Source organism: Canis lupus, chromosome 29 (genome assembly GCF_003254725.2).
Source record: "Canis lupus dingo isolate Sandy chromosome 29, ASM325472v2, whole genome shotgun sequence".
Taxonomy (NCBI): Eukaryota; Metazoa; Chordata; class Mammalia; order Carnivora; family Canidae; genus Canis; species Canis lupus.
This window is the reverse complement of record NC_064271.1, coordinates 29,404,653-29,693,010: the sequence shown is the minus strand read 5'-3', so window position 1 is coordinate 29,693,010 and position 288,358 is coordinate 29,404,653. Positions and strand designations below refer to the sequence as shown.

The window sequence follows — 288,358 nt, the reverse complement described above, 5'->3', positions numbered from 1 at the left end:
GCTTTAATATATATTCATAACTTCCTGATATCTGGAAGTCACTGCAAACTCATCCATAAAGGACAAGGACAAGGACGCAGACTTCACAGTGAGCCATTCATGGTAAAGTCCTGCTGACTAAAAGGAATAGGGCTTTTCTTTTCTCCTAACTTATTACCAGCCAAGGCAACAATGGCTCAGCCTTGAAATCAAGCTTGGAAATTAAATGCCTTAGTGCCAATAATTGGGATGCGTTTGGAAATTTGGAATGTGAATTACCAGAGTTGAACTGTTCTTAATAGCATTTAAGCATTTTTTTAACTCCCCTGATATCACTACAAAATTACTTACCTAAAACTATAATTTAAAAATCACTCCCTTCCTAGGCAGATTCCAAATAAAATTTGGTAACAGGTTTATTGAACATTTTGAACTCAGTAGGGCACAAACACAAAAATCAATTAGTGCATTCTAAGTGTCTATAATGTGCTAAACTCCATAGGAGGCAGGGCAGGTTCTATGAAAATGAGTTAGGCATGACCCTAGGCCCAGAGACTTTAAACTTGGTAGAGAAAATAAAACCATGAGTTGCTGGAATTGTAATATAAAGTAGAACATGATATGTGACAAGACTTAAAATCTTACATCCAAGCTACCATATGACTTTAAACACCATTAACTTCTTTTTGAGTTCAGAAGAGAGGAGTTGTTAGAGGTTGAATTTATTATACTCTTTCAAATATTGATTTGTGGTCATTTTATCAAATAAAAAGAAAGCACATAGATTTACTAAAAGGAGACTGTTTCTGAATAGCAGCATTACAAACTGGCATCTTAAAGGATGTGCAAGTAATTTAACAATTCATTTGCTGAAACCTTTTGGCTAACTAACCTGGATAAATTTTATTTTTTGATCATCAAAGGAATTTAAGCCTAATAGTGGGATAACCAATTAATAATGGATGGCAGTCAATATTTCTAATGCAGTGGCTGTCAATATTTTAATATAGTTTTTTTTAATTTTGTAAAATTTATTATATTTAGACTACTTACAAAAAGGATTGTTAACATAATTCTGTATATTTCTCGTGTAACATATCATGGAAGCCTTTCTTCTTCCTCCAAATTGACTATTTTCTGAATAACTTAATTTTCAACTATTGATATTATTTTGTGATTACTTATGTACTTTGAGAATCATGAGCAGATGAGTCTCTTATCTTTCCAGACTATATGTGTTACCTTTTAGCAATTAAATTATGTAACTCTGTGATCAAATTATAGTTTTAATTATTCATTTTTCACTCTACCTCAGTTTACCTGTTTAAAATAAAAAGAATTACATAATATCATCTTTATATGATGATCAGAAAAATATGTAAACTACTGCAAAGAATTAAAGGGCAAACTATATTTCTGGAAACAAAATCTTCTCTTTGGAAGATTCTCAGGAGATTTAGAATAAATTGTCACTTTAACAAGAAAAAAAGCAATAAAAACAAGAGCAACTAACAAAGCAATTTGGATCAAGCTTTAAAAACCAAAATCTAACAAAAAAATATCAAAATAAAGCTCTATATAGTTAACTTTTTCCAGAGATGTGATTATAATACAATGGATATTGTTTTCATAAATGTTACATATGAAATTTAAAATATCGTATGTAAAACTATTTTAATAGATTTTACATGCCTTCCAATTTTTGAAAAAGATTTTATTTATTTATTCATGAGCGACAGAGAGAGAGAGAGAGAGAGGCAGAGAGAGAGAGAGGCAGACGGAGAAGCAGGCTCCATGCAGGGAGCCTGACATGGGACTTGATCCAGAGTCTCCAGGATCACACCCCGGGCTGCAGGTGGCGCTAAACTGCTGTGCCACTAGGGCTGCCCTGCCTTCCAATTTTTATATTATTTTATTTATTAATATATACAGGCATCATTTTGACTTATTTTTTGCACAGAAACAACATTCTGTAATTTACTCCTGATTTCTATGATTTTAATTACAATATTTAAAATAGAATATTTATTTAAAATATTTAAAAATATTATTTATTTCTATAAGTCTTACTTTCCACTTATTTTTTATTTTTTTAAAGTAATCTCTATGCCCAACATGGGGCTTAAACTCAACTCCAAGATCAAGAGTCCCATGCTCTACCAACTTAGCCAGGTAGATGCCCCTATATAAGTCTTAAAGTGTTTGTGTATACATATGTGTGTAATGTTATAGAATATGTCAGCTGAACATCAGTGATTATTAGTGTCATTATGATTACCATCAATTTCATTACACTGCTTTGTCCTAAATACAGGGAGATGCATTATTTGGAGGCTTGAAGCCTAAAGGCAGATTTTGCTAGCGAAAGATGAGTTCTGAATATTATCACAGCTGTTATTTGCATTCATTTTCTGTAGGTTCCTAAATGTTGCTACTGGGGAGCAATAAAAGGGAAGTGTTTAATATTGCTTAGTTTTTGCATTGTTCCTAGGAAGACATGGGCTTAAAATCTGCATCTCCATCTCTGAATGTGGAAGCTTGGGAAGTTGTTACAAACTAGATCTAAACACTATACTGGACGAATTTTTGCAAGAATATAAAGATAATCCATTAATTCATCTGACACACAGAAATGTTTAAAAAACAGAACTCTTTTAGTTATTTTATTTAAGTTTTAATTTAAATTCCAGTTAGTTACCATATCGTGCAATATTACTTTCAGGGGTACAATATAGTGATTCAATATTTTCATACAACACTCTGTACCCATCACAGTTGCACTCCTTAATCCCTCTTTTATCCATCTCCCCTGCCCACCTTCTTTCTGGTAACCATTAGCTTCTTCTCTATAGCTTTATAGTTAATAGTTGATTTCTTATTTTTCCTTTATTATTATTATTTTTTTAAGAGAACGTGGCACAGAAGGAGAGAGAGAATCTTAAACAGACTCCATTCCCAGCCTGGAGCCTGATGTGGAGTTTGATCTGATGACCCTGAGATCATCACTTGAGCTAAAATCAAGAGTTGGACTCTTAACTGACTGAGCCATTCAAGTGCCCCTGAAATTACTCATTTTTTTAAGTCAATTTCCTTATTGATCTTCAGAAGAGTCCAATCACCTTTAAGTATAGGTGCTATATTAATTCTCCTTTCGTAAGTAATAGAAAAGATATAGGTTGTTATCAGCAACAATATCACCTATAGAAGGTGATTCTATCACCTATAGAAACTTCATAGGTCTAAATTTTCTTGCAGTTTTATCTGAATTAGCCGGAAAAGTGAAAAATAAAAGAAAGATAATAATTCTGTACATGTTGCTATTCTTTTATCTTGATTCTGAGACAGCTGTTATATGTAATCACTGACCAATCAGCGCCTTACTATGGGTCTTCAAATCTAAAAGAAATGTCATATTCAGTGAACTATCTGAAATTAAAGTCATTGATGTATAGCATTAATTATGCTGCTAACAAATAATTTAGTTAATTTAATACCAACATTTATTATAATCTTGTATCTTTGGTTTACTCTGGAAATGCTAAGTGTTATTACTGATCATAAATTACTATCTAAAAGAATTTCTAAACTGATTTTATAAGAAGTGTTGATTGTTATATTTCTCATAAGAAACCATTTTTTCCATTCTTGTGTTTTAAGAATATAGCACTTTAAAACAGATGTAATAAATCTGAAAACAAAACTGATTCTTTTCACATTATGACTTGCATGTTCAAGCCTTAAGGAAAAGTTCTCAGTTAATAAAATATCTTCCCTTTAAGCACCAAAGATGCTTTACAAGTACTCTCATTAAATATTATATTACCCTTGTGTGGAAGATGATGGGTATTATGATGACATTTCTTTTAAGATAAAAAATAAAATCCAGTCAAAGGGATTCTAAATGATGCATTCTTCTCAGACTACAGGTCAGGGTTAGAATTAAGATAAACTTCATTTACTTCCAGTTTGTTTTGTTTTGTTTCAGTCCATTTAACTCTTGACACCTTGTAATTTGGTTATTGACCCATAATTTTCTGGTATAATTGTTTTTAGTAATTTTTATCCCCCCAAATGATCATGAAAAAATAAAATAAAGCTAAATAAAAATAAACCCTTTATTTTGATGTACTATGGATGAACTTCATACTGTTTGTGAATACAGATTTAAATGATGGGTTATATACGTAACAAAACTTTTATTGTAGTTTAATTTTTTTTCAAGAAAATATGTTCCAAGTTACCATGCTAACATCACAATGAAGTAGTAATTGTAATCTACAGCATTGGTCATGAGAACTATTGTTTAGTTTACTCAGCAGCTATGAATAGGGAGGAGGATTTTTAATTTGAACATTACATGAAACAAAGAAGGAATCAGTTAATAATGGCTTTGGTTTCAGGCTTTCTTGGGACACATTTATATGATATTTCATACTTTAAAGGGCTTAAACAAAGGTACAAATAATACTACTATTTTCTAAGAGTAGTGGGTACTTACAGAGCATTCAGTCCCACAATTTTTTAGATTGAAATAATGGCAAGTATAGTGTAAGTACACTTTTTGAGTCATTTATCAGTCCAAGGCTGCACAATACTATAAAGTCCTTGACATGAAATACTATCAAGGAACTTGTACAGATATACCTATATGACAGGTAAACAAAATTCATCAGGTTTTATATATATTTCTTGATCTGGCTTCTGAAGGTTCAGATTAATGTGCTGTTTATATTGATGTTTCTGAACTAAGGAATAAAAACAAACTTTGCTGCTCTTAGAATATAAAACTAAAAAAAAACACACACACACAAAAACCCTTTAACCTTTACTTTCTAAATAATTTATCAAAAATGTTGATGTTAATACTGAGCTTTTCATGTGATCTCAGAACACTTAAATTCTATTATATTGGGTTTATTAATGTGGTCCTGCCTCTCTGCACTGTGATTTCAGTAAAATGGGAGACCACCAAAGTACTCAGTGACATAGATTTTAATGTTATTTTATCAAATGCCATTAGCAAGTCCCTGGATGATTTTTAACAATTTTATTTAGTTATTCATGAGAGACACAGAAATAGAGGGAAAGGCAGAGACACAGGCAGAGGAAGAAGTAGGCTCCATGAAGGGAACCTGATGCGAGACTGGATCCCAGGACTCCAGGATCTATGCCTTGGGTGGAAGGCAGGCGCTAAACCCCTGAGCCACCCAGGGATCCCGATTGGTTTGATAATCAAAATTACACCTAATAGTTTAACATCCTAGTTGCTAGCAAGAGTATACGTTTGCTAGTAAAGTTCTAATAATAAACATTCAGAACTTTTTAAAAAAACATTTTATTTATTTATTCATGAGAGACACAGAGAGAGAGGCAGAGACACAGGCAGAGGGAGAAGCAGGCTCCATGCAAGGAGCCTGATGCAGGACTCCACCCCAGAACCCTCGGGAGCATACCGAGCCGAAGGCAGATGCGCAACCACTGAGCCACCCAACTGCCCCCATTCAGAACTTTTCTAGAATGCTTATTTTAGAAAGTATTTTTCCTTTTTCTCAAATTCACCATTACTATTTGTCTCTCTCAGATTTGTCCCAGAGAATAGGGTCAAAGAATTCAAAATCTTTTCTCTTACACTTCAGGTCTGCAGTATTTTAGTAAAGCAAATATAAGGTATCAGCAATCGAGATTGTATATATATATTCTCACCAATTTAATTTCCATTAGAAAGTAAAAGTTGATCAGTATGATCTTTTTAAAAATATATATAATATATAGATACATATATATGCATATATATATAAATATGGATATAAAAACATAACACTCTAGCAACCTAGTTAAGTTTCAAGAATTTGCATTTTCTTGACTGATACTGAATTTGAGCACCATCTATACTGCCCATTTATTTAATGGGTTATGGTCTTTTTCTCATGAACATGTAACGTTCTTCATATATTACAATTATCTTTGCCTCTTGCCTTATGATTACTTCCAATGTCATCTCTAACGTGCCCTATGTTTATATCTTTTGCCAGACAAAATTCATACATTTCCAATGTTAATGCCCAGTGTTAGAGACCACTAATTGTGCTGCCTTGCTGTGAATTACAGTTCCCAAAACAGCTTCCCAAAAGAGTTGTTGGTAAAGCAGTATTTCTCAAAATAGTCCATTAACTCATTTCCTTTGCTAAAAACATAATAATATTTTTAATGCAAGTTTGAGCATGATGATCTATTTTAAAATCCTTCAATGGCTTTTCATTGTTATTATGAAGGCTCAAATTCATAACTGTTCACGAATTCTGACTCGATCTGCTCCCCAGATAATGCTCCAGCTTCTCACAGAACTCTTTTCTTTACTCTCTGGTCTATCACCTGCTCTCCTCCCCTCAGAGCCTTTTCTCCCAACTCCCTTACTTAGGCTTCCAACTTAAATACCACTTTCTCAAAGAAAACTTATAGTCCCTCTCAAACTTGGACAAGTACTTCACTCAACTCTCTCAGAACACTCTCCCCCTTAAGACTTTATCTCTCATCCCAAATGGAATTGTCTAATTATTCATGCAATATCTTTTAGTGATTTTGTTTCTTTTATACTATATGTATAAGGAAGGGCAGGAACATCATCTGTATTGTGCATTCCTGAATCTCTTCTGCTAGCATGAAATTTAGCACATGGTCACTATTCAATGGAATAAATAAAGGGATATTCAATGTTATGCAACAGGAAGACCAATCAGATTAAGGAGTGTACTGCAGGAATGTTGAAGAGACTTAATATTCAAACTTGCATTTTGGCTTTCAAAGGAAAGGGCTTGGGCAGCCCCGATGGCCCAGCGGTTTGGCACAGCCTTCAGCCTGGGGTGTGATCCTGGAGAATCGGAATCGAGTCCCATATCGGGCTCCCTGCGTGGAGCCTGCTTCTCCCTCTGCCTGTGTCTCTGCCTTTCTCTCTCTCTCTCTCTGTCATGATTAAATAAGTAAAATCTTACAAAAAAAAAAAAAAAAAAAAAAGGAAAGGGCTATAGTGTAAGCCTACATTTCTTTGACTGCAAGTCCGAAAGCCAAAAATGAAATAAAAACTGCTTTGCCATAACTGACTTGATAGTAAGATCTGGCCTTAACTGAGGTGAATCAATCTATAGGCTTTATTTGTCTCACATAAAGTGTGAATATCCACACACAGAGGAACAAAACTGTCTCATATATAGTATATGAACTGCATTCCCTTTCAAAAATCAAAGAAAAATATCTTAATTTTAACTAACTCACCTCAATGCCCGAGAGTTTTAGTTATGGTGTTTTGAGCCTGTACATAGAATTGTGTAACCTTGTTTACACTGTCATTTTTTTCCCCAACCATTCATCTTAATATTTCCAAGAAGTGCTCCAGGTAATAAATTTTAAAGAACTTAAAAAACTGAAGGATAATGTGTGGGGATGGAAGACAGGTGGGCAGGGTTGAAACAGGACTGGGTTCCTTCAACCGCAACTCCTCAATCAGGGAGGTGGGTAGAATTAACCTTTTCACACTAGGTGGCCTAACATTCTGCCTCTATACTTTGATGGAGATCCTTTTGTTTTTATTCTTTGTGAGTTCTGATAGGCTGTTCATCAATAACACCATTTTCTTGTATTATACTACATTTACTTTACTTGAAATATTTTCAGGAGTATTTCTAAGGGAAAATGTGGAATATGAATCAGTAACAGCTAGGTTTCACCACTTACCTTCAGAAGCTATTTAATACAGTAATCTGATTTTCTAACCTGGTATATAGGCTTTTGAGAGTCATTATTAATCTAACATAAATAATAGATATTCTATTGATAAGGTTATCTTTCCTTTACAAATATCTTCTCTGTCCCAACTTTTTGACAGATGCACTGAATTCTATATTTCTTTATTGTTTTCAGCCAAAAAATATAATAGGTATTATCTCCATGTTTACAGATAAGGAAATTAAAAGTCAGAAAGACTAGCTAACTGATTTTCTGAAGGTTCCAACTTCAGTTGGAACAGAGAATATTGTAACTTCAAGAGCTATCTCACCTAAAAATACAATTTTTTCCAATATTAGAAAATGATAAAAATACTACTTAAATATTAGAAAATACAAGTGAGTCTAGTTCCAAAATCTGTTAACAACAAATGGCAACATTCACTTCTATCAAATAGTTCCATAAAGAAAATATTTTAGCCAGAAAATATGCCGTAATGCACCTATTATCACATCCCATAGTAGACTCAGAGCTCAGTGACAAGATATCTAATTTAAGACACAAGAGTATAAACAGAAATGATCCATAGGTAATGCTATAGATGATGGGCTCTAGAGTCAGTCAGATTACATGGATTTCAGCTCTGCATTTGCTATTCACCACCACTGCAAATTGGTGAAATTAATGTTTTGTTCCCTTACCTGTACACTGGGGGTAGTAACTGTCTCTATGACACAGGCTTGTTCTTAGGATTAAATGAAACAAGGAAAATGCTTAAAACCATGATTAACACCTAGAAGTATTAGCCACATTGTTAGCTTTGGTGAATTTGGGTAGTCATTTAAAATAAGTGCAGTATCCATGAATATCTATTAAAGCAATACCATTTACTTAATCTGAATCCTTCTAATGTAAATGCAAAACTAGTAAGATCATAGAGATTTATTTATGGCAATTATTTGCCATAATTATTGTGTATTGAATATTTTCATTAATAAAACATCCTTATCACATTTTAAATGACCATTAACCAAGGACTAATATGTATACACAAGGAAAAAACATATCCAGATATAAAAAAAATTCACTTGATTTCATAAATGAAAAAAAACCTATACATCTGATTTAGTAACCTTTATATTCATGTCCTGATGAAAAAAGCATTTGTTTATTCTTGCAATTATTTCGAATCATATGGAATACTAGGTCCAAATATCTTCAGTTAAATGGAGTAAAGTAGAAGCAACATGGACATTTAACTGAACATCATACAGTGTTTGGCTATGGTTTGAAATCAGCTTATCAAAAGTTTCTTATGTCTTTGAACATTCTGTCCATAGTGGTATGATTCACACAAACTTTGATGCATACTTATATTTAGATGAAGTTCAGTATTCTGCTATTTAGCAAAGACCTGTAAGTTCTTTGAAATTTGCCTTGTTCAGAAAATGATGCTATTCATCATCAACATCATTATGTTGAAGGATCACTGGGAATAAGTGATGTTACTAAATGCTACTAGATTTAAAAGGTAGTTTTAAAAGGGGCTCTGCCCTTGAAATGACTGTATTTCAGTATCCTTTTCATTAAATTTAAGATTATTGTCCATGGCAAAGGGAAAAAATGTTGGATCATAACACAATATTTAGGTTAATTTATTTTAATCCTTCTCAAAGAAACCTTGACCTTGTTTTCATATCTAATTTCAAAAAAATGTTCAAAAAACATTTTCTTAATATAGGACATAAATCTAGAACAAACTCAGATGATAACCTCAGACAAATCAATTCACCTCCCTGAGCTGCAGTTACCTCAGCTTAAATAAAAATTTATTTAATCAACCATTTGTCTTTCTTCATTTTTTAATTAATTTCTTCCCTCATTTATAAATATCTGAGTAGTTATAAGGTACCATGCACTTCTAGAATTCTGGGATACTTGACAGAAAAAAAGATACCTGATGCTTTCATTCTATTGGGGATAATAATAATATCAAATTGATATTAACTTAATACAGAGCAGATAAGGTATAAGTATGGAGAATAATCTATCTCTGCCCCCAACCCCAATACTTTTCTTTCTTGGTTTTCTGATAGTTTTCTTCATCCAAACTTTTACATTTGTGATTGGATTTAGTTCTTTATGTACTCGAGCCAAGGAACTGTCTTCTAGCTCACGTTTTTAGTCAGCACTTGAATAAATAAAGTAATGAATGATGCAGAGAAGGTATTCAATTCTAAGACTGAAAATCGGATTCTGTCCAAACAAGAACACATGCAAGAATGATATATATTCACCTATCAAACCAGTATACTCTCTGTGTAATTTTTGATAGAGTCTAAAACAAAAAGGGATGAATTCCAAAGTCTGATTTATGCTACACCATTAAAGACTCACTCTTTATTTTGTCAATAGATGGTATTTTATATCAGACACCAAATTTAACAAGAATGTGTTTCTTCTCACGATGGTATAGAATATTTGAGCAGCAGTCTTGTCTGCAATTTGGAATTCAACACTGAGTAGGTGAAATATCCTCTTTCAGATAAACTGATATATTTATCAATATATATTTAATTGTGATTATTTAAAAGATTAAAATGGTGCCAACTTATCAGGATAATTTTATTATGATGCGTGCTTCAGCGCATCCATCGTTACTTTCCCTTTGAAAAAGAAAGCCATATACTATACTAACAGGCAAAATTTAATTAAAAATGGTGAGTTAGAGGGACACCTGGGTGGCTCAGCGGTTGAGCCGGGATGTGATCCCAGGGTCCTGGTATCGAATCCCACATCAGGCTCCCTGCAGGGAACCTACTTTTCCCTCTGCCTATGTCTCTGCCTTTATTTTTTTAAAGGTTTTATTTATTTATTCAATAAAATCTTTAAAAAGATAGTGAATTATAAAATATGCAATAAATTATGAGCTTTATAAGACTAACCCTTGGTTTCACTGGTTATCTTTATACCTGTTCTATTCTCTACCTTATTTTGTGTGTTCTATTCTTGCCTATCTTCATATTTATTTTCTTCTGCTAGCTTTGGGTTTAGTTTGCTTTTCTTTTTCTAGTTTCTTGAGGGGTAGTCAGATTACTGATTTGAGATCTTTTTTTTTTAATATAGGCATTTATGGTTATAAATTTCTCTGAACAGGGATCCCTGGGTGGCACAGCGGTTTGGCGCCTGCCTTTGGCCCAGGGCGCAATCCTGGCGACCCAGGATCGAATCCTACGTCGGGCTCCCGGTGCATGGAGCCTGCTTCTCCCTCTGCCTGTGTCTCTGCCTCTCTCTCTCTCTCTCTCTCTGACTATCATAAATAATAAATTAAAAAAGAAAAAAAAAAGAAAAAAAGAAAAATTTCTCTGAACACACACACACCTGTACTCCATGCTACAAGTGTTGGTATGCTATGTGTTCATTTGCTTTCATTTTCATTTCATTTTCCATTTTTACTTGTGATTTCTTCATTGACCCACCACTGGGTAGGTAAGAATATACTGTTTATTTTCTACATATTTGAGAATTTTCCAGTAATCCTTTCGTTTTCATTTCTATTATCCTGTTGTGGTAAGAGAAGATATTTTGAATGATGTTTACCTTTTTAAATCTATTGAGACTTGTGCTGTGTCATATATGATCCATTCTGGAGAATGTCTTGTGTGCAAGTGAGAACAATGTATACTCAGCTGCTTAGGTGGAGAGTTCTATATATGCCTGTTAGGTATAGCTGCTTTATGGTGCTGTTCAAGTCCTCTATTTTTACTGATCCTCTGTCTATGCATTCTTTCATTACTGAAAGTGGCTTATTGTTCCACTTATTGTGGAACTACTTCTCCCTTTAATTCTGTCAAATGTTTACTTCATGTATTTTGAAATTCTGTTATTTGTGCATATTGTAATTAGTATACTATTTGATAAAGTGATCCTTTTATCTATATGTAACATTATTTTTTTGTCTTTGTAACAGTACAGTCATCCCAAATCTCATTTTGTTACTATTTGCATGAAATATCTTTTTCTATTCTTTCATTTTCAAGCCATTTGTGCCTTTTTTGTAGTGAATTTAATTCACTTCTCACTATATAAATAAAGATCTATTATTTTGTGGTTTTATTGTACTTAACATTCTAAATTCATTACAATCTAGTTCAGTTTGATACCAATTTAACTTCAATAGCATACAAAAATGCTACTTCCATATAGCTCCACCATAACTCGCTTCATACCTTTGTTGTATAAACTTATCTGAATAACATTTTGTGGACAATAGTACATATTAGTAATTATTTTCATTCCTTTGTCTTTTAAATCTTATAATAAATTAAAAGTAGAGTTATAAACCAAAAATACAATATTGGTATTTATGTTTTTCCATTACTTACCTTTATCAGAGATCCTTGAATTACTAACTAGTGTCTAGAGTCCTATCATTTCAACCAAAAGGACTCTATTTAGCATTTTATTTAAGGCAGATCTAGTGATAATTAACTCCTTCAGCTTTTATTTATCTCAAAATATCTTAATCTCTCCCTCAAATTTGAAGGACAGTTTTATAAGTTAGAGAATTCTGGGATAGCAGATTTTTCGTTGTCTTATTTTAGCACTTTCAATATGTCATGCACTATCTTCTGGCTTCCATACTCTGATGAGAAATCAGCTGTTAATCTTTCTGAGGTTCCCCTTATATATGATGAGTCAATTCTCTCTTGCTTTCATGATTGAAGGCAATAGTAGTCCATTTATTTCAGGACTTTCAATATTATTTTTTGTAAAGACTGTATTCCTTACCATGTATGGACAATGAAATCTCTGTTTCTTAGCTTTTGTGCAGCTAGCATTTTGCCAGAGATTTCCTTGAGCATCAGGAACTAAAGATAACAAAACAAACAAACAAATAACACCTCATCCAGCTTTTGCAGACTGGCTGAGTGCCCAGACACTCCTTCAACATTTAGCCAGGCTTACACTGAGCTTAGAAATCAGATAAAGGTGAAATATTAGTGTTCTCAGGTACTTTTTGAGAATGTCTCTTGCTATGAACAAGCGCATGAACTTCCAAACTCTACCATGTAAAACAGTGCTTCGAATGTTCTAATTCCTCAAAGAAATACTTCCCAGCTTTTGCTTCTGGGCCTTAGGCAATCAAAGCATACTACAACCTTTTGTCCCAGGCATCTGTGAGTTGTCATTCCATTTGCAATGTTTCCAAGTGATTCTCACCATTTTTCTGGCCCAACGTCTGAGTTGGATGAAACAGAGACAAATGCCTTGTGTTAGTTTTCTATATAGGTTAGAAGAGATACATGCAATAATTTGTGGAAAGAGTGTGCTCTGCTTCTTCTGGAACCAGGGAAGAGGGTTCTGCACTGGGAAAGCAGGCTTCTTTCTTCAAGACTGGAGGGAGCATGGCAAAGCCAAGTAAAAACACCACAAAGCTTTCCTGCTATTTTGAAGTTGCTTTTTTTCTTTTTTCTTTATAAGATTTTATTTGTTTATTCACAAGAGACACAGAAAGAGAAGCAGACATAGGCAGAGGAAGAAGCAGACTCTCTGCAGGGAGCCCAATGCGGGACTCGATCCCAGGACTCCGAGATCACGACCTGAGACCCTGAAGTTGCTTTTTCTCTTAATTCATTATTCAGTTGGTTGCTCTGCACTTTTGGCCATTTTCCAGAGTTCTGCAAAGGTGCCCCGAATAATTTTTGCTTACTTTTCAGTGTTTCTGTGAGGGAGATGAGAGCTTAGAGCTGCCTACTCCACCATTTGGCTGGCACAATATTTTATTTTTAAGAAGAAAAGCTGAGCAGGAAAAAAACACGGGAGACTCTAGCATTAGAAGGCAGCTCCAGCCAGAAGGCACGGTGACAGTCAGCACATATGACTTGCTCAAATGTGTTCTTAAGACCAAATATGGTACATTGTACTTTAAGACAATATTATGGATTTTAGGGGAGAGTAAATTAACGTTACTTTTGGATTCTGTTTGTCCATTACTCTGAGTAAATTAGCCTGGTATAAATTCTGTCCTAGCGATACAAACTTTATTTTGATTATGTTGATGGGCTAAAGACTATCTGTGAATTATTTAATCCAATAATTCGTTTCCTGCATGTACTTAGTCTGATATATTCTGTTTGCCCCTCAGATTTACCCTACACTTGGGTCTCTGACGATTAACTTGTATAAACTACATCAAAGGAGGTACTCTGGCTCCTGGTTACATTTAGTCAATAGGGAAGTCCTTCTGAAGACCCAAGGGAACAGATAGTAGAAATTTATTCCCTTGCTCCTTTACTTTCAGTTTAGCTCTGTCCCTCAACCAAATGAAATTTTAGTTTCCAAGTTAGCCTTCTCTACTTCCTTTTGAGGTTCCAGAAATGCTCTCTTCCCAAGCTCAACAGAAAGAGCCAGGGCGGAAAACAACCACTCTTAGTAGCCTGAGAGCTCTGGCTTTCTTATGTAGTTTTCTTATAACTTGCCTACTTTATATTAAGTCCCTTTATTAAACCCTCCTTCAATTATCCTAATTTTAACTTGCTGTCCAGCTGAGACCATGACTGATAAACATACTGAATACAAGTCTTTGAAACTTAATATTTCAATTATCCATAAAGATAGCTTCAGGAATAAAAACATCTTTTTTGTCAAAAAAGATAAATACCCAGCTTTCATTTTAGGAGAGCCTTATAAAGTTGTTTAGTAACAAAATGATAAAATGCATTCTAAACCTCACCATGACTACCATGACTATACATCCTCTATCTCCCTAAATGCAAATGCATCTAATTAAACATTTATATTTATAGCTACACTGTAATTATATTATCCATAGCTGTATCTGCTGATTTAACAAGATATACTATACACTGCTAGCATATTAAGAATTATATCAAATTAATAAAATAATTGCATTTTCCTAGTTGAATAGTATATAGAAATACCTGTAGAATATACTTTGTGTAAATGATATTATACTTTTAAACAGTAATAAAAATCTATTAAACAAATATAGATTCAGGCATGTGGAATATTGCTTCTCAATTAAAATAAGAAGAAAGAAACAACTTCATCCTACGCTACGTTTTTTTAAGGTCACATAAGTTTATCTCACTTTAATTAGAATTTGAGATCCAATTTCAGGGTATATTTGGCAAGTTTAAAATCATACTTAAAATAAAATGAATATTTGAAAAATATCTTGAGATAATCATCTTAAAGTGTGTAAAATAAGATACAAGATTGTAACTGACAATTGTAATGTTATTTTATTTAAAGTAACTAGGGATTGGGTGCCTGGGTGACTCACTAGGTTGAACATCTAACTCTTGATTTCATCTCAGGTCATGATCTCAGGGTTATGAGATTAAGCTCTGCATCCAGCTCCCAGTTCATCCAAAAGTCTGCTAGAGATTCTCTCCCTCTCTCCCACTGGCTCTCCTCCTTCTCACATGCATGCACTTTCTCTCTCTCTCAAATAAAGAAATAAATCTTTAAAAGAATAAATTAAATAAAATAAGGATAAGCTGACTGATAAAATAAGGACAAATAAAAGTAATGAGCCAAGGAATAAAAACTAACATAATGTGGGTTTAAACAGTGTCTGAAAATGGGATCCCTGGGTGGCGCAGCGGTTTGGCGCCTGCCTTTGGCCCAGGGCGCGATCCTGGAGACCCAGGATCGAATCCCACATCAGGCTCCCAGTGTATGGAGCCTGCTTCTCCCTCTGCCTGTGTCTCTGCCTCTCTCTCTCTCTCTCTGTGACTATCATAAATAAATAAAAATTAAAAAAAAAAAATAAATAAACAGTGTCTGAAAATAAATTGTAAGCTTAATGATAACTATTAAGACTCGTAATCATATAGAAGAATTAGCTAATAAAACTTGAGAAGGATACATGTCCAAGTGGAGTTCAGAAAACTGATCATTCTAAATTTTTCTGGGGTGTTTCTTGTATTTTATTTCACAGATTACAGATTTCTGAACTGGGTAACATATGCTTAAATTTTACTGACAAAAATAGGCACTGGTTGAAACGTAACAAAATATTAAAGTTTCAACTCACATTCTGAGTTATCATTAATTATTTTTCTCTGGCATCCTTCACAATGGATTCCCGCTTCCATTTTGGCAGTGTCTTTGGTAGGCCTGTAATTACAGCTATTCAGAAGCATGTGTAACTCCCCTGTAAGGTAGAAGTTTCCTTATGGGAAGAACCTAACTCAATTATCTTTGCTTGGCCCAGCACTGAACACATGCTTTGTACAGAGAAAGCAATTGAGAAATTGTTAAATTGAAACATCATGTTGCTAAAAGAGTAAAAAATAATCATAAAATAAAGACATCAAATCTATTATTTTTGGAATATTTCACCATTTATTTAATATCCCTATCACTTGCCAGAAATAGAACTGACCTACTGGTACATGAGAGAGAACAGTGGGTTTAAAATAAAATGACAGATGGTAATTCCTCCTCGACTAGTATATCATTCAAAAAATGTAGATAAATCATAGTATTTGATTTGCTGAGATGAAATTCCTTTACTTCTAAAATTAAGGAATCCAAAATTAGAATGTGACTGAATATTCGCAAGACATTTGCTTTGTGAGCAACATATATATAAGGTAACATATATTAATGAATGTGAATCAATTCATAACATTTTAATTCAAATACATGCACGTTGAGGTCATATATTACAGGTTTGTGGTAATATTATGACCTATGTATTTGCATGCTTAGCATATATTACATGATACTGTTGACATTGCTAAAGTTAAAATCTTGACAAAAATACAAATACATGAATCTGATTAAACTGCATGAGAGCAGTATGTGTATCTAAATGTTGGGTATATAGGGAGACCTGGGTAACTCAGTGGTTGAGCATCTGCCTTTGGTTCAGGGTGTGATCCCAGGGTCCTGGGATCAAGTCCTGAATTGGGCTCCCCACGGGGAGCCTGCTTCTACCTCTGCCTGTGTCTCTGCCTCTCTCTCTCCATGTCTCTCATGAATAAACAAAATCTTTAAAAGAAATAAATGTTGGGTATATATATCAGAATTAAAAATGAATTGTTTTAACTTGCTTTAATGGAATTCATTTTTAATAGATAATCTAGAGGTACTTCCAATACTGATTCCTCTTATCAAGGGTAGTACATAGAGAACTTATACGTACTAAAAACACTGAAAAACCTGTTTTGACTATCCTTCACAAAGACTGAATTTTCAATATGAATTTTAAAAATCAAGGTTTTGTTTTTTAAGAACCTACATTTTGTATATTTAACATCTAGTTTCCCTTTATTCTTCAAACACGAACATACATTGCTTTCAATAACCACTTAGTAATATCCTAAATTAAAAGGGGATACAAGTAACTATTACATATTCCATATACTATTTATAGTATATTCTTCTCCTAGTGTCTGCCTTCTAGGACAGACAGCAATAATGTATGTACCTCAGAATTTACAGCTGGAACCCCAATTGTTCTTACCAGAAGTTAAATTTTCTCTGTCTGAGGAGACTTGTCATCTCTGAGTAAAATAACAACAGAATGATTTTGGGGGGATGGTCAGGCTAAGTTTTTATTTGTTGTTTACCAAGTGTGTTCTATGTTTGATGAAATAGATAATAAATACTGTTCTTACCCTCTCCATATCTGTTTGCCTCATATTAGAAAAAGAGGGATCTCAGAATATTGTGAAAAGGCTTTAAAATTATTTCCTCAATATTCTTGAAGAAAACTAGTCTTTAAATTTTTAAGCCTGCTAATAATATGTTTGTCTTAGTCTATTTGGGCTGCTATAACAGAAATGCCACAGTCTGAGTGGCTTTATAAGTAACATAAGTTAATTTCTCACAGTTCTGGAGGCTGATAATTCCAAGATCGAGGCACCAGCAGATTCAGTATCTGGTGAGAGCCCACTTCTGGTTCATAGGCAGCTGTCTTCTCTCTGTGTCTTCACATAGCACAAAAGGCAAGGGAGCTCTCTGAAATCTCTTTCATAAGGGCACTAATCTCATTTCTGAAGGCTCCATCCTCATGAACTAATCACCTCCCAAAGTTCCAATACCATTAAACTGGGAGTTATCATTGACATAGTAATTTTGAGGGAACACAAGCATTCAGTCTATAGCAATATTTTAAAAGTACAGCATATTTTTTAGGAAAAATCTCTTTAAGTAATATAAATTATTTTTGTGGAAAACAAAGAGCGGCTTCAAAAAGTGATCATTTACCTCTACAGTGAACACTGGACTTCCTGCTGAAGACCTCTTGCCTTTCTCCATTTGTGTGTGTCAGTGAGCAATTTTAAATGAGATAAAATCTAGTTCATATAAAAATACCACACTGAGCTCAAAGACCTATCAAGGCTGGATGAAATTCAAGTGCCAGTATCTAATAAGAGGACGGGATATCAAGCTAGCAGGTGAACTGCAGCCAAAGAGCTAATTGCCTGGGCACTGGAAGAATTGATCCTGTATTACTCCAAAGAGCCTAGAATACAGGAAGGACACAAGGAACAGAACACTAGTTCACTTGTTAGAAAAATAATCCTTTTATGGTTTGGGCAATTTAAACTCCCCTGTAATGGGAATTCTTTTTTTAATATAGGTGTCATAAAATACTTTCAGATGTTCACTGGCATCTACAGAACTCCTTTAAAACTATTTTAGGTTCACTAGATGCGAAGTAGATAAATCAGTACATAGAGTGCATGGGTCAAAACACATTTCTTGAACTATAAAAATGGGATTTTAACCAAAAGTATTAAACATCAAAGACTATTATTCTGCATTCACAGAGTGATTCAACAGATATATAGCTATATTATACAATATCTATGAAGGACTAGTGAGATGATGCTTTATTCTCATATATCTAAAATAGAGTCATGGCTAATTTACACAGCCATAAGCTTTCTTATAAATATGGACAAAAATTACCAGATCATGTAATATTGTTTAATCACTGTGCTGTATTCTATAAAAGCGCAGATGCATAAAATAGATACTGGATTTTGTCTTTGCTGCTAATACATATCATTTACATTAATTCCTCTGAGATATTATAAGTAGTTGTTCTGAAGGCATCTTGAATTTTTAAAAGTATTATGCGTAAAAGAACCAAACAATTAAAACAGCCTGAAACTCACTTCAATAGCAAAAGTTGCAGACTTAATTCTCTCCGATGTCTAAAAGTTGTGAATTTAATTTAGTTAAACCACTGATCCACTTAATTTTTTCCCCAAAAAATGATAGGTAGCTTTAGTTGAACTGGACAAATACCCACTTAATTCATCCAAAACCATAGCCTATAAAAGAATTTATCTATTATTTATACATTTTCAGGAAAAAGAAGTAAATGCATGTCATTCATTGAGATGTAGGAAGATTGCTCCCTGTTACAGGCCTAATAGGGGTTTGGAGGAACTTTGAACCTACAGTGGAGTACAGCACAGGAAAAAAAAAAAGATAATTCAACCCTTTAAGATGTCTTCTACTTAAGTTTGCTATATATCTAAATGTGTCTTTTAAGTGCCTGCTGCCTTCATAAGCATCACCAGAGCCTCTCACACACTCCACAGTCAGAAGGGGACTTCCCTGGACACTCAGGGCTTCGTGGGCTCTTTCACTCATTAAAAGTCCATAGGCTTCTCTAGTGGCAGCAGATTCTTCTCAAATATTTCAGCTTAAAAATGCCCTTAACCTTAAAGCTCTTCAATGATTACTTATAAAAATCTAGAGTACTTAAAGAGAAGCTACTAGTATTTGTCTTTCATTAGGGCTTTACCTCTTTCTAATGTCCATATCTACTGGCCTGGTCTCTAGACTATTTTTCAATCCTTTATTTCCAGTATGCTCTGCTTAAAATTACTGTGGACACTTCAGGAACATTGTTGGGCACTAAATGCTTTCTTATAAGCCACAAGGATCTTTAGAGAAAGGTTCCAAAGAGGTTTGTTGGCAGTTTCATAATAGAGAGTAAGTCATCTGGACTGTTCATCTGTTAAATGAATCCCTCAAGTTATTCACAGACACTAAGAGACAGCATCTCAGCCCACATTTCAGTTCCTCTCACTCTGGCACATGACTTCTCTGTTGTTACTCAGGTGCTAGCTTCATCAGAGACTGCTCAAGATCCCACCCATCACAGACACCCAGCTCCTTCACTCTCCCTGGATGTGGTTATGCCTCACTCTAGGATCAAGACTCCTTTGAAGGAGCCAGGTAGTATCATCTGGAAGAAGAGCGCACCTTATGCCTCATAGAACAACTCTTTTAAAAAAAAGAGTGAGACTGGTATACAAATGATTTCCCATTCTCTCCTTTGCCTAACTATTTCTAGAGATGCAGTAGTTTCCTTTGCTTCTGTGAAGACTTCTTGTGAGATCGACCACTAGCTAACCTGTTCAGAAGCTGTGGCCAGTTCCATAATGCACTCCCTTAAATATATGCTCTTTGTCTTCCCTGTCTTCCCTTTAGAACTCTAAAGTTCTCTTCTCTCCTGCTTCCCTGGTATTGTGCCCCCTACTGAAGTGTTAGCACCTAAGTTTTGGCATGGGCTAAAAAGTGCACCCAAACAGTAAGTTATTTTTTAAATACATCTGCAATTTATTTATAGATTATATAATATATACTACTACACTCAATGAAAAGTATAAAATATACATAAATACTATGTGGATTTCACATTCCAATCTCTTTCGGTCCTTTTACTCAAGCCATTCTCAAGGTTTGGTTTCAATACATCATGTCCTAATATGTATATTATAGCTTATGATATGACTTGTACATTTCAGCTAATGGGAAGGAAATGAGAAGGAAATGATCAACACAACTCTTCTCATAAGCATGAATCAGAAGTCGTATACAAACCTTTCTCTCATGTCCCGTAACCAACACTTAGTCATAATGCTGTATCTAGATGCAAGAGAGATTTTAAAATTCAGTCTTCCGATGCATATACTGGCAGCTAATCTTTGAAAGCACCAAAAATACACAATGAGGAAGACATCCTCTTTAATAAATGGTGTTGGAGAAACTGGATATCTCCACATGAGGAAGAAAGGAAGGAAGGAAGGAAGGAAGGAAGGAAGGAAGGAAGGAAGGAAGGAAGGAAGGAAGGAAGGAAGGAAGGAAGAAATCAAGCCAATATCTTACACCATACACAAAAATCAACTCAAAATGGATGAGACTTAAATGTAAGATTGGAAGCTATAAGACTCCTAGAAGAAATTATACAGAAAAAGCTCTTTGATATTGGTCTTGGCACAATTTTTGGATATGATACCATAACCAAAGCAAAGTAAACAAGTGGGACTACATCATGTTAAAAAGCTTCTGCACAACTACTGATGTAAATGTAAACTGGTACAGTCACTGTGGAAAATGGTATGGAGGTTCTTCAAAAAACTAACATAGAAATAGCATTTAATCCAATAATTCCAATACTGAGTATTGGATAAATAAAAACACTAGTTTGAAAAGATATATGAACCTCCATGTTTATTGCAGTATTATTTACAACAGCCAAAATATAGAAGCAGCCTAAAGGTCCATTGGTAGACAAACAGGTAAGGAAGATGTGTATACACACACACACACACACACACACACACACAGGGGAATATTACATAGCTATAAAAAAATGATGACATCTTGTCATTATGACATGAATGAATCTACAATTATTATGCTAAGTAAAATAAGTCAAATCAAGAGAAATAAATACCACATGATTTCACTCATACGTGGAACCTAAAAGACAAAACAAGTGAATAAACAAACAAAACGCAAAATTAGTCATAAATACAGAGGAAAAACTGATGGTTGTCAGTGGATGGAAGTGGGGAGAGGTGGGCAAAATAGGGGAGTAGGAGATACAAGCTTCCAGTAATAGAATGAATTAAATCACTGAAATAAAAGGTACAGCATAAGGAATATAATCAATGATACTATAATGTACATATGTGCATGTTAGTGGGAATGTAAATAGGCACAACTATTATGGAAAACAGTAGCTAAATTTTTCAAAAAATTAAAAATAGAACTACCATATGATCTAGCAATCCCACTTCTGGATATTTAGTCAAAGGAATTAAAACCAGCAACTCAAAGAGATATCTGTACTCCTTTGTTCATTATAGCATTATTCAAAGAAGGCAAGACATGGAAACAACCTAACGTCTATGAACAGATAAACCAATAAGGAAAATTAAGTATATATACACAGACAATGGAATATTATCCAGCCTTAAATAAAAAAGGAAATCCTGCCATTTGTGACAATATGGATGGTTCTGGAGGACATCCTTCTAACTAAAATAACTCAGGCAAAAAAAGATAAATACTGTATGCTCTCAGATATATATGGAATCTGAAATAGTTATAACCATAGAAGCAGAGAGTATAATGGTAGATAGCAGGATGTGGGAAGTGAGAGAAATGGAGAGGCATTGGTCAAGGGATACAAGTTTCAGTTATGTAAGATGAAGTTTTGGAGACCTACTGCACATAGCATAGTGACTGTAGGTAACAATACTGTACCCTATACTTGAAATTTGGTAAGAGAGTATATCCTAGGTATTCTTACCACATACATACACACACACACACACACACACACACACACACGTATGTGAAGTGGCAGATTTGCTAACTAGCTTGATTGTGGTGATTATTTCAGAATGTATATGAATATCATTCAAATCATCAATTTGTAAACCTTACCTATATACAACAACAACAAAAAAGCAATCTTTAGTTGAGAGAAGACATGCCCAGGTGAAATGTATAAATTCTTTTAATATTAAGTGAAAGAAAGTGAAATTATTATAAAGAAACTAAGTACCTCTACCATAATCTCCACCAACAACCCTTACACATACATATATTTTCCCAAGGGATTCCAACCTAAGTCCTATCAAGTACCTGTGTCCACTTCAGAATCCAGGATTTCTGGTCCTTATGTCTGGTCTTGATGTGGTTTCTTGTGGTCTGATAACCTACAAACAAACAAAAAAGGTAACTACAATGATTATTTCCAATGATTATTATACGTAATGAATAACACACAGTCAATGGTCCCAAACAGTTATAAAATCTTCCTGGCAGTCAAAACTGTGTGCTTTGACAATGGAGAAAGTGCCTTGGTGAACATATCTTCCATAAACTTGTTCTGCTGTTTGCAAGTAATGTCTAAACCATTTGTCTTTGCTCTCTGAACATTAATTTTATAAAACAGATTGGAAAACAAATCCCCCAATAAGAGTACCAGTGAATTGTGGAATGTGTTATAAATTATTCTGAATGAGAAAGGGGAAAAGGATCATTAGGGAAACACTGGTTCTTCCAAATCCTTTGGAAGGCACTATAAAACAGAGAAGAAATTAAAAAAAAGAAAATTCTGAAAGCTAGCTCCTTTCAAAGAAGTTAATCTAAAATTTATTTCTGTATTTCATTTTTAAACTTTCTCTTGCCCCAAATCAGGCAATATCAACATCATTTAAAGATTATACAATAACAAATAATTTCTCTATATATTACAAAAAAGAATTTAGAAACAATATATTATATTATATATATTAGAAAAATATATTTTCCATATATTAGAACTTATTATATATAAATATATGTTATAAAACATATATATTATATATTAGAAAATAGTAGAAAAACGACTTTAGAAAAACTCCATATATTAGAAAAAAGAATTTAGAAACAATTACATAAAGATTCTATACAAATAGCAAAAATATATAAAAACTACACAATGAAGGAGTGCCTGTGTGGCTCAGTTGGTTAAGCATCCAACTCTAGGTTTCAGTGTGGGTTGTAAGTGATCTTGGGATTGTGGGACCAGCCCCAGAACCACTCCACACTCAGCACAGTTTTCTTGAGGTTCTCTCCTCTGTCCCTCCCTCTGCTCATACTCTCGCTCTCTCTCTCTCTCACTGTCGCTCAAATAAATAAATAAATAAATAAATAAATAAATAAATAAATCTTGAAAACTACAAAATCTAACTGAAACACGTACAAAGCCATAAATAAGTTGGAGGATATTTTTGGCATGTAGAAACAGCGATGGAGCAATATACATATCAAATTTTTCCAAATTAAACCATGTTCAAACAATCACAATCATAACAGTATTTCTATGGGCCTGTCCAATGACATTTATAAAAATTCATCTCGAAACAAAAATTCTAGAAGTATCTAGAAGCAAACCTACTTGAAGAAATTTTTGAAAAATATGGAAATAAATACTTTTTGCAGTTAAGGCCAAAAATGTACAAAAGAGGTTGAAGGCTCAAAAGAACAGATCTTAGTTGCAGAACATTAGGCTAACAAGGATGGGTGATTAATCAATTTTTTTTCCTGACACATGGAAAATAATTAGTCATCTGTGATTTAGCAGAAAATGCATAAACACCAGATGCTTCTATCCTGTGGTACACCATACAAATAATGTTCTTTATTAAAATACCTTAAATGGAATTAAAGAATTTAGCAAGGTGATTCTATCTTTAAATTAAAATTTTAAAAATTCCTGCCTGTAACAGTAGCATTTTTGAATTAATATGGATAGATTAATTCACTGTTTTACACCATTCAGTTTTGAAAAGACTATTAATAGTTAATTCTTAGTGATCTATTTTTATTATGTCTTTAATATATCTTATATTTAAGGTGTTTCAATGATATAATATGAAGAGCCTTGAGAATAAAAATATGTAGACTATAGATTTGCCTGAAAGCAAATTCATTGACTTCAAATCAAAAAAGAACTTTGAGTTTACAATGTCATATATTTAAGATCTGTATCTACTAATACAGACAAATCAATTAGATAGTATTAGAGTGATATATTCAAATATGATTCTCAAATGATATACCACCTCTTACGAATGTGGTTTATGTATAATAATATATCACTGCCACCATCATCATTAATGTTTTGAGGCACATCTCTTACCTTTCCTAAAGTCCAAAAGCAGCTCATTGCTCAACAGTAATTATGACAATCTGCCCCATATTACTGATTAACTTACATATTGTATTCTTTTATCTTTTGAATAATATTTGCTAAATGCAAAAATATATGCAACATACAAGTAATTAATTGTTGAACTAAAAAAAAATAAGGAACACTTGGGAGTACATCATTTAAACACAAACCATAAGAGACTCTTAATTATAAGAAACAAACTGAGGGGAAAAAGGATGGGGTAACTGGATGATGGGCATTAAGGAGGGCACAGGATGTAATGAGAATGGGTATTATATAAAACTGATGAATCACTGAACTCTACCTTTGAAACTAGTAATACACTATATGTTAATTAACTGAATTTAAATTTAAAAATATAAAAATAAATAAAGGTAGAACAACAACAAAAAAAGACATCCAAATAAAAAATGGAAATGACACTCTGTGCCCTTCAAAAGTATAAAGCATTTAACAAGTCAAACAGGATTGGATGATATGAAGTCTTTTTATAATGGTATCTGTTAAGACATAATTGTATTACAACTTGCAGTTCACATATTCATTTAAATAAACACCAAAAAATGTTTAAGATAAATGAAAAAAAAAGCCATTATCTAAAACAATAAGCTTCTTAGCTTTAGTTGTTTTTAAGCTTTATAATAATTGTGCATAGATTCTGTGGTGTTTCAAGATTTACATCTTTACTCCATTATGTTTTCATGATTCATATATATTACTGCATATTGTGGCAGTTCACTTATTTTTTCACCCATATTTAATGACTTTATTGATATACAATGGACATATTTAAGTTCTACAATTTGCTAAGCTTTGACATATGTACATATCCCTGGAATTAACACCTCACTGTGATAGAACAGGAATGACTCTCAGAGGTCTGACCCAAGAACCATGGAGAACAATGGCCTATGAAGTTGCTCCTAGGAAGAGTGCTGGAGCTCAGATCAAGCTAACCCAACTCCAGTGTAGTAGAACCTAGCATCCCTCATGCAGCTGGATTTTATAACTACTACAGACTAGAACTATATACTTCCAATTCTTTCCCTTTGTAGATGGCAGAGTCTCTAGAAGATAAATAATAAAACCATTGTCCATTAGTTATGTGGAAAGCAGATAACTTATCTTTTAATTTTATAGGTCTCCTGATCAATAAGAGTAACTTCCAAGAAAACCCATTTGGACTTGATGATAGTCAAGTCTTTAAGCTTGATACTCTAATTGGATGATTTGTCTGTGTACCTTAAAAGACAGTAAAATTTTAAATTTCTTTCATATTGCAGTTAGAAGAAAAATGAGTATTCAGGATCTAAGAAATGACTATGGTATACTGAGTGCTTTAATGGCCCCAGTTGCTATATCCCCACTTCCTTGTCCTTTATCCTCTAATTGTGCAGTTTCCCTTGGTTTTCTGTACTTCTTTGCATTTATACTCAGGTAACATGCTGTAAGGTGCTAGATTCCTAAAGGAAGGGACTCTCTTTAGCAAAGCCAAACTGTCCTGGCAGAGGTACCCTTGCCATGCAGTCCTGAATTCAACACTCTGGCAAACTTTAAGTGATACAATACACTACATACAAAAAGAAAACAAACAAGTTTCAGGAAAAAAAATGCAGAAAAACATTTTCAGGAACTTAGGATAAGTAAAGAATTCCTGAACAGGTAATAATTTATACTAATCATTAAAGAAGTAACTGATAAATTGAACATTAGAATTAAAAACTTTCATTCATCACAGAACACAATAAGATAGTGAAAAAGCAAGCCACAGTCTGGGAGAAGCTATTTACCTGGGAGAAGATATTTTAATCTCTTCATTTATCAATAAAATGCAATAAAAATTAAAAGTACAAAGAAATGTCACCAGAAGGACCAGAAACAACAACAACAACAAAAATTAGTCAATACTAAGTTTTGACAGGGATCTGGAGCAATGCTGATAATGGTTGGTGGGATAATAAACAGAACCAATCATTTTAGAAAACTGTTTTTCATGATTTATCTAAAATAATCATTGCATACTCCATGACACAGAAATCTCCTCTCTTAGTTATATACACATATGAAATTCATACTTCTGTGTGAATTAGATATGTACATAATATTTATAACAATATTACTCAAAAAATCTGAAATATACACAATAAAAATTCCATCAACAAAAAATTGATGTTTTTTATCTTATGCATAAAGTAAAATACAGCAAAGATAATTATTAGGCTACTGATCCATACAACAACATGAATGAATCTCACAGACATTTTTTTGAATGAAAGAATTGATACGATGTGGATTGCATGATTCCATTTATACAAATAGAAAAAGGTTATATATAAAAATATTTATATTTATGTACTCATATAATAGACAGAAATTTAATTCCTAATAATGGAAATCATAAGGGTGGACCATAAGAAGTGGAGGCAGCGCCTGCCTTTGGATCAGGTCAGGATCCCAAGGTCCTGATATTGATCCCCACCTTAGGCTCCCTGCTAAGCAAAGAGCCTGCTTCTCCCTCTGCCTGATGCTCCCCATCCTTGCGCTCTCTCTTTCTCTCTCTCAAAAAATAAATAAATAAATAAATAAATAGTCCTTAACATATATGTAATAGTAAAATAAAATGTTATACATTCTTATTGAATAACATTTATTTTATTTTCTTCCATATTAAAATGTGAAATCTATAAAATTCAATTTGATAGGGAAATTAATGTTTACAAACAACCATTCAAGGAAACATAATCTTGTATTCTTGCGTGCACATATTATCCTTTATCCATAGGAGCAAGAAGTGAGACTCTTGTCTGTTGTTTCACAATGTGTATGAGAATATATTAAGAACCGCTAAAAAAAAAAAAAAAAAAGAACTGCTGAGCCAAAACATTATATATATAGTCTCTTTCTGTTACATTTACTGACCCTAATGCCATCTGTCCTGAACTGAAATGCTCAGAATTGTCCGTAGGTAGTTTATTTATGAATGATGTACCATATAAATTATATCAAATAGATAGCATAAATTTCCCCAAATTAGTCAAGTAAGACCCCCCCCCTCCCAGTTTTGGGTCTTAATATCAGCTCGGCTACCAAAAAAGATTGACTGACCATATATGCTTTGAATCTCAGAGCATGAAACCTGACTCTAGAAAATGAACCATATTAATTCAAAACTTAATGTATTCTTATGACACATTTATTCTAATGATCTTAAATTATCAGTATATATTTAGAATATTAAAAATATATAATCACCTGTGTAAGGTATCATTTAGTTTAAAATATAAAATATTATCAATAGAGTCAAAGTTGTTACAGCTAACCACCTAGTATATCTCCCTTTTTAACTCTTCAGAGATAATCTCTAAAGTTTTGTTGATTAGCATTCCAATGCAACATTTTTACTTTCAATAATTATATATATATATATATATGCACACACATATACATGTGTGTATTATGTGTATATGCACACATATATATTTGTATATGTCTGAACATGTGTAGAAAATTTTTAAAATTTTAAATTTATCATATATTTAATGACATTTACTCAGCTGAAAGCATAAGTTGTTTATCTTTACTTTTGGCTAGTTCTGAAATATAACTGATTAAAGCTATCATTAATCTGAGTATTGCTTTAGTCACATCTCATCCATATGACTCCTTACTTTTGCATTTTTATGATGCTTTATTTTTTTAAGATTTTATTTATTCATTCATGAGAGACACAGAGAAAGAGAGAGAGGCAGAGACACAGGCAGAGGGAGAAGCAGGCTTCATGCAGGGAGACTGACATGGAACTCGATCCCGGGTCTCCAGGATCAGGCCCTGGGCTGAAGGTGGCGCCAAACCACTGAACCACCCGGGGCTGTCCTATGATGCTTTAAATATTCTGAAAGTATGTGTTTATATTTTTTACCTACGACTTTTAAACTATTCATTTGGATTGAAGTGCTTGGTTTCCTATATTTATTATTAATTTCTTATTTCACTGTATTAGCATCCAGCAGTTCAAGGTATTCATTATTTCTATGAGAAATATATAAGGCTCCTTTGGATATAATATACAATAATTTTTTGAAGGTTTTATTTATTTGAGAGAGACAGAGATAAAAAGAGAGTACAGGCAGGAGGAGAGGGAGAAGTAGGCTCCCAAGTGAGCAGGGAGCCAGATGTGGGGCTGGATGCCAGGACCCTGGGATCGTGAACTGAACTGAAGGCAGACATTTAATTGACTGAGCCACTTAGGTGCTCAGAATAATTTTAATAAATGTCTCTATGGACACTTGAAAAAGTGTAATTTTAGTTTTCAACATTTAAAGTTTAAATTAATCTCAATTATATCTAACTGTGCTGTTGCAACTAGGTAACTTGAGAATGAGCGTGATCAACACAAGAAAATGCGAGGAAAGTGTCAAGAGCAACACTGAAATTTTTTCCCCAAACTATTAACATACATCCAATCAGTCAAAGAGTCTTAATTCTTCTTAGGGTTTCTTTTTTTTTAAGATTTTATTTATTCATGAAAGATACAGAGAGAAAGGCAGAGGAGGGAGATGCAGGCTCCCTGTGAGGAGCCTGATGTGGGAATCAATCCTGGGAGTCCAGGATCACGTTCTGAGCTGATGGCAGACATTCAACCACTGAGCCACCCATATGTCCCATCCTCTAAGGGTTTCTAATACTGGATATGACAGTTCTAAGATCCATAATTTACTTCTAACTTTTTCAGGATTTATTTGGGAAGAAGCTAGCAACCAGACTTAGGTCATAATGTTGCCATTTACTGACTTTTTCACTATTAGATTTTCAAATATTGAATCATCCTTGTAATTACTGAATAAAATGAACTTCTTCAAGACTGAGTTTTTAATGTATTGGCAGATACAATTTCATGATAATTTACTTAGAAGTTTTGTATCTAGATTCACAGTAAGACTAGCATGCAGTTTTCCCTACACTTTCACCTCATTCAAATGCTAATGTTATACGATGTTTAAAAAATGTCATACACTTTCTTTTTTCCATTGTGAGAAATAGCTTTAGAAAGTGAACATTTTTTCTCTTTTTAAACTATTTAATTTATTCACATTTTATTGATTTTTTATCAGTAATTTTAGTGACTATTGATATGTTCAGAGTTCTAATCCTGTTTAAATAATTTCAAATAGTAGTTTTTTAGAATATTTCTTATTTCATTAAAGCTTTCAAAAGTATTATCATTAGTTATTCAGAACATTATTCAAAACATTTTCTTATAATAGTTAAACCCTCTTCAACTACAGGTAAATCTTTAAAAATATTTCTAATTCTGTTATTTGTACTCCTTATTTTTTCATCTTGACCACTGAGACTTAAAGTTGTCTATTTACTAGTATCCCCATAGATATTTTTTAAAAATGATCTCTATTTGTGTATGTTCTCTGGTCTGGGTTTTCTATCAAATTCTGGTTTTACTGAATTTCCAAACTTCTCTATCTTTTTGGGCATTTTCTCTTGCTCCTTTCCAAAATTCTTGAGCCATTAGAAACGACAAATACCCACTATTTGCTTCGACGTGAATGGAACTGGAGGGTATTATGCTGAGTGAAATAAGTCAATCAGAGAAGGACAAACATTATATGGTCTCATTCACTTGGGGAATATAAAACATAGTGAAAGGGAATAAAGGAGAAAGGAAAGAAAATGAGTGGGCCAAATGATTTTCTAACTTATTTTTAAACTTTCTTTACATTTCAATAAATGTAATTCTGATATAAATATTCATTTAATTGCCAGTCTAGTTGCATCTTACATGCTATATTTTAAATTTTCATTATAAATGTTTCATAATTTTACTGATTTTAAAAATTTAATACTTTTAAGTATGATTTTATCTGTAAATTTGTGAAATATCCGGGCTACATTTATTCTTTTATTTCTAATGTTTTTTTTTTTTATCATATCCAGAAAGTAGAGTCTGAATGATAATGTTTCTATGGAATAATGAATTTTTTCAATATTCTAAAAATGCTTTAAAAGTAAGACTCTTTACTTGATTGCATTCATGTTTGTGCATAATTCAATTAGTACAGTCTTATTAAGTGTATTGTTCCTAAATTGTGTCTTTAATATTCTGGCATGTTGGAGCTATTGATTTTAGGAACTTTCTTTTTTCCAAAATACCCCACTAAATTTCTTGCTATGATTATTACATTTACTTGTTTTCATACAGGTTGACATTATGTGCTACCTCCCAAGTGAACTAGAATAATATCTAACAAGACTGGAATTAGACTGTGTGGGTTAAGAGCATAGCTCCACCACTTTCTAGTTGTATGATCTTTGGCAGGTTAATTATACTCTATCCCTCAGTTTCCTCATGCATAAAAGGAGTTTAATAAGAACACCTAAAGTTTGTTAAGTGGATTAAATAAATATAATAGCACTAAATACTGCCTGGAATACAATAGGTGCTATATACAAGTGTAATCTATATTGTATTTTTGTACATATATACACAAAAATATATATGTGTGCATGGTATTTTATATGCATATATGAAAACAAGTACATGATTTTTACATGTTTGAAAAACTATTTTTCTTTATTATTTAACACTTTCTTCCTATAAAGTATAGTTGACACATAAAATTATATTTAATGTGTACTACATGATGATTTAATATATGTATGCATTGTGAAAGGATGCACACCACTGAGTTAATTAAAACCTTCATGACCTCATATATTTACCTTTTTTTTTTCTTTTTGGTGAGAAAACAAGTTCTATTCTAATATCAAATTTCAATTACAAAAAACAGTATTATCAATGATAGTCACCATGTTTATACATCGGATCCTCAAATCTTATTCATCTTATAACTAAAAGTCTGTACCCTTTCATGAACTTATCCCTATTTCTCCCATCCCTTAGTCCCTGGCCACCACCATATACTTTCTATGCATATCAGTTCAAATTCTTTTTTTATTTCTCCAAATAAGTGATATCATATAGTAAATTGATTCTGTCTGAATTATTACCCTTAGCATAATGCTCTCAAGATTCATCTATGTTGTCACAAATGGCAGAATTTTCCTCTTTTTTGAGGCTGAGTAATATTTTACTGTGTATGTTTGTGTATAATTAACATAACAAAGAAAGAGAGCAAGTAAATGGTATTAAACATCAATATATACTAGTAACACTTGTGAGTCATACACTCTTCTGTAAATATGTTATACTTCAAATTAAGCTTATTTTGTAAAAGTTAAATACAGATGAACTCTACCATCTGAGTTTATCCTATTAATGAAAACTCAGCTAGAATAGCAAAACCATTTAATGTGTTACTTAAATTCCAGTGAATTAGTTGTGACATCTGCACTGTTATGTTCAAGAAAATCTTAAGGTTAAAATCTAGACTTAAAGAAGAGTGTCCAGATTACTTAGCATTTTACAAGTGGCAAAGAAGATTTGAGAATTGGTATGCTTGTGGTGAACAGTATCTCAGGTTTTAACTAGCTCTTTTTTCTTAATTCCTTACAGGAAGATTATTTTTAATGGACAAATTGTTGGACAATACACACATTGTTTTCTAGGATGTCAGAAAGACCTGTGTTATAATTTTTTATTCCTTGTGTGTCTTCTCTCTTTGATGGGGAAGAAGAGAATGTGTCTTACTCATTGTTGCACTACAATGAGTTGGCAAGGTCTAGGTTTAATATACATTCTTGAATAAAATTTTAATGTCATCACATTTACCTTGGAAAATTCTTTACCAAATTCTAAGTGCTTCTGAAATTATCTGCTGATAATTCAAAAAATCACATTAGTTAAGCCAAGTTAAATGTGGTTGACATAATTCTAGTCTGAGTACAGAAACAGTCTTCCTAACTGTACTGGTTTCTATCACACTTTTTGAATATTTTAGTTTTAATGTGAACTAATATAAAAATTACCCATGCTAATCAAATTTTCTTTACATCATGCATGTGCCACTTTTGTCAAGACAAACAGAAATCTGAGAAAACTCACTAAAGTCTTCTAAAGATCCTGTAGACAAGCCACTAAAGAATTCCTGAATAAGCATCTCATTAATAATCTTACCAATTTATTTATTGGTTAGTTCATTAAGTTTATGCATGAGCAATCCTGCTGTTCTTGCAAACAATTTACAAAAGTCTTCTAATGAAGCACGTCAAATTAGTAAGGCATTCATCAATTAAATAAAGCTCCACCACTACTTTCCACAGATTGATATGAACTCTGAATGCCTTACCTAGTCACAAAATTGGATAAATTCAAGTCCAATTAAATGAAATAAACTTTGTCTCTCCAGTATTATCTTTTATCCAAAACTAGTTGATAAGTTGTGTGCCTGCGCTATGGTACCTAAAATATGCATTACACTTCAATTAATTATATATATATATATAATCAATTTTATATATATATAATCAATTATTGTGATTACATAAAAATGTTATTAACAAGAATTAAATATTAATTGGTGCTTAGGATGCCAAAGGCATTGATTTTGTGTTACATCTAAATTTTACATTTTCATTTTGTAGATGAATCAACTGAAACCCACCTAATGTAGTAGCTTTATCAAGCTTATGCAACTAGACAGTGGCAGAACTGGAAACTGACTGCAGATCCATTCATTCCTGTATTCATTTACAGACAACATGGTCTAGTGGCAATACCACCACTATTAGTAGGATTATTTTTCCCACCACATTAACTAGACAATAAAATGCAACTATTTTAATACACATATGTGTAAATTTTCATTGTCTTAATACTTTTCCTAAACAATGATCACTCTTGAATGGTTAAATGTAACTGAAGAAATAGAAGCTATTTCCACATTAAGTGTGTATGAACAGACTCCCTGATAAAGTTCAGTCCTTGTTCTGCACAGAGCCTGAAACCTCAATCTCTCCTATGGACACAAGACCAGGATGAACACCTTTGTTTAAAAATAACTTCTATTTCCTCCTTTTTTTTTTTTCTTGTACATTTCTCCTTTAAATGACCATAAAATCTGATATAAAAAATTGTTTTGGCAATTTTTTAGCACTCCCTCAGTCTTGAGGAGAATCTGAAAGAGAAGTTTTGTATAAAAACCTTACTGAAGGGATCCCTGGGTGGCGCAGCAGTTTGGCGCCTGCCTTTGGCCCAGGGCACGATCCTGGAGACCCGGGATCGAGTCCCACGTCGGGCTCCCGGTGCATGGAGCCTGCTTCTCCCTCTGCCTATGTCTCTGCCTCTCTCTCTCTCTCTGTGTGTGTGACTATCATAAATAAATAAAAATTAAAAAAAAACCTTACTGAAAAGAATGAAAGGAAATTTTTAATAACATAGAGAATGATGCATGGAACTCTCTTGGCCTATTTAAGTTCTTACCAGTTTTGGAAATGTGCTTCATTGTTTTTACTTGTAGATTTACTAAAAGGTAATTTTTTACTAGTTTCAGAAGACTTACAGACATGCAAATTCTGTACTAAAATATTTTTCCCTGAGGAGAGTGGAAAACAAAGTGATTATAAGTTGTAATGAAACTTAATAGACTTTTATTCTATTTTTGTATTAAATGGCTTATCGAAGGCTTAATTAGGCTTTGCAAATGCATCTGAATCTTCAAATATACCAAGCACATGTGTGATTCCAAGTATTTGACCTTTTTTGCTAAACTTTATTTATAAGTTCTGAATTTCTAGCTCTTCAGATCATTGAAAGGAATGGAGTTGAATGTTTGATAAATACAGATTAAATGTGTTAGGTGACATAGGCTGTCTGACTCCATTCCTAACCAATGAACATGTACATTCCGGCAGAATTAAAATCCATAAATGTTCCACCAACACATAGTAAAACTGTTTGATTTTCTCATTCGATGGAGCAAAGCTGAGCTTGATCAAACAACTACCCAGCAGGCTCTCCTCCTCCCTCCCCCAACCAATCCTCTTTGATTTTTCTAGGTCCATTTCTACAGCTCGGCCACAAATTGGAAGTTGGATTGATTCATTTCACCCTAGGATTGTTCAGATAGGTCACACAGGTGGCTTGGCTTTGATTCTTCCTTTTATTTTTGGCACTGGGATTAGTTCTTTTCTGTTCCTATCACCACTCGTTATCTCCCCCACTGAGTTTCGTTTTCTTCTGAAGCTCAGATACTTAAAGCAGGATAAGATTTTTTTTACTTCACTGTTTTTATCATCTCAACAATATATCTATCTGTAATGGGAACCCACCTGTGATTTACACCACTAGAACTAAAACTTAACTGTCCATGAAATTTATTGTATATTGTTTGATTCATTTACACCATGCTATGCAGACTCTGCGTTAAATTGTAAATTTGCCTTCACATTGTTTTCAGAGTGAATCATTGGTCATAGTTCATATGCAAATATGAAGTTAGCTGGCTCTTCTCTGAGAAATTTTTATTGCTTCATAAAATTTAGAGTTTGAGATGCTCTGAAATTCCTTTCACCCTCCTGAAGGGTCATGTTTAATTCTTCACTTGGGAAATATGTTTAGTTATTCTAGTCAAACTCTAGTAAGATAATTATGTTCAAAATCTCTTTTTTTTTTTAAATGGAAAAGTTTCCTGCCATATATTATGCTAATTATAAGTTGATCAAGCAACATGAAATCTCCAACTAGGCAGAAATTCAGGTGTGGCCTATTTCAGAGTTGAATCCTCTTTTACTGCTGCTTAGATTGATGCCTGGAACAACCAGTGCTTCACCCTGGGACTACTTTAAGAACTTGCTAATTGGCATATATCACCCCAGTCTAGCTTTCTTTCTATCCTGTTGTTCAATAGCCCATTAGCAACTATTGTATTCCATTAATACCTATTTTAGTAAAGAACTAAAAAAAAATAAAAAAAAAAAAGCAAAAAAAAAAGCCTTGTTGTGGAGAGCCTGTAGTTTCTTAGAGCACTATTACATTTACTCTATTTGTTACGTGAAATACATGACTGGCTACATTTTCGAGTAACAAATATATAGCTATTTGAATTTGAGGGTAGATTACTTTAGCGTGATTATGTACCTGTATTTTCCTTTACTTATTATTATCATAGGAAAAAACCTATTCTTGCAAATGTACTTATTAAATGCAAATCAACTTAAATTAAGGAGAATGTGTTTAGGTTCTGTTTGATAGGTGGTTCTGTAATACATAGGTTGTATACTTGAATTTTTTAAAAACATTAAGCTTTGGATAAAGATTATGACAAAGATCAGGCATATACTTAGCTAAAAGGAAAACACTGTCAGAGGACACAGAGTACTTGTTCTAAATTTTAATACTGGAATAGACAGTATTCACTCCATAAATCGGTCTTTAGGCATACCAACTGCATAAACATTTTACGGTTGATATTTGTTAGCCTCACTGTACCTATACTATTTAACTTAACACATGAGTCATAAAAACTCATCATTTCCCTAGTTTATAGTATGTCCTTGATAAGTGTGATTCCTTCTGATTCATTACAATTTTTCAGTGTGGATTTTATTTGAACAATTTTAAATATCATGTCAAATATTTGAGTTCCAAGAGTTTGAAGATGGGTGACTGTATGCTGTGAATGTGAGTACACAAAAACTCCCATTATTAATACTGCCTACATTTCTGTCCACCTTTTCAGCTTTAATTCTCAGCACTTCTAAACAGCTCTTGAGAACTACAGAGGTTCAGAAGAGTGCATAATGATCATGATCATGCTGGTGTTAAAGTATGTTCTATTATAGTCTTTAATAGAGGTTCTGTACTGTATTTCAGGTTCAAAAATATTACCAGAATCCTCTGATTTTGTTCATTCTCACATTCTTAGAGCCCAAGGCAGTTTCTTAAAATATAAGTAATCAAGTCTTTAGCTATCAACTGTTTCACATTCTTTTGTACCATACTTAATTTGCCCCTGGTTTTGAGTGCTGGTCACTGACATGAAGTTAAGAAAAAAAAATACACTAAGTTGTTTTTAGAAACCTTCACAGTTAAATCTACTTTTCAATAGGCATTTTAGAATATGATGTGTTACTCAATATTGTCAAGTTGATGCCTAACACTGGAGACTATTGTAAAAGGATTCTGATTTTGAAGAAGGAAAACCTTTTTCTTATAAATACTGAGTAGTATATACTAGCTTAATTTTACTTAAAAACCATTAATGAGATTTCAAAACAAGTAAAGTAATAGCATAATAGGTTAGCAGAGAGTTGGAATGGAGGGAGTTAAGAGTTAAGTTTATGGTGAACCTTTGCAAAACAAAGTAAGGGTGCCCAGTTTACAAGTCATTGTTCTTACCAATAATGAGAGGATCTCAATCCACTTTAATCATTCTTTCTGATGAAAATAATTTTAACTTGCTTGACTTCCACAACTCAGAATGATCACAAAAATGAATGTAGAACTGAGAATCATATTTCTGGATTAGGTTGGCACTTGAAATAATACATCCACATTACCTTATAAAGGATGTTATCTTAATATTCTTCGTTTATAGACACAGAAACTAAGACACAGAGATATAAAGTAACATGGCTAAATCTGATGTCTCTCTTTCTTCTGATGCATTACTGACAATAGACTGAAGAAATGGGGAAAAACCAACCCTCACAAAACAGTAAGACTTATTTACATCAGCATTAAGCAATACAAAAACATAATAAATAATGTTAAAATAACAAAGGGATTCGATTTAATAACCACAAACTTTATTTAAAAACCTAGGAATTGGGATCCCTAGGTGGCGCAGCGGTTTGGCGCCTGCCTTCGGCCTAGGGCGCGATCCTGGAGACCCGGGATCGAATCCCACGTCGGGCTCCCAGTGCATGGAGCCTGCTTCTCCCTCTGCCTGTGTCTCTGCCTCTCTCTCTCTCTCTCTCTGTGACTATCATAAATAAATAAAAATTAAAAAAAAAAAACCTAGGAATTACTTTAACCAAGAATATACAAGATCTCCATGTATTAACTTTTTTAACTTTAATAAAAAACATACAAAACATTGTGAACAAATTGACTGACATTTCACGATTTGGAATGGAACACTATTACCTGAAATCTCTATGTTAGTAGACAAAATTTTCATTTTATAGTTAAAAGAAAGGGAGGAAGGAATATAAATATTTTGTAAAGATTTATTTGAGAAAGAGACAGAGAATATGAGGGGAGGAGCAAAAATCTCAAATCAAGTCCCTGCTGAGTGCAGTCCCACATGGGGCTCAATCCAGGGAATCATGTTATCATGACCTGAGCCAAAATCAAGAGTTGGATACTAAAATGACTAATCCGCCCAGGCGCCCCAAGAATGTAATTTTTGAGTACTTTAAGACTTAAATTTTCTATACTAGATTCTGTTAGAAATTATTAAAATCAATATTTTGTGTAGGCAATAGAAATGGCATTTGACTACTCTACACTTCAAATGTTCTAAAGTCCATTAAAGAATTTTAAAATGAAGTAACAAAACCTGATCTCACCCATCCCTAATTATCTACATGATATTGTTCCATGTCTTCATTTCCACTATGCATCCTTTACTAAATAGTATAGCCACACTTTAGATGTCTTCATCATTCTAAATTTCCATATCAAGACTAAAATTCAATATTCTCTTCTTTGACTATTCTTTTGTGTTCTCTCTTTAAGTTCAGCATTCTCTAAAATCCACCTTCACAGTCAACATTCTTTCTTATTTGCACATTCATCTCTCTGCTTGCTATACTCATAGTTCTAACCAGTCTGGATGTTCATCTGCCATTTTAGCAACATACGTTTAGTATGTAAGACCACTTACCTTCCTATCATTTTTATTTTTTTTAAGATTTTATTTATTATTTGAGAAAGTGAGTGAGCAAGAGAGCATGAGCAGGAGGAGGAGCAGAGGGAGAAGGAGAAGCAGACTCCCCACTGAGCAGGTTGCCTGATGCAGGGCTCCATTTGGGGGACTTCAGGATCATGACCTGAGCCAAAGGCAGTGCTTCACCAACTGAGCCATCTACGTGCCCCTCTATCATTTTTATACTGATCATTTTGCCCCAATCTCTGCTTTTCTATTCTAGTGCATAACAATGTTAGAGAAAGGTGTATGAGGCCATGGTCATTAGTTTTCTCAAAGGACAACCACTGATGATAGAATCAGTCTCATGGAAGGAGGCAAGTCCCAAGGTTAACTGGTAGAACTAAGAGTTGAATTAGTTAATTTGGGAATAACAAAATAGATTAAGTCAGGATATAACAATTAGAAGAAATGAACAGAGAGGGAAAGAGAGAAAACAAACAAGCAAAGATACAGAGAAAACAGGCAGAACCTTATTTTCTCAATCTCAGAATTTAAAATCCCAAGATCCTAACACTACTAGATAAAATATGTGGGCCTATATCAAGGGTGGTCTGCTCATATTCCACTCCTGGCCTGTATGATCCTTACCTGAAGCTTCAATGAAATATAAGTTCAGCAGAAAGTACTAGGTACAACTCAGTGCAGAACTGTATCTGTTTTAAATAGTCTGGGAAGAAAGTTTGGGAAGTAGTTTGGGAAGAATATATGCTGCAAAAAATAAATGAGGTACATGAAGACTAAGAATATGATTAATGTATAAATGAGCTAACTTCAACCTGTCCTCTATAAAGAATATCCTGATACTGCTATTTAATTGCTTATTGGATTATCTTTACTTAGAGCCAGTGTTATTAAAGTATTTATTATGGAGTGATATAACCATTTTATTTAACTTGTCTCTACCAGCATTAATGTTTAGGAGGAAACTCAAAATTGGCAAAAGGCAAATAGATGCTCACTCCTTTAGTACTCCAAGCAAGTATTTGGAGTATAGGTAAATGCTAACTGGATTAATCTCCCTATCCTTAGCAACACCATGGAAGATTGATTTTATTCAGAAGAATGTTCTCCACATTTCTGTGACTAGTTGGTACTCCTCTCTCATTCTTGACCACTCTGTTGAGAAACAGTTTTCATTTATTTTTCACTCATTCAATTATTTATTCAAAAGACTTTATAGACCATCTACCAAGTTTCAAGCAATGTGCCAGATTCTAAAAACGACAATAATGGCAGAGTCCCTGTCCACAAGTAAGACACATTCAAAGAGCAGATAGAAAAATCATTAAGATACAATACTGTCTGTATAGTAACAAGAGTAATTTTAAAAACATATATATAAATCCAGTCATGTTACTCATTGTCAGAAGCTGTTAATTGCTTTTCATCCTATTTGGATGAAAACTTGAAACTTTAATCCTTGTCTCTTGGCTTACAGAGCACTGTATACCAGACTCCTTATCTCTTTAAGATAATATCCTTCACTCTTCCCCTCAATACCAAGTTCCAGACCTGCAGCCCCTCTTAGAACTCCACAAAGTTGCTATATATGTTCCTACATAGGGGAAAGGGGGGCTTTGCATTTCTCTGTCTACAGATCTTTGCGAAGCTAGCTTCTTAACATCATGAAGTATCTGCTAATGTCACTTTTTAAAAAAGATTTCTTCTTGACCAAAAAATCTAAATTAGTCACTTTCTCCCAATAACATTCTATCGCATCATACTTGTATACTTTCTTCAGCATGTATGATACTATTTAAAGTAATTTATTCATTTATGTGTTCATTTTTCATCCTGCCCACCAGACAGAGAAAACATCAAAGTTTGGAACTGTTTCTGCCCATTTCCATCCACACATTTTACTTTTGCTAATGAGGCCTAAATCTCAATCATGGAGGATGTTCTTTTTCCAAATGTGTTCCTTCCTTAAGTACTCTGCCTTAGCCACAGAGGGAGCAGCTGCTCCTTCAATATGTTATTCTTGGATTCTTTAGAGATCTATGGCAGCCCAAAAAATATCCCCTCACTCTAATCCCTAGAACCAGAGATATATTACTTTATATGGAATAAGGAAACTTAGAGATGTAATTAAGGTTATCAATTTTGAGATAGAAAGATCATCCTATATTATCTGAGTCTGTCAAATATAATTACATAAGCCCTTAAAAATAAAGAAACTTTCCCAGCTGTAGTCAAAGAGAGATATGATGATGGAAGAAGGATCAGAAAAATGCAACATAAGAAGGATTTAACCGTGGCTGGCTTTGAAGATGAGGAAACGGGTCATGAAGCAGAGTTTAAGTGGCTTTTAGAAACTGGAGAAGGCAAGGAAATGGATTCTCCACTAGGGAACACAGCCCTCCTGACATCTTAATTTTAGATCAGTAAAATACAGGCCAGACTTAAGACAAACAGAACTATATAATGTTGTAAATTTTTATTTTTTTAAGTCACTAAGTTTGTGGTAGTTTGTTACAGTGATAATAGAGAACTCAATACAATTTACAGTTTAGTTGTAATTCCCCTTTTGCAGTTAAATTCTTCATAACCTTCACATTACATTTTTTTTCCTATTCAACTTAGTAGTGCAATTTCTGTCTCTTGGCTAGACAGAATTGGTACTGGGAGTATTTCCAGGAGACAGACCCTCAAAGATGGGACTTTAGTATTGGTTTGGTTGTAGCCTTGGTTTCCAGCTCAAGTCCCAGATCCTTTCCAAGAGTAAATAGGAGTTGTGTAATCCATGGCATGCAGTGGAATCAAAAATAATGAAACTGCCCCCATCACTGATTGTGATAAGGTGCCAACTAAAACCAGTGTCTTGGGACTCAAGTGGCTGCTGCACTTGATTGTTATGGCACTGGTAGTGACTACAAATACTATATATAGCATCTTCACCGGAGCATTTACTGAAAGAAAATGCCAAACTCATATCCGTTAGTTCTTAGCTAAAATCATAGTCTGAAAACTGAAGAGCTGGGTTTTCTATTTACTGATTCTCAGGAATTTCCCTGATAGCTCACTGATTTCTCAGATAGATATCATACTAGTATCTCATAGATATTGGTACACTCAGTAGAGATTCCAGATTAAAGGTATTACTTCATGGAGATGGAGGTGGCACTATCAGCTTACTCAGTTGACTGAGTGAATTTGAATTCATTTGTGGCCTACTACACACAGATGAGGTCATATTCCCAACTCTCAGGCATGATGTGGGGAAGGAATTAAAAAGTCTTATGGATATAAGAATTAAATTTTATAAGAATTAAAGTCTTAAAGCCACAGGAATGTTGGCATGGATTTATCACATGTGACCTGCAAACTCAACCCAAATACATCCTCCAAAGATGCACAGGAGATACTCCTTTCACCAAAGCATGGAGAAATACATAAGTGAATTGAGCATTTCTGTTTTTGATAGTTAATCTCTTTTATAAGCCTTTTAGAGTTATTGGAATACCAACATTGAGAAAATCTTTCTGATTTCAATGTATGTTATACACTCTGGATACCATAAGCCAAGTGGCAACATTTAACCATCAAAGACAAGAGGAGCACATTATCCATTAAGGGTATCAGTGAAATACCAGTGATCAGAACAAAATGAAAGCAGCCTCCCAAAGTGCAGCCAGTATTGAAGGGGCTCATGATAATCAAGTAGACAATATGATTGCTCTGTGGATGTTGGTCAACTTCTTTTACCAGAAACCCCAATACTTTCTGAATGAGCCCCAAATAAAAGTGGCCATGGAGGCATAAATGAAGACTTCAGATGGGCTCAATATCATGGACATATGTGTTCTTAGCAACTCTAATCTGGCAACTGCTCCTACTGAGTACCTAATCTGCAAAAAGCAGAGAACAACACTAAACCCTGATATGGCACCAATTCCCAAGGCACTAGCCAGCCACCTGGTGACAGATTGATTACACTGAATCTAATTCATAATAAAAGGGTCAAAAGCCCATTTCACTTGGAATAGACACATACTCTGGATACGGAATTGCTTGCCATGCCCGTAATTCATCTGCCAGCACAAATATCCACAAACTCATAGATGAATTCCTTATCCATCATCATGGCATTCTGCATAGCATTTATTTCTGGTAAAGGAATCATTTCATAGCAAATGTCATGCAGTAAAGGCTCAAGGCTATGGAAATAACTGATCTTACCATATACTCTATCACCTAGAAGCAGCTGGTCTAATTAGAAGGTGTAATGACTTACCAAAAACTCATTTTTGGTGCCAGTTGGGAAGCAACTGGCTTGTCTTACAGATGGTGAATATCCTTTGAACTAGAGATCATAGTATGGTGTTGTCTTCCCTAGATACAGAATATATGGGTCCTGGAATCAAAGGGTAATCACTGCACTGGTTCCTCTTCCTTTACAACATACTAAGGCACTCCCATAACTTCTGCTGTCTTTCCTGAAAACTTTGAGCTCTCTGGTTTGGAGGTTTTAGTCCCCAATGGAGGAATGCTTTCACCATGAAACACAACAATGGTTCCCTTAAATTGTAAGGTGTACTTGCCACTTGACCATTTGGGGCTCTTGATGCCACTGAATCAGCAGGCAAAAAAAGGAGTTATCTTACTGGCTGGAGTGTTCAGCCCAATTACCAAGGAGAAATTGGGTAAATGCTATACAATTGAGGGAAAAGAGCACTATGTCTAGAATCCAGGAAATTCTCTCATGACTTTTAGTACTTAAAAGGAAAACTTAATTTACAAAACTATAGCAAGCCAAAAAAGGACTGTTGGGAATGGGAATGAGTATTTGAGCAACTTCAACAGATAAAATCCCAACCAACTGAGGCTCCTGTCGAGAGCAAGGTAATATATAACGGTAGTAGAAAAAGGTAGTCATAGGCCAATTACAAACTTGTAACCAGTAATGGGATCAAAATATATAGTAGCTTTGTTTGTTTTCTTTTTGTCTATGCATATGTTTATATATGCTAGTTATTTTCTTCTTCTATATCCTTGTACTCAATAATTTACATACAAATTGTCACAGGTGAACTTTATAATTTTGATTTTAGGTAACATAAAATTCAATGGGACTGTGATAGAATTTGAGGAGTAATTTAGTATAGCTAGCAATGGATACAATGGCTCTTGGTAATCAGTTTCTTCACCTTTCAGATAAGAGGTGACAACTTTGCTTAAACTAATTGTAGCTCTACCTCATCAAATGGGAACAAAGAGCTGTTTTGTTACTATATCTGAAGGAGTGGATAGTGCCACTTAACAACTCTTTGCCTCCCAGCTACAAATTCTTCTTTGCCTTTTTTATGATACTGAATCTGAATCTTGCAAGCATTTCTACTTTGCCAGTTGGCACAATGTTAAACTGTAAGTAAAGAGCACAAGAGATACACCTGGATGGCTCAGTGGGTTAAGGACTCTTGATTCCAGCTTAGTCATGATCTCAGCCCCATATTGGGCTCCACACCCACTATGGAGCTTAAGATTCTCTCTCTCCCTTGGCCTCTCCCTCTTTCTGTCTGTCTATTAAAGAGAACAACAACAACAACAACACTGCAAGAGGAATGGTTCTAGCCTTGGTATGCTTTTGTTCCTGTTCGGCAGTGCACAGCCACCATTGGGATGCAGGACATCCAGGGGCATTCACTCTCCAGTGAGTTCCATAAGTAGTCTGGACAAGGTGGGGGGACTCCCAGGGAATTTCAATTGCACCCCAGCAAGTGGCTCGTCAACAAGATTTACCAGATACCCAGTGAAAAGCTTCCCAAGCAAGTGTTGATGGCACTCCAATGGAAAGCATCTCAGGATGTCACGCTGGTAGCCTAATGGATGGCTTCTAAGCACATCATTCCCCATCAGGTAGTTCCCTGTTTGCCAGCCCCTGACAGTGGCTTCTCAGCCAAATTCTCTACCATCCAACAGAACTATATCCAGATTCTTTCCAGGAAGGTCAGAATCTCAGTCTTTGGAGTGGGAAATCTTTTCCCACTGTATTTCTTCCTTTGGTCATGCTCTCAGCACTAAAAGTAGTAGCTGGTCTCTGTAACTACTATTCTTGTATTCTACAGGGTTCTCTTTACCCCTTAATAATAGTTGCCTATAATTAGTTAATAATTTTTTTAATTAAATGTTCTATGTTCATTTCTGTTTTCTGACTGGATCCTGACATATACCCATTTATATAAGCTCTGCAAAAATAAGGACTTAGTTTATTTCCGGCTGTACCCCAAAAGTCTAGAACATTATCTGATTAAGTCAGCATATCAATAAATGTTTGTTGAAGTAATCAAACTGCTGGCTCATTAGACATTGTAAATTGAAGATAAGTAAGTCAAAGATGGCAGCTATGTTATTGATATAAGAATCTGAGTGGATGGTGAGGTCACTGAGAGAACTCATAAGAGTCAGATTGGGTTCAGATGAACTTAAGTTACAGATTTAAAATATTAATCAGCAAATGGATATGGGATATTGACTAAATAACCAGAGTGTGTAAAATGCCCTGGGAAATACCACATAAGATATTAACAGAAGTAAAAACTTCTAAGAAGCAGCAGTTAGAATCAAAAATGTAAGAAAATGGTGATGTGGAAATAAAAAATTTCCCATGTTCTCAATGCTCAACTCCTACTCAAATTCCACCTCCCACTCAAATACCAAATCATCACAGATAAATGTGTTTCTAGTGTCACTGAAGTAAGTATCATTTACAATCTCTTGGCTCTGCACATAATTTTCTCACAATACAAAAATAGACAATCACAGCATATTTTTCATGTAATTTTTAAAAATTTTTAAAAGATTTTATTTATTTATTCATGAGAGACACGCAGAAAGAGAGACATAGGTAGGGGGAGAAGCAGGTCCCCTGTGGAGGTGGGACTCGATCCCAGGATCCAGGGATCAAGACCAGAGCCGAAGGCAGACATTTCAACTACCAAGCCACCCAGGTGCCCCTATTTTTCATGCAATTAAAAAAAATAAATAACTACAAGGATATGCATAGGCAAGTCACAAGGTCAAGCCACAGAAAGGCTAATAAAAATTTGCTATCAAATCACTACAAATAAAATCACTAATATAATCTATTCACTACAAATTACACTTAAAAATTCAAATTGAGTAAAAAAATAAAACAGATGTAAATTTTGACTACCAGATTTACAGAGATTTTTGAAAAGTGGTAATTCCTTTATGAGTAGTGATGATGTCACACTCTCACAACTCACGGAAGTATAAATGGGACTAACAGTTACCAATATGGATCAAAAATATTTAGAAATGTGCATTGCTTTATATTCAAAAATATTTCTGGAAAATTTTCTTATGAAAATAAATAAATATTAAGATTAAAATATATTTAGGGGCACCCTGGGTGGCTCAGTGGTTGAGCGTTGCCTTTGGCTCAGGTAGTGATCCTGGGATCATGGGATCAGGTCCCACATTGGGATCCTCAATGGGAGCCTGCTTCTCACACTGCCTGTGTCTCTGCCTCTCTCTCCGTGTGTCTCTTATGAATAAATACATAAAATCTTTTTAAAAATTTAAATATATTTAGATAATTGAAATATCCAGTAATAGGAAAGTAAAAATAAACTATGATGTACAGAAGATATGATGTAATGATTAAAATGTTATAGAAACACATTTATTAACATATATTTATACTCTGCTCAGTTTGCCATAACAAACACCACATTCTAGGTAACTTAAACAGCAGAAATTTATTTTCTCATAGTTCTGGAGGCTGGAGGTCCAGTCCAAGATCAAGGAGCCAAAAGGATGATTTCTGGTGAGAACTCTTTCCTAGGTTGGCAGAAGGCACCTTCTCACTGTATCTCACCTAAACTTTTCTCTGTGCTCAGAGAGACTACTCTGGTGACTTCTCTTCTTACAAGGATACTAAACCTATCTGATTAGAGTTACAGCCTTATGACCTCTTTTAACCTTAATACCTTCTTTAGAGACCCTATTTCCAAATATAGTAACACTGGGGGCTGGGACTTCAATATGAATGCGGGGAGGGCACAATCCAGTCCGTAACAATGTACAAAGATGATCAATGATATATCAGTAAATATAAAGGGAGGTTATAAATTATGAAAAAAGTGCAATCTCATTTTTTAACAATAAAAGCAAGAAACATATACCTCAATGTTAATAATGAAGCCCAAGAGTATTAAATTATGGATTTTAATATTCCTATTTTGTTTTTAATATTTTCTATTTTTTAATATAAGGAACTTCTGCATATTGTGTAGTAAGAAAAAATTGTATTTAGAATTAAATAAATGTACACAGCTTAAATAAGCATGCATCAGTATGCCATGTCATCATACTTCACTAATTCTTCTCCTTGTTTAGGTCAGTTGGGCAATATGCAAATGGATAAAAGAGCATACATTGTATTATATATGTAAAATCAATTTGCATGAAATAAATCTCAGTGGGAAGCTGCTCTGGAAAATGGTGGATTAAAGATGAGTGCAAGGCAACACGTTACTAAGAATTTTGAACAGATAAGAAGGTCAGTATTATTTGTTCACCTGAAATTTGTCTAGCCTGGTGTGGATTGGCCACACACAGCTGTGTGAAGATAGAAGAAAGATGTTTAGGTTCTTTATCTGACAATCTGCAGCTAGTCATCACATAGCTGGATTTTATGAAAAAGGTCATTGTAACTGTTTAATTATTCGCTTTTAATGGCATTCTTCCTGTTTAGCTTCATTGTCCTAGGATCTTCCCCCCGCCAAAAGGCATAACTTTGGGAAAATGGCATTTTCCTACATTTGTATTTAGGTCTATTTATTATCCCAGGGAAAAATTCTAGAGAGAAATCCACTAGTATTGGTAAAATAGTATTGAACTATTGTCTCAACTAACTCAAATCATTTCCAGTATAGAGAACAAATTCCACTTTTATCTTGCTAACTTTTTGTGCAGAAGTTTGCAAAGAAACACCCATAGCTCAAGGTAAACCTAGAAACCCTAATGTACAAATAATGAGGCAGATTTTTATTTTTATTTTTTTAAGATTTCATTTATTTGAGAGAGAGCAAGAATGCAGGAAAGTGAGCAGAGTGGAGGAGCAGAGGTGGAGGGAGAAGTAGGCTACCGGCTGAGGAGGGAGCCCGATGAGGGCTCCACACGGGGCTCCATCCCAGGACCCAGGATCATGACCTGAGCCAAAGGCAGATGCTTAACTAACAGAGCCACCCAGGTACCCTGAGGCAGACTTTTATAAACTTTTATTTTTCAGAGGATATATATGTAAAAAAAAAGTTATTTTTTCTTGGCAGTTTCCACTTATGACAATAAAATTTCTTGTTGCCATAATCTTCCAGTACATTTCTCTGCACACAGTGGGTGCTCAGCAAATGTTGCTGACTAAATTGCATTAAGGATTGAAGTGAAGTGTTGTGATTATTTTCAGTTGGTTGCCATAGGAACAGCAGAAAAACCTATTGTTGAACTCAACCTTTTTTAAGTACCTTCCCTAGGCAGATGAGAAAACCTGAAGTGTAGGAGGGAGAAGCTGGCTGAACCCACACTGGGAAGTCCTTTACTGACCCTGACCACAATGCATTATAATTAATTGTTTTGTGTTTTTCTGCTTTGGTTCTCTAATTAGACTATACATTTCTGCAGGAGAAATAACATTTTTTATTGTCTACTCTGAGCCAGTGATTTGCATACATTTTCCCCCAAATCCTGCAAATAGGTAACATTAATATCCACTTTTAAGAAAAGGAAGTTTTTAAAAACTAGTGCAAAGTGTCACACCTGGCAATAGGCTCTGGTGTGTTGATTCCAGCAATTCTAAGAACTTGAAACTGCCATTTTGTACATTTGTTACGCTTACTCTTTATTGCTCAATACAATCAGCATTCAAAGATCAACAGCAAAGCACTCAACTCTTGAACTGGTATAATGTCAAATTTGCAAGCAATATTTGGGAGTGTCTACTTAAAACAAACTTTCTCATTTTATATTTACATGTCTACATTTTAAACAGGCCAATAAATGGAACTTTTCCATACCTTCTCAATATCTCAATATTATTTTCAGCGATTATGTAACTGAAATTTCTAGAGATTCTTTGGTCAGATCATAAACAGATTTAAGCACATGGGCTTTTAAGGTCTAATTACAGAACAGTGATTCCCAAACCAGGATACTAAAGAATTTTATACATATACTAAAGAATTTTTGGAAATTACACATATATATATTTTTTAATATTTTATTTATTTATTCATGAGAGACACACAGAGAGAGAGAGAGAGGCAGAGACACAGGCAGAGGGAGAAGCACGCTCCCAGCAAGGAGCCTGATGCGGGACTTGATTCTGGACCCCAGGATCACACCCTGAGCAGAAGGCAGACTTCAACCGCTGAGCCACCCAGGTATCCCAGAAATTACAGATATTAAGTACCACGTTAGATCTATTTTATCCTAATCTCTTGCAATAGAATCACAATTAAAACCAGATAAATAGAAAAACTAATGTAGTGTTGTATGCCAACCATACTCAAGTAAAAGAACTTCTTTTAATAAAATTAAAAAACGGATTAATACACTTGACTCATCTGTTTCTAATAGATGTGTGTAAATTTTTGCTTATAATTCTTTAACTTCTTGCTTTATACATGGTTGTGGATTTGTCCTTTTCTGTTTATAACTCTACCGGTTTTTATTTTATACATTCCCAAACTATATTGCTAGATATATCTAGCAATTGATTGCTATGTATTGTTGGTATGTCATCTTTCCTATCATTTTGTAGTATCTTTTTTCTGCTGTAATTAATGAACTTAAAAATAAAGTGTAAAAAAAAGGACTTAAAAATAGAAATTTGAAACTATAGCTTTGCGCAGTATCAGTATTGTAGCCAATGAGGTTTATCCGAGGCGCAATTATTGCTAATAGAAATTTGAAACTATAAACAAAAACAACATATCTCCCTATTTTGATTGTGATATCCAGTCAGAAGAAAAAAATTACTGCTCTGAGATACTGATTAGATATGAGAAAATATAAGAGATTTTAAATGTTAGGTGGAAATATCTCTTTAATTATTTTGACCTAATGGAAATATTTTTAAATTAAAAATAATTTACCATCAAAGAATGAAGAGAAATCATAATCTAAAAGAGGGGAGGATTAAATGAGTAGGAAAGTAAAAACAAAAGATATATACTGAATTTCAGGATTTTTCAGCACTGACTGAGTTTTGTACAAATAATTTAAGTAGGAGAGAATTTCTTTAATATTTAAAGGGAACATCTTATTTTAGAAATGCATTTTATTTTTTATTTAAAAAGTCTACTAAGGACCCTGAAGAAAATATGACAAACTTTATAATTCAGAAGTACAGACAGGATACTGGAAAGATTAGAAACTGGAATTTGCAGACACAGTATAGAACTTATTTTGTTGACTTAAATATTACAAAGTACAAGGATAAAAAACAAGATAAAACAGTTAGTTTATGTTCAGAATAAGTATGATTCAGCAATTGACTGGTAATCCAAAGTAAACAGAGAAAGAAAGATATTCAAGACTTTTTTTTCTTTTTTAAAACTGGCAAGACAATAACATAATTATGAGGAAAAAAAAGTATTCATTACTTGGTTTATCAGTCTGGCATATTCTTTAGAAACAAATGGCATGCTCAAATTTCATAAGTTGAGGAGAATTTAATTGAGACTATCCACCACTCATAAAAATGTACCAAAGAGTGGATAAAACTTCAGTTAGAGTTTGATATATCTGGGATAGAAACAATGGGCCTCTGCTAAGACTAAAGCCTGAAATGAAGAAAGGAGAAGGCACTTTTCAGAACTAAAAGACTGAAAGAGCCAGGTGAACTGCGTCTCTGGAGGGGAGCAGGACTCAGCTGGCCAATGGGGACCCAGAAGGTAAGAAGGAATTCCTGACTTCTATCTTCTCTCTCATGAGATCCCTGGCAATTCTCCCCAAAGGCAGAACTCAACCAGATGAGGCACAGAGAAGAGAAAAGGTAGAGAAAAGTGGTGAGTGGAGTAAAACATCCGGGAAGAGGCCACATAAAATGAACAGACTGATTTTATTTTATTTTTTATTTTTTTGAACAGACTGATTTTAAAGCCCGGTAAGATTTAAAATCTTTTTTTTTTTAAGATTTTATTTATTTATTCATGAGAGACACACAGAGATTGAGAGAGAGGCAGAGACACAGGCAGAGGGAGAAGCAGGCTCCATGCAGGGAGCCCTATGTGGGACTCAATCCCGGGACTCCAGGATCACGCCCTGGGCCAAAGGCAGGCGCCAAACCGCTGAGCCACCTAAGGATCCCCAAGATTCAAAATCTTGAAGGACAGATGTTGAACTATAACGCAAGTCTGATTCTCAGAACTGAAGTCAGAGTAGGAAGCGATTTAGTGGCCATCTAAGTAAGGATTTATGATAATGCAGTGTAATAAAAGAAGGGTTTCAAAAACAGAATCTTGGCTTACACTTCCAAATAAATTAGTGAAAAAGAGGATCAAATGAAGATGGACTATAAATATCAAAGGCCTAAAAAGAAGACACAAAGGCAGGTCTTTAGTGTGGTACTTGCTTTCAATCTTTTTTATGAGTGAAAACTTGTAAACAAATTATAACAAATCATGATGGCAAGTAACTTTTATGAGAATGGTAAAAATAAAATGCTACAGACTTTTAGAGATTATAATTTGCCAGAAGTTGATCAGGAAAATCCTCAGGTATGAATTAAGAAAGAGATGACTATTAATTGCAGTAGCTACTATTGTGTTATCTTGTCAGCTGAGCTACCACAACGTCAGTGCAAGTGGCCCAAACTTCAGCTGGCAGCACTGAGGGCTTCCTCTGGCCGCCCAGCTCTGCTCTGTACACGACAGGCTAGAACTGCTATAGAATTAATGCCCCCTGAAATATAACTTCAACCAGCATCGAGTGAGAACGGACAGGTAACTAATGCACCTTTTATCCTTCCCATATAGAGTAATATTTCCTACAATGGTTCCCCAAGTTCTCCAGTGGGGTCAAGTTTCAGAAGTTCACATCTGTAACTTACTTGATAGCGTACATCTTTCACTGGCTTCTGTCCCTTCCTGTGTCACTTTCTCCTGTTGTTTCCTGAGATCACCACACAGGTAAGCCATGTGAACTTGAATCCTCGACTCTTTCCAAGACAACCCAAATTAAGACTTATCTAATATTTGTAGTTTATACAGTGTAGAATCACTGAAGAATCTTTCTCATGGTTGGTATATTTTAGTGTTTTCACCCAACACGTCTAATCATAGAAGGTAGCTTAGGGTGATGATGTATTTTTTTTTAATTGGTCTTGGGTTCATCTCACCTTTGCCACTTCTGTGTGTGTCTGCAGTGACCTAACCTTTCTAAACCTCAGTCAGGTTCCTAAATTACTAAATAAGAAAGTGTCATTCCCCTCACAGAGATTATAAGGATTAAATGAGATTACAAATATAACACACTTAACACAGTATTTGGGAAATGGAAAGTATTATAAGTCAATATTGGTTAATATTTTTAATATTTTAATAATCAATTGTGAGTAGTACTAATATTTTAGGAGAGTAAATTTATACCCTTAAGGTGTGTGAGAGCACAAATTAAAGGATATGGCACAAAAATTATTGTTCTAGCTTTAATATTCACTTTTTTAATATCTTATTTAAGACAAGCAATGTGCCCACTCAAGTCTCACCCAGTCTCTGAGTAACTAAAAATCAAACCATGAAATGTTAGCTTCTGCCATCATTCCTGCTGGGAGTGGTGCCCCTTACTGCCCTAACCCTCTTACCAATTTTGGTTGCCAAGCCTCCAAGTAGATCCTGTTTATCACTTTCTACTAAGAGTTGGATCCTCTCATTCCAGAAATATCCAGCTGCTGACTAAAATAACTTTCTTCCACCTACACAAAACTTCCAAGAACCAATTCTAAATTCACCCGATTCAAGTGTCTCTGCCTTACAAACTGTTCATCCCTTCTTCAATCTAGATCAAACCAAAAAAATGCAGATGTGTGTTTGGACACAATGATTGGGAAAGATACACCCAGGGCTACTGCCATTAAATTGTCATCTTTGTAGGAGTTAGAAAAAGACAACTACTGTGAGAAACCCCTGTAAGGAAAAGGGCATCTCTTTTTGTCTGAGCTGATGAGACCTGTGCCTGTGTGTGCAGAATGCCAAGCAGAGCAGATAGGCTTTAACCTTCACCTTCAATTCCCAGATCAGTTGTGTACGAGCACAGTGTGTGTAACTGTGGTAGCTGCCCAGGCTGATCATTCTACTTGGCCAGCACCGCCATAGCATCGGTCTTCTTGCTCCTTCTGGAGCATATTTCCATCTCCATCACCAGCACACCTTGTGGCCAGAACTCTTGGGTTTTGATGAGTAAAGATTTCGAATGAATTTACCGTAAGAATTCTTCAAGTACAACTTATGTCTGTGTTTGTCCTAACTAGACACATATCATGAGATATTAAACTTTCCTTTTCTTTCTGCAATTGGTGTGTGCCTTTAGGGGTCAATTTGATGTGATTAATTTCCAAGGTAAAACAATGAAATAGTGGCAGGGACAAAATACGAGCATCTTTCATTTACTGCATGAATAAAGGTGACCCTTTCAAGTCATAATCGCAAATAGTCTGGATAAGCCATCCCGAAATGGAAAGGTTATCTCAGTTTAATTGTAACTATGTTCACTTGAAGTAATAAAAAATAGTCACCTAATGAATATCTTATATGAAGACTCAAGTCAATTAAAATTTTTGATGGTACATAAAAACTTTCACTGCCTATTCAGTATTTTGATCTTTATCAATTTCTGAATGGAGTTTTAATATCTTCATATATTCTGAGAAAGCTATCTGACTTTTTAAACTTCTGAACTTTAAAAATTACATGCCACATTTAGCTGTAAGCACTCTCTTGACTGTAGTTGGTGTTTGGGGTGAAAATGAAAATTATTTTGATCATTTTCTTCCCTTAGTGAAATTTTAGTAACTTCTATCATGGATACCTGAGGATGAATCATTAATTTCGTTAATTACTATTAGACTAGGGTAAAATATAACATGAGTTCTTTAGGTTTTATGCTTTACTTCCACAAAGTATTCAAATTGAGACAGACCTTTAGAAAGTCTTACATGGTCTGTACTTAAAAGCAAGTAGTTGTACAAAATAAATGCCATTGTGAGTTATAATTATTGTATAATTAAAGGTAACCTATCATTTAGAAGAAACAAAATGTTATTATATCACAGAGAAGTGTTCTTTAGCCACTCAGTTGCAATCAATATAACTAATACATCTGGCAATAAGACTGTTGTTAATACTGAGGTCTTTTCCTAATTTCACATTTAAATGGTTCTTGCCCTTAGTATTCCTGGTCATTCTTGTCTGTTCCAAATTTTAATTAAAATACACACATACGGGATCCCTGGGTGGCGCAGCGGTTTAGCGCCTGCCTTTGGCCCAGGGCGCGATCCTGGAGACCCAGGATCGAATCCCACATCAGGCTCCCGGTGCATGGAGCCTGCTTCTCCCTCTGCCTGTGTCTCTGCCTCTCTCTCTCTCTGTGTGACTATCATAAATAAATGAAAAAAAAAATTTTAAAAAAAAAAATTAAAAAAAAATAAAAAAAAAATACACACATACACACACACACACACACATATCTTAGTACTTAGCCTTAGAATTTACACATGTATTCTTTCCAATAAAGAGAATTCATTACATTAAAAAAAGTCAAATTCAAAATGAACATATCTTTTGGTTATCTACTGCTATATAACAAACTACTCCAATATTAGTGACAACAAATAACAATTTTAATATCTCACAATTCGGGGGGCCAAGAACTTAAGCAAGTGAGACCTATGGGTGATTCTTCTATTCCATGTAGTATTGACTCTGGTCACACAGTGATATTCGACTGGAAGTTCCGCTTGTCTTGATTGCCCAAGACAGTTTCATTCATATCTCTGGTGCACTGGCATGGATAGCTACAAGCCTGGGCATGGCTGGAGCCCTCTTCCCATCAAATCTCGGGGCTTTTCCATTTGTTTACTCCACAGGAAAGTCTAACTTCTTATATGATAGCCCAAGACTCCAAAAGGCAAAGGGAGCTTCTAATCTTCTTAAAAGCAAGGCCTGGACCTTTCATAGCTACACTTCCACCATACTGCATGGCTCAATGCAGTCATATGGAAGCCCACATTCAAGGGGAGAGAGAGAGAAAAAAAAAAAAAAGACAAATAGAATCCACCTCTAGATAGGAGAAATGTCAAATAGCTTGTGGCTATCTTTAATATTCTGATGACATCTGCACGTTTTACACTGTAGAGTTACACTTCCTCCAACTTTCTATTTCTTTTGAGCTGTGCATCTAAGCACATCTGAGTCACAAGAATGGTTCCTGATAGATTTCATGGCTGTTGGGTCACTTAAAAAGAACATACAATATGATAAACTTTTACCTTCACCTATAGAAAATTATTTGCCTAAAAGCAAATTCAATGAACCATTCTCTGCTTCATGATTTCTGAGAACCATTGTTGATGTGTTCATTGGCAAGGTGACTGTCTTTGTCCTGCCTTTGAGCACAGCAAGAAAGATCACAATCTCTACTGCCTAATCATTAGAATTAGTCAGGCTCTTCACATGATTGGATATACCTGGGTCCCAATGTCCCTCTACCTGTTATTTAAATCTATATATTCACCTACTTAGCTCACAAACCAATAGTTTTAAGATTGATTTGATCTGTAAACCTTATCAAGCTAGTATAGTTACTACCAACTGGAATTAGTAGAGACTGAATGGCTTTTATTTTTCCTACCTATATTTACACGACCATGAATCATTTGTCCAACGTATGGTAGCAAAACTCTTTTCGGGATCCCTGGGTGGCGCAGCGGTTTAGCGCCTGCCTTTGGCCTGGGGCGCGATCCTGGAGACCCGGGATCGAATCCCACGTCGGGCTCCCGGTGCATGGAGCCTGCTTCTCCCTCTGCCTATGTCTCTGCCTCTCTCTCTCTCTCTCTGTGTGTGACTATCATAAATAAATAAAAAACAAAAAAACTTTAAAAAAAAAAACTCTTTTCAAAAATTTTGCTCAAATTTTCAAAGATTTTGCCCAACTGCTGCTTACTCCCTACAATAAAAACAAGTAAAGAGTATTTAATAAAAGAACATACCAATATTATTAGGAAAATCTTAGCTTTTGTTAAAAAAATTTTAATTCAGTTTTTAGTTATGTTGATGATCTGTGCCAATTAATGGAGGATAAACAACCTCAATAGAATAAACAGATATAAACAGATTCTCATTCTATTAATAGCATATTCAACACCTTGAATCTGGGGATATTTACTTTACCATTTATTCTATTTTTTTTCTTGCCTATTTGTCTTCCTTAAAGAATTAAAGGAGATCATATATAAAAAGATATCAAAGTTATAGGTTGATCACCTTTGTAACATTTGGATAATGTGTACTGAAAGAAAATAGGTGGGGTCATCCAGATAATAAAGCTTTATATTATACTATAATACTTTAATGTGAGTGACAATTTCTGAATATAGTTTCTTCTTCATTTTTACAATGATGCATTTTTAAGCACCCTTTCTACACCCATGACCTCTTGCCCTTCATTGAGAAGATGTATTTTCCAGAATGAATGCCAATGCTCCTTTACTCATTGTAATTCAAATGAGTATCTGATAAATGGCGAATGTGAGTGGACATTAAGTTTAAATTAATTGAATGGGGCAATCAGATATGGCTAAATAGTTGGATGATACTTGCAGGGAAAATAAGCTGTAAGTTTCTGGGCAATAGTTTTTAGTCCTTAATTTCAAATATATGTGATATGATATCCAAAGTAGAATTACACACTATTAAGACAGTCACAGTAATAATTTCATCTGGACATTAGAATTGCAAGATATGTCTCCTAAAGAAGATTATTCATTTTGGAGCAATATCATTATTTTATCAATTTTAAAACCAGATAACACATTAGCACAAATTTAATTAATTTAATAATTTTTTATTGATTTATGTTTTTCTTGTTTGTAAAATGTGTATTATTCACTAAATAAAATATAAAGTTTTAGTTGTTTACATTTAGATGTTCTCTTGGAATTTCCAATATTTATGTAAACATGTAAATGAAAAATCATAATTTTAATTTTATAAGATGTTTTCTATAAGTATTAATGGAACATCTGGCTAATATCATTTACAGTCCTTAAAAATGCCAGTCACTGATTCAGTAGAAATAATATTGTTTACAAAATAAAACATGTAACTTCAATAAAAGTCATTGAGTCTTCACCTTACAACATGCACAGACATGATTTTGATTTTCTGAACTTTTGATAAGACCTAAAAAGAAATTATTTGCATAAAGAAGTCTGCTAAGAGAAATATAAAATTAATACATTAATTAATAAAAGATAAAAGGCAATCATAAAGCTGCCTATGTACCTAGGTTTTTATTTTGGCTTTGCCCCTACCCTTCTGGATAATCTGGAACAAAACTCATAATCTCAGTTACCTCATGTTTAAGATTAAGGGCAAAGAATCTAAAGCCTCCTCCAGTGCCAGTTTTCTGATTCTAGAAGTTTGTCCTAATTTCGTTAATCTAATTTTACTCTCTGGCTTGGAGGTGATTACAGTGAAAATACAGATGAACAAATTGTAAAATAAAAGACGTTCCTTAATAATCCCCCATTAGTCTGCCTCTAACATTCTGGGATGCATGGAAAGAGATTTTTTAAAGCCCATGTACCATATATCTAAATTCTGAAGTTTTAAATCAAACTGTTAAATTGAATATATTCTTTATTCCCATATTATTAAAATAACTTCAAGTTGACCTCAAGGTTCAAATTCCATGCCTAATGGTAGAGGCACTACCTCCATCTTCTTCATACTATAGATCCATTCCATCCCATTAAGGATCCTGTGGGCATGTGTGCAAGGGCTCCTGTATGCTTCCAAGCTCTGTTCATAGCTTCCACAAAGAACTGGCCATGAATGCCTACAAGGCATCTTTCAGAAGGACAAACATATTTAAATACAGCTTTTCAAGGGCTACTACTGATACAAGGACTCTTAGAGACACAAATTTAAACCTATTTAATATTGAAATATACTTTCCTAAAAACATGGAGGCTTCTTTTCATGAGGGAAAAGATGTCAATCTATTGACATAGATTGGTTATATTTAATATTCTTAAGAATACTAGTGATAATGACAATGATTAAAAGACTCAAAATTTGTTATAATATCCCCATTCGTCTCTTGTTCTAGGATCAAAAACTTCACAAAACAAGCATTTTCAAAATTTGGAGAATTTCAGACCCTCTTTGTATCACAGAAGCTATTACAAATCCCATTTGACACCAATCTCTTCATTCTTCCATCTTTCATATGCTTTTTGAAATGCAAATATGATTATACATTTCCCTGCTTGAGTCCAAATAATTGTTCCTAATTGCCTATGAAGTACAGCTCAGTGTCTTAGAACTGCATACAATCACTAAGATTTCACCCTTACCCTTTTATCTCCTAACAGCTCTCCCCACTTATGATCTCATGAAGGGTTCATGTTAACTTATTCAAAATTTAGCTAAGATATCTCTGTGGTATTTTTTATTTTTTTATTTTTGCCTTTGCAGTTGTAGTTAAGGACTTTCTCCTTTGTATTCTCACAGCACTTTATAAATTTTTGTTTTATTCTCTACTTACTCTAAATATTGATTTACTTTGAATAAAAGAGTCTTTACATGTATAGAGTCTAGTATTGGTGCTAAAATAAGTTTTCAGTGAATTTTTGTTGAATCAAGTAGTGATACTATTTGACTCCTGAAGGAACAGTAGGAATCAAGAAAGAGCAAAGCAATTAGACATTTCTTAGTTGACTATCCTCAAAATGTTTAGTATGATGTGAAGGCACCATACTTCCTGAAATAAATATGGGTATAGGCATGTAAAATGAACACAAGATAAGATATTTGAAATCAGGAAGATTTCTAAAATTGCAGGTATGTAATCATGATATACTAATTATTAAACCTTGGAGATGTGGGTCCAGTTCTCTGTTTATAGTGTAATTATAAGCAAATCTATCATATTGTCAGATTATTGCTAAAAGAATAAATTTATAGTTACATTTCAATCAAAATGGCAAAACAGATAAAACACAGAACCTCAACAACAAGTAAAGATGCCATGTAAAATTCAATAAAATATAAAATATTTAAATATAGAGCTAAGACTGTAAAAAGTAAAGGAAATCTGTAACGGCCAAAAGCCAGAGTAGTAAAGAAAAAGAGAAGCTAGAGTTGAGACACTGGGTAGTTGGCTTGGATAGGTAGGTGTTTCTACACAGACCCTCCTATGAAGTTGATGTCCTTAAGGTTCTACAGATTCAGTGAATTTCCTTTCTACCATCCAAAAAAAAAAAAAAAAGGATATTTTCCCAGGGTATTAAATTTGTATTTAACTTCATCTGCATAATCTTCAAAGCCCAAAACAAGAATATTGAATTATAAGAGGGATCCTTAGTGCTAGGAAACATGATGAAGAAGAAAAAGCAAAGACCCTCTGGAAGAACGTTGCTGTAACACAGGCTTCACATGATTTCTACAGACAGAGCCCTGACACACAGGAGGTAGCAATTCAAAACAGCAAAGACCAAAAAAATAGCTAAAAGATCTTAAAAAGAAATATTTTCAGATACGAATTTATCTCTATTAACCCTCAAGAAGGAATTTCTAAGGAAAGTGCTTTAAGAAAAAGGAAATCATTCCAAAATAAAGTTGCATAGCGCTAAAATACTATAAACAGGAGCACAAACTGTAGTAACACTGATTGTAGAAAATGGTAATAGGGTGCCTAATTTAGAGAAACAAAATGAGGAATCTTTAAAATACCCTGAAGATAGCAGAGAATAATCAAAGTTAAGGAGTTGTGAGAATCAGGTATTGCTCTGAAGTAAACAGATACAGATATAGATGTGAATAATACACATTGTGGTGTTTTGCAAGGAGAGGAATATAGAAAATACACACATTTTAAGATTAATGACTAAAGAGAGAAAGAACAAAAAAAAAAGTCTAATCCAGCAAAAGAAAAAAAAATTTAAACTCTCAGTAAGCCAAGAAATATGCAATAGTAAGGAAAAAATATAAAAATATTTTTTAAAATAAAAATGGTCAGGGATGCCTGGGTAGCTCAGCGGTTGGGCGCCTGCCTTCAGTTCAGGTTGTGATCCCAGGATCCAGGATCGAGTCCTGCATCGGGCTCCCTGCATGGAGCCTGCTTCTCCCTCTGCCTGTGTCTCTGTCTCTCTCTCTCAGTCTGTGTCTCTCGTGAAAAAATAGATAAAATCTTAAAAAAAAAAAAAGATGTCAATACATAATAATTAAAGATGTGTTTCACTGTAAATTTTTTTTTTAATTTTTACATACCTGATAGCAAAGCATATAAAGAAAAAAAAGTGACAAATTCAAAAAGAAATCCAAAAATCTGTAATCTTACTGGAAGATACCACCACAGCTTCCATAATGTTTGATCATTCAAAAACCAAAGATGCAAGGATACAGACTAAAGAAAATATATAATTTTTTGATTTATACATGATTTTGCTTTAAAATCATATAATATACAATGATACAATAAATATCTTAAGGGCATATTTATAAAAACTGAGTACATAGTTGACTATGACTCATATGACTCAATAAATATCACAGAATCAGTATCATAACAGACCTAAATACTCTGATCTTAAGTTAAAGAAATTAATAATGTTGCAAGAACATAATTATTAAAATACTAATATTTAAAATGTTAAGACACATACCTCAAATTCCACCTTCCAACACTTATCTATTTGACCTTAAGTAAAGTTCTTTTTTTTATGTCTTTTTTTTTTAATTTTATTTATTTATGATAGTCACCCAGAGAGAGAGAGAGGCAGAGACACAGGCAGAGGGAGAAGCAGGCTCCATGCACCAGGAGCCTGACGTGGGATTTGATCCCGGGTCTCCAGGATTGTGCCCTGGGCCAAAGGCAGGTGCTAAACCGCTGCGCCACCCAGGGATTCCCTTAAGTAAAGTTCTTTAAACAAATAGTGCTTCAGATTCTCCATCTATAAATGGAGATAATGATACTATTCATTTCATCTATTTTTTAAAAGAAGGATTATTACATAAAACTTCTTAGAATACAGAACATGGTAAATCTTTTCTCAACACAATTTTTATCATTATAATAATTATATTTATATAATCATATACCTATGTTACCTTACTATCAAATTATAGTTTTTGTTTTAAATTTGCCTTCAAATTTTACAAAGGAAGTTAATCCTTTCAAACATGATGAACTTATAAGAAAAAATGATAAAATTAAATCCTAACCTAGCAATTTTTCCCCCAGGAATAACATGTGTTTGTGAATGTGAGTACATTTTGCTATACAGTTGTATATACATGTTTTCTCTGGAAAGTACCACATTTTAATGTGGTAGAAGAAAACTCACCTTTAAATAATGGTTGTCCTCTGAATCAGAGAATCCAAAAGCCCTTTAAGAGTTTTGTATGGTATTTATCTTTGTAAATCTGTTAAGGCTTAATGTATGATCTAACATATATTCTATCCTAGAAACGTTCCATGTGCACTTCAGAAGAAAGTGTATTTTGTGCTGGGTACAGTATTGCGCACAAATCTGTTATATCTAGGTGGTTTCAGTACTGTATTTCCTTACTTCTATGTGGTTCTTTATCCATTATTGAGACTAGGGTACTAAAGTCTCCAACTAGTATTGTAGAACTGCCTATTTCTCCCTTCAACTCTATGAGCTTGGGGTTCATATATTTTGATGGTATGTTATTAGATGCTATATCATACAGACCCAAATACTTAAATGCTTATAATTATTATATATTTCTGCTGTATTGACATTTTTATTAATATTTAATGTACTTCTTTGTCTCTTGTACCAGTTTTTGATTTAAAATCTATTTTGTCTTCTCGAGTCCTCGTATATTCCGGACTGAAGATTTTGGTCAGAGATAGATAATGTAAATATTTTCTTACCATCTGAGACTTAGTTTTCTACTTTCTTAATGATTTAAGAATCATAAGGTTCTTAATGATACCTATTGAAAAAGAAATATTTTTCATTTTACTGAAGTCCAACTTATAATTTTTGTTTGGTGCTTTTTATTACTCTGCCTATGAAATCTATAACTACTACACCGTTGTAAAGATTTTGCGCAGTGTTTCCTTATTTCATCCTTCCTAGAAGTCACCTTCTAAAATATCTAGTTGAACAAAAATTCCCTGTCCCTAAAGTTTCTTGTTAATCATAGTGACTCATAAGAAAAAAAATAACAATGATAATGATTAGGAGGAGGAGGAGGAAGAAGATGAGGCGGAGAAGCTGGAGGAGGAGAAGGAAGTGAAGATTTTCATACTTAAAAAGTGTAATTAAGTCAATTCTCTAGCAACTTGCTTTTGCTGGCCTTAGTTAGTATTATCATTAAGATTAAATACTTCCAAGATTTTATTTTTTAAAGACTTTTTATTCATTTAAGAGAGAGAGAGAGAGGAGTACATAGGGAGGGAGAAGCAGAGGGAGGGGAGAGAAGCAGACTACCCTTGAACAGGGAGCCTTGACCTGGCTGGATCCCAGGACCTGGGGACCATGACTTGTGCCAAAGGAAGACACTTAACTACCGGAGCACCCAGGCACCCTCATTTTTTTAAAGATTTGTTTGTTTGTTTGTTTGTTTGTTTGTTTGAAAGAGACAGAGAGACTATGAGAGAAAGGGGCAGAGGGAGAGAGAAGAGAATCTGAAGCCGACTTGGCTGAGCACAGAACCCCAGGTGGGGCTCCACACAGAGCTCGAAAGGGGGCTGGACAGGGGACTTAATCTCATGACCCTGAGATCATGACCCTGAGATCATGACTTGAGCCAAAACCAAGAGTTGAGCACTTAACCAACTGTGCCACCCAGGCACCCCAAGTCTTCCTAAGATTTTAAAAAATCTAACCAATCTTTTTATCTTGGAAAACTAAAATGTAATTATCTAGATGCTTAGAATCACCTCGCCAGTCTTTCCATTCCTTCCACAAATAATAGCTTCCTGAAAATACTAAAGCTAAAAAACAAGCTCCTTCATTACTGCATTATAGAACTAAGAAACGTGTTATTACATTAATCAACTCATAAAAGATTCAATAGTAGGTAAGGATTTAAAAAACCAGATTACATTTTCTTATGTTTTCGTTTCTAAATTATCAAACTAAAAGGATCATAAATAAGAAGTCTCTTCAACTATCATCTCTCAAAATCTTTTTGTACTTCATTTTTAAGAGTATAAATTTAAAGACACAGGGATGCCTGGGTGGCTCAGAAGCTGAGCATTGTCTGCCTTTGGCTCAGGGCATGATCCCAGTCCGGGGACTGAGTCCTGCATCGGGCTCCCTGTGAGGAGCCTGCTTCTCCCTCTGCCTATGTCTCTGCCTATCTCTCTATGTCTCTCATGAATAAATAAATAAATCTTTTAAAAAAATTTAAAGACACAGTTTTTAGTCAAACACACAGGCAAGACTAAATGATGCTGCGTTATTTTCTGTGGCATGGTTCACAGAAATTACATTCCCTAGCAATTTAGAGTCAGATTATAAATTTCCTAATGAAATTGAAAAAAAATAGGTTTACAATATATAAGTTAGGTGGAAAAAATGTTTAGACAACTTTCGAAATCTATTAGGAAGGTGAATTAATGTAGGGCAAAGAAAAGAGCGCTACTACAGTGAAGAACTACAAAGGGGAATATTCCTACAATGATTTGGGACATTAGAACATTGTCTTCCAGAACATATAATTGTCTAATCCTACTTTTTTATATATAAAATGTGATAAGAAAGCAACATTTTCATCTCCTCAGCTATGTCTGTGTGAGAGCAGTTGATAGCATCTATAACTGAGAGACAGTGGTTAAGACATCCATCCTTATTGAAAAAAAAAAACATTTCTTTAAAGAAACAGATGCTGCTGAGTAATTTTTTCCCAAACCATTTAATATATATCGTATCATATGCTTTGTTTCTTTGAAATAAGAGTTCTTAACAATGCCAGGATATCAAAATCACTCAAAGAGTTTTAAAACAATATGACATTTGGGACCCTAACCCCAGAGATCATGCTTCCTTATGGGTTAATCCCAAGTACTAGTCTATATAAGCCTTCTCTAGCTAATTCTAGCAAGCAGCCAGGATTGAGATCTATCACTCCATCGTTTATTCTCTCCTGAGTTTTCTTTCTAACATTCTAAATTTATGGAGAAAAAAAAAGGTTTATTCCAATTCACCCACACTGACTGTAAAGTGTATTTAACCCTACCCAAACTTCAGTTTATCCAATTTATACATTTATTCTGTTATTAAATACTGAGTGCTTCCTAATATCAGACTGACATGATGGGAGAAACCTCTCAGATTCATAATTCAAAGGTGTAAATCTAAAAATTTTACTCTATACAATTAAAATTTATGCTTTACTTAAAAGTAAGTGTGAGTCCATGGGACATCTGGGTGGCACAGATCTTTAAGCCTCCAACTCTTGATTTAAGCTCAGGTCATGATCTCAGAGTCATGAGATCAATTTGAAGGTTTCCCCACCAATCAGAAATAAGGCAAAGATGCCCCTTCCACCACTATATTTCAATCATTCTAGATGTCTCAGCTAATGCAACATAACAAAAAAGTAAAAGGTCCACAGATTAGTTTAGAAAGAAATAAAACAACCTTTGTTTGTAGATGACATGATTATCTATGTAGAAAAGCCAAATGAATCAACAAAAAAAAACTCTTAATAAGTGATGATAGGGACGCCTGGGTGGCTTAGCAGTTAAGCTTCTGCCTTCGGCTCAGCACGTGATCCTGGAGTCCTGGGATCAAGTCTCACATCAAGCTCCCTGCATGGAGCCTGCTTCTCCCTCTGCCTATGTCTCTGGAAGGATACAAAGTTAATATACAAAATCATTCACTTTCCTATATACTATCAATAAACAAATGGAATTTAAAAAAAAACACAACCCTTTGCATTAGCACTTCTAAAACATAAAACCCTTAGGTATAAATCTAACAAAATGTGTATAAGATCTATATGAGGAAAATTATAAAACGCTGATGAGGGATCCCTGGGTGGCGCAGCGGTTTAGCACCTGCCTTTGGCCCAGGGCGCGATCCTGGAGACCCGGGATCGAATCCCACATTGGGCTCCCGGTGCATGGAGCCTGCTTCTCCCTCTGCCTGTGTCTCTGCCTCTCTCTCTCTGTGTGTGTGTGTGTGTGTGTGTGTGTGACTATCATAAATAAATAAAAATTTTAAAAAAATAAAATAAAACAAAACTCTGATGAGTGAAATAAACGAACTAAATAAATGTAGAACAAAATAAATGTTCATAGATAGAAGTAGATAGAAGTGTCAGTATTGTCAACATGTCAGAATCCCAATAAAAATTTCAACAAGTGGAGCACCTACGTGATTCAGTCAGTTAAAAGTATCTGCCTTTGGCTCAGGTCATGATCTCAGGTTCCTGGCACTGAGCCCTATGTCAGGCTCCCTGATCAGTGGGGAGTCTGCTTTGCTTCTCCCTCTCCCTCTGTCCCTTCCCACTGCTCATGCTCGCTGTCTCTCTCTCTCTCAATTTCATAAATAAATAAATAAAAATCTTAAAAAAAAAACTCAACAAGTTATTTTGTGGATATTGACAAAGTGATTCTGAGGTTTATATGGAGAGACAAAAGATCCAAAATACCTAACACAATTTTGAAGGAGAAGAACAAAGTTGGAAGACTGACACTACCCTACTTCGATACTTAGTATAATAAAGCTACAGCAATCAACACTGTGTGTTGCTGATGAAAGAATAGACAAGAAGGTCAATGGGATCAAAGAGAACAGACAGCCTCCAAAACAGGTCCAAACAAATATAGTCAACTGACCTTAGAGAGATGAAGGAAAGGCAATACAATGGAACAAAGACATTCTTTAAAACAAGTGTTGCTGGAACAACTGGACAACCTAGATAACCTTGGGTATGACAATGACTTTTCACATACAGCACACAATGAACCACAGAAGTAACTAATGGGCTGGACTTCATTAAAATTATAAGCTTTTGCTCTGTGCAACACAATGTCAAGAGAATGAGAAGACAAGCAAATTGACTGGGAAAGTATATCTGAAAAAAGACACACCTGATAACAAAAAGTGTTACTCAAGAAATACACAGAACTCTTAAAATGCAACAAAAATAAAACAAGCAATCTGGTCAAAGAATGGATCAAAGACCTTAACAAACACCTTACCAAAAAGATATGTAGGTGGCTAACAAGCATATGAAAAGATGTTCTACATCATTTATCATCAGGAAAATGCAAATTAAAGCAAAAATGAGGTAATGTTACACACTTATTAGAATGGCTAAAATCCAGAACACTGACAATACCAAATGTGGACAAGAATGTGGAGTAACAGGTGCTCTCATTCATTGCTGGTAGTAATGAAAACCAGTACAGCCATTTTGGAAGACAACATGGTAACTTCTTACAAAAATAAATACAATCTACGCAATCCAGAAATTATGCTTCTTGGTATCTACCAAGAGGTGTTGAAAAGTTATTTCCACAAATACATCTTTACATGGATGTTTATAAACAGATTTACTCATAATTGCCAAAATTTGGAAGCAACTGAGATGTCCTTCAGTGGGGGAATGGATGATTAAACCATGGTACATCCAGACAATGGAATATTATTCAGTGTTAAAATGTAAAGAGCTATCAAACCATGAAAAAAACATAGAAGAAACTTAAATGAATATTACTAAGTAAAAAAGTCAATCTGCAAAGGCTACAAACTACACAAATCTAACTATTTGACTTTTAGAAAAGAAAACTATAGAGACGTAAAAATATTAGTGATTGCCAGGGATTCTGTGTGTTGGGGAAGAAAAGAAATGAGAGGAACACAAAGGATTTGCAGGGCAGTAAAAATATTTCATATGGTATTATAATGGTAGATACATACCATTCTAAGTTTGTCCAAATTCACAGAACCTATAATACCAAGAATGAACTGTAACATAAACTATAAACCTTGGGTAATTATGATGTGTCAATGTAGGCTCATCATTGTAACAAATACATCACTCTGGTAGGGGATGTTAATAGTAAGGGGGGCTATACAGATGTGGATACAAGGGGTATATGGGAAATCTTACATTTTCTTCTCATTTCTCCTATGAACCAGAAGTCTACTGATTTAATATTAATCTTATCTAAAAAATACTTTCACACAAAATCAGTGTCTATTCTTCTGTCTTAAATATGACATTTACAGTAATATTTTGTGAATATATTTAAATGTTTCTTTTGTTACTCTATCTTTGATTTTGACCCTCCTACTGTTTTCAAGGTTTAAATTTGGAATATCTTGAGCAAAAATTAACTCTTAAGCCATTAACACAACACACCCAAAAAGCCAAATTCTCTTTGTCTTGACAGATATAAATAGATAAATAGATAAATAAATAGATCTCCCTCCTTTTCTTCTTAATTTGTCATTTGTTTCTTAAGAGTATTAAAGACAAAATAATTTAGCTCCTGGAACCTCAGATAATAATTAAGAAAATGAAGAAACTTCATGAGCAAAGAAAATTCCAATAATACTCTAGTGAAGATTTGAAAAACAAATTATAGTAATTCAAGCCTCTTATAAACATCTATTAAAAACTTATTTTAAGATGATATTGAAGATCACCTGGGTGGTTTAGTCGGTTAAGCATCTGCCTCTGGCTCAGGTCATAATAAACCCAGGGTCCTCCTGCTCAGTGGAGCACCTGTTTCTCCCTCTCCCTCTACCTCGCTCCCTGCTTGCTCGCTCTCTCTCTCTCTCTCTGTGTCAAATAAATAAATAAAATCTTTTTAAAAAGATGATACTGATAATAAAATCAAAATATAATCTGCCATGATACTATATTTCAATTTATCCATATTCCTTGGAAAGTTGTTCTTTGTTCATCTTGTTTCAGCTTATACGTTTTTAACTTTCACTACCTGCCCCTAAATGGGCATATTAGCACCTACATAAGTAACATAGAGAGAGAAAAATGAATAACCAACAATACAAGGCACTACATGATATGTGAAATTTATGGCTTTGGAAAAAGGCTTTTAAAGCAAGAAGATAGATCTTTAGAACTGAATTGAAAGAGAAGATGTCTCAGAGAAGGTGGAATTAAGTGGAGGCAAGATTCTCCACTTGGAGATCCAAGATGGATGTTGTGAAGGATATCCCTTCAAGGATGACAGCCTGGGCAAAGGCAAAGGAGAAGAATGTACAAAGTATGCTAGGGTACAATGAGCAAAGCAGCTGCTCAGAGCACAGTGTTTATGTAATGGGAAGAAGGTGCTACCTATGCAATAGTTCCCCCATTATCTATGATTTTGTTTTCCATGTTTTCAGTTACCCATGGTCAACTGAGAACTGGAAGCAGATGATCTTCCTCTGGTATACCATCAGAAAGTCAATAGTAACTTAATATTACCTCACAATGCCTACATCATTCTCACTTCATCTCATCGCATAGGCATTTTTACCATCTCACAGCATTACAAGAAGAAAAAGGGTACAGTGTAAAACACTGAAAGGAAGAAAAAAAATTATTCACATAAATGTTATTATAGTATATTGCTATAATTGTTGTATTTTATTATTATTGCTATTAATCTCTCTTTTACTGTGCCTGACTTATAAATTAAACTTCATCATAGGTATGTATAGAGAAAAACATAATACATATGTACATTATATTCCAGATTTGGTACTATACATATTTATAGGCATTCACCAGGGGTCTTGGAGTGTATCCCTGTAGGTAACTGGGGGGCTACTGTATAGAAGTTTCAGGTGTTAGTTAAAAAGCATAAAATATAAGAGAAAGGATTTGTCATCTAATCTTGAGGAAATAGGATACCAAGGAGATATGTTAGCAGTTATTTGAGCAGATAATTAAACATTGAAGATACCTGATGGAAAAGGCAGGTTAGAAATATTAAGGTGGCATTAATATGAATGATAGTTTATAAACTAAAAAGTTTCATTACTTATCAATTTGAATACCAGGCAAAATGCTAGACAATAGAAGGACGAAAGGACATAACTCTGTCCTCAAGCTGCATTTAGGGAATGTATTAGGTTTACAAAGAAAGAGAGCCAGTAAGATAGAAAGGTGATAAATATAGGAGAGATAGATATACAAAGGGAGAGAGAGAAAGGAAGATAGATAGATGATAGGTAGATAGATAGATAGATAGATAGATAGATAGATAGATAATAGATTTTTTTAATTGGCTCATATGACTGTGGAGATTTGACAAATACAAAATATGAAGCATAGACCAGTAGGATGGGGATCCATGGAAGAGTTGCAGTTTGAGCCCAAAGGTGGTGGGCTAGAAAAATTCTTTCTTCCAGGGAGATTAGTCGTTTTCTACTAGGGCCTTCATCTAACTGAGGTCCATCCCATCTACATGATGCAGGATAATTTGCTTTACTCAGTCTACTAATTTAAATATTAATCTTATCTAAAAAAAATATCTACACACAAACTACTATAATAACATTTGACCAAATATCTGCGTACTGTATCCTATTCAAGGCGACATATAAAATTAACAACAGGAATCAAAAGAGAAAAACCAAAAGAACAAAAAAAGTGCTTTGAGAGACGTGTATAAAATATGAGACTCAGGTTGTAGTGACTAAATCTATGGATGAGTACAGCATATTAGGGGGAAAAAATAAAAAAATCAGGGGTTTAAGTGAAGTCTTAAAAGTTAATTATTCATTCCTCAGATCAGCTTGTAAACCAGTCTGGAAAATACTTCATACCTGGTTCACTACATTAGCACCACGACATCCCTATACAATACTCCTCCATCATGCACTCACTCATTAACCTCAGGGCAGACATCCCACCAGGCTCAGTCCTGGTAGTATTCAAAGTACAGGGAGAAGAAAGACCAAAATCCTAGTCATTAAAATACATACACTCTATTTGGGAAACCAAATGTAACTCCCAAATAAGGAGAACACATTTGGGAATAAATTGATAAATGGAAACTATTGATAAATGGAAACTAATCAATACACATTTAGTTTGATATACTAAGAGTTTTTACCTTATCAAATACATTTTTGAACTATTAAATATTTTTTTAGGTTTTATTTATTTATTCACAAGAGACACAGAGAGGGAGAGAGAGAGAGGCAGAGACACAGGCAGAGGGAGAAGCAGGTTCCATCCCGGGAGCCTGATGTGGGACTCGATCCTGGGACTCTAGGATCACACCCTGGGCCAAAGGCAGGCGCTAAACTGCTGAGCCACCTGGGCTGCCCTTATAAAAACATTTACAGGGCAGTAACTTGAACAGGAAGGCATCTGCAAGCTACTAGGACAAGAGTTCAGTGAACACAATGAAAGAGTACAGAATTCCCGATAGGAAAACCATTAGTTGTCTGTTGCAACAGCGAAGATGAAGAAGAAATGGCAAAGTGTTATGAGAATATAGGAACATTTATCAAAGGAAAGCTGAAGATGATAGGGTGATAGCCCAGTTGTAGTGTCTGGCCTTGAGATTAATGGATGGGTCAGGATCAAGCCAGAGTCATATGGGAGAACTGAGAAAATGTAGGAGATCAATTATGATCAATTGTGATAAACCAGCCATGAATCATGTTTAAAAATAGTTTATGGGCTTTTCTGGGGAATTTTTAGAAGGCTTATCTCAATCCCACCTATCACATTCATGCATAAAGATAAAAGCATATGTGATGCTCAATTAAAAGCATCAATAGAGGGAAAGTAGCATATTTGTGTAGCTAATGATAATACTATAAATAACATAAATAAAACAAAACAGAGTAGTGGCACCAACAACATCCGTCCCTAGACCTCTGACCCTGGAGATTTTTCAACCTGTAGATTGTCTTCCTCTATATGAATGTAGCTCATAGAAAGGATATTAATAATTCTACCTGAACCAGAGGTTGGCCTCTGCAGTGATCCCGTATTCAACTGCTTAGTTTGTGCCTATAGGAGAGAAGTTAGAAGTGTCAAGTTTGGAGTCAGATAACCATTTGAATAAACCCAATAAACAGTAGTCCCAAACCTTGGATGAGAGTCAATCTGCTTTAATCCCATCTCCCACTTTTAGTTCCCTTCTATTTAGAATTGGGTGATTTGTCATTGACTTATTTCTTCTCAAGATAAACTATAAAAACTGAAAGCTCATTACCATTAATTCCTACCTCTTTATTTGATTTTCAAAAATCCATTAAATAATAGCTAAACTTTTATTATTTCCATATGCCAGATATTCTTGTATTACACAAATACATAGGTAGAATTATCTCTATATTACAGATGAATACATGGAGGCTCTTAAAAGTTAAGTTGCCTCAAATCACAGAGCTAAGAAATGGTGTGACTGGAGAAACTCATGCACTCTGTTCCTAGAGTTTTATCTCTTGTGTGCAAAACTGTGCCAAACCTTCCGTGTGGCCAAACCAGGCATGCCAATTAAAATATATCTGACCTGTGAAACATCTGACTAAAAGAAGCAGTCCCTGCTATTAAAAAATTAATATATAATGCATTCCCGTTCTTTTTAAATAGGACCACAAAATAATTATCCTTTAGAAGAAAATTCTCAATACGCAAATTGGCACTTTTTTTAAGCTTCCACCCTAATCAAGATCAGATAATTAGAAAAAGAATTTTCAACGATAATCTCTGTAAGGTGAGAATAACAGCTGAAACTGACAAGAGAATCTGAGAGCTTGTAAAACAGGTATAAAAAATTTAGTGATAAATAATGTTGATTGGCAAAAGGAAAGAAGATACCAAATCAAAGGAAGTTTTAAACCTTCTTTAAAAGGATGTATGTGCATGTGTAAGAGAAAACAGTTTACAACCTAACCAAGGAGACCAAGCACATGTAAAAATCAGGGGTAGAATGTCACTTATCACCACATTTTCAAATATGGCAGTACTGTGATCATCCTTATTGTTGCTTTGGAGCACATAATTTTTCATTTCCCCAAGCAATTTCAGTGTGCACATTTGAGTTGGCATTGAGTGGAATAAAATATATGATCCATTTCTACTCACTTCCCACACTACTTCGAGTTTGGCCAAAGCATCCATATATAATTTTACTAATATTTTATCATAAATCATTCCCTCTGGTCCGTTTTCCTTTTTTCTACCTCTCTACATTTATTGGGCCTCAGAGAATAATGCGACACTGGCAGTCAGAGGTTTCCACTCATACTTGCATAATAAAAATATTCTATCTTTATATTCATACCTTATTCATTCATGCATTTCTGACTTAACAACAAATCAGTCTTTAGCTGACAGAGCATGTTACAGTCTACGAGAGAAGCCCAGTGCTAGTCAATGATTTTACGCTAGAATTGAAAAACACTTCCACACCTTTATCTTTCCACACCTTTCTTACCAATCCTAGTTTTCCACAGCGCATATTTGAGGCGAGGGAGCATTTCTTCACAAAGAATGGGCATTAACTGGAATTTATATGAAAGGAAAAAAAGCTGTATTTCCATCAAAATAATGAAACACAGGATGGAAAGTTCACGTGTTATACATAGTATACGGCAACTCTAAAGATTCATTTACCCTAAAGGGAAGACAATGGATCCAAATAAAGAGTCTCAATAATAAATACTCAGAAATGGAAATGCTTGATCATATAGGAGTTATATTTTTAATTTAATTTAATTTAATTTTTTAAGGAACCACCATACCATTTTCCATAATGAATGTACCGATTTCCATCCCTACCTTATGTTAGAAATATGTTATCATTTCTTAGGATTATGAGGAATGGCCATTTGTGCTTCTAAGAAATTTGCCCCTTTCTTACAGGCTATCCAATTGGTTGGGATACAACTGTCCAAAATACTTTTTTTTTTAAGATTGTATTTATTTATTTATGAGAGACACAGAGAAACAGAGAGAGAGGCAGAGACACAGGCAGAGGGAGAAGCAGGCTCCACGTGGGGAGCCTGACGCGGAACTCGATCCCAGGTCTCCAGGATCACACCCTGAGCTGAAGGAGGTGCTAAATTGCTAAGCCACTGGGGCTGCCCTGTCCAAAATACTCTTATAGTCCTTTTTATTTCCACAGAATTGGTAGTAATGTCCTGCTTTTATTTCTGATTTAGTAATGAGTATTCTTTTTCTCAGACAATTTTATTAAAGTTTTCTCACTTTTTTTTGATCTTTTCAAAGAAGCAACTTTTGGTTTTGTTGATTTTCTCTATTTTTCTATTCTTTAGATCATTTCTTTCTACTTTAATCTTTATTATTTTCTTCCTTCTGCTGGCTTTGGGGGTTTATTTTGTTCTTTTTTTAGTTCTTTAAGATATGCTATATGAGACCTTACATCTTTTTTTTTTTTAAAGATTTTATTTATTTAATTCATGAGAGACACACAGAAAGAGGCAGAGACACAGGCAGAGGGAGAAGCAGGCTCCCCATGGAGGAAGCACAATGTGGGACTTGAATCCGGGACCCAGGGATCACATCCTGAGCTGAAGGCAGATGCTCAACCACTGAGCCACCCAGGGGTCCCTCTTAAATCTTTTTTGGCATAAGCTTTATAGCTATAAATTTCCATTTTCTCACTGCCTTCTTTGCATCCCATACATTTTGATGTTATGCTTTCATTTTCATTCATCTCTAAGCATTTTCTAATTTCTCTTGTGAATTCTTCTTTGATTCACTGATTGCTTAAGAATGTGTTCTTTAATCTCCACAAATTTACTAATTTTACAATTTTCCTTCTATTATTGATTTCTAACTTTATCTGTGGTCACAGAAGATAACTTCGTATATATCTATCCTTTTACATGTACTGAGACTTAATTTGTGACCTAACAGATGGTCTATCCTGAAGAATGTCCCATATGCTCTTAAGAGCATACTATTGTTGGGTTCAGTTTACTATATTTGTTGGTCAGTTCTAGCCGGTTTATTGTGCTGCTCAAGTCCTCTATTTCTTTATTTATATGTCTGGTTCTATCCATTATTAAAAATGGGATACTGGGTTCTCTATTATTATAGAAATGTCTATCCCTCCTCCTTTTGATCCTTCAATTTTTGCTTTATATATTTTAATGGTCTATTAAGTGTATAAATGTTTATAATTGTATCATCTTACTGTATCAAATCTTTATTAAAATATAATGTACTTCTTTGAACTTTTCTTATTTACAGTATATTTTGTCTAATGTTAGGGTAGCTACCCTGCTCCCATTTGGTTACCATTTGCCTGGAATATTTTTTCCATCCTTTACTTTCAACCTACTTGTATTTTTGCACCTGAAGTGAGTCTCTTGTAGGTAGCATATATGTCTGTCATTTTTCTTATCCATACCAATATCTGTCTTGATTAGACAGTTTAATTATTTACATCTAAAGTGATTACTGATATGGAGGGATTTGATTCTGTCATTTGCCATTTGTTTTCTATGTCTTATAGCTTTTTGTACCTCATTTCCTGCATTAATGTCTCTTTTGTGTAGTTGATTTTTTATAGTGAATTTTTAATTCCTTTCTCATTTCATTTTGTGTATGTTCTTTTTTTTTTCATTTTGTGTATGTTCTATAACTATTTTCTTTGTGGTTACCATCGGGATTACATTTAATATTCTAAAGTTACAAAACTCTAAAATCAGTTTCACTTCCATAACACACATAACTATGATCATTTAAAACTGTCCCAACTCCTTTTGGTTATTGATGTCACAAAACTATATCTTTGTACCTTGCGTGTCCAAAACATAAAGTAATAATTGTTTTAAATGCATTTCCAAAACAAAATTGTTACAAAACAATTTTCAAACATTTTATAATGCTTGAAATTTCTGAAACTGTGTGAACAAGTGGATGTACCCTGCCTTTTTAGGGGACATTAAACTGCTAATGGGGGACACCTGGGTGGCTCAGCGGTTGAGCGTCTGTCTTTGGCTCAGGGCATGATCCTGGGGTCCAGGATCAAGTCCCACATTGGGCTCCTTGTGGAGAGCCTGCTTCTCCCTCTGCCTATGTCTCTGCCTCTCTCTCTTTGTGTGTCTCTCATGAATAAAATTTTTTTTTAATTTTAAAAAGGGGATCCCTAGGTGGCTCAGTGGTTTAGCGCCTGCCTTCTGCCAAGGGCATAATCCTGGAGTCCCAGGATCGAGTCTCACATCAGGCTCCCTGCATGGAGCCTGCTTCTCTCTCTGCCTGTCTTTGCCTCTCTCTCTCTCTCTCTCTCTCTCTCTGTCTCATGAATAAATAAATAAAATCTTTTAAAAATAAAAAATAATAAAAAATAAACTGCTAATGGCACTTATTTGCCAGGGGTATAAATGTAGGGTTCAACAATTATGAAAAATCAATTACCAGCCTTTACTAATAGTCTAGTCTGAGTTTGTTAGGGTTTCATTTTATACTTGATATTTACTTACCATCATTTTTTAATTGATATCTGCTGAGAACACTAAATTTTCAGCTTGATTACTATATATATTTGCTACCTACAAAGTTGAGAATGTTTTCTAATATGTTGCACTTTTGAGTGAATGAGGAGGCCAAGACTTTTTTTAACAATCTTCATTTTGTACCTATACAGCTCTCCTTCCATATGCCTGGCCATGCTTTCCTCCCTTCTCCATTTCAACTTTTCTTACATTAAAAGTCTGTGCTGTTTTTTAATTAACCAAAGTAATTCTGTGGTAGCAAAGTTACTATCAGTTTGTTTTAATATCAAGAATAGTGAATAATAAGAGAAACAGTGTGTAAAAAGCTATGTAAACTCTAAAATACATATTTTATAGTTATTAAGGACCACAACGTGCCACCGTATTAGGATAAAAATATAAATAAATATTTAGATAAATTCTCTCCATTTTTAATAATAAAGGCTAATTTTGTTTTGAGCCTTTATTTATATGCCAAGCAATATAAGACTTTACCTATAATACCAAACACTTTATGGAGGACTAAAACCTGAATAAATAACTAAATTTTGTAAATGAGGAAAGGGGCTCAGAGCAATAACCACTTTGAAAGGGATGGCTTGATGTAAATGTAAATTCTAGAATTAGTATGTTAAATTTACACAAGTTATGAATGATCTAAAGAAGCTGCTTCTAGATGATATCAGGATGCTCTCAGTTATTTAAGACAGATTAATTCAGAATATTTTGAAAGAGAACAAAAAGTTCCAGGTTAACCATTTTCTTTTTCTCTCTTACTGTAGAAATCTTGGCGTGAAAGCAGTTGTTAATGTGTTGGAGAATTCTCACAATATTCTTAGCTCTGTAATATTCATTTGCTCCATAAACAATTGAATATCCATAGTCCCTGAACATTGTTTTAGGAGCTGAGGGTCTTATATTTATTGTAAATCTCTGTTCTTGAGAATATGTGTTTTATACCCAGAGGCAGAAGTAAAAAGGTATAAACAAATAAGATAAGCTCAAAGATTTGTAATGAAGATGCCAAATTTGTAATCCATTTATGCAGCTAAAAGCTTTGTTATAGAAAAGAAAAAAGAAAAAAAAAAGAAAAGAAAAAAGATGAAAATTTATTGAAATTGCAATATATTCACAAATGTTTAGGAGTTTGGCAAGGCTTATTTCTTACTTTATCAATTCATATTATGGCAGGTTGATATAAAAAGCAAATATGCTTTGTAACACTTTATTCCTTAAGTCTCAATTTCTCTCCCTCTGTTCCATGTATATATTAAGAAGATGGCATGTAAAATGCCACTTCAAGGAAAAGTGGGAAACCAGGTAGGAGGACATGAGAAAAACATAGCCTTGATTGTGAGAAGACAGTGATGAAAGAAGTGTCTTGACTTCCCTGACTAGACCAAGATTCCTACTGGAAGAGATTTGTTGGATAGCTTGAAGGAAGAAATCAAAGCAAAAGGGGTTTTGCTACATTTCCCATTTGAGACCCAGAGAAGAGACAGTTTTGCAACGGGAAGGCCCACTTCTCAAAAATCTAAAGGGGATAATTATATGTTGGCAACTGAGTTATCCAGAGTTTCCATACCAGAGACATAAACACACAGAAGCAAAGGCTGAAAGCAGACTACAAAAGCTAAATATTAATGAGAGCCAGATTTTGGTAAAATATGCAGCACCAGGGAAAGAGTGGTGAAACTGAGTCAGTGGAGACAACACTTAGGTCTGACTGGGAAGAGAGACAAGAGAAAGAAAGGGACAGTTTGCAGACTTCAGCAAGTGGGAATCAGGCCAAGCTGACAGGTAAAACTGGTACCCTAAAGGCCACAGACAGAACAACCAGAAGAATTCCCAAAGACATTCAATCAGATCTGAGATATCTCATACGGTGCTGCAAGAATCCTACAACTCCTCATGCATGGAGAAACTAATGGAGAAGAAAAGACTAGAGAACTATAAATAGAAAAGAAGTCACTTCGGTAAGAAAAGTTTTAGATAACAAATAGCAAGTTTGTTCTCCCTGATGGTCTTTGAGATACAAATTAGGAGGAAACTCACTCAATTATAAGAAATAAAGTTTGAGCCACTTTGCATATCTAGCACTTTTTCTAAGGAATACTTGATCTGGTAATACTCAGCCAGTTTTTCATGTTTCTGTGAAAATTTCTATCTTCTATGCAATGGGAAACTGAAAATTATTTATATTCTGAATACAAAACAGTGTCTATATTGTGGTACTAGCTTATAAGCTATAAATGGTATTAAAATAGTGATTTTTAAAAACATTATTATTGTATTAAAGGGTTGCTTTATAATATCATTGCTATTGGAAACATAAATTTTGGAAAACAATGTTACAGACAAATTTCTCTTTATGAAAATTTAATATACTTGGAATTAATATCTAAATTAATATCTAAATAGTATCAATTAATTTCCTTTAAACTATTCTTATGGTTTAAGAATTCTGACAACAAAACATCCTTCACTTAACTCTTAAGAAGATTCTGAACTCACCTCATCCCATGGACACACTGAGTCTACAGCTACCTTCCTCTCAAAAAGACCTAAAGGGTGGCCAAGCAACAACTATACACTGGAAAAAAAAACGAGAAGAAAACACACTGAACCAGTTAGAGGAGTCTGGGACACAATCTCACCATAAACCCCACCCTTCACGCACCCAGCATCCACAGATCAGGAAAAAACTCAAAACCTGGAGTGTCTTTTTGAGGAATGAAGCATTTGAACCTTCCATCAAGCACCCCAACTTTTAAGACCTATATCTGAGAGATCAGGCCCCAAAACATCTAACTTTAAAAATCAAGGGGGCTCACAGTCATGATGGAATACTTCAGAATAAAGACTGAAGGTCACCATCTTCACACTCTTGTTTTGCTTTGCTATAGAGCCAGTGGACATCATCTCTTTAATTTTTTCTTCTTTTTTCATTTTCTCTTTTTCCTTTTTTCCTTTTTCTAGAGAGTACTATCTTTATACTCACTCACACTATGTCTTGATACAAACAGTATGGACCATCTTCATGCTCTCCCTCTACCATGCTCAAAATCTCCAGCATCTCCTGAAAGGGAGTTTTTACAGGCATCTGATGCCCTGATTTTTGTGGTTGCTGCCCAAAGGCATCCCTTGATCATTTGGCTCTGAAGACCAGGGGAATCTGTGTTCCTGGGTCCCACAGGACTATAACAATCAAAGAGTCAGTTCTTGGCAGGCTACCATCCCCAGGGTGCTGCACAGATAGCAAACTAAAACATATCACCTGTCTTTCTATGAAAGAGGCCTATTTGCTTGTCCAGGAGCTTTGGCCTGAGGGGCAGTCTTCTGATTTGATATGTATCTAGTGGTCTACGTAAGTGCTGTCAGGGAACACAGGCTGGTAAACACCATCTTTGTGCTCTCTCTTTGCCTCACTATAGCTCACCAGTCTATTCCAGAAATTAGCTTATATACTCTTGTCTGGCACTCTGATTTTTATGGCTGCCACCAGGGAACATGCTTTCATGTCCTGGTTCTGGCTGCCAGCAGGGCTTACAAACTCAAGAGTCCAACAGGCAGAGCTTTCTTTCTTTTTTTTTTTTATGATTTTATTTATTCATGAGAGACACAGAGAGAGAGAGAGAGAGGCAGAGACATAGGCAGCAGGAGAAGCAGGCTCCGCATAGGGAGCTCAATGTGGGACTCAATCCCAGGACCTCTGGATCATGCCTTGAGCCAAAGGCAGATGCTCAACTGCTGAGCCACCTAGGCATCCCAAAGACAGAGCTCTCAAAAAGCTACCACCTATAGGGCACAGCAAGAGGCAACAACAAAGCCAGGAACTACAGTCTTTCTTTGAAGAAGGCCTATTAGCTGGTCACAACTACAGCCTGAAGGGCAGGATTCTAATTAAACAGACATCTAAGAGTTGACTGTAATACTTTTTGGAGACTTCAGAGGGTGGGCACTATCTTCATGTTCTTCCTCTGCTGTACTGTAGAGTGTCACTATCTCCTGAATTGTAGCCCTTACATGCATCTGGTGTCTCAGTTTTTGTGCCTGCCACCCAGGGGACATCCTTTAATCACCTGGCTCTCTTGGCTGGGGGTCTTGTGTTCCCAGGTCCCATAACACTGCAATAATTATACAGATAGTTCTTGACGGGCTACTAGCCTCAGGGCACTACTCAGACAGCAGTGAAACACCATTCCATTCTATTTATGAAAGATGCCGACTTTCTTGTCCTGGAGCTTCAGCCTAAGGGACAGACTTCAGGTTTGGTGTACATTTAGGGGCCTAAGGGATTGCTATCAGGAAACAAGGCTAATATATGCCATCCTACTGTTCTTCCTCTGCTTCACTATAGCTCACCAATATCTCCTAGGAAAGAGCTTATACACTCATCTGGAGCCCTGATTTCTATATCTGCAACTCAAGAGACATCTCCAGATCACCTGGGTTGGTGGCCAGTGGAGCTTCTGCTTGCAGTCCCATAGGACTATATATATTTGCATTATTTAAAAGTTAAGGCCTGACAGTCTGGCTTTCAATCAGTATATGAATTTAGGTGTTCACTGAGATCCGTCCTTTTGAGACAATGACAGATCTTAGTACACCCTCAACTACTGGGAGATATTAAAAAAATAATAGGCCTCTTGGATAAGCACTAGGTTTGAGAGACAACCAAGAGGTAGGAAAAGGCTGAACAACAAGGTTCACATCTTATACAGGGTCGCCCTTTCAAGAAACAATACAGAGAGTCAAGCAAAGTGAAGAAACAAAGAATGTGTTCCAAATGAAAGAACAAGATACAACTGCCAGAAAAAAAATCTTAATGAAACAGATAAATAATTTATCTGATAAACAGTACAGGGCAGCCCCAGTGGCGCAGCGGTTTAGCTCCGCCTGCAGCCCGGGGTGTGATCCTGGAGACCTGGGATCGAGTCCCACATCAGGTTCCCTGCGTGGAGCCTGCTTCTCCCTCTGCCTGTGTCTCTGCCTCTCTCTCTCTGTGTGTCTCTATGAATAAATGTATAAAAATATAAAAAAAATTAAAAAACAGTACAAAGTAATGATCATAAAGATGCTTATCAAACTTGGGAAAAAAGACAAACACGGTGAGCATTTCAACAAAAGACAGAAAATATAAAAATGTACCATACAGAAATCACAGAGCTGAAGAATACAGTAACTGAACTGAAAAATACACAAAATGGATTCAACAGCAGACTAGATGAAGCAGAAGAAAATATCAGTGAATTCAAATACAAGGCTGTGGAACTCACTCATTCAGAGCAGCAAAATGAAAAAAGAATGAAAAGAAACTGAAGATAGCTTATGGACTAAATAGGACAACATCAAAGAGACTAAAATTAGCATTACAGGGGTCCCAGAAGAATAGAGACAAAAAAGGAGCAGAAAAATTATTTGAAGAAATAATAGCAGAAAACATCCATAGCCTAGGGAAGGAAACAAATATCCAGTTCCAGGAAGCTCAGAGAATTCCAGACAAGATGAACCCAAAGAGATCTCATATTAAGATTTCTTGTAATTAAAATGTCAAAAGTTAAAGTCAAGGAGAGAATCCTAAAAGCAACAAGAATAAAACAACTTATTTTACAAGGGAATCCACATAAAATCATGTGCAAATTTTTCAACAGAAATTTCATAGGCCAGAAAAGAGTGGCACAACATATTCAAAGTGCTGAAAGAAAAAAATCCCCCAACCAAGAATGTATTCTATCTGGCAAAGTTATCACTCAGAATTGAAGGAAACATAGAGTTTTTCAAATGAGCCAAAGCTAAAGTAGTACATCATCACTAAACTTGCCTTACAAAAAATGTTAAAGGGACATCTTTAAGCTTAAAAGAAATCTTGAACACTAAATAGTAACAATGAAACATATAAAAGAATAAATCTCACTGGAAAGATGGATATTTGTTGAGGGTAGTAGATTAATCACTTACAAATCTAGTATGAAGGTCAAAAGAAAAAAGTAGTAAAAATAACTATAATAATTAAGGGTACAAAAAACAAAAAGATATAAAATGTGATGTCAAAAACAAAACATGGTGGTGAGAGTAAAAGTATAGAGCTTTGGAATAAAGATCAAACTTCAGTTCTTACCAACTTGAAGTAGACTTTTATAAATAGAAGGCAGACTATATATGAAACTAAAAAGATTCTGCACAGCTAAAGAAATAATCAACAAAATATAAAGGCGACTATGAAGTGGGAGAAAAATTTGCAAACCACATAATATGAAAAGGGATTAATATCTAAAGTCCATAAAGAAATCTCAAAACTCAATAGCAAAAAACAGGGGCAGGGGACATGAAGACATGAAGAGACATTTTTCCAAAGACATATAAATGGCTGATGGATACATGAAAAGATGCTCAACATCACTATTCATCAGGGAAATGCAAATCAAAGCCACATGGTATATCATGTCATACACCTGTTAGAATGGTTATTACTGAAAACAAAACACACAGAGAGAGAAATGAGATGTTGGTAAGGATCTGAAGACCAGGGAATCTTGTGCAGCACTGGTGGGAATATAAATTGGTGCAGCAACTGTGGAAAACAGGATCAAGGTTCCTCAAAAAAATAAAAAATAGGACTACCACATAATGCAGCAATCCTACTTCTGGATATATATCTAAAGGAAATGAAGTCAAGATTTTAAAAATATCTGTACAACCATGTTCATTGCAGCATTATTTACAGCACCCAAGATTTGCTTAATAACCTTGCCTATGATTAAATGGATGGAAAAAAGTGGCAATGTATGTATATACGCATACACACGCATATAATGATATATTACTATTTATGAGAAGAAGGAAATCCCACCACTTTTGACTATATAGATGGACCTCGAGGGCCTCACAGTAGGTGAAATAAGACAAAATAAAACAAATACTGTAGGATCTCACTTACACATGTGACATTTTAGCTTTTACTTTCTACCAATCTTAGAGAGGTTATCTCCTAATCCTAATATTTATTGAAGTTATGACAATTTATACAAAGTCTGTAAAATTACCTCACTTATTTTTTGTCATTGTTAGTCCTGTTTACTCATCTAGATATCTTACACTTCAGGTTAGCCTTGGAATAATCCATAAACATTTTAAGAAAATGTTAACTTGATTTTTTTTTTTAGGTTCACATTGATAAGGATTCAGATATATGTGTTTCTAGGAGACACTGAAGTGAATCAAAGAGAAAGATCTGTATTAGAGCAAACCATAAAGAGTGGACAACCTCAGGAAGAACCTACATTACCACACTAGAAGATTTGAAACAAATTTGAATTGACTTCTTGTACATACATTGTAGTGTATCTTCAAGTATGAACAAGGATTGAAATGGATAGTTTAAAGCACCATTTAATCCCTGAGATTCTTTTTTTAAATTTTTTTAAGATTTTATTTTTAAGTAATCTCAACACCCAATGTGGGGTTGCAACTCACTACCCCAAGATCAAGAATCACAAACACCACCAAGTCAGCCAAGTACCCCTAAACCTTGAGAACTTTTTTCTTCCAAATTTTTATATAAATTCCAGTTAGTTAACACACAGTGTAGTAGTAGTATTCAAGCATAGTATTTAATCATTCATTGCTTACATATAAGACCCAGTGCTCATCAAAAGTGCCCCCCTTAATCCCTATCACTTATTTAACCCATCACCCCACATGCCTCCCCTCCAGCAAACCTCAGTTTTTTCTCTATAGTTAAGAGTCTGTTTTATGGTTTGCCTCACTCTTTTATTTTCCCCCTATGTTCATCTGTTTTGTTTCTTAGAGTCCACATGAGTGAAATCATATGGTATTTGTCTCTCTGATGGACTTATTTCACTTAGCATATTACTCTCTAGCTCCATCCATGTTGCAAATGGCTAGATACCATTCTTTTTTCATGGATGAGTATATTCCATTGCATATGAACATGACCTCTTTTTTTTTTCCCTAAAGATTTTATTTATTTATTCATGAGAGACACACAGAAATAGGCAGAGACACAGGCAGAGGAAGAAGCAGGTTCCATGCAGGGAGCCTGACATGGGACTCTATCCTGGGTCTCCAGGATCACACCCTGGGTTGAAGGCAGCGCTACACCGTTGAACCACCCAGGCCGCCCATGACCTCTTCTTCATCCATTCATCAGTGGATTGATATCTGGGTTCCTTCCGTAATTTGGTAACTGTTGATAATGCTGCTATAAATATCAGGGTGTGTATATCCCTTTAAGTTAGTATTTTTTTTTAATTCTTTGGGTAAATACCTAGAAGTATTTCTACCCTGGATTATAGGGTAGTTCTATTTTTAACTTTTTAAGGAACCCCTATACTGTTTTTGCAGACTGGCTGCACCAGTTCAGATACCCACCAGCAGGGAAAGAGGGTTCTCCTTTCTCTGTATCCTTTCCAACATCTGCTGTTTCTTGTGTTGTTCATTTTAGCCATTCTGAAAGGTGTGATGTGGTATCTCATGATGATTTCAATTTGTATTTCCCTGATGATGAGTTATGCTGACCATCTTTTAATGTGTCTATTAGCCATTTGTTTGTCTTTTTTGGAAAAATGTCTACTCATGTGATGTCTGGGTGGCTCCATGGTTGAGTGTCTACCTTAGGCCCAGGGCATGATCCCAGGGTCCTGGGATCAAGTCTCACAGCAGGCTCCCGATTGGGAGCCTGCTTCTCCCTCTGCCTATGTCCCTGCCTCTGTATCTCTGTGTCTCTCATGAATAAATAAAATAAAAATACTTTTAAAGTTTTTTTTTTAAATAAAAATGTTTACTCATATCTTCTGCCCATTTCTTAACTGGATTATTTGTTTTTTGGGTGTTTAGTTTAATAAGTTCTTTATATATTTCGGATATGTCATTTGCAAAAATTTTGTCCCATTCCAAACGTTGCGTTTTAATTTTGTTCATTGTTTTCTTCAATATGTAGAAGCTTTTTATCCTGATGAAATCCCAATAATTTATTTTTGCTTTTGTTTTTCTTGCCTTGGAAGACATATCTAGTAAGAAGCTGATATGGCTGATATCAAAGAAATAACTGCCAGGGTTCTCCTGCAAGATTTTGATGATTTCTGGTCTTAATTTAGTTCTTTCATCCATTTTATATTTATTTTTGCATATGGTATAAGAACTTGGTCCAGTTTCATTCTTTTTCTCTTTGTTGTCCAGTATACCCAATACCATTTGTTGAAGAGACGGTCCAAACTTTTTAACACACAATTCTTTATAATAACAAAATAATCTAAATTCCACCTCCTATCCCTTGGATCATTGCTCTCTTTCATTTCACTCACATATAAGCATACATCAGCCTAAGGTATATATAAAAACATATATAATTGGATAAACTGTTGCTATTATTTTGAACAAATTGTTGTCTAATTAACCAAAAAAAGAAAAAAGAAAAATTGAAGTGTACAGTTCAGGGCTTTATTCTATATTTAAAGAGTTGTGCAACCAACACCACAATCTAACTTCAGAACATTTTTATAAGCCCAAAAGAAACCCTCATCCAGTTTAATTCACACCTCATTCCTTGCATACTCCACCCTGAGCCTAGAAATCTGTGGACAATTTCTGTAAGACCTCTAAAAAATATTGAAGTGGTGAGAGTAGATATCCTTTTCTTACACTTTACCTTACTGGGAAAGATTTCAGTCTTTCACCATTATCTCTAGGTTTTGTTCTTATAGATACACATTATCAGAACAGGACATCTAGTTCAAGTTAACTGAATGGGTGTATGTGTGCATATGTAGACATCTACTGAAAATATCATGAAACTTTTGTCCTCTATTCAATAAAAAATATGTGATAGTGTTATATGTGTCAACTTGGATAAGCTAATCAAACAATAATGTAGGTGTTGCTGTGGAAGTTATTTTGTAGATGTGATCAGCATCTATAATCAGTTGACTTTAAGTAAAGGAGATTAGCCTGGATAATTAGGGTGGGTCTGATCCCATCTGTTGAAAGGCTTTAAGAACAGAACTGAAGTTTACTTGAGGAAGAAGAAATTCCACCTGTGGACTACAAACTACTGGCAAATTTCAGAGTTGCCTAGTTAACTCCTACAATCACATAAGCCAACTCATTACAATACATATTAATAAACCAGCTCTGGTATAAGAGGCCTCAATGTTGATCTTGCATCTAGTTTAGTCAATAGAGTCTTTCTAAGTAATCTGGAATATTATCACTGCAGGTGAGGGGATTCCACATTTTTTAATACCTGACATGGATCTCATCTATTTATTTCACTGAATGCCTTTATAAGGAGAGTGGCAGGTATATTTGGCGTATGGAGATCTGATAATCCTCCATATCTGTTTGTTGGCATTCTGTCTGGCTACAAATTACATTTTTCTTTTTGCTACAAAAATTAGAGGCACCTGGGTGGCTCAGTCAGTTAAGCATCTGCCTTCAGCCCAGGTCATGATCCCATGATGGAGCCCCACATCAGGCTACCCATTCAGCAAGGAGCCAGCCTGCTTCTCCCTCTCCTGCTCTGCCTGCTTGTGCACTCACTCAATCTCTGTCAAATCAGTAAAGAAATCTGAAAGAAAAAAGAAAAGAAAGGAAAGGAAAGGAAAGGAAAGGAAAGGAAAGGAAAGGAAAGGAAAGGAAAGGAAAGGAAAAAGAAAAAAGAAAGAAAAGAAAAGAAAAGAAAAGAAAGAAAAGAAAAGAAAAGAAAAGAAAAGAAAAGAAAAGAAAAGAAAAGAAAAGAAAAGGAAGGAAAAGAAAAGAAAAGAAAAATGAAAACAACCTAGAGAGGGATGGTTTTGTTTTCTTCATCTCAACTAATTAACAATGAATTCAAGTATTCACATAAAAACACACACACAAAAAAATTATTCTACAAAACTTCACTAAATTAAATTTGAAGGTCTAAATTGCTTTAATTTCTTTGTCTAATTTCCTCTTTCTTTGATATCCTTTCATGTCACATTCAGAAAAATTCAAAATAGAGTTACTGAGTTCCTGTTTGGTATGGAGCTACTACACATGAAGAACACCTATTGATATTTATTATGCAAACCATGAAGGGGAAACAGGATTTCAGACTTGCAGTGACATCTTGGGTCTTCCTTAGGCTGTACCTGTGGAATCCACAGCAATTTGAGGACCTACATTCACAGTAAAATTCCTTGTGACTTCCAAAAATATGGAATATAATAATCATCAATTCTATCACTTACTTGCTATAAGATTTGGGGAAAACAGCTTCTGAAACTAGGAAATGTTTTATAGGATTATTCTGAAGGGAAATTGAGATAAGCCTAGGTACTTTTTAACTTTTGCTTTACCTTTATCTTTACTGACTTCATGTTTATGCCTTGTCAATTTAAAATCAATTTAAATAATTTTACTTTCAAGTTAATAAATTCCAAAGCCTTCTTGCATAGGTGTGATATCCATCCATCTCTGTCCCCCTATACAACACACCAGCAGTCTATTATCTGCCAAGTAGTTTAGAATCTGAATTTATGCATAATATGAATTAAGCCTTTAAGGGATTCCATGGTTTAACAACACTCAGCTTTAGTGAACACACACACTTCAATACCTTCTTTTCTTTTTTTTTTTCTTTTAACAGATAACGGGGCTTGCAGAATGCTAGTATGCTATATAGCAAAGGCCTATTTGTTCTGTCCCTTGGTTCACTAAATTGCATCTAGATTAGAAACTATAATACTCCATTATTCTTAAGTCTCCAAAGAGAAGTTCCATAAACTGATCTGCTTTATTGATGACTTTGCCAAAGTAGGGTCATAGGGTATACCACAAATGGATTAAATATTATCTATTCTTATGACATTTACAACTTCAAATCCTACTCACAATTTTAATTATTTGATTTGATCTTTATAGTCATTAATACTGACTACACTTATGGTTCTCTTGGGTGATGGATCAGATAGATGACTTCCAGAGTAGGGCTCCTTACATACGCTCTAAGTCTTGGCAAGACTCAGTTCCGTAGAGCCCACAGAAGGACACCTCCATTTAATAGGACACTGATTCAGGAAGGTGAGGGTGAATGACTGCATGGTAGTTAGGCTGAGAGCTAATGAACAGATGTGTTATAGTCTTGGCTTCCCAGGCTTTCTAAAAGTCTTTTCAAATTACCTCCCACATAAATTGGTGTTAATGATTGTGCAGGACTCCCTTTAGGAAGCACTATGATTAGACTAAAAGGGAATTTTCAATAGTTTTGGGGAAACATTTTTCATCTATATTAAGAATAATTCTTTTCACACCTATGCTCTAGCTCTGCCTCTCAGCAAAAGAAAATGAGCTGCTCTGCATTTGTTTCTCAATGCAAAGAAAGACATTTAATTTCTCAGGCAATGCATGGTAACTTAGAACAATGTGTCGAATCTAAAACGGAAAATGCATACAACTATAAGATGAGTGGACTGTCTCATCCACAGACAATAACCCATCCCTAATGACTCATTTTCCTCTATATAAATTGAGGAATGTGACAAGGGTACAGAATGTTTTTCTCTCACGAGGAAAAAATTTACCTGCCTTTGAGATATGCTAATCATATTAGGCTGATGCATCCATTCGTAGCACATCATTCTTTTTCTCTATATTAGGAATCTGCTTTCTTATTGCTACTGTGCAACTAAGAGAAAGAAATGAAGAAGAATTTTTTAATAAAAACATTTTATCTTTACTTCGCTGGAAGGAGGCTGGGTTTGAGCTTTCTAACTACAAATTCAAAACCAAATGACAAGAATTTAAAAACGAAGAATTAGCTGTGTATATTAACTTTCTATTGTTAATGCTTTTACTAGGCTGTTGGAAGATTATTGCTAGATATAATTAGGAATGAAGAGCTTGGGTTTTTTCAGGCCATAAATTTATTTAATTATCTTATTTTGTATGTGAGTTGAGCTTTAATCTTTTATCTGTTTTCTTAAAACACTTGCCCTGAGAATCAAGGATTAAATACAAGATATTCTTCTCTGTTTCTCTTCATTCCCATCTGCACAAAGAGTATTCTTTGATGTGTACTCTAAAGCTGATTCCTTTGATTATTTTTTAAACTCCCAGTCTACACTCTAATCAGGTTTTAAAACTGTACTCCTGCATTAACATTATGTATGCGTGCACCAGTGCTGAGCTAATGGGCTAGGATGAGTCAGATCTCCATATATTTTTATGTTTTTTTCCCCTTAGTTTGTCTTCATTTCAGATTGAAAACTCCCTTTACTTAGCCAATTTTTTAAATGAACTTCATAAATCTCCTCACGTAAAGCACAAGCAGCAGAATTTATTTAAAGTGGAAAACTTTTTCTCCCAATGCACTTTTGTAGATTTTGCTGTAAAGGGAAATCAGTTTTAAACAGGCAGGACTGCTTTGCACTGAAAGAAAATTAAATTCTTGCATCCCTGTGCATACTGCACGCATGATATGCTTTCCATATGATTTCTACCTACGTGATCATCACTCAGCACTGAAAAAGCTCAGGGGCAAAAGAAGGTCAGAAAGGTATGAGGAAAGCAACAAAAATCAAGATGAAGTGAAAATGATTTAATTTCCATACATATTTCATCTCAAGTGCAGGCTCAAAAGAGAAAGTGCTCACTCATCTTCTTCTTCACCAAAGCCTTCCCCTGCAGCCACACTTCAGTTACATGAGGGTAAAACAGGATTCTGCATTGAGTTCAGTTAACTTTCTCAGATGTGTTACCACAAGGTGTTCTAGTTGCCAGTGTCTCACTTGTCAATGGGACATACTAAACAATAACAGTAATGGATAAGTGAAGAGCATTTCACAGTTATCAGGAACATTACCACATTTGGGTCATTTAATCCGTACAAAAATACTATCAAAGAATATTAGTTTTATTGTAACTGATGAGAAGACAGTGGCTGAGAGGTTAACTGATGTGAACAAAATCTAGTAATGTTCAAAAAGTAGTGGCTAACTTTTCAGACTCCAAACCCATGGAGAACCCGTGGTTTTCAGACTCCAAACCCATGTTATTCCCAATACATGAAACTGATTTGAAAGATGCCCTTGAATATCCTAATGGATAAATATCCTTCTAAAACTAAAAGATAGAAATGTCTTTTCTGAAGCCCTACACATTCATTGCAGGAACTGTTTGTTAATGAGCCAACTCTTCACAGTTCTTTTCTACTTACGTCTTTGTGGCAAGAATATTGTGCATCTATGATTGAGCCAGGCCTCTTTTTCTTTTTATTTCAACCTTTCTATTTAAATTAAAAAGTAATACATACATAATCATGACCCAAAAAATCCAGATTAAAAAAAAAGAATGATTTATAATATTCATAATCCTAAACCGGTGCTTTTTGTTAACTTAAAGAAAATATTTAGACCTAAAAAAAGTAGCAAAAATTGTCCAGACAAGTTTCCATATAACCTCACCTACTTTTCTCTAATGTTATCATCTTATATAATCACAGTATAATTATCAAAATCAGAAAAGTAACACTAGCCCAATATTATTAACTAAGCCACACATTTTATTTCTCTGATTTTTCCACTAATGATTTCTTTTTGTTCCAGATTCTGAACAGGAACCCTACATTGCATTCTTTTCATGTCTCCCTAACTCTCCTCTATTTGTGTCAGTTCATCAATCTTTCCTTGTCTTTCATGAACTAGACTCCTTGAAGAGTACTGGTCAAATGCCTCAGTTTTGGTGTGTCAGATATTTTCTTGAGATTAGGATGAAGTAATGAATTTTTGGCAGAAATATTACAGAAGTATTGTGCATCCTTCTCTTGCATCACATTATGGTGTATATAACATCATATATCTTACTAATGATGGGAAGTTAATCTTGATCCACTGGTTAAAGTAGTGTCTGGTAGGTTTCAACAGAGTAAAGTTATCAAAATGATCAAATTGTTTCAGCTTTGTTCACTGGAAGCCTTTTGTTTCAGCTAGATCTTTTGACAATTTTGATAATTTTCCTCATTTGAGTTTCCTATGCAGTCAATCAGCAGCAGCAAGATGAAATAAAAAGTCTGATGATTTCATATAAACAGAATTCATCTTAGATTACCTCTCATGTTCAGAAGAAATCCATGAAGGGACATAATTTAGACAGCCATTTTATATATATATATATATATATATATATATATATATATATATATATATGTGTGTGTGTGTGTGTGTGTGTGTGTGAGATTTATTATTTGAGAGAAAGAAAGAGCAGACATGGAAAGGGAGGGGCAGAGGGAGAGGGAGAGTCCTAAGCAGCCTCTGCACTGATGCCAGAGCCAACACAGGGCTCAATCTCATGACCTGAGATCATGACCTGAGCCAAAATCAAAAGCTGGATGGTTAACCAACTGCCACCCAGGCACCACAGCCATTATAATTTTTCCAGTTGGAAAAGTAGAGGTAAGCCAGAACTCAAAACAGAAAATAGTTTACGGGGCAGCCCGGGTGGCTCAGCGGTTTAGCGCCGCCTTCAGCCCAGGGCGTGATCCTAGAGTCCCGGGGTCGAGTCCCACCTCGGGCTCCCTGCGTGGAGCCTGCTTTTCACTCCCTCCGCCTGTGTCTCTGTCTCTGTCTCTGCCTCTGTCTCTGTCTCTGTCTCTCTCTCTCTGTTGCTCGTGAATAAATAAAATCTTTAAAAAGAAAAAATAGATTAAGGAATGGATAAGAGGCAGGGAATAAGTCACATGCCAGCTCCTACCTGGTTTGGTATACAAAGGCTATAGTTAGTGAAATTTTAGGCATGTCTAAAGCTTCCCTACCTGATTGGGATAACCAATTATTTCCCCAATAGTGATTAATGATTAGATTTCTGTAATTTGAGATTTGGCTTGAAAAGTAGTATTCTTAGAAAAATAATACACTGAGCATCCATTCCTGATCAAAACTCTTCAGAGTGTAGGGATAGAGGGAACATTCCTCGACATCTTAAAAGCCATCTATGAAAAGCCCACAGCAAATATCATTCTCAATGGGGAAGCACTGGGAGCCTTTCCCCTAAGATCAGGAACAAGACAGGGATGTCCACTCTCACCCCTGCTATTTAACATAGTACTGGAAGTCCTAGCCTCAGCAATCAGACAACAAAAAGACATTAAAGGCATTCAAATTGGCAAAGAAGAAATCAAACTCTCCCTCTTCGCCGATGACATGATACTCTACATAGAAAACCCAAAAGTCTCCACCCCAAGATTGCTAGAACTCATACAGCAATTTGGCATTGTGGCAGGATACAAAATCAATGCCCAGAAGTCAGTGGCATTTCCATACACTAACAATGAGACTGAAGAAAGAGAAATTAAGGAGTCAATCCCATTTACAATTGCACCCAAAAGCATAAGATACCTAGGAATAAACCTAACCAAAGAGGTAAAGGATCTATACCCTCAAAACTATAGAACACTTCTGAAAGAAATTGAGGAAGACACAAAGAGATGGAAAAATATTCCATGCTCATGGATTGGAAGAATTAATATTGTGAAAATGTCAATGTTACCCAGGGAAATTTACACGTTTAATGCAATCCCTATCAAAATACCATGGACTTTCTTCAGAGAGTTAGAACAAATTATTTTAAGATTAGTGTGGAATCAGAAAAGACCCCGAATAGCCAGGGGAATTTTAAAAAAGAAAACCATAGCTGGGAGCATCACAATGCCAGATTTCAGGTTGTACTACAAAGCTGTGGTCATCAAGACAGTGTGGTACTGGCACAAAAGCAGACACATAGATCAATGGAACAGAATAGAGAACCCAGAAGTGGACCCTCAACTTTATGGTCAACTAATATTCAACAAAGGAGGAAAGACTATCCACTGGAAGAAAGACAGTCTCTTCAATAAATGGTGCTGGGAAAATTGGGCATCCACATGCAGAAGAATGAAACTAGACCACTCTCTTGCACCATACACAAAGATAAACTCAAAATGGATGAAAGATCTAAATGTGAGACAAGATTCCATCAAAATCCTAGAGGAGAACACAGGCAACACCCTTTTTGAATTCAGCCACAGTAACTTCTTGCAAGATACATCCACGAAGGCAAAAAAAACAAAAGCAAGAATGAACTATTGGGACTTCATCAAGATAAGAAGCTTTTGCACAGCAAAGGATACAGGCAACAAAACTCAAAGACAACCTATAGAATGGGAGAAGATATTTGCAAATGATGTATCAGATAAAGGGCTAGATTCCAAGATCTATAAAGAACTTATTAAACTCAACAGCAAAGAAACAAACAATCCAATCATGAAATGGGCAAAAGACATGAAGAGAAATCTCACAGAGGAAGACATAGACATGGCCAACACGCACATGAGGAAATGCTCTGCATCACTTGCCATCAGGGAAATACCACAATGAGATACCACCTCACACCAGTGAGAATGGGGAAAATTAACAAGGCAGGAAACCACAAATGTTGGAGAGGATGTGGAGAAAAGGGAACCCTCTTACACTGTCGGTGGGAATGTGAACTGGTGCAGCCACTCTGGAAAACTGTGTGGAGGTTCCTCAAAGAGTTAAAAATAGACCTGCCCTATGACCCAGCAATTGCACTGCTGGGGATTTACCCCAAAGATACAGATGCAATGAAACGCTGGGACACCTGCACCCCGATGTTTCTAGCAGCAATATCACAATAGCCAAACTGTGGAAGGAGCCTCGGTGTCCATCGAAAGATGAATGGATAAAGAAGATGTGGTCTATGTATACAATGGAATATTCCTCAGCCATTAGAAACGACAAATAGCCACCATTTGCTTCGACGTGGATGGAACTGGAGAGTATTATGCTGAGGGAAATAAGTCAATCGGAGAAGGACAAACATTATATGGTCTCATTCATTTGGGGAATATAAAAAATAGTGAAAGGGAATAAAGGGGAAAGGAAAAAAAATAAGTGGGAAATATCAGAAAGGGAGACAGAACATAAAGACTCCTAACTCTGGAAAACGAACTAGGGGTGGTGGAAAGGGAGGAGGGCAGGGGGTGGGGGTGACTGGGAGGCGGGCACTGAGGTGGGCACTTGACGGGATGAGCACTGGGTGTTATTCTGCACGTTGGCAAATTGAACACCAATAAAAAATAAATTTATTTTTAAAAAAGAAAAAGAATACACTGGAATTAGTCATTCTAAGTAACTTATGAATGACATCTTAGTCCTTCTGAAAAACCACGTGTTTCATGGGACAATGTAGTAAGAAGGGTACACTGGACATATAGTTAGGAAGAGGTGCCACAGAGTGGGAAAAGAGGGGACCTACAGAAGTGATATAACAGACATACTGATCAGAAATTGTCTACATTACAATTTGACTGATCTAGACTTATCAGGATCTCATATTCCTCCAGACGAGTCTTGCACAATTTGACTATGTTGAAAAAAACATATTCCTTAAATTTTTTAAGAATATAAACTGTATCTTTTTTAACTTTGATTTCCTAGGTCAGTTCTTCACATGTCGTACATTCTCTGTATATTTTTGTGTAATAAATAAACGCATAAAGTAATGAATAATAATTTAAAATAGTGTGGGACATATGTAGCAATTCTACTATAGTAAACATTCTCCACAATAACTCAAGTATCTTAAGATAAAAAATTCATAGTTTAAAAGGCCAATTATCCGCATAGGAAAATACCACACATGCAAAACTTTGTGTTTTATTTTTCATTTTTTCTTATATTGTGATGGTAAGATAATTTAAATTTAACCAAAAAATACACACACTGACATACAATAGAAAAAAATCATCTCCATGACATTAAGAAAGAATACAGAAGAGTAAAAAGAATAAGAATAAAAATCAACAGGGGGTTTTACAATCATTTTTACTCTAAGAAAACAAAGGCAATGCAAGATGATGATTAACAAAAACTGATACCATAAGTACCACATGAAAATAGGCCAATTTGATTGTCAAAGCAGTATGTTACCTATGGTCATTTTTGTTTGACAGTGTTTTTAAAAAGTCTAATCTAAAAGTCTAATCTAAAAACTGAATCCATCAGTTAAAACTCTGGATTCAACAGTTCATTAATCTTTTAGGATTTCCTTTTCATAGTATCTTTCCCCCTCAATCTTTTCCTTCCTCTCCTTCTTTTTGCCAGGCTATTTTTCTTGTCAACAGATTCTACAGAAGGTGTTTAGGAGAAACCATCCATAAATACATTTGCTTTGCTCAGTCCTCCACATATTTTTAGGAATTTGAATGGGGAAAATCATTACCTTTCAGAAAAAAATCAGAGCTGGACAATACTTTATCACTGTCCGAATTGTTTTCAGGTGGTTATTGGACCTGTTCTGCTCCCAAAACAACAATCTCCTTTCAACAGTCAGTTCCAAAAGCAAAGCATCAATAACTAATGTTTAATCTGTTTTCTAGTGTCTAGATCAGGAACAAGTATATACATCTCAGATTAGCACTGAAGAGTTCATGTGCTAACACCTATCATTTAAAAAATCAGTTTCCTTTCTTCACTATCTCCTTTTTTTCTTTATTTCTATCTTGTGTGTAAGTTCTGTTGTTTTTGTTTGCATGATAGCAGCTAGCATATGTATTCCAACCCATTTTTCTATAGCATATTGCACGGTAATTTATAAATCTTTCCCCATGTGTTAATATTTCAATCTCTTGGTAACCTAAGCAACTTTATTAACTTTAAGATTCCCACCTCCATTTCCTAGAACATCATAATTTGCCAGTTTGTTATCCACTAAATTTCCTAAGATATGAAAATTCTCCTACAGCAATTACTTGCTGTATAAAAGAAAATACAGATTTAAGTACACAATAGAAACAGAATGCAGAAAAATAGGGACACAATTTATGAGATATTAAAATGAAGCTTTTATATTCCACATTTTATCTGGAGTCTAACATCTATAAAAGTTCTACAGTAGTCTCTGTGAGGAGGGCTTAAGCATAACTGCTCTGACTTGATATTCATTAAACAGCAAAGATTTAAGAACATTGAAAATACCTCAAAATCATAAAAGCATTGCTAAAGATCCCCCAATGTACACTGCTCAGGGCATTATAAATACAAAGCAATTGAGTAGATGTAAATCATGACCTTCTAGGGGCACCTAGGTGGCTTAGTCAGTTAAGCATCTGCCTTCAGCTCAGGTCATCAACCCAGGGTTCTGGGATGGAGTCCTGCAATGGAATCCCTAGTCAGCAGGGAGCCTTCTCCTCCCTGTCCCCTGCCTACGCTCTCTTTTACTCTCTCTCTCAAATAAACAAGTAAATAATTTAAAAAAAAAAAAAACATGTCTCTCTAAAATACTTAAATGTTTATAATAAATTTAAATATGGAATTATTTCTTTTGGGAAATAGTCCTGAAATAATTAGAGACAACCAGCATATATCAAACAATATTTGAAATATTAATTACAGCCAAAACTGGATGCAAATTAATTGTCCATTTTCAGGGAATCTTCAACTATAATTTATTCATTCAATGCAATATTATACCACCATTTTATATATTTATCTAATGTTTATTTACAAAAATAATGTATACAATGCTAATTGTATCATTCTAAAGTTTCTACAATATTGAAATTATATGTTGAATATGGTTACAATTATGTTTTATTAAAACCACACAGTTAAAAAAAAGAAATTGCTCTAAAGTCCTTAAGTTATAAGTGATTTTCTTTTTTTTTTTCCACAAGTAATTTTTAAATAACTTCTTGTTATGACTTTTCCTCAATCCCTCTTTCTTGGCCTTTTCAGAGAATTAGTTAAGTACTTCTCTCTTGGTTTCTAAATACATAGCTGTCCTGGTTTTCTTCTGGTTTACTCTTATTCTCTATTCCACTTCCTAATTTAGATTGTAATCTAAAAATGGAGCTTCCATATCTAAAGATTTCAACTAAATCCCTAAAATAGATATTTCAACTCTATTTTGAGCTTACTCTCTATTTTCTTTTTTCTCCAGCCTTGTTGAGATATACAATTGGCCCCTGAACAACACAGAGGGTAGGGGCACTCGAATCCCAACTCTGTGCAGTCAAAAATCCACATATAAATTTGACTCCCCAAAAACTTTAGTAATTGCCTACTATTGACCAGAAGCATAAATAGTTGATTAACATATATTTGTAAGTTATATGTATTACACATACTGTATTCTTAGAATAAAGTACATCAAGAAAAGAAAATGTTAAGAAAATCATAAGAAAATACACTTACAGTACTGTACTATGTATTTTTTTAAAAACAAACTGTGGTGTAAGTGACCCTGTGCAGTTCAAACCCATGTTGTTATGAGGGTCAACTCTAATTGACATTTAAGTTTTAACATGCAGAGTGTATTGACTTAATAAGTTTATATATTGCAAAATGATTACCATCATATTATTAGCTAACATCATGTAACATCACATCATATAATTTCCATTTCTTTTTTTTGTGATGAGAACATCTAAGGTCTATTCCCCTTAGCAACTTTCAGGTATTTGATTAACTATTATTATTATGCTATACATTAAGTCCCCAGAACATATTTTCCTTAAAACTAGAAATTTTTACTCTTTGACTAACAACTCTCCTTCTCCCCAATCCTTCCAGACTCTCACAACCATCAGTCTTACCATTATTTCTCTAAGTTTCATTTTTTTAGATTTCACAGAAAAGAGCATACAGTATTTGTCTTTCTCAACTTAGTTATTTCACTTGTATTATGTCCTCAAAGTACTCCGTACTGTCACAAATGGCAAAATGTCCTTCTCTTTTATGGCTGAATAGTATCTCATTATATAGAGAAAAATACCATGTCTCCTTTATCTATTCACCTATATAGATGGACACTTAGATAGTTTCCATATCTTGGCTACTGTAAATAATGCTATAATGAGAATGGGGTGCAGATATTTTTTGAGATTCTGTTTTCATTCTTTTTTAAAATATCCAGAAATGTGGTTGCTGGATCAAATGTTAATTTTATTTTAAAGTTTTTGAGGAACTACGATACTGTTTTCCACAATGGCTGAACCAATTTATATGCCTCACAACAGTGCAAGAGTGTTTTTACTCTACATCCTCTCCAACAGTTTTATATTTTTTAAATATTTTATTTATTTATTCATGAGAGACACACAGAGAGAGGCAGAGACACAGGAAGAGGGAGGAGAAGCAGGCTCCAGCAGCGAGCCTGATGTGGGACTCCATCCCTGAAATCCGGGGTTATGCCCTGAGCCAAAGGCAGAGACACTCAACTGCTGAGCCACCCAGGGGTCTCTCCAACACTTGTATTTTGTCTCTTTGATGATAGCCATTCTAATAAGTATGTGGCCTTGACTTGCATTTCCCTGGAGACCAGCGAAACTGAGCACCTTTCCATGTACCTTTTGGCCTTTTGTATGTGTTCTTTAGAAAAATGCCTACACAGGTCCTCTGACCATTTTTTAATTGAGTTTGGTTTCTGTTACTGAGTTATTAAAATATCCATATTACCTAAAGCAATCTGCAGATTCAGTGTAATCCCTATCAAAATCTCAAAGACATTTTTCACAAATATAGAACAAACAATCCTAATATTTGTATGGAACCACAAAAGACCCTGAATAGCCAAAGCAATCTTAAGAAAAAGGAACAAAGCTGGAGGCATCACACTTTCCGATTTCAAACTATATTATAAAGCTATAGTAATCAAAACATGGTACTGGCACAAAAACAGATACACAGACAAAAGGAACAAAATAGAGACTCCAGAAATAAACACATGCATTTATATTTTTATCAATTAATAACAAAGCAGTCAAGAATATACAATAGGGAAAAGATAGTCTCTTTAGTCAATGCACCTAAAACTAGTTATATACGTTAATTACATCTCAAAAATACAAAAAAAAAAAAAAAGACCATCAGTAAAAGTAATCCCAGTCCCATATTCTGAAACATCCTAAACTGTGCTTTACCATGGACTTGAAATTTAACCTTCCTCAAAACATCTATAGGCTTTCATTCTGGAAGTTTTTAAGAATCATTCAATCTCAAAACCCACCTCCAAATTTGAAAACTCTAATTGTGTCTGATTAGCAGCTAGGTTTATAAATCACTTCTCTTGCATCTCTTGCTTCAATTTCCTTTTTGTCAAATCCATCTTTAACAGAAACTTGAACCTACTTTTTGCTCCATCTTCATAAAAGTGTGATTTTTGTATGGATAGTTCAAATACAATGACACTGAATGGGCCCAAGTAATAGGAAGATAGATGTATCTTTGATAATAATAATCAGGCCTATTTTTTGTCTAATCTTTCAAAATTTATCCTTTTTTGGTTTGATTCCCTATTATTGTAAATCTCATGTAACAATATAGTTTATGGAAGCATCCTACTCAGGAAGAGCATTTTACTTGAGAAGGCTTTCAGAACTGATTTAGCATAGGCCTAACTAACATGTAAAATTAATACCTGATGTGGTATACTCTGATGTGATACACTGCAGATCACCAGGACAAATATGGCCCAACCAAGACTCTAAAGCCAAATCCAAGCTAGTTTTATAATCTTCTTTTGGCCTCTCTTATAAGCATTTATTTTTCTCAAGGGATATCTATAATTGTGGTAGTTAGTAGGTCAGGATTTAGAGAATGTGAACCATAGCTGTGTTAAATCTCACTAATGAAATAACTACCAAGGGTATCCCAGTCCCAGTGAGACTAGGCTTTTCAGATGACCTTGACCTGGCCAAGACTGTTTCAGAAATTGCCTCCTGTTATATAGTATCATGGGCAACAGGATTGGTAGTCTCATAATTTTCAAATAATGTCTGTCAACACCTGGAACACTGTATGTGTTTATGACTCTCATTCCTTAAGAAATATAACAGAGTCTGAAAAGAATAATAGATGATTAACTAAATAATAAAAGAAATATCGCTGTTTTATAAAGTGAAATTTAAAAGATTAGAATCTTTTCATTCTGTAAAACAAAAGCTACCAAAAAAAAAAAAACCAACTGTGAAGAAAAACCTGAACTGTGTAAAAGTGACTTTATTTACCAAATCACAAAATAATGTAATGTTGATTTTACTTCCAAAATACCTGTTGAATCCACAGATTTCTTCATCTCCATGGAAGCCACTCTAATTTAACATACCATCATCTTATCTGGATTAAGCTTCTAACTAGTCCTCACTCTCTATTCCTTCTTTATCCTAGTCCACATTCCATATTCATTTAGTGTTTTGAAACTGAACTTTGGTTCAGGTCAAGATGACAGACTAAGCATGTATGAATACACTGTAACTCTCCTGAGACACCAATTAAAATTATTATAAATAAATGTGCAAAGAACAATGTAACTCTACAACAAAGAAAACAGAATGAAAGTCATCAACGAGGGAGGGATTTCCACTAATTTTAGTGAAGCAGAGTTAAGTAGACATCACCTAGAATTCTGGTAGGCAGTCAACCCACCTAGCAGATGCCCAAGGAAACTACAAATTCAAAGACTGAAAGTCTAACAGAAGTTAAGAGTGAGAAATGGAAATGAAAAAGTGTATTATTTTTGAAGGCTTACACAGAAAAGAGGCAATGATCCCACTACTCTCGGGCTCTGGAGAAAAATGAAAGTCACAAGGCAACTAAATCCTTGCTAAAACAATTGATGGTTATCTTCTTAAAAAAACAAAATTGTTCTAAAGTATAAGGAAAGAGCTAAGGTAATTTTAGTACCCCAGAGTAAAGTATTCTGAATTCTTACACTTCATAGCCTTACTAAAATAGCATGTTTGTTCCAGAGTGAGATATTCTGTTGAAAATTCTATCTACAAATACACAAAATGTAATTATCCTTCATATCACCTTAAATTAAATATGAATGCATGAGTAGGAATTACTAGATACTTAAGGAAAGATTGCATCATCAAAAATATGATCAAAACAAGCAAAAAAAACATTGAAGGAGGTACACAATTTCAACAAATAAATAAAATTTTGAGGAAAATTAATTATCTAAATGGAAAAAGCTAATTACATAAGTGTTAGAAGATAAGGCTAAAGACATCTCCTTAATATAAGCATGTATATATTTTATCATATCATTTATCACATTACATACACATTATTTATCATATTATATAACATATATGTATATATACATACTATATATACATATATGTTAATATATACACTTATATATAGTGTGTATATACATATAGAAGTGTATATATATACTATATATATAAGTGTATATAGTGCGTATATACATATATAGTGTGTGTGTATATATATATATACCAAGCAAGGGAATTATTTTTATTTGAAAGATATTATCTGGCTAATAGGAATTCAAGAAAAAAGTAAGAGTGAGAGAATAATAGATGATAATTTACGAAAGCTGAAGGGGGGCATTCATCGTCAAAATAAAGATTTTATAAATTATTAAGCAGGATGAATAAAAATAAGTGACTCACACTCTGAAACTCCATATTACCAATGATAAAAAGAAGACTCCTAAAAGATTCTAAAGAAAAAGTTTGAAAAAAAAAAGAAAAAAGAAAAAGTTTGCTCACAAATTAATCTTTTTAAGACTGCAAACAGACCTCTCATCATCAAAGGTAGCTGTTAGAAAAAAAACAAATGCCTTAAAAACCAGAGAGAAAAGTAACAGAAAACCTTTAGCGATCAAATTAGCAATTAAAAGTGAGAAGAGAATAAAGATTTTTCAAACTGCAAAGACCCTAAGAATTTACCTCATACACACATCTCCTTTTATTATTAAAGATGCACTTCAGTAAAAAAATGCACTTTAGTAAGGGTAATTAAAAAAAAAAAAAAAAAAAGGACCACTGAGGATCTGATGTACAAAACCTAAAAGGAAAGTTCCAGATGGCCATTCATCTGCAGGCATATATCACAATTTTTTCAGTACTAGGCAAGAGAACAGAAGACACCAGGAGAAATCTTTAAGGAGAAGTTTTATCTACATCTACATGATTTACATAATATTATATGACTTGAGAAACTGAAAGAATATATCATAATAAAGGCAGAATCACAGAAAATACTTTGAGTGTTTACTATGTATCAAGCATTGTTCTTAGCATTTCATGTGTATTAACCCATTAAATCATCACAATAATTCTATAAAGGATATCATGTTAATATCATTACTTAACAGATTACAAAAGTAAATTCATACAGTAGACTTTGGCTTCAATTGAGGCAGTCAGACTCCAGGAAAGCCAAAGGAAAATTCAAAAGAAGAAATAAAAACAAAATAAGTACAAATTATAAAAGGCATAAACAAGGTATGCTACTTGACTCTGCATCAAACAATATTTACATAGTGATAGTTTCTAAATATCATTAACCTTTAACTTTATAATTGCTTGGAAGGACATATCCCCATCCCTAATGTTGCCCATAAAGGAACAGGAATTCTCATTTGACATCTTAGGTGTGAAAAATAACAGAGAAACACACCAAGATTCTCTTCTTTTCTCATCATTCTGTAATTTATCTAATGATGTTCATGGGAGAGTAAGTTGCTTATGTTTATCCCAGCATTTTCCTCTTTCTATCCTTCCTCCTCCCTCTTCCTTTCAGAAAAGGTACATCTTGGTTGGCTCTCTCTTCCATGTGGTTTTGCTTATATAAGCAGTCTCTGTCCCTTCAGGGAAGGTCTGTAGTTGTTCTGTTCAGTCTGTTCTGAGTTAGTTTTGGCCTCCTACTTTTAGGTTATTATTAGCAGTAAAGCAAAGAAGACATTTAAGTCTCCTCCTCCTCTACCCATCTCCTCCTCTCCTTCTCTCCCTCCCTCTCCATTAATTCCAAACTTAGAAGAGTAATATGAGAGTTCTAGTTACTGATTATTTAATACCTCAAGAATCACTACATTGTATGTCATAACACACAAGTACAAAGATGAAATTCAAATATAAAAAGCACAACATAAAGTATACTATGGTCACAAACTAGTTCTACCAGACATTTAGAGAGCTAAAACCTATTTTCCTCAAACTTAAAAACAAAAACAAAAAACAGAAGGAGGAAAGCTTCCAAATATATTATATGAGACCAGCATTAACCAGACTCCAAAACCAGACAAAGACACCACAAAAAAAGAAAACTATAGGACAACATTCCTGATGAACACAGATGCAAAAACCCTCAACAAGATATTAGCAAACTGCATACAACAATGCATTAAAAAGATCATTCACCACTATCAGGTTGGATTCATTCCCAGGATTCAAAGATGGTTCAATATTCACAAATCAATGTCATACACCACAACAACAAAACAAAGGATAAAAATCATATACCCATTTCAGTAGGTGCTGAAAAAGTATTTGGCAAAGTATAACATCCATTTATGTTAAAGACTCAACAAAATGGGCTTAACAGGAACATACCTCAACATAATAAAGGCTAAATATAAAAACCCCACAACTAACATCATCCTCAATGGCAAAATACTGAAACCTTGCTGACTAAGAAATGAGACAAGGATGTCCACTCTCACCATTTTTATTCACAAGTCCTACTCACAGCAGCGGGACAAAAGGCATCCATATTGGTAAAGAAGAAACTAAACTGTTACTATTTGCAGACATGAAATTATGTATAGAAAATCCTAAAGACTTCACAAAAAATCTACTAGAAGTAATAAACAAATTCAGTAAAGTGGCAGGATATGAAGTTAACACCCAGAAGTTTGTAGCATACCTGTAGAGAAAGTCACAGAAAGAGAAATTTAAAAAAAAAAATCATTTACAATTACACCATAAAGAATAAAATACCTAAGAATAAACTTAACTAAAGAGGTGAAAAACCTGTACTCTGAAGACTACAAAAAAAAAAAAAAGATGAAAGAGATTGAAATGGACATAAATGAAGAGATATTCCATGCTCGGGGATCAAAATTAGTATTGTCAAAATGTCCATATTACCCAAAACAATCTACAGATTCAATGCAAGCTCTATCAAAATACCAACACTAGAACAGGTAAATACTAAAATTTGTATGGAACCACAGAATACCCCAAATAGTTAAAGTAATTCTGAGAAAGAACAAAGAAAGCTCAAGTCATCACAATTACATTTTTCAAAATATACTATAAAGCTGGAGATATCTGGGTGGGCTCAACCAGTTAAGCATCTGACTCTTGATAACAGCTCAGGTCTTGATCTCAGGGTTGCTAGGCATGGAGTCTACTTTAAAAAATACAATAAAGCTGTAGTAATAAAAACAGTATAGTACTGGCATAGAAATGGACACAGAGATCAATAGAACAGAACAGAGATGAGAAATAAACCCACAATTATATGGTCAATTAATCTATAAGCAGGCAAGAATATAAAGAGAAAAGGTAGCCTTTTCAATACATGGTTCTGGGAAAACTGGACAGTTACACGTAAAAGAATGAAACTAGGCTACTTTCTAATACCTTGCATGAAGATAAACTTAAAACCTATTAAAGACCAAATTGTAAAACCTGAAACCATAAAAATCCTAGAAGAGAGCACAGCACAGTCAGTAATTTCTCAGACACTGGCCACAATAACATTTTTGTAGATATGTCCCCTAAGGCAAGGGAAACAAAAACAAAAATAAACTATTGAGACTATATCAAAATATTTTCCACAACAACAACAAAAAGTACAACCTACTGAATGGAAGAAAATATTTGCAAGTGATATATCCAACAAGGGGTTAATATCCAAAATATATAAAGAACTTATGCAACTCCACCAAAAGTATGAACAATCTGATTTAAAAATGGGCAGAGGACCTGAATAGACATTTTTCTAGTGGAGACATATAGATACATGAAAAAATAGACACATGAAAAGACGCTCAACATCACTAATCAGGGAAATGGATGTCAACAGCCCAATATCACCTCACACCTGCTAGAATGGCTAAAATCAAGCAGACAAGAAACAAGTGTTGACAAGGATGTGAAGGAAAAGGAATCCTCACGCACTGTTGGTGGGAATGTAAACTGATACAGCCACTGTGAAAAACAGTATAGAGTTTTCTCAAAAAATTAATAATAAAAACACCATGTGATTTAGTAATTCCACTACTGGGTATTTACCCAGGTAAAGCACTAACTCAAAAAGATATATGCACCCCTGGGGTGCCTCAGTGGCTCAGTCAGTTAGGGATCTGACTCTTGATTTCAGCTCAGGTCTTGATCTCAGGGTCACGATTTTAAGCTCCAAGTTTGTCTCCATGTTGGGGCTGGAACCTACTTAAAAAAAAAAAAAGTTTACTGTAGCATCATTTACAGTAGCCAAGACTGGAAGCAACCTAAGTGTCCATAAGTTAAATGGATAAGGAAAATGTGGTATGTGTGTATGCACACACACAACACAAATATTATACAACTATTAAAAAAGATGAGATTGTGCCATTTAAGACAACATGGATGGAACTGGAGGGTATTATACTGTGTGAAATGAGTCAGACTGAGAAAGGAAAATACCATAAGATTTCCCTCAGAATTGAAATCTAAAAAAACAAATAAACAAACAAAAAGCAGAATCAGAACTATAACCATACGGACACTGATAGTTTAAGGGAGGGATGAGGAAGGGGAATTTGGGTGAAGGAGTGAGGGGGATACAGGTCTCCAGGTATGGAATGAGTAAGTTACGGGAATAAAAAGAAGAGAATAAGGAATACAGTCAATGATACTGTAACAGCGATGTAATGGGACAGATAGATGGTAGCTATACTTCTGAACATAGCATGATGTACAAACTTATCAAATCACTATATTGTACACCTGAAATTAATAACATGTGTGCCAAATATACTCAAAAAGAAAAAAATTGTAGCTATGTCATGAAAAGAAATTAAATCTAAACATGTTCCTATTCTTTAAAAAAAGGAAAAAAGTACAATATAAAAGTACAAATGTGAGATATGAAGAAGTAGAAGAAAAGTGCAAGATAGAATAGAGTTGCTAACGTTATGTCAGAAAGTGGGACTGTCTGTAGTTAATGTCACACAAATGGATAGCTATATTTTAACCAATATTCCTGTGGGTTTTTTTATCTTTTTATAGCCCCACTCTTAGAGGTACTTTGTACATCTAAATGCTGAGCCTTCCAAAGTTCCTGAATCAGTCTCATTCTATGCTATCCCTGGGGCTGACATAATTGCAATTTGCTCAGGTCTGCCAAGTTAGTTACCACTCAATCTTCTACTTTCCAGCTTTCCAAATATTGTTGCTCACCTCTTCCCTCAGGTTCTCTTTGCCTTCACAGACTTAGGACTTTATGAAAATTCATGTTACTGTCATTTTCATGGTATCTCAAGGAGAATGGAAGTAAACAGGGGTATTTGGTCTGCCATGTTTAAATTGAAGTCCTCCTATTAGTTTTGAGATTGCCTGTATTTTGTATTTGGAGCTTAGAAGCTGTCTGCCACAAAATGTGATTACATCCTTTCCTTAATTCCCTTCCTATCTAACGTTGATTATCTGATTCATCATTTCAGATACTGTCTTCTCAAAATGCAAACTCACTTGCTCTTTCACTGTTAGCATCTACCCAGCTAAATGCCAATATTTTCTTTCTGCCTATGTCCAAGTGATAGAAGTAATACAAACAAATGAATATATAACACAACTAGCTCAATGGTGTTACAATTCTATCATCAGAAACATCAGTACATAACTAACCAGCAAGTATAACTGGTCTTTTTTTATAATTTTTCTCTTTCCACTTCCAAAAATAATATTTCAAATTTCTGCCAGTTTCAAATTATGCTCACTCTCTACACTTTCTTAGCAGACTTAGCTAACACTTACTTTCACACAGAAAATAAGCAGGAAAAAGATACTAACTTCCTAAAACTAAACAGTGACAGCTACCTTTCTTAGATTTATCTCCTAATACTAGCCCCTACTTTGTTGCCAATGTAATAGATACTTTTCAGTCCTAATTTTATTTCACCTTTCAGTAGCACTTGACAAAGATCCTTCTTTATTTCTTGAAAAAGACTCTAAGCTCTAGCTATCATTGAGATTCCATTTTAGTTCTCCTCTCTTCAACATCTTGAAATTCTAATTTGCCAGTCCCCCTTTCTCTTATTGACCAATGAATGTTGAAATACCTCTAGGTTTATTCCCTAGGACATCTACATTGCTAATCATCCACTCATTCCCACCATGACCCCATTCATTTCCTAGACTTAACAGGAACTCAATCTTCATAAAAGTGCTCAAAAATTCTAAACCAATACGTGGAGCTGGGCTGTTTCCCTACTAGCATATTACCTCCAGACTACCACTGTCTCTCACCCAGACTCTTTGTTATATTGGTTACTCTGAACTGCTACTGTCTTCCTCTACACTGTATTTTCTACAAAGCTTCTAAAGGCACAGTGCAATCCAAATCTGTCACTCCTGCTCTTAAAAATCCCACGGGCTTCTCTCTGTGTCTAAAGTCCAAAGTCCTAAAATGGTTTACAAAGTCCTTCTTGATCCAGCTTCTGATGTTATGTCCAATCTTATGTTTTGCCACCATTGCCTGGCAGTCATCCTAGATTCCTTTCAGTTTACCAAACTAACTCCCAAGCTCTCGAATATTGTGTGGTAGATTCCATGAGGTGTGCCCAGAACTCACTCTAGAAATAAAAGTTTTATTAGCTCAGCTCCTGGGATTGCCACCAGTAGATGTATCTCAACTATCAGCCTTCTTTAGGGATTGCATCAAATGAAAAGAACTACCTCACCCAAAGCCATGCCCCCTTTGGGGTAAGGTGGGGAGAGTAGCCTATATCCAATTACTCATTTATAAGGAGGTATAAAATTTGACTTTCCAGGGCCAAGTCAAGACAATTGTGAAGAATCTTTACCCTTCAGAGCCCCCCAATAGGATTGAATGAGGCTTTGTTGAGATTGCATCATAGTTCTCCTGACTTCTCCTTCTGCTCATTCCTGTTTTTGTCTCTTCCCTTTCTTTTTTTTTTAATTTATTTTTTATTGGTGTTCAATTTACTAACATACAGAATAACCCCCAGTGCCCGTCACCCATTCACTCCCACCCCCCGCCCTTCTCCCCTTCCACCACCCCTAGTTCGTTTCCCAGAGTTAGCAGTCTTTACGTTCTGTCTCCCTTTCTGATATTTCCCACACATTTCTTCTCCCTTCCCTTATATTCCCTTTCACTATTATTTATAATCCCCACATGAATGAGAACATGCAATGTTTGTCCTTCACCGACTGACTTACTTCAATCAGCATAATACCCTCCAGTTCCATTCACGTTGAAGCAAATGGTGGGTATTTGTCATTTCTAATAGCTGAGTAATATTCCATTGTATACATAAACCACATCTTCTTTATCCATTCATCTTTCGTTGGACACCGAGGCTCCTTCCACAGTTTGGCTATCGTGGCCATTGCTGCTATAAACATCGGGGTGCAGGTGTCCCGGTGTTTCATTGCATTTGTATCTTAGGGGTAAATCCCCAACAGTGCAATTGCCGGGTCGTAGGGCAGGTCTATTTTTAACTGTTTGAGGAACCTCCACACAGTTTTCCAGAGTGGCTGCACCAGTTCACATTCCCACCAACAGTGTAAGAGGGTTCCCCTTTCTCCGCATCCTCTCCAACATTTGTTGTTTCCTGCCTTGTTAATGTTCCCCATTCTCACTGGTGTGAGGTGGTATCTCATTGTGGTTTTGATTTGTATTTCCCTGATGGCAAGTGATGCAGAGCATTTTCTCATGTGCATGTTGGCCATGTCTATGTCTTCCTCTGTGAGATTTCTCTTCATGTCTTTTGCCCATTTCATGATTGGATTGTTTGTTTCTTTGGTGTTGAGTTTAATAAGTTCTTTATAGATCTTGGAAACTAGCCCTTTATCTGATATGTCATTTGCAAATATCTTCTCCCATTCTGTAGGTTGTCTTTGAGTTTTGTTGACTGTATCCTTTGCTGTGCAAAAGCTTCTTATCTTGATGAAGTCCCAATAGCTCATTTTTGCTTTTGTTTCTTTTGCCTTCGTGGATGTATCTTGCAAGAAGTTACTATGGCCGAGTTCAAAAAGGGTGTTGCCTGTGTTCTTCTCTAGGATTTTGATGGAATCTTGTCTCACATTTAGATCTTTCATCCATTTTGAGTTTATCTTTGTGTATGGTGAAAGAGAGTGGTCTAGTTTCATTCTTCTGCATGTGGATGTCCAATTTTCCCAGCACCATTTATTGAAGAGACTGTCTTTCTTCCAATGGACAGTCTTTCCACCTTTATCGAATATTAGTTGCCCATAAAGTTCAGGATCCACTTCTGGATTCTCTATTCTGTTCCACTGATCTATGTGTCTGTTTTTGTGCCAGGACCACACTGGCTTGATGACCACAGCTTTGTAGTACAACCTGAAATCTGGCATTGTGATGCCCCCAGATATGGTTTTCTTTTTTAAAATTCCCCTGGCTATTCAGGGTCTTTTCTGATTCCACACAAATCTTAAAATAATTTGTTCTAACTCTCTGAAGAAAGTCCATGGTATTTTGATAGGGATTGCATTAAACGTGTATATTGTCCTGGGTAACATTGACATTTTCACAATATTAATTCTGCCAATCCATGAGCATGGAATATTTTTCCATCTCTTTGTGTCTTCCTCAATTTCTTTCAGAAGTGTTCTATAGTTTTGAGGGTACAGATCCTTTACATCTTTATTCCTAGGTATCTTATGCTTTTGGGTGCAATTGTAAATGGGATTGACTCCTTCATTTCTCTTTCTTCAGTCTGATTGTTAGTGTATAGAAATGCCACTGATTTCTGGGCATTGATTTTGTATCCTGCCACGCTACCGAATTGCTGTATGAGTTCTACCAATCTTGGGGTGGAGACTTTTTGGTTTTCTATGTAGAGTATCATGTCATCGGCAAAGAGGGAGAGTTTGACTTCTTCTTTGCCAATTTGAATGCCTTTAATGTTTTTTTGTTGTCTGATTGCTGAGGCTAGGACTTCCAGTACTATGTTGAATAGCAGTGGTGAGAGTGGACATCCCTGTCTTGTTCCTGATCTTAGGGGAAAGGCTCCCAGTGCTTCCCCATTGAGAATGATATTTGCTGTGGGCTTTTCATAGATGGCTTTTAAGATGTCGAGGAATGTTCCCTCTATCCCTACACTCTGAAGAGTTTTGATCAGAAATGGATGCTGTATTTTGTCAAATGCTTTCTCTGCATCTAATGAGAGGCTCATATGGTTCTTGGTTTTTCTCTTGCTGATATGATGAATCACATTGACTGTTTTACGGGTGTTGAACCAGCCTTGTGTCCCAGGGATAAATCCTACTTGGTCATGGTGAATAATTTTCTTAATGTACTGTTGGATCCCATTCGCCAGTATCTTGTTGAGAATTTTTGCATCCATGTTCATCAGGGATATTGGTCTGTAATTCTCCTTTTTGGTGGGGTCTTTCTCTGGTTTTGGAATTAAGGTGATGCTGGCCTCACAGAACAAATTTGGAAGTACTCCATCTCTTTCTATCTTTCCAAAAAGCTTTAGGAGAATAGGTATGGTTTCTTCTTTAAAGGTTTGATAAAATTCCCCTGGGAAGCCATCTGGCCCTGGACTCTTGTGTCTTGGGAGGTTTTTGATGACTGCTTCAATTTCCTCCCTGGTTATTGCCTGTTCAGGTTTTCTATTTCTTCCTGTTCCAGTTTTGGTAGTTTGTGGCTTTCCAGGAATGTGTCCATTTCTTCTAGATTGCCTAATTTATTGGCGTATAGCTGTTCATAATATGTTATTTAAAATCGTTTGTATTTCCTTGGTGTTGGTAGTGATCTCTCCTTTCTCATTCATGATTTTATTAATTTGAGTCTCCTCTCTCTTCTTTTTAATAAGGCTGGCTAATGGTTTATCTATCTTATTAATTCTTTCAAAGAACCAACTCCTGGTTCTGTTGATCTGTTCCACAGTTCTTCTGGTCTCGATTTCGTTGAGTTCTGCCCGAATCTTTATTAACTCCCTTCTTCTCTTGGGTGTAGGATCTATTTGCTGTTTTTTCTCTAGCTCCTTTATGTGTAAGGTTAGCTTTTGTATTTGAGTTCCTTCCAGTTTTTGAATGGATGCTTGTATTGCGATGTATTTCCCCCTTAGGACTGCTTTTGCTGCATTCCAAAGATTTTGAACGGTTGTATCTTCATTCTCATTAGTTTCCATGAATCTTTTTAATTCTTCCTTAATTTCCTGGTTGACCCTTTCATCTTTTAGCAGGATGGTCCTTAATCTCCACGTGTTTGAGGTCCTTCCAAACTTCTTGTTGTGATTTAGTTCTAATTTCAAGGCATTATGGTTTGAGAATATGCAGGGGATGATCCCAATCTTTTGGTATCGGTTCAGACTCGATTTGTGACCCAATATGTGGTCTATTCTGGAGAAAGTTCCATGTGCACTTGAGAAGAATGTGTATTCAGTTGAGTTTGGATGTAAAGTTCTGTAGATATCTGTGAAATCCATCTGGCCCAGTGTATCATTTAAAGCTCTCGTTTCTTTGGAGATGTTGTGCCTAGAAGACTTATCGAATATAGAAAGAGCTAGATTGAAGTCACCAAGTATAAGTGTATTATTATCTAAGTATTTCTTCACTTTGGTTATTAATTGATTGATATATTTGGCAGCTCCCACATTCGGGGCATATATATTGAGGATTGTTAAGTCCTCTTGTTGAATAGATCCTTTAAGTATGATATAGTGTCCCTCTTCATCTCTCACTACAGTCTTCGGGGTAAATTTTAGTTTATCTGATATAAGGATGGCTACCCCTGCTTTCTTTTGAGGACCATTCGAATGGTAAATGGTTCTCCAACCTTTTATTTTCAGGCTGTAGGTGTCCTTCTGTCTAAAATGAGTCTCTTGTAGACAGCAAATAGATGGGTCCTGCTTTTTTATCCAGTCTGAAACCCTGCGCCTTTTGATGGGGTCATTAGGCCCGTTCACATTCAGAGTTACTATTGAGAGATATGAGTTTAGTGTCATCATGATATCTATTCAGTCCTTGTTTTTGTGGATTGTTCCACTGAACTTCTTCTTAAAGGGAATTTTAAGAGTCCCCCTTAAAATTTCTTGCAGAGCTGGTTTGGAGGTCACATATTCTTTTAGTTGCTGCCTGTCTTGGAAGCTCTTTATCTCTCCTTCCATTTTGAATGAGAGCCTTGCTGGATAAAGGATTCTTGGTTGCATGTTCTTCTCATTTAGGACCCTGAATATATCCTGCCAGCCCTTTCTGGCCTGCCAGGTCTCTGTGGAGAGGTCTGCTGTTACCCTAATACTCCTCCCCATAAAAGTCAGGGATTTCTTGTCTCTTGCTGCTTTGAGGATCTTCTCTTTATCTTTGGAATTTGCAAGCTTCACTATTAAATGTCGAGGTGTTGAACGGTTTTTATTGATTTTAGGTAGGGATCTATTTCCTGGATCTGAATGCCTGTTTCCCTTCCCAGATTAGGAAAGTTTTCAGCTAGAATTTGTTCAAATACATATTCTGGCCCTCTGTCCCTTTCGGCACCCTCGGGAACACCAATTAAACGTAAGCTTTTCTTCCTCAGGCTGTCGTTTATTTCCCTTAATCTATCTTCATGGTCTTTTAATTGTTTGTCTCTTTTTTCCTCAGTTTCCCTCTTTGCTATCAACTTGTCTTCTATGTCACTCACTCGTTCTTCCACCTCGTTAACCCTCGTCGTTAGGACTTCTAGTTTGGATTGCATCTCATTCAATTGATTTTTAATTTCTGCCTGATTAGCTCTAAATTCTGCAGTCATGAAGTCTCTTGAGTCCTTTATGCTTTTTTCTAGAGCCACCAGTAGCTGTATAATAGTGCTTCTGAATTGGCTTTCTGACATTGAATTGTAATCCAGATTTTGTAACTCTGTGGGAGAGAGGACTGTTTCTGATTCTTTCTTTTGAGGTGAGGTTTTCCTTCTAGTCATTTTTCTCAGTGCAGAGTGGCCAAAAGCAAGTTGTGTTGGGAAAAGGAGAAAAAGAGAGGAGAGAAAGAAGGAAAGAAAAGAGAAAGAAAAAAAAGGAAGAAATAAAATGAAAAAAAAGAAGAAAAAGAGAAAGAAAAAGAAAGAAAGGAGAAAAAAGGGAGGTGGGGGAAGGAAATCAAAAAGCAAAACAAAACAAAACAAACAAACAAGAAAAGAACCACCGGGGAGTATCTTCTGATTCTGTGTACTTTAAGTCCCTTGGCTTCCCCTGGAACTTGTCCGTCTAGCTGGTCTTCTGGGGGAGGGGCCTGTTGTGCTGATTTTCAGGTGTTAGCACTTGGGGGAGCTGCTCTGCCCCCTGCCTGGTGCAGGGCTCAGTGGGGGTTGTTTACCACGTGAGGCCCCAGGAGGAACAGCCCCAGTGGCCGCCGCCAGCTCTGGAGCCCTGGAATCCGCCCCCGCAGTAACTCCAGAGCTCTCTGTCTGCAGGGCCTGGAGGCTCCGGGGCGGGGCCGCTGATCTGCTCAGCTGGGGCAGGAGCGTCCTCGCTGTCCTGGGCCCTCCTGGCCTCTGCCTGTCCCCGGGGAGGCCGGGTCCTGGGCTGTGTCCCGGCGCCCTGTGCTCCGGAGCCTGCGCTGTTGGATTCCCGCTCCCGCCCCGCAGCGCCCTCCGCGGAGCCCCCCCGAGCCCCTCCGAGCTGCTCCCACCCCGCAGCCCCCTCCGCGGAGCCGCCCCCGAGCCCCCCCCTCCGAGCTGCTCCGGGTCCCGCCGTGCGCTGCAGCCCTTAGGGAGCTCGGCGCACTCTCCCGGGGCGCAGGTGTCTGTTAGTGTCCCCGGGAGCCCGAGGGCATCCCCGCCCTCCTGGGTCCTGCTCCACCTCCCCGCGAGCCCCTTTCCGCCCGGGAAGGTCGGTGCAGCTCCTGCTCCTCCGGGACGGGGCTCTCCTGTCCTGGGGACACTCGCCCCGGCCTCAGCCCAGCTCCTCGCGGGGCCCCTCCCCCTTGGAGGCCTTTGTTTATTTCTTTTCCCCCGTCTTCCTACCTTGATAGAAGCGCAAACTCTTCTCACTGTAGCATTCCAGGTGTTCTCCCTTTAATTCTCAGGCCGAATTCATAGATTTTCAGGATAATTTGAAGGTTTTCTAGGTAATTTGGTGTGGACAGGTGATTTGGGGACCCTACTCTTCCGCCATCTAGCCCCTCCTCTATATATTGAATTATCTTAATTCTGCTTTCCAACTGCCTATCTCACTCACTCCATCTCACCACACCTACCATGCTGATCTTCCTCAGTTTTGTTTCATTGGTAGTTCAGATGCCACTGCTTCTGGTCCTTTCCTGTAACAATTCTTCCCGCATCATGCCATTTAGCTTACCTTAACTCAGCTTTCATGTCTTTGCTTAAAAAGTGTCATGCTAGAGCTTCCTCCATTCCAACTGCAAATTCACTTATCCCTAAATATTAATTGTCTGCTTTTATTCTCTATGTATCTAAGAATGAAGAACTTGTATATGCTTTTCTTCTTACTCTATCCTCAAGTCTTAACACAGTGCTTTACACTCTCAAGATACTGAACTGATGTGCTTGAGTTTGTTCCCATACCAGCCTCGTATATATTGCTTTACTGTGATGCATATTTCCTAGAATAAGCTACCCTTTTCAGAATCCTGTCTGAACAGGCCAAGCCTCCTTCCAATCCATTAATATTCAGGGTATACAGTTTCTATACTGATGCATGAAAAATGGTGGTGATTTGTCTTCCTAATTTTTCCCCACTCCGTTTCCCTCCTTTCCTTTATGGTCCTTTTCACTTTCTCTTATATTCCACATATGAGTGAAACCATATAAAACTCCTAACTCTGGGAAACAAAGAAGGGTTACAGAAGGGTGTGTGGGTGAGGGGGTGGGGTGACTGGGTGACAGGCATTAAGGAGGGCACATGATGAGATGAGCACTGGGTGTTATACTATATGTTGGCAAATTAAATTTAAATAAAATATTGAAAAAATGTCAAAAAAATTAATCAAAAAGAAAAAAAAATGCAGGTGAAGGAGAGATGAAGGTTAGGGGGCAGATGCGACTGCTCACTGCCACTTCTTAGAGAAATCACCTGTCCAGGTCTCTCATGTAATTGACACAGGCAGTGAGCCTCTCATTATGGAGAAATGGTAGGGATGGTACAAAAGCATTGCCTGCCATTTTTCAGGTAATCACTACTTTATACAGTAAAGCTAATTATGTCAGTTATTTCTTACCTTAGTTGGACTTAGTTGGATGAAAATAACTGTCACATTTCTAATTTATTATACTTGATATAAGTATAATTTTTCAATTTAATTCTATGTGGAGTTTCTTTCAGGAAACCTCATCAGTTAGTAAGAAATTCAGAGTGGCCGAAACTTTCCTACAATTTCTAGAATTTGGTAGTATAATTTGGGATTTTATAACTAGTATAATAACTTCAATTTGTTTACATTATATATGTTTTTCCTTTGAAAAATACTTTTAGGTCTGTTTTTCAACCACATTAAATCACATTTACAAATTTATGCATTGAGAGTATCGGGATACAGATGCTTGATTCAATATTTTTTAACCTGAAAACTATGTATACCTGTTGCTAAATTATATTCTTGAGATAGACTGTGGATTTTTTTTTATTTACTTACTGCAACTTGCCTGAAAGATAATTATATTTTTCTGCTTTATTAATATCAGGCTTGGCCATGTGGATTATTATGGCCTATGAAATGTTAGGGAAACTTTGAAGGTTCAACATGTGAGTTGTGCTTCAAGCCTGGATCTTAAAGGGTCATTTATATTTATCTTCATATAGAAAGAATGTGGGTATATATATACACATATAAAAAGAATGTGTGTATATATATACATGTATAATCTGTACATATGTATAATATATGCACAGATACATGCGTAAATATGCTTTCAAATGTCATGGAACAAAATGTATTGGAACAAAACCAACATAAATAGAGCCTGTTACTCTTTGGTAAGTGTCTCACTCTCTTGTCAGAGTCACTAAGCTTGTGATCTTTTTAAGTGTAGAACTATCCCACTCACAGATTTAGAGAAGATCTGGAGTAAACAGTCTCTTACAGAATAGAGCAAGACCATCCTATATGGGATACAGTGTTCTTTTGTGGGCAACATTTTCTCAGTTAAGCTGTTCAACTATAGCAACAATGGTATTCAGTGGAGAGCATTCTATAATCCTTTTGCCAGTCCCTTGCCAGTCACCTGATAGGCTGCCGTTGCTTTTCAGATTGTTTTAGAAAATGCAAGGGAAATGACTGCAATCTTTGGAATGACTATTTCTAGGACCATTCTTTCAGTTTCCCCAGAATGTTCAAATTGCATCAAAATAGCATTAACAGGGTCACTTATACTTTTGTTAGCATAACTCTGTGCAGCTATAATTGTATTGTTTTAAGACTTTATTTATTTATTTATTTATTTATTTGAGTGAGACAGAGAGTGAGCAAGCAAGAGAGAGAGCAGGAGCGGGGGGGGGGGGGCAGAGAGAGAGGGAGAAGCAGACTCCCCACTGAACAGGGAGCCCAATGTGGGCCTTGATCCTGGGACTCCGGGGTCACAACTTGAGCCAAAGGAAAACACTGAATCAACTGAGCCACCCAAGCACCCCTGTGCAGCTAAAGTTTTGATAATAATTTTGGGTTAAAGCAAAGATCAATCAATTTCAAATTATCCTCTCTGTGGCAGTATTGGCTATCTCTCAGTAGAATAAACCTAATATTAGATAGATGTGTCCTTAAAACTATTGAGCCATTCTCTAATCAAAAGTTTCTTGGCAGTTATATTTCCTCTCCTTGAAACTCTTTCACCTGAGATAATGTCCTCTGCCCCTGTCCTCTCTTGCTTTCTACCTTTTTTACCAGAGTTAAATCTAGTCTCAAATCTGCATTCCCCCTACTCATTAAAGCTCCTCTAATAAGCACTTTTGCAGGTTTTCTGCATTGAGCTAATACCAAAGACTGCAGGAAAGTTGAATTAAAGTTTTTTCTTTAAATGATCAAATCATGAGGGCCTCATAAAACCCTAGCTATACAGACAGAAGTGACTCTATATAAAAATGTATTCTCTTAATCCAGATAAAGCCCAAGGAGTCCAGTGTTCATTCTTTTTTTCTTTAATTATATATAGATAAGAAAATTTGCCAAGGTTATATAATCTTTAATAGGAATAACAGGTATTGGTGTTCAGTATATATACCATGTAACCATGCACCTAAAAACATTTATCAACCCTTCTCATACTTTTTCAACCTTTACAGATGAGGAAACCTTTGTTCTGTATGGTTTAGGCAAGGTCTCTAAAACACTGGATGGTAGACATGATATTCTAAACTAGGTCTTCCTGGGTCGAATAACACATGGGAAACAGAATGGGTGACATTCTTGGTTCTGTCCACTACCTGTGTGGCCACTGGCAATTCTTCTAACAACTCTGAGCTTCAGTCAAATCATCTAGAAAATGCAGGGATTAAAACAATCTCAAAAAGTCTATGTAAGTTTCAAAAATCTATGATGTTTCAGGGAGACCTGCTGCAAGTATCACCACTGTAAAATGTGCAGAAGTTTATACTCAGTTTATCAATACTTACTAAAATATTTGCATATGCTAATTTAATCATCTCATAATATTAAGGGAAACAAACTAACATGTATCTGACATCATTCTTCCTCAAACTACATTATTATGATACTCAGACTTCATTCTTCTCTAAATTTGCTGCTCTATGATATCATAAAATTCTCTTTCCACTTAGGAATAACTTCCTGAACACTAAATTTTAAAGACTAACTTTCAAAATCCTTTCAAAGCTTTTAACATAAACATATGATTCCAAACTACTGAGTTTATTTTCCAGAGGGATATAAAGGGTTAAAACGATGAAATATTCAGACTCTGGTTCTTCCTATAGAGGCTGAAGAAAATAGAAGTCAAGTACTCCAGGGTTAAAAGCCACATTTAGTAAGGTAGATCACGAGTAAGTTTCGTCAATGCGATGAAATCATGAAAGTGCTATTTTTGTACAAGGGGAGATGATATCCAAACCAAGCATATAGTATACTAAATCTATATAATTATTCATACATATTTTTGATGAATGGAAATAAATATACCTTGTCATTCCATCTGTTTTGTTAAGCCAATGCCTAGCCAATTTCAAATAATTTGCTACTATCCTGCTACTGATTGCCAGTAGATCCAAAAGATTGGTACACAGTATCATACTGCAGGATGTGATAGAATAGGAAGTTCTTCATTATTTCCAAGTAAGTGATTGCAGTGATAGTGTCTTAAAAGTTGTGTAATTGAAATACTAGCTGAATATTGCTTCAAGCAGGCATGCTTTCAAGTGAATGAAATAAAAATCCTTTTAAAACAGAAAAGTGTATTTCCTGCTCTCTTCCCTTCCAGTCATCTCACATGATTATGATTATTATAATTTAGCAATTATAGAACTTTTAAAATGGATTGCGCTTAAGTTAAGAACTATTATTACCACCATATTCTGAATTAAGAATTAAGCACATAGATTTCATCAGTGAGGCCTCTCAGCCACTCTACCTTCTGTTAATCTGAACACTAGAAGATGAAAAGGTCAGGCCCAACAACTATACATACTGAATAGCTGTTTAACACAGCAAGAGACACTATTATAGGCTGGATACCAAGATTGCAGCCGGAAAAAGCTGAGCCACTGGCGGTTGTAGAAGTGAACCTTTCCAGATTTAATTAAAACTATACATGAAGATACTATGGACAATGAATCAGACACCATGACAACTACCACAGGCTTTCTGTACGTGGATGACAAAGGAAGGCTATCATTCAGAAAAAGATATTAAATCCAGAAGATAATGCTGTGGAGCAAGTTTTTACCTAATAAAAATTGAATGCCTTTTTGCTGTTTTCTGAATGCCTTTTGCTAGGATGGAAATAGATGGTAGCTAAGTGCATTTTTATGTTCGAGTTCATATTTTCTAAATATTTTTATAGCATTTAACAGAGGAAGTATATATTCTGAAATATTTGATAAAAATGAAATTTTAATGCATATCTAACAACTTCTTTCTCTAGGCCTTTTCAATGAGAAAGTTACTATTTATAATATTTATGGAAGTACTTTTTAAAAGACTATTTCTAAATAACCACCAAAGGCTCTGTGGTTACAATTAGTTTTCAGTCTGAAAGTGCAGTAAAGTGTAATTCCCCATAATATAAATTTTCAGAATTATTAAGTGATAGTAAGAACTGTTTTAAAATTCATTACCCTGATGAGTTATTCTATTCCTATTATTCCTATAATTTTAATATATTTAAATCATAAGAGGTGGAGGAAAAAAGCAAACAATTAAAATGGAATCTGTATCCTCTTCATTCCACGTCAGTTATTCAACTGAGTTAAAATAGAAAGTAAAAGCAACTCATTTCAGAGAACATTCAAATGATCAACATATCGACTTCAGTATTATTATTGGTTAAAAGAAAAATCACTGGTGTTTTATAGTTGAGCAATATTAGGAACAAACCAAGTATTAGAATTATTCTTAATATGTAAAAAGAAGAGGAAATTGTACAAATGTATGCATATGCTAACAAATTATTTTCTTTTTCTTTAGGATTTTATTTATTTATTTGAGAAGAGAGACTACAAAGGAGGGATGGGGCAGAGAGAGAGGGAAAAGGGCAAGCAGACTCCCTGCTGAGCAGGGAGCTAAGATGCAGGGCTCATCCCATAACCCTGAAATCAGGTCCTGAGATAAAGGCAGACACTTAACCAACTGAGCCACCTAGCACCCCAAATTATTTTCTTTTAAACCAGGCATGATTGGGGCACCTAAGTGGCTCAGCCAGTTAAGCATCTACCTTTGGCTATAAGGTCATGATTCCAAGATCCTGGGATTGAGCAGGGAGCCTGCTTCTCCCTCTCCCACTTCCCCTGTTTGTGCGCACTCTTTCTCTCCCTCGGAAATAAATACAATTTAAAAAAAAAAAAAAAAAACAGGCATAATCTGTGACAAAAAATATAATCAACTACTATTCTACAAGAAGTGAGGACTGAGAATAAAAGTAAGCATAAGAACTCAACAGTATTCATTGATTTAAATACTTTGTCTTTTCTTTCCATTTTACAACAGTAACCACAATGTCATTTCACAAAATACTTTGGAGAAATAGTAACTATCTTATAACAAAAATAATGGCATGCCATTGTACCAATAAAGAATAATATGGGTGTATTATTTGGGCTGACATAAGTACCACAAATTAGATGGCTAAAACAACAGAAATTTAGTATCTCATAGTTCTGGAGGTTAGAAGTTTGAAATCAAAGTTCTGACGGAGTTGGTTCCTTCAGAGACCCATGAGGGAGGGATTTGTTCAGGCCTTTCTCATTGTCCTATAGATGGTCATTTTCATGTTCACACACTGTTCCCTGTGTATGTGTGTCTGTCTCCAAGTTTCCCTTTTCCATAAAGACACTAGTTATATTGGAGTAAGACCCACCCTAATGACCTCACTCTAACTTGAATACCTCTAGAAAGACCCTATCTCCAAACAAGGTCACATTCTGAGGTATTGAGAGTTAGGACTTAAACATATGAATTTTGGAGGGGCACAATTCAATCCATAATAAACAGCTTCAAGATCTTAACTAGAAACCTGGGATTTCTTTAAGTAGATGGTTAGTTATGTGCACATTACTCCCTGGCTTAAAAACATAACCGAACATTAAATAATATTTATATAGATCTACTGATGCTCTTTTATTTTACTCTACAGAACCCCTCTCTTACATCTCATTTAGAATATTATGTAACGAATTCTTTATATTTTATCTGTTTTGTAACTGAGTTTTTTCCCCCAATATACCTCAGAATCAGGCATGTGCTCTCAAACACCAGGAAATGTTCAATGTTCAAAATGTAAAAAAAAAAAAAAATCAATAATGAAAAATAAATGGTTTGATACTCAGGGAACATTAGAAATATTTACAAACTAAAAATCTTTTTTTTATATAATCAGGAAACTTATTCTTTACACACATCCTCCTCGAGAAAACTACAGTAATCAACCATATATTTACTTTAAAAAAGTCAACACATAATAGCACAAAACTTCAATAAAACTGTTAAGTAAAAGAAAGAAAGAAAGAAAGAAAGAAAGAAAGAAAGAAAGAAAGAAAGAAAGAAAGAAAGAAAGAAAGAAAGACTGTCGAATAAAGCTGAATGGTAGGAAGTTATTTACATGCTATGAAAATTCTTCCGAATTCCTGTGAACGAATGATATCAGTTTTTAGAACCTTTCATTTATCTAGCATTTGTGCTTTTATTGATAGAAAAGTCAGTAAACAAGCAACATTTGAAAATATTAAAGTATAGTCATAAGATGTCAGGTCTGTAAGCATACATATGTTCAACTCCTAACTCTATTACCTAATTCTTGGAGGACCTGGGGCAGTCACTTAGTTTCTATAACCTTCAGTTTCATCTTGTGTCAATAAGTAATGACATATTTTGAGTATTTAGAAGACTGCTTGGTCCATAGTAAGAATTCAACATGTCAATGATTTTACTCTTGAAATAAAGCTTGATTTTTTTTACTTTGTTAGTCTATAATTTTATTTCTCCCTTCAATTTTACAGACAGAACACACAACTGTAGTATGGCTATATGAAGTAAAACTCCTATGTGAATACAATGTTTGAGATGGCCTTGAGAACATATTTTCTGACAGTAACAAAAAATAGCAGAAAATGATAAGAATTAGATGCCCATAGGGAGGAGTTTCCTTTCTTAATTTTTTTTAAAAGAGAGCAGTTATAAAAAGGAAAAGAAACCTGTTTATGACAGCTTAAGTGTCAATAATATGTGGTATGAAACAAGGTCAATTTTCCTCCTAAAGAAAAAACACAGGCAATAAATTCTGTGGTTTTCTGAAAAGATAAGAACCTTGCCAGGAAGAGGTTGTGGACCTTGCATGTATCACTTGTTTTATTTTAAGCTCATCTATTGTACCTGATATAAATGTCAAAAACATGGCATGAATGCAAAGACTTTAAAAGCTCTAGTAACATAAGAATAGAGCTGGATGTGATTAGAGAGCTGGATCAAGGTTTCAATGTTCAATGACGTTTATGGTAGAAATGATATTTAGATACACAATTTAGAGGGTTTATCTTGGAATAGAGAGTTAAAATCAGCTATTCAACAAGTTAAAATTAGTAGTAAGTAACTCTTAACAGGATGACAAATGATGTTTCTATCTTGAATTGAAAGATAAATCAAATTCAAAATAAAATCTCAATTCCCTTAGACAAAGCATGAGAAAGCAGCTAAGTGCTTTTTACTTTGATTGTACCCCCCCCCACTTCTCAAATTACGACACTAGCATACTCTTTGAATAATGAAAATGTGGTCTCCCTGTTACTATCAAAGTTGCTGTTTTCATTTCTCTAGCATTTGTCAGTGTGTTGATGAAAGCACTCAGATTTTTGTGTTTCTGTATCATAAACACAAATATAATGGGCACAGACTTTTCACAGGTAGATTCACAGAATAAACTTTTTCTTTTCTAATCAGGAAAATGCCTCAGCCTTGTTAATGAGTATTTAGGCCAATAAGGCATCTTGATTATATGCCGAATGCTTCAGCAAAAAGCCTATGGTCAAGATGTTGCATAAATGCTAACATGCAGGAGGTCAGCAAATGTATTTGAAATGTATAAACTACTGAGCGTATATGGTATACACTAGATTGCAATATCTTTATCTTATCAATTGCCATGTTAATTTTAATAAATTTATTATCTTAGATTATTTGCATTAACTATCTGTTCCACAGTATTTCAATTTATTTCATGACCTATGTGTTGTTAATTGACTATTTCAACCTCAGAATTAAGCAGTTTTAATAAATGTGGAAGTTAGCTTTGATGGCTGACTTTCTACATTCTCATTTTATTTAGTATTTCTTTATGGTGACTATTAGATTAAAACTGACCAACTAACAGATCATTTGCCTAATGCAGATTTTTGTGGGCACTCAAATCTGTCCTAATAATCTATGAAAAGATACACCATTTCATACCCGTGGAAAATTAAACTGACACTTCTGAACAGCCAGTGCCCTTCAGCTTTCTAAAAGGATGGATTATACAGTCAAATTCCCTTCCACCTGGCTACCATCCTTGACATTACCTAGACATCACCCTTACTGCTCTCACAATTTGTGACTAAGCCTTCTGGTTGGTGGTCAGCATACACACATCAACCTCAATCTCAGATATAAACTGTGAGGGGTGAACTTTTATTAAAACAGCAAACAGTATTAATATGAGCAGGAAACTCAAAGTCAGTTCTGCACAGAGAAAAGAAAAAAACTGGGGAAGTCATAGTCAATTTTGGCTGGTTAACACTTCTAAAAAAAAAAAGACTCACTAATGTGAAAAGAAATCAAATTCATTGCCTTCAAGAAAAGGTTTCTAGCAACTCTCATTCCACCTATTTATCACTTGACTTTGATCTTACACAGAGTCTTCCCTTACTTCCTCTTCCTAAAGGAAACCTTAGAAGGAAATTCAATCGGACACCCCTTATGTACAATCACTAATTTCCCTCATGGTATTTTCCCATTTCACACAATCCTAAGCAGCTCGAGTATATGTCTCTGTAACCAGACTCTATCTAAAGGAGGCATATAGGGATGAACCGCATGAATTATTTTTGGCTTCCATGAGAATGGAACCCAAATCATAATAACTCTTATGGTTGTAACTAGTATTTTAAGCTATTCTTAAGATATCTTTGAAGTAGTTATGCTTTATTTCCCCCTATTTCACCCTTTGATCAGTTACAAAAGTAAAGAATACAGGACTTTGAAATTATCATTCACTCCTCACTCACTCCTACATTAATATTTTAATAAATCCACTTTGATGCACAGAAAAAAAAAAAAAAAAGGTCTCCAAACTGTAAAACTCTTTCAGAGGGACTTAACATGGACTTAAGTAAAAAAACAGAGTGTATATTACATAATATTTGATAGTAATTAGATTTAATTACAAAAAAACACTTCTCCATGATTATAAATTTAAATCATATTCATTGAAGAAAATATGTATTCTTTTTCTTATCTTCTATATATTGACATATATAATATACATATTTCTTGATATTATATTATACAGAAAGTTTTACATCCTTCATTTTCACTTGGCATTATATTAAAAGTGCTTTTGGACATTAGTTATAACTTCCATAAAATTTTCCTAAAAGCAATGCCTCTTGACAGCTATGGATTCTTGCAGCTGACCTTTGGCAATGGCTATGTAATTGCCTGGTGGTAGAACCCAGAAGATCTTCTCTCTCAACTAACAATGGCTTTCTGGAACTCTGTTTATTACAGCAACAGAACTTTGAGGGATTTGTTTCTCTCTGGTGCCTCTAGCCACGGGACAGTACCCAATTCCCTTGGTTTGACTTCACAGTGCCACCACTTGCTGCATCCACTCAAGACAATCGCTTCTGTGCTATGCATTTCTTTCAAATCCTCTAAGAGCGTCCCCAGGAAACCTTTTGCATAATGAGACAAAATTATATATTCTTATTTACTTTTTCAGTTTCTTTTGATTTCTTTAAATTTAAATCCTGGCTCAATGATGTTATTTTAGCTCATGATGAAATTCTCTATCCCTTAAAGTGTATGTCTTCCCAAGCCTTTCTTTGTAGAGCCAACAATGATCTTGTGGAGATCTCTAGATTGAGATTTTACATGGATTTGGCAATAACCCCACATTTATCTTACCCTGAACTATTTCTCATCTTCCTGATGAAGTACTATGCACAAATGGAATTCCAAATACATCCGTGATTTCCTCACAGTTTCCCAAACTAGATATGTAAACTAATGTCTATGAATTGCCTGGTTTTACAACTAGCTTGTTTATCTTGCAAATAAATGGTACCCTAGAGGGGTCAGCCTTTTATGACAGTTTTGTATGTTCTCTGAAGTAGCACTGCCATGGGTCTTTGTAACTGATCTTGCACTGAAAAATGTAGGGATTTACAAGCACTCTGCTCTCAACGTTTGAGAGAACAAGCAAATTGAATGAGTAAGTAGATGCAAAGGAAAGGCATAAATACACATCAAGTTTTGCACATTACTGGTGAAAGCTGCCAAGCATTTATGATGCATTTTAATTAGGTGTAGAAAAATGGACATGTGAAAAAGCCTAAGCTCAGCAAGAGCACGATTATTTGTCTGTTTGGTTCACTGGGGTATTCTGAACACCTAGCAGAATACCTGCAACACAATAGGAATACCCAATAAATATTTGTTAAATAAACAAGTAGTAGTTTAAACAATTTAGCTCACTAGAATCATTCAAAGAACTGTGGCAATTGTTCTTTTCAACCCCTGCTCTTATCACCTGTTATTTTGTCATTCAAAATATAGTCTAACTTTGCTTAAAGGAAGACATTTCTGTATGGCCAAATAGGACAAACAGCCATCCACAAACATCTATAGAATAATACCTATATCATCTAAGCATTAATTTTTGTCTATACCTAGTCTACCTTTGCATGAAATATCTTTAAAGGGTAATATGGTATGTATAATATACATATTATATTTAATATTCAAATAAAATATAAAGTAAAATGGAAAAACATGGGGCACCTGGGTGGCTCAGTGGTTGAGCATCTGCCTTTGGCTCAGGACATGATCCCGGGGTCCTGGGATTGAGTCCCATACCAGGCTCCCCACAGAGAGCCTGCTTCTCCCTCTGCCTATGTCTCTGCCTCTCTCCGCGTCTTTCATGAATAAATAAATAAAATCTTTAAAGAAAAGGAATGGAATAATAAATTGTATCATTTTCTAAAATATTTCTAGCCTCAAGATGTTGCCATATGAAATGAAAAATCCATTGACCCCTTCCAAATGCGCTGTTCATTATTTCTAATTAGACTTATATTGCATAGAGACATTCTCAAAAATCACTGTCAAATTTCATATTAACACTAAAGAAATAATTTATTACATGCAGAGCACCCAAACTAGTAATGATTTCATACTATTACTGTTGAATTATTACTTATATATATTACATTCACTGTTTATAAATGTGATGAATTGTCTTGACATTCTTATACAACATTCACACATGATAGTTGTGTACAGGAATTTTGGGAATAATCACTTTCCTAGTGACATAAGGCAAGCAAAAACTTTGGTTTAAATTATTTTACTATAGTGCTCCTTCATGAAGAAGAAAAATTACAGCAGAGTCTTATTAAATAAAATTGAATGTGTCATTTTTGTATACCTAAATCACAGTGGCTCGTTGAAATATTTGCCCTCAACAATAACAAACAAATAAAAATGACAACAAAACCTCCAACTTTCCACTAAGAAAAACTAAACTGCTTAAAAAGAGATAAAAATGAACTAGGATACAGCTTTTCTTTTGTACCACAAGATGCTGTAAAATAACACAAAATCCACAACTTGCAATGGAAACAGGATTTTGAACCCATAATCTTATGTCTATTCAATCACAAGAATCTAATAAAGACATTTTTAATCATACAAAGACACACACTCCTGCATTCCTCTGTTTCTCAATCCATATCTGTTTCATTTTCCTCCTAAGGACTTGCTTCTTCTCTAAGGCTTTTATTTTCTGCTTCCACATAAGTTTCATATGCAACATACCATGACTCTTCATAGCAATGATTCTGGCTCTACTTCATCATTTACAGATCTAATTACCAATATCTGCTCAATTTATTGCTGTGTATCTTAGTTCAAATTTCTATAGTGAGAGAAACTGATTGACTCAACCTAGATCGGGTACCTGTTTTTGGTTCCATCAACTGTCAGCTAAGGTACAGGGGCACCTGGTATCAACATGACCATCTGAGCTTTGGGAAAAAAGGAGAGTATAGAGTGCATATTATTTTAGAAAGAAGTGAAACAAAGATGAACACATCTAATAGATCTAACCAAGGACAAGTTGATATGGCAGGCAGCTTGATTATAAAAGAAAGCATAGACTTTGGAATTAAAGATCTGGATGCTTAACAACAGATTTCTTTTTTTTTTAACAACATATTTCTAATGTCCCTGATTATCAATGTTCAATGATAAAACCGTCTACTCCAGGCACTGCTGTGAAGCATTATATAATAAAACACATGATGTGCCCAGCCCCAAGTCTAAAACATAACAGTTAATTAATAATAGCTTGCTTTCCATACATCAACCAACCATTGAATTTATACCCAAAAAAGATAATCTGTCTTGTATAAATATTTTTAAAAGATGTATTTATTTATTTTAGAGAGACCACAAGTGGGAGGGGGAGAGAGAATTTCAAGCAGACTCCACACTGATCACATAGCCCAACACAGGGCTGAATCCCATGATCCTGAATCATGACCTGAGCTGAAACTAAGAGTCGGACGTTTAACCAACTACACTACCCAGGCACTCGTCTTGTATAAATTATTTAAATGATTAAAAACACCAGGTTTTGAATAGAGAAGAAATGTTCTTGGAGGGAAAATATACTGAAATTAAAACTTATACTCTTAGTTCACAAAAGCATTTTCATTATTGATCTAGAGATCTAAGAGCTTCTGAATTGGGATAGATCAATAAGTGATAATGATGGATCGAGAGATGATGGAAATTTTTATATATTTGTTACACAGCTTTCAAAGCCTTCTCTAATCCTGCCCACTCTACTTAGTTGACTTGTTTTCTCACTGAAAACCATTGTTTCCTCCACCTTTTGGTTCCCTTAACACACAAAACTATATCCAACTTACATGTATGTGTTCTTGATATTCTACAAATTCTGAATAGGCATTTTCTTTAATAATCCAAACTTTTACTCAGTCATCTCAATTCAGATTTAAACTGTTTAAGGAAATATTCTGAATGCTAAAGCCTCTACTCACTCACCTTTTTCTGAACTTCTAGATTCAGCTACCATGTGATTTATTAACTTTGTTGTCCTTTCTCTATTTACTTTTCATGCATTACTTTTGTCTTCTCAACCATAAGATTAGGAAAACAATTACACACTGCACCTAACTTGTATACTACATAGTCCTTGGTTTAATGTAAGGTACACCACAAGGACGATAGTCAATAAATTCCTAGTTATTATTTACTGCATAATTTATTTAATTTTTAAACAACATTTTTTGTCAGAAGCACCTGATATATTGCTGACAGTAATAATGTATTATGTATATATACAATTCATCTTGCAATACAAAGTAAATATCATGGCATCACTCTTATAATAACTAGATAACCTAGAAATAAGTATGTAATGTTGATTCCCAGTGTGTTGTAACTACTGAAATGTAATTGATAAAAACGTCAACAAAACTTCCTCAAATAGCTCAAAATTTCCTCAATAACCCAAAATAGTTCATAGAATTTTATTTATGAAATAGTTCATAGAATATTATATCAAGCTAACCACTTTGTTTAGTTCATTTTACAAAGGATATATAAAGTATTCAGAGATAATGATTCAGAGTTCACTTAAATAAAAACTATTTTCCCTAATGACTATAAATAAGCATAATACTTCAACAAATAGAAATGAATCTGTTAATGCTGTAACCACAAGAAGTAACTTAAATAACAGCTCATTACCCTATAAGTTAGAATAGTAATTGCAAGAACTTGAGTATACTGCATGCACAATAGCGTAGCATCACTTCAAATGAATTATACTACTTTCTCTTAAGAATTTGTAATAATGCTCAATAATAAATAATAACCTGTAGGGCAAGTGTAAATGGAGGTGGAATGTAGAGCAGTATTTTACCAGAAACTCAACTCCACAGGCCAAATTGATCTATGCTCATTGCTTTTGCCTGTACAATTTGCTTTTGCAGAGATAACAGCATAAACTCCAACCCTACTCTCCCAACCTGCGAACCTCAATTGACTTCTCTGTTTACACTCCTTATCATTAGACACTAAAAAGAGAAACACTGTATTCAACCAACACTTCTATCTATAGTATAAGCACCTTCCAAAAATAAAGCAATCTATTGAGAGAAAAACATTACCATTTCATGTATTTAAATGCACTGTGATAAGAGGTAAGAGTTTAGTCTTGTATCACTTAAATCTTCTTGTAATTATATACATTACGTGGTACAACCAGTATGACTGAACATTCATATCTCACAAGAAAATTTTCATGGAAAATTTGTGTGTGTGTGTGTGTGTGTGTGTGTGTGCACGCACACATGTGCCATTTATATATAAGACAACCTCTAAAGCTCATTTTCCCCCGTTTCATCATTTAATCATTTAAAGTGATCCTATTCATGACTGAAACTAGATGCTGAACAACAAGGAAGAATACTCAAGAGGAAAGAAAACTCCCAAGCTGATGTCCCAGCTAGTAAATTTTTTATTAAGGTATATTACATTTTGACCTCCGTTCTCTTTTTAATATTTCCCCAGAAATCTCTTCATATACTTTAAATGCAGACAACATCTTATTATTATAACCACCGTAGGATTTAATATACTGACTTTTAATTAGAAATCAACCATTATATTTTGGGGCAACTGGGTAACTCAGTTGGTTAAGTGTCTACCTTTGGTTAAGTGTCATGATCTCAGGGTCCTGGGATTGAGCCCCTTGTCGGGCTCCCTGCTCAGTGGGGAGAGTCTGCTTTTCCTTCTCCCTCTGCCTCTATGCCTGCTTGTGTTCTCTCTCTCTCTCAAATAAATAAATTAAAATCTTAAAAAAAAGAAGTCAACCATTATATTTTCAATGCTGAATAAATGACAAGTATTACAACAATGGACATCCTCTACCTTCACTATATGTGGACAGGAAACTGCTTGCTGCTATAATAACCAAGCTTCAGTGGTTTAACAGAACAAGTGTTATCTCCCAACACAGAGCAATCCAATATGGGTGTTCCTGATTGCAGGGGGGAATGCAATATTTATATTTATTCAGAAACTCAGGATGATGCAAAATTATACGATGCTCCATCCCTGCTACAACATCCTTCAACAACTTTTTGCCCTTAGTAAGTTGAATCAGTCTCTTAGCGTCTCTAATGAAGCTCTGTGTGATCTAGCTTTTGATTATCTTTTTTTACTCTTATCCTGTGATTCTTTTCATATTCTCTACACATGCCTCACCGGCTTTTTTCCACCTTCTAAATGGTCAATGATCTCTCACATACTTTATGCAGATTCCTTCTTTGCTTTTAGGTGACACACTCAAAGAAATAAAATGTTTAAAGGCATGGACGATATCTTATATACTCTCCTTTATCCTCAGGACACAGCACATGACTAGCCAACAACAGTTATCAGCATAAATCTCTAGATAATCAATAAATGAATGAGGAAAATTATTTTCTACTGTACTTTGGCAACATCAGTCTCAGGATGATTAGGGTTGGTAGTAAAAACAGAAAACACGATAGAAATAGAATAAAATACATACAGCTTTTCAACTTAATTGTAAATGAAAATGGAAGAGGCATATTATTTTAAAAACACAAAGGAAATTAAAAATATAATGGTTTACATTAACATTTAATACTAAATGTCCCTTTACAAAGTTACACATAAGACCAAAAAGTAGAAGGCAAATGGAGAACATTTTCTGCAACATATTTCATTGACAAACCATATCTTTAATGTACATAAAGGTTTTACAAAGCATTAAAAACACTTCACATTTTTAAAAAATAGACATTTTCCTTTAAAAGGAAAATCATTACAACTTGAAAAGAATTTAAGTTGCATCCTCTCTGGTAGTAAAAAATATAACTTAAAATAAGTATGTAAGCTTTTTCCCATTAAACTGGCAAAAAGAAAAATGAGGAAAAAAGGTAATGGTAGCAGAAGTATATTGACATAACCACTTCACACATTCTGTGTTGGATTCAAAATTACCAAAACTTTTCCAGAAAGAAATATGCCCATATGCATAAAGAGGCATACACACACACACACACACACACACACACAAAGAGCCATATACGTATATATATATATATATATATATATATATATATATATATATATATATATATAAAGAGAGAGAGAGAGGCATATATATATGTGTGTGTGTATATATATATATATATATATGTATATATATATAAACTCTAAACTTCCAAATGGAGGTATTTATTCTAAGTAAACAATTGAGGCTGGGTATGATAAAAAATATATAAATCACATTTTAAAGTACTATTATTAAATACAAGTTGGAAACCAACTAAATTTTCAAAAATAAGTATGTGATTAAATAAATAATGTATAATATGAAAAACTAGGATTCACTAAAAAAGAAAAAAGAACCTAAAGATTTTTTTTCTATATTTGAGCAGGGAAATACAGCATTTCTTTTCCCTTTGTGCCTTTGTCTACTGCCTTAGTTTCCTGAAAACTCTACTCCACCACAGAGCTTTGCCAGCTCTCCAGAGTACTACCATAGTCTTGAGCTAAGAGCTAAGGTAACAGGTAATGAGGTAAGATGGTCCCACTTCTCTTTTCTCCACCTCTATAAACTGTCCATGTTCACACGTGAACTTTGGCCTTGAAAGAAAAAAGAGAAATCCAAGAATAGATGTTGTCTATTTCTATGTTTTGGTGTGCCACAGTCCTCACCAAAATAATGAAATATGAAGCCAGTTACCTGTTCAGTATGCTCTATGGAAAAGAATGAAATTCAGGGAAGGGAAAAAAAATGACTATATTCTAAAACATTATCATACACATCTTTTAACATACATATTTTGAAAGGATTTCCCAACAACCAAAATCAAATAGACATTATTTATTTCTATAATATGGCACCATTGAAATAAACTATAATTTATATGAGATTATTTTGATATATCATGAGGAAATTACTGAATTTACTTTTGAGAAAATTAGATTTCCAATACCATCTATTAAATAATCATACTAGTCATTAATTTAAAATGTCAAATCTAACATTACCAAATACCTAGTACATAGCATAATACTTTTAATTATAAATTTTAATTATGTTCCACAATGAAGAAATAGATCAATTTCCTCATTATTCCTATACAGTATTCATCAGTAATTCTTCATGATGTTTTTCTATTAATTATTGTAAGTCAACATAATTATACGGTTTGACATACTGCAAATGATTTCTTAATGCTGATAACAAGTAAGGTTATATTTTTTGCTCATCAAATTAAAACAAGGAGATTTCCTAAGAAAGGATTTTAGATATGCTGTTTTATCTCTCTAATGAGCATTCACTGATGTTCTCTCTCTTTGGTTTATGTTAATCTTTAATATTAATATGCACTGCAACTAATATAAAATCATGGAGGCCACAAGAAATATTTTCTTCTTTCTTCTTTTCTGGTACAGTTTTTATGCAGCCCTTCCTGCTAAATCAGATTCTTATTTTAAATCTACAGAGTTTGTTCTCTTCAATGCAGGGCCTCTGTGACAGCTGTTCTGAGACCCTAACAAGTGAATTCATTTAGAGGCAGCTACTTCTCAGTAACAAGTTGCCTGAGGTTGCCAATGGTCTAAAATGTAACTCTTACTCACTTGGACTGGCCTGAAACTTTTACCATTAAACTAAGCTTGAGGGCTTCAGGAAATCATAGATTGGTTGAGTACTGTGCAATAATTCACTCAGGGAGGTAGCTTCCTAGGACCAGTGGGGTTAAAGATAATTTTGTAAGAATTCTTGATTTATAAGGCAGCATTCACTCATATCTTTGCCACAATGGACATCATTTGCCTACTTCCAACATATCTTTTTGAAAAGTTGTGTAAGAACTATTTTAAAAGTGAGAGCTACACATATTTTCCAGTGATAGCATAACGATATTCTAATTTTCTCATTAAATTCATAATAATTTCAGAGACAAAATCTTGTGGCCACATATAGAAAATGATACTTCAGAGGCTTTGTCTCTTCAGATTGTCAAAAGCTGAGAAAAACAGAAAGCTTGACTCTCAACATTTGGAAGATCTACTTTTATTTACAATAAAAGCTGATCACTGTATCTTGAAGTAGGACCATTTACTAAAGCACTTACTGTCCTAGTGTAGAGCTGGGAAACAGATCACTTATAAAGAAAAAAAATGAAGGTATTAAAATTAACTCAAAAAGAGAAAAGTAGAATAAAGAAAAATGAAATAAAGCAGCCTATATTCATTGCTCAATAGCTTAATATGTTTGCAAGTTTGTTGCAGGCAAATTATTAGAATATTTGAGTCACTGCAGATCACTGCTCTGATAAGAGTCATATAGAAGTGTGTATCTGTGCACTTTGATCTCACATGTTAAACACTTTGTAATTCAGGGAGAACATTGCTTCCCTTTCCTCCGATTCTTGTAATTCTGCAAATATGATTTTTTTTCTTTTTTAATATCACCTTCCTCTATCCTGTTCTTTTCTATTATCAACACTGCCTTAATTGTGTCATATGTTATTTCATTTATGACATAGAGCTGTGGCATCCAAAGCTGTTTTAGTACTTTGAATCTCATCCTGCCCTTAGCTCTTCAAGCCGAACTGAATCTTCCTGGAACAACATCCACTGTCAGTGGCTCTTTCCACCTCTGATATGCCCTAGCCTTGATTACATCTCCATCTGGCTTCAAAACATCTGCAACCAAGGTGCATTGGACTTGGAATCTCCACGTTACATTCTCAATCATCAGATTTTTTTTCTTTTTTTTAAGATTTTATTTATTTAGGGATGCCTGGGTGGCTCAGAGATTGACCATCTGCCTTTGGCTCAGGTTGTGATCCTGGGGTCCTGGGATCGAGTCCCACACTGCGCTCCCCATGGAAAGCCTGCTTCTCCCTCTGTCTCTGCCTCACAACCCGAGCCAAAGGCAGATGCTCAATCACTGAGCCACCCAGGTACTCCACATCAGCTTTTCCAATAGATTTTAACTTCAATTGTTACTCTGATTCCTCAGGTCCCTTGTTTTGCCAGGAATCCCATACTCCATGTCCAGTCCTATAAAACTAAGTCTCAAACTTCTCATTGAATTAGTTTAACAGTCCAGTCAGTACCTCCAACACACAATCTCACTAGATTTAGTCATTATTTATTAAAGCCTCACTTTTTCACATAACATCTTCCTAATATAACTTCCATAAGCCACTTTTCACATAACATCTTCCTAATATAACATTATTTTCCCAGTACACCTTCCCCTTCAAATCTACTTGTTATGGCACTTTATGTCTGTCAGGGTCCCAAAAAGTGAAATAGAATCATTATGAGATATATATTAAAGATTTATTGCAAGGAATTGGCTTACATGATTGTAGAGCTGGCTGGGTAAATCAGAAATCTTAAATTAGCTATTATGAAGGATAGGCTGGAATTCTCAGGCACAAGCTAAAGCTGTTATCTGTAGGCAGAATTTCTTCTTCCTTTGGGAAGCCATAGCCTGCTCTTAAGGCTTTTCAACTAATTGAATTAGGCCTTCCCAGATTATCAGAGACAGTCTTTCTTAATTACAGTTAACTCATAAACATTAATCACATCTACAAAATGCCTTCATATCAACACTAAGATAGGTGTTTGAATAAATGGGGACTCTAGCCTAGTCAAGATGACACATAAAACAGACCACCACATAGTCCAAACTGAATGAATGAATGAATAAATAAATGAATGAAAACCCTTGCTAACCTACCTTTATAATTGCAGAGGATAAGCCATTAAGACCTCGAAGACAATGGAACTGGGAAAAGCTAAAAGTAACCAATTCTAGCCCAACACAAGAAATACCAGTTTCTTGTCCAGAAGAATTCCTTTGCTACGCTAAAATGATCAGCTCATCATCTCCCTGACTTGGTCTACAAATTACGCCTTCAGACTTTTACTAAATATTACATCTCCATAGCACGCTCTCCTACCCTGCATTCTACATAACAGATTTCCTTTAAGGTTAAACTAAGTATCACTTGCAGAGTAAAGCTTGCTTAGATGGCAATTTGCTCTGAACTTCTATAGCAGGTAAGGTTTACAGTACTAATTTAGCAATTCCCATCTATGCCTTGTATTCCCTCAGCATATAATAATGGGCCCATCTGCAATTTTGTTTTCTCTAGATACATAATAGGTCAAATTATTATGACCACACGAGTCCCTGCCAAAGAGAATGGCTTCAGAAGCTCCTCTATTTTTATTAAAAGACTATCTCAATGGAAAGTGAGCAGAAATAGATAGAAAGATCAATAAATTCTCTGTAGCCCAGTCCAACTGCCTCTTGGTGTACAGTGGAATCTGCTTTGGCTTCATCAGCCTTACTATCATCTTCCTCCGTTCCTTTTTCTTTTCCTCCTTTTTCACTGCATATGACCACTTCTTCAAGAAGCCGTATCAACAGCTCTCAGCAGATACACTTTGTGCTTCCTACCCAGCATCCTTAGCTCTGTTGCACTACCTGACACTTTGCTTTAGCATGACTCATAATGGCAAGACCCAGCTAGGGTCCTGTCACCTCAGATTGCTTATGTGCTTCTCCAAAGACATGCTTAACTCCTGTTGAGGTTGCTGAGAGTTGTTTATAAGTGTAGGATTGAGGAATCATTCCCTAAAGGCATAACAAACGACACTTGCTTTTCAAAATGTTTCCTTGTCCGTTTAGTGATTTAATCAAACACTACTCTCAATTTATGTATCATAGATTCTAGGATATTAAAGCAGAAAAATGCTATTTGCATCTTCTTGTTATCCCTGCCATAACATGATCATCCTGGTTTATCTTTAAGAATAGCAAGGCTCTAATTTACAACTAAGTTGTATTACAAAATTAAACTCAGTCATTTATCTAGAACCTGGAATGTCTTTTCCCATTGAAAGATGTTATTAAAAATGTTAATTCCCAGAAATAAGCTAAAAAATCTCAAGGTAGACTTAATTTATTGAATTAGGCTCAGCATATTATCAATATTTTGTTTTGTTTTGTGTCCAGTAAACTCAACTGAAAATGAGGCCATCATTTTTGGTACAAATTTCACTCAGTGACACTGGAAACTTCTCTTCCTATTAGAGAAGGCACTAGATAACTATATGGACATCCACTAGATGTTTATATGAAGCATGGTGACAACCCATATTATTTTCTGAATGGATAAATACATTAATTAATAAGCAGATATATTTTCTCCTATATCACCATTACAGAGGAAAAAGTTAATAATTGCCTCTTTTTGGTATCAAACAGCAAGAACAACAGGGAATTTTGTGTTATCTCCTCTTATTGAACATCTTCTTTTGCTGAAATAAATTAAAAAAAAAAAACTAACCTTTTCTTGACATTGCATGGATAAACTCGCCCAAACTTCAGGCAATTAAGCATGAGGTGTTGGTATGATGGAAGCTGACTATATTTAAATAGTTCGTTCAAATGAAGACCAGCATTAAAGATTCTACCAGGAGAGGTGACCCTGTCTGTCCTTCCAAAAATCTCAGATCTCTTTCTGTTCCCTTTTTAGAAGACTTGAATAAAAAATGCAGAGCACTTAAAAATATACACTCAGCTGGAAAAAGAAGATAGAGAAAACAAGGGAAAGCTTCCTTGCCTGGTGCAAAGGAAAAGAAATGCCTGTCTTTTACATATAAAATCCTGAGACTAATTACATTAAAGACATATTCAGTGATATCATTTAATAATTTTTTCCAGGATACTTATGAGTAATTTTAATATATACCTTTTAACCTATACCTCATGTTCCATTATACATAATTATACTGCTTGCTTATTACACCTTTTAAATTACAATGATTAATCATACACATTGCATAATTAAATTGTGAAAAATGATTAATCATCATTGTATTATTGTTTAATTATACTACATATTTCATTTTAACTAGAAAATGCAAAGCGCTTTAACTCATGGGGTAACTAACCACATTGTTATATGGGTAATGAGCCTAGATTTTATTACAGGTAAAGAAATTAAGGTCCAGGTTAAGTGACTTATCCAAGGTGAAACAAGAATATTCCTTGTCCTTGGTCTGAATGAAAAAGAGTTTAGAATGCAGAACTTTTAGCCACTTTTCACAAAACCAAACCAAAGAAACGCAAAAGGTTTTTCTCTCCAATGAATAATATGATCACTCTTAAAAAAAATGTGTTCTTTTTTTCCAGAATCATATGGTTCATATAGGGTTTCAGAGAATGAAGCCCATGAGTATATCATTTAACCAGCTATTGGCAGTAAGCCTGGTTCAATACAGCTATCACAGTCCAAGTCTCTGACCCATACAGTTCCACGGCATCCTAAAATTGCTCCTGGATCTTATTTCATAATGGTCTCCAGACAGATATTGTCTCTAGATGGCAGTATCAGACACCTGTGATCCAGGACAGAAAAATAACATCTTTTCTATTTCTATTATAATATCCACCCATCATATAAAATAGAGAGAAAAATAACTTGATGGATTTATTTTAAATCACAAGGCTGCTGCTTCTCCCACTTAAAAAAAAGTAGTTAAATTCCTCTTGAGTAAACTGCATCTGGTTTAGTTAAATCCATTGATGGAACTTTTGGTTATTTTAAAAATTAAAACTCAAGCCTCACCTAGGAAAAGAAACAAGTGAATAAACAGTAACAACAAATCAGTCTCATTTGAATCTCTTATATACAGTAATATTCATAATTCCTGAGAGAGAAAATCTTACTGCTCAAAATTAGAACATAGTACTGCCCACCCCACAAGCTTAATTGTGAGGAAAGAGGGTAGGACACCTAATATGAGATCTTTGGCTAAAGGAGTATGCAAGAATTCTTCTAGTTCTGTTGATTATAGGCAGAGCACCTTGATTAATTTTCCATCAAAACTGTACAGTGAGTGGAAAACATTCCTAAAGGTAGGTTGGAAAGTTATAAGAAAGGGAAAATATATGCTGAGCAGGAAAAAACTAAAACAGATGTCTACCAAAGAATCTAATCAAAATGCTTAGATGTTTTTCAAAAATTCTTTAGCATCTAGAAAAAGGTAATATTATTTCAAAAATTTTAGATTTATATGTTTACATGTGTATCAAAATTTATAAACTGGAAAGACATAGCTCAGTTATTCTTCACACTAACTCTTAATATAAGAGACATGGAAAAATCCAGCTAATATATTTTTATTTGAAGAGGAACTGTAAAACCTAAGGGCCATATATAGAATACACTAACTTGATTGTAACTTTTTTCTTGTAAACATTTCAAATAACAAATTCCCTAAGGAGAGTATTTTTTAAAATACAAAAAAAATATTACACATAGTCTTCTTCTATGCTCTCACAATTTGTCCCTTTTACAGTTCTGACTGTATAACAGACTCAAGAAATAATCCTTCTATTTGATGTTTCTGGATCCGACATCTAACTACAGATACCATGGTTACAATGCCAAGTGTTAGGCATGAAATTGTAGGCTTTAAAATGCAGCAAAATTGATATATTGGCTTTTTAGGACACTCAGGCACATCTGCACCAGATCACATATTTGTTTATGAAGAAATGGTTGTCTGTATGATAAGGTGATGTAAACCATCAATTATAGATGGAAGCCAGGAGATAAGGAAAAAGATGATTATTTATATAACCCAGTTCCTTACCAGAATGCTGCACAGTGCAAGAGCTAATAAAACTGCTCTAATAACTGTGAACCCAAGAGGTAATTTACATTTTATTAGGTGGAAGAGATTTGAAATTGTTTGTTGCAGAAGATTAAAAAGAGAGGAAATAAAGAGACAGAAAGAGACTGCAGCTTGAATTAGAAATGAGATTCATGATTTTCCTTTTGATCCACAGAATAGCAACTGTCTGTACTGCATTATAACTTCATATGATTTCCCATCAGGTTGTCTGAAAATTGACTCTTTAAATGTGATGACGCTGAAAAATGATGTCTAAGAAAAGAAAGATTTATTTTTTTAACATTACCATCTCCTACAGCATTTTACTAATGAGATACACAATAAAATTACATCACTCACACATTATTTAACATTGCATCCCCCAGATTTCCATCTCTTGATTTTAGATGACTCACATGCCTGAGAACAGAGTGGCCAGAGGCCTTTTAAATCTTGAATATAAATCACCTATATAGCTTAAAATTATTATTTTAAATAAAACACCCAATTCTCTGGCCTCAATGATATGTGAAAGAGAATATGTATTTTTGCATAATTATAACTTCATTTACATATTGTAACATTTGATTTGTGCACTGAACAAATTTTTGAACATCCACTGGTACAAGGTGCCATGACACAGATGTATGATATTGTTAAATCAAATTAAGAAATCATTACTCATAGCATATTCCATACCTCTCATACAGACAACTGACAAATCTTTGATAACTTATTGACATAAATTAAAATATTTACAGAAATAAGTTACTCATTCCACACTTAAAATGACCCAAGACTCAAATATTAGTTTGAATTACCGAGGGAAATATATACTTATGTGCCCAAATCATGTTATTAAATAAGCAGATTTATACAGTGTGCTGAAGTCAGTTTATTCTGGCTCAAGAGAACTATTATAAGCACCTCTTTTCAAATCCATGTTCTTACTAATGTCAAATTACCGCCTTCAAATTAGTCATAGTGGAAGTATTTACACCAGAGAAATTGTAAATGCAGTAAACCAGTGGTCTGTGGTTTCTCCTTTGTTGTTTTCAGAGAGTCAGTTGGCAAACATCTATCAGCACACCACTGGACTTATACAATTTTGTTTACAGAATTACACACACACAAAGTACAATCTTGAAAGAGTAACAGTCTTTTTGAAATTTTTAATGTTGTAGTAAATGTATTAAAATAATGTTGTATTTCAACCCACTCATTAATTATATTTGGCATTTACTTTAAAATAATCAAATCCTCCTAAAAAATGAGTTGGCAGGAGAATATAGTACAGATTTTAAAAACTGATAGAAAGGGGCACCTGCCCTTTCTACTGATAGTGGTTGAGCATCTGCCTTTGGCTCAGGTTGTGATCCCAGGGTCCTGGGGTAGAGGCTTCCCGAAGGGAGCCTGCTTCTCCCTCTGCCTATGTCTCTGCCTCTCTCTGTGTCTCTCATGAATAAATAAATAAAATCTTTTTTAAAAACCTGGTAAAAATATTATTTTTAAAGTTTGGTGATTGGTATGTATATTCATTTGCATTTTTACATTTGTGAAGCTTTCCATTAAAAAACGCTAAAAGTATCAAAAATCAAATGTTCATACACATTTATATTTACTTATATTCTTTCAAAAATTTGGGCTAGAATTGACATACAATATTATAGTAATTTCAGGTGTCTAACATAGTGCTTTGACGTTGTGAAATGGTCACAGTAAGTCTAGTTACCATCTGTTATCTTAGATAGTTGATACAATGTTCCTGACTATATTTCCCATGCTCTGTATTACATCCCCAAGACTTATTTGTTTCATAACCCGAAGTCTGTACATCGTGATTCTCTTCACCCATTTCATCTCCCCACCAACATCCCTCGCGCCTCTGGCAACCACCAAGTTGTTTCCTATGTCTATTGATCTAGTTTTGTTTTGTTTTTAGATTCTACATGTAAGTAAAATCATGCTGTTACTTGTCCTCCTCTCTTATCTCACTGTACATAATACTCTCAAGGTCTATCCATGTTGTCACAAATGGCAAGATGTCATTGATTTTATGGTTGAGTAGTATTCCACTAAATATATATACCACATCTTTTTTATCCATTCATCCACCAATGTACACTTAGATTGTTTCTATATCTTATATCATAAATAGTGTTGCAATGAACATGGGATGGCGTACATGTTTTCAAATTAGTGTTTTTGCTTTCTTTGGGTAAAATAAGATGTTCTATTTTTACTTTTCTGAGAAATTTCCATACTGTCGAATTCTGTCATATGCTTTTTTTCATCTATCGAAATGATTGTCTAATTTTTATCTTTCATTTGCTAATGTGGTATATCACACTGATTGATCTGCTGGTGTTGAACTGTCCTTGCATCCCTGGAATGAATTCCATTGGATCATGGTGCAAGATCCCTTTAATGTATTGTTGAATTTAGTTTGCTAGTATTTTGTTGAGGATTTTGGTGTTTATGTTTGTCAGAGGTATTGGCCTATAATTTTCTTTACTTGTATTATCCTTCTCTTGTTTTGGTATCAGGGTAATGCGGCCTCATAAAATGAGTTTGGAATCTGGGTGCCTGGGTGGCTCAGATGGTTAAGCATATGCCTTCAGTTCAATTCAGAATCTCTCAAATAAATAAATAGAAATCTATTTTTTTAAAATGAGTTTGGAGTCTTTTCCTCCTCTTCAATTATTTGGAAGAGTTTGAGAACAATATTAAATCTTTGAATATTTGGTAGATTCACCAATGAAGCCATGTGATCCTGGATTTTTGCTTGTTGGGAGGTTTTTAATTACCAATTCAAACTCCTTGCTCCTAATAAGACTATTCAGATTTTCCATTTCATGCTTTGGTCTTGAAAGATTGTAAATGTCTAAGAAATTTACCCATTTTCTCCCGGTTGTCCAATTTCTTGGCATATATCTGTTCATAGTAGTCTTTTATGATCCTTTGTATTTTCTTCATATCAATTACAACTTCTCTTTTTTCATTTCTGATTTTATTTGAGCCCCCCGCCTACCCCCCGCTTCTTGGTGAGTCTAGCTAAAGGTTTGTCAGTTTTATCTTTTCAAAGAACCAGTATTTAGTTTCTTTGATCTTTTATACTGTCCTTTCAGTCTCTTTCATTTAATTCCTGCTCTGATCTTTAATATATCCTTCCTTCTACGAACTTTGGGCTTTGCTTGTCTTTTTTCACTTCCTTTAGGTGTAAAGTTAAATTGAGATTTCTCACGTTTCTTGAGGTAGGCCTGAATTGTTACAATCTCCCTCGTAGAGCCACTTTTGCTGTGCCCCATAGATTTTATCATATTTCTGTTTTCATTTTTCCTAAGGTATTTTATTCCACCTTTGATTTATCCTATGACCAGTAGTTGTTCAGTAACATGTTGTTTAATTCTCATGTATTTGTAGTATTTTTCGTTTTTTTTCTTATAATTGATTTTATATCATTATGGCTAGAAAAGATGCATAATATGACTTACATTCTTCCTGAGTTCACTGAGATTTTTTGAGTCCTAACATGTGATCTATCCTGGAGAATGTTCCACATGTACTTGAGAACATATGTTCTGATGCTTTTTTGATATAATGTAGTGTATTTATCTATTAAGCCCATCTGATCTAATGTGTCATTTAAGCCCAATGTTCTTTACTAATTTCCTGTCTGAATGATCTATTCATTGATATAAATGGGGTGTTAAAATCTTCTACTACTACTGCATTTCTGCTAATTTCTCCCTTTAGGCCTGTTAAACTTGCTTTATATATATTGGTGCTTCTATGTTATGCATATATATTTATAAATTTAGCCCATTTACATTTAAAGTAATTATTTACAAGTATGTACTTACTGCCATTTTGTAAACTGTTTTCTGGTTGTTTTTATTGTTCCTCTCTTTCTTTTCTCTCTCTTTCTAGCCTCATGACTTTCTTTACTGTTATGTTTATATTCTTTTCTCATTTAGGTTTTGCTTTCTGGTTACCATAAAGTTCACATATATCACCCTTTATGTATATGATACTCTATTTTAAGTTGATAACAAGTTAAATTTGAACACATTCCAAAACTCTACATTTCTACTCCCCCTTCACATTTTGTTTTTGCTACCACTTTTTATATCTTTTTATTCTATATATCCCAAACTAATTATCACAGTTTTAGTTAATTTTCCTTCTTTTGTCTTTTAACTTTTCTTTGTTGTGGAGAAGAGTTGATCTAGTTCTCAGGTCTTTTTCAAAGGGAAATGATTCATATGTAGCTTTAAATTTGGTGTAACCATGAAAGGAAATAAGTTCAGGAATTCCTATGCTATTGTTCTACCCCCCTCATTTATTTACTATTATATGTGCACAGGTGTATATATCCTTACATTTTTAGTAAGTATATATATATTCACAGATAAGTACTATATCCAAGAATAAAGGTGATATATACATATAACTATTTGTTGTATAGATACTCAACTATTTTCTTAGTATGTCTCCATAATGCGAAGTTACAGTTTACAGCTTAATTATAAAAAGAAAAGCAAAACCATAAGATACCTAGGAATAAGCCTAGCCAAAGAAGTAAAGGATATGTACTCTAAAAACTACAGAACACTTATGAAAGAAATTGAGGAAGACACAAAGAAATGAAAAAAAAATTCCATTCTCATAGATTGGAAGAATATTGTTAAAATGTATGGAACCAGAAAAGACCCTGAAGAGCCAGAGGAATGTTGAAAAAGAAAACCAAAGCTAGTGGCATCACAATGTCTGACTTCAAATTATATTACAAAGTTGTGATCATCAAGACAGTATGGTACTGGCACAAAAACAGACACACAAATCAATGTAATAGAATAGAAAACCCAGGATTGGCCCTCAACTCTATGGTCAACTAATCCTCAACAAAGCAGGAAAGAATATCCAATGGAAAAAGGATAGTCTCTTCAATAAATGATGCTGGGAAAATTGGGCAGACCATTCAGAAGAATGAAACTAGACCATTACTTACACCTACAAAGATATAATCAAACTGGATGAAAGACCTAAATGTGAGACATGAATCTATCAAAATCCTAGAGGAGAACACAGGCAGCAACCTCTTCAGCCTCGGCTGCAGCAACTTCTTGTCAGACACATCTCCAGAGACAAGGGAAACAAAAGCAAAAATGAACTACTGGGACTTCATCAAGGTAAAAATCTTCTGCACAGCAAAGGAAACGATCAGTAAAATTAAAAGGCAACCTACAGTATGGAAGAATATATTTGCAAATGACAGATGAATGTCTAGGATCCAAGATATATAAATAACAAACTCAACACCCAAAAACCAAATAATCCAGTCAAGAAATGGGCAGAAGACATGAACAGACATTTCTCTAAAGAAGACATACAAATGACCAATAGACACATGAAAAAAAATGCTCAATATCACTTGCATTAGGGAAATACAAATCAAAACTATAATGAAATACCACCTCACACCAGTCAGAATGGCTAAAATTAACAAGACAGAAAACAAATGTTGGTGAGGCACTTAACTCTAGGAAACAAACTAAACAAAAGCAAAAATGAACTAATGGGACTTCATCAAGGTTACTAAAGGGGAGGTAGGTGGGGGGATGGAGTAATTGGGTGACGGGCATGAAGGAGGGCACATGATGTGATGAGCACTGGGTGTTATACACAACTGATAAATTATTGAACACTACATCTAAAACTAATGGTGAACTATATGTTGGGTAATTGAATTTAAATTTTTTTAAAAAGAAAAGCTTTTATTAATTTCAAATTCCTTTAACTGTGATTCAAACCCCATCTGGAACAAGGAAAGAAGCAGGAAAACAAATTCTCTTAAGTAAATTTATGACAAAATCACCAAAGGATAGAGTTAATATATCTTAACAGAGATATAGAGAGCTTATGCAATTCAAAACATTGGAAGACTGACAAGGCACCTTGCATGCTCATCAGTTCAATCATTTTATTTTGTGAATGGAAAAAAAAAAAACTCAGAAATGACAGACTTCTTCAAAGTTAAACAAGTTCTTATTACACAAAATGCAAACCAGCATCAACATCACCTAAGAACCTAATGTAGGAAATTCTGAATCTTAGTCCCTACCCAAGAATTACTGAAAGAGAATGTAGTTTAACAAGACTCCCACGTGATTTATAATGCACTTAAAAACTGAGAAGCACCAAAGTAAACAGTAACAAATTTTACCTAAATATCAGGTCTCTTTACCTTTGTCTGATTCCTCCACCTCATTACACCAAACTCTCTAGCAAGAGGATGAACTTCTAGTGGTGCCTGGGTGCCTCAGTGGTTGAGTGTCTGCCTTTGGCTTGGGTTGTGGTCCCGGGGTCCTAGGATCGAGTCCCACATCAGGCTCCCCACAGGGAACCTGCTTCTCCCTCTGCCTATGTCTCTGACTCTCTGTGTCTCTCATGAATAAACAAAATCTTTTAAAAAGATGAACTCCCATTCATAATAACAGGAAGATATGTTTTCCTATTTGTGTATTCCCTCATCTAGGTTATGTTTGTACATACATACAGGCATATCCTGCAGAGGCATCAAGACTTCTACTAGGTTTTGCTTCTTACTTTCAGTCTTAGATTGACCATTTCATAAAACAACCAGGTTGATACTCTGTAGTTATCAAACACAAGAAGAATCATCAACAGATACAGCAGTGATCTGTAATGATGATGATGGTGGTAATAAAGATGGCTGTATTCTGTATGCAGAGTGTCACATAAATTCATCAAGATTCATACAGTAATGAGTTTGAGAAGAACTGAAAATGCTGAGCTAATAGCCCTACATTGTCCTTAAATGAGTATGTAACTTTTCCTCTGACCTCAATAGCATGCCATTGGAAGAAAAAGTGCATGAGAAATGTTTTGGTATCAAGAATAGCAGAACTTCTAGGATAGTGAGTCTCTGCAGTAATGCAGATGGGAGGAGGCTGCCGCAGGTTAAACCAATTACCCTACGCTAAACTTAATTGAGGAATAATTTATAGAAGGCAAGAAATGTTAATTGAACAATGAATCACTGAGACTGAAGGATAAAATACATGTGGATTGATCACTAGAAAGCAAACAAAAGATTGAAAAGGGCGTAGGAGGACTTGAGTACCTTGAAACTCAAAGCTACTAAATAGAGAACTTCATGACAGGACTATCAAATATTGGAGCAAGAAAGTGAGAGACGATTGTCAAATCCCAGCACATGGCCCAGATGTAATAGGTATTTGTGTTTATGGACAGTTATTTCATGAAAACAGGGTACTGGACTAGAAGAATTCTAGAGTGTTTTTAATAATATTTTTAAAATATGTTCTCCCCCATTTGCACATTACTCATAAGAAATTAATACAGCTGTCATTTCAGTGGTTGAAACACAGTAGTATGGTGGGTATTAGTTAATTCCCTACAGGGCTCAAGAAACTGTTCAAGTTACATTTAAGGGGTTGGCTGATGAAAGACAGGAGTAATGCCTAGTCATCAGGTCAACAGAAATTGGTACAGAATTAAACACAAATCTAAGGCAATGCCAGAACGTAATTCTGGTCAAATAGTGTTAATGCAATTATGCCAAACTAAATTGTGTGATGAAAGGAAAGTGAATAGCAAAACAATTTAATTTAGGATCTGCCATCATACCTTTATGTCACTGAAAATATAATTGCATTTATTTAAGGTAAATTTTTATTATTTTTTGAGGCAGAAAATTATTCAGAAACCAATATTTTGTTCATTTTTAAAGTTAATATGGTGTGAGTTGGTCACCATCTTCTAGTTTTCTAACTCTGCAAGTTCTACGGTTCCTGGTAAAATAACCTGACAGCCTTACTTTAGTCGTTAGTTGAGGTTAGAATGGTAGATTTCTTGAACCTTGTATTTCCCCTAGGAGATAACACAGAGTAGAAGAGATAGCTTCACAGACAGACAAAATTCTGGCTCTGCTCCTTCTTAGCTACTAATCGTAAGTAATACCTCTAATTTTCAGCTTCTTCATCCCCTTTGCATCTCAGATTATCCTTCATTGGTTTGGAGATTAAATGGAGTAATAAAAGTAGACTATTTCACATGATGCCTGGCACATATAAGGAAAAAAAGAGCTGGAAGCTTATTCTCCCTTCTTGTGATGGAAGGTTTCTTTAACCAAAAATCAGAGCTGGCTAAGCAAGGAAAACAATAACTTTCTCCATTTTGAATAATTTACTACTATAAATTATGGAAAATATGTTATTATTACCACCTAGTTAACTCTTCCTGTACAGAAAGGGACATATGTACTTCCATTAAAGATCAAAAAAAGTCAAAGAGAAAATCCAGAGGAAAAGAATTCCAAAAGAAACAAAAGCCAATATCATAGAAAATGTAGTTTTTAATTGTGTAAGATTCTTAAATTTCGGAGTATGGTCTTCCCCACACCCCATTCCACTGTATTTTGAGTAAGGTTGGCTTCAATTTAGTGACTGTTCTTACGCTGGGATGTGATGACCCTATTTTATGGAAAATTGCTTTGAATTTTCTTAAGGTAACAGTCATTCTAGCGTAAACACACACTGTAATTTGTTTTTGGCTTTTGTTTTGCCAAGAAAGGTTGAGCATGCTTTCAGAAACCATCTTTCCCTTTCACTGCTTGTTTTTCCTAAGAGATCAGACTGGCAGTGTTATTTTATGTGTTACTTTATGCTTTGTGATTTTTCTGTGATTGACTTCTTGCACTTAAAGCTAAAGGGATTTACTGATGTTAACTGAGGTTGTTTCCCTCCGATGAAAGCTCAGGCTTTAACTAGGCAAATCTCAGATTGATAAGTATGACTATGTCAGGATGTGCATAAGACTTTATAGCAAGAGTTTCAGAAAACAGGAAAAGTTAAATAAATACACATTTGTTAACATCATTCTTCAGCTTGCTGCATATTTCCAGAGTTTGTTGAGAATATACTTATGACCCCTAAAAACCATAATGAATTGGCTAATTTTCCTGGTACCATTGTTGACTCATTCTAACATGAAAAATCTTAACTAGTGAGAATATGACTTAATAAATGTGAAACATTCATCTAATATAAAATGTCTCTAATAGCATTAGCCAGCCTCCAAGATGGCCTCCATAATCCCATGTCTCCTGGTATTCATGTCCCTCTCTGGTGCCCTTCATCATAAATAGGTCTGGCTTATTTAACCCATAAGATATGATGGAAATGATGGTATGTGACTTCCAAGGTTAAATGATAAAATATATTACAGCTTTTGCCTTGATCTCTTTGGATCATTTGCTCTACAGAAAGCCAGCTTCTATGACATGAGCACACACAAGCAGTCCTAAGAAGAGATCCAGAAATCTTGACGGTAACCTCATAAGTGATTGAGCTAGAATCACCCAGCTAAACCAATCCCAAATTGATGACCCACAGACGCTGTCCAAGATAACAGATCTCCACTGTTGGTTTAAGCCAATAAATTTTGGAGCAATCTGTTACATAATAATGACAGTTAAATAGAAAATGGTGGTTCATCCATTCATTGGTTCATTTAGAATTTACAGATATTCTTGTACCAGGTATTGTACTGGAAGATTGGACACAAAGACAAAGAAGCATACAATTTGCTGACACGCACACATACACAAAAGTAAAAATAAAAGTTAAAAAAAATGCTTTTCTTGGCATATTGTGTTATAATGACTTTGTAAAACCTTCATTGCTGCAATTCTGTAATCTAATATTATGTAGCACTAACAAAATCCTCAAGCAAATACGAAGTAGAAATAAAGAAATTTCTCTCAGCAACCTGTATAAATGCATCGTGATTACTAGAATTTTCATTTTCTTTCAAAATGTATCCAACATAACTAATCAATTTGATCAAAAAACAGACCAGACTCAAATGTCCAATCCTTGGCCAGAGAGTTTTCCATTCCATAGCCCAAACCAAAGCTCCTTAGCTTTCCTCTTCATCAAGAGAAAGTATCACAATTAGTTAGCAGGACTAAGAAAACTAAATGCAAACAAACAAACAAAACAGAGAAAAAACAAAGCTATCATTATATAAATGATATATGTCTTGCTAAATTTTGAAACCATTTATAACAGGTTAAAATAGTTGCATAAACCTGAGTTTCAAGATTTACAAAGGGTTAATCAGAGAAACACCAAGCTGACTGTTGGTCTAAATAGTGCACTAAATAGTGCATTTTCCAGGTATAGCAAAAATGCGGATAAAGTGACTTACTATTAGTCACAGATTTAGTTAATTCAAGAAGCAGACCCATGACACAGAATTTCAATGCAGAGTATTTTCCAAACTCTGTAAGTGGCATCTTTGGCAGCTAAGAATCACAAGTAACAGAAATGTGACTAAACTCTGTGCTCTGTAAATTTTAATTTATGTTGATGCCGTAGACTTCCTGTTGTTCCCTTAGTAGAAGTGTCAAATGTCTATTTCATACACAATATACCAAAAAGTAAAATAATGTTTCTTACCTCTACAAAAAAAGATAATCTTGTGAATTTGACAATGTCACTTCAGAAAGCTGTATATTCCTTCAAAACTACACTTTAGGGAGCATAAAGAATAAAGATCTTGCCACAGGGCAATAGGCCCTAAAGTACAACTTTTCAAACAGCAGTTGTTCCCACGTTTAGAGTGAAAAAACCAAGATCTGTAAAGCTGCTAAAAATGAGGTGCTGGAACTGGATATGCTTTGATATTCAAAACTTTTTCACAGGAAAAAAATGACAGTCTGACAATAGCATCTCTCAGAATCTTTTACTATTTGATATTGCTAGGAAGGTAAGAACCCAAAGTCCAGGGTAGCCAGGTTTCACACACTCATTCCATAATAAAATTTTATGCCATAGCATAATGTCAGAATGAATTTCATGATGTTCATGATTGTTTTACCCTTAGTACTATTTATGGTTTCTTAGGTTTAAAAATTAATATTCAAAATGTTATAGAAAATTATGGAAACATTACTTTGCTCATAATATCAATGTACAAATAGTGTTATTCCATTTATTAATCTAACAAACAAGATAATAATCTTCACTTTTTGACTGACTCAAAATACTGATTCAAAATAAACAAACTAAACTTCCCTCAGAGAAGTTTTAATTACAGCCCAATTATAATTCACATTTAAGTTCACTTAAAATTTAATAATTCTACTTTATTTTTATAGTCTTCAAATATATGACTTTTAACAAGCAAAATTCTTCCAGGTGCTTAAAAATAACTTTTGAAAATCTAGTAAATTAAACTTACATAGTTACTCAAATTATTTTGATTACCTCAATATAGTTTAGGATGTTGGCCAAACTCCTTAACATTTTTTATACTGAAATCACAAATCTAAAATCAATTGTGCATTTTAATTTGTAAATTTTAATCTAATAAAATATCAGATACTCTAATACATTGAATTCTCTTAAATGTTATATTTAAAATGCCAATTATAAAAAAAATGCCAGTTATATATGCACTCTTAAATCTAACATCAAACTGTGAATACCCTAGATTTAATTTGTCATTCTATTTTCAATTCTAACCTTTCCATACTGAAAAGATGCCCAATTAGGAAACATTTTGATAATCTCAGATGTGTTGGTTGGCATCTCAATTAGCTGGGTTACTTATCAGCCACTGAAGTGGTAGGATATTGGGAGGGAGGAGGTACATACATCCAGAGTGATTCTTTTTCCACCAAAGAGAGATACACTGAGCCATTTTTCATATTCACTTTGCTAAGGATTCAAAGTCCACACTTTTCAGATAGGATGTTATCTTTCATGATCTAAGAGTTAAAATTTTGTAACTCAATATTGTATTTCACTATATGTATATCTATGTACTGCTAACATAGCCATTGTTATGAATATCTTTGCACTGTTAATATTACAAATAACTGTCTTTACTGAATTTCTGAGCTTCTTATTTTCTCATTTATCTTCATTTTTCATGTTTACAATTAAGGTTATGTTAATGACATTCAATTGTATTATCCATTTGTTTCATAACTTTGGTGATATACAACTGTGATGTTATCAAATGAAACGTGGAAGAGATGTTTGTAAAAGAGTCAATACAGAGTGTAAAAAATAATTATACAACTGTAGGATTTTTGGTAGATTTAATACTATCATTGGGCCTCACCTTCTGGAATGGTTGAGCAGAGTTGGCTGCCTGTGGATGCTTATAAGGCAATTTGCCACAATTAGATCTGTCAGAGTGAGGACATGTTATTTCATACATGCTTCACATCATTCCTTTTGACTGTATAGAATACATTTCTATATTTACATTTTTATAATTATTTAAACAAAGGTATTTATTAAGCTTATGAATTTAACCTTAAGAGGAATCTTAATAATGTTGAATACGGTCTCAGTGGTCAGAAGAAAAAAATGGAAATTAAACTATATACAATAGAAAGGTTTTATTTCTGGTGCCATTTCAGTGACAAGGAACAATTTCTTGAGAGAGATAGTCCTGGTGAGGATGTTTTCCTGAGAAATAAGACACTTTACCAACAGAACACTCAATAGAGCCATGTACTTTTTGTCTTATATTAGTTTGTTAGGGTTGCCATCATGGAGTACCATCAACTAAGGACTTAAAGAGCAGAAATCTTCTCATTGTTCTGAAGACCAGACCAGAAGTCTGAGATCAAGGTGTGAGCAAGATCAAGATCCCTCTGAAGGCATTAGAACGATGTTCCAGGTCTCTGTCCTCTGTCCCAGCTTGTAGTAGTTCCTTGGCTGTGGCAACATAACTCCAAAGGAATTCTCCTTGCATACTTGTCTCCATGTGTCCAAATTTTCCCTTTTCATAAGAACACTATCACACTGGATTAGGGCATATCCTGAAGACCTCATCTTCACTAATTATATCTGCAATAACTTTATCCCATTTAGCACATTCTGAGGTACCGGGAGTTAGGATTTCAATATATGAACTTTGGTGGGACACAATTCCAATCTAACAGCAGAAGGATCTCAAAGCTATTTGAGATGGGATGGGAGGGAGCAAGGACCAAGTCATCATTACTCTGGGAGTGTATTGTTTTAAAACCTGAGATTTAAGCATCTTTCCTGGTGGTGAAAGATCAAATGCAGGGGTGCTAGAGATGCTACTGAGTAACAAGTCACTGATTTCCATGTGATAGAATATTTAAGAAAGCAGTAACTCACAATATTTTTCCATAAATGAAAAATATGTTTTCTTATTATAGAAAGTTTAAGGAAATAGAAAGTTTTTCTGAGGATAACCTTATACCTCCAATTCTCAGCCCTGTCTCAACATAGTTTATAACCCTTAGAGAAAGAGATTTATCCACCCTTTTGGCTTATGTAGTTTGGAAGTAGGTAAATGTAGCCACATTAAGAAGAATGATAATTACCTACCATTTGATCTAATAAAGCAGATTACCAAATAAATTAAGATACCTCAGATTTTTGGAAGAGGATCTATATCTAAATTGTAAATACAATGACGTGGGAAAAACTGAACTCTGTCATTTTAGAGCATCTTATTCCACCCTCAACCTAACTACTAGAGTTCCCTGTTCTACCCATTGTCCCCCAAATATGTTTTTACATATTTGTCATATATATATATTTTAAAGATTTTATCTATTTATTCATGAGAGACAGAGAGAGAGAGAGAGAGAGAGAGAGAAAGAGATGCAGAGACACAGGCAGAGGGAGAAGCAGGCTTCATGCAGGGAGCCCAATGTGGGACTCGATCCTGGGTCTCCAGGATCAGGCTCTGGGCTGGAGGCGGTGCTAAACCACTGAGCCACCCAGGTTGCCCCTCTTTGTCATATTTTAAGTTGACAATCTTAGCCCTTTTCTACTCAGACCCATTGCATATATTACTACCAAGGCCTCCATCAGGATGCCTGAGTGACTCAGTCAATTAAGCATCTGCCTTTGGTTCAACTCATGATCTCAGGGTCCTGGGATTGAGCCCCACATCAGGCTCTCTGCTCAACAGGGAGCCTAATTCTCCCTCTGCCTCTCCCCTTCCCTGTGTTCCCTCTCCCTGTCTCTAATATATATGAATAAAATTTCTTTAAAAAAAAAAAAAAGGCCTCCATCATGTCAATAAAGGAAACTGATGGAAGAAGCAGAGTAAATTAAAATTGTTACATTAGAATCTCCTGTCCAAGCAGTAAAATCTCTAGTGTCTTATGGATTAGGAAGAGTTCAATACTCATAGACTGGAAGAATTAATGTTGTTAAAATGTCCATACTATCCAAAGCAATCTACAGATTCAATGCAATCCCTATCAAAACCCAAAGGTATTTTTCACAGAGCTAGAACAAATGATTCTGTTTGTATGAAACCCTAAAGGAACCTGCATAGCCAAAACAGTCTTGAGAAAGAACAAAGTTGGACGTATCACACTCTCTACTTATAAACTGTACTAAAGCTACAGCAACCAAAACACTATGGTATTGGCAAAAAGGAGACACACAGATCAATAAAACAGAACACAGAACCCAGAAATAATAAATACTTAATAGTTAAGTGGTCAATTAATCTACAACAAATGAGGCAACAGTAGCTAATGGGAAAAAGAGAATCTCTTCAATAAATTGTGCTGGGAGAACTGGGCAATCACATACAAAGGAATGAAATTAGACCACTATCTTCTATCATACACAAAAAAACAATTCAAAATGGATTAAAGACTTGAATGTAAAACCTGAAACCATAAAATTCCTACAAGAGAATAGGTAGTAAGCTCCTTGACTCCAGTCTCAGTGATGTTTTTTGGATCTGTCTCCCCAAGCAAGAGAAACAAAAGCAAATATTTAAAAAGGGGGGGAGGGTAAAAAGTAAAAAGCATCTGCACAGCAAAGGAAACCAACTAAAAGAAAAGACAACCTACCAAATGGGAAAAAATATTTGCAAACTGTGTATCTGAGAAGGGGTCAAATAAATATATAAAAAACTCCCACAAGTCAAAAGAAAATCATTCCAATTAAAACACTGGCAGATCTGAATAGACATTTTTCCAAAGAAGACAAACAGATGGCCAAAAGGCACATGAAAAGATGTTCAACATCACTAATCATCAAGGAAATGAAAATCTAAGCCACAATGAGATGTCACTTCACATCTGTTAGAATGGCTTATATCAAAAGAATAAGAAACAGTAAGTGTTGGAGAGGATGTAAAGAAAGGAAAGGGAGCCCTTAATACAATGTTAGTGGGAATGTAAATGGTGCAGACTATGGAAAACAATATGGAGTTTCCTCAAAAAATTAAAGATAAAACTACCACATGATCCAGCTATTTCACCTCTGATTATTTATCCAAAGTATACAAAAATAGTAGTTTGAAGAGATACATGCATGCCTATATACATTGCAGCATTATTTACAATAATCAAGATGTGGAAACAACTGAAGTGTCTACTTATGGATGAATGGATAAAGAAACGTGATACACGCACACATGCACACACACACATAATGCACAATGGAATACTACTCAACCATAAAAAAGAGAAAGAGCTTGCAATTTGTGACAAGATAGATGGATTTTGAGGGAATTACAGTATGAAATAAGTCAGACAGAATGACAAACACTATTTCACTTATTTGTGGTATCTAAACAAAACAAAACTCATAAAGAGAACAAATTGGTAGTTACCAGAGGGGAAAGAGTTGAGGTGTGGGTAAAATGGGTGAAGGGTCTCAATTTTATGTTGATGGACGGTAATTACATTTATAGTAGTTATCTCTTTGTAGTGTATAAGTGGCATATGTTAATCATCTAGTCTGTATTAAATCTGGTGCTTTTTAAATCTAAAAAAAAATTGACCTGGGAGTCTATACTTCTCCTCAGGGTTTCCCCACTTCTCGCCTAGTTTTACTGACAATTTACTAAGTGCAATGACCACATCAAACCAAAAGACCTGTACAAGGTAGGACTGGTTTGAGGAACTCTGACATACTGAACAATGTAATAGCCATGTCCTCAATAGAACAAAGTAGAGCCCTATTTAGAAACAGGTATAAGCTTTTCCAATACAAAAAGAATTGTCTTTCCAAGAACTGAGAAGCTGATCACAACTTCAATCTCATTCCTGCTTTTTGAGTTGGCTTTCAGTCTTTGGTTTGGACGTCTGCTTTGGCATACATTAGATTGTAAGTTTGTGTAAGCACATTTAGTACAGATATAGCTCTTCTGTCCTTTCCCAACCAGTCTAGATCTCTGGGAAAGTCAAGGGTTTGTCTCACCTGTACTGCAAAACCAGGAGACTACCAGAAATTTGGATTTGGGACTGGTGCTCTGCTTCCCCCTACTGGCCCTTCATATAAAAAAATAAAAAATAAAAATAAAAAAAGCAGTTGTCAAAAGCAAAGCATTTCTCAAGGAACTATTCTTTCAAGAACTCCGTCAAAAGATCCACAAAGTTGATTAATAGAAAAGCCTAATATGTATTGAAAACTTATATTACCAAGCACTATCCCTGGCCTTTTGTACATAGTTATAATTTAATTATCTTGACTTCTTTGTGAGGTAATTGTTACAACTCACTAGATAAATTGTTTGAAGGGAGAATTGGAAGATTAAATGATGTGCCTAATAAATTAAGCATGTATCATACCTAGGTTTTACTTTTTTTTTTTTTTACAGATGTTTCTGCCTGCTTCACTCTGAGTCAGGACACATGTTCACCAATTTCCTTGGATCCAAGTAAATTCTCAAATATCCAAAATACCATTTTATCATTCTTTCGTTTTTTCTACTGTTCTTAGCAATCTGCTACAACAGAAAATAAACATTAGATGTGAAGTTTAAAAGCCTGGGTATAAATTTCAGGACTGCTCCTTGGGCAAGTCATCTAACCAGCTGGAGTTTGTTTCCTCAAGTGTTAAAAAAGGAGAGCACTGCTCTTTCTATCCCAGCAGGATGTTGTGTGGATCATACGCACAGTATTGTGAACTTATCTCTACAGAAGTACCTGGACTTCTTACCTATCCCATTCTAGATCCCTAATGCATAAATGCATAGTGATTTTATTAAGTATAACAGATTACACATAAGAGAAAGAACATCAAGCCTTGCGCAGTGGCAGTATCGTAGCCAATGAGGTTTATCCAAGGCGCGATTATTGCTAATTGAAAGAGAAAGAACATCAAAATTTCCTATTGAACAACAGTTCATTTATATTTTAAAATTAAAACAGTAATTATTACATTATGCTAATATTATATTATACTAATATTAATCAATACATAAAAATGTAAACAGTAGAAAAATAATTCTTGAAGAGACATGAACCTAAACACTTTTTTTATTCTATTATTTTAATTCAAATATAATACAATTCTCCTTACCAAATAAGTTATAAGAACACTACTGCTGCCACCACTGTTACTACTCCTATTATTACAAGGTAGAAAAGGGAAGAAATGATGTCATATGCCTCTATGTATATAATTATCACATAGGATATTTACAGACTTCTTACAAAAACACACAGAAGTCATTGTAATGGTTATATATGCAGTCAACTTTTTTCTGGGAAATATCAGGAAAAATGTCAACTTTTTCTTCCATTTACACTGTTCCCATGAGAACTGGTTCACCTGTAGTAGTATCTTTTTCTTCTCACTTAAATTTTAAAACACAAAGTGATATTGTTTCAAAAACAGACCTGTAAATTAATCCTTATTACAATCAAACAATTTAATCTATATTATCCAGTGATATTTTCAATAGCCTCATAAACTGTTTTCTGCCTTCCATTTTATTTCTCTCAATCTACTGCACCCAGAGAGACTTACACAAAACCCAATCTAATCAGTTCACTCTGTTTTATTTTATTTTTTATTTTTTTCAGAGAGAGAATGAGAGAGACTATGTGCATGGAATGAGGGGGGAGGCAGGAGAGAGAGGCAGGCTCCACACCCAACACAGACCCTGCTGCAATGCAAGGCTCAATCTCATGACCGTGAGATCTTGACCTGAGCCAAAATCAAGATTCAGCTGCTTAACTGACTGAGGTGCATCTCTTATTTTTTGGTTTGTTTGTTTGGTTTTTAGTAATCTCTACACCCAACATGGGGCTCAAGCTCACAAACCCAAAATCAAGAGTCACAAGCTTTTCCAGCTGAGCCAGCCAGGTACCCCTCACTCCCCTTTTTTAAAAAAACACTTTTAATTTATATCCATCACTTACAAGGTAAAGTCAAATCTCCTTTGAGGGACATACAAATCTCTTCATGATAAAGTTCCTGCTTATCTCCTTAATGTTCCTTATTCCACTCTCCTCCTTATACCTTAAATTCCATGGCAAAAAAACTGATAATACTTCAAGATTATAACATCATAACCTTGTCAACTGCTCATTCCTCTCCATTCCTGGATTTTTCTACAATCCCTTTCTTCATTTAGAGAGGTTTTATTTAGTCTTCAAGAGCCAGAATCATCTCTGCAAGAGAGCTTTCAAGGAAGTCATCCCTAAACTTTCTCACTAATCCTGGCACCACTAATCACAATGATAAATTATATTTGGTTAACAATATAATTCTGACTCTAGGCTAAACATGTAATTTACATTAATTATGTAATCCAGGCAACCACCATATAAAGTAGTTAATATCATTATTCCTTTATGTATAATGAAATAGAAACACAGAAAGGTTAATTAATTTGCCGAAGACCACACAGCTACTCAGTTACAAAGCTGAGAATCCAAATTCAATTAGTCTGGCTCCAAAGTCCATTAGCTTTAACATCTCTGTAAATACTATTTTTCATGTACAACACTGTATTGAAATGATCCCTTCAAATATTCATCTCCAACCAAGTTTTACCAGAGGAAAAAAAATCTGGTCATTCATATTTCTATCAATAGCACATTACATGTTATAGTGCTCAACATATACTTGTTGGACATAACCATGCCCCGTTTTTTTAAATTATGTTATTTTTTTAACTACATAGCACTTTTCAAGGGAAAAATATATACTTACTGGAATACATATATAATATAAATTGTTCTTCTGAAAAGAATGTGAGATAAATCAATAAAAGCCATATACATAAGACTATTAGACTTGCAGATAATAAAATAAAAATAGTCTTCTCAACATTTTTCTAAGTTCATACAGTAATATGAAGAAAAATTTCCTGAACAGAGATTCGAATTCACCCTCTTGGGGGAGGTTTGTTTTTCCTTGGCTATTTAGAATTAATGGCACAGAATAAGCAAACAGATCAATCCCTAAGACTGATTAAACATTAACTCTCTGAACTTCCTAGAAACAAGCAAAAGTATGAAATATAATATGCATCTATGTGTTTCCATTATAATTAGATAGCCTTAATTAAAATCATAATTTAATAGTAATTTACATAGTAACCGTAATAACATTTTAATGGTAGAGATCTATATTGATTTTTAAATTATATACTAATATATTTCCAACTTATTTGGAGAGAACAAAAAAAATTCAAATATATTCTTCCTTCTTAAATAATACAACAGAATAGATTACATGAGTATTATATGTGCATACTTATTTATATAGGCAGTACCTAATTGTATAAATAGCTGGATCTATACATAGCTAAACAGAAAATTTTACCTACTTGAGAATATATTGGGTTACAGACTTCTGTATTTGTTTGCTTTTGTTCACTTGAAACAGGTATGTCCAGAGTTATTCCTAATATCCAGCTGTGAATACAAGGTAAACAAAGTCCTTGGATACTGTTCTTATGTTGACTATTTTTAACATTTCCAAATTATTTAGAGAGGGCAAACATAATGTTGATATCTAACAAATAACATACATGTAAGTATTTTAAAATTCTACCATAAATAATGTAGTTTTCTACACTACTAAGACACTGCGTTACAGAATTATATCAAGATTTTTAACGTTTTGAGCAGAAAGACCAGGCATGTTCATTTTTACAACTCTGAATACCAGGAAAAAGTAAAACTGTCTTGAATAGAATTCTTACAATGGAATCAGGCACTTACCTGTTCATCTCTTTAATAAGCCACAGCAAAAGAATGGTTTGCTCTGTATTGCAAACTGTTACTACAAGAAAAAAAAAAAAAAAAAAAAAAAAAACCAGCAAGAAAGAGAGATCATTGTAGAGACCTGAGCAGTTTCTTTTATCTGACCAAGATGACCAGATCATTCTTCTCAACTAAGCTTCCTTCGGACTCTAGGCCCCTGACCTCCCTTTCCTTAGAATATTTATTTTAGAAACTGTAAATACTTTTTCAGCTCCTTTGAGATGTAAAACTTCTTAGGCTTTTGCCTACAAGCCAGCAATATTTCTCAAGGCCCTGGGAGCCAATCCCTAAAAATGCAAACCTCAAGAAGATGGAGCCCCTATTAACCAGTCTCTGAGAGGGCAGGAGCCTAACATCCATGGGTTAGTACTTTTTTAGTGGACCCAAGCAGGCTTAAAAACTCTCCCACTTTTTCCTTCAGTAGAATTCAGTTCAATCTCCCTCTGCTATTGCAAAACTCATGAATAAAGTCTTCTTTGCCTTTAACTTGTCCAGTGTAATTATTCTTGGATATATCAAACATTGTTCAACCAGTAAAGTGCTTTTTCTCTCTTCCTATCGTTTCTTCTAGAGTTAGATACTGTATAGAGCACTTTTTTGAAAAAGTAACTTCTTTGAGCTCCATTACTTAACCAAATTAGTTTAGGAATGTTGGATATAGTACAATTATGAACATTGTGAGGCAGTCATGTTGAATATGCCTAATACATTATGCTCAACATAATCTTTTTTCTTAAATACATATTTTATAAGACAAGCTAATTTCTGTTTCTCTGCCTCCCATTAATTTTTTTCTAGCTTGATTCATCTAAGTAATTTCCCTACTCTAATTTGTTTTGCTGATTTTGAGTGGCCTTTTGTATCAATTTACGCAAGGTTTTCTCTCCCATCTGCTCTCTCATTCTTAGTTGTTCTGATATTATAAAGTTGTTTCTATTTCTATCGTTTTATTGATGACAATATTAATATAAATTAGGTTGCAAGGTAACAAATTGTTTAAACATTTTCCTTAATTGTGCCTTGCCTCACAGAAAATTATATCAGGAAAAGTAGAAATAAAAATAAATGCAAATAAGTAAAGTACATACCATGTTAGACGGCTATAAGTACCACGTAAAAAAAACAACAAACTAAATCAAGATATGGTATCTTGAGAGAGAGATTTTGAGAGAGAGAGAGAGAGAGGCTGATTCACCTATGTCAAGGACATTTTTCACAATGAGGTAACTACCAACATATCCTTGCCCTCACGTGTTCAGCTGAAGAATGCAGAGCAGTTCATCACATTTCAGATGAAGAAAATTACTGTAAGCTACAACTCCATGTTAATTATTTATTAGGAAAAAAAAACCTTTACATTATACACACCAAAACAGATGAAACATTTAGTCAAGATGATATGGTATTTAAAAGAGAAAAATTAAAATAAATAATAAGACATGATAGTAAGTCAATATTATTATTATATACCTTTTGACAAAACAAAGATATCTTAGAAACAATTGAAATCAATATGCAAATGGAAGGGTCCTATATAACTTTGAAGATCCAAATTCTGTCAGAAAAAAATGTCAAAGGAAGAACTGTTCTATGTTCTTATTTTGATAAGAACTGAATGGTATTAGGAAAGTCTGGGTAGCTCAGTGGTTGAGCACCTGCCTTAGGTTCCAGGTGTGATCCCAGAGTTCAGGAATAAAGTCCCACATCGGGCTCCCTGCAGGAAGCCTGCTTCTCCCTCTACCTCTGTCTCAGCCTCTCTCCCTGTGTCTCTCATGAATAAAAATAAAATATTTTAAAAAAAAAGGATAACATATTAAAAAAAAGAATTTAATGGTATTAATATTTTCAGGTTTTAAAACTTATCAATCTTTAACTTAAATGACAGAAGTAACTCTAGGTTTGGGGTGAATTCTTTCTTTTTTTTTCAAATGAACTAAAGATAATTCTCCTTTTGATTATTATTCTCAGGTCTTAGGTATAGTGATAATTTTTTTTCCTAAAATTTAATATATTCATTCATCTTTATGCACAGATGGAGCTGGTTAACATTTATTCCACTTCTTATACTCTTCAAACCAATTTAATTTAAAAATATCAAAAGAATTCAAATTACATACAGTGAATAATTCTGAAAAGGAGAGTTCAGCTTTATCCTTTTAAAACAAAAAAGAAAGAAATATAAATTCATAGATATCACTGAAGGGAAAGTACAAAATAAAAGTCTAAGTTGAATAGGAGTCATTGCATGTGTGTGAGAGCATGCATGTGTGCGCATGCTTGGAAGAGAATAATTGAAGATTTTTGGAACATGTTCACAGTAAAAGTGAAGTGACTCAGTTAATGAGGGAAAGGATGCCCAATGTAAAACCATGACACTGTTCTTAATAAGCAGGTCAATCAGGAATCATGCAGCCCGCTAATAGCTGAATTTCAGAGAAACAGTCCATTCCAATGACCTAGAGTCTTGGAGAGCAGTGAGTCACCCACAAAGGCAAAGACCTAATGCAACAAAGAGGAGAAAACAAAAGACTGGAAAAGACAGGAAGGCAAACCAAACAGTACTGAAACTACCATGATAATGGTTGTCTATTGTGCCTCTCCCCTCAACCAACAGACTCCCTAAATCTACTTTACTTTGATGCCTCTCTCAATTTTGGCAATTGATTAATAAAAAGAATTCTAAAGGCATGTGAATCAAAAACAAACAGCTTACTGCAAGATGCCCTAAGGCAATTAAGTGTCCTATTAGAATTATTCTTTATATGTTCTTAAATTCCTCTGATACTCTAAGGTTATTAGTATTAAGAAGCAACAGCCCATTTTTATCAATTCCTTTAGTCATACGAGCCAGATGAAATTTCCTGGGAATTCATATATAAATATCTCTGAGGACACAATGAGTACTAACAACAGTGATGCTGCTTTGTGCGGGAGAATAAAATTCATGCATTTAATCATATGACCCTTAAGGAAGAGGAAAAATATGAATATGTGTGAAAAGACATTTTCTGCTAGTTTGTGTATTTTGCCCACACAGACACTAGTTCAAACTTTTATCGAGAGAGTCATAATCTTTTCTTTTGTCACAAAAGAAGCAATGAAAAGAGTAAGACTAAAGCAGTGTATTACCACTTCCCTGAGCTAGATAGGGTCAATCAGTGTCAAAAGTGACAAGAAAAGACACCAAGGCAATATAGCTTATCAGAGCTGATCTTTGGAGCCTTCAAATGAGAAAATCTTGTGAGAGCAACGAAAGAGAGAGTAAGAGGGAGAGTGACACACAAAGTAGAAGAAATTACAGTATTGATTTGAAATTTTTTAAAGTAAATAATCTGCAGTATGAAGCTTAGTGGAAACACGGGGCCAACGAGCCTAACTTTTCCAGCTTATTGTCTATTAATCTCAATTATTTGAATATTTCATTTTCTTTGCCCTCCTTTGGTCACTTACTAACACAGCTGTGCCCTTATCCAATAATAAGTTTGAAAGACTTTCTTTTTTTTACAACCACTTTACTGAAGTATGACTGATATATAAAACACTGTACATATTTAATATATACGACTTGATGAATTATAAGCATATACCCATGAAACCATCGCCACAATCTATGCCATAAACATATCCAGCACCTCCAAAAGTTTCCTACCACTCTCTGTACTTATTTTTTATAAGAACACTTAATATAAGATCTATTTCCTTAGCAAACTTTAAGCATACAATACAGTATCATTAATTACAAATACAGTCCTGTATTTATGTAAGACCTCTAGGTCTTATATAATTGAAACTTAGTGCTGCTCTTTGACTATTAGCTTCCTGTATCCTCCTCCCACTATCCTCTGGCAACCACCATTCTATTCTCTGGTTCTGAATTCAACCATTTTAGATTCCTTATATAAATTGTATCATGCAGTATCTATCCTTCTGAAAAGGTCTATTTCACTGGGTAGAATGTCCTCTAGGTTTACCTATGTTCCTGGCAATGACAGGATTCCCTTCTTTTTTTTTTTTTCTTTTTTTAGGGCTGAATAATATTCCATTGTTATATACCACATTTTCTTTATCTATTAATGCCCACTGATGAATCATTAATGGTATGTCTATATTTTGACTCTTCTATTACATGGGAGTATATATAATCTCTTTGAGATTTTTCCTATTAGTATTTCAGTGTTTTTTTTTTTTAAGATTTTATCTATTTGAGAGAGAAAAAAAGAGCACATGGAAGGGGGGGAGCAGACTACACCCTTTGAGCAGGGAACCCAACGTGGGCCTCAATCTCAAGACCCGGAGATCAAGATGTGGGCTGAAGGCAGACACTTAACTCACTGAGCCACCCAAGCATCCCTAAGTGATTAAATATAAAAGACAATACAATGCCACAGAGCAGGATATGAAAAGGAATATGTAAGCTATTATTTTAACCTATAAAGCTAATTTTAAAACTCAAAAACAGACCTTGGAATATTTAACTTGGAAATTTTGACAAATATACCATTTCCTATTACAAAAATGGGAAGATTACTCAAAAAATATATTAATTTCAATCCTCAATTTATGCTAGCACAAAAGTAAAATGCAGATCAATGAACAATGTTGATGCAAAACAAAATATTTTTAAAGATCTAAAAGAAGATAATTAGATGCAAAACTTTTCAGCAAGGGGAAAATACACTAAGTAAATAAACAAATAGAAAGAGAAATTATTATTATGTGTGACTATGTATGTATTTTTTCCTAAGTCATAAAATAGTTAACATAATATGAAAGGCAAATAATTGTCTAGAGAAAATTGTATAAAATATAATGGATAAAAAGTCAGTATCTTTTTAAAGACTTTATATAAATCTATAAAGAACAGACAAAAACCCTGGTAAAAAAAAATGAATGTATAAAGATGTATAAGGATATTATTAGGAAAATTTTAAATACTGAATAAACATAAATGCTTAACTTCTTGTTTACTTAAATCAATGCTAGCTTAAATGTTTTGAAAATATTTCCTATGCTAATATCAAAATTTGAAGTGTTTGTGGAAAACAATAGTCTTGTTTGCTGCTGGTGACAGTACAATTTTCCAGGAGAGCAATTTGGAAATATGCATCAACAGATGTATTTGGCAATACACATCAAAATATATTTAAAAAGGTTAAAAGATGTTTTGACTTATGATTATAATTTACACTAGAAATTAATCCTAGGGAAATAATCACAAATGTAGCCAAAGTATTAGCTACAGGATTATATATTGGTGCACTACTGACAACAATAAAATAGTAAAAACAGCTATTCAACAAAAAATGTGGAGTTTTATAAATAAATCATAATATAGTCAAGCAGTACAGTTATAAAAAAGAAAATTATAGATAATAAATGTGTCCTCTCCTTTTTCTATCTCTCTGTTTGCACCCCCAAATATACACATACATATATATGTGTACTACAAAGAATGGCATTGTATATTCCTAATTTTAACAGGATTGGTTTTGGGTAATGGGGTTATAGATTATTTTACTTTCGCTCCTTCATCTTATGCATATTCTCAAAAGTGTTTTGCAACAAATGTGGATTTATTGTATAACATGTGAAATATAAGTTATAAAAGCAAATCTAGAGAGATGTCATATGTTAGAGAGGGAGAATTAAACTAATTAAAGGAGGTAGCCCCGGTGGCTTAGCGGTTTAGCACCATCCTCAGCCTGGGGTGTGATCCTGGAGACCCGGGATCGAGTCCCACATCGGGCTCCCTGTGTGGAGCCTGCTTCTATCTCTGCCTGTGTCTCTGCCTCTCTCTCTCTCTCTGTGTCTCTCATGAAAAAATAAATAAAATCTTTTTTTAAAGAATAAAAGGTATTTTGAAAAAAATAAACTAATTAAAGGTATAAAACTTCTAAAAATTCATGAAAAAAAGCCATTTATCATATTGGCTTTATAAGAACACTACCTCACAATTTAAAATTGTACTTTAGCATTCCATTTGACAAATCTATATGCTTGTCTATTGATTGCTGAAGAATTGCAACAGTCATTGCTAGGAACGTTTCTGACTTATGAATCACTCTCTTACAAGTAAGTGCTATTTGTAAACTGAAAGAGTAAAATTGGGATCCCTGGGTGGCGCAGCGGTTTGGCACCTGCCTTTGGCCCAGGGCGTGATCCTGGAGACCCAGGATCGAATCCCACGTCGGGCTCCCGGTGCATGGAGCCTGCTTCTCCCTCTGCTTGTGTCTCTGCCTCTCTCTCTGCCTCTCTCTCTCTCTCTCTCTCTCTCTCTCTGTGTGACTATCATAAATAAATAAAAATTTTAAAAAATGAAAGAGTAAAATTATTCTTCCCTATGACTTACTAAATAATAAAATGTATGTTTCTCAAATGTAAGATGCAGGATTCTGCTCCTTGGTGAAATGCCTGACATGCCTGACTTCCATTTGCTCTTATATACGTGTGCACATCTTTATTAATAAAAACAGTAGATGTGTGAAGAAAAATACACTGAGAATGGGATGCCTAGGTGGCTCAGTGGTTGAGCATCTTCCTTCAGCTCACGGCCTGATCCCAGGATCTGGGATCATCCCACATCAGGCTCCCTGCAGGGAGCCTGCTTTTCCAACTTCCTATGTCTCTGCCTCTCTCTCTCTCTCTCTCTGTTGTCTCTCATGAACAAATAAATAAATACACTGAAAATGCTTATAGTATTTTTGCATGTCGAAAGCTAAAAAAAATCAATCATAACTTCTCAAAGATATAGTGAATATATATGTACATATAATAATATTTTACTTCTAATTGTTCGTCAGATCAAATCTTTTATGTCTTTGTTGTAACCACTTTATTTCACTATCTCAACTTTGTTTTCATGACTATTGTTTTATCTCCCTAATTGGACTCCTTCCATTTAAGCATTTATATCAAGTAAAAACATTCAACGACATTTTTACTAAACTGTACCCCTGACTACATTACACCTTTGCCCAAAATTTTTTTTCAGATCTTCTGAGAATATAGTGTAAGCTCATTACATGTTATTCAAGGCCTTTCATAATGCAATCCCTACCTGTTCCTCCAACTTATTTACCACACATCCTAACCTTACACTTTATACTCAAGCAAACCTTATAAACTTTCCTACATCTACTATCCCTTCTATCTCTTCAGGTTATCCTCTTTACATGGAATTCCCATTGTCTAAATCCATCATCAGCTAATTCTAGTTCTGCTGAACCAGCAACAGTATTTCCCATACCAGTCTCCCTCAGTATGTCCAAATGGCATTCTTCTGAGTCCTGTGACATCCTCTGAATAAGTCTAACATTTTTCATATTATCAAATAAGGTTGCACGTTTCTATTCATAGGTCTGATTAGGAACATCTGGAAGGGAGGATAATTTTATTTTAATTGTATTCATTGTACGTTTCTACTACATACATAGGTGATAAGTATCTTTTAAGTCAAAATGGTCAATTCAAGGATCAAATGAACATACGCTGTTACTTTTTAGCTCTTAGGAATTGAGAAAAAGAGTAAGAGACATAAAAATTCAGTGTTTCTATTTTTTAGTAACCATCATATGATGTTACTATAGTTTGGGTTCAGAAATACAGAAGGAAGATCCTATCTGGGTAACTGTATGAAAAATTCAGCTTAATAAGAGCTATCTACACTGTACCCAAATGGAGAAGCACAACAGAGTGAGATATAGAAGACTTAACACCAAAGGAATAAAGAGAAAGATGGTCTACAGATATAAATGTAAGACTTTTTTACTGTAAAGTTGAGGTTAGAAGTCTCTTAGAAATATTTTGGTAGGATGAAGAGCATGTTCACAAGGCAATCCTATCTATTTTCCAGACAGGAACATCATCATTTAAGAGATGTATAGATGATGAGTTTAAATAAGAACTCAATATAAACAACCCAAAAGTAGGAGTAAGAGATGGAATCATGTATCACAAATCAACTGCCTGTAGTAGTCAAGCTTATAACACGAAGGAGGAAAGTAAGCCTCCTGTAATAATCCTGGTAATACAGTGTCATTATATTTTGTTCTTAGTTCTGTAGCTGACACTGTCTCAGTGTCAGAAACACAAAAAGGATTGCATTACTGAAAACAATATCTTATATCAAGGAGGCAGCAATTCTTTACCACTATTTGGTGATTTCCACAAAGAGACAAAAAAATGTTACCCAATATTCCTACTTTTTCAAGAGAAGCTGGGAATCCATATTTTTATGCCAATTCCCCCTTTTAAAATTTTAAATAGCTCATGAGACAAACGAAAGACATCTCTAGGCTAGATTCAGGCTGCTGACCAGAATTTTGGATCCTCTGTACTACTGGATAAACTCTATGTTAAGTATGATATAGAAATCCAGGGATCCCTGGGTGGCGCAGAGGTTTGGCACCTGCCTTTGGCCCAGGGGGTGATTCTGGAGACCCGGGATCGAATCCCACGTTGGGCTCCCGGTACATGGAGCCTGCTTCTCCCTCTGCCTGTGTCTCTGCCTCTCTCTCTCTGTGTGATTATCATAAATAAATTAAAAAAAGAAAAAAGAAATCCAGTTTTCCCAGCACCAATTAGTAAAGCGACTATTCTTTTTCTATTGGATATTCTTTCCTGCTTTGTCGAAGATTAGCTGACCTAGAGTTGAGGGTCATTTCTGTGTTCTATATTCTGTTCCATTGATCTATGTGTCTCTTTTTATGCTAGTACCATACTGTATTGAAGACTATAGCTGTGCAATACAGCTTGAAGTCAGTTATTGTGATGCTACCAGTTTTGGTTTTCTTTTTCAACATTCCTCTGGCTATTCAGGATCTTTTCTTATTCCATATTACCCCAAAGATACAAATGTAGTGATCTGAAGAGGCACCCTCACCCCAATGTTCATAACAGTAATGTCCACAATAACCAAACTGTGGAAAAAGCCCAGATGTCCATCGATAGATGAATGGATAGAAGATGTGGTATATACATATACATATATAATGGAGTATTACTCAGCCATCAGAAAGGATGAATACTTACCATTTCCATCAACATGGATAGAAGTATTACGCTGAGTGAAGTAAATCAATATATAAAGACAATGATCATATGGTTTCACTCATATGTAGAATACAGGAAACAGCCCAGAGGATCATAGGAGAAGGGAGGGAAAACTGAATGGGAAGTCATTAGAGAAGGAGAAAAACCATGAGAGACTCTTAACTATAGGAAACAAACTGAGGGTTACTGAAGGGGAAGGTGGGTGGGGCGGATGGGGTAATTGAGTGATGGGCATTAAGGAGAGCACATGATGTGATGAGCATTGGGTGTTATATGCAAACGATAAATTGCTGAACAATACATCTGAGACTAATGATGTAGTATATGTGGGCTAATTAAATTTAAATTAAAAAAAGAAAAGATTAAAAAATTGTAAAGAAATACCTGATTTAAACAAATGAAGTTCCAAATACAGGCAATGATTTCACTTAATTTCAGTGAAACACTAAACTATACATAACAGCAATGTAACTGAAAAATGGCCAGATGGTTTCAGAAAAACTATTCTTTCATCTTGATATTAGTTAATAAATATATATGAACATCATTTACTCATCATCTACTTGAATAAAATGAGAAAAAGAAAATGCTTGAAAAGTAATAAGATCTTTCTAAAAAATCACAGCATCATAATTAAATTGTATTAATAATGGATAATTTGAAATCAATAACTTCAATACCACTTTTTATAAAACAGGTCAATTTACATATGGTAAATATAGCATATACAGAAGTATACAGCAAAAATTCATCTCTTCTTACTCTCCTATTAGGCATCAGACTCAACACGATGCTTCTCACTCCATCTCACCACTTAATGAAGAGACATTTGAGGGGTGGAAAGAAGGGTAGTTATGACAGGTAATTTGTAATAAATATCCTCCAAGATATAATTTATGCTAATATGCTTACTTGTAAATAAGTCATATATACTATTAATCAATTAGAAAAATGAAGATGACTCATGTTGGACCATTTCTACTTGATATTTAGAAGATACATTCATTCAGATATCATTCTTCTATGATTTGAGAAGAATGATGTCTGTATGACCTCATTGTCATGTTTAGTAAGCTAAAACTAGAAGGGAAATATTCTCAAGTTTCATAAAAATTTTAAAAACTTCAAAGAGAAAACGTAATCATCTGAAAAAATGTGATAAAGTATGCTCATTGGACTTGAAATGGTCCTTGGTTAAAACTTTAAGAAAGTAAATTAAGACGCCAAGCACCATGGATAACTTTAGCAATAAAGAATATGTTTCACTCCCACTCACAAGGTAAAAGGAAAAGAGTTCAGTCAATTAAATATTCATGAAATAAAAGATCAAGGTTTTTAGTCTTAGATCAAGTTCAAGACTGGGCATGAACTAATGATCCAATAGTTTATATAAATATTAAATATTAACTCAAAGAATTAACTCAGAACTACACCATGGAATGGATTTCATTTTAATTTAATTAACTGACAGTTAATTTTACAAACTCTATGTAAGAAACTGATTGACATATAATGTAAATATACCCAAGATCATATACTGAGGATTAGTCAATTGATAAGCTGCCCTAAGTTTCTATAGTAACAGACGTTTTTATTATGTTGTAGTAATAGTTGTTCTTTACCCAAATCCTTTAGCTTCTTACTCATATAAAAATTAAATATGAGCTGACAGTCAAAAACCCATATGAAAATTTAGTTACTATGCTTTGCTTCAAAACTTGCTGTAAACTTAGTTAAAAGGGATGTTTCTATGTACTATTTTTAGTATTAGTTGTTAGTGAGGAAGACACTACATGTATTAATCATTTGAAATGAAAACTCTCTCCTGAAACCTCTCTAGAGACAGGTGTAAGCAATTCCATTCCCAAAGATTGATGGAATAGAAATACACCTACAGAAGCTTTGACCAATTTGACATCTTCCTTTTAAAGACCCAGGAAAAAGCAAGGTTAATCCAGCCACAGGCGAAATGCCTCCTCTGACTTTATATAAACTGGTGAAATGTGCAAGAGGCCTGAGAAGCAGCTGAGAGGTCCAGAAAAAATAATCATCTGCTCCTCATGCCAAGAGGCAACAAGCACTGCAGGTAAGATAAAGTTCCAGACTTTAAACCCATGCTCAGTGCAGCAGGCCTGCGGCCATACTTCCCTTGAGAAGGTACCTTGTCCATCACTACAATCAGTTCAACCAAAGCATTTTATCCATTTATTTATTTTCAAGTTGTCAACGATGTTTTAGAAGGCAAAGGCCGACAAAGCTTCTTCCAAAAAAGCCGAAGGGATTTGTTATTCCTTTTGAGCAAAATGACCTGCAGACATTTTTGCAAAACTACTAATAAAAAAGCTGAGTGCCAATATGTTGGCTGAACCAAAATAAAGCCTTTTAAGTATATACCAATGTAATATGATGTAATATAGTGCCATTTAGAAAAGAAATAACTAATGGGAGCAAAGAGGCTAAACAGAATATAATCATTTATTATTACATGAACTCATTCTCTGCCTAGCCTACTGTTTATTCATATCAAGAACTTCTACATTATGACAAAATAGTATTTGAAATTAGGTTGTGCACTTTCACTAAAACACACAAAGAAGTAACTAAGAATTCATATATTCTCCTCAAAAGTCTCATGTACTATATTTTAACATCTGCATTAGTTTTTCATACATGGGTTTCAGTGTGCTCTTTTCTATACACATAGTGTATTTTAGTCATGGCCATTTAATGGGTAGTCAATAAACGTTTCTTCAGTATTTTAGTGAATAAAATTATTTTAGACCAAAGGATCTTAACTTTGAGTCAATATTTAACACACTCATGAGTCCCTAAAATTGTATACAAGGTACTTCTTTTTATTCTAAAATAAAAAGTCCATTTTATTCCTATGCAGAAAATCCATATATTTCCTCATATTTCCAAAGGACATTACTGACTTCCCTCCAATAAATGATTAAGTCCTTCTTCTCTCAAAAATTTAAAGATATAATCTTTCAAGGCAGTATGGTATAGTAGAAAGAGGTCTTAGGACTTACCAAAACCCTCAGAAAACCTCATACTTCACAGTGATTTGTTAGAAATATTTCTATTAAAAAAAAAAGACAAAGATGTTGATTAGGACTATTTTTTAACACTATAATGAGGTCTTATCCAATGCAGTAATAAAAAAAATTTTTAACAGCAATTACAAAGAGTATTATGTAGAAATGATGTTATCTTCTATATATAATAAGCATGATAATGCACAGACAATAGAATTAATATAAGGATTCAACAAGATTGCCAGATAACAAGATCAATATGCTAAACCAATGGGAGTTTCAATAAAGGGGGAAAAAAGTAAAGAACACATAATTTAAAAGATTCATTTACTAAGAAGCTTAAATTACAAGAACTCTGGAATATATCTAGTATATTTTATAAAAAATATAAGACTACATTAAAGAACATAAATATTGAATGAAAAGAAATTTCATAAAGTAATAAGTAAATAGAAATCTCATATAGTTTATTTTAACAAGGCACAAAAACACAAATTCTAAAAGAAAACAATAGGGGCACCTGGGTGGCTTGGTTGGTTAGGCAGCTGACTCTTCGTTTTGGCTCAGGTCATGATTTCATGGGTCCTGAGACAGAGCCCTGCTTTGGGCTCCTCACTCAAGTATGAAGTCTACCTGAAGATTCTCTCCCTCTACCTTTTCTCCCAGTGGAGCACACATACTCTCTCTCAAATAAATAAATATTCTTAAAAATTAAAAGAAAATAAATAAAATAATAATAAGACTGATTATATTGAAATCAATGTTTCTTTTAACAAATTTTCCCCATAAGAAACAGTCTAACCAAAGGAATCAGATATTTTCAATGTATGTAACTAGTAAAGATATAGTATATAGAAAACGTTCAAAATGTTTATAAATCAATAATTTTTAAAACATAAATGAACACAATGTATAGTAGCATTAAGAATAGGGGTAGACGGGCATTATGGAGGCCACGTGATGTCATGACAACTGGATTTTATCCTACGTGCTGGCAAACTGAATTTTAAATAAAATAAAATAAAATAAAATAAAATAAAATAAAATAAAATAAAATAAAATAAAATAAAATAAAATAAAATAAAATAAAATAAAATAAATAAAATAGACAGATGTAGAATTCAGAGTAGAAGTAGTTATAATGATTATTGTTAGCATTAGCATCATCATTACTATGGTTATTTAACGAGGACTTGACTTAAGCAATCTTTTGTTCTAGTCCCTTCATTTTCTAGAATAAGTTGCGATAGTCCTGGGAGGTCTCAACTCAAATCACAAAGATTGCCAAAACCAAAGCACTTTTTTTAAAATATCCAAATCTAAATTTCAATCTGTTAACACAATACTTAATTCACTGACTCCAATTATTAGATAAACAAATGCTTTTCCATGCAACACAATAATTAAGATTTGACCACACACAGTGAATAAGGGAAAAAAAAAATATTCATACCAAATCGAAAAGGGATTCAGTATGGAAAGAATTAGTTCAGCCTAAGGGTAGCACAGTAAGACATGACCAGTCATTTCAACAATAGCAAAGGAAAACTACAAACTAAAACAGTGTGACAAATTTGCTTATAATTTAAATCAAACTTTATCACGTAATTTTGTGGTTGACATCTATAACAATAGACATTTAAAAAGGTATGCATTTTCAATATTTTCTACCAATAAGATAAATGACATATATTATAAACTTCTGAAAATACCTGGAAGTCTCAATGTATAATTATTATACATGAAAAATGCATTTTCATTTAGATACTATGACTCCAATTCACATTTTACAAGATATTATTTCTTCAATCAAATTTTTTGAAGCTGGAGGAGGGGCTAGATGGCAGAAGAGGAGGGTCCCCAAGTCACCTGTCCCCACCAAATTACCTAGATAACCTTCAAATCATCCTGAAAATCTATGAGTTCGGCCTGACATTTAAAGAGAGAACAGCTGGAATGCTACAGTGGGAAGAGCTCGCGCTTCTATGAAGGTAGGAAGACGGGGGAAAAGAAAGAAACAAAAGGCATCCAAGGGGGAGAGGCCCCGCGAGGAGCCGGGCTGAGGCGGGGCAGGTGTCCCCAGGACAGGAGAGCCCCGTCCCGGAGGAGCAGGAGCTGCACCAACCTTCCCGGGCGGAAAGGGGCTCGCGGGGAGGTGGAGCAGGACCCAGGAGGGCGGGGATGCCCTCGGGCTCCCCGGGACAGTAACAGAGCAACTGCGCGCCAGGAGAGTGCGCCGAGCTCCCTAAGGGCTGCAGCGCGCACGGCGGTACCCGGAGCAGCTCAGAGGGGCTCGGGGGCGGCTCCGTGGAGGGGGCTGCGGGGCAGGAGCAGCTCCGAGGGGCTCGGGGGCGGCTCCGCGGAGGGGGCTGCGGCCCGGGAGCGCGAATCCAACAGCGCAGGCCGGGAGCCCAGGGCACCGGGACACAGCCCAGGACCCGCCCTCCCCCAGAACAGGCAGAGGCCGGGAGGGCCCAGGACAGCGAGGACGCTCCTGCCCCGAGCTGAGCAGATCAGCGGCCCCGCCCCGGAGCCTCAAGGCCCTGCAGACGGAGAGCTCCGGAGTTACTGCGGGGGCGGATTCCAGGGCTCCAGAGCTGGCGGCGGCCACTGGGGCTGTTCCTCCAGGGGCCTCACGGGGTAAACAACCCCCACTGAGCCCTGCACCAGGCAGGGGCAGAGCAGCTCCCCCAACTGCTAACACCTGAAAATCAGCACAACAGGCCCCTCCCCCAGAAGACCAGCTAGACAGACAAGTTGCAGGGGAAGTCAAGGGACTTAAAGTATACAGAATCAGAAGATACTCCCCCGTGTTTTGTGTGTGTGTGTGTGTGTGTGTGCTTTTTGATTTCTGTTTGCTTCCCCCACCCTTTTTTTCCTTTCTTTTTCTTTCTCCTTTTCTGTTTTTTTCTTCTTTTTTTTCTTTTACTCTTTTCTTTCTTTCTCTTTCTTTTTCTCCTTTTCCCAATACAACTTGTTTTTGGCCACTCTGCACTGAGCAAAATGACTAGAAGGAAAACCTCACATCGAAAGAAAGAATCAGAAACAGTCCTCTCTCCCACAGAGTTACAAAATCTAGAGTACAATTCAATGTCAGAAAGCCAATTCAGAAGCACTATTATACAGCTACTGGTGGCTCTAGAAAAAAGCATAAAGGACTCAAGAGACTTCATGACTGCAGAATTTAGAGCTAATCAGGCAGAAATTAAAAATCAATTGAATGAGATGCAATCCAAACTAGAAGTCCTAACGACGAGGGTTAACGAGGTAGAAGAACGAGTGAGTGACATAGAAGACAAGTTGATGGCAAAGAGGGAAAAGGAAGAAGAAAGAGACAAACAAAAGACCATGAAGATAGATTAAGGGAAATAAACGACAGCCTGAGGAAGAAAAACCTACATTTAATTGGGGTTCCCGAGGGCGCCGAAAAGGACAGAGGGCCAGATTATGTATTTGAACAAATCCTAGCTGAAAACTTTCCTAATCTGGGAAGGGAAACAGGCATTCAGATCCAGGAAATAGAGAAATTCCCCTCCCCCCCCCAAATCAATAAAAACCGTTCAACACCTCGACATCAAATAGTTAAGCTTGCAAATTCCAAAGATAAACAGAAGATCCTTAAAGCAGCAAGAGACAAGAAATCCCTGACTTTTATGGGGAGGAGTATTAGGGTAACAGCAGACCTCTCCACAGAGACCTGGCAGGCCAGAAAGGGCTGGCAGGATATATTCAGGGTCCTAAAAGAGAAGAACATGCAACCAAGAATCCTTTATCCAGCAAGGCTCTCATTCAAAATGGAAGGAGAGATAAAGAGCTTCCAAGACAGGCAGGAACTGAAAGAATATGTGACCTCCAAACCAGCTCTGCAAGAAATTTTAAGGGGGACTCTTAAAATTCCCTTTAAGAAGAAGTTCAGTGGAACAATCCACAAAAACAAGGACTGAATAGATATCATGATGACACTAAACTCATACCTTTCAATAGTAACTCTGAACATGAACAGGCTTAATGACCCTATCAAAAGACGCAGGGTTTCAGACTGGATAAAAAAGCAGGACCCATCTATTTGCGGTCTACAAGAGACTCATTTTAGACAGAAGGACACCTACAGCCTAAAAATAAAAGGTTGGAGAACCATTTACCATTCAAATGGTCCTCAAAAGCAGGGGTAGCCATCCTTATATCAGATAAACTAAAATTTACCCCGAAGACTGTAGTGAGAGATGAAGAGGGACACTATCTCATACTTAAAGGATCTATCCAACAAGAGGACTTAACAATCCTCAATATATATGCCCCGAATGTGGCAGCTGCCAAATATATCAATCAATCAATAACCAAAGTGAAGAAATACTTAGATAATAATACACTTATACTTGGTGACTTCAATCTAGCTCTTTCTATACTCAATAGGTCTTCTAAGCACAACATCTCCAAAGAAACGAGAGCTTTCAATGATACACTGGGCCAGATGGATTTCACAGATAACTACAGAACTTTACATCCAAACTCAACTGAATACACATTCTTCTCAAGTGCACATGGAACTTTCTCCAGAATGGACCACATACTGGGTCACAAATAGGGTCCGAACCGATACCAAAAGATTGGGATTGTCCCCTGCATATTCTCAGACCATAATGCCTTGAAATTAGAACTAAATCACAACAAGAAGTTTGGAAGGACCTCAAACATGTGGAGGTTAAGGACCATCCTGCTAAACGATGAAAGGGTCAACCAGGAAATTAAGGAAGAATTAAAAAGATTCATGGAAACTAATGAGAATGAAGATACAATCATTCAAAATCTTTGGGATGCAGCAAAAGCAGTCCTAAGGGGGAAATACATCGCAATACAAGCATCCATTCAAAAACTGGAAAGAACTCAAATACAAAAGTTAACCTTACACATAAAGGAGCTAGAGAAAAAACAGCAAATAGATCCTACACCCAGCAGAAGAAGAGAGTTAATAAAGATTCGAGCAGAACTCCACGAAAGCGAGACCAGAAGAACTGTGGAACAGATCAACAGAACCAGGAGTTGGTTCTTTGAAAGAATTGATAAGACAGATAAACCATTAGCCAGCCTTATTAAAAAGAAGAGAGAGAAGACTCAAATTAATAAAATCATGAATGAGAAAGGAGAGATCACTACAAACACCAAGGAAATACAAACGATTTTAAAAACATATTATGAACAGCTATACGCCAATAAATTAGGCAATCTAGAAGAAATGGGCGCATTCCTGGAAAGCCACAAACTACCAAAACTGGAACAGGAAGAAATAGAAAACCTGAACAGGTTGCTAGAACCCATACAGCAATTTGGTAGCGTGGCAGGATACAAAATCAATGCCCAGAAGTCAGTGGCATTTCTATACACTAACAATGAGACTGAAGAAAGAGAAATTAAGGAGTCAATCCCATTTACAATTGCACCCAAAAGCATAAGATACCTAGGAATAAACCTAACCAAAGAGGTAAAGGATCTATACCCTAAAAACTATAGAACACTTCTGAAAGAAATTGAGGAAGACACAAAGAGATGGAAAAATATTCCATGCTCATGGATTGGCAGAATTAATATTGTGAAAATGTCAATGTTACCCAGGGCAATATACACGTTTAATGCAATCCCTATCAAAATACCATGGACTTTCTTCAGAGAGTTAGAACAAATTATTTTAAGATTTGTGTGGAATCAGAAAAGACCCCGAATAGCCAGGGGAATTTTAAAACAGAAAACCATATCTGGGGGCATCACAATGCCAGATTTCAGGTTGTACTACAAAGCTGTGGTCATCAAGACAGTGTGGTACTGGCACAAAAACAGACACATAGATCACTGGAACAGAATAGAGAACCCAGAAGTGGACCCTCAACTTTATGGTCAACTAATATTTGATAAAGGAGGAAAGACTATCCATTGGAAGAAAGACAGTCTCTTCAATAAATGGTGCTGGGAAAATTGGGCATCCACATGCAGAAGAATGAAACTAGACCACTCTCTTTCACCATACGCAAAGATAAACTCAAAATGGATGAAAGATCTAAATGTGAGACAAGATTCCATCAAAATCCTAGAGGAGAACACAGGCAACACCCTTTTTGAACTTCGCCATAGTAACTTCTTGCAAGATACATCCACGAAGGCAAAAGAAACAAAAGCAAAAATGAACTATTGGGACTTCATCAAGATAAGAAGCTTTTGCACAGCAAAGGATACAGTCAACAAAACTCAAAGACAACCTACAGAATGGGAGGAGATATTTGCAAATGACATATCAGATAAAGGGCTAGTTTCCAAGATCTATAAAGAACTTCTTAAACTCAACACCAAAGAAACAAACAATCCAATCATGAAATGGGCAAAAGACATGAAGAGAAATCTCACAGAGGAAGACATAGACATGGCCAACATGCATATGAGAAAATGCTCTGCATCACTTGCCATCAGGGAAATACAAATCAAAACCACAATGAAATACCACCTCACACCAGTGAGAATGGGGAACATTAACAAGGCAGGAAACCACAAATGTTGGAGAGGATGCGGAGAAAAGGGAACCCTCTTGCACTGTTGGTGGGAATGTGAACTGGGGCAGCCACTCTGGAAAACTGTGTGGAGGTTCCTCAAAGAGTTAAAAATAGACCTGCCCTACGACCCAGCAATTGCACTGTTGGGGATTTACCCCAAAGATGCAGATGCAATGAAACACCGGGACACCTGCACCCCGATGTTTCTAGCAGCAATGTCCACAATAGCCAAACTGTGGAAGGAGCCTCGGTGTCCATCGAAAGATGAATGGATAAAGAAGATGTGGTCTATGTATGCAATGGAATATTCCTCAGCCATTAGAAATGACAAATACCCACCATTTGCTTCAACGTGGATGGAACTGGAGGGTATTATGCTGAGTGAAGTAAGTCAATCGCAGAAGGACAAACTTTATATGTTCTCATTCATTTGGGGAATATAAATAATAGTGAAAGGGAATATAAGGGAAGGGAGAAGAAATGTGTGGGAAATATCAGAAAGGGAGACAGAACATAAAGTCTCCTAACTCTGGGAAATTAACTAGGGGTGGTGAAAGGGGAGGAGGGCTGGGGCTGGGGGTAATGGGTGACGGGCACTGAGGGGGGCACTTGATGGGATGAGCACTGGGTGTTATTCTGTATGTTGGTAAATTGAACACCAATAAAAAATAAATTTATTAAAAATAAATTTTTTTGAAGCTGTTGTAAGATCCATAAGTTAAAATTGTTTTAAATACAAAAAAAAATTTTAAATACTTCTCATTATTTAAATTTTTTCTCCTTACAACATGACCTTCTTTATGTCTAGTAATGATTTTTCTTTTAAATCTATTTTAGGTCATATTAATGTAGCCACACCAGATTGCACTATATTATTTTCACCTTATTTTTTAAATATTTTATTTATTTATTTGAGCGACAAAGAAATAGCAAGACAGTATGCCCAGTGGAGAAGCGCAGAGGGATAGGGAACGTGATGTGGGGGTAGATTCTAGGAGCCTGAAACCATGATTAGATACTTAACCAAGAGCCACCCAGGTGCCCTTATTTTTCACCTTTATACTTTCAATTCTCTCACTTCTGCTATTTTAGATATTATCTTTTAAGCGGTATTTAATTGGAATTCATATCTTTATACAGTATACATTTTTATACTTTCACATGGAACATTTATTCTATTCACATTCAATTTAATTACAGACATATTTGGGTCTGTATCTACCATGTTATTTCTCACTTCCATTTTATTTCTTCTACTCCATTATTTCTTTCTTCTCTCCATTATTGCCTTTTGGTTGTTGTTTGTTCGGATAAGTATCTTTTCTCAAATTCCAAGAATGTATTTGTCTGCATTTCAAACACAACTGACAAAACCTGTCAGTGCCCTGAGCACAGAAGACATTCAGATAAAACAGAACTGTCTCACAACAGAAGGTAAGTTCCAATACCTTTGCCAGCCATTTTAATAATAGAAAACTTCTTTCTAAAATGTAGTATATACTATACCTATGAAAGAAAATACATATTAACATGTGTCTTAAAATAAGAAACACTCGTGTATCTACCATCAGCCCAGAATTCTGAAAAAAAAAAAATAATGTTCTGATAGAAAAAAGATTAACCTCTGAATTCAGCAATAATCATTCTTCATCATTCATAAAGTTAAATATCATTTATTCAGTCCCTACATTTTGCAGATTCTGGTGATAAAACCTTTAGAAAAGGACTTACAATCAAATTATCAAATAAATATACAAATGAGTATATAATTACAACAAGGGGAAGGAACATGGTTCTTTGAAAGTACAGTAAAAAATAAATGAAACCTGAGGAGCCGGGGTGGCTCAGATAGTTAAGTATCTTCTGCCTTCAGCTCAGGTCATGATCACTGGGTCCTGGGCTCAAGCTCCTCGTGCCTAGCAGGGAGTCTGCTTCTTCCTTTCCCTCTGCCTCTGTCCTGCTCATGCGCTCTCTTTTTCTCTTCTCCTTCTCTCTGTACCTCTCGGTCTCAAATGAATAAATAAAATCTTTTAAAAATAAATTAATAAAACAAAACCTAATCTAGACTGGGAGGATGATGTGGTTTTCAAGGAAGACTGCTCTGGGGAAGCAATGCTTCTATTGAGAGCTGTAGGCTAAGAAGCAAACAAATAGTCTTAATTCTTCAACTATTTTTCTGGAAATATAGAACATTAAAACATTGTTAAATCGAAGTTTCAAACTGGAAATTACAACAGTTCTATTTCCATATCTTTGCTTTTTGAATGTCAACATTTTGATAATTTAGAATACTGTCCCATGATACCATTGGTCCTAGGCTCTTCACACTCAGTAATCTTTCTAATTATTCTACCCCAACCACTCTTGCAAACACACAGTGGGATCAACTTGCACTGAGCAGCATTTCCTCTTCAGACCAATGGGATGACATCCATACTAAACATTTGATGTTATGACCTATTCTGCAAGGCTGAATCTTGCCTGATTTATTCTAACTTGATAATTTCATAATAAAAAGAGTGCACTGTGCTAATTTAGTAATATAATAACTTACTTAGGGTTTAAAAAGCAAAGTGAAGTAAAAATCCACTCTAAAGACAAATGCCATGCAGTATCTAAAAGCAAAAATATAAATACCACAGAATTTGAATAATGTTTAGGCATGCCTTAAAAACAACTCTTATATGTGTGTGCATTCCAAAACAAATGTTCCTTAACAACTGTATTTTTTTTTCTTTCGTTTCTTTAAAAAAAAAAATATGTACTTAGCTAATTCAGGCAGGTTAGTTTGAGCCAAAGAATGACCTCAAAATCTTAAAATATATATAGTTCAAATCACATAAAGATTTCTATACAGAGAAAAATGGAACATTTTAGAGTATATCCAAAAATAATTAATTCACATTTATAGATTTATAGATAATTAAAAACATTTATGTATTTTTTACTTTTTAAACTTTTAATTGCTGCCTGTTTAAGGCTTATGAGGGATATGTGCCTAATAATCTGCATGATTTGGAAATACTGACATGAGGCCTCTTGATATGAGTCTAACAAAATAAGGCAATCATTTGAATTACTGTGCAAGAGTGATGGCTCTGTGCAAAATGTTTCCTCTTTTGCTACCCAATAAAAATCTGGGTGCATTATGTAATTTTTTGTGTCTTAAGGGCCACGGGATGTCATGAATCAGTGGTGAGGCTTGACAGATTTTATGAATATCATTCTGCAAATGTTCTCTGGGCCATACTTTCTCCTTTATATTCCAGAGGAAAAGAAAAACCAGAGAGCAGTTCTACGCATTTGTTCTTGTTAACCTAATGCCAAAACAAGCAGGTAGTTAAATTAACAGCTATGCAGAGGAATGAAATATGTATGGAAGAATCCATCTCCATCTCATAATTTAATGTGATATAGAAAGGACATCCTGATGTTTGTCTCACTTTGTCACACTTCAACCAGTTTTTTATTTATATCCATATTTTACACTGTGCTATATAATTGTAAGTCTCAGAGTGGCTTTCAAAAATACAAGTGTCATACAATCCCAAATGAATTTAAAATTTGAAAATTTGAGACAAGAAAATATGGTTGCACAAGTAGGATTGAAAAAAAATATGTACTATGAGATTCCAAGGAGAAAATTCTTTATTATATACTAAACAATATCAACAACTCAAAATAAGTACAATGACCTTCACAGAGAAGTTTCTTCTAAAATCTTACTATAAGATGATGACAACTCACCAAAAAATTCAGTAACAGGGAGCTGGGTAGGAAACTCTCTGAAGCTCTTGACATGTACTTAGAATGTCTAGAGAAGTAGGTGGACCAGCTATGCTTAAGCAAATAAAGTTGTTTTCAATATGATTTTTATAGCTATTGAGCAGCTCTCAGGATCCAGATTTTACTCTTTGGTAAGTATCTAAAATACAACTATATTTCTTATTATGTACACTACCATGTACATCAACAATCTGAGAAGATAGATATTTTCTTGGGTAAAGTAAAAAGTTAAAACAAGTGTAGTCTACTTCTGAAGTACCCTCAGGAAATGTTTTTCCTACTTTAACACTGGCAAGAAACATCATAAATAATTTTAACTTGCAGAATGTAAGTTTTGTGACTTACTGTAGAGAATCCTGAAGCTTCATATAGCAATAAAGGAGCACACAGAACATACCCAAAATCTTTTTAGGAAGGTATACACCTAGAATTCTTCTATAAAGAGAGTGTTCAGCAGAGACAAAACTCATGTATTTGACTTCAGTATTCTAAGCAGTGGACTACATAATCTTGAACTTTGTGTCTCTGTAAAAATAAGACATTCATATCTATAGCTTATATAGATGGATGCAATTAACAAATAAAGTAAAAGTAGACTACTAAGACTAATGTTTTCAGATGTTGTCATGCTTGGATACATTTCTAAATGTAGAAATTATAAATGGAGACACATACTGACTTACACTATATTTTACCATGAAATATATATCAAAAATATCAGTAAAGAATGAAATCTGTAATGTACTGAATGAGGAAAATAGTCATTGTCTGAACATTTCTAGTTCTGAAGATATACCCCTCATATAGGCATATATGTTGTACCTACTACTACAAAATACTCTATAACAAACCATTCTAAAATTCGGTCACTTGAAACAACAATAATTTATGCTCATCCTTCTATTTACTGGTCTAGGTTGAGTTAATCTGAGTAGCTCCACTGATTAAGAATAGGCTTACTCATGCATCTGAGGGTCTCTTTGTCTGATGTGGGCTGGATTTGGTTAGCTACAGAAGTTTGGCTCTGCTTTACATGTCTTACCCTCCTTTCCTGAATCCAGAGTGCTAGTTTGGCTGTATTCCTTCCAGGTTGATAAGAGAACCTCCAGAGAGCAAGCAACAATATTGACGGCTACTTTGGGCCTGGGCTGAGAATTGGCTGTTACTTCTGTCCATCCTATTACTAAAGCAAGTCATAGGGCTAAACCAAAAATCAAAGAGGAGGAAATATGCTGAGCCCATGAAGAGGAGAGGAAGAGAGTAAATATGTTTTAACAATTAATCAAATATAGCTCAAATATAAAATATATTACAGCAATTTCTGTTAAATACTTGAGATGTTCATCAAAGTTAAACATTTTATGAAATGGAATGTTTTCATATAATAAGCACACTATATATTTTAAAAAGTGTTATTTTATAGGTCTGATAACAAACATACCTTAAATAGAATAAGAGAAGCATGTGAACAGTGAAATAAGAATTATATAAGCAACAGATCTTTAATTCATTTATATCCTTTATCTGTGAAGGGATTTTGGTTATGGACACTCCTAGAAAAGAAAGCAAGCATGTGTTCCTTCTCATAATCTCCTTGTAAATATGCTAAACGGTTTTTGCTGGCAGGAGATTCCTTTTCTTCCATATGCTTTTATCAGAATGTACCTGGTTTTCAAATACACCTATGGTAAACAAACCTATAATCTATAAATTTACTAGCCTTGGCTCCCTAGAAAATGTCCACAAGGATTGTAACTATATCAGCATGTATTAGCCTTCTAGGACTGCTATTAACAAACACTACAGACTGAGTGGCTTAAACAACATTAATTTATTTTCTCACAGTTCTGGAAGCTAGAATTCCATGATCATTGGTACCTACAGACTCAGTTCCTGCTGAGAGGTCTCTTCCTGACCTGTACCTGGCTTCCCTCTTTCTGGATTTTCACATGATCTTTCCTCAGTGTGTGGATGCCAACAGAGTTCTCCATTGTCTCTTCTTATAAAAACACTAATCCAGTTCAATGAGGATCCCACCACTTTGACCTCATTCAACCTTAATTACTTCCTTAGAAGCCGCATATCTAATAATAACTATATTGAGGATTGGCTTCAACATATGATTTGGAAAGGGCAGTCCACAACAGATCATAAAATTCAAATCTTTTCTGACTTAAAATGCTCTTCCTTCCTAAGTAAACTACCTATATACTTCATCTGTTAATCTGACTCAGAGTGCCTTCCAGTGAGAGAACATAGGGCTGAGGAATCATACCAGGGGATCTGGACATCTTCTTGCTTTACCTGTGTCTCTTGCTACTGGATAATTATTAATAAAGCATATCCTGAGTAAGAGCTTTGCTTTGTGTATACCTGACTTGACAAAAGAATCCTTTGCATTCTCTCCTGTGTGTAGTGTTTCAAGAACTACGTGGATTTTTAAACAAAACAAATATAATGATGAATAAGAACATAAATTACTTATATTTAGTCAGTTGCTTAAAGATAATTGAATTTACTAATGAGTAAATCCTAACATCAAAATTCGACTTCCCACAGAATGCTTGTACATGGTTAAAGGGCCTAGAAGAACTAATTTTATTAACCGTAAAGTAACAAAATTAAATTTATAGCCAAAAAATACACTGACTAGCACATAACTAAAAAGAAATAAAAATTAAAACAGATGTAATCGCAGAATAACAAAATAGACTGAGAAAGAATCATAATAGTAATAATAATCTTTGTTTTTAATTAGATTTTACAATGCATGTCATGATGTAAGCCCCCTCATTCACAAAATGACAGGGTTTGAATTGTGTTTGTTATATTTATTCTCACCTACTGTGATATTTTGGCAAGTTCTAGTATCATAACCAAGTGTTAATTAATGTATCATAATCCTCACTGTGGGATACATTTCTTGACACACAAACTAATTCCCAAGAAAAATATAAAAAATGTAAAATCTTTTCAAATCTGTAAGCTGGAACTTCTAATTAAAAGTTATACAATATGTTCCATAATGTGAAGGTGTCCAAAAATCTCTGTACATAGGTTAGAAGGATGCAAAGCTCTTGGTGGTGAAAAATTCTGGTCTCTGTACAAGAGATATTTATAAAGATCAGCAGATCAAACTAAAAGTAGAAGCTTGTCTTTTAAAATGCCAAAATAGAATGACACCTTATTTTTAATAATATAAGCATATGACCCTTGCTCAGTACAATAATAAGGATTTTTCCCCAACATTTTAAATATTCACTGATAGTTCAGTCCTGAGATATTTGCAACCCAGCCCCTGAAAATTCTTATTGGTTCATAGAAGTATACACTAATTATTATTTAGTCATCTATACTTTAAGTTTTATATTAAAATCTTTTTCTTTAGCCTCTTAGAAAATCTTTTGTCTTTTTGAAATATTTTCTCAAGATCACATTCACCATAAGTCAGTATACCAAATATAAAGCCCATTTTATGTAATTGCTTAATTGAGAGTTCTCTTCATACATGCTTCCTCCCAACCACATCCTTTGTAAGAATATAGCTTTTTGAATCAACAGATAATCAACTAAACTATGGAACTTCATACCTATTTCCCCAAAACTAATAAATTATACAATTAATAAGTTCACCTTATAGACCTTTTTAATGATCTAGTATCCACTTTTACTTTTTTCTTTTTTTTTAAGATTTTATTTCTTTATTCATGAGAGATCTAAAGAGAGAGGCAGAGACAGGCAGTGGGAGAAGCAGGCTCCTTGCTGGGAACTCGATGCGGCACTCGATCCTGGGACCCACGATCACCACTGAGGCACCCAGGCGTCCCCACTTTTACTTTTTTTCTTTATTAAAATTGGATTGTATATGTGCTACTTGAAATATTTTTAAATGTGTACAAAAACAAGGTATAGGCACAATTTGCTCTGTTTAACATTTGGGTACAAAATATAATTTGCTCTGATACACAAGGAGACCACCTGGCTTGAGGGATGTGACTCAGAAACCCAACTCTACTCTCTGATTATCAATAGTAACAAGACAGCTGGCTGTTGGGGAAGGTTTTCAAACCATAACAAGTCTCTACCACTCTCTAACAATCCACAGCAAACCTATGATTTATTTACTAAAATGAATGAATTCATATGCAAAAACACTTTACATCACAGACTCAAAAAATATTCAATCAAATTTAAAGAGTATTTTCTATTCCCAGTTAGTTACAAGAAATAGTTCTAGTCTAGACCCTAAGCCCCTCACAGACATTTTGAAAATATCATTGATGGGTAGCTCTGTACGTGTTTCTCTCTATAACACTGATGACATAATGTAATCTCAGGCCCTCTGCATCTGAAAACAGTAATACTCAATTTTCTGGCAGTTTTCCTTAAACCTTTACATCCTGATTCTAAAAATACCAAGTAGCATCTCCTCTGCCAATAAACTTTAATTTTAGAGGGCAACAAAGTGAGTCTAAGTAAAAATTGTTGCTAATTAATTATAATTATAATTCCAACTACTTAAAAATGTAAATTGGGTGATTATATGACAAACTGTCAATGAAGAAGTATCCTATATTTTAAGGCCAGCCTATGAAATCTGGGTACCACTGGCACTGAAGCATTTAAAATCAATATTCTGATGTAGGGAAATTCCCGGAAGCAATACAGTACAAAACAAGGGGGCAGAACTATTATCACTGTTCATTGCTTTGTGGGTTTTTTTTTTTAAAGACTTATTTATTTGAGAAAGGGAGAGACAGAGAGTAGGGGGCGGTGGGGGGGAGAGAATCTCAAGCAGACTCCCTGCTGAGCACGGAGTACGATACAGGGCTGTATTTCAGGACCCCAAGATCATGACCTGAGCAGAAATCAAGAGTCCTACATTTAACTGACTGAGCCACCCCAGAGCCCCACTTTGTGGGTTCTTAAAAAGTATTTTTGATATCTTTTTGATATTTCATGTGAAGATTATTAGCTGCATATTCTCAGAGAAAGAAAATATTTGGATAAGGTGTTTGGGAATCTCTTCCCCCTTGATTTTAATGCCCCTTAAATCATGAAGAATTTTTTTAGCCACAGACAGGAGGGTATAAGCAGCAGTAGGATCAGGAGGGATAGAGCAATATGAATGAAATAAAAATAAACAATGCTTTGAAAGAAATGTTTTAGACTTGAAGAAGGGAAATATTAATTTGTGTAGTGGATTTCAATTCATTTCTCATACATACAAATCATTTTTAAAAAGACATACTATTTGGTTTGGTGATTCCATTTAGCTTTACCTATTTTCCAAAATTCTAATAGAATATTAAAACATTTAAAAGAAAAAAGCATCATGTTTCAGCATGACTTGTGGACTTAATACCAATATTTATCCATATATTCCTAATTAGCAAAATTTGTGCTTAATGAATATAAGCATCATTAAGTATATCGATTATTTAAAGAATGCTTCCTTTGAGATATAAATAACTACAGTAATATTTACCCTCTATGTACCTCATCTTGCTACATCAAAGGGAAAACTGAGAAAGGAAAATTAAGGAATTATTACAAGTAAAAGAAATTTGAGAGGAAAAAACCTTTAAAGGATCATTTACGGGCTTAAGAATTTACCTAATCAAAAGCACCTACAACCCTGACAAAGCAAAATTCAAATTCCAGTTGAAATAAGCCACTTAAAATCATAAAATGATTTTTATTACTCCCAGAAAATGGAAAAATACAGTCCAGTCATCAATCAATTTTTTACATTTTTTGCATGTAGCATCTGAGAAAACTTCATCAAAATCATTTTTTCTGAGTTTATTATTTCAACAAGAAGGAATGCTTCCACAAGGCTTTTTATTAAAGAATGTGCTTATAGTATGATAATTTATGTCTAGTTCATTAAGCAGGTGTTCTGGGCAAGATAATATAGGGGAAATGGCAAATATGACACACTGTTTTCCATTAACCCCTCTGGCACTGACAGTCTGAAGCTCCCCTTCTGAAGACTAATCCATTTTGCTTAATGCTTAACATTTTCAGATCCTAGCTCTGGGTGCCAGAAAGGTTTTATATGTTTGAAGTACAAGAAAAATATGTGGCAATTTTGAGCACCTAGTTAGTTAACCCTAAAAAAATCAATTGACAAAAGCCAAAAGCATCAAAACTAGAAAGGCTCTTTGTACAATTGGTATACACCAAACCAGGATGCTTTACTCTATCACTGGAGCAGATGCTATAAATTCCTTTTCAACAAATAGAAGGAAAGCTTTCTTTCTTTTTTTTTTTAATATGACTGCTATTGCTACACTTTAGAAGGCTCTTTAATCAACCCTCACACACACACACACACACACACACACACACATTCATTTCAAAGGCTGTTATTTAGGAAAAGTGGGATTAAAACAAAGAAAGATAATGAATATGATTACTCACAGTATCTAAACCAAGGGTCTTAGGATCACGAACTGCCTCCTCTCCATGGCTAAATTTAGCTCACAATTTTGCATAAAGCACTTTGGATTTAAATGGATTTGCACGTTGTAAATGAGCTCCAGTTTGCCACAATTCCCACCAATCCTGCTATAATGATCCCTAATCTGTTTTATTCATTTATTTGATATGCTTAATTCTCACAGGCATTTAAATCCCATCTAAATATTTATCTCCCAAAGTTAGGGTTCACTTTCTCCTTTGGTTTTATTTTTTTCTAGGATTCAGTATTGTAGAATTTAGTATTGTTCATGATTAGGAGCACTCTGTTCTCAGATTACCTAGATTCAAATCCGAATCAACTTCTATTTAGCTAATTACTTAACCTCTCAAAATCTTACTTTTCATCTGTGAAAGGGCAATCATATTACCTGCAGTAATATCTTCCTCCTATCTACCAGCTCTAACCATCAGTGCCAGCTTCACAGGCATGCAACCTATGCACAGGGCCCCACATTCAGAAAGGGCTAATGCTTGGGTAAGTGTTCTATTGTCTCTGGCCTTAAATTGTCTCTGGCCTAAGCATTAAATTGTCTCTGCCTTAAATTGTCTCTGGCCTAAGCATTTTCACCTGGGTGGCTCAGGGGTTGGGTGTCTGCCTTTGGCTCAAGGCATGATCCTGAGGTCCCTGATGGAGTCGGCTAGAGATCCCCGCAGGGAGCCTGCTTCTCCCTCAGCCTGTGTCTCCGCCTCTCTCATGAATAAATAAATAAATATTTATATTCCTAAATATTTTCGAACAAAGAGCCTAGCAATTTTCACTTAGTAGGCCCTTCAAATTATATAGCAAATTGTGCTAACTACAGACACTGAACTTTTAACCACTTAGTTACAGAGCTTTCTCCATACTACATCTTAAAATAGATCAATGTGATGTGGAAATAAATGAACTTACAGTTATTTCTAAGAAATATTCCATAAGAAAGAAAACAGATGTAAATGAATAACTGTGTGAAAATACAGATATAAAAAAAGGGATAAAGTCATACTAATATGCTTCGTTGGAAATACAGACCCGTTCATTATGCCCATAAGATAGTCAAATAAATTATAAAGTAATATGCTTCTAAAAACAGAGGGAACACTATTAGTCTCCTATATACTATTGTACTATAGCAGTCAGGCTACCATCTCCCCATGTTTTAAGCCCAAGAATTAGGCAAAAGCTCTTAGACTGTGCTAAGGACTGAAGGGTTTTCACTCCTACCCACAGATGAAATCTCTCAGGTACTCAGAACACCCTTTTCCTGATTCTATCTTCTGCCAGCCATCTCGCTTTTTTCCATGAGTAAGGTATATGTTTACTGTTTATCTCAATTATTCCATTAAATAAAGCCATATGCTTTTTTTAATCTAAAATACGGTAAGCAAATCTCCAAGCTATGTAAGACTGATGTATCAAAAAAGTAATGGAAATCAAGGCCCCAAATTTTGGCTTCGTATGATTATGGATGCCTACAATGAAAAAGTAGTCAACTTTGGAAAATAACAGTAATTTCAAAGTATTCTCTTTTTTTCCGAAAAAGAAAAAATATGTGAAGAGTATATGCTAGTGGAGGTTTAGATTGATCTGTTATGAAAAATAACCATAAAAACTGACACAAGAAAATGGCCATAATATGCACAGTTTTAAGCAGCATTGGGTAACTTAAGCAACAGAAATGTATGTTTTCACAGTTCTGGAAACTGGCAAGTATTAAGTTCAAGGTGTAGGCATTTGATGAGGGCTCTATTCCTGATCATGATAAATGACAATCCTGCCACTGTTTCCTCACATGGTGGAGACAGAGAGAGTAAGCTTTCTGCTGTCTTCTCAAAAGAGCACTAATCCTGTGAGCTCACCTAAACCTAATCATCTCCCAAAGGCCTCACCTTCAAACACCATCACATCACACTGGGGTTAGGACTTCAACATGTAAGTTCTAAAGGAACACAGTTCAGTCCACAGCACCAGACTTTACACTGTGAAACAGAAACTGCTTAAAAATGATAGGAAAATGCTTTGCACATTCTTCACCATACAGCCCCTAAGTCAAAGATGTATGTACATGCAAGAAAACAGAGCAGCTCACTTTCTAAATCCCTGAAAAGCTGTTTGTGGTTATTTCTCTGATCTTTATTTCTCTGATCTTTATTTCACCAAGTCAACCTATCCTTCTGTTCTAATAATTTTCATCAATGTTTTCCATGGAAAACCATCAAATCTACCCAAGTCTTAGAAAAAAAACTCTCAGTGGCCTAATACATCTTGACAGATACATTCTAGGAGCTGATTTCACAGTGGTTAAAAGACTGCATTCCAGAATCAGCCTGCCCAGGTGCAGAGCCAAGCTCCACCACTATGGCTGTGTGAAAAGTAGTATCTCAGTTTGTTCTCGCGTAAAATAGGAAGTAACGGTAGTAATAGCAGTACTTGTAGGAATGCGAGAATTAAATGAATTAAAGTGTCTAAAGTGTGCAGGGCAATGCCCATACATGGTAAATAAATCTACTGGATCATACAGGTGTCATCTGCAAAGGTTGTGAAGAATATCTATGTCCAGGTCCCATACAAAGATACTAAATTAAAAACACCTAGGTAGGGTCTAGGAATATAAATTAGTAAAACCAATGTGCTAGTGGCAAGTCCTGTTTGGGAACTGTCTATGTATTCTCCAAACAAAAAGGTGCTTAGTGCAAGAAATAACACTTGTAGCACTGTTTGCTGTACTTGCAGATTTTTACTTACTACTTGAAATTAGATGGAGGAAGTATACAGACATTCAACCGTAGTAAACTGCATGTGAGAAGAGTATTTGACTACTACATCCTTGGACAGAAAGTAGAAACCACTATCAAAAAAAATCAAACCAATATAAAAATTCACAATATAAACAAGTGTAGCTTTATTCAAATTGAGCCAGGAAAAATAAATGTAGCTTAAGAAATAACGTGGAAAACAAGAGAGTATAAAGAGCACTCAAAATACTAAAAGGAGAGGAAATCGTTGAAATGAGCAGAAATTCTCAAAAAAAAAAGTACATGGAAATGGTTAAAGTATTGTACAATTAAATAAAAAAGATTCTATGCAATTGTCAAAATCAATACTACCTTAGCATATGTATTAATGGAAATATAAAATAACATTGTACAAAGAATCCTTTTTTTTCAGTGATTCAACAACTGTACATTATACGAGGCTCACCACAAGTGTAGCTACCTTCTATCACCATAGAACCACTGACTATACTCCTTCAGACCATACCCTTCATCCCCATGACTTATTCATTCCATGAATGGAAGCCTGTGTAATCTATTATAAAAAGTTATAATATTTCATTTTCACACATATAATAATTATTGTGGAAAAACCAGAATATAAAAATAAATAAAAGTAAACAACCTCTTATTATAGCATCACTCAAAGAAAAGAAATTGACATTCAAGTTAAGATATTTTATGCTTATATTTATATACATTATGTACATACATATTTGCACGTGTATACACACATACACACACTTAAAATATCTCCGATACTAGTATCATGGCATCTTCATTTGATCTCTATGTTGTCACTCTTACAAACTCACCTTTTCTCCACTATATAACTAATGGATAATTAAATTATATAAATCTGATTATTATTACCCTGATGTTTAAAATACTTTAGTACTTCTCACATCTCTGAGGATAAAGTCTTACATCCTTAATATGTCTACAAAGACCATCTACGCTCAAGTTATGTCTATTTTCCTACTTCCTCCTTCTCTAACTACTCTACAGCCATACTTAACTATACTTGGCTAAGTCTCTCAAACATGACATAACTTTTCTTTCCCTCAGGACTGGAGAACTATCCTCCAAGACCTTACCCACCCCCTCCTTTCCTTTCCCTAGACAACTTACTCATTCGCCAACTATGTAATATTTTGAGCCAAATGATTCCCAGATTAGGTCATTGATAAAAATGGAAATAATGCTCCCAATGCTTAAAAAGAGGCAGCAAAATTTCATTTTTTTCTAGAAACCCGAAATAATAGATTAAGCATGGCACTTTGTGAGATTAATGATGAATAAAACCTTAATCCTGACCTCCAGGCCACAAGGGAAAAGTAAGCGAACTAAACATTTATAGAGCATTCAATATATTTTATACATTTTACAGACAAAATCTCATGTAATTACCAAACAAAATATATATTTACCATATTTTACAAGTGAAGAAACTAAAGGTCAAAGAAATTACAAAAGATTCCTAACATCAAAATGGATTTGAATCCAGCAATGTCTAAATCCAAGACATGTACATTTTACATTACTCCCAGCACCACAGCTCAGCAGCTTACAGTCTACACATAACTCTAACACAAAGCACAATGTGACTGGCATGACAATAAAAGGTATTGTTGTAGTGCTTTGAAAAAAAAGTATCCTTCAGAGGAACTAACTGGTTGTTAAAAAACAATGTTAGAGAAGCACAGGAGGATTCAGGAAGACTCCCTGAAGAAAGTGGCATTTGAGTCAGACCTCATATACTAAGGTTTTGAAATGATTCAGAAAATACTTAGAAATAAATCGTAAGTAGGGCACCTGGGTGGCTCAGTCAGTTGGGTATCTGCCCTTGGCTCTGGTCCTGATCTCAGGTCCTGGGATCCAGGCAGACACTGGGCTCCCTGTGCAGCAAGGAGTCTGCTTCTCCCTCTCTTTCTGCCCCTACCCCTGCTCCTTCTAGCTCTAACAAATAAATAAAATCTTTAAAAAAATGAATCATAAGTAGCAAAACCAGAAAGGGTCATGTTAGAAACAAAATGCCATAAAAGGTAGCATTTTAACACTTGGATAGGTTTCACACATCCTGCCCAGTTCTCCTATACTAGTTACCAATTTTCACAGATGGCTAGGCAGAGAAGGTAACTCTGGTGACTTCAGAGAAAGTAGTTAATCAAATTCTTACAGCCTGAGATCTAACAATTCCCTGAGAAGTTCCCTTGGTGAGACGCATTGTAGACTATCTGTATTTCATAGCTAGTGAGGACAGAAAGCTGCACTTAAATAAGATGGTTGCCATGAATGATAATATTAAGGTACATGAAAACTAAGAACCCTTCCCTAATAGGACAGGTTGCCACATAATGAGGTAGATGGACAAAAGAGGTTGAGGATTTTTTAATTAAAATTTTACAAATCTGATACCAAGAGTATACCTCCATACACGGTTTTCGTAGACTTTTTAAAATAAGGTAACCAATAAACATTCTTATAAAAGGATTCTAAAGCTGTTGAACAAGTAAATTTAAGTAGATAATGAATATTAAATAAGTTACCCTTCCAGAAATATTTTCTCAGGCATATTCTGGAATAAAATATACTTGCAAATTCTGCTACTTTTTTGAACAACAAATTCAAGTTCTACCTGAGAATTTCTTAAAGACAAATAACTAACCATAACTGTACCAGAAATTTATCTGACATGAACATACACACAGCTAATTCTAACAAATTACATCTTTCCAATGTTCACAAGTAAAAAAATAGCAAATATTTTAGTTGCTTAATTACTATACATCTTAATAACTATATTTTATTGAGTTGGAAAAAAATGGCTATGACTCTACCCTGCAATTTAAATCTTCAAAGTTAGCATTAAAAGAAACAGGGACCATCCATATCCCCTAGACTCCACAGGCAGGAACAGAATGGAAATTAGTAAACTAGCAGTGTGATACAATCATATTCCTTGTTCTGTCAAACCTTCTATTAAATAAAAACTGAAGTCATTTCACGTGACTGAAATTGACAAAGCTATCTTTCTATGAAGAGATTATCAAATTATCCGAATAAGCCAATAAAGAAGACCCCTCAGCTCCTTTCTGCTCAGTGCACCTGACTTGGCTGCTCCCTTTGAAGACACGTTCTTCTCTAAAGTGGCCACATAGCTGGTTCCTCTTTATCACCACCCATTGGTTCAAAGTCTACTTCCTCAAAGAAGTACCACCCTATATAGAATACTGTACCAACACACAGACATACACACACACACACCTATTATGCTCTACTGTATTAGCATATTTTATTAAGTCAAGGTTCTCAAATGATAGTCCAAGGACTACTTGGGAACCACTAGACTTTTTCAAGGGGACTGAAAATTCAGGCCTATTTTCATGATAATATTAAGGTATTATTTTGCCTTTTAAACTCTTACTTCCTCATGACTGGACATGCTTTGTTTTCAGATTCCACATTGCAGCTAACTTTTAACCTATAAGCTTCTTTTAATGTGATAAGGCACACTTGTTTTACATATTCAGGACATGCTGATCTACATGTTCATAAAAACTTTAACAGCTACATATACACACATACATGTAACATATAATATATATATATACTTTAAATGTTATGCATATACATGTAAATTTATGTGCATTGTGTGTATATACACACAAGCATTTAAGGTTATCTAGAGCATGTAGACAGCCTATTAAGAAATTTGAATGAATTCAGATAATAGGTTGAACCACATGAAGTTGCAGATACTGGATTATGACCTACAAAAATTGATATTTATTATGATTTAACAATAAGAAAAAAGCTTATCTGGGAAAGTTAATGGGAAAAGTTTACCTTGTCATATATATGAGCATATCCATTATAATCACATCTACTGTCCAGGTTCCCCCCTTCCCCCCCAAGAATTTAACCTTGGACAGGTAGTTCAATCAAACATCTGCCATAAGACCTTAAAACAAATGTTGATGGAAAATCAGCAGTCTTTTCAGGCAACAGGGACAGGTGTACCAAGAAGAGCAAGCTAGTTAGTTTCATCAGCTCAGGAAATGGATTGATCCCAAAGGCAATGAAAGGGAGACTTGACCATCTGCAGTTCCCAAGAAAATAAATAAATCAGATTCAGACGTCTGCTGCAACTCTGGATATGATCAGAACATCCCCTAATTCTTTATAGCATGGAACAATGGCATGTAAGATATTGTTGCCAACTGGCACAAACTGCTCTACTTGGCAGTCAGTCAAGGGAAAGAAGAGGTTTTTTATCCCCTCTATATGTCTTCAATTATGCTTTTTTTTTTAGAAAATAAAATAAAATAAAATAAATAAGGGAGGATAAATATTATCTGAAATTAAAGGTCATGATATATTGTTACATAAAATAATAAAGTATTTCTTTTAAGATGAAATATCCTAATGGAGAAAATAACAATATGCATGGTGATGTGGGAAATGCCCTATTTTTAATATTTCTCTCCATGGGGAAGAATTTCACTAGCTCTAACACCCTGGCCTATCCCTACTCCCTCTTTCACTTTTCACCATATTATGAGTTTGGAAGGAGAACTGCACATGAAAACAGAGATTGCTTCTGGTCTTCAAAGTGAGGTGCTTTTAGGGAAACGCATATCCCAATCTGCTCCCCCATGCCACTGATTTTAGAGAAGACTCCTCCCAGACTTGCTAAGAGAGAGGCCTCCTGGTCCAGCCCTGTTGTATAATAGCTAAGGCTGCTACGTCTCAGGTTCAGTATTGCTCATAAAGACATAATTTCATAAAAACAAAGGTGAATATTCTGGCCTCCATGCACTAACCTTTTCATCTCATCACTCAACTGGCTCAAGATCTCAGTAAAGAAGATATTATTAAGAACTTCCAAGCTCAAACCAACCTCACTGAAAATAAACACACATTTCCAAGTCAGTTTTTTGAGCACTATTATCTCTACAGGCTAAGAATTAAAGAGGTTGCTGGCCATCACCTTGCACTGCTTCCCAGTGAGCCTGGGAAGGAAAAAAATTAGGGAGCTACTGGCTTAGAGATGTTAATGATTCACTTCCTTTTCTCCTTTCAAACAGATAAACTGAGGACTTATCTTCTGACAAACAAACAAACAAGCTAAAACAAACAAAAAATCCACAGAGCTATCCTGCCTTTTCACACCAGGTGAATTCAAACGGATTAATACAAATGAAGGTTGGTAAAATCTGTCTACAATGGCTGGGACGGTCAAACCACATGAGAAAACAGTGCATCTGGTAGAACTGCAGCCAAGACTATAGTTACAAGAACTCAAAAGTTCCCTTTATTTCATTTTGCTATTGTGAGAAGACAGTTAAGAAGAGTAACTTTATTCAAATTAAATAGCACTCTATTTTTACATAAGATAAATGATCATAATAGTCGATGACACTTTTTAAGGGAAATGCTGCTGGAAAAATTACAAAGCAAAGCAGGCCTAAACAGCTGCATCTGTTGGACTGGGTCTTCGCAGCTGCACAGAACCCAGGATAAATGACAAGCAATTCTTCTCACTCATTCCTCTATTACTTCTAAATCTTCAGACTCATATTTCATACTTCAATGTCATATTATTTTTCTTATTGGGCTGGCAGGGGAAAAAAAGATAATTTCACTGAAGATGATAAAATAAAGGGGACAGACTCTTTATCATAGGTATGAATGAGAGGGAAAAAGTCATCTGATTTTAAGCCCTGGTTAGAGAAGTATTCTCAAGTATTCAACCTGGGTCAAGCCTGTGACTTCTGGAAGAGGTAATAACAGACCTAAGGTTTTCTAACCAATAAATGAATTGAGAGGTCACACATTAACACTGTCAAAGCAGGAATGTCATATTACAAAAATAGTACTGCTTTGTCCAGAGTTCCTCATTTCCAAAAATTAAGCAATAAAACGGTCTATGGTCAAGTCAACCTTGCCTACAAATCAGGAGAGAACCCTGCCACTTCAACATAAACTCTTGGAACTCAAGTACCATCATTTGTAAAATAAAGCTGTGAGAACTGCTGAAATTTAAGGTTTCTTTTAACTGTGAGATTTTTCTGTGTCTATTATCTATGTTTATTGTAAGAGAAACAGATGGATAACAGGCACTTCTGCTGAAAGAAATGTGAAAGAAAACAAAAAGGCAGTACTAACGATAGCTAAACATTTCACGGAAGAAGGAAATCTAGTTATTCTGCTTTGGATTCCGTGCTATTTCTTTAAGTAATTATACTATCAGTTCTTGATTTCTAAAACACTCATTTTCACTGCTCTTATTTAAATGTGCCAAATAAAAAGGATCAATTTTTAAAAATCGTATCTATTTTTTCCTTATTAGAAAATGGCTAAATGTTTTAAATATAAAAATTCACATAGGAAAATAAAAATGATCTATAATCCTATCACCTAGATGTAACCATAACTAACATTTTCTATAGAGGAATATGAATGTGAAATGTGAAATAAGTTCCCAGATATTGCCTTACCAACTGGTACCAAGAAGCTTTAAGAATGGGTCCTTGTGGGGCAGCCTGGGTGGCTCAACAGTTTAGTGCCGCCTTCAGCCCAGAGTGTGATACTGGAGACCCGGGGTCAAGGCCCACATCGGGCTCCCTGCATGGAGCCTGCTTCTCCCTTTGCCTGTATCTCTGCCTCTCTCTCATGAATAAATTTAAAAAAAAAATTTTTTTTAAATAATGGGTCCTTGTTTAGAACTGTTCAACTACATATCCTTGGTGGTCAAACTGAAATTGGCACCACAAGAATAAAGAAATCACTCTCATTTAAGTAATTATTAAGACCCAAGAATCCATACTGGGAAAACTGGTATAGTGAGGGAAGAAAAAATAAACTCCTACCCTACAATTCGCTGAGCAGAATGGACCAAGAAATTGAGCGCCCCAAATAAGAGAGTTCCACTTATTCATTACCCTACTAAACGGCATGCCTGCTTAATTAGAATAATCAGCAAGACAGAGACTTAGTTCAGTGCATTTGAATGAGTCCTAATAATAGTTAACTGGCAGGCCCATCTCATTTAAATGGAACACCTGGTGTTATCTCTCAGCCCCGTTCCCAGGAGCTGGCACTATGATATTTACTCACATTAATGTCTATGGGACAAGGTTTTTATTGTTTCCTTACTGCTACACCTTAGGGACTGCTAACAAAGTTTTATCTGGGTTTACTTTACTCAAAGACCTTAATCAAGTTATTGCATATTTGACACTGAAAATCCAGAGTGGTAGACTGAGGTTTATGACACACTTAGAGCTTTACTAAAAAGTATATTTTTAAAGAGAATACCTTCAATATTTTGAAGTATCTATTTTGCAGTCTTACTATTATGAATCTGGTATCACAGTCAGCTAGTAAAATTTCATTGATAAGAATGACAAGAAAACATAAAATGTCAACCTCAAATGAGTTTGGTTCAAATTAAATTTTAACTGCTAGAAAACAGACTCTCTACCAAACCTGCTTCTTTAAACAAATAACCATGAAGACTACTGGTCTGGTGGGGATAAAGAGTGCAGAAATTTCATTCAATTCAAATCTCACAATCTAAAAAAATTTTTTTAATTTATTTCAATATAATGATCTACAAAGTCCTTAGTATTTTTATAATCGAAGGACAAAATATATGATGGCCTACTGGTATCTAATAACCATTGAAAGATATGTAGCACTCACTTTTTAATATCCCACAAATAGTTTCTGGACAAGATGGTGAATTAATGCAGATCATTGGCTCTCTCTCCTAAACTCAACTCTAATGAAGTAACAAAATCAACAAGGAAACTGTTGGATCTAAGAAACTAACAGTCAACTTTTAAGAAATTTTTGTTTATAAAAAAAAGAAAGAAAATTTTATTTATGTTCCCTTTATTGGGAAATGGCAGCCCAAAATGGAAAGAAAGACCAAAGAAAATTTCTAATTATGTTTTTTTCCTCTTTCACATTGCACTGAACTGTACATTGCTCAGTGTACCAACACAATGAGCCATTAACAAACAAGTACAACAGGGAATGTCAAGGTAGCTGTCTTAGGTGGGTTTTTTCTGAGGCAGATATGAGATGGAGTTTGAGGTCCAAAGCATTTATTAAAGACCAATACCATGCATGGCAGACAGGAAAGTAAAATAAGCCACAAACTACCACAAAATGAGGTTGTATTAGTAGTCAGAGTTTTTGGAATTGTATTTATTTGTTCATAATGGAAATCCCTGCAAACCTAATTTGTTTACATAAACATAAAATGGTTTAGAAATAAAACCCACCATGAGAGAGGATATAGAGGTGAAATATTTGATAAGCCAAAGAGAGGAGTGACTGCAAGTCATAAAATAGTAGTCCTGTGAACAAATTACACATTGTCTTAGTGTTCACATGCTGAGGTTATTGAGGAGCCCTCAAGATATGTTCCTTTGTGTCAAAATTTATCCCGTTATTGGCCTACTTGACAAGGAGACCATAGGTTTTGAGGCACAGGATTTGAATCAGACTTCGTCAACTACAGACCAGCTGTTATGACCTCGCTCAAATTACTTAGCTTTCTTCAGTTTCAACTTCCTTTTTTGTGAAACAGTTAAGTAGCACACATTTAGAATTTTATGATTATTAAACTAAGCAATTCATAATGTTACTCCACATATCCCCATCCGCACCTCTCCCTCCTATTCCCCAATCACTTGCAAAATTGTATTCTTAACTTGGTCATACTACAATTATGCAATATATTTATGTATATTATTTCAATGTTCCTAGATATAAATTAACCAATTCTGAACATTTTCAAGTTCTCAGATTATTACCACTTAATGGAAAAGAGGTATAGAAAGATAAGAGTCTTAGCAAAACTCAGTAGTATATAAGGAGTATATAAGGAAAAAAATATCTAAAATCTGCATCTAAATCCAGTAGAGCTAAAATTATACTTCAAAAGTCTAGGAAATGAAAGCTTTTTGGTAAAGTATTACTGAGAAAAATTAATATTTTAATTACTCCATTAGATTCATGAAATGTAGGATGTTTGCATTCTGTTATAATTTTAAGAGAATAGTGTGAAATAACTTATTATAATAATGTGAAATTCACTTTCATATGTAAAACAGGCCCAAAGACAGAATACTGAATCCAGTTTTATTTACCTTAAAGGGCTAGGAAAATTTATCAGATATATCTAAGTTGAGGCACGGAGTGTAAAACTAGCATTGTCTGTACAAGATAAAAAGCAATAAAAATTTTTTTCCTAAAAAAAAAAAAAAAAATTTTTTTCCTTTTCATCAAAGTTTAAGTTAGATTGTTAATGACTAATGCTAAATATGAACTAAAATTGTCATTATATATATTATATATGATATATATATTATCATATATTATATATATATATATCAGTGTATTTCTTCTTTACTTTTGAATAAGCTGTCACTTGGAGTTATTTCAAAATAAATAGCAAATGGACCCCCAGTATTAAAATAATGAGATAGCAATCCAACTTTCTAGGCAAATATACATGCCATTTTCCAATAACAGGAGCCTAAAGAGCAATGGAAATAGATTTCCCTAGCAATAGATGTCACTCAAATCCATTATTAATTTTGTGCCTTACCCAGCACATAGAGGTGTAGTTAAGATTTGAGCTCATTGGATAATTTAAAATTCATAGTTTCCCAAGCTTCTCAGAGTAAGGTGTTATACAAATATTAAATAGCAGTAATCATGATAATGATGAAATTATTATACTAATCTTCATCTTGCACATGCTGTAAGTAATTCTGAGGCACTTTATCACTTGGCTATGTGCACATACACACAGCCAGGGAGGTTTTGGGGGGTATATAGAATTCCCTTTGAAATCAATGGGAACTCTGCAATCAATTCAACTCAGCTGGGGGGTAAGGGAGGTGGGGAAGAAAGAAAAATCGCAGTGTAACACTGAATAGAAGCAAAGCAAACAGAAAGAAAAGCACAGTTCAATGATTTCAAAATTAAGAAAAAATAAGGGAAGGTTGCTATTTTTAATTAAAAGAAATAAAATTATAAATATTATTTTATAGGAAAGAGTGTAAAAATAATAAAATAAAAATTTTAAAAACAGTCATGTAATTTCTTGCATAAGAAATGAAAACTCCCCATTCTTTTAAATAAGACCCAAATATGTTCATTTATGTTTCTTGGAAGTTCCTAAACCTTATTTTAATTTGAAAATATCTCTCCTGTATCATATTTTAAAATCCTCTTTGTGTCTGCTAAAATTGGTTGCTGTAATAGTCCTGAAAAGAAGGTGATAAATTATATTTAAAAAGACAGCCTTCTGCATTACTGAGAATTACATCAGCACCTGTGGCCAAGAAAATCATAAAAACGGACTCCTTCAGAAAAGATGTGATAAAGTGTATTTCCTTATAATTAGAATAGTAGAAACTACAAATATGGTCATGTTTAATATTGAAAATATGGTAGACGATGCAGGGAAGGTATCTTTATAACTATTTATATAGCTTAAAAGCTGTTTCTTTCCTAATTTTATCCTCAAACCCATATTTAGCCCAGAGATGGAAACCATATTTATAGAAACAATCTTCTTCAGATTCTTTAAGATAAGAGGGCACAAACCAACACCTACAAATTTATAGTTTACTCAGCCAGTCTGTAACCATGGAAACAGATTGACCATTTACACAGAGCTAGCCCTTGCGAATTCAACCCTGCCTCCTTGTCTTGAAAACTGCTAACAATGTAATCTGATTACTTTATCTAAGAATGTATTATCATTCAACCAACCAACCAATCAAGAATGTATATTAAAAAGTTCTTGCTACATTATTGTATAAAAAGGCTTAAAACATGTCTAACTCAAAAGTTTAACAAAATCCTCTCTACAGAATCTTCTTTTATTGGAGAAAGAGATGCTGCATCAATAAGACTCTTGATTATGTGCCATCTGCCACATTGTTCTTCACTTTTTTTTATCTCTTATTTCATTGTTTTATGCATCTTCAAACTGACAAACTCTGCCTTGCATATGTCCTTTATAATACTGACTTCACATCATCCTCAGCCTCCATGTAAGAGTATGAAGAATGACTACTGACAATTCTTGGAGAGATGAGATACATCATGAGTCTTTGCACTTAAGCATAGCAATCACCTATTTTTATTTGGTATCATTATTATAAATAACCATATTATTATATCTGCTACTTTGGTATATCTTACAGCATAAAATGAAATCTCCACATGATATTAATAATGAATCGCCTAATAGCCCTGACAAAGAGATGTCATCATTGCTACCTGAACAGAGAGAGTTCCAAGAGAATTCAAGTATCTTATCCAAGGTAAAAGTATATAGATAAACAAATAAATATGGGGCACCTGGGTGGCTCAGTGGTTGAGTGTCTGCCTTTGGGTCAAGGAGTGATTTCAGAGTCCTGGGATCAAGTCCCGCATCAGGCTCCTCACAGGGAGTCTGCTTCTCCCTATGCCTATGTCTCTGCCTCACTCTGTGTCTCTCATGAATAAATAAAATCTTTAAAAAACAACAACAAAACAAATAAATATGAAGTTAGGTTATGTCAGAGTCGGGATTCACTTTGATCTTTTGATTCTAAACCTGTCCTTCACTCTACACAATTATTTAATTCCCAGAGATTATCCTAAGACAAAGTAACTTTTCTAATTAACCATATTTACTGAAATATCAAAGTTTTTCTGTATATTTAACTTTAATCATATGTCATTTGTTCTTCTGGTATAGCCTTTGGTGATCATAAAATTTTTTATGGCGTAAGTCATGTAATCAAATATCAAAGGTTAAAAGACCACACTAACACATATCAAACAGTTCGTTATTACAAATCTCCTATTGAGATAAAAAAAATATACATAAAATTCTTGACACTTCCTGGCTCGTGATAATAAAGGTATAACTGACATATTGGAAAAATTAAATCCTTAATACTTCTACAATACTGTAAATTGAGGGCTTTTAGTTGCACTATTTTAAAAATCACAAAACAAAGAAAGATAAATGAAGAGTAATGAACTTGTTTTAGTTCTTACTGGAGAGAATTAAAAATTAAACTTGTTGTTTATAATAAAGATGGAATTCACGAAAGTAATGCCTGAGGCATTTAAACAAATACAATAAAAATAAAATCCCTTTAGTATTCCCTCTACTACTATTTATTCCTAAATGCAGTGGATCAACATTCTTTATAACACTGCCATATTTCTTACAAAATTTATCACATTTTATATTTCTTATCTGTTTCTATGTAACTCCTGTAAGGTACAGACCACAGTCATGAAGTATGTACATAAAATCACAGCACAGGTCATGGTACTTACTTGACATTCAATGGAAAAAGTTATGAATAATATAAATTATTAATATGTCATAAGTGTTAGCCAAGGCCAAAGATGCCCATGATGTTGGGATTACATTGACCCTGAACAACATGGGTTTGAGCTGTGTGAGTCCACCTGTATGTGGATTTTTTACAGTACAGTACTGTAGATTTTATTTCCCTTATAATTTTCATACTAACATTTTATTTTCTCTAGTTTAAGAATATAGTATATAATACATACAGCATACAAATAGTATGTTTATGTTATCAATAAGGCTTCTAGTCAACAATAGGCTATTAGTAGTTATGTTTGGGGAGATCCAAAAGTTATATGCAGATTTCAACTCTGTAGGGCATCAATACCCCTAGCTCCCATGTTGTTCAAGGATCAAGCGTACTTTAAAGTCTATAACAGATTATATACACATATGCATGATACATATATAGATTATATGCACATATAATATATGCACATATATATTTAACATGCGGAAAAGACATCTATCTTGACATCATTTTAGTAAGTTTTATTGGAATAGCATTTTCAGACTTTTAAAAATAAAGTTGAAAGTTGAAAAGTATAAAGAATTTCAGAACTCTTTAGGTATAAGACTGTAAGTTATTTACAACTCTGATTTATATTAAGCCAGTGGTAAACTGATCCCACATGTATAATGAGTCAAACTCTTTCAAAACATTAAAAATGTATTAAAGGAGAGGAAACTGTACTAAACAGTTCATGCTGTTCTATAAAATTTAATTTTTCACAGTGGGAAAAATTTATTTCCTCCAAGAGAGTGACTTAATTGTTAAGGTTCACTATATTATCAGATATATTTGTATGGGACCTAAGCCTAGAAATATGGTTTAAGAACTCAAGTTTACTCAAGTTTAAGAACTCATTTAGAGCATTTTACAGAAACTGCCTCATATGTCTCCTTGTATATCCAAAGCCCTTTACAGAGGGTCTTTAAAAAAAAAAAAAAAAAGCACTTTTACTGCCTATGATGTAAAACTAAAATAGATATTTAAAAAGACATTAAATCATTTAGAGCATTTTCATTAGTTAAAAAGAATATTCTTATGGTTTTTAATGTTTTAATATCATATTAGTTTTCTATTGCTGCATAACAAATTACCACAAACATAGCACTTTAAAAACCATTTATTATTTCACTGTTGTAAAGATCAGAAGTTTGACCTTAGGGTCTCAGAGGCCAATTAGGGCCTCAGAGGCCAAAATCAAGGTGCCAGCTGGCTGGCTCTATCTAGAAACTCTGGGGAAAATCCACTTCCAGGCTCACTTAGGTTGTTGGCAGAATCTTGTTATATGTGGCTGCAGGACTGGAGTACCCATTTCCTTGGTGCCTGTCAACTTGGAGAGGCTCTCAGCTTTTAGAGAGTGCATTTCCCTTCTGCCATATATATGGTAACATAATCATAGAAATAACACCAAAGGGGAAAAGTCATGGGAGCCACTATAAAATTTTGATTACCACAAACATGTTAAAAATCTTAGCAGTTAAAAGAGCAAGTGATTTGGGGACACCTGGGTGCCTCAGTGTTTGAGCATCTGCCTTTGGCTTTTAAAACTAAAACCCAAATGAAGGCAAAAAGCTATTAATAGCAATTTAATTATGTATAAAGTTTTAACATACAATAATGCATATGTAACATATAAATGATAATGACTTAATATTAAAGGTATCAAAGATATTGCCTAAATAATAATCTAAATAAACCATATAAATTTTAATCCATAAGACAAATATTGTGGATAAAAACAGAAAAGTAAAATATGGTTTCACCACATTAATATCTTAAATTATGTGATAGTGTCAGTTATATTTAACAGCAACCATGCTAAGATAGATTAGTGCTGAGGTAAAATTTGTATGTAAGAAGGTCTAAAAATATTATAGTTTGAGTTTCCATAAGAGCTGTCAAAATCTTTTTCACCCTGTAATGACATGGCTGAAGCTACAGAGTATAATGCTAAGTGAAATAAGTCAGAGAAAGACAAATATGATTTCATTAATATTTGGAATTAAAAAAAAATAAGGAAAAAAAAAGAAAGAGACAAACCAAGAAACAGACTCTTAGCTATAGAGAACAAACTGATGGTTATGAAAGGAGGGGGGATGAAATAGGTGATGGAAATTAAGGAGGGCACTTGTGATGACCACCAGGTAATGTATGGAAGTGCTGGATCACTATATTGTATACCTGAAACTAATATAACATTCTATGTATACTGGAATTTTAAAAAATTATAAGAAAGGAGAAATCAAACAAGAATCAAAAAAAAGAAAAAACTTTTCCACCCATTTCCTTCTTAGTATCCTCAAAAAAATCCATAAAATTAAAAAAGAATTTAAAACTTTACCTTTAATTCATTTATGCAACAGACCCTATCTGCCAATTAAAATAGTATGATTATCTACAAATGGAATGGAATACAGCCCAAATCAAGAAAAATACCAATTACCACATATACTAGAGCCAAAATGTCTGACAAGAAACATTCTTAAGCATTATAAACTAAAAATAATTTACATAATCTGTAAGAACTCCAACAATAACCCCTTTTTTCGGGCTTGAATACATTTATTGATGCATTGGACACAATAAAACCACAACTGTTATCAAAAAGTTTCCCTCCCCTCCCCCTCTTGTCCTCCCTTGGAAATATCTAAAAAAAGAAAAGATAAAAAAAAAAAAAAAGTTGATGATACAGGTGGATACTGGCAAAGTGCCATATTGTGGGGTGAAGGAGCAGCGCTGGGGGTGGGATGGAGGTTGTAACGTTAACTTTGACAGCATGAAAATGGGTCTTGAGAGTATATCAGCCTGGATCCAACACTCAGCTTCACAGTGAGGGGGCTGGGTGCTGGTTGCGGAGGGAAAGCTGGATTTAGTGTTAGGGACCAGTTTGGGATAAGGAGCTGGAGGGGAAAGCTCTTTGTTTGGGAGCCCTGGCAGGGGGTTGTTGTTAGCTGGGTCCAGAGTCTGAGGGAGACCTAGTGCTCCCCCCACCCATTCCTAGGTTCACCAGGAATCAATGACAGGCTGAAAGGAGAGCTTATGTGGGGTTGATTACCCCTGTTAAACCTGGGCTCAGCCAGAAAAATCACCCCACCTACCTCTCTCCTACCCTATCTTGTCAGAGCAGAGGAACCCCAAAAGCTTTCAGTCCCAGCCCCACCTTGGCTTTGCCCCCATTTAACACTGCTCCCTTTCTCATCCACAGTCTTCTACTTCCCTGGGTCACCTTGTCCAAAAGGGGTATTGGGCAGCGAGAGCAGGTGGCCATGGCAGGCTCCATCTCTGCCCTGCAGGTATGAAGCGGCCCCTGAGCCCCTCTCCCCGGGTGAGAAGGAGCCCCCCACATCTAGAGCTACAGAGTGCCTCCTTGGCCTCCAGAACCTTGTCCAAATAGCCTTGAACCCTCTCTAGCTTGAGACCCCATCTGCCACCTTCAGTGATTCTCACCTTTGCCCTCCCCACTCACACCACTTCCACAGCAGCTGCTGCTGGCTCAGGCCCTGGTGCCTCTCTCCCAGGCTCTGGGGAACAGGGTGGGCAGGAGGAAGAAGAGGAAGAGGAGGCAGGATCCAAGAGGTCTGAGTGGGCCAGCTCCCTGGGTGTGGGGTCCGGAGTCAGCGGTGGCTGGAGTTGGGGGCCAGGAGGTGGGGCTGCAGGAACTGCTTTGCTCTGTGGCTCTCCAGGGGATCCACTGCCTGGAGTCGGGGTTGGGGACACCAGCACCCCATCCCAGGCCAGGGTTTGTGGCCTCTGCTTGCTCTTGGCAGCTTCAACAGCCTTGAGTTTTCTGATGGGTTTGTGGCCTTTGTAATGTGCTTCGGCTTGGTTTGCGAAGTTGAACCTCAGGTGACAGATGTTACAGGAAATGAAGAGCTTCTTCTTCAGAGGGGAAGGGACCCCAAACGTGTGGCTGATGACAGCTTTCTGGATCGGGTCCATCGTGCTGAAGTTGGGGGTGAGACTGAGCGCAGTGGCACCATTCGAGTGGAGGGCGAGCAAGTGCTTGAAGTCCAGCGGGGGGCTGCAGAGGCCTGGCAGGCAGGGAAGCCAGCAGGGGCCTGGGGGCGCTGGAGGCTGGGCCTGCGAAGAGCATTCTCCCCCTTAGCCTTTGGAGGCACCACGGAGCACCATCTGGCCCGGTGGGGGTGTCCCCAAGCTGAGCTGCCCCTTTTCTTAAAGCCATGTGCAAACATCATTGACAGGTCAAAGGCAAAATCAGGGAAGATTCCCACTGGTCCTTAGGGAAAGTGGAGCAAAGGTGATAAAACTCAAACATGTCCTTTTCAATTTTCTGTAACTCTCCCTGCAACCAAGGGAAGTAGCAAGAACTTGAAGAGTGAAATAGAGAGGACATTACCATACAGCTATTAACTTAAAATCAGTTCAGCAGAAATAAGCATAAAATCAGTAGTTCAAAATACTGTTGGCTATCCTATAAAGTCAAGAGAAATGTCTGCTTGAGACCTCTTCCTCTAAATTTTCTTGATTTTTTTCATTATTTATGCCATTCAAATCTCTGCTCATATATAACCTTCCCTGACCAACTTATCAAAAATAACCCTCATCAACACACATACACACCTCTTCACCTTTTATTCTCTTAATTGCTTTAATTCACATACCACTAATTATTCCTAAAATCATATTTACTGGAATATAAGCTTTAAGAGTGGAAGAAGGAATTTCTCCTATATTTTTTACTGTTTTTTTCCTACCAATTAGAGTAACGCCCAGTGTATGCTAGACATTCAATATATATATTTAATGAGTGAATGAATGGGTGACAAATATTAAAATGTTTTTAAAGGTGCACTTGAAAATAAAACATCAAATTCATAATAACAGTTCCACAGTACCTATCAAAGAGATAGGTACACAGGTAGGTAGATAATTATGGGGGGTAGAGAGAGACAGAGAAGGGACAGACATAGAGACAGAAAGACAGAAAGAAAAAAAAAAGAAAGAGAAAGCAGTATGTTCCCACAGGCTATGGTTTGCCTCTTTACTTTCTTATGGGAAAGATCCAAAGAGGACTATAATTTTGGGACAAAGTTATATTTCTCTTATCAAAAATCTGGGACTAAAAATGAAAAAATACTGACAAATGTTTATTCTGATTGGTAGTACAAATACACAAGTATCTGTAATATTGTTCTTTATATTGCTTGGTAAATATTTCAAACTTTTAAATGTTTCAAACTTTTAAATGTTCACAGCAAAGCAAACCATCAATAAAACAAAAAAGCAATTTAATGAATGGGAGAAGATATTTTTAAGTTACAAATTAAGTACATGATAAGTACCTAATATCCAAAATATAAGGAACTTATATAATACTACCAAACAATCCAATTTAAAAATGGACAGAGGACCTGAATAGACATTTTTCCAAAGAAGACATTCAGATGGACAACAGACACATAAAAAAGATGTTTAACATCACTCATCATTATAGAAATGCAAATCAAAACACTGATCAGCACCTCACACTAGTCAGAATGGCTAGTATCAAAAACACAAGAAATATATGGGCGAGAATATGGAAAAAAGGGAACGCTCATGCACTATTTATGGAAATATAGATCAGTACAGCCACTACAGAAAACAGCATGGAGGTTCCTCAAACAATTAAAAATAGAAATACCACATGATCAAGTAATTCCACCATTGGTTATCTACCCAAAGAAAATGAAAACACTAACTCAAAAAGATATATGCACCCCAAGTTTACCTCAGCCTTATTTACAATAGCCAAGATATGGAAGCAAACTAAGTGTCCACTGATAGATAAATGGGTAAAAAATATGTGGTATATACACACAATAAAATATTAGCCATAAAAATATGGAATCTTGCTGTTTGCAACAACATGGATGGACCTAGAGGGTATCATACTAAGTGAAATAAATCAAAGACAAGTATCATAGGATTTCACTTATTTGTGGAATCTAAAACAAAACGAATGAACAAACAGACTCAAATACACAATATGAATTGGTGGCTGCAAGAGGAAAGGTGGGTGAAGTGATGTATGAAATAAATAAAGAGATAAGGTATAAACTTCCAGTTATAAAATGAGTAATTCACAAAGATGAAAAGTATGGCATAGTGAATATGGTCAATAATACTGGAATAAGATTGTATGGTGACAGTGGTGACTACACTTAATAAGTGATAGCAGGGCAGCCCTGGTGGCTCAGCGGTTTAGTGCCACCTGCAGCCCGGGGTGTGATCCTGGAGATCCGGGATCGAGTCCCACATCGGGCTCCCTGCATGGAGCCTGCTTCTCCCTCTGTCTGTGTCTCTGCCTCTCTCTCTCTCTGTGTCTCTAGGAATAAATAAAATCTTAAAAAAATACATTAAAAAATTTTTTTAAAAATAAGTGACAGTAATAATATGTATTATATAATGTATAATACATTATAATATGTGGTATCATATTTGTTATACATATTAAGATATATTATGGATAAGAACAAATTTGAAGGACTCAAAACTCTAATTTCAAGGCTTACTACAAAGCTCCAGTAATCAAGACAGTGTAGTACAGTCATAAGGCTGGACATTTAGATCACTGAAATAGACATAAGAGCCCAGAAATAAATTCAGACACTGATTTTCAACAAGAATGCCAAGACAATTCAATGGGAGTCATTTTTTTCAATTAAAACTTCAATTATACCTACACAGTTATAAATATATGCAATATATAAAAATTCCTAAAATTTTTATTTTACATAATGTAAAAACTGTAAAATTAGAATATCCTTAGAAGAACAAGGCTTGAATCCCTGTGATCTTGGATTAGCCAAACCATTCTTAGAAGTGACACTAAAAGCTCAGATAACAACAACAACAAAAAAAGATAAATTGGACCTCATCAAAATAAAAACTTTAATGCTTTAAAAACACTAAGCACATAAAAAACAATCCAAAGAATGAAATAAAATATTTACAAATCATGTATGTGATACAGAACTTGTATCCAGAAAATATAAAGAACTCTTACAACTCAATAAAAAAAAAAAAATCCAATTCAAACCTGGACAGAGGATTTATTTTTTTTAATAAATTTATTTTTTATTGGTGTTCAATTTACCAACATACAGAATAACACCCAGTGCTCACCCCGTCAAGTGCCCCCCTCAGTGCCCATCACCCATTCACCCCCACCCCCCGCCCTCCTCCCCTTCCACTATCCCCTAGTTCGTTTCCCAGAGTGAGGAGTCTTCATGTTCTGTCTCCCATTCTGATATTTCCCACACATTTCCTCTCCCTTCCCTTATATTCCCTTTCACTATTATTTATATTCCCCAAATGAATGAGAACATACAATGTTTGTCCTTCTGCGATTGACTTACTTCACTCAGCATAATACCCTCCAGTTCCATCCACGTTGAAGCAAATGGTGGGTATTTGTCATTTCTAATGGCTGAGGAATATTCCATTGTATACATAAACCACATCTTCTTTATCCATTCATCTTTCCATGGACACCGAGGCTCCTTCCACAGTTTGGCTATTGTGGACATTGCTGCTAGAAACATCGGGGTGCAGGTATCCCGGTGTTTCATTGCATCTGCATCTTTGGGGTAAATCCCCAACAGTGCAATTGCTGGGTCGTAGGGCAGGTCTATTTTTAGCTGTTTGAGGAACCTCCACACAGTTTTCCAGAGTGGCTACACCTTTTCACATTCCCACCAACAGTATAAGAAGGTTCCCTTTTCTCTGCATCCTCTCCAACATTTGTGGTTTCCTGCCTTGTTACTTTTCCCCATTCTCACTGGTGTGATGTGGGATCTCATTGTGGTTTTGATTTGTATTTCCCTGATGGCAAGTGATGCAGAGCATCTTCTCATTGGACAGAGGATTTAAATAAACAATTCTCCAAAGAGACACACTCTTCTCCAAAGAGACTCTCCAAAGAGACTTACCATATGAAAAGATGTTTAACATCATTAATCACTTAGAAAATTCAAATCAAACCCAAAGGAAATACTTCTTTACAGTTACTTAATGCCTAGAACTAGAGATAACAAATATTAACAAAAATGTGGAGAAACAGGAATTGATATATTGCTGGTAGAAATATACTGGTCCAGTATATTTCCAGTACTGCTTTGTAAAACAGTTGGGAAGTTCCTCAAAATGTTGAACGTTATACGTTTAACAAAATGTTACCATATAATCCAGTAATTCCAGCCCTAGGTATACAACCAAAAGAAAACATACAACCACACAAAAACTTGCACATAAACATTCTATGCAGCTTTAAAAATAGCAACAAAAACAAATAAAAACAATAGAAATGTCTATCAAATTATAAGTGGATAACTAAAATATGTTGTTCATTGAATGGAGTATTATCTGGCAATGAAAGGGAATGAAGTGACGATATACAGTGCAATATGGATGAACCTCAAAAACATTATAGTAAGTGAAAGAACCCAGACAGAAAGACCAGATATGGTAAGATTCCATATATATGAAATGTCCAGAATTGAAAACTCTTAATGAGACAGAAATTAGAGCAATGTTTACCTAGCAGTAAGGGCACTCATGGGAAAAAAAATGATAACCATAAAGGGATATAGAGTATCTTTTTGGGAGGGCAAAAATATTTTAATGCAGATTGTCTGGTGATGGTTGCATATACCATGAATGAATATGAAAAAAACACTGAATTTGTATACCTTAAATGAGTGACTTTAAGTTGGTGAATTGTCTGGTATATAAATTCTATCTTACTGACACTGTTGAAAAATATAAGTAGGATTAACCCATCTATTTATTGGAAAGTAAAAGGAATGTTAGACTCAATCAAGAAATAATATTCATTTTTATGCAGTGTTTTTAAAACTGCATCTAAAAGAAAATGATTCAGAAATGTCACAAGGAACAGATTATGCAAATATACATAAGAAAGGAACAAAAAGAGTTCACGATATCAATACCATCTAAGGTTGAACTCAAGGCAGAAAGCATTAAGAAAACAAGAAGCTCTTTCTTATATATGAAACAATCATGTAATGGAATATGAAAAACTGCTTTGTGCCATTTGCCCAACCTTTACAAATGTAACTTTATGCTATATTTGCTTCAGATTTTCTTGGTCTATTGTTCTGTATAAAACTCCATGTGTCCTCTCCTGATCCTATTCCTTTGCCTCCTTCCTTCACCTGTCTACATACCTTTTCTCTAAAGTAAACTGGATGCAATGTCTGTCCCATCACAACAATATTTATAGCCACACTGTTCATAAAAGAAAAACTTGTAAGCTATATAAATTTATATCAATATATATGAAGAATATCCTTGCTACTCAATAGGTTATGAAAATTAAAAATGAATGAACTAAGACTATATCTACTATTTTAAAAATACTATTAATGAACAGAAAAACCAAGTTAGGACGTTATTTATGAAATGTTCAAAATTCTGCAAAATACTTTATGTCTGAAAATCTATAAATATATAATCAAGTATTAAAAATAAGTTGAGAAATAATAAAAAATGAAGTTGTGTATATCTTTTGCTGTGAAGACTTAAATTTTAAAGAAGTCAATGCATCAATCAATTCCTTTATGGATTATGCTTTTTTCTCCTCGAAATTATCCTTGTCAACCACTAGATCATAAATATGATTATCAGTATTTCCTGATAAAAGTTTTTAAAAGTTTGCTTTTCTCCGTTAAAATTTTTTAAACCTAGCTAGAATTGATCTTGTGCATAGTATAATTATAATATAAATTGAGGGGCGCCTCAGTCAGATAAGCATCTGTCTCCGGCTCAGGTCATGATCCTAAGGGTCTGGGATTGAGCCCCACATTGGGCACTCTGCTCAGCAGGAAGCCTGCTTCTCCCTCTCCTTCTGCCTGCTGCTTCTCCTGCTTATGCACTCTCGCTCTCTCTTTCGAATAAATAAAATCTTAAAAAAAACACAAAAACCTAAATTTATTTTTTTCTGTAAGGTTGGTCATTATCCCAGAACTATTTACTGTATTCTTTCTCACTGTTGTGCAATGCCTTATTTGTCACATATCAGGTGTCCATACATTAATAGACTGAGATCTATTTTGTTACACCTATTTTTATTTATCTCCATCCTAATACTGCTCTGTCTTTATTATAATAGATTTATAGTGAGCTTATATATGATGAGAAAAGTTTCTCTAACAACTTGAATAATGCTGTGGCTCTTCTTGGTTCTTAGATCTTATGTAGAACTACTAAGATTAGCTTGTTAAAGTTTCACTAATCTAATAATCCCTAAATGACTCAGCCCTCATTTTTCAGATTTTCTTTTCTACCCTAAAACATTGTTCTATAATTTCCTCCATATATACATTACCATCTTTTATTAAGATTATTCCTAGATACTTATTCATATCTTACTTGGGAATACGTAAAGCCTTTATCAAAATACCAGGCAAACAAGTGAAATAAGACTGAGAAAGACAAATATCATGTGATTTCACTCATAAGAGGAAGCTAAAAAAAAAAAAGAATAAACAAAAAGCAGAATCAGGCTGTAAATACAGAGAAAAAACTGATGGTTATTTGAGGAGAGAGCGGTAGGGACTGGGGCAAAATGGATGAAGAGCAAGAGATACAGGCTTCCAGTTATAAAATGAGTAAGTCATAAAAATAAAAGGCACAGGCTTTCTGTCCCTTTCTGGTGTTCAAGATGTCAAAGCAATGATGTGGTGAGTCCTCTGGGGTGAAATTCTGGATTTCCCGGATTCCCCGTAGGAGCCGTGATCAACTGTGCTGACAACACAGGAGCTAAAAATCTGTATATCATTTCTATGAAGAGGACCAAGGGACGGCTGAACAGACTTCCTACTGCAGGTATGGGTGACATGGTGATGGCCACAGTGAAGAAAGGCAAACCAGAGCTCAGAAAGAAGGTACATCCAGCAGTGGTAATTCAACAACGAAAGTCATGCCAGAGAAAAGATGGCGCAATTCTCAATTTTGAAGATAACATGGAGGTCATAGTAAAAAATGATGGTGAAATCAAAGGTTTTGTTATCACAGGACCAGTTGCAAAGGAGGGTGCAGACTTGTGGCCCAGGATTGCATCTAATGCTGGCAGCACTACATAAAAATAAAAGGAATATAGTCGGTGATGTAGCAGCATTGTATGGGGACAGACGGCAGCTACACTGTAGTGAACACAGCATAATGTATAGAGTTGTTGCATCATTATGTTGTTCATCTGAAACCAACACAATATTGTGTGTCCACTACACTCTTTTTTAAAAATATAGTATAGTTTTTACAAAAAAAAAAAAAAAAAAGAGTACTGGGCAAACAATAAATATTCAAACTATTAACTGCCATCATTAATGTATATTTTAGTATATTATCTATTAGTTTTTAGTGTGGTGTAGGAATGTTTTTGAGCCTTTGCATGTTGATTTTCCATATAAGAAAACTCGCTTCCCTTTTTTAAAAATTTATTTGAGAGAGAGAGAGAGAGAGAGAGAAAGAGCTCAAACATGGGAGGGAGGAGGAGAAGGAGAGAGAGAGTCCCAAGCTGACTCTCTACTGAGCATGGAGCCTGGCGGGGCTATAGCTCATGACCCTGAGTTCACAAGCCTGGAATCATGACCTGAGTTGAAACCGAGAGTCAGACACTCAACAGACTGCACCACTCAGGAACCCCAGAAGGTGCTTCACTTTCTTATGAGTTCCAATGCTCTGTGTTTTTTCTTAATTTGCTTCTAGTTTTAATATAGGTCATTACTTCATGAATATACCCTTCAAATTCTAGTTTCCTAAGAGATGTATCTTGAATAAATGTTTAAATTGTTCAAGTGTTTTCCCTGTATAGCTTTCTTTAATATATTAATATTATTCCATCACTAGCAAGATTTCCCAGGATGCAGAGTATGAGGTAGAAAGGTGATGGAAAAAAAAAAAAAAGGTGATGGAGAATCAAGTGTTAGGATCATTTATGGAAGAAAAGGGAAGGAAACAGGACTGGGCAAAAGGAAAAATTAGACTATAATGAAATCCCAGTGGAAACACCATCCAACACCACAAGAGGCTCCAAAGCTAAGATGGGATGGTATACCAGACTTTTCTTAAATTGGCAGGAGAGGGTCATGTCCTTAAATTTCCTGATGTACCAGTTATTTGAATTCAAGTTGTACAGGAAAAGGGGCTTGAACTTGGACAAGCTGACTCTTCATCCAGTCATTTCTTGAAATTGACCAGTAGCTGAGAGTTATCTATTAGCAACATTTCCAAGCACTAGGACAATAGTCCTTAATTGGACTATTTTTTTCAGCCACAGTATCAACTAAATATAAACTGCAATAATAGATTTTGTGGTGTTCAACTTCCTTAAGTATTGGGATAAACCATATTTTGATAATGTGATATTTACATATATACTGATAAATTCAGTTTTCTAATACTTCATACTATTTTATAAACACTGCTGTTTCACTTGCTAATACTTTCTTCCCTATCTTTAAACTTATATTTGTAAGTGACACTACTCTATACTTTTTATTCATTTACTCATGGAATATTTAATGAGTGCTTTCTATGTAGCATATACTGTTGGAGGTGTTTAGGATATACCTTTCAAGAATATAATTCTTTATTCTGTTTCTATAGAAGATAAGTATTAATTTCACTTGTTGAATATCCACAACATACTTACTTCAAAATCTTTATCAGATATTGCAGAAAATTGTTTTCATCCAGGATAAATGCTTTTGTCTTATTTAACATGTTATTAAATGTGCTTTAAAATTATATTCTAGGCTCACATTAGGTGGAAGATTTGTTATAAATATGCATATTATTAATACTGCATATGTTTTTCTTCTTTTCCCCACTCTCTTTCTGTGTGACTTTACTTTTTCTAGCTCTTTTAATAATGCCTGTAGCTGACCCCATTAGATGGTGACAACACTTATCGTGGTAAGCACAGAGTACAGAATTGTTAAATCAATGTGTTGTACACCTGAAACTAATATAACATTATATGCTAATTATACTTCAATTTAAAAAAAAAAAGAATATGGGTTTACTCCAAGTTTTGTTGAGGGAAATGGCAGACCCAATCAAGATACTTTGGGCTCCTGGAGATTAGCATAACCCCAAGATGAATTTGGAGGCCTTTTTTTTTCAGCCATAGCTTATGAAAAGGGTGCCACACATTAAACTGTTTGCAATCAATTAAATACTTTATCTGAAAACTCTGTATTTGAAAACCACTTCTAATGTGCTTTACTGATAGAAGCTAAATTTCTGGCTTCCACCTCTCATTTATTAACCCAGTGGGCAGCAGCCCCACAAAATCAGCTCTGCTCACAGTTATTCACATTCTTCTCTGAAGAGATCTGTCTCATATTTGAGGCTAGCTATGTCTTTATTTGTTTTTATTATGCTGTCATTAGCATTTAGATTTAAATTTAAGTACTAAATTTACAATCTTGTTTTAAAATATCTGAAAGGCACATTAAATGATAAATAATGTAATACTGCCTTGACCTTCAGTGGAACAATTAATAGCATCCATAACCAGACATAAAGTTACTTACATAGATAAAGGATGAATATGTAGGAATCTAATAAATCAAATAAAAAGGTGATATAATAATTATTTCTCCATCTGCAATTTGGAAATGCAAGTCCCCTCATAAACACATAGAACACTTACATAAGTGTCTCAAGTTTTGCTTTGTTTTTTATACAAGGTACATTTTTTGTACATTTTAATTCCAGCATAATTAACATACAGTATCATATTAGTTTAAGGTATAAAATATATAGTGATTCAACAATTCCATATATCACCCAATGTTTATAATGACAAGTGCCTTCCTCAATCCCTATTTCACCCATTCCCCCCACCCACCTCCCCTCTGGTAACCATTAGTTTGTTCTCTATGTTAAGAGTCTGTTTCTTGGTCTTTTTTTTTTTTTTTTTTTGCTCTTTGCCCACTTGTTTTATTTCTTAAATTCCATGAGTGAAAGTATATGGTATTTGTCTTTCTCTGACTTATTTCATTTAGCAGGATACTCTCTAGCTCCATTAATGTCATTGCAAACGGCAAGATTTCATTCTTCTTTATGGCTGAATAATATTTCATTGTGTGTGTGTGTGTATATATATATATACACACACAATGAAATATTTTATATATATATACACATATATATACACACACACACACACACACACACACTACATCTTCTTTATCCATTCATCTATTAACAGACACTTGGGCTGCTTCCATAATTTGGCTATTGTAAAGAATGCTGCAATAAATATAGACGTGCATGTATCCCTTTGAAATAGTGGTCTTTGTAGTTTGGAGGTAAATACCCAAGAGTGTGATTACTGGATCATAGGGTAGTTCTATTTTTAACGTTTTGAAGAATCTCTAAATGTTTTCCACACTGGCTACATTCCCACCAGCAGTGCAAAAGGGTACCTTTTTCCCCACATCCTTCTCAACTCTTGTTTCTTTTGTGATTTTGACTATTCTGACAGGTAGGAAGTGCTATCTCATTGTAGTTTTGATTTGCATTTCCCTGATGATGAATGATGTTAAGCATTTTTTCATCTGTCTGCTGGCCATTTTTATGTTTTATTTGAAGAACTGTTTATTTCTTCTCAGGTACTTTTATATAGTACCTCATTTAAGCCTCAAAACAACCCTATGATATATATGCTATTATTCTACCATTTTAGAGATAAGGATACCAAAACACAAGTTGATTTTAAGTAATATCTTGAAAAGACACACAATTGGTAAATTATGAAAAAAGGATTCAAACCTAGATTATCTACAAACCCAACTCTTCATCATGAGTATGTCTGGGGAGAAATCAGCTAAGATGTCTAATCACCAAATCACCATGTTCTAAAGATGAGGACACGGGAGCTGTATTACTGATGATAATTACCCTGCAGGAATGAACAAGGTCCACAGAAGGCATTTGCATCATAAGGAGCTGAGGTGAAGACTTGGAAAACAATAAATTTAGGTAGCAGTTAGAGAAAAAGAAACCAGCAAAGGAGATCAAATTTGACAGGAGACCCAGAGATGTGTCTTTCAAGGATCCAAGGATCCTGCATGTAACACAAAACACTTTGTTTCAGGGTTAAAAGAAATTATATGTTGTTTTCTAAATTCCCTATTAGACTAACGGGAATAACTTCTATGATAATAAAATTCTACAAAAATAAAGTAGCAATTAAGTAGACCAGATGATTCTAGTAAAGTTCAGAAAGCAGTATTTTCAAGTATCATTTAGAATTAATTAAATTGGCTAAAATTTTTACTTCACATAAAAATTCAAATGAATACATGAAAATCCAAATGAATTAAAGACCAGAAAAATTATGACCCATATATTCAGATTTTAGTAAATTATATTAGAACAAGATTTAATCACAAACTTCACTGATGTGGATCAGCATTTAAATTCTTATGTTATACTACTTATATTATTTCGAAGAAACATATTTAAATTAGCTTCTCAAACACTATACATGTTAATTTTTTATACACTAATTATAAAGACGAATCTTTCTTCACACTCCCATATCACAATGAGACTTCCTTCATATCCCTTACCAATATTTATGATTAAAAATTATATTTTGTGAACTGATAATTGGCTTTCACACAAATCAGTCAGTTCCACAAGCGTGAGGTCTGCATCTTTTTTTTACTTATATTTCCACCTCTAGGTGCAGCATGCTGCCTCATCACACGAAGAACTCAATCCCTATTTTTGAATAAATGAATCATGATAGAAAATACTTCATAGTAGGGAGGAGGGGCTAGATGGCGGAAGAGGAGGGTCCCCAAGTCACCTGTCCCCACCAAATTACCTAGATAACCTTCAAATCATCCTGAAAATCTATGAGTTCGGCCTGACATTTAAAGAGAGAACAGCTGGAATGCTACAGTGAGAAGAGCTCGCGCTTCTATCAAGGTAGGAAGACGGGGAAAAAGAAGTAAAGAAACAAAGGCCTCCAAGGGGGAGGGGCCCGCGAGGAGCCGGGCTGAGGCCGGGGCGAGTGTCCCCAGGACAGGAGAGCCCCGTCCCGGAGAAGCAGGAGCTGCATCGACCTTCCCGGGCGGAAAGGGGCTCCCAGGGAGTTGGAGCAGGACCCAGGAGGGCGGGGATGCCCTCGGGCTCCCGGGGACACTAACAGACACCTGCGCCCCGGGAGAGTGCGCCGAGCTCCCTAAGGGCTGCAGCGCACGGCGGGACCCGAGCAGCTCGGAGGGGCTCGGGGGCGGCTCCGCGGAGGGGGCTGCGGGGCAGGAGCAGCCAGGAGGGGCTCCCGCAGAGGAAGAGGCTCTGCGGAGGGGGCTGCGGGGCGGGAGCAGCTGGCAGGGGGGGCGGCCGGGGGCGGGTCCGCGGAGGGGGCTGCGGGGCGGGAGCAGCTAGGAGGGGCTCTGGCAGAGGAAGAGGCTCCGCGGAGGGGGGTGCGGGGCCCGGGACCCCGAATCCAACAGCGCAGGCTCTGGAGCTCAGGCCGCCGGGGCACAGCCCAGGACCCGGCCTCCCCCGGAACAGGCAGAGGCCGGGAGGGCCCAGGACAGCAAGGACGCTGCTGCCCCGAGCTGAGCAGATCAGCGGCCCCGCCCCGGAGCCTCCAGGCCCTGCAGACGGAGAGCTCCGGAGTTACTGCGGGGGCTGATTCCAGGGCTGCAGAGCTGGCGGCGGCCACTGGGGCTGTTCCTCCAGGGGCCTCACGGGGTAAACAACCCGCACTGAGCCCTGCACCAGGGAGGGGGCAGAGCAGCTCCCCCAAGTGCTAACACCTGAATATCAGCACAACAGGCCCCTCCCCCAGAAGACCAGCTAGACGGACAAGTTGCAGGGGAAGTCAAGGGACTTAAAGTATACAGAATCAGAAGGTACTCCCCCGTGTTTTGTGTGTGTGTGTGCTTTTTCTGTTTGCTTCCCCCACCCTTTTTTTCCTTTCTTTTTCTTTCTCTTTTTGTTTTTTTTTCTTCTTTTTTTCTTTTTCTCTTTTCTTTCTCTTTCTTTTTCTCCTTTTCCCAATACAACTTGTTTTTGGCCACTCTGCACTGAGCAAAATGACTAGAAGGAAAACCTCACATCGAAAGAAAGAATCAGAAACAGTCCTCTCTCCGAGTTACAAAATCTGGATTACAATTCAATGTCAGAAAGCCAATTCAGAAGCACTATTATACAGCTACTGGTGGCTCTAGAAAAAAGCATAAAGGACTCAAGAGACTTCATGACTGCAGAATTTAGAGCTAATCAGGCAGAAATTAAAAATCAATTGAATGAGATGCAATCCAAACTAGAAGTCCTAACGACGAGGGTTAACGAGGTAGAAGAACGAGTGAGTGACATAGAAGACAAGTTGATGGCAAAGAGGGAAACTGAGGAAGAAAGAGACAAACAAAAGACCATGAAGATAGATTAAGGGAAATAAACGACAGCCTGAGGAAGAAAAACGTACGTTTAATTGGGGTTCCCGAGGGCGCTGAAAGGGACAGAGGGCCAGAATATGTATTTGAACAAATCCTAACTGAAAACTTTCCTAATCTGGGAAGGGAAACAGGAATTCAGATCCAGGAAATAGAAGAGATCCCCCCCCCCCCAAAATCAATAAAAACTGTTCAACACCTCGACATCTAATAGTGAAGCTTGCAAATTCCAAAGATAAAGAGAATATCCTTAAAGCAGCAAGAGACAAGAAATGCCTGACTTTTATGGGGAGGAGTATTAGGGTAACAGCAGACCTCTCCACAGAGACCTGGCAGGCCAGAAAGGGCTGGCAGGATATATTCAGGGTCCTAAATGAAAAGAACATGCAACCAAGAATACTTTATCCAGCAAGGCTCTCATTCAAAATGGAAGGAGAGATAAAGAGCTTCCAAGACAGGCAGGAACTGAAAGAATATGTGACCTCCAAACCAGCTCTGCAAATTTTAAGGGGGACTCTTAAAATTCCCTTTAAGAAGAAGTTCAGTGGAACAATCCACAAAAACAAGGACTGAATAGATATCATGATGACACTAAACTCATACCTTTCAATAGTAACTCTGAACATGAACAGGCTTAATGACCCTATCAAAAGACGCAGGGTTTCAGACTGGATAAAAAAGCAGGACCCATCTATTTGCTGTCTACAAGAGACTCATTTTAGACAGAAGGACACCTACAGCCTGAAAATAAAAGGTTGGAGAACCATTTACAATTCGAATGGTCCTCAAAAGAAAGCAGGGGTAGCCATCCTTATATCAGATAAACTAAAATTTACCCCAAAGACTGTAGTGAGAGATGAAGAGGGACACTATCTCATACTTAAAGGATCTATCCAACAAGAGGACTTAACAATCCTCAATATATATGCCCCGAATGTGGCAGCTGCCAAATATATCAATCAATTAATAACCAAAGTGAAGAAATACTTAGATAATAATACACTTATACTTGGTGACTTCAATCTAGCTCTTTCTATACTCGATAGGTCTTCTAAGCACAACATCTCCAAAGAAACGAGAGCTTTCAATGATACACTGGACCAGATGGATTTCACAGATATCTACAGAACTTTACATCCAAACTCAACTGAATACACATTCTTCCAAGTGCACATGGAACTTTCTCCAGAATGGATCACATACTGGGTCACAAATCAGGTCTGAACCGATACCAAAAGATTGGGATTGTCCCCTGCATATTCTCAGACCATAATGCCTTGAAATTAGAACTAAATCACAACAAGAAGTTTGGAAGGACCTCAAACACGTGGAGGTTAAGGACCATCCTGCTAAAAGATGAAAGGGTCAACCAGGAAATTAAGGAAGAATTTAAAAGATTCATGGAAACTAATGAGAATGAAGATACAACCGTTCAAAATCTTTGGAATGCAGCAAAAGCAGTCCTGAGGGGGAAATACATCGCAATACAAGCATCCATTCAAAAACTGGAAAGAACTCAAATACAAAAGCTAACCTTACACATAAAGGAGCTAGAGAAAAAACAGCAAATAGATCCTACACCCAGCAGAAGAAGAGAGTTAATAAAGATTCGAGGAGAACTCCATGAAAGCGAGACCAGAAGAACTGTGGAAAAGATCAACAGAACCAGGAGTTGGTTCTTTGAAAGAATTGATAAGACAGATAAACCATTAGCCAGCCTTATTAAAAAGAAGAGAGAGAAGACTCAAATTAATAAAATCATGAATGAGAAAGGAGAGATCACTACCAACACCAAGGAAATACAAACGAATTTAAAAACATATTATGAACAGCTATACACCAATAAATTAGGCAATCTAGAAGAAAAGGACGCATTCCTGGAAAGCCACAAACTACCAAAACTGGAACAGGAAGAAATAGAAAACCTGAACAGGTTGCTAGAACTCATACAGCAATTTGGTAGCGTGGCAGGATACAAAATCAATGCCCAGAAGTCAGTGGCATTTCTATACACTAACAATGAGACTGAAGAAAGAGAAATTAAGGAGTCAATCCCATTTACAATTGCACCCAAAAGCATAAGATACCTAGGAATAAACCTCACCAAAGAGGTAAAGGATCTATACCCTAAAACTATAGAACACTTCTGAAAGAAATTAAGGAAGACACAAAGAGATGGAAAAATATTCCATGCTCATGGATTGGTAGAATTAATATTGTGAAAATGTCAATGTTACGCAGGGCAATTTACACGTTTAATATAATCCCTATCAAAATACCATGGACTTTCTTCAGAGAGTTAGAACAAATTATTTTAAGATTTGTGTGGAATCAGAAAGGACCCCAAATAGCCACGGGAATTTTAAAAAAGAAAACCGTATCTGTAGGCATCACAATGCCAGATTTCAGGTTGTACTACAAAGCTGTGGTCATCAAGACAGTGTGGTACTGGCACAAAAACAGACACATAGATCAATGGAACAGAATAGAGAACCCAGAAGTGGACCCTGAATTTTATGGCCAACTAATATTCGATAAAGGAGGAAAGACTATCCATTGTTAGAAAGACAGTCTCTTCAATAAATGGTGCTGGGAAAATTGGACATCCACATGCAGAAGAATGAAACTAGACCACTCTCTTTCACCATACACAAAGATAAACTCAAAATGGATGAAAGATCTAAATGTGAGACTAGATTCCATCAAAATCCTAGAGGAGAACACAGGCAACACCCTTTTTGAATTCGGCCACAGTAACTTCTTACAAGATACATCCACAAAGGCAAAAGAAACAAAAGCAAAAATGAACTATTGGGACTTCATCAAGATAAGAAGCTTTTGCACAGCAAAGGATACAGTCAACAAAACTAAAAGACAACCTACAGAATGGGAGGAGATATTTGCAAATGACATATCAGATAAAGGGCTAGATTCCAAGATCTATAAAGAACTTATTAAACTCAACAGCAAAGAAACAAACAATCCAATCATGAAATGGGCAAAAGACATGAAGAGAAATCTCACAGAGGAAGACACAGACATGGCCAACATGCACATGAGAAAATGCTCTGTATCACTTGCCATCAGGGAAATAACAAATCAAAACCACAATGAGATCCCACCTCACACCAGTGAGAATGGGGAAGATTAACAAGGCAGGAAACCACAAATGTTGGAGAGGATGTGGAGAAAAGGGAACCCTCTTGCACTGTTGGTGGGAATGTGAACTGGTGCAGCCACTCTGGAAAACTGTGTGGAGGTTCCTCAAAGAGTTAAAAATAGATATGCCCTACGACCCAGCAATTGCACTGTTGGGGATTTACCCCAAAGATACAGATGCAATGAAACGCCGGGACACCTGCACCCCGATGTTTCTAGCAGCGATGTCCACAATAGCCAAACTGTGGAAGGAGCCTCGGTGTCCATCGAAAGATGAATGGATAAAGATGTGGTTTATTTATACAATGGAATATTTTACTCAGCCATTAGAAACGACAAATACCCATCATTTGCTTCAACGTGGATGGAACTGGAGGGTATTATGCTGAGTGAAGTAAATCAATCGCAGAAGGACAAACATTGTATGTTCTCATTCATTTGGGGAATATAAATAATAGTGAATGGGAATATAAGGGAAGGGAGAAGAAATGTGTGGGAAATATCAGAATGGGAGACAGAACATGAAGACTCCTAACTCTGGGAAACGAACTAGGGGTGGTGAAAGGGGAGGAGGGCGGGGGGTGGGGGTGAATGGGTGACGGGCACTGAGGGGGGCACTTGACGGGATGAGCACTGGGTGTTATTCTGTATGTTGGTAAATTGAACACCAATAAAAAATAAATTTATTATAAAAAAATAAAGAGGGGATGTCAAAGAAAATAAAATAAAATGTAAACAAATACCAAAAGAAAAAAAAGAAAAGAAAATTCTTCATAGTATATTTCAAGGCTGCTTTAGGGGCAAAATTTGTGGCTGTTGAACAATGTACTTTGTCTCCCTCCTGACACAGATTACTTAGATTAAGCCCAATATAAAGTTCAAAGAAACAAACATCAGATATACTTTTATGAGTGATAATTCCTGATATGTTCTGATATGATAGGTAAGTAATTATCATGTATCACATATTCTTTCCCACTACCCCAATTCATGCCGTCATTTCTTCTCACTTAGACTATTCAGTAGCTTGCTACCAGTTAATTCTGATTTAGAGAAAAGATTCCTTGGGTTAAAAATTCAGAGACTTAGATTCTGTAATTTCCTGTACTATCAACTGTTATCATGTATTATACAAAGGGACTGGACATTCTCAAAATTCCCCTTAAGTCATATTGTTTTCCTCAGTTAAATCCTCCCTTCAGGTTTCCTCCAATTACATTCTCGAAACAGATCAACTATCAACTTTCTACTCAAATAATTCTAATCCTTCCATAGGAATTCAGTGGCACTAGAGAAAGGTCCAGATTACTTAGAATAGAATTCCCACTGTCCAGGATCTGAACCCAATCTACCCTTCCAACATTTTCTGTCACATTTTTTTCCTTCTAAGTACATGCAAGCAAGAAATCCTGGTCTGCTAGTTTCTCTCATTTGCCCTACACTTTCCTGTCTCCATACATTAACCCCTTTGAGGGGCCCTCCCATGTAATACTATATGTCTGTATCTTATCCATCCTTCATGCCATCTCCTACAGGATTCCTCATTCTTGGCTACACTTAGATTCTTCCATTCTCTGTATCCATCAAGATTCGTAAACTTTTATTTACTATTATTTACATTTTATTTAGTATTATCAACTAAATTTTTATCTTAGTAGGAACAAAATCATATTTATTTTCTACTCACAGTACTTACTGCTTTACAATGAAAATAATAATTAGCTGAAAAATACCTATAGAAATAAATATTGCAACTCCTATTTCCCCCTCTTTTTTTCATCATTACCTCTAATTTTAAATTAAAAAGTATTTTTTTCTTTTTGAAATGGAAGTTGTTTGTATAGTACTTGTATTATTTTCTCAGGATACTATGCATGCATGCAAAAAAAAGTGCTAAAATCACATATGTTAAGATTGTTGATGAATTTTCAATGAATTAATGGGATTCCTTTATGTTACTGGGAATAGTTCAATATTTTTCAAAGATACATACTTGCCAAAATCTACTCTTGATAAATACTTGGATAGTTTCTAATTGAGAAACATTATGAACAACACTGCAATGTACATTATTATATATATATTTTGGTGCATTCACTTCTCTTTGGAGAATACTTAGGACAGATACAAACAAGAGAATTGCTGGGTAAGACAAGCTGATGTTCAATTTTAGTTAATACTATCAGTTTTCCAGAGGAGTTATACCACTTTACTGTCCTGCCAGTAGTGAAGCTGACTTCCACTTGCTCTTCATTCTTGCCAAAGCTATGTGGCATACCCGATTTTTGCCATTCAGATGGCAGCTTTGCATCTGTCACCCAAGGGATGGTTCTGGGATCACCAGTTAAGAAAATCAATGGAACGTGCATTCCTGAATCACAGAAGAATGTAGCAAATAAAAACGCAGTTCTTACAGGTTGCTTGTAAGCAGTCAGTTGGACTATCCCCCCCATCCAATCCCCCAACCCCGGCTCAGGGCAGAGAGAGTATTCAAAAATGCCCATCTCTCAATCTTCCCTGAAACAGACTGTCTGTATACACAAACTAAGGATCCAGCTTCTAATTAGCCAGTGAGTACTTCCACTGCCTTCTTCTTCCGGCTCACTGCTCACTTCCGGCTCAACCAGGTCAACAGGTCTCTAGAAGGAACTTGTACAAATGCCTGGAGCTCTAGTTTTTGTGGCTGCTTTTTATCCTTATTCTAGGCCATTTATCTCTGTCAATCTCCAAACTTTGTTCCATTAGTCTGTATTTGGACCAATCCCATACTGTCCTCATTAACATACCTTTACTAAATGTTTGGATACTGTGCTGTGGTCCTTCAAGATTTTCTTGGTTATAGCTGGTGCGAAAAATTCTTAGTCCATATAAAATTAAAAATCATCTTGCAATCTTCACACTCAAAAAAGTATGATGTAGTATTGAGATTGCAATGAATTTACAGATCTACCAGGGAATAATGGACATCTTTACAATACAAAGTCTTTATAAAACTATGTACAATTTTTAAATCTCTGGATCATAGGAAATGAAATAAATTAGCAGACCAGAAAGGAACAAGGATGAGTTTGAGACAAGAAAAAAGAGAAGTAAATAGGATTGATTATATCAAGATTAAAAAGTTATTATCAAAAGGACATTAATTTGCATCCTCTATATATCCTGTATCAACTGATTATCTCTGGTTAGATAATTTAGCTAATTCAGCAATCAGTCCTTCATTATCATAAAATAAATGAATTAACTAGAAGAAATCTGGAGATGAAAAACTGGTAAAAGTCAACAAAATTACTCATAAAAATAAAGTAAGTACATTAAATGTATGCCAATTATTTTAAAATGGTATAAATTTGAAGGACAAAGTACCTGAATTGCTTACATATTGAATGTGTTCAGGATTAAGAAAAAGAGGGTTTGCTTCAAGATAGCTGACTGGCTTAAAAAGATCATTTGAAATTGAATAAATATATGGTCCATATTTTTAAAATTTGCTGGTAGTATAAAGAATCATTTTGATTTCAATGACTTCAAGTAAAATGGCAGAACCCCAATACCTAAATCAGTTAAAATTATAAAGATTTAATGAGACAAGAATTTTATGGGTATAATCTTAATCTCAGTATCTATATTTTTTCTGCATCCCTTTCTCATGTAAAGCCTTCCAAATGGAACAACTGTGATAAAAGTTTGAATTTAATGATATCTATAATAGCTCCATTCATAGTGAAGCATACAGAATAATTAAAATACATCTAAACTCAAGCATAATTAAAATACATCTAAACTCAAAGCTCTAAGAAGTGAATTGTCTCATTAATGAAATGCCTAAGTAGTCCAAGAAGAGAACAAAACATTCCATCAGAGCATGAGTAAGTATAAAATGTTACTGAAGATACACTTCCTAATGAAGTAGCTTTTCAGTATCCTCAATGTATCAAATGAAGATGACTTTCTGGTTTCAACAGAAAATCAGTCATAATATGTTCCAGATAACTTTATGTTAGAGAGAATGTTTATAAAAATTATAAAGCCAAAATATACCCAAAATGGAAAAAAAGTTATATTTCCACTTACACATATACATTCTTTAAATATATATATGTGTGTGTGTGTGTGTGTGTATATATATATATATAGAGAGAGAGAGAGAGAGAGCAAATAAAAATAAATATGGTAATACAGAACACAGGATTTTCATTAGTCTTTATAGAAGGGTATTTTACAAATTCTACTATGGGGGTGCCTGGGTGGTATAGTCAGTTAAGTGTTGGACTGGGTTTCAGCTCAGGTTGTGATCTCAAGCCCCACTGCAGGCTCTCCACTCAATGCAGAGTCGCCTTAAGACTCCATCTTCCTCTGCCAATCCCTCCACAACAATTAGTAAATAAATCATTTAAAAAATCTACTATGAAACATAAAAATTATGATAAAAATTGATATGTGGGAACCTGAAGGAGCTCAATCTGGTCACTCAAAATAAAAAATTAAATATAATTTTTTATACCAATAACTTCCAAAGACTCAAAGGTCCAAATCTTTGTTACAGCCTCCAGTAACTACTGTTCTAATATCATCTCATTTCCCTCTCACACTTTTCTCACTATATTCCGAAAACCCTGGCATCCTTTTAACCTTTTAACTCACCAAGTATATTCTGACCTGAGTTTTTTACACATGTACTTTCCTTTATCTAGAAGGTAATTTGTCAACACTCATAATCTAGCTAAGTTCTACCTATTTTCCTGGTCTCAGAAAATACCTCTTAAGTGTCAGTTGCTCAGTGGTATCATCTTATCTACATTAGATCCCCCAAATATTCCCTTTTAAAATTCCTTTTTACATCTTAACAAATACCATTATATATAATGATGTATTTATTTTTGTTTATTGTTTCTCCTACTAGTCAAAAGAATTTTTTTAACAAAAAACAACTAGAATTACCAGGAGACAGAGAAAACAAAAATTGAGGATTTCTACCTAGAATGATAATCACTGAGATGTAACAGGAGGTTATAAATTGAGATTGGTAGGAAAAGATGAGGAAATCTCCATCCAGAATTCATCTATTTCGGTACCACCATAAGACCACATACTTCACTTGTGGAATCAAAACTACTCCAAGATAGGAAACTGGAAGATGTTTAAAAAGGAGCTTCATGGGTAATTTCAGATATATTCTAACTTTAACATGGGTAGCAAAATGGCCTGTCCTTTTCACAAGATTCCAAGTATCTCCTTTTGAGACAAAGCATGGTGCAAATGATTCATTAAGCACACAAAATGTAGAACAATTAATGGTCTTGATCCCTTTGTTTAGAGTAATAAAATTCTAGCAGATATTTGCTTCTCTTTGCTTTCATATATTTACTATATATTGTAATTACCAGAAACTTACAGTATATAGTGATAAAAAACAAAATGTTCATGGTTTGTAAAACACAAAAGATTACATAAAAAGTTAGAAAAATCTAAAAGGGGACGCCTGGGTGGCTCAGCAGTTGAGCGTTTGTCCTTGGCTCAGGGCATGATCCTGGAGTCCCGGGATCGAGTCCCGCATTGGGCTCCTCGCACGGAGCCTGCTTCTCCTCCCTCTGCCTGTGTCTCTACCTCTCTCTCTCTCTGTGTCTCTCATTATGCTGAGTGAAGTAAGTCAGTCAGAGAAGGACAAACATTATATGTTCTCATTCATTTGGGGAATATAAATAATAGTGAAAGGGAATATAAGGGAAGGGAGAAGAAATGTGTGGGAAATATCAGAAAGGGAGACAGAACGCAAAGACTGCTAACTCTGGGAAACAAACTAGGGGTGGTGGAAGGGGAGGAGGGCAGGGGGGTGGGAGTGAATGGGTGATGGGCGCTGGGGGTTATTCTGTATGTTGGTAAATTGAACACCAATAAAATAAAATAAAATAAAATAAAATAAAATAAAATAAAATAAAATAATAAAATAAAATAAAATAAAATAAAATAAAATAAAATAAAATAATAAAATAAAATAAAATAAAATAAAATAAATAAAATAAATAAAATAAAATAAAATAAAATAAAATAAAATAATAAAATAAATAAAATAAAATAAAATAAAATAAAATAAAATAAAATAAAATAAATAAAATCTTAAAAAAAAGAAAAATCTAAAAAAGATTCTACTTGTGTGTTATGATCACTGTTTCCTTGAAGTACAAAAGAAAAACACAAACATTCCACTAAAACACAAGTACCGTGTGCAATTTAAATATGAAAGACATGAGAGAGAATAACCATAAAATACTCAGAATAATGAGTCAGGATGTTTTAATACGCATAATGTTAAGGAAAAAAATACCCAGTGTCTTCAAATTACTGGATGCTAAAACAACTGTATTTCTTTTAAATAGCTAAAAAATTGTGGTAAGAAATTTATGTTTTGGAAAAATCTGCTCTATTCCCCTAAGATGTACTTATGGAATTTCCTATACATATGAATTTTCTTGGACCAATTTTAATAGGTTCAGTAAATTTAGTATTCCGATATTCAGAAGCACAGTAAAATTAGAAGAGGTGGAAAACTAAAATAGAAACACTCAAGTATGAAAAAAGTGCCCACTTGCTGTATAAGGTCAATGGATTCTTAATATATGTATGAAAATAATTTCTGAGATTATAACAAGATATTGCTAGGCAATGCAGTACTATATAACTTCATAAGAATTCTTGTATAGGATAAGAATAAAAGAGAGAACTGTCATATTGATATGCAAATGCTAAGTACCAAACTGAGGACATTTATGGGCTAGGTGGCAGTTCCTACAGTGCAAATGATTTAATTTTGCCTAAATAAACTTTTAGAGATTTAAAAACAACTTTAAAAGTTACCAATTAATGAACAAATCTGTGACTGAACCCATTATCAAACTGACAACAAAGAAAACCAGAAGGAAAAAAAAAGATTCTGCATTTGAGGGGTTTTTTTGTTTGTTTCTATTTGTAGTGGGGGTGGTTGAGAGATATTTTCCTAATAGGCTAGAAAGTCTGCTCATTCTCTTCAGGTAGCTGAGAGATCAAAGAAACTTCAAAGCAAAAAGGAAAAAATGAAGGGGCTGTTGAAAAATTCTCACAGCAACATTAGAACTGGAGGTACTTACTGCTTCCAGGGATGTGTGGCACCTAAGGCCATCCTGTGCTGAGCCAAGATTAAGAATTCGTCACAACTCAAGATTCAATTTTCAGGTAACTGAGACTGAAAAAGACCTGTGACTTCCACATTCTGCAACATGATCAGCCACTTTCAGCAACATGGCCAGTGTTCAGAATCTGAATCAACTCAAAGTAGGTAGGAAAATTGTCCAATAATTTAATACAAAAAGCCCCACGAGCTTTTTTCCTACCGATTGCTAAAATATTCACTGGGAAATTTTAAATCACCAAACTCATATTTTCTTTTGCAAAGTTTACACTGTAAATCTAGAGCCTTGCTAACTCAGTATGTCGCATACATCAACAGCTTCATTATCACCTGGAACTTGCTAGAAATACAGAATACTGAGTCCCACTCCAGACCTACTGTATCAGAATGTACATTTTAAGACTAAAGTACATGAGATTTGAATGAATTAAAGTCGGAAACACATTAATTTAAAATCTGCTTCTTGGGGGCACCTGGGTGGCTCAGTAGTTGGGCATCTGTCTTTCGCTCAGATCATGATCTCAGGGTCCTGGGATCAATTCCAGCATTAAGCTCCCCACAGGGGGCTTGCTTCTTCCTCTCCCTATGTCTCTCTTGAGTGTCTCCTTTCTCTTTCTGTGTCTCTCTTGAATAAATAAATAAAATCCTTAAAAATAGATTTTAAGGATTATGTATTTAATAAATAAATACATAAATACATTAAATAAATAACATCTGCTTCTCTGAGAGGTTAAATAAGTCTTTGGGTATTTCCCTTGGAAAACACAGACCACTGATTATTTATGCACAGTACACTGGCATAATTGAACACGATCTTAATGACATGTTTAGTGATCCCTCAAAATTTGCCTATTGATTGGAAATTGAATGAAAGGAACAAAAGTAATCCAACATTCTCTTTGGTATTGAATATTAATTGTCATCCTTCCCCATCTTTTCTTTCTTGAACTACCTTCTAACAATTACCAAAGTTGGTTTTTTTTGTTTGTTTGTTTGTTTTTTTAGAGATTCTATTTATTTATTCATGAGAGACACAGACCTAGGCAGAGGGAGAAGCAGGCTCCATGCAGGGAGCCTGATATGGAACTTGATCCTGGGACTCCAGGATCACGCCCTGAGCTGAATGCAGACATTTAACTGCTGAGCCACCCAAGCGTCCCCAATTAGCAAAGTTTTAACACTCAAACAAAATCTAGCCAATAATGAGGGAAGTGTTTATATATTAAATCCCTTATCAATATATGAAATTTTTTGTAATTATAAATATCGTTCTAAAAGGTATACGTAGTATCATCAATATTCAAAATATTAAGGTGTGTATAAGGTAAAATTTTGGATATGAAATGTCTTAACTATACTGTTGCCAGCCTGCATTTCCACATTAAACTTCTCCCACAACACATATCAAATATAACCACATATCAAAGCTAAAAGCAAGAAGTTTTCTTTACATCAAAAATTCCCAAAATTGTGTTCGTTTTTGATTAATGGCATCACCAATCATTCTGAATAATAAAGTCTTATCCAGTTCTATCATTCACATCTAATCTGTAAGTTCTACTCCTTTTCATTCCTCCTTTCAATACCTTAGTTCAGATCCATATCACCTATCAAATGATCTGTGGTAACAGCTTACTAATTGGAGCTTTAGATCTTTAATCTCTTCCTTTTTCCAAATTAACTCCACAATACCAACAATTATTAAAATAAAGCACAAGTTATATCTTGAGCCTCAAAAAATGTTTACCATATTCTACTACTTAGATGAAAAGTTTAAACTCCTCACCCTAGTGTTTAAGGCTCTTTACAATTACACATCTCCAGGCTCATTCTCTGCCACTGCTTCCATGTACCCTACTGTCCAGCTACTTTTAACTTCTCAATATCTTTCTAAGTTCAAATATATTTTTATTGTTTTATCTATAAGACTTTATCCTTTTCTTTCACACTGGACTTTTCTTTCTTCCTTCACTCTATCAAGATTTGCCCTTTTTTCAAGACTGAGCTTAATGATGATGCCTGTATGTGTTTTTTTTCTTCCCTCATTTACATTAAATCTCATTATTTTTGGATAATCTCATCCAATCAACTGTAAGGTCCCTTGAGAAAAATGTTTCTAAATAAATATTTGTTAACTGGATTAAATACTCAATTTGCTATACGAGAGAAAATTTATAGCGTGTCAAGACACAAAGGATACTATAAAAAAGAATCTATAAGATCTAATAATTACTATAAGAAAAATGGTCTTAGAGACACAGACTTATGGTTGAATTTGCTAAGCTGAATCTGACACTGGTCATGCACTGTTTTTAAATTATTTTTTGCACAGGGATAGTTCTGTGTGATAAGACATATAGGAAAGACACTTAAAATACCCAAAGAGGAATACTACTTGCAAAGTAATATTGATTTCTTTTGATGAGAGATTTCCAGATACACCATAATTTATTTTTTAATCCACATAATTCCCAAGAATCATACACCTACAATATAAGGAAATTACTTTAGAATACAGACCACAGAAAGTCAGTTTTTATCACTAATATATTCCAAACCTGTAGGACAGTACCTGACACAGGATAGGTACTCAGTAAGTATTTGTTATGGGACTGTATAAGTGAATGGATGAATGAATTAAAGGTCATTTTTGTTCATTTTAGACTACTGATTCAGGATGAATAAAATCAAATACTAACAACATATCTGTAAAGTGACATATATAAAATTAAAGGAAAATGACAGAATAAATGGTAGGAAGATCTGTATTGGACTTCCTTCTGATATGCTTATCCACTGTTTATTTGAATCATAACAGGAAATTGATTTGTACTTGAGGAGGTATTCATATTTTCCTAGCCTCAGAGGATAAATGGAATGAGCTAGGAAGTCCTAGAGTTGTGTTTCCTTAATTTTTCAATAACTGTTAGTCATGATGCCAGTACAAACATACTTAGCACCAACCAGCCAAAGTCAGTCAGTCACCTCAATTCTCCAAAAATTGGAAGACCCTAACTAAAAGCTTATGGGCAAAAATAAATAAATAAAAAAATTTAAAAAATAAAAATAAATCATCATTTTAATCAATTAAATCTTTCAAGTCATTCAAGGTGTCTCTTTGTTATTATTTTTTGTTTTTCCAGTTTGTTTCCCTACATGTGTTAGTATAGGATTTATGGGATTACTTTCCTGATGATCTGATAACTGCATTTTTGTTTTCATAAACAAAACAAAGGAAGTTGAATCATTTTTTATTTATTTTTATTTTTGTAAGAGTTTTATTTATTCATGAGAAACACATGCAGAAACAGAAGCAGGCTCCATGCAGAGAGCCCTATGTGGGACTTGATCCTGGTATTCTAGGGTCACGCCCCGAGCTGAAGGCAGACGCTCAACTACTGAGCCACCCAGGCGTCCCAAATCTGTTTTGTTTTGCTTTTTTTTTTTTGTAATTCAGACTGGATATTACTAGCATACAAGAAATCTACAGATTCTTTTAATTATATCTACTTCATATTTGTTATTCTATGCATCCTAATAACAACAATAGCAATAAACAGCAACCACATTCACACTGTGCCAACCTCACGTGTAGTGAGGTATTTAACCCTTTTAAAATAAAGAACTGGCACAAATGGCATGTCTATTTTAACCTACACAAAATGAAATTTAGTGAAGTCAATCTAATATACAATGTTAAACAATTGTCCAAGGTGGCAAATAACCCAGCTGCATGTCAGACCTCAAATACATATTCATTATTGTATATATACTACGTCTTCTTTCAGTTTTCCAGGTTCTGTTGCCCAAAAATACACAGATAATTGGTCTGGAAGTAATAAAAAGATTGTGTTTTCAAACATTTATACCTTTTAAATTGTGCTAAATGAACTAGCCAATTAAACAGATTAACATTATACATGAAGCATGAAACAGGTTTTAAGTCCAAGATATATATATATATATATATGGTATATACTTTTATTGAGTCAAGGAAAAATTACAGCATTTTATTTTGAGCCAGGAACGATAATTATATTCAGTCAAATTCTACATGGGGGTAGTTAAATGTATTTCCATTTAGATCTGTTAATATGAAGAATCTGAGTAACAGATTTCCTAGTATTGATCCCCACTCACATTCATAATATGAACCCCACTGGTCATGATGGATTAAATACAGCTGGATGTCATTTACTGATAATTTACTTGCTATTTTTGCATCTTTATTCATAATTGAGATCAATATTTTCTTTCTATATTCTCTTTGTTAGGTTCTGTTATCAACATTACAGGGTAGCTTTTCTTCTTTCTCTATGTTCCAGAAACACTAAATAGGCTGAAAATGAACTGTTCCTTGAGGAATTGGCAAAAGAAACTCATAAAATAATCTGAATCCACTCTTTTAGGTGATAAAGCAACATTCTTATTTACCTCAGCTTTCTCAGGTTTCCATATTGACTTTGTCAACTTTGTTAATCTCCTGATAATTCATCTATTTTCACAAAAAAGAACCCTGAAATTAATAATTTTTTTTCAGAATACCTTTATTTTCATAGTTCTTTCGTACATACTTCTAAGGGCTTTCTATCTTCTGTGACTGCCTAAAATTGCATATTTTATGTGCAATCTTTCCCACAGTTGATAGTTTCTCACAGTAAATCACACTTCCCAAAAAACAAATAAGCAGAACCTCTACATTTCTTTCTATCTGTGTCAGTATGGTGCTGACACTAGATTTCAGCTCTACCACTGAAAGTTCCTATAGGACTCTTTGTTTAGAACTTAATTGCATGATAATCTAGGTTAGACATGGAAATCCCATTTTACTAAATGTTATGGATTGAATGTTTCCATCCCCTTCACCCAAAATTCATATGTTGAAGTCATGACCCACTCCTCTCCCCTCAAGATGGCTATATTTATCGATGGGGCCCCAATGAAATAATTCTTAAATAATTTTAAGACCTAATCTAAGAGGATTGATAGTTTTATAAGAAAGTATTTCTTATTAGAAAGTTTGCTAATGCACACCCCAGCACAAAGAAGAGGAGGTCACTGGAACACACTGAACATATAGAAGCAGGTTTCTATCTGCAAGCAAGGAAGAGATCCTCATGAAAACTCAGCTATACTGATACCAGAACATGACCATACTGACACACAGATCTTAGAATTCCCTGCCTCCAGAACTGAGAAATCTATTTGTTATTTAATCTGCCCAGTCTGTGGTATTATATAATACAAGCCCAAGCTAACTAGTGAGTAAAAAGAAACAGAGTAGCATGGTCTGGAGCCAGCTGTAGCTTCAGGCAGCTTCTACAGGAGAGAGATAAAGCAATTCCTTGGGTCCATTCTGTGTTTGGTTGTATTGCTATAGCCTCTGCTTAAGGCTCTAAGATATATCCCCTACTAAATTCCTCTGTACTTAACCAAGCTAGAGCAACTTACCCTGCCTCTTGCTGAGCAACTTACCTATATTATATAAACTCATTTTTAATGTATTAAGATACTGTCATTCCTAATTTCTATGTTCTCATCAGAATTGCATATTTTATGTTGAAAGAGGCAGTAGAGTTGGCCCTTGAACAACACGGGGGTTATAAGCACCAACCTCTCTGTGCAGTCAGAAATCCACATATCACTTCTGATTCCCCCCAAATTTAACTGCTAATAGCCTACTGTTGACCATAAGCTCTACTAATAACATAAACAGTTGAGAAACACATATTTTGTATGTAATATTATATACTATATTCTCACAATAAAGATAAAGAAAATCTTAAGAAAGAGAAAATATATTTACAATACTGTACCATAAAAAATCAACACGTAAGTGGACCCATGCAGATCAAACCCATGTTGCTGAAGGGTCAAGTGTACTTGGAAGAGCAACATTTCAAGCACACTTATTGTGGTTGACCTCTCAAAGATGTCACACCCTAATCTCCAGAACCTGTGAATATATTGTATAATGTGACCAAGAGGAAATTAAGGTTGCAGACAGAATTCATTGACTTTAAAATAGGGCCATCATAATAGATTATTTGGGTGGGCCAAATGTATTCAGAAGGGTTCTTATAACAAATATATACATACATACATACATACATACATACATACATACATACATACGGGTCCTTGTAAGTGAGAGAGACAGAACAGTATCAGAGTAATGCTATTTGAGACTTAGCCAGCCACTGCAGGCTCTGGAGATGAAAGGGGACCAAGTGTTACGGAGCAGCCTCTAGAAGCTGGAAAGACAAGAAAATCCATTGTACCCAAAATGCTCCAGAAGAAACACAGCTTTACTGACATCTTGATTCTATCCCAATGGGGCCCATTTTAGATTTCTGACCTCCTGAACAAGAAGATTGTAAATTTGTGTTGATAATGCCAAGTTCGTGGAATTAGAGACAACAGCTATCAAATTACAACCTCACCACCTGTAAACTATGTACTCTTACATAAGAAATTTAATTTCTAGGAACACCTGGGTGGCTCAGCGGTTGGGCGCCTGCCTTCGGCTCAAGTAGTGATCCCGGGTTCCGGGATCGAGTTCCGCATCAGGCTCCCTGCGAGGAGCCTGCTTCTCCCTCTGCCTATATCTCTGCCTCTCTCTCTGTCTGTGTCTCTTGTGAATAACTAAATAAACCTTCTTAAAAAATGAATTAAAAAAATGAATTTTAATTTATCTCAAAGCTTTGATTCCTCATCTATAAAATGATGTAACAATAATAACATAATAAAAATCTATAAAATTGTGTAGTAACTGCCCCAAAGGGCAGTTGTGAGGATTCATTTACATGATCCATGATACGTACTTGGCAAACATTAACATATAATGCCCCTTGAAAAAAAATTTACAAGAATTAACTTTCTATTCCTCTATTTTGTTGTCATAGTTTCCTTTTATATCATTCTCTATCTTTCCCTAGTTTTATTTTTTTAATTTACTGTCCGTTAATTCCTTGAACTGAGCTACTTTACCTTCTTTCTTATTTACGAATGAAAGCTTTCTAAGTTACTGCCTTCTTTCTAAGTATAGCCTCGGCTGTATCATGTAAGTTTTGGTAAATAGTGTTCTCATTGTATCTGTTTTTAAATTGTTTTAATTTCTACTTCAACTCCAAAATTGTTTGGGATTGTTTTGTACTGTTAAGAATGGTTGTAATTCGTAGCTGTTGTTACTGATAACATTTAAATCTTAACAATAACTTCCACTTGTATCCCACACAAATCAGATAATGTGTCCTGTATAATTTGACTTTCTATATTTATAGAATTTGCTTGAGATCTTGTTAAATATATACTCAATTTTGTTTCCACAATAATTAAAGTTTTAACAGATAATTCATAACTCTGCAAACCTACTTATAAATTTGTCTGCTTATCCTTGTAACGGCTCTCATTGTTAACATATTAAAAGTCTCCTTGGGACGCCTGGGTGGCTCAGTGGTTGAGCATCTGCCTTTGGCTCAGGGCGGGATCCTGGAGTTCCCGGACTGAGTCCCACATCGAGCTTCCTGCATGGAGCCTCCTTCTCCCTCTGTCTGTGTCTGCCTCTCTCTCTCTGAATAAATAAGTAAAATCTTTTTTTTTTTAAAGTCTCCTTGATTATTTATCCTCAGATCCCTAGAAGTTATTTCTGTATATGTTGTTTTTCTCTATTTACTATTAAAGCATATCATCAAGGCTTATATATTTTTTTCTACTTAATGTTTGTTTCTTCTCCCTTCCAGGGCTTTAAATATGATGACAATTTTGCCTTACATGAACATTGAACTTTTTTATTTGCATTTGCCATTTCAACATTTTATTTTTTTTTATTTTTTATTTTTATTTTTTTTGCTTATTTTGTCATGCATATTTCTTGTAAACAGCATACTGAAATTTTATCACCTTTACTAAAGCAGAGATTCTTATCAACATAATAGTTTAAACATTTATATTTTTAAGACAATTTTAATACTTTAATACATATGTGATATACACATAGTATTCTGCTTTAATTATACATTCCACATCACAGCCGTGTTAATTTTATGGCTGGTTATTTTTTTTAAAGTTGCTAATGCATCACTGAAGCAATATGTGTCCACATGACTTAGATAAGCCTGAAGACCATCTATGTCAACATGATTTAGTTATTTGTTCCAAAAAACTGCTCCATGAAAGATAAGGCTGTAAACTACTATATAACTTCACTATTTCATTCAGGAGATGCCCATGATCAATTTATCAGAGACATAATCTCATCATCTGGACAAACATTTTGCTTATCTGTCAGGACCCCTGCTTTGTTGTGTCCACTTCTAAACTATGATATCATGAATTTAGCCCTATCTCCATCAGATCCCCACTGTCAAAGATCTCCCTTAAGTCATTTGATCCTACATTCAAAATCTATAAATCTCCCACCTTAGATTTCCAGTTTTGAAATAGTAGTAAGACTCTGAAGTATTATCCCTTACTTTAGAAAGTTCCAATAAATTTAACTTTATTAACAAATCTAGAGATACTGTGAAACATTAAATACTATTAGAACCAAAATAAAGTGCCAAGTCTTTTTTTATGATAAGGAATTTAACACTCTAATTTTCCTCTGCCCATTCCTACATTACAACACTTTCTATGTAATATGATTTAGACCAAGGTCACTGCAATTAATTTTACATCTCATATATTCTCTTGAACAATGATACAGATTTAATTTCTAATTGTTACGTCTCTATACCTGAATTCTCTAATTATGGAAGTTTGATTTGGAATTATCTCATAATTAGTTGGAATATTACTGAAATACATACCAAAAACTTCTAAAAACTTTTCGAAGTAACCTGTAAGTCAATCTCTGGTATATTTGAATACTTGTCCTATTTCTAAGAAAATTCATCTGAATAAAAATTATCTCAAGTCTCCATAAACATTCTCCTCTGACTTCTGGTAGTCAGTGTTACAATTTGGGAACTAGATTACTTCTACAGATGGTCTGTTTCTTTTTTCTTCTTTTTTATCTGTGTCCTTGTAGATTTTTTCCCCATGTGTATAGCTAACATTTTTTTCTGACATAGAGGTTACTTATTAAAAAGTTTTATCTGAAGATGGTGGTAAAGTTTTTCTTGAAGGCTATTTCATTCTGTGTATGTTCACAACTATTTTTCTAAATAAATACTTCAACAATTAAAAGTCTTCAACAATAATTTAATCTATTATTTTTTTCTACTGCTGAAGTAACTGTAATTCTATTCTCTGTCATTCCTTTTTATTTTCCTTACCCTCTGCTATGTAGGAAAGTATCTACAGTCTATCTTCTAGATTAAACTCATCTCTTCTTTGGGAATCCTATTCTTCTAATTTTTAGATGAAAAGTTAATTCAGACATTGGGTATATTGTGGTTATTTTGGTTAGTTCTTTATCTTCTGCCATTTTATGTTACCTTGTTCAGTCTTCAAATTTTCCATATCAAGGATGTCACGGAGCTTTCAAAAGTAATTTCTATGGTGTCTATCTATAATAACAGCTCATTTGCAGGGAAATTGTCTTTTTTCTGAATCTTCATTTTGATATTTGTTTCCTTTGTTTCTAACATTGTTTTTACTCTTCTCATTATTAAGCTTGATTGGAGTTACTTGGAGTTGGTGTTTACCAAAAGATTTGGTGTTGGTTTGCTTTGGCACTGTGTAATGCTTGCATGCTGACTAAATCCTTATTTTCAACTGAGGGTTGAAGAGCAAATTTATATACAGAAGTCTGTCTATTACCAATTTTCAACAAATATTCTACATAAAACAGACCTTTACTTTTCGTGCCATGTAAAAATTTAGCAATACAGTGAACCATGAATAAATCTTTTTTTTTTTTTAGATTTTATTTATTCATGACAGACACAGAGAAAGGCAGAGACGTAGGCAGAGGGGGAAGCAGGCTTCTCAAGGGGAGCCCGATATGGGACTTGATCCCCAGACCCGGGATCATACCCTGAACCAAAGGCAGATGCTCAACCACTGAGCCACCCAGGCGTCTCGAAGCATTAATAAATCTTAGAAAATGTAAACAGACTCCCGAGAAAACAAATCCTATTGAAATACAGAGAACTATCTATGTTAAAAATAAAATATACATTATACTCCAAATCTGTGCTTCACTAATCATTAACACCAAATCTATTGGAAGGTTTCATAACTACCATAAACCGAAAGTATTAATAAGAATAAAATATATTTTGAGAAACCTGAAGCCACTGAATCATGGTATCATATTAATAACCTCTACTAGGAAGAAAGTCACAAGTCCTGCTAATGTAACTGCAGTTTACTCCCTATACCCAAACTTACAAGGAATGCTCCATTTCCATTATGGATTAATGAAAATAAATATTTATTTTTTCCTATCCAATTTCACATATCTCCTGAATATGGACCCCATGTTAGGGCACCTGTGAAGGGCTCCAGTTTTGCCCTTATCCGTCATAGCTTACTTGCGGGGATTTAGGGCCGTAGAAGTTGTGGGAGGGAAAAGACTGCACTCTGTCCTTTTCCAAAAACCACATTTTTGAAGCAGAGAGATAGTACACAGGTTTTTGTTTTGTTTTTTTTTTGTTTTTTGTTTTTTGTTTTTTGTTTTTTTGCTTCACACAAATCCTGTCTCCCAGGACAGTTAGAAGATAATATGAAAGAAGAGAATATATTTCTATTCTCCATCAGGTGAAGAGGACTGTTGCCAGATTTCTTGAAGTATATGATACATAGGTTACCCATCAATGGTTCACTATCAAACACTTCCATCATTAGTTCCCTCAAGCTTTGTTCTCTATAACAATCTCAACATTTTTGTAGATAATTTGATGGTAACAACTACATCATAGTTACTATTCAGATGCCAAAGTAAACTAGAGGTATATCAAACTATTTTAATCTTACACACATAGCATATATACAACTAAACATAATTTTTAAGGGATAGTTTGGTTCTTTTGGAACACCATTCCAAACCTGTATTATACTACTGCTTCATAAGAGAAACTAAATAATTTCCATGAAAAAAAATGAACCAGAGGTACCCTTGAGTATAGAATCTTGAGAACGGCTTTTCTCCAAAGAGATTCAATTTTTTTATTTGTTGGAAATAATTCAGGTCAAAATACACATTTGTAAACTTGAATTATCTTTTAATATACACACACAAGCATGCACAGACGCACATAAGCTCTAATATTGTACTTAAACAATTCCATGCTTTTTGAAAACCTCCACTTGGGATCCCTGGATGGCGCAGCGGTTTAGCGCCTGCCTTTGGCCCAGGGAACGATCCTGGAGACCCGGGATCGAGTCCCACGTCAGGCTCCGGTGCATGGAGCCTGCTTCTCCCTCTGCCTATGTCTCTGCCTCTCTCTCTCTCTCTCTCTCTGTGTGTGACTATCATAAAAAAAAAAAAAAAATTTAAAAAAAATTAAAAAAAAAAAAAGAAAACCTCCACTTTATCAATGAGTACATTCTTTTGTCATATATCCTGGATTAACAGAAAGACAATCAATATAGTTATACTTTTAAGTCCTTCTTCTCATTCTTGTTCCTATGACATTATCAAATAACCAGTTAGTGTTAAGGGGGGATAAGGACCTCTGGTATTTTTTTCTAATTGTTACCTTAAAACTATGTGTCTTCTAAACTGTTGCACAGCCATCAACTAAAGGAACTATCTCAGCTTCTGCCTCGTTATAATGACACTCTAGGCTTGTTGATCTCTCCTCCAACTCTGCACAGAACCAAAGAGCATAGGACTAACAACGAGTAACCATAGAAACCAAACTCCATATGTGTTCGCACAGAATGGAAGAGTTGCTATAGAATTTCATTTAAATGAAATTTGCTGATTGTTTTGAGGTTACATTTTCTGAAAAAACAAAATGTTTATCAAGTCCATAGGTTATCTGTCAAGCGCAGGAACTGTGCTATCAAGAATGGGAGAATTCCAGAAGACAAACATTTTTTAAGATTTTACAACAGAGAAACAGGGCAAGCTATCCTAGCTGAAAATACTTGGCAAGGAGCAAAGAGAAGGCTCTCTACTTGCTATAGAGCTGGAGATGATAATCCTGAGAAAAGGACAGCCATTCTAGCATGCAGCACACTTTAAACTCCATTATTAGATTGCCTCATTGATAGGATTTTACTGCTTCTTTTCAAAAGGAACTAGTGACTAAACAAAACCCATAGAGGAAATTTTGGGTGTGAAATTTCGAAATAAATAAAACATTGTCTTGTTCTTTGTGTATAAATAAATCAATACGGTATCTACAAAATTAAAACAAATATATTCAGCTAAATAAACAAAATATTTGGTGAAGCAAAGATATTTCTCCAAATGATTGTCTTTTTTTTTTAAGATTTTATTTATTGATTCATGAGAGACACAGAAAGAGAGGCCGAGACACATGCAGAAGGAGTGAAGCAGACTCCCCATGGGGAACCTAATGTGGGACTCGATCCCAGGACTCCAGAATCAGGCCCTGAGCTGAAGGCAGACGCTCAACTGCTGAGCTACCCAGGCATCCCTCTAAATGATTTTAATAGAGTTATAACAGTCAAAGCTAAGAAAGGTTATTTTTTTTAAGGAATATTATTGGCAATTTGTAGAATCCCATATATTTCTATATCTAGATCTTCTCTTTAATTCACTTTTTAAAAATATCTAAGGAAAAAGATGCTAGATCTCTTTCCCCTCAGAATTTTTCCTTTAAATTTCCATTTACTTTTGACTCTTTTGGGCATATTTGGTCTATGTATAAATGTTTATCCATTGACATTTTTGGGTTGTTATAATCACCTTTGACAAAGGAGGTGCTATACTCAAATCACCTCTCAGTTCTCATACTGAGAAAGATCTCGGATTAAAAGTTTGAGATACATATTTGACATATCTTGTGCAACGTCAACAGCCAAGAATAGAAATAAATCCAGGAGGGCCTCCAGACAACCATGATACCTCAGTTATGGTAACATCAAGCACCAACTACCCCAGGGCTTATCAAGTTATGACTTTCACAAATAGATACTCTTAGAAATTGTTCATACAGGTTTGACTGTGAGATATAGCTAACTGGCTCTAATTACTACACTTGATTTCCTGGTATGCACTTTGAAGACCACACAGTTCTTACCAATAGCTAAGATTCCAAAAGATAGTTTTGTTACTCAAAGCAAGCTGAAATACTCAAATACCTTTGGGACATTTGCTCTGTTTCTGACACTTGAAGGGATGTTGAAGGAACATAGAAGAGTAAGGTTCTAATCCTCAAGGATCTTAAAGTGTAGCTGGCTTCCTGCCATATAAAAGTGAAGAATACATGAGGAGTACATGAGACTATGCAAGTAGGACAGAGGAAGCATGATATGGAAATTCAGAACAGATTAGTGTAGGATAGAAAAAAACAGAACATTTGAAGAAGGAAATGGGCCTTGAAATGTGTTTATTTTTAGGGGGGGGGAGAGAAAGGAAGGGAGAGGGAAGAAGGTGAGAAGGGGCAAAGGCAGAGAGAGAAGCTTAAGCAAGTTCCATGCCTGGTGCAAGCCCAACTTGGGATTTGATCTCACAACCTTGAGATCATGACCTGAGCTAAAATCAAGAGTTGAATGCTTAGCCAACTGAGCTACTCAGGTGCTCCTTGAAATGTGTCTTGATGAACAGTTACGATTTCAAGGGGAAAAGTATGTAACACTTCCTAATATTCAAATTAAGATGTGATTTTAAAAGCATCGTTATTAAAGAGTAGGGTATATAAAAAGAGTACATAAATTCAAGTGAATTTGAATTACCTCCATGCCTGTGATATTTTATAGATGATCTAGGAAACTTGAGATTTCACCAAAAAAGAAGCAGATGGTAAAACAATTATTTCTGTTATGTTGGATGTTTTTAAAATGCTAGCATAACAATTGAATACGTTAATATTTGGTGCCCAGATTTGTTTTCAAAAGCAAGACAATGAGAAAAAGTAGTAAACATGTTGGGAAAAGTATAATTATATATTGCACTTTTTTGCTAATGCTATTTTTATAAATCTTAAATTAGAAGGCCAGTTAGGTTTTTAATGCATCTTTTAGTTTTAACCACCAAAAGCGCAGAGCTGTTAGTTTAAGCATCTTTGTTACCTTATAATTCTTATAATAAACCAAAGATACCTAAATTAGACACTATTGTTCTTTGTAAAATGCCATGGTAGCAGACTTCGCAATAATTTTCATGGAATTCTTACTAAATTTCAGAATATTTTATTCCATTTAACTCCAAAGAAGACTTTAAGAAACGAATCACCTTCTTTAATATACATAAGGCTTTCTGAAAATTTCTTCATTGGAAAGTAGAGTTAAAATTAGTAATCAGGGACACCTGCGTGGCTCAGTGGTTGAGCATCTGCCTCCGGCTCAGGGCGTGACCCTGGGTCCTGGGATTGACTCCTGCATCTGGCTCCCTGTGAGGAGCCTGCTTCTCCCTCTGTCTATGTCTCTGCCTCTCTCTGTGTCTCTCTCATGAACAAATAAAATCTTTTAAAGAAATAAAATAAGTAATCAGTAAATCATAACTACTCCTTAAATTTAGTTATCATTTTTCTTCATTTCTTACAAAGTTGTAACCTCCATCATCAAATGTATCAGGTCCAGGAATTAACAGAATATTGGCACTGGGGATGAAGAACTGGTGTAATGGTTCATGTAACCCACCATTTACATTCTAAGTATAGATGAAAACATAGTTTGGATATGGATATAAATAGGGAACATTTATTGATGCCTAGGTCATTCTCAGACGTACTTTTTAGCTCAATTGCAGAACAATGTATTTGACATAACTTTGGACAATCCCTAGCATCTCTCTGGAGCCATTTATCTTCCTGCAACATTCACTCTACTAAGAACTGGTGCGAAGCAAACAAGGTAACAAGTGGAAGAGATCTGAGGTAGGAGTTTCAGTGCAGAAATAATCTATCTGCCACTTCTTGTTCCCCCACTTCCATTATAGGAGTTCAGGGAGATGGAGTCTCCTGAGAAGCTTAGAAACAGTTCACGTCTTGAGGGAAGAACTGAAGTATCTGATTCACTTCTCTCTGGAATCTTCACATTCCTCAAATCCAGGTGCTGCGACAGAACCAAACTAATTTTTGTCTCTTCCAGAACTGAAAACTTATTTCAAGCTGGGCTGAATTCTTTGCCTTTTAGGGCCGTCTCTGTGACAACCTTGTCTCTCCTGGCCCACCAAGAACAAGGAAATGTGCCCCAGTGCCTACAGGGTGAAAGAGAAAGCAACCTGCAGAATGTTGAGGAAAACCAACTCGACTGCTTTTCCCACTCTTCGAAAACTCGGCCTCTCCTTACTGCCTTAATTTGCCTTTTCCTCCTAACAGATAGTAATTTTATACAATTAAGTCCATCTCTTAAATACATTATTAGTAACACGTGACAAGGAAAATCTTTGAGGTGGCCAATTACTCTCAAACCTTAAAAATCCTAGGGTCTGGCCCAAAGGAAGAGGAATATCAAGGTGGAGTCGAGATAACACATGCGGGGGGGGGGGGGGGGGGGGTAATGACTTAAGTCCTAAATCCCTTCACTGAAGAGAAAAAGCATTTTAAGATCAAAGAAAAATCCCGCCAGAAGACCCCGGAGATGTCCTCCTGTTCATCAGCGGTTCAATAAAGTCATTCACGTAGAAGTGTATACAACAGAGCACTGCACTTCCGTGTTAAATTTTCCCTTTTTTTGGTGTGGGGAAGGACTTTTAAATGGGCCCTGTCTGTACCAGCCTCATTAAACAGAATATTTGTAGGGGATCCCCGGGTGGCTCAGCGGTTGAGCGCCGCCTTCGGCCCAGCGCGTGATCCGGGAGACCCGGGTTCGAGTCCCGCGTCGGGCTCCCCGCGTGGAGCCTGCTTCTCCCTCTGCCTGTGTCTCTGCCTCTCTCTGTGTGTCTCTCGTGAATAAATAAATAATCTTTTTAAAAAAAAATATGTGTAGAAAATGTAAACAAAAAAATAAAAAGTCTGTACCTTTCAGCTACTTGAGGGGGCTGACGCGGGAAGGGGTGGCCAGACGCGCCTCGCTTCAGGAATCTGGAGGTGACGGAGGCCTCACCCAGGTAGCGGCGGCTCACGTCAGGCTTGGTTTCCACGGGGCCGACGGGCACGGCGGGGCCCACCGCGCTCTCCGCCGACCGAGGCGGGAGGACCGCGTCCCTCAGCCGCCGCCTCGCCGCCGCCACCTCGCCACGCGGCGCCGCTCCCCTCGCACTGCCTTCTGGGCTCTGCGCAGGCGCTCTGGTGGGGCCGCCGCGGCCGCCGCCTGCGTGGATGGGTCGCCACCGCCTGGGGGCAGTACAGCCGCCGCGGGCTCTCGGGCGGCCCCGCAACCTGTGGAGGTCGCGCTGTAGGTGAGCTCGCGGCAGGGGCGCGCCTTCTGCTTCGCTTCTGCCATCTTGGCGGGTTTATGTTTTAAATACGTTAGTTCCCTTTAGGTAAAGGAGGAAAGTGTATGAACGTGTTCTCTCTATGTATACTTGAATTTTTCTTTTCTTTTCTTTTTTTTTTTTTTTTTTAAGATTTTACCTAAGCAGGCTCCATGCAGGGAGCCCCTTGCGGGACTCGATCCTGGGTCTCAGGATCACACCCTGGGCTGAAGGCGGCGCTAAACCGCTGAGCCACCCGGGCTGCCCTATACTTGTAATCTTTTTTTTTTTTTTTTTTAAGATTTATTTATCTATTTATGATAGACACAGAGAGAGAGAGAGAGAGAGAGAGGCAGAGACACAGGCAGAGGGAGAAGCAGGCTCCATGCACCGGGAGCCCGACGTGGGACTCGATCCCGGGTCTCCAGGATCGCGCCCTGGGCCAAAGGCAGGCGCTAAACCGCTGCGCCACCCAGGGATCCCCTATACTTGTAATCTTAAGGAAGAATTCAGTATTTTTAGATTCCAGAAGTCAGCTATGGTCATTGAAACTCTAAACTGGCCTAGCTCTATCCAATAGAAGTGTCGCACAAGGCACGTTAGTTTTCTAGTTTTCAGTAGCCAAATTTTAAAGCGTAGAAAAGAAACAAGTGAAATTCGTTTTAGGAATATATTTTACTTAGGGGCGACTGGGTGGCTCATTCAGTTAAGGGACTGTCTTGGGCTCAGGTCCTGATCCCAGGGTCCTGGGGCAGAGCCCCATTATGAGGCTCTCTGCTCAGTGGGGAGCATGCTTCTCCCTCTCCTTGTACCCCTCTCCCCTGATAGTACACACACACTGTCTCTCTCTCAAAATAAATAAATTCGTTAAAAAATTATAATATTTTATTTAACCCAATACATCCAAAATACTAACATTTACACAATATAGCATTATTAATGAGGCATTATTAACGATGTGTCTATCACGTTCTCCACAACAGTAATGTCGATGTAATAGTTAAAGCGAAATGTAGTCCCATTAAAGCAATAAAGATTTATCAAGGGAAGAATGTTTTAGGGTGTTTCAGTTTTTCACTTGAAGTTAGAATTAAATAAAATGTAAAGTTCAGTCCCTCCAGTGCATTACCTACATTTTAAGTACGCAACAGCTTCATGTGGTTAGGAGCAACCGTCCTGGATTGCACAGTTCTAAACTGTCTTGATGATTGGAAATTAATGATTTTCAATGGAATCAGCATGTCACTACTGGAGATGTTCGGGTCAAAGAAATATCTCCTTCAACAGAGAGACACAGTTGAGAACCACTAGTCAAAATGAATTAATCAGTTTTGTTTCAGAAACATTTATTAATTTTCAAAACAATAAATCAGCTAATTAAAATAAGTATTAGTAATGCTGCTCATCTTAAAATCAATTCTCTCATCATCCTGCCAAATAACAGTACTTTCAAAACCTCTGAGTATAAAATCCTATTTTATTTAAAAACATTTATCCTTAATGTGCTTTTACTTTCATATGCTCACTATACCAATTATTAAATTTTATTAACATCCCAGAACGTTGGCCATTTGATCTATTCTGAGTCATCAGCCTCCCAGAGATTGCATTTTTATCCCTGTTTGAACCAGACTCTGTAGTCTACTACTTTCAAGTACTCTCTACCCACAACCTACAACCACGTTGTTATCTTGGCCTTTTATTACACTGGATCTGTATATCACCATCAGAAAATCATTCACTCCATGCATTTGATTTCTCTGCTTTTATATGTACACCATTAAGCACTGCTGGGAAAAATCATATCTCTGTGCCCAAACAAGTCTCCTCTGTTTGTGTTTAGTCACAATCCCTTTTTTAGTTCTCATTTGCAAATTCTATCAGCCCTTCTACATAACAGGCTCTCCAACTCTTTAACATTTTCCTTTTTCTCCATTCCATTCCCATGCTCGTGCACACCTCCATATCCTTCCTTAGTAGAGAAAATATATCTTCGTAAATCACAGCAAATATAGAATCTAAGCAACAGAGAAATTCCAGTGTCCTACCTTTATCCACAAATGAGTTTATCTTCATATACCTCTCTACCTCCTTGTTTTAGATCTCACAGATAGAAGTGCCAAGTTATCTGTTTAAAGTTTACTTTGGGGGCACCTGGGTGGCTCAGGGGTTGAGTGTCGGCCTTTGGCTCAGGTCGTGACCCTGGGGTCCTGGGATCGAGTCCCTCATGGGGACTCCCACAGAGAACGTGCTTCTCCCTCTGCCTGTGTCTCTGCCTCTCTCTCTGTGTTTCCCATGAATAAATAAATAGAATCTTAAAAAATAATAAAATTTACTTTGAACTTCAAAAAGACTCTGAACCCCTTCAGAAACCTTTTTCTTCAGTATCATATCCTTTTGTTTTCTTACCTTCAAATCCTCTCCATTGTGTTAAAACAAACAAAACAAACAAATCCCAAATTTTTTGTATGTACATTATCCTATCTTTATACTTTTCTTCACAAGTGTTCCCCAGGAAAAAATATTCTTCCTATATTGTATGACTTTCTTGATCTCTTCCTGATTCTCAGTTACCTTTCCACCTGGCTTATATCCCTACAACTCCACTGAATCTGCTCTCAGTGAGGTCAAGGTTATCGTCCCTTATTCCAGATGCAGCTGACACTTTTAAGTACTTACTTCACCTGACCTGTCTCTGCCATCCGAATTAACTCCTCTTTATTCCTTTGGCCTTCCTGATACTGCTCTTTGCTAGATTTTTCCCAAATATTTTGGCCACTTCTTTTCAGTCTTTGTCATTAGATCTTTCTCTTATTTCATATTAAGAAATTAAGAATTTTAGGGGCACCTGGGTGGCAGCCAGGTAAATGTCTGACTCTTGGTTTCAGCTCAGGTCATGATCTCAGGGTCATTAGACTCAGCCCCGAATCAGTACTCAGTGCCAAGTCTGCGTGAGATTTTCTCTTCTCCCTCTATCCCTCCTGCTTGTGCTTTCTCTCTCTCTCTCTCTCTCAAATGAATAAATAAATCTTTTTTAAAAAAGAAGTTAAAAATTTTAGTAGTATAAACTTCTAAATAACATTCTCAGTAGTATAATAATGAAAAGAGAACATGGTGGTTTTCTTCTTAATATCGTTCAGCCTGTTGACTCGATGAAGAAAATTCACCAAGCCAAATGAACTGATTTGCTTTACCAAGAACTTATACTCTTGGAAATAAAAACTCTATTCTTCAAATGTGTCCTGAGAGAAAGTTATGTAAAAATCTTAATAGCGATATAATCAGACTATTACTACACAATTGCACCATAAAGAATATCAGTCATGGATATAATCATAGAAAATTGCCAGACAATTGCAACATTAAAATGCATCAATCACAGATACAATCACACAAATGATTACAATCAGTAGTAAAACTTAAAGCAATTACAACTTTTTAAGGAATTATTATGTGGGAAAATTATTTAAATAGCAATACCATGTTTCTAACTTTTAAATGAATGCAAAAGAATGTCTCTGATACATGAATACATCACGAACAGAAAGGCACTTCTGTGATAACCTCCAATTTCTTTCAAACGTCCTGGCCACTTAAATATCAATGTATCTAAATGCCAAATCTCAATTTGAAAGAAAAGGCAGCTACTCAAATGTAAGAAATAATGTACACTGGTATTTGAAAGTTGTAATCGTATTCTATACAAAAATGCTTTGTAAATTCTAGAAGGAGATGGCATCAAAATTTTAAGTCATTTAGTTTTCTAAACGTTACCATCTAACTGTTGCAAATAGCTATAAGAAATGAGTAACACTGTATGAAAAGAATATGATTTAAGAAAAAATTAGATGACCAGAAACTTATAAAGGAAAAAAAAAAGCATGCAAATCACCCTATTAGAGGTCACAAATGATTTTCCTTTTAATTTATTTGTTTTTTGCATTTTTTCTTTATTCCTATTGACAGAGGTCAGAACAAACTTAGATATGTTTCATTTGAGCCTCCTTGCTTAAAAAAACAAAAAAGAAAGAAAATCCTGTTCTGTTGAAATTACCCAGAGCAAAATTGCCACGGGCATATTCTAGCCAGATAGTATCCCAGTATGAGAGCCATTTGCCTTGTTTAAAACTCCCAGAAAGCACTTCAATACTTTCATCAAGCAGGCAGCCCATCCTGTGATGAGTTGATTCATGCCTCTGGCCTAGACATAAGTGCTATGGCTAAATGCACTAATAATATTTAGATCTTCAAAACTAGAAAAAGCTAAGATTTCAAGAGTAGTATAAGATTAGACTACAGGCTCCACAGAACACTACTTCAGGATACAAGTTGGCTCCAACTTGTTAAAAACTATTAAACACAAAGCCTGGAAAATAGCCAATTAGGTATTTATTTTCATTATCACATATATTATTTTTAATGTAAAAATGGAAAATTTAAATAAATATAAAGAATCCCAAATTCCTTACTGATGTAGTAATTTTCTGAAAGTATCTGAATTCTTTACTCAAGAAAAAAGGAGAGTTGTATGTGAATAGGGAAAGAGAAAAGGCTATAACAAATTTGTTATATATTACCAGTTTAAGACTACCAGGACAGAGGATCACCAGGAAGTAGAATTTATGGCCAGAAGGTCTCATGGAAGCTTGCCAAATACAGACACAGCTTAGGTCAAGATAATTCATGACATCAATCCTGCATCAGTCAATAAGCTAAAAATCTGTATTTTCTTCTCTTTCTCCTGTCTCCTGCTTTGAAAAAACCCTTATTCCCACAGCCCAATTCGAAGTTGCTACTCTTATCGTCTATTCAGCTACCTTGATGGCTAAATGGGCTTTCTTGATCTACCATGAGAAAATACTGTTATGTAAGGAAATAAGCATATAAGTAATATATAGCGTATAAGCAAATACAGAATTAGTTTCAAATGAGTAAATTACTAGTAAATCTTTGTTTTAAATTCTACACTATCAGAAACAAATTCCCTTAGCTATGATTTTTACTTCAAAAGGAAATATATTAAGCACATAAACTGAGTGTTTTGCTTTTAGAAAATTAAATATAAAGCTGTATACACTGAAAAATGAGACATTAAAAAAAGACCTAATGCTGGAACTTGGAAACATAAATTCTTCAAAGGCCTTCAGATGAAAAAGACAATTTCGTTCACTTTCTCCTCTCTTGAATATCAGTGCTGTCATTTATTTAAGGCCACTAAACTAGCTTGTCAATTTTTTCATGTTACTTTCCATTGGCAAACATAATTATGTGCCCAGTCCTTAATGGAGCTTTGTTTATGTGCCAGGCATTTTACCAAATGCTTTGCATATGTTATCTCATTTAATCCTTCCAGCAACCCCTTTGAGAATTCATCATTTTCCCTATATTACAGATTAGGAAATTGAAGCTTGGAGAATGAGTAAAACTAATTGTCAGAAAAGGTAGAAAGCAAATCTAAATCTGTCTGACTCCAAAGCCTGAATTCTTAACCCATACAGTAAATGTCCTTCATGAATGACTAGGCTAGTTCAGCTTAGCTCTTAAGAAAAAATAATCCAAGTTTCCAAAGCACATTGCAATATAACTAAATACAAGAATTTCTAATAATTTGAAAGCATTAATAAACCCAAATTGAGCAACATTTTAGAAAGTAGCCAATTTTCTTCAAAAATATCAAGGTTATAAAACACAAAGAAATTCTGAAGAACAGTCTGCATTAAATAAAACTAAAGAAATATGACAAGTAAATATAAGGAGTTATCCTGGAGTGGATTCTTGATGAGGACAGGAAAAGTAGCTATTAGAACATTTTTAGGGGCACCTGGGTGGCTCAGTACATTGTCTGCCTTCGGCTCAGGTCATGATCCCAGGGTCCTGGGATGGAGCCCTACCACATCTGGTTCCCTGCTCAGTGGGGAGTCTGCTTCTCTCTATTCCTCTGACACTCCCCTTGCTCATGTTCTCTCTTTGTCTCTCAAATGAATAAATAAAAGCTTTTTAAAACATTTTTTAAAAAAAGAATGTTATTAGAACACTGGAACAATTTAAATATGGATCTTTGACTCTCTCTCAAAATAATAAATAAAAGCTTTTAAAAACATTTTTTAAAAAAAGAACATTATTAGAACATTGGAAAAATTTAAATTTGGACTCTGGATTAGATAGTAGTATTGTGTCAACATTAAGATTTCTGCTTTTTATAATTGTACTGTAATGTATAGGAGTTTTTATGCAAAAAAAGGAGTTTTTATGCTAGTGTTGCAACTCTAAATTTGATATTATTCCCAATTACACCAAAATTAAAACTGGCTAATAAATAAAAATAAATAAATAAGGCAAATAGGAAGAAAACAATCGAATGATAGATGAAAGTTTATAATTTTTATATTCTGACAAATATATACTCTATGGTGAATATAGAAGAAAATTCAGAAATATTTTAACTACTTTATTACTTGAGGGAAAAATACTATGGATTCCCTGTAGCATATCTCCAGGGGCATCATAGTTGATTCATATATTATTATTTTTTTAAATTGAAGAGAATCTCTCAGAGTCTTATGTAAGAAGATTTGGTTAATACTTTAAGAGTTTATTAACTTATGCTCAACTAATCCTGAATTACAATGTAAATCCCTTGAAATAATATTGATAGTCATATAAATACTATAAAAATTCATTGCCACTGTATTTTAAATATTCTCCCTTGATATTCTTAATCCCCATGTAATATAGACCAACGCTATGTTTTAACAAGAGTGGAAAGAATACTGATTGCTAATGGTTTTGAATGATACTTTGCTTCAAGCAAAGGCTCAAGGTGAGAAAAAGTAAGTAAACTAGAACTAAAGACTATTTTTCAAAACTATAAAAAAAATATATAAAGATGTAAAGATATACCTCAAACTGTTGCTAGTAAAGTACATCTAAGTGCATTCAGTAGCATATTTTCTTTAATTTTGGGATGAATATGAAATTATTTTCAATTTTAAAGAAGTGAAATGAATCCCATGTTGGTAATGTACTTTAAACTTCTATTTAGGGAACTCAGAAAACAGTTAGACTTTATAATTATATCTGAGTTTATATTATAAGATGGTCTGAGTTTAGTAGCTGGTACTTTATAAAATTACACATACTAGACTATTTGCTCTAAAATTATCTTTTAAAACTGTTTTTCATTTAAAGATTTTATTTATTTATTCATGAGAAACACAGAGAGAGAGGCAGAGACATAGGTAGAGGGAGAAGTAGGCTCCATGCAGTGAGCCCCATGTGGTACTCAATTCGGGACTCCAGGATCATGCCCTGAGCCAAAGGCAGATGCTCAACCACTGAGCCATCCAGGTGTCCCTCTTTTAAAACAGTTTTGACTAGATTTAGATTATCTTATGTCTTTAAAAAAGATATGTGAAGTAAAAATGTCAAAATGTCTGATATATCTGGTTTCAGAGAATGGAAATCTCTATTTTCATTAAGTTGGATTTCTTTCAAAATTAATTTTATAAATTTCAAGTAACAGTTCATTAGAAGAGTATCATTGGAAAATGAGCTGGTATTAGGAGAAAAGCAAAGAGTAATTGTTTATTCCCAAATATTTGTTTTAAGTTTCTATAAAATGCTGGTATTTGTGAAATCTGGAGTCTGAGGCTTAGTCAGGATCTTCAACCATATGTGTAATATTTTAACATCTCTAGAGTCCTAAATCTATGACAGTATGATATCTAAGGATCCTTTTAACTCTAAAATGGATTCTCATACATATCATAGAAACATTAGCAAGAGAATATTGTTAAAGTCAAGATTATTGGGTTGCTATTACCTGAAATCTGCCAAAAGTAACTTGAGCCAAAATAAAATTGAGAGGGGCACCTGAATAGCTTAGCATCAGCCTCTTGATTGCCTCAGGTCACGATCTCAGGGTCATGAGATGGAGCCCAGGGCTCTCTCTTTCTCTCTTTCACCCTCTCTCTCCCATTTAGACAATATATTTTCATCTTTTCTTCTCTGTGCATATCTACTTCATTTTTATTATTCTCACCAGACTGCCTTTCTCTTCTTTTCCATCCACCTGCCCAAATATGTTCTACACAACTTTATCCTAACATTAGTCCTTGATAGAATAACCAACTAGGGTTTCAGATCCCAAAATCAGGAGAAAGCCTTGTATGACTGTTACAATGCAATTAATGGTCTCTTGGGCCCTGGCCCAATCATCAAGGCTATTGAGGCATAATTTATAATGGCCAGACTCCCACAAAGAGGTTGAGAAGCTGGGAGAAAATAATGCTCAATTCCCTTGTCTCTTCATATATGATTCCCAATAAATAATGATACAGTTAAATAATTTTTAAAATTTTCTTGGACACTATATTTAGTAAAGGGAATATTTGACACAAGCTTTCTAAGTTTGTGGAACCAGAAGGATCACCATTAATAGATGACTGATATTAGCTGTCCACAGATGTAAGATTCCAAATTTGGGGAGCTGAGTCTTTAGAAATAAATAAAGGACTAAGTTCTCCATACTGTGAATTTCTTCTCAAACACTTTCTGCAGTTATTCTGATCTACAGAAATAAAATGTTAAAAACTCTGCTGAATGTTCTAATATTATCTTTCAGATACTTATTCTAAGATAATTCTATGATTCTCATATTATTCTAAGAAATTTTTAAGGTTATTATGCTTCAGATTCTTAGATGTTCTTTTGATTATTTTATCTACAAACGCACTTGTTTTAATTTTACTTTTAGAATTTATTGTTCTTATTAGCCATGTCAGAAACAGTTGGTGACTTAATCAACAATCATCTCATACCCTTTTCCCTTTAAAAAGAATAAAGTTTAAATACCTGATGCTTTGGGACAAGAAAATATTAATTCATCTAAAAATAAATCTTGGTAAAATTACATATGATTTTATGAAATCTGGACAAAGACATGAAGAAAAAACAGTAGGTTTGGAGCAGAGACGGAAAGTAAAGGTTCTGAGAAAATTTACATCATTCTAAAAAGGGACCTCAAGAAAAGGACATTCTTCTGTCCTTGACCATTTCTTACATAGAAACACTCTTCTCCAAGTGTGTTTAGACTATAAAGAAGCAAATCTGAAAACAAAATTCAGTATGAGAATTTGAAGTTTAATATAACCTGTGTCTTAGGGGCATGCCTGGGTGCCTCAGTTAGCATCTGCCTTTAGCTCAGTTCATGATCTCAGAATCCTAGGATGAAGCCCCAAGTAGCTCCTTGCTCAGTGGGGAATCTGCTTGTTCCTCTCCCTCTGCCCCTCCCCCTGCTCATGCTCTCTCTGTATCTCTCTCTCTCTCAAATAAATAAAATCTTTAAAATATCATGTGCCTTTTTGAGAACAATAAGTCATGGGAGTAACCCAACTTGGACTTTTTGTAATAAGAGACAATAATTCCAACTTGTATTTAAGCCAGTGTAAGTTGTGTCATCTGTTATTTAAGCCTCATCATTCTATCAATTTTATCCAAGCAGTATTTTTAGTAGTTTTCACTTACTTGTGTCTTTTCTTGTCCAATATTTTATTTTATTTCATGAATTTTATATCACTGCTTCTAGGGGAATAGATTGAATAGGGACAAGGGAAGTACACATTGAAGATTTCATGTGAAGGGCAAAAATGTATAAGAATAAGAAAATTTGTTTTTTTAAAGAAAGAAAAAAGGCATGATATTATCAGAAGATAAATCAAAACTTCTTTGCATCTGCATCTTTCCCTGATGTTTCTAGCAGCAATGTCCACAATAGCCAAACTGTGGGAGGAGCCTCGGTGTCCATCGAAAGATGAATGGATAAAGAAGATGTGGTTTATGTATACAATGAAATATTACTCAGCCATTAGAAACGACAAATACCCACCATTTGCTTCAATGTGGATAGAACTGGAGGGTATTATGCTGAGGGAAATAAGTTAATCGGAGAAGGACAAGCATTATATGGTCTCATTCATTTGGGGAATATGAAAAATAGTGAAAGGGAATAAAGGGGAAAGGAGAAAAAATGAGTGGGAAATATCAGAAAGGGAGACAGAACATGAAAGACTCCTAACTCTGGGAAACGAAGTAGGGGTGGTGGAAGGGGAGGAGGACGGGGGTGGGGTGGGGGTGGGGGTGAATGGGTGACGGGCACTGAAGGGGGCACTTGACAGGATGAGCACTGGGTGTTATTCTGTATGTTGGCTAATTGAACACCAATAAAAAAAATTTATTATTAAAAAAAATCAAAACTTCTTTCCTTGAAATTAGCACTGTTAAAACTGAGCTTCAATATGTTAATAGAAAAGAGAATAATTGAACTGAGAAATCTAATTAGCTATCTCAAAGTCTCATTGCCAATCCAGAGTAATTTTTTTAAAGCATTGAATCATCAGAAAAGTAGATTTAATTCCATAAAAAGAAAACAAACAAGGAGAATCAAAACATCTCAAGTGATAAAAATTCTCTCTAAAAGAGAGTTATAAGCAACTTAATTAATTGACTAATTAATTGAAGTAAAACTTCAACACAATATTCCAAAGTGAATTAAACAACCTTAAGTTGCATAAAAAACCCTTGAATTATAAATTCCAAAATTCAGAAAACAAATGAATGTTTAGGTTAATTCACTATGAAAATACTTTTTTTAATATTAGGAGAAATATTAACATGTCAGCAAAATGAGAGTTTATCAAGCTCAAGCAGTAAATTAAGAAAAAAAAAACAAAATCATCTTGAAAATATAAACTAAAAAAAAAACTAAAAAAAGAAAACTAAAACAAAAAAGAAAATATAAACTAAATGGTATAGTCTCCATAAAAGAGGAAACCTTAAACTCTGAAGTTAATAAGGAACATTCAGGAAAAGTATAATAACAACTAAAAACAAATCAAAATAATGAAAGAAACATGTTCAGAGAGAAATTGATCTAATAGAAAGACAAAAAAGATAAAAAATATACATAACCAGAGATATTAAATAATAAAATGAAATAATTGAAAATGTTTTCAGCCATAATTCAAAAATTGAATTTATCATCATATACCAAAAAAAAAAAAAAATCCCCTTTAACTCCAATATCTTTTTTTTTAAAGATAAAGGAAATTATCCTCAGAAAATTCAGGCAAAAACAGTGTTTGATATCAGTGAAAGAAAATCTGATGGCATGAGAATTTTACATGAAGACATGTAAACCAAAACAAAGGCAGGATAGTTTCAAAACTCAAGGAAAGAAAGTGTGAGCTAAGGACTTTACATCCAGCAGAATTATTTTTCAAATGTCAAGTTCACAGAAAACTGTATAATCATGTAAGAACTCCAGGAATACTCTATTATGAGCATTCCTATGCAATCCTTTACCAATTCAGTCCAGTCAAGAGATGATTGGAGCTAAATAAGTCAGTCAGAGAAAAACACTGTATGATTTCACTCATATGTGGAATTTAAGAAACAAAACAAATAAACAAAGGGGAAAAATAAAAAGAGAGAAGGAGGCAAACCAAGAAACAGACTCTTAGCTATAGCGACAAACAAACGGCTGGTTACCAGAGGGGAGTGAGGTGGGTGGGGGATGGGTGAAATAGGTAATGAGGATTACGGAGGACACTTGTGATGAGCACTGGGTGATGTGTGGAAGTGTTGAATCACCATATTGTACACCTGAAACTAATATTACACTGTATGTTAACTAACTGGAATTTAAATAAAAACTTTAAAAAATAAGTTAGAGATAAAAAAAAGAAAAGGCTGAATTAAAACACCATTTTAAAATGTGAATTATTTTAAGAAATCATTGCATAGGAAAAAATTAAAATGTCAGATCTTTGAGATAATGTATAATGTGTTAGAGATATTTAATTTTGATTATAATTATTCTGTGAATCATTTGTTATTCTCATTCATTGTCATGGGCAGAGACTGTGGTGAGAAAAAATTATAACAAGACCTACTTAAAAGGTAATGGGAAAAAATAACCTATTATTATGAGGTAGTCTTACTCCTTTAAACATGTAATTCCCATTATAGTAATGGAATAATGATAATACAATGAGCATAGTAAACTCCTTTTGCTGCAAAAAGAGAGAGAGAGAAATAATTGGAGAAGATTTAGCAAAAGGGCTCTTTTGAGCACTAAATATATTTAATTTGTCTCTAATTTAATCTCTAAGATTAAAACAAATCCAAACAATACTTGAAGAACACGGGTAAGAACGAAGACAAAACAGCCATTGAAACAAAAAGGTTTAATAATGTAATGAGAATACTTTGCACAACCCTCTGCAAATAAATGCCCAAACTTTGATGTAATAGATAACATGTCAGCAAAATATAATTTATCACACTGGATAATAATAGAAAGTTTAAACAGACAATTTCCATAAAATCAGACAGAGAAAAAGACAGAAAGAGAAGGAGACAGAGGAGAGGGAGAGAAGCAGAGACGCAGAAAAAGTGAGAGTTATTAAAGTACTACTCCTGGAGAAAGGTACCAGGTCGAAATGATTCCAAAGGAAATTCTATCAACACTTCAGTAACTAGATAATTATAATGCTGCACAAATTATTACATAGCACAGAAAATTAAGAAACATTTTAAAATATTTTTAGGAAACAAAAATAATATTGATTCCTAAGCTGAAAAAATTATCACAGACTAATTTTACTTACTAATATCAATCCGAAAATCCTAAATGAATACTGACAAATAAAATGTATTACTACATTAAAAAATAATATATCATGATTAATTGAAACTTAATAAATGCAAACATAGAAATTAATTTATGATACTATATTGACAGATATGAAAAGAAAAAAATATATAAATATCTCCATAGATAAAAGCATGTGATAAAATTCAACATTCATTTCTGATTAAAATTTACTCAATAATATAGAAATATACACACATACATATAGCACTATATATTCAGCCCTAAAGCCAGCATCTTAACGTGGAAGAAATAGAGGCATCCCCATCAAATTCAGGAACAAGGCAACAATAGTTTTTATCCCCACTCTTACTTCAGAATACATTTTAAGTATTGCCCATGAAGTTAGATTAGAAGAAACAATTAAGATCTGTAAGAATCAGAAAAGAAAAAGAGTAAAAAATGAACAAATAGATCATAATCTAAATACAGAAAATAAATCCATACAATTACTAAAGAAAAAAACACAAGTGTTTTTGTAAGTAAGAAGTAATAAATAATAACCTTATTCCTTATAAGCTAGGGGGGAAAATCTAACTATAACTCAAAATTCCAATACGATAAAATGAAATATGAAAAAAAATTCTGGAGACACCTAGGTGGCTCAGCAGTTGAGCGTCTGCCTTTGGCTCAGGTTGTGATCCCATGATCTGGGATTGAGTCCCACATCAGTCTCCCTGCAGGGAGCCTGCTTCTCCCTTGCCTATGTCCGCCCCTCTCTCTGTGTCTCTTATGAATAAATAAAATCATTAAAAGAAAAAAATGAAAAAAAAATTCTGAATGCTCTCCTTTCCACCTTCCATCTCCCCAAAAGAAACATTTTTTTTTAAATGTTTTATTTATTTATTCATGAGAGACACAGAGATTGAGAGAGAGAGGCAGAGACATAGGCAGAGGCAGAGGGAGAAGCAGGCTCCATGCAGGGAGCCCAACGTGGGACTCCATCCGAGGACTCCAGGATCAGGCCCTGGGCTGAAGGTGACTCTAAACCGCTGAGCCACCCGGGCTGCCCCCCAAATGAAACATTGAAACAAAACATCTATCATAGAAGGAAAAATATTTGCCACACCTATCACAGCTAAAAGGTGTGATTTAAATATTTAAAGAACATTTTAAATTACTAGGGAAAATAATAAAAAATAAAAATAAGAGCAAAATAATAGCTTACAAAAAGAGACACCAGAGCCATACAAGTGACCTTTAAACATACAAAAAGATATTTAATCTTTCATGATTTTTTAAAAATGTGTGTTAATCTCTACTTAATCTATACTAAGAGTCCATATGTTATTTATCAGATAGATAAAAAAACAAAAGTTTGGAAACACATTCTATATGAAAGCAGTGGGAACAACAACTTTATGTATTGCTGGTATGAAATACAAAATAGATCTAGCTCTGTGGGAAAACTCTGGCAGTATCCAACAAAACTTCCTACGTGTTTAGCCTTTCTCGTAAAGATCCCACTTTAGGAATTTACCCTTAAGAAACACTTACAAAAATACAATTTAAAAATATAACCCACAAAATAAGATTGACTGAATAAATGACTGTTCACCACAAAATAAAGTATTATGCAGGTTTAAACAAAAATATAAAGGAAGTTTCTATGAATTCACTTGTAATTTCCAGGACTGGCTCTTTCATGGAAAAAAAAAAAATTAAGTTCAACAGAGTATCTATATAATGCACTGCTTTTTTGGATAAGAAAGATGAGTAGAAATATTTAATAAGTAATGCCATAATTTTGAAAAAATAAATACAAGAAGCGAAAATCTGAAACCAATGAAATTGACTCCCTTCAGGGCTGGTGGCAATGGCATGAAAATGGATAGGAGTAAAAACACTGGTTGCTTGGAGAAATGCTGATTCCAGGGCTAAGGCAAGGAAAATGTAAATTAAGGCTAGGTCTCCTTGTCACAGAAAATAAGGAATTCCTTTAAAAAATGATGGGAACATGTCAAAAAGATCCTGAAGCAAGCTTGAATAGGCTCCCGCTGGCCAAATAGAGGACTGTTCGGATATTAATATAAATAAAAACATAATTCATTGAAATAAGAAAGGAATTAAAGTCTATATTGTTGTTAAATAATTACAGTTACAAAGCAAGGAAAACGAAAAACTCTTCCTTATAGACAAATATCAATTTAACAAATGTTGAAAAAATTATAGAATTTAAAATGTATTATTTTTCACCTCTCAAAATAATAAAGAAATAATGAGTGCTGGTAATATTAGTAATATACGCAGAACATGATGGTCCTATCCCCATAAAGTTTCTCCCTACAAATTATTTACTTGAAAGAACTTGTGCAATGAATGAATCTGAGAGATAACACATTATAGAAATGATCAAGCTACATGTCACCGATAATAGAACAAATGACATCGTATTCTGTACAGAAGACAAAAAAAATCACCTTTGTGGTATACCTGGAAAAACATGTTTAACTTCAATCAAATTATGAGAAAAAAATATCACTAATCCATATTGAGGGGCATTCTTCCTATTTAGAACCATTTGAACTTCACTCTGTTTTGAGATACTGTTAAGATGCTGTCAAGACAGTGTCTCCCGCCCTGCGATCTACTGAAAGTCAGCCCTCGACACAAGGGTTTGTAAAAAAAAAAAAAAAAAAAAGGAAAAAAGATTAAAAAAAAGAAAAATTAAGAAAAAGAAAAAGACAGTGTCTCTCCTACTTCAATTAGGTGTAATAAATTTACCTTTCATATAAATTAATAGTTAACAAAGCTTTACTTTATACAGACTAAAGAAAATAACTAAATACAATGTATTATTCCTAATGTACTCTTCATCAAAAAATCTATTAATGATTTTATTCAGATAATTGGAGAAATTTGAATACAGACTATAAATTGTTATATTTTTCAATGTTATATTTCCTGATTGTAATAATTTTAGTATGGTAAAGTAGAAGAATATCCCGACTTTTTGAAAGTACATGCTGAAATATTTGAGGAAGATAAAGCAAATGTAATTGTTATCCTTTGGTGAATGTGGTATTCTTACAACTCTTACATGTATTTGAGTTTTTCAAAATAAAAAATTGGGAAAATAATGCAGAAAACTAGGTAGAGATATGAATATAACTGTACCTCAAAGTTTTGGTTTTAAAATTCCTTAAATTAGAAGATTTCTAACATTTGAGTTCTTTTTTTTTTTTCTGTTGTTGTTCTTTGGCTTTTAAACTTTATTTCTACATTATTTGTTAAGCTTAAATGATTTTTCTTATTTTTCAAAAATCATTTTAAAACTCTGACATCTCAATTCAAAAGTGACTCTTAAGTAGTCTTGGGAAAAGTATTCATAGCTATTTTTGAGTTGTTTTAAAAATTCATATTAACAACATTGAGATTTTGTTATCTTACTAACAATTGAACCAAAATACTTCCAGCTTAGAATATGTTAAAACATTTATGAGAAATAATCTTTGACCAAAATGTAAAAATATCACTTCTAAGCATCAGCAAGTCTCTCTTTTTCACTTGCCTTATATGACTCACTTAATGGATAAATTGCTCACGCCCTGTGTTTCCTGCTGATTAGAAGTTGCTACTAGCATGATGCACATGAGAAAAATCTAAAATGTTTTTCAGAAACCCACAGAGCAATGTTTTTCCAACTTTGTAGAACATTGCCAAAAATATCTACCTGAATCACAGGCCCCTGGAATGGATATCAGAACACATCACAACACTTTTAATTCATGTCATTTCATTTTTCATTTCATTATAGAAACAGCCCACTTGTAGGTGGGTTAGCTAAAGAGCATACCAACCAAGACCATCTAAACAAACAGAATATCTAGCTCAATTTGTGAACTTTTCAGCTGAGGAAATTTATATAAAAATATAGAAATTGATTTTTGTTTTGCACAGGCAATGACTGAGGTGGTGTGAGGACAAAAAAGTTCTGGAGCTTTCTTTATGATATCCCCCCCAAAAAAGATTCCCAGTCATTGCTTAGCATATATAAAACTTTACCTAAGATACTATAAAATTCCAGCTGAAAAGGGAATCAGCTTGTAGAAATACCAGAGTCAATGTTAAAAAGTGGCATGGTAAGAGACATAAGCAGCACAGAGGGGTTAAGAAACCAAATTGAAGAAATGTGCCTATTTCTTCTGAGTATTTTAGAATTCATACCTTATGATTCTTACAATCTATTTAAATAAACTCAAAGGATTCAGTAGATGAAGGCATGCAATTTTCCAAACTATTGTGCTAATTAATTTTATCTCATGTCTGGGAGCTTCACAATCACTATTCCTTCTGCCATGGAAACATTCTTTTAATTAACATCTACTCCTTTACCACTCGAGTTGTGGCCCAGGTCTGAAAAATCACTGAGTAGTCTTGACTGCCTATATCCAAAAGATCTTATATTACATAGTACATTCCTTTCATAATGGCCTGGAAGTCCTGAGCTACTTGTCTGTTTGGTCCAACGCTTCCGTGAATAAAAAATGTGTGTTACTCTGTTTAAATTCTTAGTACGTTGTCTGCAGCTCCAATAAATCTTTGTAGAATGGGTACATGAATGAATGGGTAGACAAATGCCTCTTTTTTTTTTTAATTCCAGTATAATTAACATAGTGCCAAATCTTGGCCGACTCTTAAGGTTATGGAGATACTCTGCTATGTCTTCTTTCAAAAACCTTATTTTTTTGGTTTACTTTTTACATATTAGATTAATCCCGAAATTGAATTTTGTGTATGGAGTGAAGTAGGTGCCTGGATATAATTTTTCCATATGGATATCCATTGACTCAGTTCTCTATATCACTGCAATGTCACCTGTGTAATAATAGACTGTCTAAGTGCAATTTCTTTCTTGATTCTCTATTTTATTGGCCTCATTGGTCCATTTTATGGCAACACTTTCATTTCATCCTGCTTCTCACCTCTCACTTCTGAGTTCATTATACCTCTTTTCAAAAAGCCTTTTAAAAATCCTTTCAGTGGGGACAGTGCCTGGCTGACTCAGTCAGTAGGGCTTTTGACAATTGATCTTGGGGTTGTGAGTTTGAGTCCTATGTTTGTTGGGTATAGCGATTATTTTCAAAAATCCTCTCAGCGGGTTTTGTTAGTGGAAAACTCTGCTCATGTCTGAAATTTTTTTCTTGAGATATAATTGACATGTAACATTATAGTAGTTTCAATTGTGCAGCATAACAATTCAATATTTGTAAATATTGTGACGTGATCACCACAATAAATCTTTTAACATCCATTACCACACACTGTTGCCGATTTTTTCCCCATGGGATGAGAACTTTTAAGATTTTGCACCTTTTAAATATGCAATATAGTACAAAAAAGTTTTTTTCTTTATCCTTACAGATAGCCTAGCTGCCTAGTTTTAGAATTAAATTCTCCCAGTATTCTGAACATATTATTATTATATGCTGGCTTCTTTTAGTGCTACCAATCTAATGCTGTTCTTCCATAAACAATGTATTTTTCTCCATCCTTTAGATCTTCTCTATTTAATATTCTGTTGTTTCTCTTTTGCTTGAATTCCTATATATGATCTTTCTTCTTTCATTCTTTCACTTTCTTTCATTCTCTCTTTCCTTCTTTCTTTCAACTTCTCTTGCCTCCAGTGTTTCCTAAATCAGAGGATTTCTGTCATTCATAAATACTAAAATTATCAGACATTATCTTTTGCATAGGCATTTTTACTTTCTGTCTTTAGCTAAGCTAAGGAACATCTACAAATTGAATGTTGAATTTATCAATCTAATAGATGTCTTAGGTTTTCTATATCTTTATCTCTATATTTCTCTTTCTGAGTAATATATTTGGATATATATATATATAATAACATAAATAACCATCTTATCAGTATAGTTTTAAAGAAAGTATCTTTGAATTTCTCAAAATCTTTGACTTTTTTCAAAACTATAGGTCTTTTGGTCATGTATCTTGCTCAATACCTATTTTTATAAATATTTACCTATGATTTTTTTGTCATTTTAAAAATATTTAATAGTTTTTTTTCCCAATATTTCTATTAGGTAACAGGATCAGAAGATAGTGCTACTATGAACCTACTGACTCTTGCTTATATTGTATTGTTTCTTTGTATTTTTTCATATAATCTTGTACTAAACTAATCTTCACTGGAGCTTTACCTTTTGGACTCTTCAATAGCTTGGGTTAAAACAGACCTTTGGTACGTTTTTTGTTTTAATAGTCTTTCTAGGGGTTTTATGGGCCTTGAACACTTTTGTATTAATTCCTTATCTGAATGTTACCAGATCTTACAGGTAGGGTAAATTGAAATCTCAAACCTATATTTATGAATTATAACAGGAAAACAATTCAACCTACAGGACACTAAAAATAAAAAATAAATCAATCAATCTTTCAAGTCATCTCTTTTTTTCAGGGGGTGGATTTTTTTCTCCTAGCCTACTACTTCTCTACAGGTAGTTAGTTGAGAGTTCTGGCATTAGTAAGTTAGCTAAATTGATTCTCAGTTACAACTTTCTTTTCTGTGTCTTGGGTTTTAAAACTCAATATCCTAGTTACTCATACTGGCTACTCTCAGGATAACAAGCACTGGCATGGCTCAGCATCAGCTCACATCTTTTCTTCTCAAGGTATTTTTTTTTCCTATTTGATCCTTAATGCTGTCCTTTTTTCCTAGTAAAGTCAGCCATGAGTTTCTTTAAATGTTCATGTATTGTATTATATATGTTTTTATCTATCATTCTTTCTTTCTCTTAAGGTTTTTCAGGTAGTCTAGTTTGCCATATTGCTGGAAGTGGAAATTTCCTCCACATCCAAAATTTATGTATTATCAATATTACTTCATATTTACTTTTTATTAAAAAATTCTTTGTCATTTTAAACAAGACCAAGATATTTTAGCTAACATGTATAGCTTATCCTTTGTTGTAAGCATTAAGGAATAATTCTCATGCTAAAGTTCCAAGAAAAAAAAATGGCTGAACCTCTGTTTTTACATTATACTTAAGATTTGATCTGTACCTTTCCAGGTATCCCAAAGTGACCAGGTAACACATTCTAAATATCCAGAGAGAACTCCCTAGCTCATGTCACTTTCTCACTAAGAAAACACAAACCAAAAGAAAGTAGTCTAGTTATGAGTACTGTTTTATCCATTATCAAGGTACTCCATTGTACTTCCAAACAGATTTATATAGCCAAGGGCAAAGTATGTAGGAAATAACAAATGCAGTGAAATATGTATAAATGTGAATAGGTGAAGGAAACAAGCTGCACTCATGAGGAAACAAAGTCTCCAATAATTTTCATTCTGAAGATTTGCTTTGACTGTTTACTATAACCAAATGCCACCTTGTCAAAATAGCTTCATCTGAGTACCAGTGATTTATTCAATATTTACTGAATATATACTCTTTTCTGGTCACTGACGATACAAAGATGAATAACACCATAGTGCTTAGCCTTAATGTTCATAGTCTCAGAAGAAGAGCCGATGCGTAGCCAGAAAAACACGTTACACTGTAAAACATACAGTATTGGAGGACAAGCTTTGTTAAGCTTTGGGCATTAATCAAAGTGGAATATGAAAGACAGCTTGGTTTTGGGGAGGGAAATGGACATGAGGTTTTAACAAAGGAAATGATACTATGCTGAATCTTCAAAGACAATCATACATTTGCATGACTGGAAAGGCCACTTCAGATAGAACCAACAGCATATGAAGAGCTCTTTTAAACTAGAAACTATGAATCTGGAATACTGTTTACTTTGTTCTTGATAATAGTGATGAATATTAATTTCCCAGAATGCCTACTCTGTTGACAATAATAAATGTTCCTGGGCATTGTGGAAAGAGATTAGAGAATTTCTGTTAATGTCCATGAATTTATAAAATAAATAGGTGATATCCATACTTTCATAAAGTTTTCATTCAAATCAGAGATAAAAATGTAACTATGAAGAATACAAATTATATATCAACAACTTTGTCAGATAGAATCCCATTATGCTAAAGTATAAAAGTATTAGAGATATATTTGAGTGATACATAATAGACTAAATAAAGTATAGAAGCCTTAGGAAGGTTTATGATCAAGAGATGAATAGGGCCAAATAATTGAAAAAGAGAAAACAGCGAGAAGCTATATAATGGGAGTTGAGACAAGAGACACAACGGAATGAGCATTGCAGGGCAGAATAATGTAAGAGATATTAAAATAGGAAAGATTTATTTTTTCTAGTCCATCAAATCCTTTGTATTATAAAGTATTTTTACTATCACAAAAAAAAAGTTCTTAAAGTTGTTGGGAACAAATGAATTGGAATGAGGAGTGATGAGTATAGAATAAAGGCAAAAGAAATTATACAAAGGCCAAACCAGAACAAGCCACAGAGTAGACTTTTTAAATAGGAATGCACCCAATATACAAGTCATATTTCCCTGTGTAAACTGTGGGAAATAGATCTTAATTTAACTAATTAAAAAATGATTCACCAAAATTATTAAAATTGAGTCTTCCATAATAAATAATGAATCAAATAGATGATATAGATTAATAGAGTAAGAGTAAGACCTCAGTGGACTAGTATTAACCAGTGGATTCTTCCCATAGAAAATGAGATTAGAAGTAGATTTGGTATAGTTACATTACATGGATTGCTGGATAGGAGGGAGAAGTATGCAAATATGTGAAAAACAAAATCCTGAACTAGAACATTGTGCAGACAGCAGTATCCTGTGAGTAATAAATGTCAGTACATTCACTTGATTCAATTAAAATTGAAATGCTAGAAGAGAGTGTAACTAGAGGGGGAGAAAATTTTATTGGGGTTTTTAATGCTAACCTAAGTGAGAAATAGTATGGAAAACAGAGACTAATGTAGACTTTAAAACTTCAAGCAAAGGGCAGCCCAGGTGGCCCAGCGGTTTAGCGCTGCCTTTGGCATGGGGCGTGATCCTGGAGACCCAGAGTCGAGTCCCACATCAGGCTCCCTGCATGGAGCCTGCTCCTCCCTCTGCCTGTGTCTTTGCATCTCTCTCTCTCTCTCTCTAATAATTTTTTAAAAAGAAATCTTAAAAAAAAAACTTCTAGCAAAAAGGTAAAACTAGGGGCACCTGGGTGGCTCAGCGATTGAGCATCTGCCTTTGGCTCAGGTCGTGTTCCTGGGGTCCTGGGATTGAGTCCGACGTCAGGCTCCCTGCAGGGAGCCTGTTTCTCCCTTTGCCTATGCCTCTCCCTCTCTCTCTGTGTCTCTCATGAATAAATAAATAAATTCTTTTTTTTAAAAAAAGGGTAAAACTAAAAGGGGAGAACCAGGATAGGAGAGGAAGAAGAATGTGCCCCAAAAGAATATACAACAACTAATTTGAATTCCACAATAAAGAATGTGGTTTTCAGAGATGTGTGTTGGACAGAGAAATGAGTCCACAAATACTGTGTAAATGCTTACCATTATATCTTGAGTCAAATATGCATTTTACATTTTCAAAATAGAATACCTCACAACTAAACCAAGTTTTAAAAACTCAAAGATTGTGTGATATTAAAGTTAATTAGAAAAGTATTAATGTGCTTTCTGTCTTTATATATTTTACTTTCACTTTGTTGGCCTAAGGCATCCCCTATCTATAGGGAGAACACAATTTCTTGGATGAGAAATGAAAAGAGAAAGAATATTAATTTTTAATTTCTGGGAAGCAGATAGTTACTCAGATAAACTATAATAGTCTTGCACATTTAGCCTATTGTATGAAGATTCCCCCCCCCCCCAAATATCCTGGTAATCATTTTGCATTCTTTCACATTTGAAAGCCCAAGACTGGCTGGTGTTACTGGATCTCCTTTAGAAGAGCTGTTATCTCTTCCACCTAGAAGCTGCAAGGCAGAAGTCTTGCAGCTAGATAGCTGAAGGAGGTCAATATAAAGGACATGAAAGAAGAGACTGCTTTTTCTAGACCGAGAGTTGGTATAAAGAATAAGGGAGAGGAGATCAAGAGAGTGATATGTGTGTCCCTAAATTCCTCTCCTTAGACTTTGGCTCCAAAAGGCCCCTAATAACCCAGGATACTATGGGTTGGTCAGGAAGCTGACCACTTACCAAAGGATGCCACATGGGTACAGGATTGGCAGTTCCCTCTGATGTCACAGCTATTTAAGCCACTTCCACTGGCTTATGTATCTATGTGCTATTGTAAGAGGGGAGGAGAAGAAAAGCAGATGGCTTGATCACTACATGAAGGGACCGATTATAACATACAGTGGAAAAGTTAAAAGACATTGGGCATTTACTTATATTTCCTCCCATGAAAAAATCCAAATTAGCTTAAATACAAAATAAATACCTGGCTTTTTTTTTTTAACATTTTGTTAATTTATTCATGAGAGACACAGAGAGAGAGGCAGAGGGAGAAACAAGCTCCCTGTGGGGAGTCTGATGCGGGACTCTGTCCCGGGACCCCAGGATCACAACCTGAGCTGAAGGCAGATGCTCAACCACTGAGCCACCCAGGCATCCCTATGATCCAGCTTTCATTGTAATTAGAACTACAAGAGATTACTATGTCCGAGATGTTTGATGTAAAAAAATTATCTGGGAGTATCATTTCTTAAATCAATAATGAAGAATCAGCTTACAGGAGGACACTTTATGATATTAAAATGTTAATGATTATTCTTATCATGATTATATTTACATTGCACTTTTCTTCTGAGAACTCCAAGGCATTTGCACACTTAAACTCATTATTGCCTTTGTATTAAATAGAAAATGCAACTGATGAATTATTGAAAACTACACCTGAAACTATGATGTACTATATGTGGGCTATGAATTTAAATTAAAAAAAAGAAAAAATTCAATACCCATTTAGTCAGAAAAATAATTTAGTTGTTCTGTCAGTTAGTAGTTTAATAATATGAAACAACAGTTTTTCTGATTTGCTAGCAGTGTTTGATACTTTTATCAGTTAATATTTTTTATGTTCTCAAACATAACTTTTTTGGTAAATAATTTGCAAATGGAAGGGTTCAATTAAATAAAGTATAAGATACTTAGTTTGAGCAGTATTTCCACTGCTACACATTAAAGAAAATTAACTACTGATCTTTTTAAATGTTCATGTTGATGGGATTTATGTCTAAGTCTTATAGGAATGTCAGATTGAAGCTAGCAGCTAAGTTCATATATATATATACCTAAATGTATATAAGAATCTTTGTCAAAGTGTGGTCCAGGTCTGCAAGGTCCTCCCAACCATCCTAAAACTGATACTTTATTACAGATACAATTTATATAATGGTAATGACTATTCTAGTTTAACCCTAATTTACTTTGAATAGGAAAAAATAAATCAAACATCATCTATTCAGTTTCTCAGCTAAATTGGGACAGATTTTTCCCACTCATTTCTTTAAAAGGTCTATGTTCATACAGTATAATTATTGGAGGCACGAGTGGGAGAGTGTTCAGTGGAGGGCCTTTTGTCCCCCTGATGTGGCTTATGGATCGGAATAAGGAAGGACAGTTATCCAGGCCAATTCTTAATTTCCTTGTTATTTCAACATTTTATGTGAATGGTGGTAGGAGCTATTACTATAATTTACTAAGTATTTTCTTTCATATAGTTATTTTGAAGCTAATTATTAGAAGAGCTAACATATGCATTTGTACAGAGAAATTTTCTAATTGCATACATCAGTTTCTTTAGAATGTTTTGTACTTATATTTGAACTTTTATGGCCCAGTAAATATACCAATTTGACAAGTATACACAGGGGTGCCTGGGTGGCTCAATCAGTTAAGCATCTGCCTTTGGCTTAGGTCATGATCCCAGGGTCCTGTGACTGAGCCCAAAATCAGGCTCCCTGCTTGGCAGAGAGCCTGCTTCTCCCTCTCCTTCTGCTACTCCCTCTGCTTCTGAGCTCTCTCTCTCTCTCTTACCCTGTCAAATAAATAAAATCTTAAAAAAAAAAAAAAGAAAGAAAGAAAAAGAAAAGTATGCACAAAAAATCAGTCCTAATTCTAGCCCAATCATTCTTCTGGACACCTGCACAGAGGAAATGTCCAATTAGTGCTAAGTCAGGCACATGGGTCATCATCAGCCTTGCTGAACTTGACCTGCTGACCTAGCTGTGAGGTGCATGCAAGTCTCATAACAGCTTTTCAGTCCATCACATTCAGTGTTTGAATAACTGAAACCTTATTTTACTTTTCTTCTGAGTTCCTATCTACTCAGCATCAGCATCCTTTTGTAGGAATGAAAGATAGTTTAGGAGTGAGAGATGTCCTCCTAAAATAATTTAAGCAGAGAGTGAAATGGAGTTGGATGCATGAATCCAGAATTGCTTCCACCTTCAGAAGGAGCAGAAGGCTTAACCAATTTGTGTATTAAGAGAAAGAAAACTCTTTATACATGAAGCTGCACCACACACGTACAATCTCAGAGACAGGGCAAGATTTCTGGTCTCTGGTTTTTATTTAATTCACATGTGACCTCCTACTTTTGAGTCTTACAATCAATTAGACTGTAAGCTACCTAAGGGCAAAGACTTCTTACTCATCTTTAAATCCTCAACCCCAGGCTTAATGCTGGCACTTGTCATTCAGCAAATATTTTATGAATTAATAATTGCAGATTTTGAGCCCATAGCAAAGCAAAGAATTGTCTCCCCAGGGAGCATTCCTAACCACTTCCGGTTTGGTGCTGCCCAATTTGGTTTAGCAAATGAACTCTTAAAATTTTTGATATGCCTCAGTTTCTTTTAACAGCTCAGGTGTCAGAAGAAGGAATCCAAGGAGATACCAAATGGCCCCCAGGAGCTTGAACAGCCATATGTAGGTATCTCTTGAGCTCCTTGAGCTTGCTGCTTTCTTGCTGTCTCTGAAAGTCATGGGTAAGTCCCTCTCAGATCCTGAATCCTACCTCTATGGCTTTTGCATTATGAGCTTTTAGACTTTATTTGAGCATTCTGCATCCAGTGTGAGGCCTCAGGTGAATAAAATCTTGAGGCTGAAGTAGGTTAGTCTTACCAAAGATAATCCTGAATTGCAGTGGCCATAGTATAGAACTTTTAAACATCTTAGATAAGCTTATCCATTTATGAGGTACCCTCGAGGCAAAGGGGTTTCAGCCAGGCACTCACTATAAAAAGCAGAGGGAAACTTATTTTTCCTCCTCTATAATCTCTGGTGACCAGAATGAGACCTGATGGGACATCCAACTGGCTCCTGAGCCTGCAGATGGAATCCTGGGAAATTGGCAGAAGCTGGCAAAGGCTAAGAATTCTTGCCAAAGTCACCTCTCCCAGATCTCTGTCTTTGGTACCAAGATGAGAGAAGAAGGTAAAATTTCACATTGCCCTCTCTTTTTCAAATTCAGACTGGCAGCAAAGAATACTGGTTAAGGATCCTTTCTCTTCTAGGAGCACCCTTGAAGAGAAGTGTCACACTTCTTGCTTGTCACACTTTGTGTCCTGATAATTTGGCTTGGCAACCATCAGTTTGGGGGCCCCAATATATGGCCAGACAGATATATGGGCAGCACCCCATATTTGTGGCTACTCATGGCTGGACAGAAATAGGGCTTGCCCTCCAAATCTCCTCATAAATGTTTTTAATATTATGAGTTATCATGAATTCATTCACATTCTATAAACCATTCTAAAGAGTAATTAACTTGGAATTCAAGAAAATTTTGACATAAAGATGTACAAAATCAAATATGTAATCCAATTGCTTTTTTTAAAATCACTTCCAGAATTGCATCCTAGGTATATAGTCTTACATATTTGGCTGTACAATACATGTATTCTTTTTGAATGATCGTGTATGTCAGCCTATAGAACTCACAAATAGATTTTTTCTCTTTTATCACTGTATAGCAAATATTGTTGTAAAGCTAACTGTCTAAAGTAAAGCCTACATATCCAAAAAGAATAACTTCCGAAGTTAGAAACAAAAGACGCTAGAATGTGACCTTTTGTATGAAAATTATTCTTTATTTGCAATCTTCCCATCTCTTGTCAGAACTCAGCTGTGGCATGTGTTCCACCCCCCACACAAACGTCACTTTATCACACGATGCTCCCATAGCATAATAGTGATAAAGAGGCAAGACAGATTTATGTCAAATCAAAATAATTATTAATGAATGTAAATGTAGCCTAAATACCTATGACAAGATATTCATGTCTCTCTCTAATTCAATCTTATATAAGAATTACTCTTTTTAAGAGTATATGCCAGCAGCCTTTGCTTTGTACAATCTTTTAATGAGCAGGACTATTGTTGATATTCCTCTATCAATTTTACCATCTATAGATTATATAAAAATCCCACCAAAAGAATAATATCCATACTTTAATAAGAGTTTATTTAGATTCATAAGAAAACCTTGAAGCCCTCAATTTTTTACTAAATTTATTAGCTTTCTTTCTTTTCAGAAATACTGTGTGCTCCCTGAGGCTGAGACTGTTTCTAACTCATCATGGATCTCCAGGGTTTGGCACAGAGGAAAGACTTCATACATATTTGTTGAATAAATACACTTTTTTTTAAATAGAAGGATTTCTTACTTGTCCGTAAAGGATGAAATTATGTATTAGCCATGTTTGCCTTTTGAAGACAAATATACAAGCCACTGTTCATTTGGTTCAGTCATTGTGCAAGGCCAACCTATACAACTAAGACAAAGCTTTCAATCTGACATAGTTGAGTTGTCTGTTTATCATTTTAAAGGGAATTAAATGTCAGTTATGCCTAAACTATCTGCATAAGTTGATTGGATATGGAAGACTATAACACAAATCAGATAATCACACATATCCTTATATTATTTTGCCAATATAGAATCGAATATCTACTGCTATAGGGTGTTTTAAGTTCATATCTAGTTTCCATTCTTATCTATCAAATAAAAAATGGATTCTTTTTTTGTGTGTGTGGTTTTCAATGAGGCTTGACATATTTTCAAATGTATAACCTATTTTATTTCCTCTTCATGTATGATTGTTATTTGTATTATTCACAGATGTTGTTTAGTAATTATGGGGGTTATTCAATGTATTCCTTTATATTTTTTTTATATATATTTTCTATTATATAATCTCACACCTGCAATCAAAGCAAATTTTATTTCCTTTTAAACAATACCTAGATCTCCTCTTTCTAGTTAATGTCCTATTTTACTTAAAAGATTTCATAAAAAATTATTAAAGAATAATAATTAGCTTGTTTCCAGACTCTAAAACAAATGACTCCAGTGAGCCACTGTTAAGTATAATACAGATTTTTGGTTAAATATAGGCATTATGTATTATTTCAATATCCTATTCCTGGTTTTCTAACAGTCTTCAATTTCTAAATCATCAGGAATGAATATTATATTGAGAGTATCTTCTTAAACGATGAAACAAGATGCATGTTTAAAATCTCTTAATGTAATAATTATATGTGTGTACACGTACATAGTCATTATATTTTAGCCAAATGAACTATATTTATATTTGAATTTTCCTGGGTTAAACTCTGCTTGGTCGAGATGGCTGATTACTTTTAGGAAATTTTTACTTTTCTCATATATCATTTAGGATTTTCTCGTTTATATTCATTAAGGAAGATGCATAACATATCCATGTGTTTTCCATTTTTAGGTATTAGAAATATATTCCTTTTTAAAATTTTCATCATATTGAAGACATATTCTAATGTTTGCCAGTTGGAAAGGTGGATGTGTTCTCACAAATTCCCCAATAGCATCATTTTCCCACATACCTCAAGTCATCTTTCAAATATTAAACAAAAAAGATAATTTGGGGCAACCCAGGTGGCTCAGCGGTTTAGCGCCACCTTCAGCGTAGGGCCTGATCCTGGAGACCTGGGATCAAGTCCCGCGTCGGGCTCCCTGCATGGAGCCTGCTTCTCCCTCTGCCTGTGTCTCTGCCTCTCTCTCTCTCTCTCTCTGTGTCTCTTATGAATGAATAAATAAAATCTTAAAAAAAAAAAAGGATAATTTGATGGTCACAGCTCAAAGTCACAGTACCTAGTTCTGCCTTCAGGATTTGGTCTTGTTCCCATACTTTAATTCCCTGATCATGGGGCACCAAATATTTTCCTGAAAAAAATGGAAGATCTTTTGTGAAGGGGAGTGGCTAAAGTCATGAAAATCTGCAGTTCTTAGAGGGCCCAATTCTGACATCATAGTTCAAGACAGAGGGCTATAGTTCTCTGCCTTTTTATCACTGAGCTGTTTCTTTACTAGGAGTGGTAGCAATGCAGGTGGAAGCAATAAAAGGCAATAAAGCACGCACTGGGGAAAGTAGAAACCTGTAAAGCTTCACATGAATGTCCAAGAGTAGGAGTGTCCATGTAATTTATTGTTCAAACCATGCAATTATATAAGTGACAGAGAATTTGAAAATAATTAAAAGTATATAATTTTGAAATATTACTTATTAAATATCCTATAAAATAGTCCTGAATCAAAAACTATTTTCAAAACCAAAATTCTCTCTAAAAGTATATATCCATGTACAATAAGGCAATTTTTAAAAAATATACTATCTGAATATTAACAATTAAAATAAGCAAAACAGGGATCCCTGGGTGGCGCAGCGGTTTAGCGCCTGCCTTTGGCCCAGGGCGCGATCCTGGAGACCCGGGATCGAATCCCGCGTCAGGCTCCAGGTGCATGGAGCCTGCTTCTCCCTCTGCCTGTGTCTCTGCCTCTCTCTCTCTCTCTGTGACTATCATAAATAAATGAAAAAAAAATTTAAAAAAAAAAAAATAAAATAAAATAAAATAAGCAAAACAATTTTAGTACCATATCTATCTCTCATAGCATGAGACTGGTATATTTCAGGGGAAAAAAAGCATTTTTTTCCAATAGAGTCTCTTCTATATAAAATCTTCAATCTTTTTCACAGTTGCCTTTTATTGATAACTTAAAGTTCTTGACACATCCAATTGGCTTTTATGAATTATAATCTTTATTTTATTATTTTTAATCAAGATATAATTGACATTTAATATTATATTAGTTTCAGGCATATGAAATTATCATTCAATATTTGTATATATTGCAAAATGATCACTATAATAAGTTGTAGTTAAAATCCATTACCATACATAGTACAAAATTTTTTTTCTTGCGATGAAAACTACTCTCTTAGCAACTTCAAGATACGCAATACAGTACTATTAACTATAGTTACCATGTTGTACATTATATCCCCATGACTTATTTATTTTATAACTGGAAGTTTGTACCTTTTGAGCCTGTTTATTCATTTTACCCACTCTCCAATGACAGAAGTCCAAACATGAATTGATCTTTCCTTACTTTTCCAACATAAGAAATGATTACGATTCACTCATTATATTTGTTCATAATCATATTCACATGAGAATCACTATGAAAATATTTAAATTATGAGAATTTATTGATCTGTTATTAATAGTGAGTAAATCACCGAAGGCTACAAAGAAAAATACAAATATTAAAAACCAATACAAGCAATGAGAAGAAGAGGCAAGAATGACACCCGGACCAACCAAAGCCTGCCCGCTATTGTATCCCTGCATCCAGCACCTCCCTCACACTGCTGTCCCCACCATGTCCAAGAGAAAGGCCAAAGGAGGTGTGAAACAAGATAAAGCCAAAAGAAGATCTGCAAGGTTATCTATTAAACCTGTTCCTCCAAAGCCAGAGCCCAGGCTCCTCCGAAAAAGGGAGAGAAGGTACCCAAAGGGACAAAGTGGAAATCTGATGCTGGGAAGGATGAGGATAACCCTGCAAAAACCAGAGAGGCCAAAACAGACCAGCCACATAAAGCTAAAGGTGCTGAAGATGCCAAGTGTGTGCATTTTTGATAACAGTGTACTTCTAGTGACTGTACAGTTTGAAATATTATTTTTTATCAAGTTTTGTAACAATGCAGGATTTTGTTTTACTTTTTTTCAGCTATGTTGTTAACACACAGAACACTTCATTGTTTTCAGGGGTAAGGGCACATACCACTAATAGAATATCTCTGAAGCTAGACTGATACAGGAGGAAACACCTCTCCCTTCTAGTTTTGAGAAATTTCCTCTTGGTTGCCAGAAGGAGAGATTCCTTCATGTTGACACACATGAGCCACCTTGGCACAAACGCCTTGTGGTGTGGAAAAACTAAAATTCATTTCTATGTCCTCTTCTCCCTCTTTGCCTTCTACATAGACTTGACTCTCTAAAACCCCGAGACCTGTTGGAACCTCACTTCTAAAAATGTGCCCAGCATGTCATGCAATCTGGACTTAGTGTCACCATGGAGATGGCATCCCTCAAAAGAGTTCTGTTTTCAGTTTATGAATCTTCAAGATTGATTGTTCTGCCATTTTCATTTGAAAAGCACTTAGGCAGCATGCTAAGTGTGAAACGTCTACCCTCTCTCCAAACTTTCCCTGTTCAGAGCATCATCAAATGAAGACTTCATTGGGTTTTATTATGGCTTTCTAATTTTGGTAGTCCATTGAAGAAGGGGGTTGGAAAATTGTTGTATACTGTTACTGACTATCTGCCCATGTCCTGCCTGAAATACCATGATTGTTTATGAAAAGTATCTTTAATAAAGCTGGATATAGTTAGGGTTGGGAAAAATAAATAAATAAAAATCAATATATAATACAGAAAAAGAATTGTAACAGTACATGCAAATTGTCTTTTCATTTCTTTGTTTCCGGATAAACCTTATGCTAATAAATTATCAATTATTCAGCTAAGTGTGCTCCCTGCACTAGAAATATGCATTTATATAGAGAGAAACAGAGAAGAAATTTCCCTTCTCATTTGCCATTGTCTCCTTCTGTGTCACTTCCCATATTCTCTCCTATAAAGAAATCATTCTGTAACTCCAGTCCTTGCAATTCATTGCTTTGAAAGTTAAATAATGCACAGAGGGACTCTACATTTTCAGAAAATACAGGTCCTACACACTCAGCAAAACTGCATAGCATTTTGCAGAACCTGTATCTTTAGTATTTTTGTGATTACATTTTCTAATATATTCATTGAATGTTCTTGTTATACATAGGTCTTCTATTTTATCTTGAACCCTATATACGTGAATAGATTTGTGGCATTTAAAATAGAAACTAAAGAATTTAGTCCAACATATTATTTAACTGATACATTGGGTCATATTGCGTTTATCAGAATAAATATCTCAAGAGTAGATTCTGTTTAAGAAATCTTTTTTAATTATTCATACACACACACACACACATAGAGAGAAAGATTTTTGTATTCTATATTTATTTTAAGCATTTACACAAATAGTTAAAACTGTATACCATTCCATTCCTACTTGCATATATCCTTATATTCATCCAAATTTTAAGGTCCATTTGGGATCATTTGAAAGCATGAGCTCGGACCAGAACTAAGCAACTAAGCAAAACTTAGGCAAAATTAAAACACATTTGCTGACTTTTCTCTATCTTTTAAAGTCACCAAGTAAACTTCTCCAAGCTTGAACACTTTATTCTTATTTTTTAAATACTTTTGTAACTGTGCTTATTCGTCTAAACTCAAGACTGTAATATTTCTCTCTTGTCTCCAGGTCATTTGGGGATGGAATGTAAAGAGGGTAAAGAAAGGAATTTCCTTTTCTTGAAGAACTGCATTGGACATTCTATATATAATGTCTCATTTCACCATTATAAAGTCTGTTGACTCTGAAATAGTTTTTTTTTTAAATGCAATTAATGTTGCATTTAGACTAAGTGATATATTGGGGAAGGAAATGAGACGACAAAGGAGACAAAGAAGGAATATGCTCAAGAGTTTGAAAAAACCTCAAAGTTTTTTGATATAATGTAGTCCTTTATTCCCTTTGCCAATATCTTTTATACTCTAATGAAATTACTCCCTGCTTTGAATCTTTTCTTCTTCCTTTCCATCTTACATGCACATAATAAAGACATCTTTCAGATCCCTATATCTGACTATGTCACTGCTTTCTCCCTTTTTTTTAGGTTTATTTATTTATTTAAGACATAGAGAAAGAGAGAGAGAGGAGGAGCAAGGGAAGGAACAGAGGAAGAGGGAAAGAGAATCTCACTCAGCTTCCTAGCTGAGTGCAGAGCCCAACACAGGGCTTGATCTTATGACCTTCAGATATGACCTGAGCCAAAATCATGAGTCAGATTTCAATCAACTCACCCACCCACGTGCCCTTGTCATTGTTTTCTTAAAATTTTTCAATGTTTCCTTTCCAATATATGGACAAGATAAAATGTGTCAACATGACTTTCTATTATATGTGGCACCTGCCAATCTGCCACTTTTTCTTCATTATATTCATTCATTCATTCATTCAATAAGTGTTTTAAATGTCTACGCTGAGAGAAAATATAGCATAGTGATTTAGAACAAGGCTCAGGAAACAGACTGCCTGGACTTTTAAAAGTTACTTTGCCTGATAGCTGTGTGAAATTGGGCAAGCTACCAAAACTTCTAAGTCTTGGTTTCTTTATTTATAAAATGAAATGGGAATAGGCACTACAGTATAGGGCTATATGGAGACTAAATCAGACAATCGATGCAATGTATGTGGAATAATACATACATTGTAAACATCCAATAAATGCAGACTAGTATGGTGGTAATGGGTCTGGTCTCTAATGAATAACTGTATATAACAGACTGAAGAGAGGCAAAAATGGATGCCAAAAGGAGAGATGAGTTAGGTGTCTATTTTGATAGATCTGATAATAGATGATGTTAATCTAGAATAGAGTGGTAGAGATGAAATGGAACAAAATGAACATATTCAAGAAAAATTTGGTTTTAGCATATATAAGATTTAGTGATATATTAGTTTTTTGGAATTAGAAAAAGGAAATGTCAAGGATCATTTCCAGTTTTTTTTTTTTAATTTGTGTGATAGGATAAGGAGGACTAGGTTTGAAGTGGGGCAAGGGCCAGGAAGCAGAATAGAAGATCTTGGAGATGGTTTTATACAGATTGAATTTGATATGTCCTTAAGTAAGCAGAGGATAAATGTCAAGTAGGCACATGGATATACAGTAAAGTGTAATGGAGGAAAAAACATCAGCAATGGAGTTTCATCTCTTATTAATCATCACCTGAAATGTACACTCCAAGAACACTAGTCTTCATAATGTCCCATAAGGTTTTTACATCTATGTCTTTTATCATGATATTTCTTCTTTCTGGAATGTCCTTGCCATATCTTCACCTGGATACTAGGTTCACATCTTTAAGGCCCAGCTAGATGAAATCTCCACAAGCTATGTCATAAGCAGTCTAGTCAGTCAAAAAACTTATTTTCACTCCTCCTAGTTCACAGCTTCCCTTGAGGTTAAAGGTGGCCATATAACTAAGTTGTGATCAATAGACTATGTCTGCTTCCTGGCCTAGTCCATGAAAAACAGACCTCATCTTCCTTGTCCCTTGTTGCCTGACTGATGCACAGGATCCAGCAGTGGAGACAGCCCTTAGGAGATGCCAGAATCATAGGATGGAAACCTTTTTTTAAATTTTTTTTTATTTTTAATTTTTATTTATTTATGATCGTCACACACACACACACACAGAGAGAGAGAGAGAGAGAGAGAGAGGCAGAGACACAGGCAGAGGGAGAAGCAGGCTCCATGCACCGGGAGCCCGACGTGGGATTCGATCCCGGGTCTCCAGGATCGCGCCCTGGGCCAAAGGCAGGCGCCAAACTGCTGCGCCACCCAGGGATCCCAGATGGAAACCTTTGAAACACCAAGTGAAAGGGGCCCCACCAAATATACCAAATACATAGAAATGAATGAGCAAGAAAAAGTCCTACTCTATTAAGCCACTGATATTTTGGAACTGTTCAGTAATTAGCCTAACTGAAATCTTCCTCTTTTTCCATGACTATATTAAATGTCCCTCTAAGTTCACAAAGCCTCATGACATATTTATGTCATTATACTTTCCATATGGGGTTCCATATTGGCTTAAATGCCTGTTCTCAAAAACTGTTAAGTCCTATGACAGCAAAGTCCATGTCTTTCTCTTCTTTTTTATTCCTAGATCCTAAAATGGTTCCTGAGACAACTGGTTCTTGGCAAACATTTTAAGAATGAAAAAATGAATGAATTATTCAGTTCATTCATCCAAATTTTTGTGACATTTTCCCCAGAACAAGTTCAAAACACAAATTAACACCTATGCATTACTAGGGCTTCAATTCCTTAATCATTTATTAATTTCTTATTTGTGTTTGTCTTCCTTGACTCTGTTTCCTAATATCTACAATCTTCTTAGGATGTTAAAAAAATTGAATTATCTTCCATTATATAGTTATTAAAATGACTTTTATATGTTAAAATTTACTTATAGGACCATAACTGTTCCTTACAAAATATCTTCATTTTATTGCTGCCTTTTTACTTTCCATTTTAACAAATGCTCTTTATATTTCAGCCAAAGTAATGAGTCTTTATTTTATCCTTTACTTAAAATGTACCCTCTGCTCTAATATTTCCCAAACTATTCCAATTAATTTTTAAAAAAAGAACAACAAGAAATTTGGTCATAAATATTGAATACAAAAAAGTACATTCTGTTTTTTCTTAGCCCTGATGCCTTGCTGTTTTCTCAATTCAGCTTGGCGTCTTAAAGTGCCATGAAATAATTAGAGAGATCACAGAAGCCTACCCCTCTCCTTGGCTAGGGAACAAAACATGTCAGATCACCATATGCTACCCCTACACTTCAATGCAACCTTCTGAAAACTCATAAATTTCCAACTTCAGCGTTTCTAAGCAACCACTTTAATATTTTCAACCACAAATTGGATGAAGGCCCCAGTGAAAGCACACAAGGAAAATTCATGGAAATAACCCTAGGAAATGCCATGTGCACTCAGACAAAAACGATGGGAAAGTGTGTTCTCTCAAAGGACGTCTGGTCTTCACAATGAGTGTTGTCCTGTAATTAGCAAATGCTTTAAATGTCAACAGTTTAAAAATGGAGCTTAATAATAAGCTTTCCTCATACTCTGTCGGTGTATTTATTGTTTCAGTACATTTAAGAATATAAGTGAGGGACTTCCGGGTGGCTCAGTGGTTGAGCATCTGCCTTTGGCTCAGGGCGTGGTCCCAGGGTCCAGGGATTGAGTCCCGCATCCGGCTCCCTGCCAGGGGCCTGTCTCTCCCTCTGCCTGTGTTTTTGCCTCTCTCTGTGTGTCTCTCATGAATAAATAAATAAAATCCTTTTTTAAAAAAAAGAGTATAAGTGACTTAAACATTTGGGTATAAAAAAATAATTTGACACTTAAATTTGACTAATATTTTTCAGAGATGCAATTTTATATTTAAGCATTTAATATTTTTATTCATTTACTCATATCATCAGTATGACATAAAGATGTCTGAATTTCATGAACGGAAAATTTACTATATAATAACATGCCGAATGTCCAACTTTTAATTTTGTTCAAGACTTATCAAACATAGTCGTGAATTCCGCTGAAATGCATTCAGTAAACCAGTGAAAATTTTGACATGAAGGAAACCGTTTAATCACTGGTATTGGGAATTAAGCATGGAGGCAAAGAATGTGACATCAAGATTTAGAATCATCCAGGTCCAAATTTGAATCCACCACATATTAGCTGTGCAATTGTAGTCTAGGCATGTAAACCCACTCAGCTCTAAAATGGAGATTCTAATACCTATCTGGATTACTGTAATGAATAAATGAAAATATACGTGAATGTTGAGGTAATGAATTTTTTTATTTATTAAAAAATATTATCATTATTTTTTTATTTATTATTGACTTGTATCACTCTTTCTAATTGTTTTTGGGGGAAGTAGTGTGAAAATATTTTCTTCCTCCAAAAAAATTAGCTCTCTGTCTTTCTGAAAATGCCAGTGTGAAATTCTTCAAGCAGCGGAAGAACTTGTCAGGGCATGTGCTAACCATTTATTCGCCCACATCCCTCAGACAATGGTTTACTTCCTGCTGTCATTTATTGTACTCTCCATATATCAAGGGTCTTTGGCTCAACTATTTTCTTTCTTTTACTTTTTTTCAGAGACTGGCCACAGCAGTAATCAAACTTACCAAGTGGGTGAGTAATGAACAGAAATGTCACATATCCAGCAGGAATCTTCACACAAAGCAATCTCCTTATCCTCTGCCAAAATCCTATTCCACGGTGGACTGCATGCATTCCCCCAGAGCAACACAATAATGCCTCTGGCGCTAAGTGCTTTGCCTCTGGCTCCTCTTTTCATGCCTACAATTGTTTTATTAGAGGTGTCCTCTAGTAGATGTTAGCTTTACTCTCTATTTATTATCACCCAGAAGCTAAGAGTTTATCCATTCAGGAACAAGGGAATACTTTTCTGGGTTTCTAATACAGTTTATATTTAGTTTGCAGCTTTGCTCTGAAAATTTTATAAATCTACTGAATATATTCTGTTAGTGACTAACACCTATGGCTTGTATAATACTTTCGACTTTTCAATATCTTTTCACACAAATTTCATTTGATTCTCAGAACCATCCTGCAAACTAGACTGGACAGGTACTATAATACCTCAAGAGAATGTGATTGAAACTTGAATAACTTACCTAAGGCTACAAAGTGTATTGAAGTCTGACCGGGGTCTCCTCTGATGGTGAGTGTCTTTTCTTACATATTACTATAAAGATTCATAATACAATAGTATGTGATCAATAATGGACAGAGATATTTCATAACATGGCTGGAACATCTGGTATATTGTAAGTTTTGTTTTATACAGTTTTTTAACAATCTGACTTTCTTTGTAATCTCAAGTTGTATGTAAAGATAACAGATTGCAGCCAGCAAATACTAATTTTGATTGTCGTCCTGAGAACTATATATCTTTGAAAACAATTGTGATGAATCATATAACCTTATATTTTGTGATATGTGACATATAATATAAAATTTAGAGTTGACCTTTTTCCCTGTTTCTGGCACAAAGTTCCTAAAATCCTTGGAATTTCCTAAATGATAAGAACAATAAAAATGTCTTCATATTCACAAGTTCATTTCCACTACAACTGAATTTATGTTAATGAAGTGACTTTTGGAAAGTACATAAGTAGGGGGGCTGATTGCCACGTCAGCACCCCCACCCCCACCAGACCTCCAGGGAGGAGACAGAGACTGGAGACTGGGCTCAGTCACCAATCACCAGTGATTTAACCAATCCTGCCTATGTAGTAAAGCTTCCTTAAAAACCCTACAAGAGGTGATTTCAAGTGTTTCCTGGTTGGTGAACACATGGTAATTTGGGAAGAGTGACACTCTCAGAAAACAAGGGAGCTTGGTATCCTTTCCCTATACCTGGCCCTATGCATCTCTTCCATCTAGAAACCAGTAGTCTAGTAAGTAAAATGTTTCTCTGGAGTTCTGTGAACACTAGCAAATTAACTGAACCAAAGAAGCCAGTTGTTCAAACCTCTGATCTATAGCTGGTTGGTCAGAAGTACATGTGACAAACTACGCTTTCAACTGGCATCTGAAGAGAGGGAGCAGTCTTGTAGAACTGAGTCCTTAACCTGTGAGATCTCCAGGTTGGTAGTGTCAGAACTGAACTGAATTGTAGAACACCCAGCTAATGCCAGAGAATCACTTGGTAGTGTGAAAACCACCTCTCCGGACACATTGTAACTGGAGTCAAAATTTTACATCTATACATTTTAATAGTTGTAAAAAAAAAAAAACAAAAAACAAAAAAACGCCTTGCATAATCATTATTGTTTCATTTGGAAAATCACCATAATATTGTGAGAAAGGTAGAGTAATTATTATTTCCATGATAAATATTCACAAAATCTGTATTAAATGAACAGTAAATGAGTGAACCCTTAGTCCATTTTTGATGAGGAAGCTGACTGTTATGCACTGAACCTATTTCTTCTTGAGGCCAGTTGTTTTGACTTGGTGTGAAAGGTTCTTTCCATTATCCCATGATCCATGCTAGTTTAAACTTAATCATAATTTAATTTAGGAATTTAACACTGACTTTATTTTGTGAAACTGTGGGAGCCATTGCACCAAGAAAAAGAGGTAGATCTAGTTTCTATAATCTAGAAACTTACATTCTAACTAGAATACACTCACACAAGTATATGAGTGCAAAAAAAAAAAAAAACCATAGAGGCATAATGAATATTTAAAACAATGAATTACTGAGATATATGGATGCCCAGTGGTTCTGTTTATGGCTAAAAATAAATATTTTCATGTAGAGTTCTGAAGTTAGAAGACTGATTTCTATGAATGTCCATCAATAGTCAACATAAAAAAGAAGTTGTGGGAAAGCTATGTTCTGACCTGGCATAGGGAAGCTGGCATAGCTGTAAAAACTTGAGGTCACTTAAATAACAGTAGAAAGGCTAGGGAAGGAAAAAAAGAGAGAAGAAACCAGAGTAAGAGTAAGCTATTTCTGAAAAAATGGAGCAAAAACTTGGTGGATCTTCTCCCCAGAAAAACATTTCAAGTAGTGGAAAGTATAAAAATAATCATTTAAAGTCACTGAAAATTGTCATAAGGGTATATGGAAAATGCATAAAAAATCATTCAAGAAAAATTACTAAATAGTGGTAAGAACAATGAGAGTCTGTGGAATTGGATTTCATCATTTCATTATCTACATTTACTCCATATTATAAAAGCTCTACCGTAGGGAACCAAGAAGACAGAGCTCCCTCTTTCCCAGAATATATGGTATCACCCAGGAGGGTCAAGTGCTGGCATTTCTCATTCCTTCCCACTGTCCCCCTCCTCTGGTCCCTGTAGAAGCTTTTTCCAGGCAAATGTTGCAAAAAAGATCCTGGTCTCTCTTTCCCCATCTCACCTCAACTCTGCCCCAGGTGGAGGAGGTGGTAGTTACTGGGTCTATCACTTCTGCCCCAACCACTGGTTGGGTAAAGATTCTAAGCCCAGAGGCAAGCCAAGAACACAGGGCATGTCATGCACACACTCCAATGCTGACTAGTCAATTACAGATGTCACTGGGGGAAAACAGATTTCTACCGCAAGCTCCAGTGCAGTACAGAGTTCTGCGCAGGTGGAGAGGTAGGTCAAAAGGATGAAGAGCTCCTCAGCTCTGCTTATGGAAACTGATTTCATTTGTAACAGGAAATCGAGAACTGCATGCCTAAGAGTGTTGTCAAAAACAATGTATAGGGCAGCCCAGGTGGCTCAACGGTTTAGCGCTGCCTTCAGCCCAGGGTGTGATCCTGGAGACCCAGGATCGAGTCCCACGTTGGGCTCCCTGCATGGAGCCTGCTTCTCCCTCTGCCTGTGTCTCTGCCTCTCTCTCTCTCTCTCTGTCTCTCATGAATAAATAAACAAAATCTTAAAAGAAAAAAATAATGTATATCTTTATGGAGAGCAATTCTAAGGAGACTGGTAAGGATAACACAAGCAAAATTACAGAGAGGCCAGATGTTTTTTTTTTTTAATTTTTATTTATTTATGATAGTCACACAGAGAGAGAGAAAGAGGCAGAGACATAGGCAGAGGGAGAAGCAGGCTCCATGCACCGGGAGCCCGACGTGGGATTCAATCCTGGGTCTCCAGGATTGAGCCCTGGGCCAAAGGCAGGTGCCAAACTGCTGCGCCACCCAGGGATCACGAGAGGCCAGATGTTTAAAAGAAAGAACCAAGGAAAGAGACATCCCAGAAGAATTTTCCTACAATCACAGTCAACTGTAGGGGACAGGAAAGGTTTGCACATACACTAGGCTATATCCATGCAGAGCAAACAGACCATAATATAGGGAAGGGAGGGGGGGACAGCTTGAAAGCCTTCCCAAATGACACACAGACCCATCAACACAGAGCAAAACTCAGAATGGCAACTGGGGCTGACAATTTTGAATTTTACTGGAGTCCTCTGATCCTGAAAACAGTCATGGTTAAAGAAATATTCCACCCTTTGAGTTCTGGAAAAGGCTTACTGCAAGGAAACACACTTTCTCATATGACACATTCGTTTACTTATGATAAAACCAGACACAGATGCTAAATTCCCATTCTGTGCCTCATAAATATCTGCCGAACTACTTTTCCTCACTGATTGATTAATCCAGAACAAGAAACTTGCTAGCCAACTTTGGTTAAGTTTCTCTCCTTACTACTTACCCCTGAACTTTGGCCTACCCTCAGACTGAGCCAGCATGCACGGTCTCTTAAGCATGCCCTCCTGAAAATAGGCTGACATCAGGATAATTCTCTGATCTTTTTTCTTATAGCTCTACGCTTTCATCCCACCTATCCACATTCACTTTTTCTCGCCTTGTTTCCTCCCTATAAAAGGAAATTTATATCTGTCCAGCCCTTGTTGCTGTAGTTGTGCATTCTCCCAGCTGCAATAATCCCTTTCCTCTCCTTTGCAATAATCCCATCAAAAAAGTCTCTCCTTACCCAAGTCTGATTTTTTTTTTTGGCAGTGCTTAAATCCAGTTTCTCACTAAACATCAAACACTGAATGATGATAATCTACTCTGACCCAGCCATAATTAAAAATAATATCACAGTCATCCTGGAAGCATGGGAAGATTGTGTACATGCCCAAGGCTGTGCTTTCTCAGAAGAAATCAGAAAAGAAACCATCAAGCCAGTCGTCCCAGACTAAAGAAAGGACAAAGAGCCTAAAAAGTCCCTGAACTGACATAGCAGCCTTTAAACATACAAGTATACCAACAATAAAAGATGAAACTATAACTGACTAAGGGGGCTTAAGAACAACCTAATCAATAAAATTTATGCCAATCCAGAAGGATCTTCTAAGCAGCTTAGATAAAATATATATAAAAAATCATCATCATAATAATCATCATTACCTTAGCAGAGATGTCAGAGGCTGCACATGGCAGGGAGAAAAGACTTACAGAATTTGTTAAGTCCGTAAAACCTTCAGAAGGAAAGGAGAATGTTTTGTGGACCATTTGTTTTTTTTTTTTTTTTTTGTGCGTGTGTGGCAGTTTTAAGTTATTAGTTTTTAAAATCAGTACTTTTTAATGGAAACAACTTGACCAAAAATCTGTCACAGAATTTTGAGACCCATTAAAACAAAAGTTTAATGAGAAAAAAAAAAAAAAAAGAATTTGTTAAGTCAAGTCAATAAGTAAATAAACAAATGACCAACATCAAACAATTATACTTCTAGGGGATCAGTTGCTATAATGTATTATCTACAGTATCTAGCCTTCAACAAAATATTAGGAGATATGCAAGGAAACAATGGAGAACAGAAAGCACCTAAACAGTCTTTTGGACAAATGTAAGAAAGCTGCATAAATTAATGGGTGTA

General features: G+C 35.0%; 1 protein-coding gene, 1 long non-coding RNA gene and 3 pseudogenes across 7 annotated transcripts; 4 read left to right on the top strand and 1 right to left on the bottom strand.

The window, feature by feature from the left end:
* Positions 1 to 49,427: 49,427 nt before the first annotated feature.
* On the top strand, positions 49,428 to 49,584 carry LOC112650855 (U4 spliceosomal RNA; annotated as a pseudogene).
* Positions 49,585 to 123,325: 73,741 nt separating this feature from the next.
* LOC125753972 (zinc finger protein 385C-like) lies at positions 123,326 to 246,132 on the bottom strand. Of its 5 annotated transcripts, none has more exons than XR_007407010.1 (6): positions 245,907 to 246,132; positions 241,509 to 245,143; positions 170,097 to 170,146; positions 157,969 to 158,029; positions 157,572 to 157,659; positions 123,326 to 123,814 (listed from the first exon to the last, which is right to left on the bottom strand). XR_007407010.1 is itself a non-coding variant. In XM_049103778.1 (5 exons), exons 2-5 carry the CDS (start codon positions 170,116 to 170,118, stop codon positions 138,078 to 138,080), a joined length of 294 nt encoding a protein of 97 aa, XP_048959735.1. In that variant the 5' UTR covers positions 170,119 to 170,146; positions 245,907 to 246,132; the 3' UTR covers positions 137,991 to 138,077. The 5 variants fall into 5 exon arrangements, 2 of the variants coding, with proteins under 2 accessions (XP_048959735.1, XP_048959734.1); XR_007407011.1 differs by lacking the exon at positions 123,326 to 123,814 and adding an exon at positions 149,427 to 155,088; XR_007407009.1 differs by lacking the exon at positions 123,326 to 123,814 and adding an exon at positions 155,251 to 155,588.
* Positions 155,032 to 155,163, top strand: LOC112650854 (U4 spliceosomal RNA; annotated as a pseudogene).
* LOC112650748 (60S ribosomal protein L23-like) lies at positions 212,771 to 213,191 on the top strand (annotated as a pseudogene).
* A 4-nt stretch (positions 246,133 to 246,136) lies between the features above and the next one.
* Positions 246,137 to 273,963, top strand: LOC112650828 (uncharacterized). Of its 2 annotated transcripts, none has more exons than XR_003130483.3 (4): positions 246,137 to 246,286; positions 271,782 to 271,906; positions 272,210 to 272,354; positions 273,455 to 273,963. It is a non-coding gene; the product is annotated as an uncharacterized LOC112650828 (long non-coding RNA). The 2 variants fall into 2 exon arrangements; XR_004810548.2 differs by having other exon boundaries at positions 246,181 to 246,286; positions 271,769 to 271,906.
* Positions 273,964 to 288,358: the final 14,395 nt, after the last annotated feature.

Excerpts from the sequence above, each read along its gene's own strand:
- LOC125753972 (XM_049103777.1), bottom strand. The coding sequence starts at position 206,022 with ATGGACCCGATCCAGAAAGCTGTCATCAGCCACACGTTTGGGGTCCCT.